The sequence below is a fragment of the Dendropsophus ebraccatus genome, chromosome 10 (genome assembly GCF_027789765.1).
Source record: "Dendropsophus ebraccatus isolate aDenEbr1 chromosome 10, aDenEbr1.pat, whole genome shotgun sequence".
Classification (NCBI taxonomy): Eukaryota; Metazoa; Chordata; class Amphibia; order Anura; family Hylidae; genus Dendropsophus; species Dendropsophus ebraccatus.
Window position 1 is genome coordinate 42,607,172 of NC_091463.1, and position 288,358 is coordinate 42,895,529.

The 288,358-nt window shown below is 45.1% G+C and overlaps 1 protein-coding gene and 1 long non-coding RNA gene across 4 annotated transcripts; one reads left to right on the forward strand and one right to left on the reverse strand.

Moving 5' to 3' along the window:
• Nucleotides 1-8,997: 8,997 nt before the first annotated feature.
• LOC138802812 (uncharacterized) lies at nt 8,998-182,596 on the reverse strand. 3 transcript variants are annotated; one of them, XM_069986492.1, is made up of 13 exons: nt 182,305-182,596; nt 180,763-180,880; nt 178,183-178,726; nt 170,998-171,059; nt 168,347-168,449; nt 167,082-167,167; nt 118,135-118,235; nt 59,404-59,474; nt 54,668-54,775; nt 46,700-46,770; nt 39,354-39,477; nt 38,237-38,401; nt 8,998-12,823 (listed from the first exon to the last, which is right to left on the reverse strand). In XM_069986492.1, exons 3-13 carry the CDS (start codon nt 178,576-178,578, stop codon nt 10,451-10,453), a joined length of 3,660 nt encoding a protein of 1,219 aa, XP_069842593.1. In that variant the 5' UTR covers nt 178,579-178,726; nt 180,763-180,880; nt 182,305-182,596; the 3' UTR covers nt 8,998-10,450. The 3 variants fall into 3 exon arrangements, with proteins under 3 accessions (XP_069842593.1, XP_069842592.1, XP_069842595.1); XM_069986491.1 differs by lacking the exon at nt 180,763-180,880; XM_069986494.1 differs by lacking the exons at nt 180,763-180,880; nt 182,305-182,596 and adding an exon at nt 180,987-181,015.
• LOC138802813 (uncharacterized) lies at nt 44,835-55,619 on the forward strand. Its single transcript, XR_011364808.1, has 3 exons — nt 44,835-44,988; nt 53,510-53,570; nt 55,543-55,619. It is a non-coding gene; the product is annotated as an uncharacterized lncRNA (long non-coding RNA).
• Nucleotides 182,597-288,358: the final 105,762 nt, after the last annotated feature.

A 288,358-nucleotide genomic window follows, 5' to 3' on the forward strand; every position in this document is an offset into this window, starting at 1 on the left:
ATATTAATTTTAAATTTGGTCTCCAGAACAGAAGCGGTGGGGAGAAGTGGTGAGTGACATGATACTGGAAAAATTACCCCAACTGCTAAAGTAGTCAGGGCGTGTCATGCCCCAGCCTTGGTCAGTCTAGTAACTCAAAAAGACAAGTCAGTTATTAAGGGGGGGAGGAGATGAGCAGTCAGCTTGTCAGGCACTGGCAGGGGAACACTCTCCAAGGCCTTTGACCTTAAAAGTGACCTTCAGGCCTTTGTCCTTGGTCACATGTGCCTTGCCCATCTTGGTCTGGGTCAGCACTATTATCTTTAGCTTGACCATCAGGCTGTTGCCCAAAATTTGGTGTAAAGGTGCAATTTGGCAGCCTCAGAGCCATCCATGCATGCTGCCCCTGCTGTTTCCTGTCCATTTCCGTGGTGTCAGGCTAAGTTTTTGGGGGGTTCATATGCTACCTCTGTTTTAATGGTTCCCTGTGTTCTCACCGCCATGCTGTGTCAGGCTAAATGTTGGGGTGGTTCATATGCTACCAGTGTTTTAATGGTTCCCTGTGTCAGGCTAAATTTTGGGGTGGTTCATATGCTACCTGTTTTAATGGTTCCCTGTGTTCTCACTGCCATGCTGTGTCAGTCTAAATTTTGGGGTGGTTCATAAGCTACCTCTGTTTTAATCCTTCACTGTGTGATCACTGCCATACTGTTGCCCATAATTTGGAGTAATGGTGTGATTAGGCAGCCTCAGAGGCATCCATCCTGCTGTTTCCTGTCCATTTCCATTAGTTTCTGAGGTTGACAGGTTTTCACACGACCTTCCCTCTGCCGAGCTTGGGTCACCTGCAAAAATGCTCGAGTTTCCCATTAACATCAATGGGGTTCTTTACTCGAAACGAGCACCCGAGTATCGGGAAATATTCGTCTTGAGTAACGAGCACCCGAGCATTTTAGTACTTGCTCATCACTAGTTATAAAATATGTGAGTATACAGTATATCAATTGTAGAATACAATGTCTAATTTATTTGAAATAAATATATATGTACAACTTGATATTAAAGAGATTGTTCTGGTACCAGAAACTATACAAATAAAATCAATATTGATCAATTAGAATCAATAAAAACAATAATGATGAATATGAATAAAACAGAACAAGTATAACAAATAAAAAAAAAATGAGATTAAAAGATTCAAAAAAAAAAACAAAAAAAAGAAAGTGAGTGAAGAAATATATAATGAGTTAATGGGTAATAATCAAAATAAAGAAAAAAGAAGAAAAACATATAATGAGGATCGATGATTAAAAATAATGATAAAAGGTAATTAATAACAATTCATGGGCTTTATGTTGCGTTTACACGGAACGATTATCATGCGAATTCGCACAATAACGATCAAATTCAAACGATAATCGTACGTGTAAACGCTGCGAACGATCAAACGACGAGCGAGAAATCGTTCATTTTGATCTTTCAACAACTTCTCAAATCGTTGTTGATCGTTCGCAAAAAATTCGCAGATCGTTACCTAAATAGAATTCATCTCTAATATAGAGAAAGGACCAATCACCTAATGCTGCTAATCATCTTATGCTGCTAACAATTATACTATCATGAATATCGGATTAATGAAATTAAAGCCCATGAATTGTTATTAATTATCTTATCATTATTTTTAATCATCGATCCTCATTATATGTTTTTCTTCTTTCTTCTTTATTTTAATTATTACCGGACTCATTATATATTTCTCCACTCACTTTCTTTGGATTTTTTTCATTTGGACTCTTTTATTTTCTTTTTTATACTTGTTCCGTTTTATTTATATTGATCATTATTGTTCTTATTGATTCTAATTCATTTTATTTGTATAGTTTCTGGTACCAGAACAATCTCTTTTATATCAAGTTGTGCATATATATTTATTTCGAATAAATTAGACATTGTACTCTACAATTGATATATACTCACATATTTTATAACTCTCAGACTCCTCCTTATTCTAACTTGTCTAGAGGATCTTTTCTCTACATATTTCACATAATCCTTGGGGTACAGGATATAAGGTTAACCTCGCCAAGTTAGTGGCAGTCGATCTCACACTACTTCATATACAGTTTTTTTTTCTGACACTTACTAACGGACACTGACTGACGCTTACTAACGGACGCTGACTGACACTGGTGCTTACTAACGGACGCTGACAGTGACGCTTACTAACGGATGCTGACTGACACTGACACTTACTAACGGTAACTAAGATCTCCCTTATTACTGGGAGATCACAGGGGAGGGGGTATTTTTTACTATGTTTTTACACTATATGGATGCAGGCTCAGATCTCCTCACAAAGTGAGGCATCAGAGCCTGCATCCGTGCTCTGCCCTCTAGTAACAAATAGTTACTGTGATTGACAGCTCGGATAAGGAAGAGCAGCAGCAGGGGGAGCCCGGCAGGTGCGGGGGGGGGGGGGGTGCAGCAGCGGGATAATCCCGGCAGCGGAGGGAGGTATGTGTGACGTGGAGGGGTGGGAGGTCGGTGCAGGAAGCTAGCAGTTGGCAGTGCTCTGCCCCAGCTTCCCCCAGATCCTGGAACTCGGCAGAGACCGGGGGTTTACTGCTGTCTTCACCGGGATCAGCGGATTGGTAATGATCCACTGATGCTGGTGATCACCTGTGCTGGACCCCTTCAGGGGGTCCAGTTGCAGCTACACTAAACTGACAGCTATCAGTTATCAGCTATCAGTTTAGTTTCGCGTTCCCGGTCACTGTTTATGTAAACAGTGAGCACCAGGAGCTGGTCAATATTGTACCTGTTACCTCCAGACACTAACAATAACTGACTTAAAGGTTAAAGGGGTGCTCCCCTTAAGAAAGATTTAACCCTGTTCAATGCCCACCCATAATCTAAGTTTGTTTGTAATAGCTTTCTATTACATGAATTGGGCCGTTTGTCTGCAGCACATTCTCATCACACCCTGAAGCTGCATAAAATCCTCACTTCCTGGTCCATTTTATGATGCTTTTCAGAAAAAAAAGCAAACAGATAGCAACAAGAGCTTAGTATCCTGTTATCACGCCTCACAAGGTTTAGTTTATTGACCTCTTGTAAATAGCAGACCATTCTCTGTGTATACTGTATTTTGTTATTTTCAATTTTTCTAAAATCCTTTTGATGATCTCTGAGCTAGAGAGTGTAAACTGTTGATTTGTTTGCAACTTATCTGATAGACTTTGCCCTCTAACTTGATGGGTTATATTAAAATACCCTATCCTTACAGGGGAAAATGTTAACCTCATAGGCCCTTTTATTTTTATTTTCAACTTTCTTTGATTAGATAATCTTTTTTTTGTTATGGCATCATAGTCTTGCTGTTTTGCAGAGCCATCTCCTGCAAAAGGACAGAGACCTAGAGATTGGTAGGGGTCTGTTTCTGCAACATGTGAAAAGTGTATATAATGACAGGGACACTAGAGCTCAAAAATATAATACTGTGCATAAGAGTGTTTCATTTTTCCAAAGATGTAAATTTCATATGACTTGGCTTATGCCCCGAGTCTCATTGATGAAAAAGTTATACATGCCAAATTTCAAAAAGATTGAATAATATCTAGAGTTTGCACACTTTGATGATTTGTAAGGGCAAAAAATATGATTTCTCAATGTTAATTATTTTTATTGGGAAAACTAGAAATCAGAAACATATATAGTTACATAGTTACATAGTTAATACGGTTGAAAAAAGACACATGTCCATCAAGTTCAATAATATTAGAACTAACCACTAAGATTAATAGGTGGTATGGCAGGCAAAATGTGTCATAATAATCAACTATGAACGATGCAATTCCTTCTTTTGTTTGCTTGCTGGCGACTTTTCTGTGATGCTGGACTCCCCTTTACAAGTATTGTTTTTGTTGTTTGTTCCTGACCGATTAATTGAACTTTTTATCTGAACAATTCACTGCAGTTTTCCATCACGTTGTGGATTCCAAACAATTCAAAGAACGTCTTTTTTTATTAGTAACAAAATTGCTTAGGTCTTTTCCTTCAAAAACTAGGTTTTTACCCTCTTTGCAGGTTTGATTTCTAAATAATTTATTATGATTTTCTTAACAAACTGAGTAATACATTCGTCCAAAAAAGTCAATCCTATGTTTGTTTCTGTCAGATATCAAAGTTAGCAGCAGTGAGAGCCCTTTTTTTGCTGTCTGCATCTGGGTTAGTAGTGCTCAAAAGCTGAAACATATCCAAATCATTCTTCGGAGCCCATCAGATCCAGGATATGTTAGAGAAAGAAAAGTTGCACTCAGCAGAGGTATCTTCACAATCTTTTATTTCTTCATATTAGAAAAACGGACAAAGTGTAGACATATAGTGAGCAGACACTAAACAAACGTTTGTTTAGCGTCTGCTCACGATGTGTCCGTTTCTCTAATATGAAGAAATAAAAGATTGTGAATGTTTGTATATACCTGTCTGTGTGTACTGTCTACCTCCCCGTATCCCTAGGTAAGCTAGGGACTGTCGCCCAGTTGCTGCCCTAGGGGTTAGCCTAGGGGGGCAAGCAGGTAGGGACAGGGGTTGCGGGTCTAGACAAGGGACTTCCATCTTCCCGGACCCCAGGATTCCCTGACAGATACAATGGCCCACAAAAAGGCTGACTCTTATATAAGACCAGCAACGTTTTTCCTCCAATGGATAAGATGTCTGCAATGGCGGGTCAGATTGATGCCCTTACCTCCCTGGTACAGGATCTGTCTGCTCGCTTACAGCATCAGGAGCAGAGTGTGGCACCTGCCCAAGTTCCAGTCCTTCCCGTCACTGTCTCTGAACCACATGCTACCTTGCCCGATTTTTTTTCAGGTGATAGGAGACAGTTTTTTTGCTTTTCGAGAAGGTTGCAAGTTATACTTTGACCTTCGTCCTCGCTCTTCTGGCTCAGAGGCTCAGAAGGTAGGAATAGTCATTTCCAGACTTAGAGGGGATCCCCAGAACTGAGCGTTCTCTCTAACCTCAGACTCCCCCACCCGACAGACTTTGGACGCTTTTTTTTCTGCCCTAGGTCTGTTATATGATGAACCAGACCGTACAGCTCATGCCGTGTCTCAGTTGATGTCTGGGTGGAACGACCTAGCCCTAAAGGATCTTTTTTTGGCTGGCTTCTCTAACTCATTGAAAGATCTGCTCATAGCCCATCCTGAGCCGAGATCCCTGGAAGAGGCCATGTTGTTGGCGATCCATGCAGATCGACGCCTGAGGGCTAGGCGTTCCAACAGATCTAGTCCGGTCCGCTCCACTCCATCGTCATCAGCCAACACTGGGTTTCAACCTCCAGCTGAACCCATGGAGCTGGATACTATGACTCCTCAGGAGCGGAGGGATTTTCGTTTTAAAAATAATCGATGCCTGTATTGTGGTAATTCTGGTCACAGGGTAGCTACCTGTCCCTGGCTTCCCGCTAATAAAAAAAAATCACAGCAGGAAAACTCAGACTGAAGTAACTAAGATGTTGCTCCCCTGTACTCTAGAGTATCTCTCGCTCTCTTGTACAGGGCTAGCATTTATTGATTCTGGGGCTGCGGCCAATTTCATAAATTTTGATTTTGCTACTAAGATTGTGAATTCTTTTGTACCGGTTTCCCCTTCTATTCAGGTCACAGGGGTTGACTCCACCCCTCTGCATGCAGGTCAAGTGGAATTCTCTACTCCCAAGCTGAACCTCACGGTAGGAGTTTTGCATTCTGAAACCTGTTCATTTTTGGTAATGAAGAATTTGTCAGTGGATATAATACTAGTCCGGCCATGGTTAAGGGAGCACAATCCGTTATCGATTGGGAGACTTTAGATCTGATAAAATGGGGTCCTCAGTGTGCTGGTCACATAAAACCTCTCAGTTTGAATACCTCGGTTTGTGTTAACGGTCAATTACCTGAATACATTGCTGATTTCTCTGATGTATTTTCTAAACAGTTGTCTGAGATTTTAGAAAAGGGGCATATTAGACCATCTGAGTCACCAACAGGGGCAGGTTTCTTTTTCGTAGAAAAGAAAGATGGTGGATTCAGGCCTTGCATAGACTACCGCGAGCTAAATAAGATCACGGTAAAGAACCAGTATGCACTTCCTCTCATCCCAGACCTTCTAAACCAGGTTGCAGGGGCCCAATGGTTCTCAAAACTGGATCTTCGGGGGGCATATAATCTTATTCATATCCGAGAAGGGGATGAGTGGAAGACTGCTTTTAACACACCTCTCGGTCATTTTGAATACCTTGTAATGCCTTTTGGGCTCTGTAACTCTATCATTCAGGTTTTGATTGGTTCATTTGTGGTTATATATCTAGATGATATTCTTGTCTTCTCACCTGATTGGGAGTCACACTGTTCTCATTTACGTACAGTCTCAGAGCTAATAAACTGTTTGCAACATTTGAAAAGTGTTTGTTCGGAGTACAAAAAATTTCTTTTCTTGGTTATATCATAACACCTCAGGATATGCAAATGGATCCAGCTAAGGTGAAAGCGATTACTGAGTGGGCCCAATCTACCACCTTAAAAGCTTTACAACGGTTCCTTGGTTTTTCAAATTATTACCGTAAATTTATAAAAGATTTCTCGGTAATCGCAAAACCCTTGATGGATTTAACCAGGAAGGGTGCAGATGTGAGCGCCTCGACCACATCGGCCCTAACTGCATTTGCTACTCTGAAGGCCTCATTTTCCTCAGCTCCTGTCCTCATTCAGCCTGATCTGACTCGTCCATTTATTGTAGAAGTCGATGCTTCTGAGTTTGGAGTGGGGGCAGTATTGTCACAAGGTCCATCCACACTCCTGAGGGTCCTCTTCTCCCTTTGCCCATTCCATCTAGGCCCTAGACCCACCTGTCTATGGATTTTATAACTGATTTGGGGTTATTGTAGACAGGTTTTCAAAGATGGCTCATTTTGTTCCGCTTAGCAAGTTACCTAATGCCAAATTATTGTCTGAAACTTTCATCAAAGAAATTGTTCGATTGCATGGGATTCCGGCGGATATTGTATCTGACAGGGGTGTACAATTCGTATCTCGTTTTTGGAAAGCCTTCTGTAAAAATTTGAATGTTAATTTATCATTTTCTTCAGCATTTCACCCAGTCTAATGGGCAAACAGAGCGTATGAATCAAGAAGTAATTCAATATCTCCGTCTTTTTGTTTCTGATAACCAATCCCAGTGGTCCACTTACTTGCCTCTTGCAGAATTTGCCATAAATAATCATGTTAATTCCTCCTCTCAAACCTCACCTTTCTTCTGCAACTATGGTTTTCATCCTCGGTTTTCTTTTTCTTCTCCATCTGCATCTGACACACCTCAGGCTAGCGTTTCCACTGATGGAAACTGGTGCACAGTATGGGCCCGGGTTCTGAGGAACCTTCAGGGTACCCAGAAAAGACTAATACACCAACAAGAGACGCACCATCTCTGCACCATTTGTTGTTGGGGATCAGGTTTTATTTGAAATTAAAAGTTCCTTGTTTAAAACTTTCTCCTCGGTATGTTGGTCTGTTTACTGTTTTACAGGTTATCAATCCAGTTGCATATAAGTTATCCCTTCCCATTTCTTGGAAAGTTCATAATGTGTTTCATAAAGGTTTGCTCAAGAAATATGTTGTTCCGGTATTGCCCACCCATGACCCGCTCTCTCCTGTGTTGGTGCAGGGGGAACTTGAATATGAAATTCAGAAAATTGTTGACTCTAGGCGAGTCAGACGCTCGCTGCAGTATCTGGTACATTGGCGTGGGTTTGGCCCTAAGGAGAGAACGTGGGTCCCTGCCAGGGATGTTCACGCTCCTCGTTTAATCCGTTTATTCCACAGGGCCTTACCTCACAAACCGGCTCCTAGCCTTAGGGGTCCGGTGAACCCCCATAGGAGGGGGGGTACTGTTAGAGTTCAGTCTGTGTGTGAACTCGGCTGGAAGAATCAGCCAACGCCTGATTTCTTTCTGACCTGTTCACACTTCTTGCTCTGCTGCCAGGGAGCCGACACCCAGTCTCATGCCTTTCTCCTGACTCCCCTCTGGTGCTCGAGGGGTTAAGCCTTCAGGTGTTGCATTCTCCTGAGGCTTGCTCCTGTTTGAGTACAGGGGAAGGCTCCCTGGCTGCTATTGGTGTCTCATGCTGCTGTCAGACTCCTTGCTCCTATGAGAGGCTGGGGCGGGAGCTCTGGTAGCATTTAAGCTGGTGAATTACACCCTGTAGTTGCCAGTGTATGTTTTTTCTCCAGCGTATCTTATTGTTCTGCTAGCTATTTGACACTTGGACTTGGACTTCGCATTTGCCTCATCCTCTGTACTGCGTTAATTCTTGTGTTTGACCTAGGACCGGACTCTGTTTACCCCTTGTTTGCTGATTCAGATTTTGACGTGACCTCCTGTTGCTGACTCGGACTGCCTGACCTGTTTGTATATACCTGTCTGTGTGTACTGTCTACCTCCCCGTATCCCTAGGTAAGCTAGGGACTGTCGCCCAGTTGCTGCCCGAGAGGTTAGCCTAGGGGGGCAAGCAGGTAGGGACAGGGGTTGCGGGTCTAGAGAAGGGACTTCCATCTTCCCGGACCCCAGGACTCCCTGACAGTGAAGACACCTTTGGTGAGTGAAACTTTTCTTTCTCTAACAAATCCTGGATCTGTACTAGACTACCTACTTCACTTAAATTAGCACTGCCAGTAGTCTGTCAGGCAGCTACCCGCTAGGGAACATGCCCTGACCTACGCCCCTGTGGTGCCGCTATTTCCTTTTTTATTGACTTTGGAGTCCATAAACGTACAATTCCCTCGTGGCAAAAGTGAAAATATATGAGGCTGACAAAATGTATATATATGTATAAGACGACCCCTGACTTTTAAGAAGATTGCAAGGAGTTTACCTTATAAGCCGGAAAATGTTAACCCCTGCCTGACTGCAGCAGGGTTTACTAGCTGGAGCCCTGCTGCAGTCAGGGGTTAACGTCAGCTAAAGAAAAATAAACAACAATCAACTCACCTGTGAACAAGAGTTTCTGGGATGTTTGGCGCAGCCACACTGCCTGGGTGGGAACGGGATGCCGGGAACGGGGCTGGAGATGCGCAGCTGCTGAGAATGGGTCACAGGTAGAGATGAGTGGATTTCCCGAAGTTCGGGTTCGTATTAACCTGAACTATCGGCATCTGACTCCCACTGTCTCCCGGCTCCGTGCAGCGGGTGGATACAGCCTCATACGAACCCGAACTTCGGGAAATCCGCTCACCTCTAGTCACAGGTGAGCAGAATTGTTTGTTTTTTTATAGTTCATGCAGACCTTTCCTTTAATCATCTGTAAGCAGTGTATTACTTGCCTGATTTGTCAAACAATCTCTCTGTGTAATAGGTCCTTTACACCTTGAAAATAGTAAAAAAAAACTTAGAGTGAACATAGTCAAAAGGCAGTACAGTAAATTATCATTTTTGTAAAAAATTATCTGGAACCTTACAGGTGAGGCCTGCATCATAGTTTGAGAATCCCTGACCTAGTTCATGAACTAGAGTATGTATTTACTCACTTTTGACCATGTAGTACATATATTTGGTCTTGCAAATATATGGGAAATTCACCACTGCACACCAGTTTTAGGCGTGCTAGAAAATACACCCGATAATTAATATAAATTTTCTCATTATACTTTTCCCCATCTATTTTGAAGTATTGGTAAAATTTTATTAGAACACATTTTACAAACATCATAAGTGTAACACAAACTAAACCAATGCATTCCCCTTCATAAATAAATCCTAAAGAAAACAGCAAAATACAAATAAAATAGTGTCATAATATTATACTGTAGAAGAAAGCAATCATTTGTGGCAATATCAATATTAACTAATATAAAGTCTCTTGGAATGTCCATCACTATGAAAACAGGTTGTGGACAAAGGAGAGCACAGTGAAAAGTAAACATTTGTGCCACACTACAAAGAACCGTCATTTAGGCCACAATATAAATATTGTATTGCTCCTCCCCCTGTGGCCTGCAACAGAGAACATACCCAAGTAATTACAGATGGAATCAACAGTAATTTCAGTAATCTGCAAAATTTAAAAAAAAAAAATAGATATATTTCATGTGGAAACATCATAGTGAATAAATAAGATCCCAAGGTCTCATTGGCATTTGTCATACATTAAATAATTACACATTCAGACATAAACTGGTAGTGTAAAGATGCCACAACTACTAAATGCCTATATATATATATATATATATATATATATATATATATATATACATACACACACACATATATTGGCACTTGCTTAAGGTTTAACATTTCCCTTTCTGTAGTTTTGTTCATACAATATGTTCTACACCTATCTCTTCTATGAACCTGGTGCATTCACAACTCACAACTCTCACAGTACAGAAGTACTCTGCTAGTGAGAGTCCAGCAATTTATTTCTCAGGACATTTCTTCACCTCCAGATTGGGTGGGTATCCATGTATGTGTTTCTTGACCCTCGTGTAAGGGTTGAGTTGACCTCACACTGTTTAATTACATGAATGGCGACACGAGCTACAGAACTTGATCTCTTAGGTGACATTTGTGATGTCCAGGCTTCACCCTCGAGTGAAGAGGAAACAGTATGCTTAGAATTCATAGAGGGGCCTCCATTGCTCTCAGATTTACCACAGTCATTATTTGCAGGTGAACCCTCACGCTCCTTAAAGGTACCAATATTTTTCCCTGGGGCTTTAACTGCTCCAGCTTTAGGAAGACTTACTTTCTGTGGTATTTTACTATCTTTGCTCTCTTTTTGGGTATGTCTAGGAATGACAACAGGTTCTTTTATAACTGATGGACTCACTGATCCTACAGCAAGGTCTTTGGTTAAAGGGACTCTTCGAATCCCCAAGTCATTCGTTTTTGATTTCTTTGGGATACTTCTTCCACTTCTTAAAGAATTTTTCATAGTATCCCCATTCTTGTGTTCCATACTATACCTGTTACTTCCCACACTGTTATGAAACACTGGTTCTGCTGTAACACCATTAGCTTTTTCTGAGGTATTTCTTAATTCTCTTTTCCATTTAGAGCAAGGATTGTGAGTATCTTTCTGTACCACACAATGAACATCTTTAAAACCCTTTGAAAATGAATTAAATTCCATATACTGGAGCCCTCTTGGAGCATAAGTTGGTGGGTTCACATTCTTCTCTTTTGGTGGTGGTATATAATAATTTGTATCTTTTGTAAGAGATTGCTTCACTGAAAATGGCTCCACAAGTTTCATCTTGGATCTCCGTAGTTTGGGAGTCTCAAATTTGTTTGCAGTTTGATTTTGATTGGATGCATCAAATCTTGTTGGAATTGAGGAGGAATGGGATACCTGAGTCCCAGGAATCGCTAATGAGTGTCTACTGCCCCGCACTGCAGATTTTGCTGATGTTTGTTTCATTATTTTAGAAGTAACTTGGGTTGATCTTTTGGAAGACTTAGGAGCACTTGGTGCTTCAATGGTAAGTCCATTTGTTTGTTTGGAAGCTGTAAGTTGCTGAACGTCTGACTGGTCAGAATTTTCTGATTCATTATAGTCTAGAAGCTGTAAGGAATTGTCATTTCTTAGCTTGTTTCCTGAAATCTCCTTAAAATTGCTTACTGTCTGTGGATCTTCTACAGCTACTGGCTGCATGGAAGATTTAGCACATTGCATAACTGATCTAGTATTAATTTTATTTAGAGGAGAGTCAGGCCTTACAAGACCTTTTGAATGAGTAACAGTCTTAAGGCAGAGCATTTGTCTAGGCAAATATGACTGATCTTCTGTTTCAGGGACACTGTGGTGGTTCCCTTCTACTAATTGCTTGGAAACATGAATGTTGCAATTGTCTGGTACAATTTCTGTTGTAGGACAGGTATAGTTAAAGTGTGTATCAGACTGTCTGACATGGTCAAAATCTGAATACACAGGTATAGGTTTTAGCATTATATGGTTGCTACATTTAGGCTCCAAATGGGATGATGATTCCTGGGCAGATGCACTTGCATAGTGAAGTGATGATGTTTGGATTCCTTTTTCATCCAATAATTTTGATGCATTGGGTAATAAATGGCCCACTGAATGATGGTCAATTAATGGTACTGGATACTCTTCTAGAGAGTCCAATGACTTTCTAACTGCTGGAGACTCTTCAGTTGGTAGAAATGTATCTTTCTGGCAAAGTACATCTGATTGTTGAAATGATTTATCAGGTAACTCTGATATATTTTCTAACTGATTCTTATAACACAGTCTGTTCTGCTGGGTTTCTGGATATCTAGACTTATGGTGACTTAGTGGTTGATCTGCGTCATACTCATATGTCTCAGGGGACAATGGGAAAATCTCAGTTTTCTCCTTCGACAATAATAAACTGACTTTCTGTAATTCAACTTTGGTTTCTGTTTGGCAAGTATTACAATTTTTATCAACAGATAATTGATAAAGTCTATTGTTGTTATCAATATTGATACTCCTCTGACTTTTACACTCCATTTGTTGCCTTAGAACACGTTCTGAAACCTTCCTCATCTGGTCAGCACTTTTCTGGTCACAGTATTCCTCACCTTGGTCATTAAAAGATGTAAATGGCCTTGCATTGTTCCATCCCAAAGAACGCATTCTACACAGGCGTCTACCCATAGGTCTACATGTGTTAAGAAGGTTCCTCTCCAGTGTAAGTTCAAGTTCATCTTTTGATTGACTAGCTTCAAGAGCACCACAAGTAGCCATCGAATGTCTTTTCTGTAAACATTTCTTCTCCCATTCTTTCCGTCTTTGATCTTCCTGTTCCCGGTGTTTATTTTCCTACACAAAAATAATTGAGATTGTGACTACAATAATGCAGGGCATGATGTTTAAAGAGGATGTACCCCCAGGTACATCCTCTTGAATGTAACACACCGATAGAGCGGCGCCGTCATGGGGAAGCCGGTGCTGCGGTCCGTTTTTCGAACCGCGGCCCGGTTCCCGTGTATGGCGCTGTTCTATCCAGCAGTACCGGCCGTGCTGAAGCAGTAGAGATCGGCCGGCCAGCCCCCAGTGGGAGGGAATTCCCTCCCGTCTATGACGCGGCTCCATTGATTCTAATGGAGCCGCGTTATAGAGGGAAGGGAATTTCCTCCCACTGGGGGCGGGCCAGCCAACCTCCAGTGCTTGAGCACCGTCCGATACCGCTGGATAGAACGGCGCCATACACTAGCACCGGGCCGCGGTTCGAAAAACGGACCGCGGCACCGGCTTCCCCATGACGGCGTTGTTCGATCGGTGTGTTAAATTCAAGAGGATGTACCTAGTGGTCTATCCTCTTTAAGATCTCTGCCTAAATAATAACTTTTAGTCTTTAGGTGGATTGACGATGGATTTGTACATATAGTACAAGGTAAGGGTATGTTATTTTACATCTCATTCACTTGCAATTTTTCACAATGGATTTTAAAGCATTGCAGCATGTCAATTCTGTTGTGAATTGTGCACATATTTTTTGCAGATTTTTTCTATTGATTTTAGTAGTAAAGAAAACCATTTAATGAAATCTTCAAGCAATATAATGTTATTGGTGTTGTTGTTGCAGATTACCAAAAGATCTAAAGCAATATCTGGATTTTTAATCTAAGAAATGATATCAAATCAGTAGGAACATATGAAAAAAATCACTAAAAAACCAAATCCACAAAAAGGTTCTCGGCAGATTTGTTTTGAAGATATTATTTGCAGCAAGGCCAACCCTGTGAATATACCCCTTCACATAGTAAGTTATTTATTGTGCTGATTACTGTTCTTGTACAATAAAATGTAACCTTTACTAAAAATCATAAAAAGATGCCCCATAAAATATCAATAAAGACTATACATCACCTGGTCCTTCGCTGATTCCCGGCACGTCCCGCTCGGCCAATCAGTGCGCTGCCCGACAGCAGCCCTGATTGGCTGAACGGGCCGTGAAGACGTCGGGAGCCCCGTAGCTGGGATCAGGTGACGTATAGTCTCTGGTGGCCGGGGAAATGGGGCGAGCTGCAGACAAACTCGCAGCAGGGATGTACATCCCTGCTGCGATTTTGTCTGCCATTGAGTACACATGGCTGGGATCCTCAGCGAGTATCGCTGCGAATACGCTGCGGATACAGCAAGTGTGTTTGTACCCTTGAAAAAAGATCAAACTCTCATTCTCTCCACCACCAGAGGTGGCGAAGAGCATGGGGCAATGATCAGGGACTAGCCGATGTGGTCCTGGTACAAGTGATTAGCGGTATATACCACTGATCACTTGTTCCAAATGCTGCCGACACTTTTTGTCCCCTGTCACCAAAAATCATTCGTCACGGGATAAAAAGTCAAGTGCCCCGGATTACCTGTAACCACCTCGCATTACCTGTAACCACCCCAGATTACCTGTAACCACTCCACATTACCTGTATTCACCCCACATTACCTGTAACCACTCCGCATTACCTGTAACCACCCAAGATTACCTGTAACCACCCTAGATTATGAATAACCAATCCAGTTTACTTGTAACCGCTCACCGTAACCACCCCAGATAGCCAGTAAACACCCCCAGATTGCCTATAACCACCCCAGATTGCCACAGGCTACCCAAAACCACTACAGATCGCCACAGATTGCCCGTAACCACCCCAGATTGCCCATACCCACCCCCGATTGCCTGTCACTCCTCCCCCAGATTTCCCATCACCAACCCAGTTTGCCTGTGACCCCCCTTCGATTGCCCGTTACCACCCTAGATAGCTATTAAACACCCCCAGATTGTCCGTTACCACCCCATATAGCCAGTAAAAAAAAACAGATTGTCCGTTTCCACCCCAGATAGCCAGTAAACACCCCCAGATAGCCAGTAAACACCCCCAGAGAGCCCGTAATCACCCCAGATTGCCCATAACCAACCCAGATAGCCAGTAAAACCCCCCAGATTGCCACAGACTGCTCGTACCACCCCAGATTTCCCATCACCACCCAGATAGCAAGTAAACACTCTTAGGTTGCCCGTCACGACCCTAGATTACCTGTAATTTCATTAAAAAAAATTTTTTTAGCAACTGCGCTATTCTAATAATCAATGCTAGCTGCGGTTTTGCACCAGCTCCTTTCCTTCTGTGCTGTGTGCCCATACAGTAGTTTATGTCCACATATGAGGTACCGTTGTACTCAGGGGAACCTGCTTTACAAATTTTGCCATGCATTTTCTCTCCTGTTTCTCGTGAAATTGAGAAATTTAAAACTAAACAAACATGTTATTAAAAAAATTCATTTTTTTCATTTTTACTTTCTAATTTTGAATCCTTTCCTCAAATACCTGTGGCGTCAAAATGCTCACTGCACCCCAAGATGACTTCTTAGAGGGGTGCACTATCCAAAATGGGGTGACTTTTGGGGGGTTTCTCTTCTGCAGAAACTACAGGGGTGCTGCAAACGCATCTGGTGCTCAGAAACTTCTTCAGAAAAATCTGCACTGCAAATGCTAATTGGCGCTCCTTCGCTTCTGAGTCTGGCTGTGTGCCCATACAGTGGTTTATGCCCACATATAGGGTACCATTGTACTCAGGAGAACCTGCGTTACAGATTTTGGGGTGCTTTTTCTCTCCTGTTCCTTGTGAAAATGAGATACTTTAATCTGAACGAACATATTATTTGAAAATTTCTATTTTCCATTTTTTTCCGGCCTAATTGTGAATACTTTCCTCCAGCCCCTGTACTGTTAAAATGCTCATTATACCCCTAGATTAATTCCTTATTGTGTGTAGAGTTTCTAAAATAGGGTCATTTATGGAGGTTTCAAGTATACAAGCCTTTTTAAACACACTTAAAAAAAGAACTGTCCCTAAAAAGTTTTGGAAATTTCATGAAAAATTGGTAATTTGCTGATACATTTCTAAGCCCTGTAACACCCAAGAAAAGTAAAATATGTTTACGAACTTATGCCAGAATAAAGAAGACATATTGGTAATGTGACCTAGTAACTAATTTATGTGATACGACTTTCTTTTTTTAGAAGCAGAGAATTTCAAAGTTTGTACAGTGCAAATTTTTCATGATATTTTTATGTTTTTCACAAAAAACACAAAAGATAGTGACTAAAATTTGCCACTAATATAAAGTACCATATGTTACAAAAAAACTATCTCAGAATTGCTAGCATATGTTAAAACATCACTGAGCTATAAGCGCATAAAGTGAGACAGGTCACATTTTGAAAAATGAGCCTGGTCATTAAGGCTCAATAGGCTTGGTCCCTAAGGGGTTAATTTAATAGTAAAAACTGAGAAAGAAATGTGACAAAAGAAAAACTGTGTGACCAACTAATAAAAAACGTCCACTGTTTGCAAAAGCCGTCCGAAAATAATGATCATGTTCATTATTTTGACGTCTGCGGAAAAAACGTCCCTTATTCAATACATTGTATGCATTGGACGTTAGTCTTCCCATTGACTTCAATGCATTGCCATTGCAGTTAGTTAAATTGCGACAATAATGGACGTTTTTTTAAAACATCAAAATCAGACACCTTTTCTCTATTTTTGACATTGTTTGAGCATAGCCAAACCGTGGCAAAAACATATGTTATTTTAAATAGCAAAGCGGCCACCTTTTCTCTATTTTTGACATAGTGTGAACATAGCCTATATGACCATTAATTTTGCAAAACTCTGCAAATTCCTGTTTAATTTCCTCCTTTCATTGTATTAACTCTAACCAATGTGCATTAATCCTAATTTGTTGCGTAATATTTTCCTTCCCTGTGTGAATCTCTAAAAAAGTGGTGCATGAACTGATAAGCTTCTAGACAATTGTTTAATTGTTTTTATCTGTTGTGACATATAATTATTACCAAGTGCCATATTTATCCTAGACATTACTCTCTAAGACTTATTCCAGCACATACAGTATATTCTCTAATACCTGGATTCCTTTCTCTCCGTAAGGGTACAAACACAGATAACATATCCACAGCGGATTTCTCGCTGCAAATTTGCCCATATGCCCAACTTGCCATTCACTTCAATGGGCTGACATACTCGTAGCTGGATTCTTATCCTACTGCAAGTATGTCAAACTCAGCACCATTAGTCCAGAACACAATGCAAAAATATATACATGACTCACTTTCCTATGCACCAACACCGAGATCCCTTTGCGTATAAATAGAAACACGCATGATATTGATTCAACCACCATGGGCGATTTATTATAGTGCTTGAAAAGCACTATATTGTAATCCGTATTCTTCTTCTTCTTCCATTTCTTCTTCCTCTTCCAGCCATTTTTCTGCGCGTAATACAGCCCAAACCGCTTTGCGCACAGACTCCGTTCAAACTGCGTTTCGAAGCCCTCGGCGGTGTGTGGTGTGCTATCTATTTTTCGTTTCGATCAAATTTGCCATTTTTAAGAAATTTACATTTAAAGACCCCAAATTTCCCATAGAAAATAATGGCCCATTGCAAATAATGGACACACTCTAACCGCTAACAGCCAATCACAGCACATATGCAAATAGCTGCGATATAGCAGCCAATAGGAACTCTAAGGTCTTGTCAGTCAATGTATTACACCATCCACAGTCACATGTCCACTATTGGCCAATAGATGTAATATATGGAAGGTCCTTAACGATTTTGTCTCACTGACATGAGTAAGATTGTCATGGTAACTGAGCAATGATATTTACCATTATAAGTACCCAGATTGCTCTTAAAGGGACACAGGTCACCCTTAAAGGAACGCAAGTCGCTCTTAAAGGGACCCAAGTCGCTCTTAAAGGGACGGGGCCCAAGTCGCTCTTAAAGGGACGGGCCCCAAGTCGCTCTTAAAGGGTCCCATGTAGCTCTTAATGGGATCCAAGTTGCTCTTAAAGGGACCCAAGTCACTCCAAAAGGTATGGGACCCATGTCGCTCTTAAAGAGACCCATGTCGCTAGAACGACCTGGGTCCCTTTAAGAGCGACCCGGGTCCCTTTAAAAGCGACCTAGGTCCCTTTAAGAGCGACCTAGGTCCCTTTAAGAGCGACCTAGGTCCCTTTAAGAGCGATCTGGGTCCCTTTAAGAGCGACCTGGGTCCCTGTAAGAGCAATCTGGGCCCCTTTAAGAGTGAAATTGGTCCCTTTAAGAGCGATCTAGGTCCCTTTAAGAACGACCTGGGTCCCTTTAAGAGCATTCTGGGTCCCTTTAAGAGTGAAATGGGTGCCTTTAAAAGCAAAATGGGTCCCTTTAAGAGTGAAATGGGTCTCTTTAAGAGCGACCTGGGTTCCTTTAAGAGCAAAATATGTCCCTTTAAGAGCGACCTGGGTCCCTTTAAGAGCGAAATGGATCCCTTTAAGAGCGAAATGGGTCCCTTTATGAGCGACTTGGGTCCCTTTAAGAGCGAAATATGTCCCTTTAAGAGCAAAATGGGTCCTTTTAAGAGCGACCTCGGTCTCTTTAAGAGCGAAATGGGTCCCTTTAAGCGTGAAATTGGTCCCTTTAAGCGTGAAATTGGTCCCTTTAAGAGCGAAATATGTCCCTCTAAGAGCAAAATGGGTCCCTTTAAGAGCGACCTGGGTCCCTTTAAGAGCAAAATGGGTCCTTTTAAGAGCGACCTGGGTCTCTTTAAGAGAGAAATGGGTCCCTTTAAGTGTAAAATTGGTCCTTTTTAAGAGTGAAATTGGTCCCTTTAAGAGCGAATTATGTCCCTCTAAGAGCTAAATGGGTCCCTTTAAGAGCGACCTGGGTCCCTTTAAGAGCGACCTAGGTCCCTTTAAGAGCAAAATTGGTCCCTTTAAGAGCGAAATTGGTCCCTTTTAGAGCGACCTCCTTTAAGAGCGACCTGGGTCCCTTTAAGAGCAAAATTGGTCCCTTTAAGAGCGACCTTGGTCCCTTTAAGAGTGAAATTGGTCCCTTTAAGAGCGATCTACGTCCCTTTAAGAACGACCTGGGTCCCTTTAAGAGCATTCTGGGTCCCTTTAAGAGTGAAATGGGTCCCTTTAAGAGCGATCTGAGTCCTTTTAAGAGCGCAATGGGTGCCTTTAAAAGTGAAATGGGTCCCTTTAAGAGTGAAATGGGTCTCTTTAAGAGCGACCTGGGTTCCTTTAAGAGCAAAATATGTCCCTTTAAGAGCGACCTGGGTCCTTTTAAGAGCGAAATGGATCCCTTTAAGAGCGAAATGGGTCCCTTTAAGAGCGACCTGGGTCCCTTTAAGAGCGAAATATGTCCCTTTAAGAGCGAAATATGTCCCTTTAAGAGCAAAATGGGTCCTTTTAAGAGCGACCTGGGTCTCTTTAAGAGCGAAATGGGTCCCTTTAAGCGTGAAATTGGTCCCTTTAAGCGTGAAATTGGTCCCTTTAAGAGCAAAATATGTTCCTTTAAGAGCAAAATGGGTCCTTTTAAGAGCGACCTGGGTCTCTTTTAGAGCTAAATGGGTCCCTTTAAGCGTGAAATTGGTCCCTTTAAGAGCGAAATATGTCCCTCTAAGAGCAAAATGGGTCCCTTTAAGAGCGACCTGGGTCCCTTTAAGAGCAAAATGGGTCCCTTTAAGAGCGACCTGGGTCCCTTTAAGAGCAAAATATGTCCCTTTAAGAGCGAAATATGTCCCTTTAAGAGCAAAATGGGTCCTTTTAAGAGCGACCTGGGTCCCTTTAAGAGCGAAATGGGTCCCTTTAAGAGCGACCTGGGTCCCTTAAAGAGCAAAATGGGTCCCTTTAAGAGCGATATATGTCCCTTTAAGAGTGAAATTGGTCCCTTTAAGAGCGACCTGGGTCCCTTTAAGAGCAAAATGGGTCCCTTTAAGAGCGAAATGGGTCCCTTTAAGAGCGACCTGGATCCCTTTAAGAGCGAAATGGGTCCCTTTAAGAGCGAAATGGGTCTCTTTAAGAGCGACCTGGGTCCCTTTAAGAGCTAAATGGGTCCCTTTAAGCGTGAAATTGGTCCTTTTAAGAGCGAAATATGTCCCTCTAAGAGCAAAATGGGTCCCTTTAAGAGCGACCTGGTCCCTTTAAGAGCAAAATATGTCCCTTTAAGAGCGAAATATGTCCCTTTAAGAGCAAAATGGGTCCTTTTAAGACCGACCTGGGTCCCTTTAAGAGCGAAATGGGTCCCTTTAACCTCTTAAGGACCCATGTCGTACCGGTACGTCATGGATCACTGTCACTTAAGGACCCATGACGTACCGGTACGCGGGTCCTTTTAGAGGGCGCCGCGGACCGGCCGCATGCGATCGGGAGAGATGGCCTGCAGATACACTGCAGGTCATCTCTCCCTGTCGGCATGGGGGTTTGTTAACCCCCCCCATGCCGACGATCGCCGCTATTGGCTTATCAGTTCAGATCAGCCAATAGCGGCGATCGGAACATTTCCGGGTCATCGGTAACCCGATGACCCGGAAAAAATGGCGGTCGGTGCTGTCCGAGGACGGCACCGACCGCCATTACTGTAAAAAGTAATGGTGGCCAGGTGCCACCGGCCCGATCGCCGCTATCGGCCGGCCGTTCACGGCGATCAAAGTCCCCAAAAGTTATAAATACCTGCTCCGGACCCCTCAGCTAGGTAGCTGAGGGGTCCAGAGCAGGTATTCGTACATTACTCACCTGTCCCGGGGTCCTGATCGGCGTCTTCCGGGTTGGCGGCGCCCTCGTGTTGTCGTTCGGATCTTCGGCTTCTTCCGTGACGTCACGTTCGGCTTTTTTCGGCTCCAGCGTCGGGTTTTTCTGCTGCCCTCTAGCGGCTGATATGTGTAATACACTTATCAGCAGCTACAGGGAAGTTCAGTATGTAATAAAAGTTTTTTTTTGTTTTTTTTTTTAATTTTTTTTTTTTCTATTTTCCGCACCCTATCGCCGCTGAGTGTTGATCAGCATTGCACGAAAGTGCGCTGCTAATCAGCAACTCCTCCTTTTTGGCGTAGGGTGTTTTTTTTCTATATCCTACTGCCACGGTCTGCTGATAAGTGCCGCACATAAGTGCGGCATTTATCAGCAACACCATTTTTGCCGTAGTTTTTTTTTTTATACTTACTGTAAAAAAACACGTAAAAAACACTACATTACACCACACTACACTACATTGAATAAAGTTTGACACTACACCACTACATACCCCATATACCAATCCCTATATAAAAGTGGCCCCCAGGGTGTTTTCGGCGTCAGAGGGATACGTTATTATTGCCTCCGACACCGAAACAGCCAGTGAGGATAAATGGGGGGATCCTTCGTTCCTCCATTCATCCTCATCATCCTCATCCTCCAATGACGTATCTGGGGGTAGCGTAGCGTACGCTGCCCCCCAGACACGTCTTTTCTGCCAGTACCGTCCCAATAAGAGATGACGGTATGGCGTAAAATTCTACAAACTCTGTGAGAGTACCTCAGGGTACACTTACAGATTTAGAGTACGTGCATACTGCGGAATAGCGAAGGATAACCCTTTGTGCATTCCGCAGCTGGCACCCACCGGCGGACAGATGCGGGCGCGTGTTTCCGCCCGTGTCATAGACTCCATGTTATGCACGGGCGGATTCCGTCATCCATCCAAAGAATGAATACGTTGGACAGAGAGCGGAATCCGCCCGTGCATAGAATGGAGTCTATGACACGGACGGAGACACGCGCCCGCATCAGTCCGCCGGTGGGTGCCAACTGCGGAATGCACGAAGGGTTATCCTTCGCCATTACGCAGTGTGCACGTACCTTTAGAGTGTATGAAGGAAGGGACACCCGAATCCAGCCCCCAGATGCCCCCTCCCCCCCAATCCTCCGAGTTAGTGGGAAGGTCGTCCGGGAACTGATCTTCCCACTGCTGGATAAAGGTTACCACCTGTACGGGGATAACTTTTATACCAGCACCCCCTCTTCCGGTCCCTCGCTGCCCTGTAGCTTGCGGCACGATCCGAAAATATCAGAAGCAGTAATAGCGCCCTAATATTTAGCAGCCATGGAGCGGACCCAGCGCTTCTGGATATGAAGGACCCCGTATCGCACCAGGACAACATTTTCCAGGTGACGTCCCGCACACAGGAGAACGGGAGACCCCAGAAGAAGTGCAGAGTGTGGCGTAACAGGGGGATCAGGAAGGACACCATTTCCAGTGTGACGCCTGTCCTGATCCCCCCGGCCTCTGCATACTGGATCGCTCCAAGGCGCACCACACGTCACTGGGGTTCTACATTATCTAAATTCTGTCCCTTATTCCTATTTCAGGGGTCACGTTGATCCAGGGATTATTCTGATCGCCAATATGGAGTCGGGAAGGAATTTTTCCCCTGTTATGAGGCTACTGTGGTCTGCCTTACGAGGGGTTTTTGCCTTCCTCTGGATCAACACAGGTTGCATTTGATGGACACCTGTCATTTTCAACCTTATAAACTAATAATTGGCCTAATACCCCCAAATAAATTAGAATGGTCCCTTTTTCCCCAGCCAAATAGGTATGGCCGCCATTCCCATTAGAGGATGCCATGATGCAATTACAAAGCCTCTGTGCGGCCAGGGCAGTAGAAACCCCCCACAAGTGACCACATTCTGGAAACTACACCCCATAAGGAATCTAACAAGGGGGGCAGCGGGGATATGGCCCCCTGGTGACGGCCATATTTGGGACGTGAAAATGAAAAAAATTGTATTTTTTATTTTCTCGGCACATGTTCTACGTAAGTGCCCGTCACCAGTGGGGTCCATATCCTCACTGCCCCCCTTGATAGATTCCTTATGGGGTGTAATTTCCAGAATGGGGTCACTTGTCGGGGGTTTCTACTGTCCTGGCAGCACAGGAGCTTTGTAATTGCGACATGGCCTCCATCCTCCATTCCAGCCTCTAAATGGCGCTCTGTCCCTTTGGCGGCTTGCCCTGTGCCCATATGGCACATTATGTCCACATGTGGGGTATTTTCGTACTCAGGGGAAATTACCCTACACAATTTGCGTTTATTTTCTTTTTTAACCCCTTGTGGAAATGGAAAAAAATCAAAGGCTAGACCAACATTTAGTGTAATTTTTTTTTAAATTTTTACTCTAAATCATTAATCTTGTCATGATTTTTTCATTTTCACAAGGGGCTAAAAGGTAAAAAAAACCACTAAATGTGTAGCGCAATTTCTCCTGAGTACAGAAATACCCCACATGTGGACATAAATCGCCATGCGGGCGCAGGGTAAGCCTCCAAAGGGAAGGAGCGCCATTTGGTTTTTTGAGGCTGGATTTGGCTGGATTGGATTTCGAGGGGCCATGTTGCATTTAAAAGGCCCCTGTGTTGCCAAGACAGTTGAAACCCCCCACAAGTGACCCCATTATGGAAACTAAACCCCTCAAGGAATGTAACAAGGGGTGTAGTGAGCATATGGACCCCACTGGTGACGGGCACAAATGTGGAACAATGTGGTGTGAAAATGAAATATAAAAATTTTTACACTATAATGTTGGTCTAGCCTTGAATTTATCATTTTCACAAGGGGTTAAAAGAGAAAAAAAAACACAAAATGTGTAGAGCAATTTCCCCCGAGTCCGTAAATACCCCACATGTGGACATAAAGCGCCATGTGGGCGCAGGGCAAGCCTCCGAAGGGAAGGAGCGCCATTTGGATTTTGGAGGTTGGATTTGGCTAGAATGGATTATGAACGCCATGTCGCATTTACAGAGCCCTCGTGCTGCCAAGACAGTGGAAACCCCCCACAAGTGACCCCATTATGGAAACTGCACCCCTCAGGGAATCTAACAAGGGGTGCAGTGAGGATATGGACCCCTTGATGACGGGCACATTTGTGCCGTGAAAGTGAAAAAAATGAAATTTTTCATTTTCACGTCACATTGTTCCACATTTGTGCCAGTCACCAGTGGGGTCCATATGCTCACTGCACCCCTTGTTAGATTCCTTGAGGGGTGTAGTTTCCAGAATGGGGTCACTTGTGGGGGGTTTCCAGTGTTTTGGCAGCACGAGGGCTCTGTAAATGCGACGTGGCCCTTGAAATCCATTCCAGTGAAATCCAGCTTCCAAACGCTCCTTCCCTTTGGAGGCTCGTCCTGCGCCCGCTTGGCACTTTATGTCCACATGTGGGGTATTTCCGTACTCGGGAGAAACTGCGCTACACATTTTGTGTCTTTTTTTTCCTTTTATCCCTTTGTGAAAATTAAAAATTGAAGGCTAGAACAACGTTTTAGTGTAAAAAATACTTTTGTTTATTTTTACGCCACATTGTTCGGAAAATCTGTGAAGCACCTGTGGGGTCTAGATGCTCACCGCACCCCTTGTTACATTCCTTGAGGGGTGTAGTTTTCTAAATGGTGTCCCTTTAGGGGTGTTTTTTAGGTTTTGGCACCCCAGAGCCTCTGCAAACCTGAAGTGGTACGGTCAAAAATGACCAAATATAACGGAGCCATTAAAATGCACTAGGCGCTCCCTTATATCTGAGGCTTGTGGTTGCGTCAAATAGCGCAATACGGCCACATATGGGGTATTTCTATAAACTGCAGAAACGGGGCAATAATTATTGGGGTGCATTTCTCTGGTAATAGGTTCATAATTATGAAAAATATTGGATTACAATAAAATCTCTGCACAGAAAATTAAAATTTTCAAATTTCTTACACACTTAGCTTTTATTTCTGTGACTCCCCTAAAGGGTTAAAACACTTTCTGGATATGCTTTTGCAGAGTTTGGGGGTGCAGTTTCTTAAATGGGGTGCTTTGTGGGGCTTTCTAACATACAGGCCCCTCAAATACACTTTAAACCTGAACAGGTCCCTAAAAATATCTGATTTTGAAATTTTACAGAAAATTTGGAAATTTGCTGCTAACGTTTTACGCTCTCTATTGTTTAAAAAAAATGAAAGATAGTTTAATAAATGCCGCAAGCATAAAGTAGACATGTTGCTAATGCTATTTAATATATAATTTATGTGATATAACCACTTTCTGTATACGCAAAAAAGTTTTAAAGTTGGAAAAATGCATTTTTTCACAATTTTTCACGCTATTTTGTTTTTTTTCATTAAGATTTGTTATAAGTATCGACTCCAATTTACTAGAAATGGGAAGTACAATATGTCACGAGAAAACAATCTCAGAATCAGCCGGATAGGTAAAAGCATCCCGAAGTTATTAATGAATAAAGTGACACTGGTCATATTCATAAAATTTACTCCGGTCCTTAAGGCCATTTCAGGCCCGGTCCTTAAGGGGTTAAGAGCGATATATGTCCCTTTAAGAGTGAAATTGGTCCCTTTAAGAGCGACCTGGGTCCCTTTAAGAGCAAAATGGGTCCCTTTAAGAGCGACCTGGGTCCCTTTTAAGAGCGAAATGGGTCCCTTTAAGCGTGAAATTGGTCCCTTTAAGAGTGAAATTGGTCCCTTTTAAGAGTGAAATTGGTACCTTTAAGAGCAAAATAGGTCCCTTTAAGAGCGACCTGGATCCCTTTAAGAGCGACCTGGATCCCTTTAAGAGCGAAATGGGTCTCTTTAAGAGCGACCTGTGTCTCTTAAAGGGACCAATATAACTCTTAAAGGGACCCATTTCGCTCTTAAAGAGACCCAGGTCGCTCTTAAAGGGACCAATATAACTCTTAAAGGGACCCATTTCGCTCTTAAAGAGCGACCTGGGTCCCTTTAAGAGCGATATGGGTCCCTTTAAGAACGAAATATGTCCCTTTTAATAGTGAAATGGGTCCCTTTAAGAGCGAAATGGGTCTTTTTTAGAGCAATCTGGGTCCCTTTAAGAGCCACCTGGGTCCCTTTAACAGCGAAGGGACCCAGGTCGCTCCTAAAGGGACTCATGTCGCTCTTAAAGGGATGGGACCCAAGTCGCTCTTAAAGGGACGGCACCCAGGATTAAAGTTTCTCTTAAAAGGAAGTCACTGGTAAAGGGGCGCTCTTTTCCAGCACTATGTATTTTCCTGGAAATGCACATCTAGTTTTATATACTGTCTCTCTTACCAAGTGACTCGGGGTCAGGCATACTTTTGCTGGTAAATATTTTTTCAGATAACTGCTAACAGCTACTCTTCTATATCTATCCCCCAACTCCCTGGTATTCCAAACGATTAACCTAATTGACATTCAATACCACATCTCATCTGTAGTGGGAGGAAAATACAAAAACAAACAAACAAAAAACCACAACAAGTCTTCCCCAGCAGCAACCATCCCCCCATCATTTGACTTTGAGTAATAGTACTTGAGTTACTTGAATTAAACCATCTTCACTGTGCTATAATCTTTTATTACACTTTTAAACCTTTCAGATCCATCAATGTTACTGCCTCCCCAGGTGACTCAAAAAACTGTTCTGTCCTCGTGGATTATTCTTATCCCTAAAGACAAGGGCATACTTTAAGTTGTTCTAAGGGTGGTACTACACGGTATGATTTTTCGGCGATCAACAATTAACTACAAACGCCCACTATGACGACCGATCTTAATCGTTCACCTTATTACACAGGACAATTATCGTTACTTGCGGTCGTTCTTGCGTTCGTCCTTTCCTGGCTGATAGACTAGGGAATGAGCGAACGACGCGTTATTACACTGAACGATGTTCGAATGATTAACGATAAAAAGGTCTATCAAACGATCAATGATTTCTTGTTAGTCGTTTAACTAATTTAATTTAATTAATTAATAGCCTGCTATTACACATAACGATTATCGTTCAAATCCGAACAATTTTTTTGAACGATAATCGTCCTGTGAAATAAGGCCCTAAGTCTTTTTATATCTGAAAAAAATGCACTCCTCATACGAGTAATCTGTGTAGATTGCTAGTATGTTGTTATTGTACACAATATCCCCCATACTTCGTGCTTTTCTAAGAATTATATCTGTCTGTATATGAGAGTGTTTTCATAATAACTTACTTCCTTAAATAAGGGAAGTAACCCCATCAAAGAGGGAATAGAGGGGAAGGTGGGTAAAGGGGGACCAAGGATTCACAAATTATTAAATTCTCCTGGATTTCTAAACAAACAGAAAGTAGGAGGAAAAGGTGATGAGAGCAGAGATAGTAGTTTTGTGGGGAGTGGCTCAGCTAATCAGCCTAGCTGGCTGGGAGAAGTTCTTACAGCAATTAAAAATTGTGGCAATGCCCTTACAACTCAAGTACACAAGTTGCGACTGATATTTTATATTTTACACTTTTGAGATCTGACATGAACAAGTTCCGTGAAAGATTCTGCGAGGCAGAGCAGTGTATTAGCAAGCTGAAAGAAGAGATGGGAAAGGTCAAGATGTAACATAATAATTAGGTTTAAATGAAAAAACAGCCAATAGTTTTTTAAGCAGTAGAAATGCTGTTTAATGACTCAACATACTGGCAAATATACGGTCTGAATGTAGCCTTAAAGTGATGTCTAATTGCTAAGGGCCCTACTTTAGGGTATGTGCACAGGAATAGGCGAGGAATTGAAGAGGAAAGTTTTTTGCTTGAAACTCCTGACCTTTTCAGCTCTGGCAGAACAGGAGCAGAATTCAAATGCAATGCAAGCGGAATTCAAGCAGACTTCAAGCTGAATTCAAGCCCCATTGACTTCTATAGGATTTCTCTAGCAGAATTCACCCAAAGAATTGACATGTGGACAGAAGGAAAACTCCGCTGTGTGAACAACAGAGCGGAAATGTCACTTAACACATTGGGATATTTCTCTGTACATATTTTACGGGCACAATTTCAATTGGAATCCGCAAGAAATTAAGAGCTGATTTAGTTTCAAATTCCACCCCTACTCCTCAGTGTGCACATATTCATAATGATTATTGGAACCTGAGCAGTGGGCCCCCAGGGATCAGTTATTTATAATCGGTATGGGTTTAATTTTAATTGGATACATTTACTGATGGATTCTTATCAAGAGATAATCCACTGGGTAGACAGTAATCAGGGAAAAATTGCTCGTAGAATTGGATGCAAGTGCACAATTTTATTAAGGTTAGGTGTAATCACAGACAAAATGCCGACGTTTCGGTGTTGCCACCTTTATCAGGGGTCTATGAACATGAAAAAATATATTAAACTTAGACATGGTTACATAATTAGCAACATGCAAAGGGCGGGGGTTAGGGAAAACAATCTCAGGGAAAACACATCGTAAATGACAAATACAAGTGCAATAATGAATAAATACTGAAACATAATAGTTGCTGGATGAGATATACTGAAGACTGATGACAAGAGAAGGCTGAGGATATTCCATAGCTATGAATTAAACGTATAAATGTACGTACACAACATATAGATGTCAGTACTAGTAACATGAAGTAGCAGGGCCAAATTAGTATATGATGCATGCAGCAAGAGTGCTATGAGAAATAGGACAGAATGAAAGTAAGCAATAGAGGATGGCATTGGGTAAAGCGCAAGTTTGTCAAAGTACCTGTGTTGTGGATACAGTGTATATGCGGCAGGGCAGTGTAGGTCTGCTATAACAACAAAAGGAGAACAGAGGGGGTACATGTGGAAGGTGTAGTTACCTCGTTGGTAATGGAGGTCTGGAAGGGGCTAGAGCCCGAAGAGGATTGGGAGAGGTGGGCGCCGGACAATACAACTAGAAAAGAGGAGGCCAGTTAAAGTAGTGGTGGATTGCTCGAGTCTAGGGGATAGATGAGCGGATATTTACTCAAGGCAGGACCATGCGGCAGGCGGGATCCAGCAAAGCTGCGTCTCGCAGTGATGACGCGTACGTCAGTGCGTCTGGGCATCTTATAGGGACGGCGCATGCGCTTTGTGGGATAGTGTATGGTCCGGGAACGGGTATGTCTGGGCTACTAGATGGTGCGCAGGGGCGGTAGTAGGATGTTGGGGGTAGAGTGTAGCCGTGTTGTGTAGCAAGGGGTATAGATGATGCTGGGGGCGGCGTGTGGAGGCGCTGTTTAGTCGAAGTGAATGAACGAGTAATGAATGTGTTGTTGTCAAAAGAGAGGAAGAATAAAAGTAGCAAGGGGCAAAAATTTCAGAAATGAAGAGAGAGGGAAGAGGATATAAAGGAGAGATGGAAGACACGCGATAGAGAACTAATGCTACTAAGTGCCCATACTACCTGTACTGCTCGGTTGCATTGGAATCATGGTCTGACCTAAGGGAGAGTTTAAGTAAATATAGTTATGTTGAATAAACAACAAAATAAGGCGAATAAAACATGATCATGAATAGAAAAGTTTGTATTCTCGATTGAGTCCATTAGGTTCCAGGGTGCCAAGGGTGTGGATCCAGAAGTCCTCACGCTCTTTCAGTCTCTGGATCCTGTTACCATCTCGGCGAGCAAAGCTGATTTGTTCCAGTACTTGAAACCGCAATTGTGAGATGTTATGTCTAGTAGTGATGAAATGGGCAGGAATGGGTAGGAGTGTCTTGGCACACCGGATGGTGGACTTGTGCTGGGAAATACGGTCTCTAACATGTTGTGTGGTTTCCCCTACGTAGCCGAGTCCACATGGGCACTTGATGAGGTACACCACGTAGGAGCTGTCACATGTGAAAAAACCTTTTATGGGAAACTTTTTGCCAGTGTGGCGGATAGTCCCTTTGTGACATTTGAACATTGGTGACAATGTAGACAAGGGAACGTGCCCTTACGTTGTGATGTCAAGAAGGTTTGTCTATTGGTTTTAGTGAGGGGACCAAATGTCTGCCTTGACTAAGCGATCTCGAAGGTTGGGTGGTCGTTTGTGACACATGAGTGGTGGGTGTTGGAATTCAGTAATATCTGGATATACCTTAGCGAGAATGTCCCAGTGCGTTCTTATGTTTTTTGTATGAGTGGCGAGAAGGGATGTTACATGTTGACAAGTGCCACCCGAGGTGGCTTGGGTTAGCAACACCAGGGTAACCGAACCCAAGCCACCTCGGGTGGCATTTGTCAACACATACCATCCCTTCTTGCCACTCATACAGAAAAACATAAGAAAGCACTGGTACATTCTCGCTAAGGAATATCCAGATATCACTGAATTCCAACACCCACCACCCATGTGTCAAAAACGACCACCCTACCTTCGAGATCGCTTTGTCAAGGCAGACATCATTCCCCTCACTAAAACCAACAGACAAACCTTCTTGACATCACAACGTAAGGGCACGTTCCCTTGTCTACATTGTCACCAATGTTTGAATGTCACAAAGGGACCATCTGCCACACACCCCCACACTGGCAAACAGTTTCCCATAAAATCAAGTGCCCATGTGGGCTTGGCTACGTAGGGGAAACCACACAACATGTTAGAGACAGTATCTCCTAGCACAAGTCCACCATCCGGTGTGCCAAGACACTCCTACCCATATCTGTCCATTTCATCACTACTAGATATAACATCTCACAATTGCGGTTTCAAGTACTGGAACAAATCCCCTTGGCTCCACACCCTTGGCACCCTGGAACCTAATGGACTCAATCGAGAATACGAACTTTTCTATTCATAATCATGTTTTATTCACCTTATTTTGTTGTTTATTCAACATAACTATATTTACTTTAACTCTCCCATGGTCAGACCATGATTCCAATGCAACCAAGGAGTACAGGTAGTATGGGCACTTAGTAGCATTAGTTCTCTATCGCATGTCTTCCTCCTCTCCTTTATATCCTCCTCCCTCTCTCTTCATTTCTGACATTTTTGCCCCTTGCTACTTCTATTCTTCCTCTCTTTTGACAGCAACACAGTCTTTACTCATTCATTCATTCATTCATTCACTTCCACTATACAGCGCCTCTACACACCGCCCCCAGCATCATCTAAACCCTTTGCTACACAACCAGCTACACTCCGCCCCCAACATCCTACTACCACGCCTGCGCACCATTTAGTGGTATTGACATGCCCGGACCATACACTATCCCACAAAGCCCATGCGCCGCCCCTATAAGACGCACTGACGTACGCGTCATCACTGCGCGACACAGCTTTGCTGGATCCCGCCTGCCGCATGGTCCTGCCTTCAGTAAATATTCGCTCATCTATCCCCTAGACTCGAGAGATCCACTACTACTCTAACCGGCCTCCTCTTTTCTAGTTATATTGTCCGGCGCCCACCTCTGCCGATCCTCTTCGGGCTCTAGCCCCTTCCAGACCTCCATTACCAACGAGGGAACTACACTTTACCACATGTACCCCCTTTGTTCTCCTTTTGTTGTTTTAGCAGACCTACACTGCCCTGCCGCATATACACTGTATCCACTAACACAGGTACTTTGACAAACTTGCGCTTTACCCCATGTCATCCTCTATTGCTTACTTTCATTCTGTCCTTTCATTTCTCATAGCACTCTTGCTGCATGCATCATATACTAATTTGGCCCTGCTACTGCATGTTCCTAGTACTGACCTATATATGTTGTGTACGTACGTTTATGTGTTTAATTCATAGCTATGGAATATCCTCAGCCTTCTCTTGTCATCAGATTTCAGTATATCTCATCCAGCAACTATTGTGTTTCAGTATTTATTCATTATTGCACTTGTATTTGTCATTTATGATGTATTTTACCTGAGATTGTTCTCCCTAAACACTCCCCCCGTCCCTCCACCCCCGCCCTTTGCACGTTACTAATTACACTATGTAACACAAGTTTTGTTTCCAGTTTTTTTATGTTATATTCCAATTGCTGTCCAATGTCTAAAACAAATAAAAAATTGCTTACATTCATCATAAACTTCGCTTTTGTGACCACGGCAACAAAAATTATGAATTTTTATTATGGAAACAGACGTTTTAGCATCTTCTCATTTATACAGTCAGATTATGAAGACTATTGGCATTGCAAATTTATACAGATTACCAAAAACTGTTCCGAAGTGTGTGTTTTTTCCGAGATTTATGACTATACTGAAAATCAAATTCACGAATCTATCCCCAAATATAGTCGCCCATCATGTCCTTGTTATATTGTCCTTGCTAATGGCATTCAAAGTTCATAATGTCCTGGTGGAAGCGCTCGCCTTGCTCCTCTGAATAAGCTCCCATGTTCTCTTTGAACTTATCAAAATGAGCATCAAGGATATGGATTTTGAGTAAAAGAAATTTGAACATCGCTACATAGCACAGGTCAGGAGGATATGTGGTAGGTGAGAGAAATGAATGAAAAACTCTAACCTTGTGGGGTTGTGCAAGAGAATGACACTTGAGAAAGAAACCAGACTGGTTTAGAAATGCGTTGTCGCCATGAATTTTTACATTACTAATAAATCTTAAATAATTACGTTTTTTGCATCTCTTCTGGATCTGCGCCCAAACACACCCTGGTTGGAGGGAGGTCTGTTTTTTTATGGAATTTGAGTGATATCCTGCAGCCTATTGCAGCATAGTTCTATATATATCAGAGTCTGGACCAGTTGTACATAGTTTTCATCTTTATGACTGCCTAGGAAGCCACGAACCACTGTGACAAAACTGTTCTAAGCTGCTCTCTCCTTCCTATTCAGCTTCTTGGGAAATTCACTGCACTCTATGATCTTCTTGATTTGTGGTCCGACGAAGACGCCAGCTTTGATCTTTGCTTCAGACAGCTTAGGGAAAAGATCATGGAGGTAATTGAAAGCTGTCGACTCCTTATCTAGAGCCCTGACAAATTGTTTTATGAGCCCCAACTTGATGTGTAGTGGTGACATCAGTATCTTGCGTGGGTCCACCAGTGGCTCCCACTTTAAATTGTTCTTCCACAGTGTGAACTCTGTCCACTGAGGCCAGTCCCATCTGGGGTATTGCGCTTTAGTATCCCGGCTGTCCCAGAGGCAAAGAAAGCAAGGATACTTAGTAAAACCACCTTGGAGGCCTATCAGGAATAACACCATTTTGAAATCTCCAATAACTTTCCAGCCGTACTCACCATAGTTCAAGGCACCTAGCAACATCTTGACGCTGGTGTATTCCTCTTTCAGGTGCACCAAGTGAGCTACAGAATGAGATGGATACTTGTTCCCATTGTGAAGAAGCACGGCTTTGAGGCTCTTGCATGAGCTGTCTATAAAGAAACGCCACTCATTCAGGTTACAGGTGATACCCATAGCCTTGAATAGAACGGCCACATACATAGTAAAATGCGTCTGCTGGATGTATGCAACCTCTTGATGCCATCTAAATTGACTAAGTTGCTGTGTACTGTAAGGAAAAAGGATGTCTCTCCAAACTGCAAATAAAAATGGTCAATCTTTATTCCATGCAGTATCAAAGTACAAGAGTGTACTGAGGATTCAGCAGAGCAAGACTGATTACCCGGTAGCAGAGTAACACAAATATATACATTGGAAAGTAGTGGACCTTCCTAAGCTCCTCATGTAATGGGTGTGGGGTGAAGTGTGAATACTGTCATTATCAGAATCTCAATAGAGAATGAATTCACACCTGTCTGTCTAGGTCTGTGATGGCTTTTGCTCACTTACTATGCAATCCCAATCAATTAGATCATGTCTCTCCATCTTTCAGGAAGGGCTATAGTGGCCCTATATAACTGTAGTTATACAGCTACCTACAATTCTGTACAGTCCCAGAAAGTTCTAGATAATTTTGGACAGTTCTAGAAACTTCTTGATAGTTCTCACAATTCCAGAAGCTTCTTAAGTATCTTGAAATATGGCGAATATCCTTAAAAATACATCAATTTCAAAATATCATTGTGCTTACCACAAAAGCAAAGTTTACAGGGAATAATAACTTTTTTTCTATTCATTTAGGGTACAAGCAATGATGAAAACACACTTAACAACTGGGAACAAAATTTTTGGGGAAAATTGTTACATGGTGTTATGTAACCATGTCTCACTGTTATATATTTTTTCATGTTCACAAACCCCTGATAAAGGTGGCAACATCAAAACGTCGGCATTTTTTCTGTGATTACACCTAACCTAATAAAATTGTGCACAAGAGCATTTGCATCCAAATCTACAAGCAATTCTTCACTGATTACTTTCTACCCAGTGGATTATCTCTTGATAAGAATACCACTTGGAATCAGGGCCGGTTTTAGACTAGATGTGGCCCTGGGCAAAGTTGAAGGTGGGGCCCCAAATGCTGAAATATTTTAGCAACAATTTAAAGGACAACTCCGGCGAAATTTTTTTTTGGCTTATTTAACACACATTACAAAGTTATATAACTTTGTAATGTGGTTAAATACCCGGTCTGGCCCCCTTCCCCCACTTTCCGACCCCCGACCCCCCACCCCGGAAGTTAAAGAATGTATACATTACCTATTACGGTCGTCACGGTCCTCTTCTCTGGTGTCGGGTGACGTCAGAGCTGGGGGGCGGTCCGGGTCTTCTTCCTCTTCGGCGTCTTCATTGACAGTGAATGGGAGAGAAAAGGCTGCTGGTGCGCATGCGCACCAGCAGCCTTTTCATTGGCTGGAGCGCATCACATGGCTTCCAGCTTGCTCAGCCCTGATTGGCTGAGCTTGCTGGAAGCCATGTGATGCGCTCCAGCCAATGAAAAGGCTGCCGGTGCGCAAGCGCACTGGCAGCCTTTTCTCTCTCATGGACCCGGAAGCAAGAGACATCGCTGGACGGCGGAGGCAGGTGACGGTGAGGCGGACGGCGGGCGAATGGAGTGGCGATCGTCACCGGAGGGATGGTGAGTATGGTGTCTGTATGTGTCTGTTTTTTTTGGGGGGGGGGGCCCCGCCGGAGTTGTCCTTTAAGGTCCCCATACATGTTACTCTTTTGTTGGTGGTACCTGTTGCTCCTGGTGGGTTTGACCATCAGCGTAAGGTGTATGGGGCTCTCTGGACAGTCCTCTGACAGATGATATCAGTGGACATAGGGGGTCAAGCTTGATGGAAAATCAACGCCCAACCTCTTTGTTCTCAGAGAGATAAGCCACCATCAGATCTGTATGGCTATGGCTTTCCCCTCTCATAGAGAACACAGGAACACTCAGATGTGCCAAATTTCTGTGTATGGGGAGGACGGGACCGGATGGGACAGATAATTGTCAGCTGAAGGATTGTTCAGCCAGCAGTTATTGGAAGTGTACGGCCACTTTTAAGGCCGTATTACACGGCCTGATATTCTGCAGAAGTGAGCGCCAATCTGGTAGAATGGAGCTCGCTTAGAGAGCCTACTACATGGCTCTTTTATGATGCAGCAAAAGCTATGGAGGAGATTTATCAAACTGGTGTAAAGAAGAATTGGCTCAGTTGCCCCTAGCAACCAATCAGATTCCACCATCTTAGAATGTGAGTAATGAATGGTGGAATCTGATTGGTTGCTAGGGGCAACGGAGCCAGTTTCACTTTACACCATGTTTGATAAATCTCCCCCTATGTGTATATATACAGTATATCATTAGTGATGTGTGTGCAATTCTTGCTGTATAAAGTAAACAATAAAGATATATACTACCTGATCACGTTCCCCGGTGCCCTCAGGCCTTGTCTGTGATATATACTACCTGATCATGTTCCCCAGTGTCCTCACAGAGCGATAGCGTCCTGATTCGGACTATTTTCGCTCCATGTATTAGGCCCCTTACTCAGTTACATGCCGGGACTGCCGCTATATGCCAGGACTGCCCCTACATGTCAGGACTGCCACTATATGCCAGGACTGCCCCTACATGTCAGGACTGCCCATACATTCTGGGACTGCCGCTACATGCCGGGACTGCCCCTACATGTCAGGACTGCCGCTACATTCTGGGACTGCCGCTACATGCCGGGACTACCGCTACATGCCGGGACTGCCACTACATGTCAGGACTGCCCCTACATTCTGGGACTGCCCCTACATGCCAGGACTGCCGCTACATTCTGGGACTGCCGCTACATGTCAGGACTGCCCCTAAATGCCAGGACTGCCACTACATTCTGGGACTGCCGCTACATGCCAGGACTGCCGCTAGTGGTGTAAACACAAGAACTATTTATATGAATTGCTTTAAAAAAATAAAATAAAAAAATCACTATAATCAGGACCAAATATTACCTCCATACCGTTATTGAAGAAAACTTTACTATATATAGGCCAATATTACCACCATAAAGTGACCGCCCCATAATGACTCTATATATACACTATATACAGACCAATATTACCACCATAAAGTGACCGCCCCATAATGACTCTATATATACACTATATACAGACCAATATTACCACCATAAAGTGACCGCCCCATAATGACTCTATATACACTATATACAGACCAATATTACTGCCATAGAGTGACCACCGCATGACTCTATATACACTATATACAGACCAATATTACCGCTATAGACTTTCCACTGTATAATGAATGACTCTTTATACACTGTATACAGACCAATATTATGTGGCTGTCACTCTATGGCTGTAATTTTGGTCTGTATATAGTGTATATATAGAGTCATTATGTGGTGGTCACTGTATGGCGGTAATATTGGTCTGTATATAGTGTCATTATGTGGTAGTCAATCTATGGCAGTAATGACTATATATACACTATATACAGAACAATATTAATGCCAAAGAGTGACCACTGCATAATGACACTTTATACAGACCAATATTACCGCCATAGAGTGACCGCCACATAACTCTATATACACACTATATACAGACCAATATTACCGCCATAGATTGACCACTGCATAATGACTCTGTATCCAGACCAATATTATGTGGCGATCACTCTATGGCTGTACTATTGGTCTGTATATAGTGTATATAGTTATTATGTGGTGGTCACTGTATGGCGGTAATATTGGTCTGTATATAGTGTCATTATGTGGCAGTCAATCTATGGCAGTAATGACTATATATACACTATATACAGACCAATATTACCAGCATACAGTGACCACCACCTAAGGACTGAATACCACCTTATTATTTTTCTCAATAAAATACACCGTATTGGCTTATATACATAGGAGCTGCAGCCAATCAGCGGCCTCAGTGGTCATTGGCAGCAATTACATAGGACTGATGAGGCCAGAGAATGGCTGCAGCTCCTATACACAGTCTATTCACCTCAACACTTGGGAGTCAGCAGTGCTAACTCACACACTAATATATATATATATATATATATACACTCACACATCCATGAAAACACATTATACAGATACAAACCATCCTCCATACACTATACACAGGACATGTAACACACACTACATTCATCCATTATACACTTACATTCATACACATTACACACTACATGTACAGTATACTTACTCTGTCCAGCATGTTGGGTGTAGTGGTGAATCCCCCTCATGTACCATGCTGCAGGCTGTCATCCTCTCCTCCATCGTCCCGACAGCTCCACACCAGAGGAGGAAGTCACGTGCAGTAAGAGGAGCTGGAGGGAGGGGGAGCTACACACACACGGAGCAGACACCAAGCAGCGTCCTGCAGCCTCTGCGTGACCCCTGATAGCAGCAGCCAGGGATCACTGCCAGACGCTGCAGGACGCTCTCCTACTGGAACTGCGGGAGGGGGCCCCTGGGGGATGGGGGCCCTGGGCATTTGCCCTGCTTGCCCCCCCCTAACGCCGGCCCTGCTTGGAATACTACAATGAGTGTTACTCCTTAAGGCCACACTTTACTGATGGATTGTCATGCTGTGCAGCCAGCTATCAGGTGTGACTATTCAGCATGACAATATACAGCACACTGAAGACAGTTGTCATGCTGAATAGTCACAACTACACAGCATGACAATACACATACTAAATAGCACACTGCATTCTATTGTTATGCTGAATAGTCACAACTATACAGCATGACAGAACACAGCAGGTTACTGTGTAGTAGCTGAATAAGCAGCTACCAACTACTCGCAGCACATGCAACAGGAAGATAAGGATAACAGCGGGCTCTGGGTTAGGACACCTAGGAGGAGGGGCAGGCTCAGAGTTCCTCTTCCTCTAGCCTTGTCCCTCCTCCTTCTATACTGCGCGTATTATTGGCTGGGCATTGTCTGTTTGTCAGGCACTCCTCAAGCTCCCAGCTACTCCTAAAGTGGTAAGGGGGGCCATAGGCCACTAGCTGCAGGCCTGGCCGGCCGCTGTGACGCCTATAGCTAAGTCACTGTGGAAAAACCCTTTTTATCACATGAATAATACTGGTTCTTCCTGGGCTTAGGAAAAGTGTACAAAAATATATGGGTGGACGGGTTGAAAAGGATTAGAAATCAATCAGTGGTAAAGAAATACGCTGTTTAGAACGTGATATATAATGGCCTGGCTCGCCTACAGCAGTTATTTTAATGTCATGCATGATACTCACCATCCCCACCTGTCACATCGTAGAGTATAAACAGCTGTTGTTTTTTATGAACTCACCTTTACGGCCAGCTGAAATTTCTGACAAAAGCAGCTAAACACTTTACAGCATTCCTCCAGACGGAACACATCTTCATCCTCACAAAGAAATTCACATAGATTCTGTCTGGAGATTTGCAAAGCATCTATTTCTTTCTGAACCTCTTGTAATTGATGATCAGCATACTAGAAAACAATACATTATTGTCATGTATGCATGTACAATATTGTTTATACAGAGAATAAAATGAACATTGACCAACTATTGAACTAAAGATGCCCATATACCTACAGTAGCTGTTTAATGACACCCATAAACATGACTGTTTGGCTTAGCTGAGAATTCATATGTTGTTAAAGGGAAAAGGGAGATAAACCATTGCCATAGGAGTCTAACAGTGGCTTATCTGCCGAAAGTCCAAAGTGCCCTTTTCTCCACGTCAATATCTGTCAAGAGTGACTCAGAGGGTCTCCAAACACAAAATAGGGTAGGCTAATCCTGCCAAAATTTACAGGTTTACCAACTTTACACTAATGTGTATGGGGGCCTAAGGTACTCTGGAGAAAAAAAATATTTTCAGATAAACAGATTTGTAAATTACTTCTATTTAAAAAGACTCTGGCAGTAGGTTTATGTTGTTCTATCTAAAGGTAGCGTAAACTAGTGACAGAGAAGCTAAACAGAATGATGTATCACTTACATTTTCTGTGCTGCTAATTTAGAGATATCCTCCTGTATAACATGGACAATAAGTAGTCCTCTCCCTTATGTGCATGAGCCCAGTAGTCCTTGTTATTCATGAGAAGCTGAAAACTCCACCCACTAGCTGCTGATTGGCAGTTATCTATCCATGCTGTGTATAGGCACTCAACTGTCAATCAGCAGCTGGAAGGCAAGGGGAGGCTTGTGGCAAGAATCTTAGTTTCCTGTACATTAGGAGAATGGCCGAACAGAATGATGTACAGTAAGTAATACACCGATCTATTCAGCATTTCTGTCACTAGTTTATGCTGCCCTCATTTAAGGCAGCATAAACCTAGTGACAGATTCCCTTTAAAAACTCAATCCCTCCAGTAGTTATCAGCTGCTATATGTCCGGTGGCAATACCTTTTGCTGAATGCTTCTTATTAATTTACCTCTAGAAACTCCTCCATTTGTTGTTTAAGCTCTTGTAGTTCTGGTACAGATAGCGTCTGATGAATCGAGGTTATCCGAGACTGTAGCCTGTAGAACTCCTCAAGCAGCCCATCTTCAGACAACCTAACAGTAAAAAACAAATCCGGTCAGACATATAAATAAACCAACATGTCTGTATAAGTACAGCTTAAAAGAAAAATACTAATCAGAAGGAATGTTACTGCTCTGCTCTCCTGCATTAGAAATATTTTTATTTCTGCTCAATCAGTCTACAGAATCGGGGTAAAAAGCCCTATTGTACCACATCTTTGGTTTACGCACTAAAATCCTGTTGTCAGGTCTGCTTTAAGTAAAGTCTTAACCCCTTAAGGACAGAACCTAAAATGAAAGGACAGCGCCTTAAACCCTTAGGGACAGAGCCTTAAAAGGGACCCAATCAACACGACCGTGCTAATTAGGTTCTCAGCAGCGCTTAATAGATGTAGTAAGGGGCCTCCCATGTCCTGGGTTAATCCTTCAATAGCATCTTATGCAGGCAAAATATCTTTTGCTGCTATGCGCGAGGCAGGGAGCAAGACGGGAACTAGTCATCTGGGCTGTGACAAGTGACGTCTCTCTGTCCTGTAAGCATGCTCTGTGGGGGAATTGACAGGTAAGGAGGCCCGTTAGCTGGCTCTAACTGGCCTCCTTGCCTGTCAATAACTGCCACAGAGCTTCAGAAGACTGAAGATTATACTTCCACAGTCAGGTAATTTGATCAAAACTCCCGCAGGTATGCTCCGGGGGGTCCTGATTGGAAAAAGATAGGAGTGGCTCATGAGGATTTAGGGTTTAAAGTTACAATAATGATTTTCTGAAGCATGCTGCAGCATTTCCTCCCGTTTAAAGTCTTGTTTGTAGTTGCCTTCGTCTCCACTAAAATGTAGTTTTATTAGTTCTTAAGTGCTATATGCAAATCAGTACTAACTAGTCATATATGGGGGGTTTTCTCCCTCAACTAGTCAAAGTTCCTAGGCTGTAGTAATTGTTCCCGGGCTGTAATCACTACCTTCCGCACTGTAACCCCGCCTGTGAATGATGTGGCAGGCTCCTGGCCTAGGAATCGCAAGTGAGGCAGGGTTACAGCACGGAGGGGAGTGATTACAGCACTGATTTGCATACAGTGGGGGAGGAATAAAACTACATTATTGAGGAGACAGAGACAGCATCAAACAAGCAGTTTATATGGTAGGGAACGCTGCAATATGCTTCAGAACGTCATTATTGTAGCTTGGAACACCAAGTCCTCATCCTCCTTTGCTTGTCATTGTCAGTTAAGCAGATAAAAGGCCTAGAGTTGATTTGAGGTGTGGTGCTTGCGTTTTGAAGATTTTGCTGTGAAGAAAAAGAGGTTAGAGGAGCTCTGCATGGAGATGAAATAAGCCATCCTATGCGCTAGGATTGCGACGCCCCTCCGTTCCTTCTCCCCGTCCTCCTCATCGTTAGGAATGCCCCTGGAAGGGTTTTTCTTATTCCTCACCTGTCTAAAGACTGCACAGGTACCGATCCAGCACATGTGCAGTGTTCAGACAGATGATAAATAGGAGAAATTGTTCTAGGGTCATTCCTAAAGATGAAAAGGGTTGGGAGGAGGGACAAAGAGGCAACGCAATCCTAGGGCATGGGTACACTAGACTACGCCCATTTGACACAGGGCTGCAAGTTTAAAAGTTGTTTTTTAGGACAATAACTGCATCACCTGCGGAATGGAACCAAAGAAAGATCTTGGATTAAAAGCAGCTATCCGAAGGTACAAACATTTTTTTTATTGGGGGGGGGGGCAATTTCTACCCAACGAATCTGCTGATATGCCGCAGATGTTCTTTCCATGATGACTGCAGTAATGTTAATGAATCTTTTCTTCTCCTCTGATTTCTTGAGGTATTCCCTAATTGCTACTATGCAAATGAGGGACTTAAGAGCATTTGGGGAGTCACCCGACAGTCCGCCCCCTCACATGCCGCTCAATATGCATATATGAATATGCATAGTGGGCGGCCCTGAGCAATCCCCTCAGCCCACCTGGAGCAAAGCCCTTCCATGTTGCCCAGCCTGCCCCCTCCCATGCCACTGAGCTGACAGCCGATCAGGAGCACAGGTCAGTATGCTGCTCACTGCCACAGTCTGCAGCTGGCAGGAGTGTGATCAGCACTGGGAGCCTGGGTTAAGCTGGATGGTAAAGCTCAACCTAGGCTCCCAGTGCCAATCACACTCCTGCCAGCTGCAAAGTGTGGCAGTGAGCAGTAAGCAAAGTGGGCTCCTGATCGGCTATTAGCTTAGCGGCACAGGAGGGGGCGTGCTAGGCTGGCATAGTGAGCGGCATGAAGGGGGCGGCATGGGAGGGAGCGGACTGGGCGGACCGATCTGGTCTGGTGACCCCCCCAAATGCTCTTAAGCCTCTTATTTGCATAGGGGCAATTAGGGAATATCTAAAGAAAGCAGAGAAGAGTAGATTTATTTACATTACTGCAGTCATCATGGAAAGAACGCCTGCGGGTATTGATTAGAACCTGCTGATAGTGGCGCTTTAAGCTGTGAAAACAAAATAAAAAATCCAAAAAATTGCTACAATATTAGAAGTGGCAAAATCTACAGTTTGATACATCCTGGAAAAAAGCAACTCATCAATGCAAAATGTCAAGAAAATAAAACAGTGGCGGATAATTCCAGAATAATTTCCATGGTGAAGAGAAACCCCTTCAACCAACAACTAACCAAGTGAACATCATCTTCAGGGTGTAGGTGTATCAATATCCAAATCTACCATAAAGAGAAGACTGCATGAAAGTAAATACAGAGGGTTTACTGCACGATGTAAGCCACTCATAAGCCTAAAGAATAAGATGTCTAGTTTGGACTTTGCAAACAAACAAAAAAAAAAAGCATCTAAAACAGCAAGCACAGTTCTAGAAGAACATTCTTTAGACAGATGAAACCCAGATCAACCTCTACGAGAATGATAGAAAGAAAAAAGTATGGTGAAGGCAAGGTACAGCTCATGATCCAAAGCATACCACATCATCTGTAAAAGACAGCAGAGGCAGTGTGATGGCTTGGGCATGTATGGCTGCAACTGGCACCTGGGTCACTAGTGTTTATTGATTATTATTATTATTATTATTATTATTATTATTATTATTACTACTATTATTATTATTTATTGTTTATTCACAGACTCAAATCCAGCCAAATGCAGCCAAACTGATTGGTTGGTATTTCATAATACAGATGGACAATGATCCAAAACAGAAAGCCAAAGCAACCCAGGAGTTTATTATAGTAAAGAAGTGGAATATTCTTTAATGGCCAAGTCAGTCGCATGATCTTAACCTAAGTGAGCATGCATTTCACTAGTTGAAGACTAAACTTCAGACAGAAAGGCCCACAAACAACCAAAAACTGCTGCAGTAAAGGCCTGGCAGAGCATTAAAAAGGAGAAAACACAGCGTCTGGTGATGTCAATGAGTTCAAGACTTCAGGCAGTCATTTCCAACAAAGAGAGTTTTTAACCAAGTACTAGAAATTAACGTTTTATTGAAGATTTTTTAATTTGTCCAATAACCTTGAGCCCCTGAAATAAAAGGATTGTGTTTAAAAAATGCTTTAATTCCTCACATGTTTATGCAATCATTTTGTTCAACTCGCTGAATTAAAACTGAAAGTCTGAACTTCAACTGCATCTGAACAGTTTTGTGTGGTAATGTACAGAAAAAAAATTTGACAAATCTTGTCTTGTCCAAATACTTACGGATTCCTAAATGTGTGTGTGTATATATATGGTGACAATCTAGGGGTTATTCATTCGCTGTGATCGCTATCTCCCAGGTCTGGAATCACAAACTTAGGTCCAGGCACTGCTGTACATTTTAAACTGTTCACAGTCAGTTTTATTTGTCCATCCAAGGCAAAACATATACAGTATAGGCAACACTTGCACATAAAAGAAATCAAAGGCCATCTTCACCTGGGAAGCTCTGATTTCTTTAATAGAACTCCATAGAAGTATAAAACTGCATATATATATATATATATATATATATATATATATATATATATATATGCTGGGTGGTTTGTAAAAAAAAAATATATCGATTTTTACAAAATTTTGGACGATTCTTGATTTTAATCTCAATTTTTGTTCTGTCTTGCTAAGTAAACAGAACATTTTTCTCCTTGCAACGTTAGATACTATTTTAATGATGTTTGAGACAGCAACTGTATTACTTCCCAATGTAACAGTGCTCCCCCTGTGCCCCCATGTAGTAGACAAGCCCCCTCTGTGCCCTATATAAGTAGGTTTGCCAAATATATGTCACTCTGTACCCCCATATAGTATAGAAGACGTATAGTGGATAAGGGGTGTAGTAGTACAGGTACAGCTGGGTATAGTAGTGGAGGTTTGGTGGACAAGGGTTGTAGTAGTGCAGGTAAAGATTAGGGGTGTAGTAGTGGAGGTATAGTAGATAAGGGGTGTAGTAGTACAGGTAAAGATGAGGAGTGTATTAATACAGGTATAGGGGGACATTTATGAAGTCCGGCGTTTTTTACGCCGGGCTTACAAATGTCCCCGCAGCTCCGAAGCTCAGGGGAATTATGTAGGGACGCATTGCCTCTACATAAATCCAGAGTGCATGGAGCCCGTCCGTGCGAATATTTTGAAACCTACGCTAGCTCAAAGCTGGTGTAGGTTTCAGTATAATTTTTTCACGGAAAAAATGATAAAAGTGGCGCACAGAGAGGCCGCGCCACCTCTGCGTGCAGCCGCACCCCCGTAACGCCCCCTCTCCACCCTAGCGGCAAAAGGTGACGCAGATGGGGCAGATGCGAAAAAAATATTCGCAAAGATACAAATATTTTTAGATTTGCCCCATCTGCACCTAAAAAAGTCATTTACGCCTTTTCATACATGTCCCCCATAGTGTATAAGGGTTGTACTGTGTTTCCCTGAAAATAAGACGACGCCTTATTTTCAACCCCCCCCCCCAAAGAAAAGGCACTATGGGGGATACTAACTAATCTAAAAACACGATCTTATGTAAATTGTCTAATAGCATAGTAAATGTGTCTTAAAAAAAAATGGTCTTTTAATTAGTCTTATAAATTCACCTGGTTCGGAGCAGACGTAGCGATGCGCCAATATATGCGACTTATTAAAAAATTGCACGGTTAATAATTTTAGCTAAAAAATAATTCTGGCGCACTTTCGATCTAAATAACAACAAAAAATCTAATTCAAAAAGTCGCATCTAATTCGGATAGACTTGTCTAAAAAGCTTCATAAATTCATATTACATTTATTTTGAGCATAAACTAGATATATTAGACTAAAAACAGGCGGAATTAGTTTGATAAATATCCCCCTATGTCTTATTTTCGTAGGTTGTCTCCCCGGAATACTCACCGAAAGAGCAGGCCAGCGGCGTGACGTGGGTCAGCGGCAGGTCAGCAGCGTGACGTGGGTCAGCAGCGGGTCAATGGTGTGATGTGAAGTGTGACAACATATGGCGGCGGCGTGCGTCGGAACGCGCGGAGGACGTGGGGGCCATGGTCCAGGCTGCCTGCGGTGCCTGCCTCGGAGGTCCACGAGGGAATTAGGTGAGTCCGGGGGGGTGGCCTTACTTTTTAGGTGTGACGCCACTTCTATGGTGGATGGTCGGTGGAATATAGCTCAGTCGGTTAGGAAGTTGTTGTGACGCCAGTGCTAACTCAGCACACTGTGTCGCTGGCTATATTGCTCCCAAATGGTTGGTGACCTGGCCTGTGATGGGTCACTTGGGCGCTTATCACGTTGGTCCAGAGTGGAGATATGACCCACCCGTACTGTCAGTACCGCCACCCACAGAAAGGGGAAATGACCCAAGGTTTGTGTGTTTTGTGTGTGGGTGCTGGTGCAATGATTACTGAGTCCCAGTAGAATAAATAAACTTTTCTTTACTGGCAAATCTCTGGTAATACAGGTGAATAATATGTGACTGATACAGACTTGCTTTCACTGGATCTGTACTGAGAGTTTCTGAGGTAGAGAGGTAGAGAGTAAGATAGCAGTGCTGACTTGGTTACGTGCTGAGAAGAGTAGAGAGTTCAGAGGAGTGTAGAGGAGTTTGCCGTGGGAGTCCCAACCCAATTTAGTACTGTGCTCTGCCGGAAATTTAATAGAAGAAGAATACTTGAGAAGTGAATACTTGAGAGAAGAAGAATACTTGCACCCTTTTTTCGACCTTTGTAGCTATACCACCTTCTGCCCTGTAGTGTCGAGTTACCCATCCTACAAGGGTGACACAAGCCCCAGTACTAGTAACCTGAGTTGAGCTAAGTGTCCAAATTTTTCGGTGTCACCTGCGCTGCGAGATACAGTACATAGACTTTTGCGGTAGCTTTGCTCTATCCGGATCAGTTCCTCTGTCTAGGATACGGTCCTGCACTTTTAGAGATGTTCACAGCATGGGTTGGGGTGTCCTCTGACTTGTCCTCTCTTTAGTGTTTAGCACTGCATTGTGTGTGGAAGTGTTGCTTTAAGAAAGAAAGTTTCAGCGTTCTCCATACGTGTCTGTACACTACAGCAGGTCTGTCCTGGACAGGGAACCTGGCAAAGCCAGGCTAAGTTCAGCAGGAATGCCTGATTTGTGTGTCTTGCTCCACTGAGAATCAGAGAAAAACTGATTAAGTCTGGACCTACACTTACTCTCCCCATGTAACTACTTCCTACAGGGTATATGTAACAACCTCTGTGAGTGGTGGAGAAGAGAAATGTGAGAAGAAAAGAGAATAGAGATAGAGAGGTAGAGAAAGAACAACATCTCTCATTGGTGTACAGAATCCCAAAATACAATACAGTAACCCTTGAATGACTACAACTGTGCAATATATACAGAAATATACATAGTGATATCAAGTGGCAAACCTTATACACAACTTCATCATCACTTTACTTTCGATGTACAAGGCTTTTGCGAGGGGTGTTCAAAGCAGAAATTATGCCTCTACATAAATCTGGCGAACCATGGAGCTGCGGGGACATTTTTAAGAAATGAATGCAGCTTAATTGCAAACCACACCTGAACTGGAGACAAAAGTCGTTTTGTCTCTGGAAGGAAGTGGCCATGATTTTCTGACGTTTGATACCTTCTTGAAAATCCAACAAAGAGCCTCAAAAATCCAACAAAGAGCCTCAAAAATCCAACAAATATTTAACTTTAGATATGATATATAAGGTTTGAGAGACTATTTCAAAGCAACACATTCATCAAAGGTATTTATAAGAGCAAATCCAATAAAAAGATACTTCCCAGACTTATTCTTTACTTACTTCATGGCACTGTGAACATGCTGTAGTTTGTCCACAAATGAAAGAAATCTTGGATCCTGTTTCTGGACTTCCTTTAAAAACAAAGAGAAAATTAGAAAGAAAACAATTTGAAGCAAAACCACAGCACAAATGATGCTGTAAATTCTTGCAGCTAAGAGATGCTGAGAGTGCAGGCACCCAATAATTAACATTGAGACACTGAAGCAGGTGGAAATCCGAGTGGAGTCCACAGCGGGGATTCCGCTCAAAATTTCCATCACTTTTTCTGAGGGTGAACCAGTGTTGGACTGGGGTACCAAGGGCCCACCAGAGGAAATGATCTTTGGGGCCCACCAATAAAGAACCAGTGAGACACAACATATTGAACCGGCCCTTCCCTGGATGCAGACTGTCAGTAAATGCTGGGAGTTGTAGTGCCTGCAGCTGTTGTAGTTGGGTCTTGGGTGCATTACACACTGGATGTTTTGTGGGAGATCTGAATACATAGATCTGTGGGGGATCAGTGTAGGGAAGTGACCCCAGAACAGCACTAATAGGGAATAGAACAAAAACATCTACCCCCCCCCCACACCATATTATCACAATTTCGTCACACTGTTACCATATTATCACCATACCATTACACTGTTACCATATTGGGAACATATCAGGGAGACCAGCCAAACGATAACACTGACGGCTGCTAATGAAAGCGCTCAATGCAGGGCAATCCTAGGTGCACTGCCCCCTGGGAAACATGAATATGCAAAAGAAGAGCCAGTGGAGCCTCATTAACCTGAACCCGGTTCGCTCATCTCTACTAGCCAGATACCCCCCCCCCCCCCTCCGGGAAGGACCCAGCCAACGGGTAGCTCCTGTAAGGAAACCACCAAAACCACCATTTTAAATGGCCCTACAAGTCAATGTCTGTGGATGGATACCTGGCCTTGGTTTCTCCCTGGCTATTACATTGACTTATAGGGCCACTTAATATGGTGGTTTTGGTGGTTTCCCTACAGGAGCCACCCCTTGGCTGGGTCCTTCCCGGAGGGATATGTGGCTAGTCCTGTGTTTTGAGACTCTTTAATGAGGGTCCACAGACCTTTCTTTTGCATATTACTGTTACCATATTATCACCATACTGTCACACTGTCAATATATTATCACCATACCGTCACACTGTTACCATATTATCACCATTCTGTCACACTGTTACTGACCAAATCCAGAAAAACAAGAAGAATATTACCAATAATACCTGTATATAAGAAAAAAATATTATCACCTCACCATGACCACCACCATTACCACCACTTAGTAAAGGGTCATTTACATCTGTAGAATTTCATCCGTATATGGACGGTGTTCTGTGGACTGGACACCCATCATTTAAAATATTGGTAGCTCCTAGGCAGTTTAAAAGTTTGCGCTAGTGTACCGTAGTGACTGCAGGGCTGTGCCAGTACACTACTGCAAACCATGCACTGACCCATTTAGACACCATGGTACACAGAGGGCAGCTGGGGGTGAAAGGGGAATGGAGGCAGCTGGGGGTAACAGGGGCAGTGGGAGCAGCTGGAGGTGACTGGAGCAGATGGAGGTGGCAGGGAGAGAAGCTGGGGCTGACAGGGAGTCAGCTGGAGGAGACTGGGGCAGCTGAGGGTGACAGGGCAGGAGGAGCAGCTGAGGGTGACAGGGGGAGCAGCTGGGGGTGGAAGGGGGAGCATCTGGGGGTGACAGGGGTAGGAGGAGCAGCTGGGGTGACAGTGGCAGGAGGAGCAGCTGGGGTGACAGGGGCAGGGGGAGCAGCTGGGGTGACTGGCAGGAGAAGCTGCTGGGGTGACAGGGGGAGCAGCTGGGGTGACAGGGGCAGGGGGAGCAGCTGGAAATGATGGAGCAGCTGGGGTGACAGGGGGAGCAGCTGGGGTGACGGGCAGGAGGAGCAGCTGGGGTGACAGGGAGAGCCACTGGGGTGACAGGTGACAGCACCGTAATCACTACAGTACACTAGTGAAAACTTGCCACTGTCTTTGCCAATCTGTATTGCTCTGAACACTCAGCCAGTGTAAAAGGGCCAGCGATCAGCTGATGAGTGGGAAAACATCCACTCATCAGCTGATTGAAACTTTTGACAATGGGCCATTAAAAGGACCAATAGAGTCGTATTAGACAAGTGCTGATCTGATACATATATCAGATACCCCAAGTGTCTGAAGTGACAAGGGATCAGCCAATCACAGAAACAGTGCCACGGCTGGTGATTGGCTAAGTGGCCTGTCACTTCAAATACTTGGGGAGCAGGATGAAGATACAGGACATTAGGGAGCTCAGACAGGTATGTGTAACATTATTTTTTTTACGCATTTATCAGCCCTTGGCCGTGCATTGCATATTACGCATAGTGATGTGCGTCCGGCAGCTAATGATTTTAGGTCAGGCCCTAAAGACATTATCAGCCAACAATCGTCTTTACTACACAGAGCGATGATCCAATTCCGCAGATTATCACTCCGTGTAATAAGCCCCTTACTAAAGGAACAAGGGCCAGACCCCATACTGTGAATAGCTGTCACTTCTCTGGCTCCCTCAGTTTCTTCTTATCAGAGACTTCTTTATTGCAGAAAACAGACAGGTTTTCAGGAAGGCAGTGTAAGGGTTACACTGTCAGCAATAAATAAATACAAGTTACTGATAATGAGAAACTAGGGAATGAAGAGAAAGAAGCTGCTGACCCCCCCCCCCCACACACACACGCACACACACAAACACACACACACAAATATCCCAACACTGCCTGCAGTCTTCCCACAGTGACACCTCACCCTCTCCCCTCCAGCTCAGCCCTAATGAGATTGGAGAGAGCAGGACGTAGGACTAAGGCTGAATTCCCACGTTCCGTGTTCGATGTAAAATGCCAGTACCGAAGTCCGGACACCATCTGTAATTAGATGCTGGGAGCAGGGAAACTGTATTCATAAGTGCCGCGCTGTAATAACAGCACCACATGGCTGCTTCATTACAGCGGCGGCGCTTATGAATACAGTTCCGGTACTGGCATACCATGTCCGTGTTCTGTCAGGAACACGGAACATGGTAAGGCAGCCTTACACAATTCTTACTTTTCCACTGTGTCCCGGACGTGTCAGGGGAGGAGAAGCTGTGACAGGATGCTGCTGCCTGTGTGTACGGGGTGAAGAAAATCATCAGAGCAGCAGGGAACATCCGGAAGTTCCTGTTGCTCTGTGCTAACAACTCAACAAGCAAAGCCGACTGGATTGCAAGCCTATTCAGCCCCTGCCCCTGAATAATCCCCAGGCCCCTGTGCAGCCGAACAGGATTTCCAGTTCTAATATGCATTGTGCGGGGATGGGGTGGGGTTAGTCCAGGGAACCTGCTGGCTGCCCTTGCGTCCGAAGCTGGGACCCACTGAGGAGAGGCAGCTTCCTTTTATCGCTGTCTGGGGGCCTAGCTACCGAATGGTCAGTGGGGGGGCCCACCGGAGGATCCTCCAGTGGCCCAGTCCGAGGCTGGTGTAAAAACACACTCACAGGTAAAAGAGAGGTACCTCACAGCTGAGACAGAAAGGACTGAGTCTACAAATGACTCCTCAGCCCCTATGCGTCCAGTGAAGAGGATCCTGCCACCTACTCCCTCTATGAGATTCTTCCTAAATGCTGCTGCTCCATGTTGAAAACCAGCACTAAGCCTGGTATGTAGATCAGCAGCAAAAGTGTGAGTAACGCTTTGTATCCTGGCTGCTTAAGCAGTCTCTGGACAGTGGCAATTAAAGACTCACAGCTTAGACCTTGTTGGAATCTGTTTTCAATCTGAGTTGTGGCCTTGTGGATTGTTCAAGCTGCAAGTCCATTGTTATTAAGTGCACCAATGATTTCTAAAGCGTGCCATAATCCGCGGCAACTGGGCTATAGACAGCTGCAGCCTCACTTATTGTTTACTGTACATAGTACAGTGTGTACGTATGTGCTGGCAAGTTGTAAGAAGGTGTACAGTAACTTTGTGTAACTTTGAGTCTAGATGGTTAGTGTGGTCACACCCATCACCATTGTTGAGGTCACTACCAGGAAGTTTAACTGAGCAACCCCATCCCCCCCCCCCTAATTGAATTATTCCACTTTCAGGGGGAGAGTTCTGTGTTGCCACATTTAGGTTTACGCCATATTGAGTTTATCAAGATGAAACAAACAGAAACCCCCCTCCTTAAGGTATGTGCACACTTCTGAATCTTGACAGAACACCCGCTGCAGATTGCGCAGCTCACAGCCGCTCACGGGCGCTGGCGGCCGCGCACATCTCCGCTGCTCCCATAGGTTTCATTGTATGGTTTGCAAGATTCCGCCATCCGCCCGAAGAATGAGCGGGTTAATTCTTCAGGCGGATGGCGGAATCTGGCAAACCATACAATGAAGCCTATGGGAGCAGCAGACATGCGTGTGGCTGTGCGCTGCGGAATCCGCGCCGCGTGTTTCATCGGGATTTCATAGTATACACATACCCTTAGGTTATGTGCACACTTCGGAAAATCAACTGAAAATCTGTTGCGGAATCCGTTGTGGAATCCATTCTTTGGACAGACGGCGGAATCCGGCCGTGCATAGAATGGAGTTTATGACACAGGCGGAGACACGCGCGCCTGCTGCAGTCCGTGAGCTGGCACGATCGGCAGATTCCGCAATGGATTTTGCATCGATTTTCCGAAGTGTGCACATACCCACACAATGGAAGCTTCATTAGAGGGATTTACTTAGACAAACAGATTTCGCGCCCGCAGGGACTGCAAATAAGTGCTGATCAGCAGGATCGGTGCTCATTTGTGGTGCTTTTAGACTGATTATTGGCCAAACGCTCTAGCAACACTCCTGGCCAATAATTGGCCCGTGTAAAAGGCCCTTTGTATTAACTTTTTATGACAAGGAAAAACCTGAGATAAAGCCTGGTAATACTAATATATACAAGAAGATTACATACCGTGGCACTTCACCGTAGCCCCTAGGTGACCTAGAACATACCGGTACACCATGGGTGACTGTCCCCAGACAATGCTGGGCCTACCGGTACGTCCTGTGCTATGAAGTGGGCTCCGGAGCGGAGCATGCATCATAGGAGGTGGGGGCCGGCTGAACTGAGCAGCCGGGCCCTCACCGTTAATGACAGGCTGCAGCGCCTGGGCAGTCCCCTCTTACTTACTGATTGGGACCCCCTGCAGTCTCAATCGCTGTATTGGACCACCAAAGGTCTCTTACCTTCCTCTATGTGGTCCAATCGGCGATCTGCTCATTGTTTCTGCCACAGGCAGGCTATGGTATAGCATTGTACAGTGACTGCAATCTAATGATTGCAGGTAAAAGTCCCCCAGGGGGACTTAAAATGTGTTAAAAAAAAAAACTGTTAAACAGTTATTAATACCCCATAGTCCCTCCCCCAATAAAAGTTAAAATCACCCGCCTTTCCCATTTTATAAATAAAACATATAAAAATAAATAAACATATAATATACCGTAGCTTGCGTAATTGTCCGATCTATTAAAATATAACAATCGAAAAGAGGGAAAAAAGCGCAAGGATTAACAATTTTTTGTTACATTATATATATATATATATATAAAAAAATATTAAAAAGTGATCAAAACTTCCGTGCTACACAAATATGGTATTAGTAAAAACTAGAGATCATGGCGCAAAAAATGATACAGCCCTGTAGGTGAAAAACTAAAACCGTTATAAGCGTCACAATAGGCCCATTTTTTAATAATTAATTGCAAAAAAAAAAAGGATTTCATAAAAAAATATATATAACATTAGAGAATCTGTGTAAACCTGCATATAGCTGTGTTCAGGCTGACCTATAGAATAATGGTATCATGCCGCTTTTACCATATAGTGCATTACGACACAGGAACCCCCCAAAAGTTACCATATTGCATTCTTGCATATTGCATTTCACCAATTTATATCTTCATAAATAATATTTTAGGGTTCCATCATACATGTTATGGTAGAATGAAAGATGCCATTACAAAGTGCCACTACTCCTGTAAAAAACTCCTGTATGGAGGAGAAATCTCATTTCTTTCTTGATCACCGGTCCTTCATTTATAATCAGTTCCTTACATTTGGCTTCAAAAGTTGGAATTAAAAACCTCACTGTGTGAACACGCCCTAATAGAAGCAAACTCAACACAACTGTTTATTGAGATGTTCCTGAAATGTTTTTCCATGACACAATGATGTAGCTTTTGGCAGTAGCCGGGACAAGGCTAAGTATTGTGCACCCCCCCCCCCCCCACGACCCTCAAATGTAAGGAGGTTGCAAGCATACCTGTCATTAAGTTGCCTCACCTGATTGGCAAGTAGTTTCTCCTGCCGCTGGAAGTTTGGATAACTATAGATATAGATATGAAGAACACTGCACTTCCTGTTTTCTGACTTTTTTTCTCAGAGTCAGAAAACAGGAAGTCCTGTGTTTCCCAGGCCACCTGAGCACTCACAGAGAAGGCAGTCATGTGATTGATGGAAACATGGAGCCATAACACTATTTTCTGGTCGCTGTTGTTGTTTTTTGTTCTATACATTATACTATGTACTGGCCGGAATATCTATGTTTAGTCTTTTTTCCAACCAGCACAAATCAATAAATCTGCCAGTAGACTTGACCTGGATTTCGGGTAAGTTCAACTTTGTTTTACAGCATGATAGCAACAACAAAAAAATAATGAATGTATATTGCAAACTTGCTTTATATCTACTGCTTATTTAGACTCTCAAAGCAATAACGACAGTAACACTTAAACAAGCCCTATTCTGATTCAATAGGGCTCATGCACGGAATTGTTACCCGAACTTCCAGTGAAAGGAGTGACTGCACTCATATCAGGTAAGTAAACATAATGACAGACTTAAAAAGAGCACTGTGGAATCTGTTAGCCTATACAAATAAATATTATTATCATTATTACAGGTGCACTTTAACCCCCCAATTAAGTATATAGGTGTTCCCATCTGAACTCGACTGCATTGCAAGATGATTACTGGAGGTCCAATCGCCAGGACCCCCATACAATCCCGAAACCAGGGACACATTTGCCCTGCAAAGAGTGAAGCGCTCAGCATGGCTGCTTAAAGGCCCTATTCCACCAACAGATCTGACGACAGATTGTCTGCCAAAGATTTGAAGCCAAACCCAGGAACAGACTATAAACAGAGAACAGGTCATAAAGGAAAGCCTGGATTTCTCCTCTTTTCAAATCCATTCCTGGATTTGGCTTCAAATCTTTGGCAGATAATCTGTTGTCAGATCTGTTGGTGGAATAGGGCCTTTAGGATTGGTGGGGGTCCCAGCAGTCAGGTCCACTATCTAAGCGACAACAAGCTCAGATGGGAATATGCCCTCCAGTGTGTAGTTAACCCACCCACATAAAGTAGATGCCCTCAGTAAACCACACTCCCAATTAAATAAAATGATCCCAGATCTTCTCCTTAAGTGGTGCATGATGAAATTACAAGAACGGCCCTCTGGAGAAGATGTGCATCAGTCTGTTGTACAGGAGTAGGTTGCATGTATGCTACAAAATGTAGATACAGAAGCAGGGATTTACCTCCAGACTCCTTGCTCCTGTACACAGGGCCAATTCTACCTTTTCTGCTGTCTGAGGCAAAACTGAAATGGCATAGTGACATAATGGAATGTTTAAAGGCATGTGTGTTTTTGCTTAGTGCTCCGACACATTTAGCTGTACCCTAGTCCATAGTTAACCTGACATTCACTCTACAAGGCAATAGGGCACTTTAGGCAAGCAGCTTAAAGGATACCAGGGCTGCATATGCGATAGAGTAAGGTCATCACCCTGCTCGTGTCAAAAGTGTATTTACATAATTTTTAATAACACTGAATCGAATTCCATCTAGTTATATACCAATTTGAATTAGCATTTAGCCTTTTGTTGTTCTATTCAGCACAATTTATCCACATACCATAACTACGAAATGCAGGAGGTTCATCCCAGGTTTGTTGGCCTTTGTGTCAGCAAGTTTGAGAAGAGATGACACACGAAAACCAGCTGCATTCCCAGCATAGCCACCCTGCAAAAATGTGTGACAAAAAGAAAAGTAATGCAAGGGACTGTGAGAAAATACCTTACAAGTGTCTGTTAATAAGAAAACACAATATCCTTGGTTATCTACACTTTTAGGCTATGTTTACACTACGTAAGAGACCGGGCGTTCCGTGACCCTGGTCGGGTCACGGAACGGCCGGTCTCTGGCCGGATCATCTCGGCCGGTACTTAAGTACCGGCCGGGTGATCTTTCGGCCGCATCAGCGCGCGCCTGTATCACAGCTTCCCATAGCGCACAGTGAAGCAAGCGTCCGGAGCCGCTCGCTTCACTGTGTGAACTGACAGGGCTTTCTGCGGCCGGAATTTAGTGAATTCCGGCCGCAGAAAACTGACATGTCAGTTGTTTGCAGCGGCGTATGGGATCCCGTCTGGAGCGTGTACGATGTGTGTACGCTCCGGTCGGGATCCCATAGAACAACAGGCATTGTTCCACCGCGGCAAAAGTACGGCCGTTGTTGCCATCGGGAACAACGGCCGTACTTTTACGTAGTGTGAACATAGCCTTAGAGCACAAATTTGTTACTAAAAAAAGCCTGATACAAGGACAATAACTATTAGAAAGTGCAGTGTATGAAGATGCTAGCATGCAGCCCTACATTCCTGTGTCAGTTGAGTAAAATGACAATATGACGATCAGTAGAGTTACACCTATGCAAAAGCACAACATTTAATGATGAGAACATATTTTTACTACTCATTTTAATACTACTCTTTTTCTTTTTTCTTTGTGAGGGCTAAAAAGTCAAGCAACAATGCAAGAAGAGTTACTGATAGTTATGGATACTATGGGGAAACAGTTTGCATTGGGACAAAACCATCACAGTACTGTATGTTTTAGACAAATGGTGTGGTACAACTGAATTACAATGTTCATATGGAAAAAAAAAAGAGAGAATCTCAAACATACTTGAAATACAATGCATACAGTCAAATATGGTGTTTTACTTTATATAATAAATGTAACCACTTACATCATACAACAAAATAAAGACTCAACAGGTAAAAGCACACAACTGCACTGCAGTTGTGTTGTGGTTGCCCATACAGTATGTGGTAAATACTTCTGAAATGCTGTTTTTTTTTTTTTTTCTTTTTTTTTCTTTGTTGGTTGAAATGAATGTTGTACAGTCACATTTGTATTATTTATTGTGTGTAACCTTTTTTTCCCCCCGTTTTTTTTACTTTTTACCATTACTTTATTTTAACTTTAAAAACTCACATTACAAACAACATAACTTTCGTCCCATCAATCAGGACAATATAACACACATATGTAAATCTTATTTCCCCCAATAATTCAATCAAGAATAAATATAATACTATAAAGAAAAAAATTCAAATTCTGGGAAATTGCTGTTATTCCATAGCTCAGTACATGCCAAGCTCCCTCTAATCTTACAAACCTTCTTAATTTCCTGCCAAATCTTATGTGTCAATGTGCCCAAAAAACTATACCCTTTGAAAAAACCTGTACACCACCTTATTCTAGCCTTTCAAAAAAAACATTTCCCTATATTTCATATGGTTTGAGAAAACCCAACCTGACTCCTTATGTGTAATAATATAAGCAAATTGAAAAGCCCAAAAATATAAAAAGAAGTTCAGGAGAGCAAAGCCACCCCTATCCATCCTTGGGCAGAACTGACCATAACGTAGCCTCACCCTCTTTCTTCCCCATATCAGTCCATTAAGTAATACCTCTATCTTCCTAAACCACTTAGTTGGTATCCAGATTGGTGAGGCAGCCAGGAAAAAATTTATCTGGGGGAGAAGGACCATCTTGATAAGAGCCATCCTTGCCGACATTGATATAGGGAGACTTGACCACACCATAATCTTCTTCGCTATTCTGTCCATCAGAGGCTTAATATTCTGTTTAATATATAAAGAGGGGTCTGCAGCCGCCATTACCCCCAAATACTCGAGACCCTCCCTCATACTACAGACTTTCAGGTTACAAAAGCCCTCCCTTAGGTCTCTGTCCAGAGGCATAACGAACGATTTGCTCCAATTTACCGACAACCCCATTGGATTGCCCAGCACACCAAAATCATCCATTATCCCCGAAAGGTTCACTTCGGGGATGACAACAAAGAGGAGCAAATCGTCCGCATACATAAGAATTTTTTCATTATCTCCCTTTAGGCCAAACCCCTAAATTTACCACAAAACCTTATCCATTCTGCCAAAGGCTCGATGTAAAGGGCAAACAGCATAGGGGACAATGGGCATCCCTGTCGGGTCCTCCTATGAATACTAAATTGTGGAGACACCACACCGTTAATAAGAATTCTACCTGAAGGCTGCTTATACAACAACTGGATCAACTCAACAAAATGTTCAAGGGTCTTCCACAAATATGGCCATTCTACCTGGTCGAATGCCTTACAAGCATCCAATGCCACAACAGCTCTGTTCCCCTCTGCGGGTATTTGCATATTTATATATACATCCTTTTTATGTTATTAAATACTGTACGGCCTGGCATAAAGCCATTTTGATCTTCTGAAATCAAAGCCGTAATAAGCTTTGACAGCCTCTTAGCTGTTAATTTAGAAAAAAGTTTGAAATCGGTGTTCAGCAAAGAAATTGGCCGATAATTCCCCATCTCAAGATGGTCCTTCCTCTTCTTTCCGATAAGGACAATAACAGCCTCCTCCATAGACCCAGGAAGTCTTCCATCAGAAATAGAGTAATTCAGCACCTCTAGCAGAATTGGAAGCACCATCTTATCATGTCTTCTATAGAATTCATACGGTAAGCCATCTGCCCCCGAAGCCGTATTACCGGCGACAGAGGCCAAAGTTGCCTCCAACTCTGCCAAAGAGAGTGGGGAGTCCAATACCCCTTGCTGCATTGCTGTTACTCTAGGCAAAGATATGTGATCAAACAATAACGTATCTAAGTTAGATAAATCTGGGGTGGAAGAAGAATACAACTTAGTATAGAAATTTACAAAAGCTGTTTCTATCGTTCTCTGATCTACAGCTAGCCTACCATTTTCTCCCCTGATAGCAAATATATTACTATTTTGTGTCTGGTTCTTAATAATATTAGACAAAAGTCGGCCTGGTCTATTTCTTTCCCTAAATCTCCTGTAGTCAGAAAATAAAATTTTATTAAAAGCTCTGTGCTTTATTTCTCTGACTTCAAATTCTCTCTTTTTAACCAAAATTATTTTAAAGTATCACCCTCTAATAAATGCCTTTAAGGCATCCCAGACAACTTGGATACTTGCTGACCCCCTATTTGACAACATAAAGCACTCTATTTCTCTGTGTATTTCCTCATCCTCCTTTCCCAAAATATTAAGCCAATGAGGGTTAAGTTTAAAAGGCTTATCCAAGTGGTTATTTTCCTCTCACAGTTTCAGTTCCCATATGTGGTCTGAGATGTTTTTTGGCGCATATGTGATTTTAGTAACTAACCTTTACCCCTCCTGGTAACTTAGTACCATATCTATTCTGGAGGCAGAGCTGTATGAGGAGCTAAAACAAGAAAAGACTTTGAAGTCCTTCAAGGGATTATAGCATCTCCATACATCTAGCCATCCAACTTCGTCTGCAAACCTTTGTAGTGGAGACCCTCTGTTATCTAACCTTCTCACATCCGATCTCCTCTCCTTCAAGGACATAGTACATTTAAAGTCCCCCGAGACGTAAATCTACCTGTACTCTTTGCCCGCCAAAAAGCGCAGCAACTCCTCCAGTATGTCCTTGGAGAAAGGGGGAGGGATGTACACATGTATATTAGTTCCCTCAATACATCCATACAAAAATACCTATCTTCCCCTATTGTCTATCTGTGTCGCAAAAATTTTATGGTCTACTCTACGATGGATCAGAACTGAGACTCCTGCAGAATAGGAGGACCCAAAAGAATGAAACGACAGAGCTGCCCAACCCCTAGAGATGCCCACAACAGATTCTGTTGTTAAATGAGTTTACAACAACCCAACTATTGCCGGCAGATGTTTATTGATTTGATCAAACACAGAGAATCTCTTAAGCCGTTCACCCAGGCCTCTCACATTCCAACTAACTATTTTAACCATAACACCAACACAACCAATACTGCATCAGAGAGGACAAAAAAAAAACCTCTGCTGCCCCGGGCTGGACCCTCCCTCCCTACCCCCCCTTTCCCCCCTCCCTCTAACCCACCCACCTTTAACCCCACATAACCCACTGCATAAAACAGTGTGTCCTACACCAGGGTTTCCCCCACCCACCACACCTGCTACATATCTCACTTGAGTAGACTCTTTAATAAATTGAAAAAAAACACAATTCATGTTATGGGAGATTCATACTACCTCATTAATTTATCCCATGCGAGTCCATCCATTTTCTTGCCTCTTCTGTTGTCTGAAAAATCAAAACCTTCCCCTCCCATTCCACTCTGAGTCTGGCCGGAAACAACAGGGAGTATTTAATACCTCAAGTATTTTTTGAAATGCTGTTTTTAATTAGTGTTTTATTCATACTTGTAAGTTTTTGCTATTTAGCAATCAAGGTGTCATTGCTAACATTGGTGAGTATTTAAAATGGCAGTGTGTTCACATTTTGCCAACAAGTGGAGTATTTAACTTACAGCATTCATAAAGTTGCCAGCCTTCAGTACCAGCATCAGGATAAAATGAAGTTCTCTGCATTGCAGTAACTCTAGAAGAAATACAAACATAAGTATTTCATATGTTTCAATTGTAAAATCATCAAATTGCTTAGCTATTCATGATTCTTTCTTTGTCTGTACATAAGCTGAAGTTACTTTGCATTTTGTTGGTCATTACAGTCTCATTTTTATCATTCTCTTGAAAACTTGAATTTACAGCAAATATAACCAGATTATTGCACATAAAACAAAAACACTGATGGCAGCAGTTGGATGGAAAAAAAAAGGATGAAAGCTAGCATTTTGACAACTTTCAGGGGCCAGTGATGTAAAAAAAATAAAAATTGAACAACCTTTTATTAACCCCTTAAGGACAGAGCCTGAAATGGCCTTAAGGACAGAGACAAATTTTATGAATTTGACCAGTGTCACTTTATTCATTAATAACTTTGGGATGCTTTTACCTATCTAGCTGATTCTGAGATTGTTTTCTCGTGACATATTGTACTTTACATTTCTGGTAAATTGGAGTCGATACTTACAGTATAACAAATCTTTATGAAAAAAAAACAAAATAACGTGAAAAATTGTGAAAAAATGCATTTTTCCAACTTTGAAACTTTTCCGCTTATACAGAAAATGGTTATGCCACATAAATTATATATTAAATAGCATTAGCAACATGTCTACTTTATGTTGGCGGAATTTATTAAACTATCTTTAATTTTTTAGACAACAGAAAGCTTAAAACATAAGCAGCAAATTTCCAAATTTTCTGTAAAATTTCAAAATCAGATATTTTTAGGGACCTGTTCAGGTTTAAAGTGTATTTGAGGGTCCTGTATGTTAGAAAGCCCCACAATGCACCCCATTTCAGAAACTTCACCCCCTACACTCTGCAAAAGCACATCCAGAAAGTGTTTTAACCCCTTAGGGGAGTAACAGAAATAAAAGCTAAGTGTGTAAGAAATTTGAAAATTTTAATTTTCTGTGCAGATATTTTATTGTAATCCAATATTTTTCATAACTATAAACCTATTACCGGAGAATTGCACCCCAATAATTATTGCCCCGTTTCTGCAGTTTATAGAAATACCCCATATGTGGCCCTATTGACACAACCACAAGCCTCAGATACAAAGAAACGCCTAGTAAATTTCAACGCCTCTGTTATACTTGGTCATTTTTGACTGTACCACTTCAGGTTGGCAGAGGCTCTGGGGTGCCAAAACATAAAAAACACCCCTAAAGGGACACCATTTAGAAAACTACACCCCTCAAGGAATTTAACAAGGGGTGCGGTGAGCATTTGGACCCCACAGGTGCTTCACAGATTTTCCGAACAATATGGCGTGAAAAAAGAAAAATTTATTTTTTAGACTAAAACGTTCTAGGCTTTAATTTTTCATTTTCACAAAGGGATAAAAGGAAAAAAAACACAAAACGTGTAGCGCAGTTTCTCCCGAGTACAGAAATACCCCACATGTGGACATAAAGTGGCAAGTGGGCGCAGCACAAGCCTCCAAAGGGAAGGAGCGCCAATTGGCTTTTGGAAGCTGGATTTCACTGGAATGTATTTTAAGGGCCATGTCACATTTACAGAGCCCTCGTGCTGCCAAGACACTGGAAACCCCCCACAAGTGACCCCATTCTGGAAACTACACCCCTCAAAGAATCTAACAAGGGGGGCAGTGAGCATATGGACCCCACTGGTGACGGACACAAATGTGGAATAATGTGACGAGAAAGGGAAAATTTTCATTTTTTCACTTTCATGGCACAAATGTGCCCGTCATCAAGGGGTCCATATCCTCACTGCACCCCTTGCTAGATTCCTTGAGGGGTGCCGTTTCCAGAATGGGGTAAATTGTGGGGGTTTTCCAGTGTTTTGGCAGCATGAGGGCTCTGTAAATGCGACATGGCGTTCATCATCCATTCTAGCCAAATCCAACCTCCAAAATCCAAATGGCGCTCCTTCCCTTGAGCGGCTTGCCTTGCGCCCACATGGGGCTTTATGTCCACATGTGGGGTATTTATGGACTCGGGGGTAATTGCTCTACACATTTTTTTTTCTCTTTTAACCCCTTGTGAAAATTTCGGCATTGGAAGAGGGGGTAGTCCTGATAGGATCCTATTATATGCGGATGACGTATTGTTATTCATTGAAAACCCAGCAGAGAATTTTTCTAAGTTTATGTCAATAATGGATGATTTTGGATGAATCTCTGGATTTAAAGTTAACTGGGGGAAGTCCTCTCTTCTCTAAATGTGGAATTGTGGTGGGGATGAAATAGATCTGCACCTCCCAGTTAAGTACATAAATAAAATAGATTATCTAGGGGTACAGATAAGCGCCGATGTTAAAAAATATCTAGAGCTGAATCTCAGTCCATTACTAATTAGAATTAAAAAAAAGGTAGATACCCGGCTTAAACTTCCCCTTGCGATGGTAGAGAGGATGGCCATTCTTAAAATGGTTATTCTGCCTCAAGTCCTATATTATTTGAATGCATCCCCTATATGGATCCCCGATTTCTGGTTTAAGAGGTTAACATCTGTCCCCAACCGGCTGATATGGGGCCGTATGAAAGTTAGAATGAAATATGAGGGTATGACCAAGGTAGAGGGAGGGTACTGGGTCTGCCTGACTTCCGACTTTACTTTTTGGCTGGAGTTGCCCATAGGTTGGCTCGTTGGAAGAAATCCCCAATTATTCTTTTTTTACTGGATAAACACTATAATCAGGTGGAGGATTTTTTTGTTTGGCTGGAGGCAGGTCACTGTAATGTTAAGAGTTTAGGACACTACACATTTATTGGCTTATATGAGAAATCATGGAAGGCCCTTTAAAATATTTGTAAAATTAAAGGTAGCTTAGATTTCACCACTACTTGGGACAACAAGAATTTTAAGGCTATGTTCACACTGCGTATATGTCCGGTCGCATATTTTCGCGGTCGGACATATACTCGGTAAACTCCGGCCGGAGATTTACGCTACTTGCGGCCGGCTACGTACGGACCGCGAACTTACGCCCGAAGTCTACTTGCGCTTCCCGAGCGCCCTACGTAGCGATCTGACAGCGGTCTTTTACTTGGAAATCTTCGCCTAGCCCTGGAAACCCCACAGAACCTTTTGGATCGGCACAAAAAGCAGCAAAAATGAAGAAATCACCACTACGTACGGGACCGCATGTAACGCTACGGGCGTAATTTACGGCATTTTCGTCCGCAAACAATGGTCTGGTTCATTTTTTACGCCGCCGCGTATGATCCGGGCGTAAGTTCGTACGTAGTGTGAACTGTGCAGCCGTACTTCGTATACTTTCCATTATACACAAACTACGTAAGGCTTATTCACGGAACGCGCTACGGCCGGAAACTTACGTAGTGTGAACATAGCCTAAGGATGTATTAGTTAATAAAGAATTGGCACAATTTTGGGTGAATAAAGGGATAACAAAGATATCTCAAATTTGTAAAGACGGGATGGCCTTGACTTTCGAGGAGTTACAGGGAAGATATAATTTATTAGATGCACAAAGGTTTTTTTTATTTACAAATGCAATCTGTTACATGTAAAATTAGGAACACAGAATGGAAAAATGTTGATACACATGAGTTAATAGATTTGATGCACAATGGAATAGAAGGCAAAAGTAGAGGAGTACTGCCTAAAATTTATAGGTTATTGTTGAAGAAGGATAGTTCACAGTTACAGAAGGTGAGGGGTAGATGGGAATCTGCACTAGGGGATATTCATGACATTTTATGGGGAACTATACTAAAGAATTTAAAAAACTGCTCGAAGAGCCCTTTTTACAGACTGATTCATTTTAAGTTATTTTACTGGCTTTACATAACTCCTAAAAGATTGATGACATATGGAAAAGATGAAGTAAAGTGTAAGAAATGTCAGGAGGTGGGTGTAGATCTATTTCACTTAATATGGCGATGCCCTGAGATTATCACACTGTGGGATAGGGCTTTGGAGCATATTGATCATACACTCCGAACTAAGTTAAAATCTAGCCTATCCGTGGTGGAATGTATATTGGGAGGACTGGTGGATGATAGGGCATGTAATACGTTAATCAATAGGTTGCTGGGGTGTGTGAGGGTATTAATTGTTAAGAAATGGATCGATGATAAGCCCCCTGCCGTGGAAGAGTGGCTGTCCCTGACCTACAAGGTCAAAGAATATGAACGACTGCTGGCTTCTAAGTAATCTAAAATAACCTTGCGTTGGAATAAGATATGGGGGAAATGGATTTAAGTTTCATGTTTTTTTTTGTTTTTTTCTTTCCAGTGTATTTCTTCCACTGGGGCGGGAGATAGAGGGGGGACGGGTGGGAGATAGAGGGGGGATGGAGGGGAGGGGGGGGGGGTTGGGGTGAAAAGGATTAGGCATTGGTTTTATAGTTGCTGTTGTAATGGTGGATTTGTGTCGTTAAATATGTTCATTGCTTTAGGGGATGGAGGAAGAGGAGGAGCTAAGGTGAGCTCTCCTGTCCACCTGGCACGCTGAAATACCTTACACCTGAGATGTCGGCTGAATCCCACGCTGCTTAGCCGCTGATTAGAGGAGGAGGCCAGGAGTGGTGCATGGCGAGTGGAGTAAGCAGAGAGCCATTCGGGGTATGAGGGTGAGAGACTCAACCCCCGACTTGATGTGAACTGGAGGAGGCGAATTGGAGTGACCTATTACTGGAGAGGTGCAGCAGCGGGTTATTCGGAGGTGCTCGGGCGGTGAGCAGTCGACCGATTCCGGAGTGTCACGTGTGAGAGGCGTAGTTGACCGGACGGAGCGGAGAGACGGAGGCCGCCGAGGAAGCCAGGAGGAGGGTCTCGGGTGTGAGACCAGACCCGCTCCGGGTGAAGCCGGAGTCCACTTTGGGGGCTGAGAGGGGCTGGAGCCGTCCAAGCTATACCAGAGGGAGGCCCTAAGTTTAGTAAGGACAACACGTGGAGGTTTGCTGGAGACCTGCAGGAGCGGCCACGAACCGAGAACTTTGCGAGCAGTGCTGTGACTATAGGGTGAGATCTATCCATATTCTACGTTTTTTTTTGCCCTAAAACCGCTGTGCAAAAACCGCTGTGTATAAATAAGGCTTACCCAGGTAAAAGGACAGTGCAATATTGGTCGCCTTACCAGGTTTACTCTGACCTCTTGCGAACTATGGGACCATGTACTGAACTGTAAGGAGTAAAAATAATACTGTGACACTGTGGTTGAAAAAGAACTCTTACAGACTGAATTAGCCACCTGAGGACTGTTGGAGGTGTGGAGTGAAATAGAGCACTGTGTAGACTGACTATTTGTGGTTATTTAACATAGTACAGACTTACTGTTTGGGGTTATTTTTGCCCTATAAAAGGACTTACCAGTGAGGGGACATTATTGTATGTCTTTTTTGTATTTTGTTTTTGTGTTTTTTGTTTTTTTTTTTTGTTTTTTTTTTATATAATTTCTGCTTAAGGATGAAGCCAAAAAAGAATGTACAGAGCCCTACTAGGGAGGGGAAACAGTGTGGTAAATTAGAAAAATATTTATCTCCCTCACAAGCAGCAAGTAAGACCAAGCTGGGTAGTAAGGGGTTAAATGACTCTATAGCAGAGGAGACATCAGGTGGCGCTCATAGTAAGCAAACTGAGTCAGAAAATAGTGAAGCGCTGGGAAAGATCCTAACAGCAGTGAACAAATGCAATTTGTCATTAGAAGTGCTGACAGGCCAAGTTGGAGCAATTCAAACAGAAATATCTATCATTAGAGAAGATATGGGAAAGATCAAAGAGAGATGCAGTGAAGCAGAGAGTAGGATCAGTACTGTGGAGGATGAAATACAGAAAATGAAAAAAACAATTGCTGTACTTGAGAAAAATAGCAGAGAATTAAGAGAAAAAACAACTGATTTAGAACAGGTCACGCAGAAACAATGTAAAAATTATTGGCCTGCCAGAGAAGGAAGAAAAAGACAAACCAACGGAGTTTATGTTTACATGGTTAAAACAGCATTTCGGTGAATTTCTCTCCCCAGGGTTTGAAGTAGAGAGAGGGGATCCGGGCAGAAAGGTAGGGTTGTTTTTTATTTCTCTCTTTATACTCCAGTAATAAGTAGGGTTATTCATGTAATGATTGAATTAGGGACATGTATGATATCTATCTAACTAGACTATTCTCTCTCGATTACTCAATTAAGTATTGGGGGGGTTGTTCTCCGGCTCTCGTTTTGTGCTACTCTCTCTCTTTTTTTTTTTTTTTTTGTTTATTATCTGTCCCTCTTGGTCACTGGAGAATCGACTAAGTCGGTCCTGGCGGTTTTCGCAATTTCATTATACCTATCCAGAATGCTCTCCTGTGGTAGTTCTGTTTTGCCCTATCTCTCTTCTTCTCTGGTTATTTCTGGACCTGGACCTTTTAGCTACCGGAGAACGGTTGGGAGAACTCGGGGGTGAAGAAGGTTATAGTTTTAGTTTGAATAGATGAACACTAAATTAGTGGTATGGAACATTAGGGGGTTAAACGATAAGGTTAAAAGACTATGGGGTGGTTAGAAATTTTTTGCTTAGTATTATATGTTTGATAGAAACTCACCTCACTAAATCCACAGTTTCCTTTTTAAATAGACCCTGGTGGTCTTCGCAATATCACTCTACGTATTCAGAATATTCAAGGGGGATTTCAGTGCTAGTTCATAGATTAGTTAGTTGGGAATTATATGACACAGTATTAGATAAAGAAGGGAGGTATATTATATTTAAATGTAAGGTGGGGGGTTTAGTCTGCATTTTGGTATTTTTGTATGTGCCGCCACCTTTTTCGTTAGCAGTTTTGAAGGAGGTGTCAAATACCCTCCATAAATGGGAGGAATTACCCACCATGATCCTGGGAGATATATATTGCGTCATGGACGAGAAACTGGACAGAATGAGGTCGAAAAAGGTAAAAAATATTCCGAGGGTTACTCCCCTGAATAGATTATGTACGGAATTAGGGTTTAGGGATATTTGGAGAGAGCGGAACCCAGGGGTAAGGGCATTCTCATGCTTTAATAAAACGTGCCAGACTAGCTCCCGTATAGATATGGCATTGGTGAATGACCATTTTGTGCGTTATGTGGGGGACATAAAATATAGGACGAGAGCAGTGTCGGACCACTCTCCATTGTGTGTAGAGATATATACGGGAGTAGAGAGGGGAGTGGGGAATTGGAAGATTAATGCCCATTGGTTCAATCTGTTAAATAGGGATAAGGAAATAAGGGATGAATTGGAGGAAATGTTGGGGAAAAATTGGGGTCGGCACCAGATAGTGTAGTTTGGGATACGATGAAAGCGTTCCTTAGAGGAATTCTAAAAAAGAATATTGGAATAAAAAAGAGAGCATTTAGAAGGGAAGAGAGGGATTTGGAGGAGAGGGTAGTTGCAACGGAGAAATACTATCATGAGAATCTTGGTGAGGATAGTAAGAGAGAGTGGTCACAGGCCCAGGAGGATTATAATAATATGTTAGAGGTTAAGGCCAAAAATAAAAAATTTTTTCAAGGGAAAGAAAGGTATCTGAATAGTGGGAAACCAAATAGATGTGTAATGTCCATAATAGCTAATCGAGCACCAAAGAAACAGATCTCCGCTATAAGAGATGGTGAGGGAAAATTAAAAAGCTCCCAAAAAGGAATTAGAGAAGTCTTTGTGGACTTTTATAAGAAGCTATATAAATCAGAGAGGAAAGTTGGGGAAGAAGAGATGGAGAACTATCTAGATTTAGTGAACTTTCCAACTCTGACAGAAGGCCAAAGAGAGGAGTTGGGGGCCCCACTGACGGTAGCTGAATTTGAAATAGCATTAAAGGGAGTGAGAGGTAATACAGCGCCGGGGGTGGATGGCCTGCCTTTCGAAGCCTACAGGAGATATGGTGAGGTAATGATTCCTGCCTTGTGCAGGGTAATGGAAGGGGCTTTGGAGGTAGGCCACCTACCGAACTCCATGAAAGAAGCAGGGATCACTTTGATCCCCAAAGAGGGGAAAGACCTTCAAGATGCGGGGTCTTATAGACCCATCGCATTATTGAACGTTGATATTAAATTATATGCAAAGGTCTTAGCGAATCGTCTGAAAAGAGTGATCCCGGTGCTTATACATGAAGATCAAGGGGGTTTTATCCCGGGACGTTCAATTATGAAAAATATTGGTAGAGTCTTTCATAATATCCAGGGAGCTAGGGGCGCCCACTCCATCCTGTCATTGGACGCAGAGAAGGCCTTTGACAGGGTGGAGTGGGAGTTCCTCTGGAAGGTAATGGGGAAATTTGGGTTAGGAAAGGAATTTGTAAAAAAAAGTGCAGCTTTTGTATAGCGACGTAACATCTCATGTTGTAGTTAATGGAGTTAGATCAGAGAGTTTTAGTCTGGAAAGAGGTACACGACAGGGATGTCCCCTATCCCCTTTGCTATATGTTCTAGCGTTGGAACCCCTGGCAATATTGGTGAGGGAGGACGAAAAGATTATGGGTTTTGGGGTAAGGGGTGGAGATGATAAGATCAGCCTTTTTGCGGATGATACACTTTTATTTATTAGCAACCCGGAATATACAGTAAACTATGTTATGGATTTAATAGAAGGATATGGTGTTTTCTCCGGCCTAAAAATTAATTGGGATAAGTCCATATTGCTCCCGCTTTCGGAGAATGCGGTCAGTGGGGTGGATTGTGGAGGATATGATCAAGTGAGAGTGTTAAAGTCAGGGGACAGCTTTAAATATTTGGGGGTGGAGGTTATGAAGGACATTAATGATTTCCACGAAAGAAATACCTTTAAGGTTATGAGAGAGATAGACAAGAAGGTGGATGTATGGTTAAACCTGATACGGTCCAAAGCGGTCAGAATCATGCTTGTCAGCACAATAATCTTGCCAAAATTATTATACATCTTTTGTGCTACACCCATTTGGATAGATGACAGTACATTTAAGAGGGTGGAATCATCCATAAATAAGTTGATATGGGGACGGAAATGAGTGAGGCTAAGACAATCGGTCCTATGCCTTCCAAGGGGGAAGGGGGGAGTAAGTCTCCCGGATATGAGATCTTATTTTCTGTCGTCACAGCTGTACCACCTATGGAATAGAAATAATGTTATGTTATATAAATTTTTGGAAAATAAATGGAGCGATTCCTATGATGGTATGGTTGAGATCCTAGAAGCGGGGGTCCTAAAGGATAGGGAATGGGAGGGCTTTCCCACGGTGGGTATGTTGATTAAGACTTGGGAGAGGTGTAAGAGATGGTGTAATGTATGTAACTCGACTGAATGGACGCCCCTCTGGAGGAACCCCAGATTGACTGAAATCTATAAAGCTGGGACATTGGTAAACCTTAAAAGGGCGGGCATAGTGAGAGTGTGCGACGCCTTTAGAGAGGGGAACCTGAGGTCCTGGAACTCATTGAAGGAGGAATATAGATTGGAAGGAAAAGAATGGTATGAATACGCTCAACTGAGGCATGCCTTTATGAGTTCTAAGGATAAAAGTCCTTTCTTAGTTGACCCTACGCCTGGTATACTAACACAAATTTACAATGGACAGCCACAAAAGAAAGGGTTATCCAAGATATATAGAAAACTGAGAGAAGAAGTATATGAGGGGAAAGAACTAGGGTGTAGGGAGAGATGGGAGAAAGAAGTTGGTAATCTCTCGGAAAGGGCATGGGAGAATATTTTGGGTAATACCAAGGATGTCTCGCTGAATCATAACCATCAACTAGTGCAGTTGAATATCTTGCACCGTCTTTACTATACCCCTCACTTTTTGAGGAAGATAGGGAAAAGGGGAGAAGCGGATTGTGCGAGGTGTGGGGAAACAGTAAAAGATTGGTTACACATATTTTGGTTATGTCCAGCTTTAGGTGAATTTTGGAAGGGGGTGGTGGAGCTAATAGAAAAAGAGCTAGAATTGGTAATAGAACCATATCCCTCTCTAATTGTCTTGAGCGACGATACCCATTTAGTGGGTGTGGGTAACATGAAGAAAAGGATCTTAAACAAGAGACTTTTTGTGGCAAGGCTAATGATTGTGCAAAGGTGGAATTCCAATGAGTTATTATCTGTACAAGCATGGGAAAACAAGGTGAAATTATATATTAGATATGAGAGGGGGTGAGGGGCGGGATTGGACGGACCGCTCCACTGACACAGTGGTGGAAAGTAACCCGATTTAGTGGATCGGCCGTGAGAGGGTCGAGTAATTGGATCGGGAGTCCACCTGGGTTTCGTTTTTTTTTTTTTTTTGTGTTTTATGAATTGTCTGGATGGGAAATATGTGAGTTCACCCTGGTCAGTTGGGGGAACTGCAGCTCATAATAGATGGACTGTGGAGACCTCCGGACTTGACAGGGCGGTTGCTCATGGGCTCCGGAGTACCGGGTCTGTGGATAGCCAGTGTGGATGAATGATCTTTCCATCCGGCGCCGGCGTGGCCCTGAATAGGGGACAGATTGGCAGGAGATGGGATTAAAGCTGGTGGTGGTTATCTGTATTATTGGGATATGTTAAAATTTTATTTCTTAATTTTTTTTTTTTTTCTTTCTTTCTTTTTTTTCATTGATGATGCCTACAATTGATATGGTATAAGTGGGGGGTCGGTCCCGGTCTCTTTCGCCCGTCTCCCCTCCCCCCTTGGCACGGTGGGGGGGGTGACTACGCCGCAGCCTGGTGGGTTGAATGTTTATAAAGTAGGCGGAGGTAGGGTGGTGGTTTAAGTAAGAAGGAGAGTTTAATTAACAAGAGGGGCACCCTGCAGGTTTAACCATACGGAGAAATTGGAAAATTCTGTATAACGACAAGGAAGTCTGGGTGATACCAGACATGAGTCATAGCAATGTTTAGATTGGGGATGTTGCTTTGTGAAGTTCCATATTTATTCTTGTTGGTTTATGTTAGGGTTTTTTTTAGCGGATGTCTGTTTGGGATTATGTAAAATAAAAATAAAAAAGGAAAAAAAAAATATATGTTCATTGCTTTTTCATTAAAAAGAAAAATAAAATATATATATAAAAAAAAACCCTTGTGAAAATGATAAATTCAAGGCTAGACCAACATTATAGTGTAAAAAATGTAATATTTCATTTTCACGCCACATTGTTCCACATTTGTGCCCAGTCACCAGTGGGGTCCATATGCTCACTACACCCCTTGCTACATTCCTTGAGGAGTGTAGTTTCCATAATGGGGTCACTTGGGCCTTTTGAATGCAACATGGCCCCTCGAAATCCATTCCATCCAAATCCAGCCTCCAAAAACCAAATGGCGCTCCTTCCCTTTGGAGGCTTACCCTGCACCCGCATGGCGCTTTATGTCCACATGTGGGGTATTTCCGTACTCAGGGGAAATTGCTCTACAAATTTTGTGTTGTTTTTTTTTTATTCTTTTGAAAATTAAAAAATCATGACAAGATCAATGATTTAGAGTAAAAAAATTATTAGAAATTACACTAAATGTTGGTCTAGCCTTGATTTTTTCCATTTCCACAAGGGGTTAAAAAAGAAAAAAAATGCAAAACGTGTAGGGTAATTTCCCCTGAGTAGGAAAATACCCCACATGTGGACATAATGTGCCATATGGGCACAGGGCAAGCCACCAAAGGGACAGAGCGCCATTTAGAGGCTGGAATAGAGGATGGAGGCCATGTCGCAATTACAAAGCTCCTGTGCGGCCAGGACAGTAGAAACCCCCCATAAATGACCCCATCATGGAAACTACATCCCATACGGAATCTAACAAGGGGTGAAGTGAGGATTTGGTCACCAGGGGGCCAAATCCCGGCTGCCCCCCTTGTTAGATTCCTTATGGGGTGTAGTTTCCAGAATGGGGTCACTTGTGGGAGGTTTCTACTGTCCTGGCTGCACAGAAGCTTTGTAATTGCAACATGGCATCCTCTAATGGCGGCCATACCTATTTAGCTGGGGAAAAGGGACCATTCTAATTTATTTGGGGGTATTAGGCCAATTATTAGTTTATAAGGTTGAAAATGACAGGTGTCCATCAAATTCAACCTGTGTTGATCCAGAGGAAGGCAAAAAACGCTCGTAAGGCAGACAATCACAGGGAAAAAATTCCTTCCCGACTCCATAATGGCAATCAGAATAATCCCCAGATCAACGTGACCCCTGAAATAGGAATAAGAAACAGAATTTAGAAAATGTAGAACCCCAATGACGTGTGGTACGCCTTGAAGCGATCCAGTATGCAGAGGCGGGGGTGATCAGGACAGGTGTCACACTGGAAAATGGTGATGTGTCACAGCCTCAGAGTTATGCCGGGCTAGAGTAAAAGGACCTTGTTCGGCGCTGAATGGACTTTAGTTCAAACAGGTATATTGAAGAGATGATTTATTGTCTCAGAAACAACGCGTTTCGAGGTGTAGTACCTCTTTATCAAGTTAAAAGAGACATCATGATCATGATGTCTCTTTTAACTTGATAAAGAGGTACTACACCTCGAAACGCGTTGTTTCTGAGACAATAAATCATCTCTTCAATATACCTGTTTGAACTAAAGTCCGTTCAGCGCCGAACAAGGTCCTTTTACTCTAGCCCGGCATAACTCTGAGGCTGTGATACATCTCCATTCTCTGGCATCGGGATCTCGTGGCTCAGGATCCTCGACAGCAAACTCTTGGACTGGCTGCTGCGGCTACTCCGTCTGTCTTCGTTGATAGCGCTACAAGGTGTTGTACTCTTTGTACAACACAAAAAGGTGAGCATAACCATATGTGCTCCCGCTTCCCACCCGAGTATTGATGTTATTACCCTATGGCGCCTCTCTCTTCCTTTTAGACTGGAAAATGGTGTCCTTCCTGATCCCACTTCATGGCACACTCTGCACTTCTTCTGGGGTCTCTCTTTCTCCAGTGTGGGGGACGTCACCTGGAGAATGTTGCCCTGGTGCGACACGGGGTCCCTCATATCCAGAAGCGCTGGGTCCGCTCCATGGCTGCTAAATATTATGGCTGTTATTACTGCTTCTGATATTTTCAGGTTGTGTCGCAAGCTACAGTAGCTCAGGCAGCGACAGACCAGAAGAGGGGGTGCTGGTATAAAAGTTATCCGTACCGGTGGTAACCTTTATCCAGCAGTGGGAAGATCAGTTCCCAAACGATCTTCCCACTAACTCCGAGGATTGGGGGGAATCTGGGGGCTGGATTCGGGTGTCCCTTCCTTCATAAACTCTAAGGGTACGTGCACACTGCGGAATCGCGACAGCTAACCCTTCACGCATTCCGCAGCTGACACCCACCGGCGGACTGACGCGGGCGCGTGTCTCCACACGTGTCATAGACTCCATTCTATGCACGGGCAGATTCCGCTCTCCGTCCAACGTATTTATTCTTTGGATGGACGATGGAATCCGCCCGTGCATAGAATGGAGTGTGGCATGGGTGGAGACACGTGCCCGCATCAGTCCGCCGGCGGGTGCCAGCTGCAGAATGCACAAAGGGTTATCGTTCGCCATTCCGCAGTGTGCACGTACCCTAAATCTGTAAGTGTACCCTGAGGTACTCTCACAGAGTTTGTAGAATTTCACACCATACCGTCATCTCTTATTGGGACGGTACTGGCGGAAAAGACGTGTCTGGGGGCAGCGTACGCTATGCTACCCCCAGACACGTCACTGGATGATGAGAATGATGAGGATGAATAGAGGAAAAAAGGATCCCCCCCATTCATCCTCACTGGCTGTTTCGGTGTCCGAGGCAATAATAGCGTATGCGTCTGATACCGAAAACACGCCAGGGGGCCACTTTTATATGGAGATTGGTATATGGGGTATGTAGTGGTGTAGTGTCAAACTTTATTCAATGTAGTGTAGTGTGGTGTAATGTAGTGTTGTTTACGTGTTTTTTTACAGTAAGTATAAAAAAAAAACCTATGCCAAAAATGGTGTTGCCGATAAATGCCGCACTTATGTGCGGCACTTATCAGCAGAACATGGCAGTAGGATATAGAAAAAAAACACCCTACGCCAAAAAGGAGGAGTTGTTGATTAGCAGCGCACTTTCGTGTGATGCTGATCAACACTCAGCGGCGATAGGGTGCGGAAAATATAAAAAAAAAATTGGAAGAAAAAAAAAAAAACTTTTACTACATGCTGAACATCCCTATAGCTGCTGATAAGTGTATTACACTAATCTGCCGCTAGAGGGCAGCAGAGCGCAAAATCCAGAAAAAGACGACGCTGGAGCCGAAAAAAGCCGAACGGGACCCCACGGAAAAGCCGGAGACCCGACAAGAAGACGAGGACGCCGCGAACCCGGAAGACGCCGATCGGGACCCTGGGACAGGTGAGTAATGTACAGATACCTGCTCTGGACCCCTCAGCTACCTAGCTGAGGGGTCCAGAGCAGGTATTTATTACTTTTGGGGACTTTGATCGCCGTTCCACCGGCCCGTTCACGGCGATTGGGCCAGTGGCACCGTCACCACCATTACTTTTTACAGTAATAGCGGTTGGTGCCGTCCTCGGACAGCACCGACCACCATTTTTTCCGGGTCATCGGGTCACCGATGACCCGGAAAGGTGCCGATCGCCACTATTGGCTGAGAAGTTAAGATGGCCTGCTATGATTTATAGCAGGCCATCTTTCCCGATCGCTGTGTGCGAACACACAGCGATCGGGGAAACCGCGGGCGTACATTTACGTCCTGTTGCGCTAAAGCCCAGGCAACGGGGGCGTAAGTGTACGCCCGATGTCGTTAAGGGGTTAAACACTAAGGGTGCCCTCACGCATGCTTTTTGTTTGGCATTTTTTATGCAAAAAGAAACAAAAACATAAAAAACGCTGATGTGATGCATGGCATTCTTCCCATGCCTTTGTATTTTTTTGGCGTTTTTTTGTGGTGTTTTCCCCGGCTGCAACCGCTGATTCGCTGTTCTGACATTTGAAGAGCCAGAGCCACATCTAGCTCAGTGTGCTAGGCTCTGGTAAAGACTGAAGACGTCTGTTGTGAGTATGAACAGTCCCCCCTTCTCCCCCCAGCACTGCATCAATTCCAGCAAGGAAGGGGGGCACTTAACCCCCTCCTTGCTGGGATGGGTACAGCATGAGATCAATCTGGCCGGCATGGGGTTAATTTAATTGTGGAAGTCAGGCATCCTCACTTAATACCCTGGAAGCCACATTGTTCAGTCTGGCACACAAAGCAACATCTGGCAAGACGCGGTATACTGTAAGGTGCAGAACACCTGTCAAAATGATGGGTGTTCTGATCCTGGCTTTTTTGTGTGTGTGTGTTTTTTTTGTTTTTCAGATATCGGTATCCAGAGGATTGCATCGGATTCGGTGGACTACGTCAATGACCAGCATTGTGTTTTTTTTTTTTTTTTTAAATTAAATGGCCGACGAGGGGTGTGAGGGTGTTATTTTTGGAATTTTCGCTATTGTGTTGTGTGTTTATTTTTTTTAATTACAGGCTTAGTAGTGGAAGCTGTCCGATAGACAGCATCCATTACTAAGTCGGGGCCTAGTGTTAGCCAGTAATAACACTTATTACCCCAGTACCCATTGCACCAGGAGTACTGGGAAGAGGGGGTACCAGTAGACCCAGAGCATGAAAATTATGCTCTTGGACTGAGCCGTGGCAGACTGGTATTATTAGGCTGGGGAAGGCCTAAAAATGGCCCTTCCCACCCTGGTATTACAAGGCTGCTGCTGTTTGATTTTTAAACCTGGCTGGTTACGAAAATGAGGGAAACCCTTATTTATATATAAATTAAATAATTTAGAAAAAAACGCATAGGATTTCCTCTATTTCCATAACCAGACAGGTTGAAAACAAACAAACGACAGCAGTCTAGTTGTACCAGTTGTTTTTAACCCTCTCCCGCCCACCTCCCACCCTTGTAACGGAGCACAGTCTGGCCCACAGGGGTTAAATTAATCAAATGGAGACCAGGCTGTGGAGTTTTTCTCACATAACAGTGCCACTAAAAATGCCAATCTATAAGCTATGGCATTTTTTAGTGGAGCAGAAGACTTCCTCAATGGTGGGATCAATTGACATCAATTGTCTTTGGGTGAAAAACACCACCATTTGCAGAAAAAAACTGCCAAAAAGCCTCAAAAATGCCAAGAAGGAGAGAAAACCCAAAACAACACACCACGTATGTAGGGCATAAACTTCCATCCACTTGAAGCTAGCATCTGGCCGGTGGCGTTTTTGCAAAAAATTAAATAAAAAATGCCATGGTGTTTTTATCGGCTTGTAAAAAAAAAAGGCAGTGTAAAGCCAGCCTTAAAGCGACTCTGTACCCACAATCTGTCCCCCCTGTCAGATTGTGGGTACAGAGTCGCTTTAATAGCTATAGACTACTGTGTGTCAGACAATACACAGTATACAAGGACCTGCTGCTGGCATACCCCACCTATGCACCAGGGATACATCATCTGGCATCTTAGGAACCAATTACCTAAGAATCACATTATAACATTATATCACATTATATATTTTAGTAACCACTAGTTTGATTCTGTAGATTTAGAAGTAATGAGAAATATAAAGGCTTTAATTTCTGCTCCTTTCCTTTCTCCTCCTATATTGGCTTTGGCTCAAAAAACTAAATGAAAAACCACCACAAAATCTGTGTGTGAACAATCTCTCCTTACTGATAAAAATCCTTAGGTTTCTCTCTTTAAAAAAATGTTAAAGGGGTTGTCCGGCGCTAAAAAATTATTCACAGAATAACACACATTACAAAGTTATACAACTTTGTAATGTATGTTATGTCTGTGAATGGCCCCCTTCCCCGTGTCCCACCACCCCCACCCGTGTACCCGGAAGTGTGGTGCGCTGTACATACCTGTCACGTGCCGACCACGGTCTCCGATCCTCAGCAGTGACGTCTTCTTCGGGAGGCCGGCGGATCTTCCCGAGTGCCGGCCGCCCTCTGCAACGTCATCAGCTGTTCAGCTGCGATTGGCTGAGCACAACTGTGCTCAGCCAATCGCGGCCGAGCTTCGGATGAACCTGCAGAGGGCGGCCGGCACTCGGGAAGATCCGCCGGCCGCCCGAAGAAGACGTCACTGCTGAGGATCGGAGACCGTGGTCGGCACGTGACAGGTGAGTATAGCGCACCACACTTCCGGGTACACGGGTGGGGGTGGTGGGACACGGGGGAGGGGGCCATTCACAGACATAACATACATTACAAAGTTGTATAACTTTGTAATGTGTGTTATTCTGTGAATAATTTTTTAGCGCCGGACAACCCCTTTAATAGAAAAGAAATGGTATGTATCTTTTTAAATTACCTGCACCTGTGAAACCTTTAGCTGCCATATAACATACAAGCATATAACAGTACAAAACCATATAGATGAGTAATTCTGATGCAGTCTGCACCATTGTTAAAGGGGTTATCCAGCGCTACAAACACATGGCCACTTTTCCCCCAACTGTTGTCTGCAGTTCAGGTGCGGTTTGCAATTAAACTCCATTTACTTCAATGGAACTGAGATTCAAAACTCCGCCCAAGCTGGAGACAACAGTAGGGGGAAAGTGGCCATGTATTTGTAGCGCTGGATAACCCCTTTAATGATAGAGCTTTTTTTTGTCTGAAACATTTCCTGGCTGTATCTAAGAAGTGAATGCAAGTCAACTTTTTCTTTGCTTACTTTACTTGGTATTGTGTATCTTGTTAACAGCAAATATTTTACTGGGCTCCTTGTGAGAACAAGTGAAAGGTGCCAATACCGTTCTCCTACACCACATTTATATGAATGACGTCTTGGCAGAAGATTTGGCTCATTAAGCCTCACTGCATGTATTTTTAGGGGACAAAAACAGGTTTTACACAATAATTATGCCTATGTAAGGGTAGGTTCACACAGTGTTTTTGCAGTGTGTTTAATAGAAAAAATGGATGCAAAAACAGATGCAGTTGTGCACATTTGTTTTGATCCGTTTTTCTATTGATTTCCATTATTGACTTCCAAATGTATGTTTTGTTTTTTAAATTTTTGGTGTACTCAAAAAAACGGGGTTGACCCTGTTTTTGTGTATGTTGAAAGTAAAAATTTAAAAACAGAGTCGCTTCCTTAAGGCTATGTTCACACTACGTATAAGTATGGCCGTTGTTGCCACCGGCAACTTTATGTGCCTGTGAACATTGCCTGTTTCTTTATGGGATCCCGGCCGGAGCGTATACACATCGTATACGCTCCGGCCGTGATCCTGTATGGGGCCGCAAAAAACTGACATGTCAGTTTTCTGCGGACGCAATTCAGTGAATTGCGGCCGCAGAAAGACCTGTCAGTTCACGCAACGAAGCGAGCGGCTCCTGCCGCTTGCTTCATTGTGTCATATGGGGAGTTCTGATGCAGGCACGGCCCTGCGGCCAAAAGATCATCCGGCCGGGGTTATGATCTGTGCAGAGACCGGCCGTTCCGTGACCCAACCGGGGTCACGGAAACGGCCGGTCTGTTACGTTGTGTGAACATAGCCTAAAAGGATTTCACACAGAGCCGTCATAAATTTCCATGTCAAAAGCAGTGTTTGACAGGTTGAGGATACTTGAAATTACATGAAATTTGTCAGTCTTTGTAAATCCCCACCACCACACCACCACACACACACACACACACACACACACACTTTTGTTATAGTTTTTGTGGCAATTTATTCAGTTGCATTGCTGGTAAGAGCTTTAAGACTTCCTGTTCTCTCCAGAACACTTTCCAGAAGTGTCCTCCTTATCATCACACACAGGAGTACAGTGACAGGTAACACCAGTAAATAGATAAGAGGAAGACTTAAGATTACAGCACAGGATTATGGGCAGTCTATCCCTCCCAGATCCATATTTCTACTATCTGGCTACCCTGTTTACAAGAATAATGGGCTGGTTCCATCACTCCTCTTTAAAACCATGGGTCAGACTGGAGTCCTCTCTTGTACAGATTCCTCTCCTGACTGCTCTATGGCTACCTCCCTTTTTCTTACTCTGCTTAGCCACAGCTATAATGCCGTTTGTCTCCCAGGACACGTTTGCCAATTGCAACATGTCTGCAGGGTTCGGAGCAGGTACCGATTGAGTGTGGGAGTCTATAAGCTGGGACATTAGGATGGCGCGTAGGGCATTTCCGAATCTTTTTCCCCATACAGGGTAAGAATATAACTTCTAGGACCCTCTATCAATGCTGCATGGAGCGGGAACTCTTCCCTCACACGTCCTGCTCCATCACCTGTTCGCTCCGCCCACCAAAATACTTTAACAGTTTAACTAATAGGCCAGATAGAATATCAAATATATAATTGGAGGGTCACGTGTCTAATATTGACCAAACTTTCATTTATCCTTTAATAAAATGCTTAGTAGCAGGACAACAAAAACATTAAACTTCAGGAAAGCTAATTGCCAAAAACTAAGAGAGGAGCTTGGTGACATAGACTAAAAACAATGTCCTCAGAAGTACAGTAAAATTACACAAGAGAAATGGGGCATTTTTAAGAGCATCCTAGGTAGATCTTGTGAAAGACCAATACCCTATGGAAATACACGTAACAGAAATAGGAGAAAACCAATGTGGTTAGCTACAGCTGTTAGGGATGCAATAAAAACAAGCACTAAAACAAGAAGGTAGTGGAGAAGCACTGAACAATTATAGGCAGAATAATAAATTGTGTAAAAAATAAATAAAAGAAACAGGAAGAATGATTGCCACAGAAAGTAAAAAGAATCCCCAAATGTTTTCCACCTATATCTATATAATAAAAATGAAAGTCTGTCTGTCCTTCTGTCTGTCTGTCTGTCCTCTATAGACTTCCAAACGCCTGAACCAATTGACCCCAAATTTGGCACACAGATACATTGGGTGCCCGGGAAGGTTTTAGCGAAGGTCCCGTCCCTGCCAGATGTACAGGAGGGGAGGGGGAGGGGAAAGAGCGGCGCCCCATAGAGATGAATGGGAAAATCTCCTCACTGCAAACACAGGTGATATAATTAGCTGCAGCTGCCCAGAGAAAATGGCAGTTGGAGCCTTAGCAACCAATAGGATTACTGCTTTCATTTTCACAGGGAGCAATGGTTGCTAGAGAAGCTGCCTCACAACATCCGCAGTACATGTATACAGGACCCCTACTCCATCTATACAGTACATGTATGCAGGACCCCCTACTCCATCTATACAGTACATGTATACAGGACCCCCTACTCCAGCTATACAGTACATATATATATATATATATATATATATATATATATATACAGGGCCCCCTACTCCATCTATACAGTACATGTATACAGGGCCCCCTACTCCATCTATACAGTACATGTATACAGGACCCCCTACTCCATCTATACAGTACATGTATATACAGGGCATTACAGGTATACCAAACTGTGACTGGGTAACACTGCCACACCAGACCTGACCAATACCGCCATACTGTGCTGGATAACACCACTATACCAGACCTGACCAATACCGCCATACTGTGACTGGATAACACTGTCATACCAGACCTGACCAATACCACCATACTGTGACTGGATAACACTGCCATACCAGACCTGACCAATACCGCCAAACTGTGACTGGGTAACACCGCCACACCAGACCTGACCAATACTGCCATACTGTGCTGGATAACACTGCCATACCAGAGCTGACCAATACCGCCATACTGTGACTGGATAACACTGCCACACCAGACCTGACCAATAATGCCATACTGTGACTGGATAACACCATCATATCAGACCTGACCAATACCACCATACTGTGACTGGGTAACACCGCCACACCAGACCTGACCAATAATGCCATACTGTGACTGGCTAACACCATCATATCAGACCTGACCAATACCGCCATACTGTGACTGGATAACACTGCTATACCAGACCTGACCAATACCGCCATACTGTCACTGGATAACACTGCCATACCAGACACGACCAATACTACCATACTGTGACTGGGTAACACTGTCATAACACACCTGACCAATACCACCATACTATGACTGGAAAAAACTGCTATACCAGACCTGACCAATACCGTCATACTGTAACTGAATAACACTGTCATACCACACCTGACCAATACCGCCATACTGTGACTGGTTAACAATATCATATCAGACCTGACCAATACCACCATACCGTGACTGGATAACACCGCCACACCAGACCTGACCAATACTACCATACTGTGACTGGGTAACACTGTCATAACACACCTGACCAATACCACCATACTATGACTGGAAAAAACTGCTATACCAGACCTGACCAATACCGCCATACTGTGACTGGATAACACTGCCATACCAGACCTGACCAATACCACCATACTATGACTGGATAACACTGCCATACTAGACCTGACCAATACTGCCATACTATGACTGGATAACACTGCCATAACAGACCTGACCAATACCGCCATACTATGACTGGATAACACTGCCATACCAGACCTGACCAATACCGCCATACTATGACTGGATAACACTGCCATACCAGACATGACCAATACTGCCATATTGTGACTGGATAACACTGCCATACCACACCTGACCAATACCGCCATACTGTGACTGGATAACACCACTATACCACACCTAACCAATACCGCCATACTGTGACTGAAGAACACCGCCAGACCTGACCAATACTGCCATACTGTGACTGGATAACACCGCCATACCAGACATGACCAATACCGACACACTGTGACTGAATAACACTGCCATACGGGTAAATAAGACCCTGCCGGTATACAGGACACTACAGGTATACAGGACCCCAAAACTATACACTACAGGTGCACGGGACCTCCACCAACTATATACTACAGGTATACAGGACCCCAAACTTTACACTACAGGTATACAGGACCCCAAAACTATACACTACAGGTATACAGAAACTCTACCAACTATATACTTTAGGTATTCAGGACCTCCACCAACTATATACTACAGGTATACAGGACCCCAAACTATACACTACAGGTATACAGGAAACCAAAACTATACACTACAAGTATACAGGAACTCCACAAACTATATACTACAGGTATATAGGACCCCAAACTATACACTACATGTATACAGCCCCCCCAACTATGCACTACAGATATGCGAGACCCCTAAAAACTATACATTGTGGGTATACAGAACCAATCCAACTATGCACTACAGGTATACACTAATTCCACTGATTGACTCAGATGAAACAATATCTTTAACTTGGCCTCCTGGGCACCTTAGAACAAATCTAATTAACACAGTGACACTTTAAACCCGGGCAGCGCCGGGTAAATTTTCTAGTCTATATCATAAAAATGAAAGTCTGTCTGTCTGTCCCATATAGACTTCCAAATGCCTGAACCGTTTGACCCCAAATTTGGCCCACAGATACATTGGGTGCCCAAGAAAGGTTTTAGCGAAGGTCCCGTCCCCGCCAGATGTACAGGAGGGGAGGGGGAGGGGAAAGAGAGGCGCCCCATAGAGATGAATGGGAAAATCTCCTCACTGCAAACACAGGTGATATAATTAGCTGCAGCAGACACGGCAGTTGGAGCCTTAGCAACCAATAGGATTACTGCTTTCATTTTCACAAGGAATTGTGGTTGCTAGGGAATCTGCCTCACAACACCCACAGTAATAACTGGTAGACCCCCTACTCCATTTATACAGTACATGTATACAGGACCCCCTACTCCATCTATACAGTACATGTATATACAGGGCCCCCTACTCCATCTCTACAGTAAATGTATACAGGACCCCCTACTCCATCTTTACAGTACATGTATACAGGACCCCCTACTCCATCTATACAGTACATGTGTACAGGGCCCCCTACTCCATCTATACAGTACATGTATACAGGACCCCCTACTCCATCTATACAGTACATGTATACAGGGCACCCTACTCCATCTATACAGTACATGTATACAGGACCGCCTACTCCATCTATACAGTACATGTATACAGGACCCCCTACTCCATCTATACAGTACATGTATATACAGGACCTCCTACTCCATCTATACAGTACATGTATATACAGGACCTCCTACTCCATCTATACAGTATATTTATACAGGACCCCCTACTCCATCTATACAGTACATGTATACAGGACCTCCTACTCCGTCTAGACAGTACATGTATATACAGAACCTCCTACTCCATCTATACAGTACATGTATATACAGGACCTCCTACTCCATCTATACAGTACATGTATACAGGACCCCCTACTCCATCTATACAGTACATGTATATACAGGACCCCCTACTCCATCTATACAGTACATGTATATAGAGGACCCCCTACTCCATCTATACAGTACAGGTATATACAGGGCCCCCTACTCCATCTATACAGTACATGTATATACAGGACCTCCTACTCCATCTATACAGTATATTTATACAGGAACCCCTACTCCATCTATACAGTACATGTATACAGGACCTCCTACTCCGTCTAGACAGTACATGTATATACAGAACCTCCTACTCCATCTATACAGTACATGTATATACAGGACCTCCTACTCCATCTATACAGTACATGTATACAGGACCCCCTACTCCATCTATACAGTACATGTATACAGGACCTCCTACTCCATCTATACAGGTATACAGGGCCCCCTACTCCATCTATACAGTACATGTATACAGGACCTCCTACTCCATCTATACAGGTATACAGGGCCTCCTACTCCATCTATACAGTACATGTATACAGGAGCCCCTACTCCATCTATACAGGTATACAGGGCAGTATTACCAGCTTCTGCTGCCCTAAGCACTAAACCTGAGGATGCCCCATCCTCACTCACCAATTAGCATCAGGATAGGTAGGTAATAGCTCCACACGTCACATTTAACACCGCCACACCAAGCCTGACCAATACAGCCATACTGTGACTGGATAACACTGCCACACCAGACCTGACCAATACCGCCATACTGTGACTGGATAACACCGCCATACCAGACCTGACCAATACCGCCATACTGTGACTGGATAACACCGCCATACCTGACCTGACCAATACTGCCATACTGTGACTGGATAACAACTCCATACCAGACCTGACCAATACCGCCATACTGTGGCTGGATAACACTGTCATATCAGACCTGACCAATACCACCATACTGTGACTGGATAACACTGCCATACAAGACCTGACCAATACCGCCATACTGTGACTGGATAACACTGTCATACCATACCAAATAAGACCGCCACACCAGACCTGACCAATACCGCCACATTGTGACTTGATAACACTGCCATACCACACCTGACCAATACCGCCATACTGTGATTGGATAATACCGCCATACCAGACCTTACCAATACCGCCATACTGTGAATGGATAACACTGCCATACCAGACCTGACCAATACTGCCATACTGTGACTGGATAACACCGCCATACCAGACCTGACCAATACCACCAAACTGTGACTGGATAACTCTGCCATACCAGACCTGACCAATACGGCCACACTGTGACTGGATGACACTGCCATACCACACCTGACCAATACGGCCACACTGTGACTGGATAACACTGCTATACCAGACCTGACCAATACCGCCATACTGTGACTTGATAACACCGCCATACCAGACCTGACCAATACCGCCATACTGTGACTGGATAACACCACCATACCAGACCTGACCAATACCGCCATACTGTGACTGGATAACACTGTCATATCAGACCTGACCAATACCGCCATACTGTGACTGGATAACACCGCCACACCAGACCTGACCAATACCACCATACTGTGACTGGATAACACTGCCATACCATACCTGACCAATACCGCCATACAGTGACTGGATAACACCGCTATACCAGACCTTACCAATACCGCCATACTGTGACTGTATGAATCTGCCATACCAGACAGCACCCTCTATACACACTGACACTTTATACCCGGGCAGCGCTTGGTACATTTTCTAGTACATAATAAGAGGCTTAAAACTGAAAATGTTTTTCCCCTCAAAAATAAACTGGGTGAAATAGTGGAGGGGGATGAGAAAAAGGCCAATCTCCTAAATATATTTATTTCTACTGTTTTCACAGGGGAGAATCCTATCACAAATGACAGAACTAGGTATCTAACACAACAATAAGGCAATGCCTAAAAACAATAAAATCCATAAACCACTAGGCCCAGGAGGCATCCATCCTAGAGTTTTGCAGCAATCATGTACTGTGTTAGACAGACCCTTATTCCTAATATTTGAAGATTCTATAGTGACAGGGATTGTTCCACATGAGCCACGCATAGGGGGTCAAAAAGTGATCCTTGAAACTACAGTATAGGCCTATAAGCCTAACATCTATAGTGGATATAGTATTTGGGGGTTTTGTAAGAGATGCTACATTGAAGTATCTAAATGAAAATAATCTTATAACGCAGCACCAGCATGGATTTCTGAGGGATTGGCCCTGTCAGACTAATCTTATCAGCTTCTATGAGGAGGTTAGTTATATACTGGAATAATTATAGTGCTTGAAAAGCTCTATATTGTAATCCGTATTCTTCTTCTTTTTCCGTTTCTTCTTCCAGCCATTTTTCTGCGCGTAATACAGCCCGAACTGCTTTGCGCACAGACTCCATTCAAACTGCGTTTTGAAGCCCTCGGCGGTGTGTGGTGTGCTATCTATTTTTTCGTTTCGATCGGATTTGTCGTTTTTAAGAAATTTACGTTTAAAGACCCCAAATTTCCCATAGAAAATAATGGCCCATTGCAAATAATGGCCACACTCTAACTGCTGACAGCCAATCACAGCACATATGCAAATAGCTGAAATATAGCAGCCAATAGGAACTCTAAGGTCTCGTCATGCATTGTATCACACCATCCACAGTCACATGTCCACTATTGGCCAATAGAAGATGTAATATATGGAAGGTCCTTAACCATTTTGTCTCCCTGACATGAGTAAGATTGTCATGGTAACCGAGCAATGGTCTTTACCATTATAAGTAGCAGAGGTCAGTCAGTAAAATAGCAGAGCTGAGGCAGCCATGCAGCAGGTACGGGATCCAAGCTGCTCTTAAAGGGACGGTACCCAAGCCGCTCTTAAAGGAACGGTACCCAAGTCGCTCTTAAAGGGACCCAAGCCGCTCTAAATGGGTCCCTTTAAGAGCGAACTAAGTACCTGTAAGAGCGACCCGGGTCCCTTTAAGAGCGACCTGGGTCCCTTGAGGGAGTAAATGGGTCCCTTTAAGAGGGAAATATGTCCCTTTAAGAGCGACCTGGGTCCCTTTAAGAGCGAAATGGGTCCCTTTAAGAGTGATCTGGGTCCCTTTAACCCCTTAGCGACCAATGACGTATCTGATACGTCATGGTGCCGCGGGGGGTGTTCAGAGCGGGGTCCCGCTGGGACCCCGCTCTGAACGGCGCTGATCCCGGCTGACACGTGCAGCCGGGTAGTGCCTCTGTTAGCCGGCGAGGGGCCCGTTGCCGCGCCGGCTAATTAAGCACTTCAATGCAGCTGTCAAACCTGACAGCTGCATTGAAGTGCTTTATGCACACTATCCCTGGTGTCTAGTGGGTCGGATCTCCACCCCCGCAATGCGATCGCGGGGGGGAGATCCGTTCTTCTGCCCGTGCCGGGCCTCAGCGTCGGAATGACGCTGATCCCGGCTCGGCAATAGATTGCTATGACCAATCTAATCGATCTTTGCTGTGTATATACACAGCATTGATCTCTATGAGAGATCAGTGCTATGTATATACAAGCCCCCCAGGGGGGCTTCTAGTGCATGTAAAAAAAAAGTAAAAAAGTGTTTTTATTAATAAAAAATCCCCTCCCCTAATAAAAGTCCAAATCACCCCCCTTTTCCCATTTTATAAATATAAATTAATAAATAAACAAATAAATAAACATATTTAGTATCGCCGCATGCGTAATTGCCCAAACTATTAATTAATCACATTCCTGATCTCGCACGGTAAACGGCGTCAGCGCAAAAAAATTCCAAAAAGCAAAATTGCGCATTTTTGGTCGCATCAAATCCAGAAAAAATGTAATAAAAAGTGATCAAAAAGTCGTATATGCACAATCAAGGTACCGATAGAAAGAACACATCATGGCGCCCCATAGACCAAAGGATAAAAGCGCTATAAGCCTGGGAATGGAGCGGTTTTAAGGAACGTGTATTTGTTAACAATGTTTTGATTTTTTTAAAAGCCATCAGATACAATAAAAGTTATAAATGTTATATATCGTTGTAATCGTAACGACTTGAGGAACATGCATAACAAGTCAGTTTTACCATAGGGCGAACGGCGTGAATGCAAAACTCCCCGAAATCAAAACAAATTAGTTTTTGTTTTCAATTTGACAGCGCAAATGATTTTTTTCCGGTTTCGCAGCATATTTTTTGGAAAAATAATGCCGGTCATTGCAAAGTACAATTGGTTTCGCAAAAAATAAGCGCTCATATAAGTCTCTCGGTGAAAAAATGCAAGCGCTATGGACTTTTAAACATAAAATGGAAAAAGCAAAAGCGCAAAAACGAAAATTGGCTTTGACCTTAAAGGGTTAAAGGAAAAATTTAGCTCTTAAAGAGACCCGTTTCGCTTGAACTGGGTCCCTTTAAGAGAGAAATATGTCCCTTTAAGAAAGAGTGACTTGGGTCCCTTTAAGAGCGACCTGAGTCCCTTTAAGAGCGACCTGGGTCCCTATAAGAGCGAAATATGTCCCTTTAAGAGCGACCTTGGTCCCTTTAAGAGTGAAATATGTCCCTTTAAGAGCAAAATGGGTCCCTTTAAGACTGACCTGGGTCCATTTAAGAGCGAAATATGTCCCTTTAAGAGCAAAATATGTCCCTTTAAGAGATAAATTGGTCCCTTTAAGAGTGACCTTGGTCCCTTTAAGAGCGACCTTGGTCCCTTTAAGAGCAACCTGGGTCCCTTGAGGGGGGAAATGGGTCCCTTTAAGAGCGAAATATGTCCCTTTAAGAGCGACCTGGGTCCCTTTAAGAGCGAAATGGGTCCCTTTAAGAGTGATCTGGGTCCCTTTAAAGGAAATATTTCACTCTCAAAGAGACCCATTTCGCTCTTAAAGAGCGACCTGGGTCCCTTTAAGAGTGAAATATGTCCCTTTAAAAGCAACCTGGGTCCCTTTAAGAGCGACCTGGGTCCCTATAAGAGCAAAATATGTCCCTTTAAGAGCGACCTTGGTCCCTTTAAGAGCGAAATATGTCCCTTTAAGGGCAAAATGGGTCCCTTTAAGAGCGAAATATGTCCCTTTAAGAGCGAAATATGTCCCTTTAAGAGCGAACTGGGTCCCTTTAAGAGCAACCTGGGTCCCTTTGAGAGAAATATGTCCCTTTAAGAGCAAAAATCGGTCCCTTTAAGAGCGACCTTGGTCCCTTTAAGAGCGACCTTGGTCCCTTTAAGAGGGAAATATGTCCCTTTAAGAGCGAAATATGTCCCTTTAAGAGCAAAATGGGTCCCTTAAAGAGCGACCTGGGTCCCTATAAGAGCAAAATATGTCCCATTAAGAGCGACCTTAGTCCCTTTAAGAGCGAAATATGTCCCTTTCAGGGCAAAATGGGTCCCTTTAATAGCGAAATATGTCCCTTTAAGAGCGAACTGGGTCCCTTTAAGAGCAACCTGGGTCCCTTTGAGAGAAATATGTCCCTTTAAGAGCAAAAATCGGTCCCTTTAAGAGCGACCTTGGTCCCTTTAAGAGCGACCTTGGTCCGTTTAAGAGCGAAATATGTCCCTTTAAGAGCAAAATGGGTCCCTTTAAAAGCGACCTTGGTCCCTTTAAGAGCGACCTGGGTTCCTTTAAGAGGAAAATATGTCCCTTTAAGAGAAAAATGGGTCCCTTTAAGAGCAACCTGGATTCCTTTAAGAGCAAAATATGTCCCTTTAAGAGCGACCTGGGTCCCTTTAAGAGCGACGTGGGTCCCTTTAAGAGCAAAATGGGTCCCTTTAAGAGCGAAAAATGTCCCTTTAAGAGCGAAATATGTCCCTTTAAGAGCAAATTCGATCCCTTTAAGAGCGACTTTGGTCCCTTTAAGGGCAAAATGGGTCCCTTTAAGAGCAACCTGGGTCTCTTTAAGAGCGACCTGTGTCCCTTTAAGAGCGACCTGGGTCCCTTTAAAAGCGAAATATGTCTCTTTAAGAGCAAAATGGGTCCCTTTAAGTGCAACCTGGGTCCCTGTAAGAGCAAAATATGTCCTTTTAAGAGCGACCTGGGTCCCTTTAAGAGCGACCTAGGTCCCTTTAAGAGCAAAATGGGTCCCTTTAAGAGCAAAATCGGTCCCTTTAAGAGCGAAATATGTCCCTTTAAGAGCAAAATGGGTCCCTTTAAGAGCCACATGGGTTCCTTTAAGAGCGAAATATGTCCCTTTAGGAGCAAAATCGGTCCCTTTAAGAGCGACCTTGGTCCCTTTAAGAGCAAAATAGGTCCCTTTAAGAGCGAAAAATGTCCCTTTAAGAGCGAAATATGTCCCTTTAAGAGCAAATTCGATCCCTTTAAGAGCGACTTTGGTCCCTTTAAGGGCAAAATGGGTGCCTTTAAGAGCAACCTGGGTCTCTTTAAGAGCGACCTGTGTCCCTTTAAGAGCGACCTGGGTCCCTTTAAAAGCGAAATATGTCTCTTTAAGAGCAAAATGGGTCCCTTTAAGAGCAACCTGGGTCCCTGTAAGAGCAAAATATGTCCTTTTAAGAGCGACCTGGGTCCCTTTAAGAGCGACCTAGGTCCCTTTAAGAGCAAAATGGGTCCCTTTAAGAGCAAAATCGGTCCCTTTAAGAGCGAAATATGTCCCTTTAAGAGCAAAATGGGTCCCTTTAAGAGCCACATGGGTTCCTTTAAGAGCGAAATATGTCCCTTTAAGAGCAAAATCGGTCCCTTTAAGAGCGACCTTGGTCCCTTTAAGAGCAAAATATGTCCCTTTAAGAGTGACCTGGGTCCCTTTAAGAGCGAAATATGTCCCTTTAAGGGGAAAATGGGTCCCTTTAGGAGCGACCTTGGTCCCTTTAAGAGCGAAATATGTCCCTTTAATGGCAAAATGGGTCCCTTTAAGAGCAACCTGGGTCCCTTTAAGAGCAACCTGTGTCCCTTTAAGAGCGAAATGGGTCCCTTTAAGAGCGAAATGTCCCTTTAAGAGCAAAATCGGTCCCTTTAAGAGCGACCTTTGTCCCTTTAAGAGCGACCTTGGTCCCTTTAAGAGCGACCTTGGTCCCTTTAAGAGCGAAATATGTCCCTTTAAGAGCAAAATGGGTCCCTTTAAGAGCGACCTGGGCCCCTTTAAGAGCGAAATGGGTCCGTTTAGGAGCGACCTGGGCCCCTATAAGAGTTACCTGGGCCCCTTTAAGAGCAAAATGGGTCCCTTTAAGAGTGAAATATGTCCCTTTTAGAGCGAAATATGTCCCTTTAAGAGCAAACTGGGTCCCTTTGAGAAATATGTCCCTTTAAGAGCAAAAATCGGACCCTTTAAGAGCGACCTTGGTCCCTTTAAGAGCGACCTTGGTCCCTTTAAGAGCAAAATATGTCCCTTTAAGAGCGACCTGGGTCCCTTTAAGAGCGAAATATGTCCCTTTAAGGGGAAAATGGGTCCCTTTAAGAGCGACCTTGGTCAGTTTAAGAGCGAAATATGTCCCTTTAAGGGCAAAATGGGTCCCTTTAAGAGCAACCTGGGTCCCATTAAGAGCGACCTGTGTCCCTTTAAGAGCGACCTGGGTCCCTGTCCCTTTAAGAGCAAAATCGGTCCCTTTAAGAGTGACCTTGGTCCCTTTAAGAGCGAAATATGTCCCTTTAAGAGATAAATCGGTCCCTTTAAGAGCGAACTTGGTCCCTTTAAGAGCGAAATATGTCCCTTTAAGAGCGAAATATGTCCCTTTAAGAGCAAAATGTGTCCCTTTAAGAGCAAAATGGGTCCCTTTAAGAGTGAAATATGTCCCTTAAAGAGATAAATCGGTCCCTTTAAGAGCGAACTTGGTCCCTTTAAGAGCGAAATATGTCCCTTTAAGGGCAAAATGGGTCCCTTTAAGAGCAACCTGGGTCCCTTTAAGAGCAACCTGTGTCCCTTTAAGAGCGAAATGGGTCCCTTTAAGAGCGAAATGTCCCTTTAAGAGCAAAATCGGTCCCTTTAAGAGCGACCTTGGTCCCTTTAAGAGCGACCTTGGTCCCTTTAAGAGCGACCTTGGTCCCTTTAAGAGCGAAATATGTCCCTTTAAGAGCGAAATATGTCCCTTTAAGAGCAAAATGGGTCCCTTTAAGAGCCACCTGGGTTCCTTTAAGAGCGAAATATGTCCCTTTAAGAGCAAAATCGGTCCCTTTAAGAGCGACCTTGGTCCCTTTAAGAGCAAAATATGTCCCTTTAAGAGTGACCTGGGTCCCTTTAAGAGCGAAATATGTCCCTTTAAGGGGAAAATGGGTCCCTTTAAGAGCGAACTTGGTCCCTTTAAGAGCGAAATATGTCCCTTTAAGGGCAAAATGGGTCCCTTTAAGAGCAACCTGGGTCCCTTTAAGAGCAACCTGTGTCCCTTTAAGAGCGAAATGGGTCCCTTTAAGAGCGAAATGTCCCTTTAAGAGCAAAATCGGTCCCTTTAAGAGCGACCTTGGTCCCTTTAAGAGCGACCTTGGTCCCTTTAAGAGCGAAATATGTCCCTTTAAGAGCGAAATATGTCCCTTTTAGAGCAAAATGGGTCCCTTTAAGAGCGACCTGGGCCCCTTTAAGAGCGAAATGGGTCCGTTTAGGAGCGACCTGGGCCCCTATAAGAGTTACCTGGGCCCCTTTAAGAGCAAAATGGGTCCCTTTAAGAGTGAAATATGTCCCTTAAAGAGATAAATCGGTCCCTTTAAGAGCGAACTTGGTCCCTTTAAGAGCGAAATATGTCCCTTTAAGAGCAAAATCGATCCCTTTAAGAGCGACTTTGGTCCCTTTAAGGGCAAAATGGGTCCCTTTAAGAGCAACCTGGGTCTCTTTAAGAGCGACCTGTGTCCCTTTAAGAGCGACCTGGGTCCCTTTAAAAGCGAAATATGTCTCTTTAAGAGCAAAATAAGTCCCTTTAAGAGCAACCTGGGTCCCTGTAAGAGCAAAATATGTCCCTTTAAGAGCGACCTGGGTCCCTTTAAGAGCGAAATATGTCCCTTTAAGAGCGACCTTGGTCCCTTTAAGAGTGAAATATGTCCCTTTAAGAGCAAAATGGGTCCCTTTAAGACTGACCTGGGTCCATTTAAGAGCGAAATATGTCCCTTTAAGAGCAAAATATGTCCCTTTAAGAGATAAATTGGTCCCTTTAAGAGTGACCTTGGTCCCTTTAAGAGCGACCTTGGTCCCTTTAAGAGCAACCTGGGTCCCTTGAGGGGGGAAATGGGTCCCTTTAAGAGCGAAATATGTCCCTTTAAGAGCGACCTGGGTCCCTTTAAGAGCGAAATGGGTCCCTTTAAGAGTGATCTGGGTCCCTTTAAAGGAAATATTTCACTCTCAAAGAGACCCATTTCGCTCTTAAAGAGCGACCTGGGTCCCTTTAAGAGTGAAATATGTCCCTTTAAAAGCAACCTGGGTCCCTTTAAGAGCGACCTGGGTCCCTATAAGAGCAAAATATGTCCCTTTAAGAGCGACCTTGGTCCCTTTAAGAGCGAAATATGTCCCTTTAAGGGCAAAATGGGTCCCTTTAAGAGCGAAATATGTCCCTTTAAGAGCGAAATATGTCCCTTTAAGAGCGAACTGGGTCCCTTTAAGAGCAACCTGGGTCCCTTTGAGATAAATATGTCCCTTTAAGAGCAAAAATCGGTCCCTTTAAGAGCGACCTTGGTCCCTTTAAGAGCGACCTTGGTCCCTTTAAGAGGGAAATATGTCCCTTTAAGAGCGAAATATGTCCCTTTAAGAGCAAAATGGGTCCCTTAAAGAGCGACCTGGGTCCCTATAAGAGCAAAATATGTCCCATTAAGAGCGACCTTAGTCCCTTTAAGAGCGAAATATGTCCCTTTCAGGGCAAAATGGGTCCCTTTAATAGCGAAATATGTCCCTTTAAGAGCGAACTGGGTCCCTTTAAGAGCAACCTGGGTCCCTTTGAGAGAAATATGTCCCTTTAAGAGCAAAAATCGGTCCCTTTAAGAGCGACCTTGGTCCCTTTAAGAGCGACCTTGGTCCGTTTAAGAGCGAAATATGTCCCTTTAAGAGCAAAATGGGTCCCTTTAACAGCGACCTTGGTCCCTTTAAGAGCGACCTGGGTTCCTTTAAGAGGAAAATATGTCCCTTTAAGAGAAAAATGGGTCCCTTTAAGAGCAACCTGGATTCCTTTAAGAGCAAAATATGTCCCTTTAAGAGCGACCTGGGTCCCTTTAAGAGCGACCTGGGTCCCTTTAAGAGCAAAATGGGTCCCTTTAAGAGCGAAAAATGTCCCTTTAAGAGCGAAATATGTCCCTTTAAGAGCAAATTCGATCCCTTTAAGAGCGACTTTGGTCCCTTTAAGGGCAAAATGGGTCCCTTTAAGAGCAACCTGGGTCTCTTTAAGAGCGACCTGTGTCCCTTTAAGAGCGACCTGGGTCCCTTTAAAAGCGAAATATGTCTCTTTAAGAGCAAAATGGGTCCCTTTAAGTGCAACCTGGGTCCCTGTAAGAGCAAAATATGTCCTTTTAAGAGCGACCTGGGTCCCTTTAAGAGCGACCTAGGTCCCTTTAAGAGCAAAATGGGTCCCTTTAAGAGCAAAATCGGTCCCTTTAAGAGCGAAATATGTCCCTTTAAGAGCAAAATGGGTCCCTTTAAGAGCCACATGGGTTCCTTTAAGAGCGAAATATGTCCCTTTAGGAGCAAAAATCGGTCCCTTTAAGAGCGACCTTGGTCCCTTTAAGAGCAAAATAGGTCCCTTTAAGAGCGAAAAATGTCCCTTTAAGAGCGAAATATGTCCCTTTAAGAGCAAATTCGATCCCTTTAAGAGCGACTTTGGTCCCTTTAAGGGCAAAATGGGTCCCTTTAAGAGCAACCTGGGTCTCTTTAAGAGCGACCTGTGTCCCTTTAAGAGCGACCTGGGTCCCTTTAAAAGCGAAATATGTCTCTTTAAGAGCAAAATGGGTCCCTTTAAGAGCAACCTGGGTCCCTGTAAGAGCAAAATATGTCCTTTTAAGAGCGACCTGGGTCCCTTTAAGAGCGACCTAGGTCCCTTTAAGAGCAAAATGGGTCCCTTTAAGAGCAAAATCGGTCCCTTTAAGAGCGAAATATGTCCCTTTAAGAGCAAAATGGGTCCCTTTAAGAGCCACATGGGTTCCTTTAAGAGCGAAATATGTCCCTTTAAGAGCAAAATCGGTCCCTTTAAGAGCGACCTTGGTCCCTTTAAGAGCAAAATATGTCCCTTTAAGAGTGACCTGGGTCCCTTTAAGAGCGAAATATGTCCCTTTAAGGGGAAAATGGGTCCCTTTAGGAGCGACCTTGGTCCCTTTAAGAGCGAAATATGTCCCTTTAATGGCAAAATGGGTCCCTTTAAGAGCAACCTGGGTCCCTTTAAGAGCAACCTGTGTCCCTTTAAGAGCGAAATGGGTCCCTTTAAGAGCGAAATGTCCCTTTAAGAGCAAAATCGGTCCCTTTAAGAGCGACCTTTGTCCCTTTAAGAGCGACCTTGGTCCCTTTAAGAGCGACCTTGGTCCCTTTAAGAGCGAAATATGTCCCTTTAAGAGCAAAATGGGTCCCTTTAAGAGCGAAATGGGACCCTTTAAGAGCGAAATGGGTCCGTTTAGGAGCGACCTGGGCCCCTATAAGAGTTACCTGGGCCCCTTTAAGAGCAAAATGGGTCCCTTTAAGAGTGAAATATGTCCCTTTTAGAGCGAAATATGTCCCTTTAAGAGCAAACTGGGTCCCTTTGAGAAATATGTCCCTTTAAGAGCAAAAATCGGACCCTTTAAGAGCGACCTTGGTCCCTTTAAGAGCGACCTTGGTCCCTTTAAGAGCAAAATATGTCCCTTTAAGAGCGACCTGGGTCCCTTTAAGAGCGAAATATGTCCCTTTAAGGGGAAAATGGGTCCCTTTAAGAGCGACCTTGGTCAGTTTAAGAGCGAAATATGTCCCTTTAAGGGCAAAATGGGTCCCTTTAAGAGCAACCTGGGTCCCTTTAAGAGCAACCTGTGTCCCTTTAAGAGCGAAATGGGTCCCTTTAAGAGCGAAATGTCCCTTTAAGAGCAAAATCGGTCCCTTTAAGAGTGACCTTGGTCCCTTTAAGAGCGAAATATGTCCCTTTAAGAGATAAATCGGTCCCTTTAAGAGCGAACTTGGTCCCTTTAAGAGCGAAATATGTCCCTTTAAGAGCGAAATATGTCCCTTTAAGAGCAAAATGTGTCCCTTTAAGAGCAAAATTGGTCCCTTTAAGAGTGAAATATGTCCCTTAAAGAGATAAATCGGTCCCTTTAAGAGCGAACTTGGTTCCTTTAAGAGCGAAATATGTCCCTTTAAGGGCAAAATGGGTCCCTTTAAGAGCAACCTGGGTCCCTTTAAGAGCAACCTGTGTCCCTTTAAGAGCGAAATGGGTCCCTTTAAGAGCGAAATGTCCCTTTAAGAGCAAAATCGGTCCCTTTAAGAGCGACCTTGGTCCCTTTAAGAGCGACCTTGGTCCCTTTAAGAGCGACCTTGGTCCCTTTAAGAGCGAAATATGTCCCTTTAAGAGCGAAATATGTCCCTTTAAGAGCAAAATGGGTCCCTTTAAGAGCCACCTGGGTTCCTTTAAGAGCGAAATATGTCCCTTTAAGAGCAAAATCGGTCCCTTTAAGAGCGACCTTGGTCCCTTTAAGAGCAAAATATGTCACTTTAAGAGTGACCTGGGTCCCTTTAAGAGCGAAATATGTCCCTTTAAGGGGAAAATGGGTCCCTTTAAGAGCGAACTTGGTCCCTTTAAGAGCGAAATATGTCCCTTTAAGGGCAAAATGGGTCCCTTTAAGAGCAACCTGGGTCCCTTTAAGAGCAACCTGTGTCCCTTTAAGAGCGAAATGGGTCCCTTTAAGAGCGAAATGTCCCTTTAAGAGCAAAATCGGTCCCTTTAAGAGCGACCTTGGTCCCTTTAAGAGCGACCTTGGTCCCTTTAAGAGCGAAATATGTCCCTTTAAGAGCGAAATATGTCCCTTTAAGAGCAAAATGGGTCCCTTTAAGAGCGACCTGGGCCCCTTTAAGAGCGAAATGGGTCCGTTTAGGAGCGACCTGGGCCCCTATAAGAGTTACCTGGGCCCCTTTAAGAGCAAAATGGGTCCCTTTAAGAGTGAAATATGTCCCTTAAAGAGATAAATCGGTCCCTTTAAGAGCGAACTTGGTCCCTTTAAGAGCGAAATATGTCCCTTTAAGAGCAAAATCGATCCCTTTAAGAGCGACTTTGGTCCCTTTAAGGGCAAAATGGGTCCCTTTAAGAGCAACCTGGGTCTCTTTAAGAGCGACCTGTGTCCCTTTAAGAGCGACCTGGGTCCCTTTAAAAGCGAAATATGTCTCTTTAAGAGCAAAATAAGTCCCTTTAAGAGCAACCTGGGTCCCTGTAAGAGCAAAATATGTCCCTTTAAGAGCGACCTGGGTCCCTTTAAGAGCGACCTGGGTCCCTTTAAGAGCAAAATGGGTCCCTTTAAGAGCAAAATCGGTCCCTTTAAGAGCGAAATATGTCCCTTTAAGAGCAAAATGGGTCCCTTTAAGAGCCACCTGGGTTCCTTTAAGAGCGAAATATGTCCCTTTAAGAGCAAAATCGGTCCCTTTAAGAGCGACCTTGGTCCCTTTAAGAGCAAAATATGTCCCTTTAAGAGTGACCTGGGTCCCTTTAAGAGCGAAATATGTCCCTTTAAGGGGAAAATGGGTCCCTTTAAGAGCGACCTTGGTCCCTTTAAGAGCGAAATATGTCCCTTTAAGGGCAAAATGGGTCCCTTTAAGAGCAACCTGGGTCCCTTTAAGAGCAACCTGTGTCCCTTTAAGAGCGAAATGGGTCCCTTTAAGAGCGAAATGTCCCTTTAAGAGCAAAATCGGTCCCTTTAAGAGCGACCTTGGTCCCTTTAAGAGCAACCTGGGTCCCTTTAAGAGCAACCTGTGTCCCTTTAAGAGCGAAATGGGTCCCTTTAAGAGTGAAATATGTCCCTTAAAGAGATAAATCGGTCCCTTTAAGAGCGAACTTGGTCCCTTTAAGAGCGAAATATGTCCCTTTAAGAGCAAAATCGATCCCTTTAAGAGCGACTTTGGTCCCTTTAAGGGCAAAATGGGTCCCTTTAAGAGCAACCTGGGTCTCTTTAAGAGCGACCTGTGTCCCTTTAAGAGCGACCTGGGTCCCTTTAAAAGCGAAATATGTCTCTTTAAGAGCAAAATAAGTCCCTTTAAGAGCAACCTGGGTCCCTGTAAGAGCAAAATATGTCCCTTTAAGAGCGACCTGGGTCCCTTTAAGAGCGACCTGGGTCCCTTTAAGAGCAAAATGGGTCCCTTTAAGAGCAAAATCGGTCCCTTTAAGAGCGAAATATGTCCCTTTAAGAGCAAAATGGGTCCCTTTAAGAGCCACCTGGGTTCCTTTAAGAGCGAAATATGTCCCTTTAAGAGCAAAATCGGTCCCTTTAAGAGCGACCTTGGTCCCTTTAAGAGCAAAATATGTCCCTTTAAGAGTGACCTGGGTCCCTTTAAGAGCGAAATATGTCCCTTTAAGGGGAAAATGGGTCCCTTTAAGAGCGACCTTGGTCCCTTTAAGAGCGAAATATGTCCCTTTAAGGGCAAAATGGGTCCCTTTAAGAGCAACCTGGGTCCCTTTAAGAGCAACCTGTGTCCCTTTAAGAGCGAAATGGGTCCCTTTAAGAGCGAAATGTCCCTTTAAGAGCAAAATCGGTCCCTTTAAGAGCGACCTTGGTCCCTTTAAAAGCGACCTTGGTCCCTTTAAGAGCAACCTTGGTCCCTTTAAGAGCGAAATATGTCCCTTTAAGAGCGAAATATGTCCCTTTAAGAGCAAAATGGGTCCCTTTAAGAGCGACCTAGGCCCCTTTAAGAGCGAAATGGGTCCGTTTAGGAGCGACCTGGGCCCCTATAAGAGTCACCTGGGTCCCTTTAAGAGTGAAATATGTCCCTTTTAGAGCGAAATATGTCCCTTTAAGAGCAAACTGGGTCCCTTTGAGAAATATGTCCCTTTAAGAGCAAAAATCGGACCCTTTAAGAGCGACCTTGGTCCCTTTAAGAGCGACCTTGGTCACTTTAAGAGCGAAATATGTCCCTTTAAGAGCAAAATCGGTCCCTTTAAGAGCGACCTGGGTCCCTTTAAGAGCGAAATATGTCCCTTTAAGAGCAAAATCGGTCCCTTTAAGAGCGACCTTGGTCCCTTTAAGAGCAAAATATGTCCCTTTAAGAGCGACCTGGGTCCCTTTAAGAGCGAAATATGTCCCTTTAACCCCTTAAGGACAGAGCTTGAAATGGCCTTAATGACAGAGACAAATTTTATGAATATGACCTGTGTCACTTTATTCATTAATAACTTCGGGATGCTTTTACCTATCCGGCTGATTCTGAGATTGTTTTCTCGTGACATATTGTACTTCACATTTCTGGTAAATTGGAGTCGATACTCATAATGAATCTTTATGAAAAAAAACCCAAATAATGTGAAAAAATGTGAAAAACTGCATTTTTCCAACTTTGAAACTTTTTCGCGTATACAGAAATTGGCTATACCACATAAATTATATATTAAATAGCATTAGCAACATGTCTACTTTATGTTGGCGGCATTTATTAAACGATTTTTCATTTTTTTTAGACGATAGGAAGCTTAAAACATTAGCAGCAAATTTCCAAATTTTCAGTAAAATTTCAAAATCAGATATTTTTAGGGACCTGTTCAGGTTTAAAGTGTATTTGAGGGGCCTGTATGTTAGAAAGCCCCACAAAGCACCCCATTTCAGAAACTGCACCCCCCACACTCTGCAAAAGCATATCCAGAAAGTGTTTTAACCCTTTAGGGGAGTCACAGAAATAAAAGCTAAGTGTGTAAGAAATTTGAAAATTTTAATTTTCTGTGCAGAGATTTTATTGTAATCCAATATTTTTCATAATTATAAACCTATTACCAGAGAAATGCACCCCAATAATTATTGCCCCGTTTCTGCAGTTTATAGAAATACCCCATATGTGGCCCTATTGCGCTATTTGACGCAACCACAAGCCTCAGATACAAAGGAGCGCCTAGTGAATTTCAATGACTCCGTTATATTTGGTCATTTCTGACTGTACCACTTCAGGTTGGCAGAGGCTCTGGGGTGCGAAAACCTAAAAAACACCCCTAAAGGGACACCATTTAGAAAACTACACCCCTCAAGGAATGTAACAAGGGGTGCAGTGAGCATTTGGACCCCACAGGTGCTTCACAGATTTTCCGAACAATATGGCGTGAAAAAAGAAAATTTTTTTTTTTTACACTAAAATGTTGTTCTAGCCTTCAATTTTTCATTTTCTTAAAGGGATAAGAGGAAAAAAAAGACACAAAATGTGTAGCGCAGTTTCTCCCGAGTACGGAAATACCCCACATGTAGCGATAAAGTGCCAAGGGGGCGCAGGACGAGCCTCCAAAGGGAAGGAGCGCCAATTGGCTTTTGGAAGCTGAATTTCACTGGAAAGGATTTCAAGGGCCATGTCGCATTTACAGAGCCCTCGTGCTGCCAAGACACTGGAAACCCCCCACAAGTGACCCCATTCTGGAAACTACACCCCTCAAGGAATCTAACAAGGGGCACAGTGAGCATATGGACCCCACTGGTGACGGGCACAAATGTGGAACAATGTGACGTAAAAGTAAAAAATTTAATTTTTTCACTTTCATGGCACAAATGTGCCCGTCATCAAGGGGTGCATATCCTCACTGCACCCCTTGTTAGATTCCCTGAGGGGTGCAGTTTCCAGAATGGGGTCACTTGTGGGGGGTTTCCAGTGTTTTGGCAGCACGAGGGCTCTATAAATGCGACATGGCTTTCATCATCCATTCTAGCCAAATCCAACCTCCAAAATCCAAATGGCGCTCCTTCCCTTCGGAGGCTTGCCCTGCGCCCACATGGCGCTTTATGTCCAGATGTGAGGTATTTACAGACTCGGGGGAAATTGCTCTACACATATTGTGTGTTTTTTTCTCTTTTAACCCCTTGTGAAAATGATAAATTCAAGGCTAAACCAACATTATAGTGTAAAAAATGTAATATTTCATTTTCACGCCACATTGTTCCATATTTGTGCCAGTCACCAGTGGGGTCCATATGCTCACTACACCCCTTGTTACATTCCCTGAGGGGTGCAGTTTCCATAATGGGGTCACTTGTGGGGGGTTTCAACTGTCTTGGCAACACAGAGGCCTTTTAAATGCAACATGGCCACTCGAAATCCATTCCATTCAAATCCAGCCTTCAAAAACGAAATGGCGCTCCTTCCCTTCGGAGGCTTACCCTGCACCCGCATGGCGCTTTATGTCCACATGTGGGGTATTTCCGTACTCAGGGGAAATTTCTCTACACATTTATTGTTTTTTTTAATCTTTTAGCCCCTTGTGAAAATGAAAAAATCATGACAAGATTAATGATTTAGAGTAAAAACTTTACAAAAATTACACTAAATGTTGGTCTAGCCTTGATTTTTTCCATTTCCACAAGGGGTTAAAAAAGAAAATGAACACAAAACGTGTAGGGTAGTTTCCCCTGAGTACGAAAATACCCCACATGTGGGCATAATGTGCCATATGGGCACAGGGCAAGCCACCAAAGGGACAGAGCGCCATTTAGAGGCTGGAATGGAGGATGGAGGCCATGTCGCAATTACAAAGCTCCTGTGCTGCCAGGACAGTAGAAACCCCCCACAAGTGACCCCATTCTGGAAACTACACCCCATAAGGAATCTAACAAGGGGTGCAGTGAGGATATGGACCCCACTGGTGACAGTCACTTACGTAGAACATATGCCGAGAAAATAAAAAATACCATTTTTTTTTCATTTTCACGTCCCAAATGTGGCCGTCACCAGGGGGCCATATCCCCGCTGCCCCCCTTGTTAGATTCCTTATGGGGTGTAGTTTCCAGAATGGGGTCACTTGTGGGGGGTTTCTACTGTCCTGGCCGCACAGAGGCTTTGTAATTGCATCATGGCATCCTCTAATGGGAATGGCGGCCATACCTACTTAGCTGGGGAAAAGGGACAATTCTAATTTATTTGGGGGTATTAGGCCAATTATTAGTTTATAAGGTTGAAAATGACAGGTGTCCATCAAATTCAACCTGTGTTGATCCAGAGGAAGGCAAAAAACCCTTGTGAGGCAGACGACAGTAGCCTCATCACAGGGGAAAAATTCCTTCCCGACTCCATAATGGCGATCAGAATAATCCCTGGATCAACATGACCACTGAAATAGGAATAAGGGACAGAATTTAGATAATGTAGAACCCCAGTGACGTGTGGTGCACCTTGGAGCGATCCTGTATGCAGAGGCCGGGGGGATCAGGACAGGCGTCACACTGGAAAATGGTGTCCTTCCTGATCCCCCTGTTACGCCACACTCTGCACTTCTTCTGGGGTCTCCCTTTCTCCAGTGTGGGGGACGTCACCTGGAAAATGTTGTCCTGGTGCGATACGGGGTCCTTCATATCCAGAAGCGCTGGGGCCGCTATATGGCTACTAAATATTAGGGCGCTATTACTACTTCTGATATGTTCGGATCATGCCGCAAGCTACAGTAGCTCGGGCAGCGAGGGACCAGAAGAGGGGGTGCTGGTATAAAAGTTATCCCCGTACAGGTGGTGACCTTTATCCAGCAGTGGGAAGATCAGTTCCCGGATGATCTTCCCACTTGTTCCGAGGATGGGGGGGGGGGAGGGGGCATCTGGGGCTGGATTCGGGTGTCCCTTCCTACATACACTCTAAGGGTACGTGCACACTGCGGAATCGCGACAGATAACCCTTCGTGCATTCCGCAGTTGGCGGACTGATGCAGGCGCACGTCTCCGTCCGTGTCATAGACTCCATTCTATGCACGGGCAGATTCCGCTCTCCGTCCAACGTGTTCATTCTTTGGATGGACGACGGAATCCGCCTGTGCATAACATGGAGTCTATGACACGGGTAGAGACATGCGCCCGCATCAGTCCGCCGGCGGGTGCCAGCTGCGGAATGCACAAAGGGTTATCCTTCGCCATTCCGCAGTGTGCACGTACCCTAAATCTGTAAGAGTACCCTGAGGTACGCTCACAGAGTTTGGAGAATTTCACGCCATACCATGATCTCTTATTGGGACGGTACTGGCGGAAAAGACGTGTCTGGGAGGCAGTGTACGCTACGCTACCCCCCAGACATGTCATTGGAGGATGAGGATGAATGGAGGAAAGAAGGATCCCCCCCATTCATCCTCACTGGCTGTTTCGGTGTCGGAGGCAATAATAACGTATCCCTCTGACGCCGAAAACACCCTGGGGGCCATCTTTATACGGGGATTGGTATATGGGGTATGTAGTGGTGTAGTGTCAAACTTTATTCAATGTAGTGTGGTGTAATGTAGTGTTTTTTACGTGTTTTTTTTACAGTAAGTATAAAAAAAAAACCTACGCCAACAAAGGAGTTGCTGATAAATGCCGCACTTATGTGCGGCACTTATCAGCAGACCGTGGCAGTAGAATATAGAAAAAAACCACCCTACGCCAAAAAGGAGGAGTTGCTGATTAGCAGCGCACTTTCGTGCGATGCTGATCAACACTCAGCGGCGATAGGGTGCGGAAAATAGAAAAAAAAAAATTGGGGAAAAAAAAAAAAAAATTTCTACATTCTGAACATCCCTATAGTGGGATATGTGTATTACACATATCAGCTGGTAGAGGGCAGCAGAGCGCAAATTCCGGAAAATGACGAGGCTGGAGCCGAAAATAGCCGAGAGAAGACGACGGGGATCGCCGGAAAGACCCGAAGACCGAACGGAAAGATGGAGGACGCCGCGAACCCGGAAGACGCCGATCAGGAGCCCGGGACAGGTGAGTAATGTACAAATACCTGCTCTGGACCCCTCGGCTACCTAGCTGAGGGGTCCAGGGCAGGTATTTACTATTTTCTGGGACTCTGATCGCCGTGCCACCGGCCCGATCGCCGTGAACGGCCGGGCGGCCGTTCACGGCGATCGGACCGGTGGCAGGCGATCACTATTACTTTTTACAGTAATGGCGGTCGGTGCCGTTCTCGGACAGCACCGACCGCCATTTTTTTCCGGCTCATCGGGTCGCTGATGACCCGGAAAGGTTCCGATCGCCGCTATTGGCTGATCTGAATTGATCAGCCTATAGCGGCGATCGTAAGCACGGGGGGTGTTAACCACCCCCCGTGCCGTGAAGCTACGATGGCCTGCTATGATTTATAGCAGGCCATCTTCCCCGACCGCTGTGTGTGAACACGCAGCGATCGGGGAAACATCGGGCGTAAGTACCAGGGCGCGAGGGCATAAGTTTACGCCCGATGTCGTTAAGGGGTTAAGGGGAAAACGGGTCCCTTTAAGAGCGACCTTGGTCAGTTTAAGAGCGAAATATGTCCCTTTAAGGGCAAAATGGGTCCCTTTAAGAGCAACCTGGGTCCCTTTAAGAGCAACCTGTGTCCCTTTAAGAGCGAAATGGGTCCCTTTAAGAGCGAAATGTCCCTTTAAGAGCAAAATCGGTCCCTTTAAGAGCGACCTTGGTCCCTTTAAGAGCGAAATATGTCCCTTTAAGAGCTAAATGTGTCCCTTTAAGAGCAAAATGGGTCCCTTTAAGAGTGAAATATGTCCCTTTAAGAGATAAATCGGTCCCTTTAAGAGCGACCTTGGTCCCTTTAAGAGCGAAATATGTCCCTTTAAGAGCGAAATATGTCCCTTTAAGAGCAAAATGGGTCCCTTTAAGAGCGACCTGGGCCCCTTTAAGAGCGAAATGGGTCCGTTTAGGAGCGACCTGGGCCCCTATAAGCATTACCTGGGCCCCTTTAAGAGCAAAATAGGTCCCTTTAAGAGCAAAATATGTCCCTTTTAGAGCGAAATATGTCCCTTTAAGAGCAAACTGGGTCCCTTTGAGAGAAATATGTCCCTTTAAGAGCAAAAATCGGTCCCTTTAAGAGCGACATTGGTCCCTTTAAGAGCAAAATATGTCCCTTTAAGAGTGACCTGGGTCCCTTTAAGAGCGAAATATGTCCCTTTAAGGGGAAAATGGGTCCCTTTAAGAGCGACCTTGGTCCCTTTAAGAGCGAAATATGTCCCTTTAAGGGCAAAATGGGTCCCTTTAAGAGCAACCTGGGTCCCTTTAAGAGCAACCTGTGTCCCTTTAAGTGCGAAATGGGTCCCTTTAAGAGCGAAATGTCCCTTTAAGAGCAAAATCGGTCCCTTTAAAAGCGACCTTGGTCCCTTTAAGAGCGACCTTGGTCTCTTTAAGAGCAACCTTCGTCCCTTTAAGAGTGAAATATGTCCCTTTAAGAGCGAAATATGTCCCTTTAAGAGCAAAATGGGTCCCTTTAAGAGCGACCTGGGCCCCTTTAAGAGCGAAATGGGTCCGTTTAGGAGCGACCTGGGCCCCTATAAGAGTTACCTGGGCCCCTTTAAGAGCAAAATGGGTCCCTTTAAGAGTGAAATATGTCCCTTTTAGAGCGAAATATGTCCCTTTAAGAGCAAACTGGGTCCCTTTGAGAAATATGTCTCTTTAAGAGCGAAAATCGGACCCTTTAAGAGCGACCTTGGTCCCTTTAAGAGCGACCTTGGTCCCTTTAAGAGCGAAATATGTCCCTTTAAGAGCAAAATCGGTCCCTTTAAGAGCGACCTGGGTCCCTTTAAGAGCAAATATGTCCCTTTAAGAGCAAAATCGGTCCCTTTAAGAGCGACCTTGGTCCCTTTAAGAGCAAAATATGTCCCTTTAAGAGCGACCTGGGTCCCTTTAAGAGCGAAATATGTCCCTTTAAGGGGAACATGGGTCCCTTTAAGAGCGACCTTGGTCACTTTAAGAGCGAAATATGTCCCTTTAAGGGCAAAATGGGTCCCTTTAAGAGCAACCTGGGTCCCTTTAAGAGCAACCTGTGTCCCTTTAAGAGCGAAATGGGTCCCTTTAAGAGCGAAATGTCCCTTTAAGAGCAAAATCGGTCCCTTTAAGAGCGACCTTGGTCCCTTTAAGAGCGAAATATGTCCCTTTAAGAGATAAATCGGTCCCTTTAAGAGCGAACTTGGTCCCTTTAAGAGCGAAATATGTCCCTTTAAGAGCAAAATATGTCCCTTTAAGAGCAAAATGGGTCCCTTTAAGAGCGACCTGGGCCCCTTTAAGAGCGAAATGGGTCCGTTTAAGAGCGACCTGGGCCCCTATAAGAGTTACCTGGGCCCCTTTAAGAGCAAAATGGGTCCCTTTAAGAGCGAAATATGTCCCTTTTAGAGCGAAATATGTCCCTTTTAGAGCGAAATATGTCCCTTTAAGAGCAAACTGGGTCCCTTTGAGAGAAATATGTCCCTTTAAGAGCAAAAATCGGTCCCTTTAAGAGCGACCTTGGTCCCTTTAAGAGCAAAATATGTCCCTTTAAGAGTGACCTGGGTCCCTTTAAGAGCGAAAAATGTCCCTTTAAGGGGAAAATGGGTCCCTTTAAGAGCGACCTTGGTCCCTTTAAGAGCGAAATATGTCCCTTTTAGAGCGAAATATGTCCCTTTAAGAGCAAACTGGGTCCCTTTGAGAGAAATATGTCCCTTTAAGAGCAAAAATCGGTCCCTTTAAGAGCGACCTTGGTCCCTTTAAGAGTGAAATATGTCCCTTTTAGAGCGAAATATGTCCCTTTAAGAGCAAACTGGGTCCCTTTGAGAAATATGTCCCTTTAAGAGCAGAAATCGGACCCTTTAAGAGCGACCTTGGTCCCTTTAAGAGCGACCTTGGTCCCTTTAAGAGCGAAATATGTCCCTTTAAGAGCAAAATCGGTCCCTTTAAGAGCGACCTGGGTCCCTTTAAGAGCGAAATATGTCCCTTTAAGAGCAAAATATGTCCCTTTAAGAGCGACCTGGGTCCCTTTAAGAGCGAAATATGTCCCTTTAAGGGGAAAATGGGTCCCTTTAACCCTTTAAGGACATGGCCCATTTTCGTTTTTACGTTTTCGGTTTTTCCTCCTTGTGTTTAAAAGGTCATAGCACTTGCATTTTTCCACCTAGAAACCCACATGACCCCTTATTTTTTGCGTCACTAATTGTACTTTGCAATTACAGGCTGAATTTTTGCATAAAGTACACTGCGAAACCAGAAAAAAATTCGAAGTGTGGTGAAATTGAAAAAAAAAACGCATTTCTTTTATTTGGGGGAAATGTGTTTTTACGCCATTCACCCTGGGGTAAAACTGACTTGTTATGCATGTTCCTCAAGTCGTTACGATTAAAACGATATATAACATGTATAACTTACATTGTATCTGATGGCCTGTAAAAAATTCAAACCGTTGTTAACCAATATACGTTCCTTAAAATCGCTCCATTCCCAGGCTTATAGCGCTTTTATCCTTTGGTCTATGGGGCTGTGCGAGGTGTCATTTTTTGCGCCATGATTTGATCTTTCTATCGGTACCTTGATTGCCCATATACGTCTTTTTGATCGCTTTTTATTAAATTTTTTCTGGATTTGATGCGACCAAAAATGCGCAATTTTGCACTTTGGGATTTTTTTGCGCTGACGCCGTTTACCGTACGAGATCAGGAATGTGATTAATTAATAGTTCGTGCGATTACGCACGCGGCGATAGCAAACATGTTTATTTATTTATTTATTTGTTTACTTTTATTTAAACCTGGGAAAAGGGGGGTGATTCAGACTTTTATTAGGGGAGGGGGCTTTTTACTATTAACAACACTTTTTTTTTTTTTTTTTACACATATACTAGAAGCCCCCCTGGGGGACTTCTAGTATATACACTTGGATCTCTCATTGAGATCTCTGCAGCATAGATATGCTGCAGAGATCCATGAGATCGGCACTCGTTTGCTTTCGGCTGCTGCAGCCTAAAACTAACGAGTGCCGAGCCGAGGACGGCGCCATCTTGGACGCGTCCCCGGCCGGCATCAGTAACGGAGATCGCTCCTCCGGGACAAGGTCCCGGAGGAGCGATCTCCCCCACTAGACACCAGGGAAACGTTGCCTCCGGTAATCGGAGGCAGCTGTCAACTTTGACAGCTGCCTCCGATTAGCTAATTAGCGGGCACGGCGATCAGACCGTGCCCGCTAATAGCAGCGGTCCCGGGCTACTTGCGGCACCCGGGATCGCGGCACTTCAAAGCGGGGCCGCCGCGCGGCCCCGCTTTGAAGTGCAAGTGAGGACATAGGACGTACCGGTACGTCCTATGTCCTTAAGAGGTTAAGAGCGACCTTGGTCAGTTTAAGAGCGAAATATGTCCCTTTAAGGGCAAAATGGGTCCCTTTAAGAGCAACCTGGGTCCCTTTAAGAGCGAAATATGTCCGTTTAAGAGCAAAATCGGTCCCTTTAAGAGCGACCTTGGTCCCTTTAAGAGCAAAATATGTCCCTTTAAGAGCTACCTGGGTCCTTTTAAGAGCGAAATATGTCCCTTTAAGAGCTAAATGTGTCCCTTTAAGAGCAAAATGGGTCCCTTTAAGAGCGAAATATGTCCCTTTAAGAGATAAATCGGTCCCTTTAAGAGCGAAATATGTCCCTTTAAGAGCAAAATGGGTCCCTTAAAGAGCGACCTGGGCCCCTTTAAGAGCGAAATGGGTCCGTTTAGGAGCGACCTGGGCCCCTATAAGAGTTGGTATCAAAAAACCAAGGGATATTCACAGCTCCCTAAAACGTATATTAATTTATTGGTACAACTTAAAAAAAGGCAAAAACATTAAAATCGCGCCGACGCGTTGCGGAGGAGACCCTCCTTAATCATGGCCATGATTAAGGAGGGTCTCCTCCGCAACGCGTCGGCGCGATTTTAATGTTTTTGCCTTTTTTTAAGTTGTACCAATAAATTAATATACGTTTTAGGGAGCTGTGAATATCCCTTGGTTTTTTGATACCATCCATACGGGTGACGGCCCGCAACATTATTTTCCACGCGCTCCTGGCTCCTGGGGAACTGCATGACATTATAACCACGTATTGCCAAACGGGGTGAGCTGAAGCCTCCTTTCTCTATTATACTCCCTATAAGAGTTACCTGGGCCCCTTTAAGAGCAAAATGGGTCCCTTTAAGAGCGAAATATGTCCCTTTTAGAGCAAAATATGTCCCTTTAAGAGCAAAATCGGTCCCTTTAAGAGCGACCTTGGTCCCTTTAAGAGCGAAATATGTCCCTTTAAGAGCGAAATATGTCCCTTTAAGAGCAAAATGGGTCCCTTTAAGAGCGACCTGGGCCCCTTTAAGAGCGAAATGGGTTCGTTTAGGAGCGACCTGGGCCCCTATAAGAGTTACCTGGGCCCCTTTAAGAGCAAAATGGGTCCCTTTAAGAGCGAAATATGTCCCTTTTAGAGCGAAATATGTCCCTTTAAGAGCAAACTGGGTCCCTTTGAGAAATATGTCCCTTTAAGAGCAAAAATCGGACCCTTTAAGAGCGACCTTGGTCCCTTTAAGAGCGACCTTGGTCCCTTTAAGAGTGAAATATGTCCCTTTAAGAGCAAAATGGGTCCCTTTAAGAGCAACCTGGGTCCCTGTAAGAGCAAAATATGTCCCTTTAAGAGCGACCTGGGTGCCTTTAAAAGCGACCTGGGTCCCTTTAAGAGCAAAATGGGTCCCTTTAAGAGCAAAATCGGTCCCTTTAAGAGCGAAATATGTCCCTTTAAGAGCAAAATGGGTCCCTTTAAAAGCAACCTGGGTTCCTTTAAGAGCAAAATCGGTCCCTATAAGAGCGACCTGGGTCTCTTTAAGAGCGAAATATGTCCGTTTAAGAGCAAAATCGGTCCCTTTAAGAGCGAAATATGTCCCTTTAAGAGCTAAATGTGTCCCTTTAAGAGCAAAATGGGTCCCTTTAAGAGCGAAATATGTCCCTTTAAGAGCTAAATGTGTCCCTTTAAGAGCAAAATGGGTCCCTTTAAGAGCGAAATATGTCCCTTTAAGAGATAAATCGGTCCCTTTAAGAGCGAAATATGTCCTTTTAAGAGCAAAATCAGTCCCTTTAAGAGCGACCTTGGTCCCTTTAAGAGCAAAATATGTCCCTTTAAGGGCAAAATGGGTCCCTTTAAGAGCGAAATATGTCCCTTTAAGAGCAACCTGGGTCCCTTTAAGAGCAAAATGGGTCCCTTTAAGAGCGAAATATGTCCCTTTTAGAGCGAAATATGTCCCTTTTAGAGCGAAATATGTCCCTTTAAGAGCAAAATGGGTCCCTTTAAGAGCGACCTTGGTCCCTTTAAGAGCGAAATATGTCCCTTTAAGAGCAAAATGGGTCCCTTTAAGAGCAACCTGGGTCCCTTTAAGAGCAACCTGGGTCCCTTTAAGAACGACCTCTGTCCCTTTAAGAGCAAAATATGTCCCTTTAAGAGCAAAATGGGTCCCTTTAAGAGCAACCTGGGTCCCTTTAAGAGCAAAATATGTCCCTTTAAGAGCGACCTGGGTCCCTTTAAGAGCAAAATGGGTCCCTTTAAGAGCGAAATATGTCCCTTTAAGAGCAAAATCAGTCCCTTTAAGAGCAAAATATGTCCCTTTAAGGGGTCCCTTTAAGAGCAACCTGGGTCCCTTTAAGAGCGACCTGGGTCCCTTTAAGAGCGAAATATGTCCCTTTAAGAGCAAAATGGGTCCCTTTAAGAGCAAAATATGTTCCTTTAAGAGCAACCTTGGTCCCTTTAAGAGCAAAATGGGTCCCTTTAAGAGCGACCTGGGTCCCTTTAAGAGCGAAATATGTCCCTTTAAGAGCTGAATCGGTCCATTTAAGAGCGACCTTGGTCCCTTTAAGAGCGAAATATGTCCCTTTAAGAGCGACCTGGGTCCCTTTAAGAGCGAAATATGTCCCTTTAAGAGCGAAATATGTCCCTTTAAGAGCAAAATCGGTCCCTTTAAGAGCGAAATATGTCCCTTCAAGAGCGAAATGTGTCCCTTTAAGAGCAAAATGGGTCCCTTTAAAAGCGAAATATGTCCCTTTAAGAGATAAATCGGTCCCTTTAAGAGCGACCTTGGTCCCTTTAAGAGCGAAATATGTCCCTTTAAGAGCGAAATATGTCCCTTTAAGAGCAAAATGGGTGGCTTTAAGAGCGACCTGGGTCCCTTTAAGAGCGAAATGGGTACCTTTAAGAGCGACCTGGGTGCCTTTAAGAGCGAAATAGGTCCCGTTAAGAGCTAAATGGGTCCCTTTAAGAGCGACCTGGGTACCTTTAAGAGCGACCTGGGTCCCTTTATGAGCGAAATGATTCCCTTTAAAGAGCGACCTGGGTCCCTTTAAGAGCGAAATATGTCCCTTTAAGAGCTGAATCGGTCCCTTTAAGAGCGACCTTGGTCCCTTTAAGAGCGAAATATGTCCCTTTAAGAGCGACCTGGGTCCCTTTAAGAGCGAAATATGTCCCTTTAAGAGCAAAATATGTCCTTTTAAGAGCAAAATCGGTCCCTTTAAGAGCGAAATATGTCCCTTCAAGAGCGAAATGTGTCCCTTTAAGAGCGAAATATGTCCCTTTAAGAGATAAATCGGTCCCTTTAAAAGCGACCTTGGTCCCTTTAAGAGCGAAATATGTCCCTTTAAGAGCGAAATATGTCCCTTTAAGAGCAAAATGGGTGGCTTTAAGAGCAACCTGGGTCCCTTTAACCTCTTAAGGACATAGGACGTACCGGTACGTCCTATGTCCTCACTTGCACTTCAAAGCGGGGCCGCGCGGCGGCCCCGCTTTGAAGTGCCGCGATCCCGGGTGCCGCGAGTAGCCCGGGACCGCTGCTATTAGCGGGCACGGTCTGATCGCCGTGCCCGCTAATTAGCTAATCGGAGGCAGCTGTCAAAGTTGACAGCTGCCTCCGATTACCGGAGGCAACGTTTCCCTGGTGTCTAGTGGGGGAGATCGCTCCTCCGGGACCTTGTCCCGGAGGAGCGATCTCCGTTACTGATGCCGGCCGGGGACGCGTCCAAGATGGCGCCGTCCTCGGCTCGGCACTCGTTAGTTTTCGGCTGCAGCAGCCGAAAGCAAACGAGTGCCGATCTCATGGATCTCTGCAGCATATCTATGCTGCAGAGATCTCAATGAGAGATCCAAGTGTATATACTAGAAGTCCCCCATGGGGGCTTCTAGTATATGTGTAAAAAAAAAAAAAAAAAGTGTTGTTAATAGTAAAAAGCCCCCTCCCCTAATAAAAGTCTGAATCACCCCCCTTTTCTAAGGTTTTAAATAAAAGTAAACAAATAAATAAATAAATAAATAAACATGTTTGCTATCGCCGCGTGCGTAATCGCCCGAACTATTAATTAATCACATTCCTGATCTCGTACGGTAAACGGCGTCAGCGCAAAAAAATCCCAAAGTGCAAAATTGCGCATTTTTGGTCGCATCAAATCCAGAAAAAATTTAATAAAAAGCGATCAAAAAGACGTATATGGGCAATCAAGGTACCGATAGAAAGATCAAATCATGGCGCAAAAAATGACACCTCGCACAGCCCCATAGACCAAAGGATAAAAGCGCTATAAGCCTGGGAATGGAGCGATTTTAAGGAACGTATATTGGTTAACAACGGTTTGAATTTTTTACAGGTCATCAGATACAATATAAGTTATACATGTTATATATCGTTTTAATCGTAACGACTTGAGGAACATGCATAACAAGTCAGTTTTACCCCAGGGTGAATGGCGTAAAAACACATTTCCCCCAAATAAAAGAAATGCGTTTTTTTTTTCAATTTCACCACACTTCGAATTTTTTTCTGGTTTCGCAGTGTACTTTATGCAAAAATTCAGCCTGTAATTGCAAAGTAGAATTAGTGACGCAAAAAATAAGGGCTCATGTGGGTTTCTAGGTGGAAAAATGCAAGTGCTATGACCTTTTAAACACAAGGAGGAAAAACCGAAAACGTAAAAACGAAAATGGGCCATGTCCTTAAAGGGTTAAGAGCGAAATGGGTACCTTTAAGAGCGACCTGGGTCCCTTTAAGAGCGAAATAGGTCCCTTTAAGAGCTAAATGGGTCCCTTTAAGAGCGACCTGGGTACCTTTAAGAGCGACCTGGGTCCCTTTATGAGCGAAATATGTCCCTTTAAGAGCAAAATGGGTCCCTTTAAGAGCAAAATATGTCCCTTTAAGAGCAACCTGGGTCCCTTTAAGAGCAAAATGGGTCCCTTAAAGAGCGAAATATGTCCCTTTAAGAGCTGAATCGGTCCCTTTAAGAGCGACCTTGGTCCCTTTAAGAGCGAAATATGTCCCTTTAAGAGCGACCTGGGTCCCTTTAAGAGCGAAATATGTCCCTTTAAGAGCAAAATCGGTCCCTTTAAGAGCGACCTTGGTCCGTTTAAGAGCGAAATATGTCCCTTCAAGAGCGAAATGTGTCCCTTTAAGAGCAAAATGGGTCCCTTTAAGAGCGAAATATGTCCCTTTAAGAGATAAATCGGTCCCTTTAAGAGCGACCTTGGTCCCTTTAAGAGCGAAATATGTCCCTTTAAGAGCGAAATATGTCCATTTAAGAGCGAAATATGTCCCTTTAAGAGCAAAATGGGTGCCTTTAAGAGCGACCTGGGTCCCTTTAAGAGCGAAATGGGTACCTTTAAGAGCGACCTGGGTCCCTTTAAGAGCGAAATAGGTCCCTTTAAGAGCTAAATGGGTCCCTTTAAGAGCGACCTGGGTACCTTTAAGAGCGACCTGGGTCCCTTTATGAGCTAAATGATTTCCTTTAAAGAGCGACCTGGGTCCCTTTAAGAGCGACCTGGGTCCCTTTAAGGGACCCAGGTTGCTCTTAAAGGGATCCAAGTCGCTCTTAAAGGGATCCATGTAGCTCTTAAAGGGATCCATGTAGCTCTTAAAGGGACAGGACCCAAGTCACTCTTAAAGGGACCCAAGTCGCTCTTAAAGGTACCGGACCCAAGTCACTCTTATAGGGACGGGAGCCATGTCGCTCTTAAAGGAATGGGATCCAAGTTTCTCTTAAAGGAAAGTCACTGGTAAAGGGGCGCTCTTTTCAAGCACTATGTATTTTCCTGGAAATGCAAATCTAGTTATACTTATAATCCCACCTGGACATACAATGATAACTCAATCTATATCCCCAAAAGGTATTAGTCCAGATAAACCTCAAAACATCACACCTCTACATAAATTTGTATACTGAAAAAACACTGAGGCTAGTTCCCATAAAAAACATGTACTTTATTAGTAAAATAATACACAAACACTAAAAAACAACAAAGAAACAGACCAGGATGAAAAGTGGCAGTGTGCAAAAAATGGCATGTATTACAAAAGATGACATGTACAAAAAAGTAATTCATGGGGAGATAGATTCATAAATCTCACAATATTGGGTATGGTTAACTACCTATCTCACTGCGCCCCTACAAGGAGTCTTCGTACCGGTCTCCCAATACACATATATGATCTCAAATAAATATTAACAGAACTCACCCATTATGATGTAAACTAATGCCACCGCTACCAGATCCCCCTAACGCACGTTTTCGCGTCTATCGCTTCCTCAGGAGGGCGTGACTTAACTGATATTTCGGCCTGCTATTTATATGGTGCCCATGGATGACGTCGGCGCCGGTCACTGGGTCATGTGGGTATCGCATCACTTCCGATTCCGGCTACTCAACGCTGGAACCCATATCCGCTGTGGGACCCGCACAGTTATATACTGGACCTGGGAGAGGCTGTGGACATTGTGTATCTAGACTTTTCAAAGGCATTTAATACTGTGCTGCAGGAAAAGTGGGGGAAAATTGAGGATGCTTGGATGAGGAGCAAATATATCTAAATGGGTAAGTAACTGGCTGAGTTATAAGAAACAGAGGTTGGTCATTGATGGAAAATTTTGGGGCCTTTTTTTTATTTTTTTTTTAAGCCATTATACCATGTCACAGAGGCATTGTAGTGCCAAAATATTTGGGTAAGTCAAGTTGACGTTTCCATCTGTACCATTCTGGGGGACATGTGACACCCTGATAATTTTTTATTTAATTTTTTATGAGGTGGTACGAATAAAAAACACAACTTAGAAGCTATTTTTCATCATTTTTTTGCTATACGTTACATATGACATGTTATCTTTATTCGTCAGGTCAGTACAATTACAGTGATATCCATTTTATATAGCTTTTGGTATAGTTTATGGCATTTATACTATAAAAACTGTTTGTGTCTTGCATATTGTAAGAGCAGTAATATTTTTATTTTTTCGCCAATGGAGTTATGTGAGGGCTTTTTTTTTTTGCGCCATAAGCTGACGTTTTTAGTGGTACACCTTTTGGGTACATGTGATGTTTTCATTCTATGTGATTGTGATTGTTTTTTTCTATATTTTTTAGGGGGCAGGATTAAGAAAAAAAAATTCGGTTTGTTTTTTACTTTTTTTTACGGGTTATAGACGGGTCATTACAGATGTGGCAATACCAAATATATTATATATTAAATATAAAATATGTATTTTATTCATAGGGGATTATTTATAAAGGGGGGTGGGGAATGTGTATATTTATTTATTTTTTAATTATTTATTTATTTATTTAATTTATGTAACATATTTATTTATTTATCTATTTATTTATGTATTTATGGTACATTTAGGAACATCTATAATACATTACAGCACATAATCTGTGCTGTAATGTATTATAAAGTGAATGAGCTGTCAGAACTCTGACAGCTCATTCAAACGATCAGACCCCTGCCTCAGTGCAGGGGCCTGATCATTATATACCATAGCAGCCCAGACGCATTAAGCAGCATCTGGGTTGCTATGGTAACCACCATGGAGCTTCGCGAACGCTGCGGGGGGGGGGGGGGGAGGGGGTCGGAGGGAGCCGATCTACCTCCGGATTCCCCATAGACGCTGCGGTCCCATGGACCACGAAGACTATGGGGTAAACTGCCCAGGGGGCAGCGCGACTCCCTCCGGGCCGAGGCAGTAGGAGGAGGCTGTGGGACACAGCCTCCTCCTGCTGCCCGATCGCCGCTAGGGGCAACGGGGGGAGGCAGGGAAGGCATGACTACCATGTTGCAGAAACTACCTGCTTTACATGATGTTCCGGGAACATCATTTTGCGGCAAGGGGTTAAAGAAACCCTAATAACCCCCACCATAAAAATTTAAAATACCCCCTTGCCAATTATAAATATTCAAAATATGTAAAATAAATAAACATATTATATATCCTAGTGTGTGGAATTGTCCAATATATAAAAATATAACATTACTGTTCCCGTAATGTGATACCACCAAAAACTAGAGATCATGGCACAAAAAATGACACCCCAACCAGCCCTGTAGGTGGAAAAATCAAAGTGATATGGCTCTTAGAAGGCGGGGAGGAACATTGCATTAATTTGACCCGGGCATCAATGGGCTCGGTCATGGAGGGGTTAAAAATAAACATAAATTCTGGTATGCACAAATTTTATATGCTTTTCATGCTACTCTGGATAGAAGTAAATTATATGTACAGTAAGTTCGCACAAGGTGTTAAAGTGTATACTAAAGGAGAGGAAAGTCCTTACTAAAATATACAGTAGGATGATGACATCAGAAAATCCACACTTGACCAAAGCGAGAAACAGGGAAAAATCAAAAGGGCAAATCTCAGATATGTCTTGGAATTTATGTATCACAAACCTGAGTCAGGCTCTAGCTGCATGTCTCATGGGCTTATTCAGATAAATTTTTATTTTTGCTTTATTTGGATTTAAAGATACAGTGGTACCTCGGTTCTCAAAGTTAATTGGTTCCGGAAGACAGTTTGAGAACCAATATGTTTTAGAACCGAGCAGTGTCTTCCCATAGGGAAAAATGTAAATGTGTTTAATTGGTTCCAGCAACCACCAATAATTAGCTACGCTACTCATTTATTACATTGAAAAGTGCCTAGTTTAATCACAGTACATTACAGAACAGCACTATACTGTGCAGTACATTATACACAAGAAACATTCAACAAAACCAGCAATTATAGTACAGTAGTCACTAACTCCTCACTCATCCTTTACTGTATAGTGCCCCCCCCCCCCCAACACTGTAACAGAAGGGAGATGGTGGTGCCCTGACTGTACTACTACTGTTCTGTATATACACTGCAACAATCTTATACAGTGCTGTACTGTTTGTGAAACCTCACCAGTGCTAAACTCACCAGGTATAGCCCACCATCTACGTTCGCAAAAACGTTCAGATACCGAGTACTTCAAGACTGGGTGCCCAAAAAGTGTTTGAGAACCGAGCAAGAGTTTGAGAACCAAAGCAAACTTTCCTTAAAATTACAGTTTGAGTTCCAAGCAGTTTGAGAACCGAGGTACCAGTGTATAAGGAATTGTAATATGTATGTGCTTTGTATGTTGTGATATATTGTGTTTTGTCACTATATAATTGTGATAAAAATAACATTTATATTTAAAAAATAAACATGCTTTATTTCACATGCCCTGTTAATTTAAATTTTGAAAGTTAAAACGACAGTGACACTTTAAGTACTTTATACCCTAGATGAAACTGCAACACAAATTTAATAAAGGAGTTAGCCACTTTAAAATAAAAATGTCTAGTTTACAGTATTGGTAGGTTTACATCACTTACTGACATTAGCTCCCTGTGTACCTTATAGAGCTAAAATGAGACTCACCTCCTCCAGGCTGTGCTATTCTGCTCTGTGGTGACTCTGCCAATAAGATGTCCAGCAAGGAGGAGCATGTGACCATGCCCCACCCCCAGTGTCCCCCACTGAGCCTGTATATGCATATAGAGGGCACTGGTGGCGGGGTGGGGCATTGTCACATGCTCCTCCATACTCAGCCATTTTATGGACAGACTCGCCACAGATTAGGACAGCTTAGCACAGGGAAGTCTGATTTTAGTTTTATGAGGTACACAGGGAGCTGCTGTCAGTAAGTGCTGTGAGAACACCTACTGTACTTACACTGTACACTTAATAATATTACTTAAAACCTTCAATTTGAATTATCAACAATGCTACTTTCACTGAGCAGACTTCGATGTAGAAAACGGGTCAGGTCTAAATTCACCAATCAATGTAACATGGATTATGTTTACAGACTGTGTAGTCACAAGTGAACCTAGGACCCCAGCACTAAAACCACAAGTGCTAAAGGAGAATTAAACTGCTTAAATAAGAGACAACTTACTCACTCATAAGAGGAAATTCAATACAGCATTATTTAACCCCTTAGCGTCCCATGACGTACCTGGTGCGTCATGATGGCGAAAGGGGAGTTCAGAGAGGGGTCCGCCGGGATCCGACTGTGAATGATGCCGCTCCCGGCTGCTATCTGCAGCCGGGGAGCGCCTCTATGAGCTGTCGCGGTTCCCGTTGCAACGCCGGCTAATTAAGCATTTAAATGCAGCTGTCAAACCTGACAGCTTCATATAAGTGTTGTGCTCCCGGTCTCCCTGTTGTGTAGTGGGACGGATTTCCCCCCCCCCCCCCCCGCGCGATGCGATCATGGAGGGAAGATCCGTCGCAATAAAGCTGATCCCGACTCGGCAATACATTGCTGTGGTCTGCAGCAGGCCAGAGCAATGTATCACAGATCTAATGGATCATTGCTGTGAATATACTCTCTATGAGAGATCTATGCTGTGTATATAGAAGTCCCCCAGGGGGACTTCTAATTGAAGTAAAAAAAAAAAAAGTAAAAATATTTTTTATTAATAAAAAATCCCCTCCCCTAACAAAAGTCTAAATCACCCCCCTTTTCCCATTTTATAAAAGAAAGAAATAAATAAACATATTTGGTATCACCTGAACTATTAAATTATCACATTCCTGATCTCACACTGTAAACGGCGTAAGCGCCCAAAAAAATCCAAAGTGCAAAATTGCGCATTTTTGGTTGCATCAAATCCAGAAAAAATGTAATAAAAAGCGATCTAAAAGTTGCATATACGTAAACAAGGTACCGATAGACAGTACAGATCATGGCGCAAAAAATTACACCTCATTCAGCTCCGTAGACAAAAAAATAAATGCGTTATAAGGCTGGGAATAGAACACTTTTAAACACATTTACATTTACATTTTTTAAAAGCCGTCAAATAAAATAAAAATTATACAAGTTGCATATCATTGTAATCGTACTGATGTGAAGAACATAGATAACACGAAACTCCCGGAAACAAAAAAAAAATCCTTTTTTTAAAAATTTGACAGCGCAAATGATTTTTTTCTGGTTTTGCAACATTTTTTATGGGAAAATAAAGTCTGTCATTGCAAAGTACAATTGGTTTCGCGAAAAATAAGGGCTCATATGGGTCTCTAGGTGAAAAAAGCGCAAAAACTAAAATTGGCTTTGACCTTAAGGGGTTAATAGGATGTTGGAACATAGGGCTTTCCCAGACTCCTGAATGTTAAGTCTACTGAGCTATGCAAAACAGATTAGCCTTTCAAGAGTTTGGGAAAGCTACAGTAGCTCACATGTTGATGCTACAATAACACTAACAACTGTTACCACTGTAGATCATGGGCAGATGAAAGAACAATAACTAAAAACAACTGTACAGAAGTATTAGCAGAAAATGGTGATGGCTTAAGAAAAATGTCTATTCTATATTGTATAAATATCTATTTTCTAATAACTGTGTGATTGAGGAATAGTAATGTCTTACCTTCTGCAGCTGCTGTCAGGTCTCTTGCTGCAGACAACAGAGATAAGACAGCCGGATAGAAATCCTTCTTGAGAATAAGTGCCTCCAGGCGCAAGAAGTAGCTAAAAGAAGAATGTAATAAAATATGTCAATTATTATTGTTTATAATATATAGATATATATATTTATAAGAACATTTACGGTATTCACTCATGTTACAATTTAATAAGTAATAGACATGACACAATGACTATTTGTAAACGCTATGGTATAGAAATGTATTTCTGGTAGGTTAATAAACACACTATAATCTTTATTTTTTTAATCAAAATCTGTCCATCAGGCTAGGAATCATAATGTATAGTGCGGGATATTTATCAAGGATGCATCCTTGGAGCCAGGGAGAAGGCGCAGATTCTTTCACTCTGGCGTACGCTAATCATAATCCCTGCTTGCTTGAAGGGCAGGCAGACTGAGAGGAAGAGGGTGTTGGTTGGGGCCTAAGGTGGAAAGGAGGAGAGGCTGCCTCCAAAACCAGATTTATTATGATTTAAGCAGTTGTAAATGATGATACAAATCTGTGCGATCATGATACAAATTTACACCAGTCTTGATGTCCCCCATTGTCAATAAAATTGCCTAATTCATCTGGACTCATACTGGAACATTCAGAAAGATTTCTTTAGTATTAGTCAACTTTCGGGCAAAAACACAATTTCATTTAGTGGGGAAATAACTTTTTCATACACTGCCAGATCTTTCAGGTTTCGGGCCGTTGATAGACAACATTGAGTTTCAGCTCCCTCCAAAGATTTTCTATTGGGTTCAGGTCTGGACACTAGCTAGGCCAATCCAGGACCTTGAAATGCTTCTTACAGAGCTGCTCCTTAGTTGTCCTGGCTCTATGTTTTGGGTCATTGTTGTGTTGGAAGACCCAGCTACAACCCATGTTCAATGCTTAGGGAAGGTGGTTGTTGGCCAAAATTTTGTCGCTCCACTCATTCTCCCTTTAATACGGTGCAGTTGTCCTGTAACCCACAAAGTATGATGTTTCAACCCCTATGCTTTATGGTTGGCACTGTGTTTTTATGGTTGTATCCTCCAAACACAGCAAGTGGAGTTGATACCATCAGGGGCGTAACTAGAATTGGCTGGGCCGCATAGCAAACTTTTGATTGGGCCCCCAAACTGACCACTAAACCGTCAAGTGTAGTAAAAACTACATAACTGCAAGCGCTGGTCAGGAGTACTTGCAGTTAAAGGGACATTTGCAAAATCCCATAGGCCAGCTTGGCCAATGGGTACTGCAAATGATGATGGCTCAGGGGGTCCAGTGTATTGCAGGAGCAGGCCATGGGGCCCCCTGATGCAGCGGGCCCCATAGCAACTGCTATGGCAGCTATAGTGGAAGTTATGCCCCTGTATACCATAAAGTTTTATTTTTATCTTATCTGACCACATGAACTTCTTCCATGCCTCCTCTGGATCATTGGCGAACTTTATTTCAATGATTTTTTATAGATTTTTTTTTTCACAACAAAAACAGTATGATTTAGAACATGTAATCATTCTCTTAACTCCTAGACGACCTAGGACGTACCGGTACACCCTGGAAGTCTGTGCCCAAACGACCCTGGGTGTACTGGTATGTCCTGACCTAAGAAGTGCGCTCCGGAGCGGAGTGCGCTTCATAGGAGGTCAGGGCCGGCTGCAGTGAGCAGCCGGTACCTCACCGTTAATGACAGGCTGCAGCAATCGCGCCAGCAATCGCACTGCAGCGTGTCATTAACCCCTTAAACGCTGTGATCGCTGTATCGGACTGCGAAAAGTCTCTTACCTTCCTTTGTGCGGTTCGATCGGCTTTTGGGACTTAAAATGTGTTTAAAAAAAAGTTCAAATCATTATTACAATATCCCAAAGCCCCTTCCCCAATAAAAGTTTAGATCACCCCCCCTTTCCCATTATATAAATAAAACATATAAAAATAAATAAATAAACATATACCGTAGTGTGCGTAATTGTCCGATCTATTAAAATATAACAAGCGTCATCACTACCAGCGAACAGCGTAAACGAACAGAGCAAAATAATTGCCAGGATTACCCATTTCTTGTATAAATATACATATATATATATATATACACACAAATACACTATATATATATATATATATATATATATATATATATATATATATATATAAAAAATTATAAAAAGTGATCAAAACTTCTGATCTTAACAAATATGGTATTAATAAAAGCTAGAGATCGTGGCGGAAAAAATTACACCCCATACAGCCCCATGGGTGAAAAAATAAAAACGTTATAAGCGTCACAATAGGCCCATTTTATTATAGTGCTTGAAAAGCACTATATTGTAATCCGTATTCTTCTTCTTCTTCTTCCAGCCATTTTTCTGCGCGTAATACAGCCCGAACCGCTTTGTGCACACACTCCGTTCAAACTGCGTTTCGAAGCCCTCGGCGGTGTGTGGTGTGCTATCTATTTATCGTTTCGATCGGATTTGTCGTTTTTAAGAAATTTACGTTAAACGACCCCAAATTTCCCATAGAAAATAATGGCCCATTGCAAATAATGGCCACACTCTAACCGCTAACAGCCAATCACAGCACATATGCAAATAGCTGAAATATAGCAGCCAATAGGAACTCTAAGGTCTCGTCATGCAATGTATCACACCATCCACAGTCACATGTCCACTATTGGCCAATAGAAGATGTAATATATGGAAGGTCCTTAACGATTTTGTCTCCCCGACATGAGTAAGATTGTCATGGTAACCGAGCAATGATCTTTACCATTATAAGTACTCAGATCGCTCTTAAAGGGACCCAGGTCACCCATAAAGGAACGCAAGTCGCTCTTAAAGGGACCCAAGTCTCTCTTAAAGGGACGGGAGCCATGTCGCTCTTAAAGGGACCCAAGTTGCTCTTAAAGGGACGGGAGCCATGTCGCTCTTAAAGGGACCCAAGTCGTTCTTAAAGGTACCCAAGTCGCTCTTAAAGTGGCGGGACCCAAGTCGCTCTTAAAGGGACGGGACCCAAGTCGCTCTTAAAGGGTCCCATGTAGCTCTTAAAGGGATCCAAGTCACTCTTAAAGGGACGGGACACTCCAAAAGGTATGGGACCCATGTCGCTCTTAAAGAGACCCATGTCGCTAGAGCGACCTGGGTCATTTTAAGAGCGTCCCGGGTCCCTTTTAAGAGCAACCTGGGTCCTTTTAAGAGCGAAATATGTCCCTTCAAGAGCGACCAAGGTCCCTTTAAGAGCGAAATTGGTCCCTTTAAGAGCAACCTGGGTCTCTTCTAGAGCAAAATATGTCCCTTTAAGAGCGACCTGGGTCCCTTTAAGAGCAAAATATGTTCCTTTAAGAGCGACCTGGGTCCCTTTAAGAGCGAAATTGGTCCCTTTAAGAGCGAAATTGGTCCCTTTAAGAGTGAAATTGGTCCATTTAAGAGCGACCTGGGTCCCTTTAAGAGCGAAATATGTCCCTTTAAGAGCGAAATATATCCCTTTAAGAGCAACCTGGGTCCCTTTAAGAGCGAAATATGTCGCTTTAAGAGCAAAATGGGTCCTTTTAAGCGCAACCTGGGTCCCTTTAAGAGTGAAATGGGTCCCTTTAAGAGCAAAATGGGTCCCTTTAAGAGCGATCTGGGTCCCTTTAAGAGCAAAATGGGTCCCTTTAAGAGCAAAATGGGTCCCTTTAAGAGCGAAATGGGTCCATTTAAGAGCGACCTGGGTCCCTTTAAGAGCGAAATATGTCCCTTTAAGAGCAAAATATGTCCCTTTAAGAGCAAAATTGGTCCCTTTAAGAGCAAAATTGGTCCCTTTAAGAGCGACCTGGGTCCCTTTAAGAGCAAAATATGTTCCTTTAAGAGCGACCTGGGTCCCTTTAAGAGCGAAATTGGTCCCTTTAAGAGCGAAATTGGTCCCTTTAAGAGTGAAATTGGTCCATTTAAGAGCGACCTGGGTCCCTTTAAGAGCGAAATATGTCCCTTTAAGAGCGAAATATATCCCTTTAAGAGCAACCTGGGTCCCTTTAAGAGCGAAATATGTCACTTTAAGAGCAAAATGGGTCCTTTTAAGAGCAACCTGGGTCCCTTTAAGAGTGAAATGGGTCCCTTTAAGAGCAAAATGGGTCCCTTTAAGAGCGATCTGGGTCCCTTTAAGAGCAAAATGGGTCCCTTTAAGAGCAAAATGGGTCCCTTTAAGAGCGAAATGGGTCCATTTAAGAGCGACCTGGGTCCCTTTAAGAGCGAAATATGTCCCTTTAAGAGCAAAATATGTCCCTTTAAGAGCAAAATTGGTCCCTTTAAGAGCAAAATTGGTCCCTTTAAGAGCGACCTGGGTCCCTTTAAGAGCAAAATGGGTCCCTTTAAGAGCGACCTGGGTCCCTTTAACCCTTTAAGGACATGGCCCATTTTCGTTTTTACGTTTTCGGTTTTTCCTCCTTGTGTTTAAAAGGTCATAGCACTTGCATTTTTCCACCTAGAAACCCACATGACCCCTTATTTTTTGCTTCACTAATTGTACTTTGCAATTACAGGCTGAATTTTTGCATAAAGTACACTGCGAAACCAGAAAAAAATTCAAAGTGTGGTGAAATTGAAAAAAAAAACGCATTTCTTTTATTTGGGGGAAATGTGTTTTTACGCCATTCGCCCTGTGGTAAAACTGACTTGTTATGCATGTTCCTCAAGTCGTTACGATTAAAACGATATATAACATGTATAACTTATATTGTATCTGATGGCCTGTAAAAAATTCAAACCGTTGTTAACCAATATACGTTCCTTAAAATCGCTCCATTCCCAGGCTTATAGCGCTTTTATCCTTTGGTCTATGGGGCTGTGTCAGGTGTAATTTTTTGCGCCATGATGTGTTCTTTCTATCGGTACCTTGATTGCGCATATACGACTTTTTGATCGCTTTATATTACATTTTTTCTGGATTTGATGCGACCAAAAATGCGCAATTTTGCACTTTGGGATTTTTTTGCGCTGACGCCGTTTACCGTACGAGATCAGGAATGTGATTAATTAATAGTTCGGGCGATTACGCACGCGGCGATAGCAAACATGTTTATTTATTTATTTATTTGTTTACTTTTATTTAAAACCTGGGAAAAGGGGGGTGATTCAGACTTTTATTAGGGGAGGGGGCTTTTTACTATTAACAACACTTTTTTTTTTTTTTTTTACACATATACTAGAAGCCCCCCTGGGGGACTTCTAGTATATACACTTTGATCTCTCATTGAGATCTCTGCAGCATAGATATGCTGCAGAGATCCATGAGATCGGCACTCGTTTGCTTTCGGCTGCTGCAGCCGAAAACGAACGAGTGCCGAGCCGAGGACGGCGCCATCTTGGACGCGTCCCCGGCCGGCATCAGTAACGGAGATCGCTCCTCCGGGACCTTGTCTCCCCCACTAGACACCAGGGAAACGTTGCCTCCGGTAATCGGAGGCAGCTGTCAACTTTGACAGCTGCCTCCGATTAGCTAATTAGCGGGCACGGCGATCAGACCGTGCCCGCTAATAGCGGCGGTCCCGGGCTACACGCGGCACCCGGGATCGCGGCACTTCAAAGCGGGGCCGCCGCGCGGCCCCGCTTTGAAGTGCAAGTGAGGACATAGGACGTACCGGTACGTCCTATGTCCTTAAGAGGTTAAGAGCGACCTGGGTCCCTTTAAGAGCAAAATGGGTCCCTTTAAGAGCGATCTGGGTCCCTTTAAGAGCGATCTGGGTCCCTTTAAGAGCGAAATGGGTCCCTTTAAGAGCAAAATGGGTCCCTTTAAGAGCGACCTGGGTCCCTTTAAGAGCAAAATATGTCCCTATAAGAGCAAAATATGTCCCTTTAAGAGTGAAATATGTCCCTTTAAGAGCAAAATGGGTTCTTTTAAGAGCGACCTGGGTCCCTTTAAGAGTGAAATGGGTCCCTTTAAGCGCGAAATGGGTCCCTTTAAGAGCGAAATGGGTCCCTTTAAAAGCGACCTGGGTCCCTTTAAGAGCAAAATATGTCCAAGTCACTCTTAAAGGGACGGGACCCAAGTTGCTCTTAAACGGACGGGACACTCCAAAAGGCTAGAGCGACCTGGGTCCCTTTAAGAGCGTCCCGGGTCCCTTTTAAGAGCAACCTGGGTCCTTTTAAGAGCGAAATATGTCCCTTCAAGAGCGACCAAGGTCCCTTTAAGAGCGAAATTGGTCCCTTTAAGAGCAACCTGGGTCCCTTCTAGAGCAAAATATGTTCCTTTAAGAGCGACCTGGGTCCCTTTAAGAGCGAAATTGGTCCCTTTAAGAGCGAAATTGGTCCCTTTAAGAGTGAAATTGGTCCCTTTAAGAGCGAAATTGGTCCCTTTAAGAGTGAAATTGGTCCATTTAAGAGCGACCTGGGTCCCTTTAAGAGCGAAATATGTCCCTTTAAGAGCGAAATATATCCCTTTAAGAGCAACCTGGGTCCCTTTAAGAGGTAAATATGTCGCTTTAAGAGCAAAATGGGTCCTTTTAAGAGCAACCTGGGTCCTTTTAAGAGTGAAATGGGTCCCTTTAAGAGCAAAATGGGTCCCTTTAAGAGCGATCTGGGTCCATTTAAGAGCGACCTGGGTCCCTTTAAGAGCGAAATATATCCCTTTAAGAGCAAAATATGTCCCTTTAAGAGCAAAATTGGTCCCTTTAAGAGCGACCTGGGTCCCTTTAAGAGCAAAATGGGTCCCTTTAAGAGCGACCTGGGTCCCTTTAAGAGCGACCTGGGTCCCTTTAAGAGCGATCTGGGTCCCTTTAAGAGCGATCTGGGTCCCTTTATGAGCGATCTGGGTCCCTTTAAGAGCGAAATGGGTCCCTTTAAGAGCAAAATGGGTCCCTTTAAGAGCGACCTGGGTCCCTTTAAGAGCAAAATATGTCCCTATAAGAGCAAAATATGTCCCTTTAAGAGTGAAATATGTCAATTAAGAGCAAAATGGGTCCTTTTAAGAGCGACCTGGGTCCCTTTAAGAGTGAAATGGGTCCCTTTAAGCGCGAAATGGGTCCCTTTAAGAGCGAAATGGGTCCCTTTAAGAGTGACCTGGGTCCCTTTAAGAGCAAAATATGTCCCTTTAAGAGCGAAATATGTCCCTTTAAGAGCAAAATGGGTCCCTTTAAGAGCGACCTGGGTCCCTTTAAAAGCGAAATTGGTCCCTTTAAGCGTGAAATTGGTCCCTTTAAGAGTGAAATTAGTCCCTTTAAGAGCGACCTGGGTCCCTTTAAGAGCAAAATGGGTCCCTTTAAGAGCGACCTGGGTCCCTTTAAGAGCGACCTGGGTCCCTTTAAGAGCAATCTGGGTCCCTTTAAGAGCAAAATGGGTCCCTTTAAGAGCAAAATGGGTCCCTTTAAGAGCGATCTGGGTCCCTTTAAGAGCAAAATGGGTCCCTTTAAGAGCAAAATGGGTCCCTTTAAGAGTGACCTGGGTCCCTTTAAGAGCAAAATATCTCCCTTTAAGAGCGAAATTGGTCCCTTTAAGCGTGAAATTGGTCCCTTTAAGAGCAACCTGGGTCCCTTTAAGAGCGACCTGGGTCACTTTAAGAGCGAAATATGTCCCTTTAAGAGCAAAATATGTCCTTTTAAGAGCGACCTGGGTCCCTTTAAGAGCGAAATTGGTCCCTTTAAGAGCGAAATTGGTCCCTTTAAGAGAGAAATTGGTCCCTTAAAGAGCGACCTGGGTCCCTTTAAGAGCGAAATATGTCGCTTTAAGAGCAAAATGGGTCCTTTTAAGAGCAACCTGGGTCCCTTTAAGAGCAAAATGGGTCCCTTTAAGAGCGACCTGGGTCTCTTTAAGAGCGACCTGGGTCCCTTTAAGAGCGATCTGGGTCCCTTTAAGAGCGATCTGGGTCCCTTTAAGAGCGAAATGGGTCCCTTTAAGAGCGACCTGGGTCCCTTTAAGAGCAAAATATGTCCCTTTAAGAGCGAAATATGTCCCTTTAAGAGCAAAATGGGTCCCTTTAACAGCGACCTTGGTCCCTTTAAGAGCGAAATTGGTCCCTTTAAGCGTGAAATTGGTCTCTTTAAGAGCGACCTGGGTCCGTTTAAGGACAAAATGGGTCCCTTTAAGAGCGACCTGGGTCCCTTTAAGAGCAAAATGTGTCCCTTTAAGAGCGATCTGGGTCCCTTTAAGAGCGAAATGGGTCCCTTTAAGAGCAAAATGGGTCCCTTTAAGAGCGACCTGGGTCCCTTTAAGAGCAAAATATGTCCCTTTAAGAGCGAAATATGTCCCTTTAAGAGCAAAATATGTCCCTTTAAGAGCGAAATATGTCCCTTTAAGAGCAACATGGGTCCCTTTAAGAGCGACCTGGGTCCCTTTAAGAGCGAAATTGGTCCCTTTAAGTGTGAAATTGGTCCCTTTAAGAGTGAAATTGGTCCCTTTAAGAGCGACCTGGGTCCCTTTAAGAGCGACCTGGGTCCCTTTAAGAGCAAAATATGTCCCTTTAAGAGCGACCTGGGTCCCTTTAAGAGCGAAATATGTCCCTTTTAGAGCGAAATATGTCCCTTTAAGAGCAAAATGGGTCCTTTTAAGAGCGAACTGGGTCCCTTTAAGAGTGAAATGGGTCCCTTTAAGCGTGAAATTGGTCCCTTTAAGAGCAAAATGGGTCCCTTTAAGAGCGAAATGGGTCCCTTTAAGAGCGACCTGGGTCCCTTTAAAAGCCATTTGGGTCCCTTTAAGTGCAACGGGGGCCCATTAAGAGCGACCTGGGGCCCTTTTAGAGTGAAATTGGTCCCTTTAAGAGTGATCTGGGTCCCTTTAAGAGCAAAATGGGTTCCATTAAGAGAGACCTGGGTCCCTTTAAGAGCGACCTGGGTACCTTTAAGAGCGACCTGGGACCCTTTAAGAGTGACCTAGGTACCTTTAGGAGCGACCTGGGTTCCTTTAAGAGCGACCTGGGTTCCGTTAAGAGTGACCTGGGTCCCTTCAAGAGCGAAGGGACCCACGTCGCTCTTAAAGTGACCCAGGTCGCTCCTAAAGGGACCCATGTCGCTCTTAAAGGGACGGGAGCCAAGTTGCTCTTAACCCTTTAAGGACATGGCCCATTTTCGTTTTTACGTTTTCGGTTTTTCCTCCTTGTGTTTAAAAGGTCATAGCACTTGCATTTTTCCACCTAGAAACCCACATGACCCCTTATTTCTTGCGTCACTAATTGTACTTTGCAATTACAGGCTGAATTTTTGCATAAAGTACACTGCGAAACCAGAAAAAAATTCAAAGTGTGGTGAAATTGAAAAAAAAAACGCATTTCTTTTATTTGGGGGAAATGTGTTTTTACGCCATTCGCCCTGGGGTAAAACTGACTTGTTATGCATGTTCCTCAAGTCGTTACGATTAAAACGATATATAACATGTATAACTTATATTGTATCTGATGGCCTGTAAAAAATTCAAACCGTTGTTAACCAATATACATTCCTTAAAATCGCTCCATTCCCAGGCTTATAGCGCTTTTATCCTTTGGTCTATGGGGCTGTGCGAGGTGTCATTTTTTGCGCCATGATGTGATCTTTCTATCGGTACCTTGATTGCGCATATACGACTTTTTGATCGCTTTTTATTACATTTTTTCTGGATTTGATGCGACCAAAAATGCGCAATTTTGCACTTTGGGATTTTTTTGCGCTGACGCCGTTTACCGTACGAGATCAGGAATGTGATTAATTAATAGTTCGGGCGATTACGCACGCGGCGATACCAAACATGTTTATTTATTTATTTATTTGTTTACTTTTATTTAAAACCTGGGAAAAGGGGGGTGATTCAGACTTTTATTAGGGGAGGGGGATTTTTACTATTAACAACTACGTTTTTTTTTTTTTTTTACACATATACTAGAAGCCCCCCTGGGGGACTTCTAGTATATATACTTTGATCTCTCATAGAGATCTCTGCAGCATAGATATGCTGCAGAGATCCATGAGATCGGCACTCGTTTGCTTTCGGCTGCTGCAGCCGGAAACAAACGAGTGCCGAGCCGAGGACGGCGCCATCTTGGACGCGTCCCCGGCCGGCATCAGTAACGGAGATCGCTCCTCCGGGACAAGGTCCCGGAGGAGCGATCTCCCCCACTAGACACCAGGGAAACGTTGCCTCCGGTAATCGGAGGCAGCTGTCAACTTTGACAGCTGCCTCCGATTAGCTAATTAGCGGGCACGGCGATCGGACCGTGCCCGCTAATAGCGGCGGTCCCGGGCTACACGCGGCACCCGGGATCGCGGCACTTCAAAGCGGGGCCGCCGCGCGGCCCCGCTTTGAAGTGCTAATGAGGACATAGGACGTACCGGTACGTCCTATGTCCTTAAGAGGTTAAAGGGATGGGACCCAAGTCGCTCTTAAAGGGACGGCACCCAGGATTAAAGTTAAATGGAAGTCACTGGTAAAGGGGCGCTCTTTTCAAGCACTATGTATTTCCCTGGAAATGCAAATCTAGTTAATAATGAATTGCAAAAAAAGGATTTCATTAAAGAATATATATAGAACATTATAAAATATGTGTAAACCTGCATATGGTTGTGTTTGGGCTGACCTACAGAATAATGGTATCATGTCGCTTTTACCGTATAGTGCATTACATGGACACAGGAACCCCCCAAAAGTTATCATATTGCATTCTTTTTTACGATTTCACCAATCTTCATAAATAATTATTTGGGGGTTCCATCATACATGTTATGGTAGAATGAAAGATGCCATTACAAAGTCCAACTACTCCTGTAAAAAACAAGCCGTCACATGGCCCTGTAAATAAAAATTGAAAGCGCTAGAGGTCTTAGAAGGGGAGGAGGAAAAAACTAAAACACAAAATTGAAAATTGAGTCATTTTGGGCTTGGTCCTCAAAGGGTTAAACATAGACAAAATACAGGCTAAGGTAAAAATTTGTAAATAATATACAAGCCAAATGGCCATTAACCCCTTAACGACATCAGGCGTAAATTTACGCCCCCGCACCTTGGTACTTAGCGCAAATGGACGTAAATTTACGCCCGATGTTTCCCTGATCGCTGTGTTTTCACACACAGCGATCAGGGAAGATGGCCTGCTATAATGTATAGCAGGCCATCTCTGCTCGTCGGCATCGGTGGTGGTTAACCCCCCCCCCGTGCCGACGATCGATGCTATCAGCTGATCAATACAGATCAGCCGATAGCAGCTGAATACAGAATACCGGTGACCCGGAAAGCAATGGCGATGAGTGCTGTCCGGGACAACACCAATCGCCATTACTGTCCCCATCAAAGATGGCGACGCTGCGACGCTGGCGACAGTACCGGCCGGCCCATCACTGCGATCTAACAGTTAAAAAGTGTCCGGCCGGGTTCTGCACCCCTCAGCTAGTTAGCTGAGGGGTGCAGAACAGGTGTGTGTATAGTGTAGTGCACTATACTCACCTGATCCTGGCTTCTGGAAAGAAGATTCGCAGTCCCGCGCATCCTCTTCTCCTCGTCGCCGCCACTTCCGGGTTCGTTCGGTCTTCGTTTGGTCTTCGTCTGGAATCTTCGGCTCTTCGGGCTTTTCCGTCGCCCCCATCTTCGGCCATCTCCGCCAGCTCCATTCTACTGCCCCCTAGCGGCTGATCAGTGTATATTATACACTGATCCTTTGCTTTGGGGTAAAAAGATATATATTTTTTTTTTCCCAAATTTTTTTCTTTCTTTTTATTCACCCTAACGCCGCTGACTGCTGATCAGCATCGCATGTAAGTGCGCCGCTGATCAGCAACTCCTCCTTTTTGCCGTAGGGGCGTTTTTCCCCCCTATATCCTACCGCCACTGTCTGCTGATAAGTGCTGCACATAAGTGCGGCATTTATCAGCAGCTTCTTTTTTGGCGTAGGTTTTTTTCCCCTTACTGTTAAAAAAAAACGTAAAAAAACACTACATTACACCACACTACACAAAATAAAGTTTTACACTACACCAGAACACATTTACATACCCCATATACTAGTCCCTGTATAAAGATGGCCCCCAGGGTGTTTTCGGCGTCGGATGCATACGTTATTATTGCCTCCGACACCGAAACAGCCAGTGAGGATGAATGGGGGGGACTCTTCTTTCCTCCATTCATCCTCATCATCCTCATCATCCAGTGACGTGTCTGGGAGTAGCGTAGCGTACGCTGCCCCCCAGACAAGTCTTTTCCGCCAGTACCGTCCCAATAAGAGATGACGGTGTGGCGTGAAATTCTACAACCTCTGTGAGAGTACCTCAGGGTACACTTACAGATTTAGGGTACGTGCACACTGCGGAATGGCGAAGGATAACCCTTTGTGCATTCCGCAGCTGGCACCCGCCGGCAAACTGATGTGGGCGCGCGTCTCCACCCGTGTCATAGACTCCATCCTATGCATGGGCGGATTCCATCGTCCGTCCAAAGTATGAACACATTGGACGAAGAGCGGAATCCGCCCGTGCATAGAATGGAGTCTATGACACGGACGGAGACGTGCGCCCGCATCAGTCCGCCGGTGGGTGCCAGCTGAGGAATGCAAAAAAAGGGTTATCCTTCACCATTCCGGTCCCTCGCTGCCCGAGCCCTAATATTTAGCAGCCATGGAGTGGACCCAGTGCTTCTGGATATGAAGGACCCCGTATCGCACCAGGGCAACATTTTCCAGGTGACGTCCCCCACACTGGAAAACAGGAGACCCCAGAAGAAGTGCAGAGTGTGGCGTAACAGGGGGATCAGAAAGGACACCATTTTCCAGTGTGACACCTGTCCTGATCACCCCGGCCTCTGCATACTGGATTGCTTCAAGGCATACCACACATCATTGGAGTTCTACATTTTTTAAATTCTGTCCCTTATTCCTATTTCAGGGGTCACGTTGATCCAGGGATTATTCTGATCGCCATTATGGAGTCAGGAACAAATTTTTTCCCTATGATGAGGCTACTGTCCTCTGCCTTACAAGGGTTTTTTGCCTTCCTCTGGATCAACACAGGTTGAATTTAATGGACACCTGTCATTTTCAACCTTATAAACTAATAATTCTCCTAATACCGCCAAATAAATTAGAATGGTCCCTTTTCCCCAGCTAAATAGGTATGGCCGCCATTCCCATTAGAGACTTGCCATGATGCAATTACAAAGCCTCTGTGCCGCCAGGACAGTAGAAACCCCCACAAGTTACCCCATTCCGGAAACTACACCCCATAAGGAATCTAACAAGGGGGGCAGCGGGGATATGGCCCCCTGGTGACGGCCACATTTGGGACGTGAAAATGAAAAAAAATGGTATTTTTTATTTTCCTGGCACATGTTCGACAAATTTGCCCATCACTAGTGGGGTCCATATGTTCACTGCACCCCTTGTTAGATTCCTTATGGGGTGTAGTTTCCAGACAGTGGTCACTTGTGGGGGGTTTCTACTGATCTGGCAGCACAGGAGCTTTGTAATTGCGACATGGCCTCCATCCTCCATTCCAGCCTCTAAATGGCGCTCTGTCCCTTTGGTCGCTTGCCCTGTGCCCATATGGCACATAATGTCCACATGTGGTGTATTTTCGTACTGGAAATGGGAAAAATCAAGGCTAGACCAACATTTAGAGTAAAAAATGCTAAATCATTGATCTTGTGTTGATTTTTTCATTTTCACAAGGGGTTAAAAGATAAAAAAATACACAAAATGTATAGAGCAATTTCCCCCAAATCCGTAAATACCCCATATGTGGACATAAAGCGCCATGTGGGCGCAAGGCAAGCCTCCGAAGGGAAGGAGCGCCATTGGACAGCTATCATTTAACAATAACTAACGGCTGGTATTTGTTTAGTAATGGCCATTGTTACAAAATAACAGTCATTAATTATCATTAAATGATGGCCGTTTAATAAAAACGTCTGTAAAATAACAAGGTACATCATACTCATAACAACCACTCCAGTGATAGTCACCCAGGTGCCTCTTTTTGCTTCCTCTGATAAGGTTCTAAACACAGTGTAGTCTCAGTGGTTGGCTGTAATGTATGCAGGGGAGCTAAGAAAGGACAACAAGACAGTAAGAAGTTTTGGGGTTAACCGGAGCACTGGTGCTGGACTGGGTAAGATAAGTTATTAGTTTACACCCCTAATAAGCTGTACTTTGTTATATAATTAAGGATGCCTTCACACGTAGCGGATTCTCAGCAGATTTCACGCTGCAAGTTTTCAGCGAAATCCGCTGCAAATCCATGTAGTGTAAAGTTCAATGGGGTTACATACCTGCAGCGGAATGAAAATTAACCAGGCTGTGTGTGAGGCTCCCGGCTCCCGTCACTCTCCATCAGCCAACCATTGCACGGGCAGCACTGATTTGCTGTTGGGGACCAACGGGAGCCAGGAGCCTCACACGCAGCTGCGGCGCTAAGCAGGTAATATACTGTATGCTGGGCGTGGGCTGCGGGTGGCGGGCTGTGGGGGGTTACAGGGGCCGGGTTACATAATTGCAGCAGAATGAAAATTCCGCTACTGGTAAGCAACCCCATTGAACTTCACACTACATGGATTTGCAGCGGACTTCACTGCAAACTTGCAGCATGAAATCCGCTGCGAATCCGGTACATGTGAAGGCACCCTAAATCTTACAAACGTCTTCAAGTACTGTATATCATTTTGAACACTTGAAATGCTTTTTCATTCGTACAGCACCAACTGATTCCACTTTACATAGTTTGACAATTTACATTTTATTGCCAATTTTAATGAGACAGGATTATCCCAATCAGGACTCTCTCTATTAGCCTGAGCTGAGAAGCCTATCAAGCTCACCATTCAGTTTAACGGCTGGAGGCGTCCATGAAAATAAAAGTTTTTTTTTACCTCTCTGCTTTTGACCTTGAAATCTCTGCAGGAAGGGAAAGTTGAAATTGAAATTGGAAGAAAATGTCTTCCTATCAGTGCAGATGCAAGTATCATCTATAGCTGTTAAATAAATTTAAGAAGTGCCATTCTGCAGTCTGTCTCACAACCTTCCATGAACTTCCCCACCTACTGTATTTCCCTGCCTTTATACAATTATTCTCAGGAGGTTCCTGTGCTGCTAAAAGGTAGAGTGGACTTTGACTGACAGTTCTTCCTTTGTTTCTTTTTGCTCCTTTTGGGTCTTATTAGAGATGAGCGAACCGGACCCGAACGATCGGCATTTGATTAGTGGTGGCTGCTGAACTTGGATAAAGCTCTAAGGTTGTCTGGAAAACATGGATACAGCCAATGACTATATCCATGTTTTCCACATAGCCTTAGGGCTTTATCCAAGTTCAGCAGCCACCGCTAATTAACTGCCAAAAGTTCAGGTTCGGATCGACTCGAGCATGCTCGAGGTTCGCTCATCTCTAGGTCTTATTAAGTGACCTATTTTGCTGCTGAGGAAAGAGCCAAAGAAGGCCTTGAAACGCGTCCAGCTAATATATCTTTTCCTTTAAACAATAAGAATTCTTTTTCTACAACATACATATCTAGTTTGTCACATTCATTCATCTAAAAGACTATTATATCAAGAGGCAATAAGCATCCAAATCTGGCACCAAAAATTCACGAGGTCCCGCGGGCAACAGATTCATCTGCGCAAGCGTGGATCACAGATTCTACAAAAGTAAGCGCCAGACATCGCAACAAGCGCTTTACCGCCTGGTAGATAATCACCACGGCCGGCACGACTCTACACTGAACTCGCCACCCTCCGAGATTAGACTCCCAACATAGGACGGGTGAGAGGTGTCTGTGACACCAAATCTATGCCGCTGTCTTGCTAATACAGATACATATGCCGCAGCACCACTAATGTGCTTGTACTATCATCAGACATCTAACACTGTAAACTAATAAGCACAATAACTTGCACTATATGCTACAGATCGGTATCTAAATGTAGAACAAGCGTGCACTCAATTAACTGTTTAAAATCATGCTCCAATACTGCAAAAACACTTGCCACTAACAAGCAGCACAATCACCTGCTAGTTTCTGCTGCCAATATTGGAATGCAGATGAAGCGTCTACTGTATTAACTGTTTACACAATACTGACAACAACAGTAATTCATGTAATTAACCAAATAACCAGTGTTTATAACATCAATTGCCACTTGATTAACTATCCAATCAATATCATATCTCCAAAATAAGGATCGCTATTTTTATTATTAGTGATCATTTTGATGAATGAATGAGACTGATTCACTTACAAGAGACCAATATATGAACTTTCTCATTTTTTCATATTTTTTATTTATTTATTTTTTCATTTTGGTACTTTTTATAGTGCGCTCTTCTTATTCTTAATAAGTTTATATTTTACTGTACGATATTCTATTGCAGTTGACCTTTTAATTGCACATGATAAGCATACCTTGATATTTATAAATAAATCTAAGCCTAAATAGGCTAATATTTCATCGCTACATATTGTATTGTTTTTACTTATCAGAATTAGCTCATTGTTCTTGTATCAAAACTAGTTATCTGAGGACATCACTATATACTCTTGTTTGTTCTTGTATCCATTTCCCTCTGGTATAAGGGTTAACCTCGGTACTATAGGTTGCAGTTGATCTCGTACCACTCTCTACATTTCCTGTTATTAAGAAATTAATTCATAAAAATCTGCATATTATTTCATAGGATGATGGGAATCATAGTACCGCTAAAGAAACAAGAAACTAAGGCTTACATGCATGACCAACTAGTACATGGCCAAAATACTCATAGAAATCTATAAGCCATACCATCTGTCTATAGCACCATGATATGCTCCTCTCATTGTTGTAACAAAGATGCCGTAGTGTCTATGTATCCATAGAAACCATATACTATATGCTAAAGTATTCTTTTTTGAAAAATAGGCCCGGGGCATTAACCCTTTAACAACACATGAGGGGGGATCCCTTCTTTCTAACCGGTTGGGCCTAAGAATTTGAATGAAGCTAATCCTGGCTCGATAATAGATTGCTTTTGGCTCCAGCCATCTATCACTGATCTCATGGATTAATTAAAGTCCCCCAGGGGGGATAGAAGTTAAAGTAAGGGAAAAAAATTTTTTTTTTCATCAATAAAGATCACCCCCTTTTCCTATTTTATAAATAAAAATAAATAAACAAACAAACAAACTGTAATTCAGTCAGTGACAACCAGTGGGAAAGACAAGGACATGGACATTGAGCCCCGCTGTGTTCCTGCCCACTGTCCCTGCCTACTTGCCACTGACAGCCCTAGGCATCTGCGGGCGACCACGAGGACGGTCCCTGCACTGATATAGATGGTACACGTAACACAGACAGACAAACAAAAAAAAGTACAAAATCGGAGGCAGTCGCATAGTCAAGGGTCAGGCAATATGATCAAGGCAGGTGTCAAAGCAAAGCCTAGCAAGGAACACTAAAATCCAGCAAGGCAGATCACCTGAACAGCAGCAGGGTTAACCCTGAAGCTATCATTAGCATAGCGAGCAAGGCGGGGGAGCAAAACAAACCTAAGATACACCTGTGTTCAGACAAGGTTCAGGACACTCGCACAGAAATATTAAACTCAGCACCTTCTCAGCTGCACAGCCCGAACCGAGGAGCGCCGAGGCACAGTCCTGACACGAATCATAGACTAGACCTTTTATTGAACTATTAGCAATATTTGTATATGTTTATTTTTTGCATATATATACACCCATCTGTTTCCAACTCATGTCTAACGCTACGTTTACACGGAACGATTATCACGGAGAGAGAGGCAGTGCAGGCCTAGGGCACAGACACTCTCGACCATGCCAATTTGATACAGGGCTGCAAGTTTAAAAGTTGTTTTATAGGTCAATAACTGCATCACCTGCCAAACGGACCCCATGACAGATCTTGCATTAAAATTAGGCATCTGTAAGAGGTTGGGGGGGGGGGGGGGACTGTGGGTACAGAGTCGCTTTAAGGCCAAAACAGTCTGTGGAGGCAAGGGATTAAATCATAGACTAGATCTTTTATTGAACTATTAGCAATATTTGTATATGTTTATTTTTTGCATATATTTGTGTCTGTCTGCTTAATTATTCATTAGCCTACAGGTGATGAAGGGAGGTGTGTGAAGTTGACTTCCTACTTATGGCAAAAGCAGATAGAAGCTACTTATACTTTACCTTAGTTTGGCTTAATACACACTATCTATGATTAAGGGCCAGTTCAGGCCAAAAACGTGTCAGACTGTGTGTTCTGCATGTTTTTGTAGCTTTGGACATTTTCTACTATTTTATGGACAAATGGATTTACAATAAATTGATTTTACTCGAAGAAAGTGCTGACTTCTACAGTTTATGTATATCTAAGCCTTCAAGATTGTAAAGTTCCTTGGTCGTGCACTATCCTGGTGAGCTGGTTACACCCATCTGTTTCCAACTCATGTCTAATGCTACGTTTACACGGAACGATTATCGGGCGAATTTTCGCAAAAACGATCGAATTGGAGCGATAATCATACGTGTAAATGCGGCGAACGATCGATCAATCATTCATTTTGATCTTTTAACATGTTCTTAAATCGTCGTTCGCAAAAAATTCGCTGATCGTTCCGTGTAAACAGTCGTCGCGCGATAGTCCGGCCACTCCGCTCGCAGCCCGGCCCCCCGCTCATCCGCAGCCCCCTGGGACGGCTCGATCGCCACCCCCGCCGCTCTGATCGCCACCCCCGCCGCCGCTCCGATCGCCACCCCTGCCGCCGCCACGATCGCCACCCACGCCGCCGCTCTGATTGACCCCCCCACCTCTTGCTCCTCTTCAGCACTGATTGGCTGAAGAGGAGCCGTTTGAAATTCCCGGCTCCCCTCTTCAGCCAATCAATGCACGGCAGCACTGATTGGCTGAAGAGGAGCTGTTTGAAATTCCCGTTGCCGCTCCGATCGCCCCCCGCTGCCGCAAGCATACGTTACCTGCTCCGCGTAGCGGGTCTTAGAAATCCCCGGATCCCCTCTTCAGCGCATTGATTGGCTAAAGAGATGAGCCCGGAATTTCAAACGGCTCCTCTTCAACACTGATTGGCTGAAGAGAAGCCGTTTGAAATTCCCGGATCCCCTCTTCAGCTAATCAATGCACGGCAGCACTGATTGGCTGAAGAGGAGCCGTTTGAAATTCCCGGCTTCCCTCTTCAGCCGATCAATGCACGGCACTGATTGGCTGAAGAGGGGAGCCTAGTTGGGCGATCGGAGCGGCGGCAATCGGAGCGGCGGCGGCGATCAGAGCGGCGGCGGGGGTGGCGATCGGGGCGGCGATCAGAGGGGCGGGGGTGGCGATCGGGGTGGCGATCGACCCAGCGCAGGGGGCTGCGGATGAGCGGGGGGCCGGGCTGCGAGCAGAGGGCTGGGCTGCGAGCGGCCGGACTTTCATGCGACGACTGTTTACACGTAACGATCAGCGAATTTTTTGCGAACGACGATTTAAGAACAAGATAAAAGATCAAAATGAACGATCTCTCGCTCGTCGTTCGGTGCGTTTACACGTACGATTATCGTTCAAATTCGATCGTTATCGTCCAAATTCGAACGAATCATTCCGTGTAAACCCAGCATAATTCACTCTAATTCATGTCCTAAACTTCTGACCCTGTTAGACAACTGTTGGGTCAAGGAGGCACATGGTACCTTTTTATATATCTAGTTATAATTCCAGCTGTTAGGTCAAGAAAGCACATGGTACCTTTCATATATCTAGCTATAATTCCATAAGGTAGAAGAATGCTTTTATACTCCTCTGCAAGGTGTCAAAGCCTTCTCAAACTTTCCCAAATGTTGCAAGCTGTAATACTTCCTAACTGCCCCTCCTATACTTATCCCAGCTTGATTGACAGACAGCTGGAAACTAAGCACCAAGCAGGGTCAGGGATGGAAGGAGGAGCAAGGAAGGGTCTGCAGCAGTTTAGGAGCTTGGGAACTCCTATTTAACACTTTGCACAGGGAATTTACAGCATTTTTCTATATTCTGGATGCACAGACAGCTAAATGAAAGGTCCTGTGTGTCTCCTTGACATACCAGTGTAAGGTATGTAATGATCCAAAGCCTTTGGGTCCTATTACACGCATGATCTATGGGAGGACGTGGGCGCTGACCTGTCAGATCAGTGCTCACTTCCTTCTCCTTTCCCGCGCAATGCATGTGCAAATACACGCACAGACAGTAAGTGTGGAGGGGGGTCCACAGCGAGCTGCGAGAGGGGCTGCCCGGACGATCCAAGGATTAACCCACTGAAGAGTTCAGTGATCAGCTGTTACACGCAGCTATGGTCATGACCTATTACACCAAACGGTTATCGGCCGATAATCACTTGGTGTAATAGAGCCCTTAAAGGGAACCAATCACACACAAATTGGCCATAAAGATAAGGAAACGTGCTGGTATATCAGCCAGCACGCTTCCTAACCATCCCCCTGTCCCCTCCGTCCCATGAACATTCAGCCCGCAAAGTTAGTTTAATAGTGTCCCGCGCTGTATGCAAATTACCATCTAAGTAGTCAAGGTGGGCGGGCGGCTGGTCAAGTAGTCCCGGTGGGCGGGGGCTTCCTCATGTAGTCACAGGCTCCTGGGCCGCCTCCGTTGCTGTAATCACGCCCCTCCGGGCGTGCTGTAAAGCGGCTCCTGGTGACATCACTCGGGGGGGCCGGCATTGCACGTCGGCCGCGCCGACGTCTTTACTAAGCTGCGCGTGCGCAGTACAGTGGGTGAAGCCGCTGCTGTACTACGCCGCGCAAGCGCAGTACAGCAGCGTCTTCTCAGGCTGCACTGCGCATGCGCAGCTTAGTAAAGACGTCGGCGTGGCCGACGTGCAATGCCGGCCCCCCCGAGTGACGTCACCAGGAGCCGCTTTACAACACGCCCGGAGGGGCGTGATTACAGCAACGGAGGCGGCCCAGGAGCCTGTGACTACATGAGGAAGCCCCCGCCCACCGGGACTACTTGACCAGCCGCCCGCCCACCTTGACTACTTAGATGGTAATTTGCATACAGCGCGGGACACTATTAAACTAACTTTGCGGGCTGAATGTTCATGGGACGGAGGGGACAGGGGGATGGTTAGGAAGCGTGCTGGCTGATGTACCAGCACGTTTCCTTATCTTTATGGCCAATTTGTGTGTGATTGGTTCCCTTTAAGCCTGAATGCACTGAAGTGGTTACAAATGTGTTGTTGGCAGTTTGAAAAGTTTTCTTCAGCTTGCAAGTCTTCCTCTTTTCTGTTCCTTCTGACCAGGGGACATTTCTCCAAAAAAAGTCTTTTCTAAATGCAGTAAGAAACTGCAACTTGTTCTTTTTATGGAGGTTTTGGAGCAGTGGCTTTTTTCTTGCTATATGACCTTTCAGGTAATATCAATATAGAACATGTTTAACTGTGGATACAAATACTTGGGGGGTCTTTCCCTCCAGCATCTTCTCAAGGTTGTTTGCTGCTGTTTTTTAGATTATGCTCATCTATAAAAGACAGAACATGTCTCCTTCCTGAAAGGTATGATGCTGGGTGGTATCATGGTTTATAAACTTGCATATTATAATTTAAATGCAGATGAATGCAGGTCATTCGGGTGTTTGGCTATTGCTCCTAAGGATATACCAGTCAGGTCCACTACTAAAGTGGCCCCTCAAGTTACACTATTAATTGGTTCCAAAACAATCAATGTTTATTGAAAATATTGTATCTTGAGACAAAAACTCTATTGAAAACTGGTAATTGGTTCTTAAGCCCCCAAAATGTCATCCGAAAATGAGAAAAACTAAGATTTAACGAAAAATAAGCAGATGAATAAAGCAAGACCTTACATACAACAGTCAGAAAGAGCTACTGGAAGTTGTAGATTACTTTCTACATAGAGGACAGGAGCATCTTCAGGGTTCTACTCAGTTCACACAGTGTTCCAGAAAAATAAATATTAGCCACCCTCACCTTGTACTCAAAGCAGTAGTTCATCCTGGCATAGGTAAAGAGCAGTACAGAACACATAATATCCCACTGAACTGTAGAGAGACGCTACTAGACAGCCAAGAAGTGCCTGAACTTTAGTAACATTGGAGTTTTACCAGTCAAATGGTCACATCATGACTGTCTGTAGCATTGCTTGGAGAGTATGGTTTCCAGAAAGGACCATTGAATGTTGGAAATATTGTAACCTGAGGACATTGCAAATTGAGGAACCACTGAATATTCTATTCCCAATAAAGGAGAACTCTTGAAAAAAAGTGTCAACATAATAAATAAGTTACACTTACCCATCCCGGTGGCCTTGAATCACAGTGCCGCCGCTCACAATCCCCCACCGGCCTTCTGCAGCTCCCAGTCTTGTGATGTGCCCACACAGCTTAGAGATGCCCACTCAGCCAGTCAGTGACAGCCATCATTTAACAGCAAATAATGGGCCATTATTTCAAAACAACGACCGTTGGTCAAAGAAATGGCCGTACTCTAAATTTCAACAGTGTGTGAACATAGCCTTTCTGTGTTTTTAACCCACTTCTGGTTTTGGTTGCAAAGTACTGACCAAAATACTGAGCAATATTGGGGTGCATTCACACGTACAGGATCTGCAGCAGATCTGCCGCAGATTTGATGGTGCAGATTTAAAGTTGCAAATTCAAAGCAAATCAAATCTTGCCCATCAAATCTGCTGCAGATCTGCTGCAGATCCTGTACGTGTGAATGCACCCTTATGGGCAATGTTCCTACAACGTAAGTTGTGTATTAATCATGGCCGTTGTTGTGCATCGGCATTTAATACACAATCAATGTACAGTGCAGTTAGAGGGAATCAAGGCTGGAGTGTATACACAAAGGGGGACATGTATCATTTGGCGTATCATTGATTTTCGGCGGAAAGTGCCGTTTTGCAAATATTTTATTCGCAGAACGGCCATTTTGCGAATAAAATATTTGCAAAACTGCACTTTCTGCCGGGTACGCCGGGGGGGCGGAACGGGGGGCGGACTCATAGTCCGCGCGATTCATTATCTTTTTCTGTTAAAGTTACGCCGAAAACCTACTCCAGTCAGCTGGCGTAGGTTTTCGGCTGTGCGCACCGGCGCGCACAGGATTTATGTAGAGGCAGTCCGCCTCTACATAAATCTCCGTAGCGCCGGAGCTGCGGGGGCATTTTTAAGTCCGGCGCAGAAAACGCCGGACTTAATAAACGTCCCCCATAGTATATGCTCCGGCCGGGATCGCTAGTGGCACAGCAAAAAACTGACATGTCAGTTTACACAACGGGGCATGCGGCTCCGGCCACACGCTCCATTGTGTGCAGCGGGGAATTTGTTGCGCCAGCATCCGAATTCAGCAGCAGTAAAGATCATCTGGCCAGTACTGCAATAGCAGCTGGGATGATCTTCTCAGACACCGTCCGTTCTGTGACTCAGCCGGGTCACAGAACGGCCATTGTCTTACGCCATCTGAACATGTCCTTAAAATGTAAAATGCCACCATACTTTATATTGCTGTTTTTTTACTAAAGAGTAATTAAACCTCTTAACACCATTTTATGGTAATCCAGCATTAAAAAAACATGGCCACTTTCTTCCAGAGACAACACGACTCTTGTCTCTAGTTTAGGTGGGGTTTGTAATTAAGCTCCATTAAATTCATTGGAGTGAAGTTGCAAAACCCCATCCAAACTAGCCAGGTTTTTGTAGTATTTGATAACCCCTTTAATATAAAAGATATCATTCATATCTATATATCTGTCATAAACAGAAGTCATATCACAGTTCTGAACCCATCCAGTGGCAACCTACAGGCCCCACCAAGGTATAATGGGGTTTACTGGTTACCGCCATGTTGTCGCTCACCTTGACCAGGAAATTAGTGTTACATGCACCACTATTCATCGTACCAAAAGTGACAGACTATGCCCATATGCAACATTCATTGTTCTGCTGATTATTACTGGCAGCCGTGAAAACTATGCTAAAAGTGTAGCCAGGCTCCTGTACTGCAGGGAACACTTATCAGACTATATTCCCATGACTAATGACTACATTTCTCACAATGCAAAACTCCAGTTGCTGGTATGGTTTACTGCACTCTGCTTTTCTATGCTTACAAATGCAACCATTCAATAAGGTGATCCTAGCCCAATGATTTTCAACCTTTTTTGAGCCGCGGCACACTTTTTATACTTAAAAAATCCCGGGGCACACCACCAACCAAAATGGCACAGAATGGCACTAAAACAGTACATATTATACATATATTTAATAATATAGATTCTAAATGTATTTATACTCACTCAGTGTGAAACCTGGGCCTGTTTTCTTCTCCCCCCCTGCTTCTCTCCTGTGCTTCTCTCCACCATACTTCTCCCCCCTGCTTCTCTCCTGTGCTTCTCTCCCCCATGCTTCTCTCCTGTGCTTCTCTCCACCATACTTCTCGCCCCTGTTTCTCTCCTGTGCTTTTCTCCACCATACTTCTCCCCCCTGCTTCTCTCCTGTGCTTCTCTCCCCCATGCTTCTCTCCTGTACTTCTCTCCACCATACTTCTCTCCCCTGCTTCTCTCCTGTGCTTCTCTCCCCTATGCTTCTCTCCTGTGCTTCTCTCCACCATACTTCTCCCCCCTGCTTCTCTCCTGTGCTTCTCTCCACCATACTTCTCCCCCCCCTGCTTCTCTCCCCCATGCTTCTCTCCACCATACTTCTCCCCCCCTGCTTCTCTCCTGTGCTCCTCTCCACCATACTTCTACCCCCTGCTTCTCTCCACCATACTTCTCTCCCTGCTTCTCTCTTGTGCTTCTCTTCCCCATGCTTCTCTCCTCTGCTTCTCTCCACCATACTTCTCCCCCTGCTTCTCTCCTGTGCTTCTCTCCCCCATGCTTCTCTCCCCCCTGATTCTCTCTTGTGCTTTTCTCCCCCATGCTTCTCTCCTGTGCTTCTCTCCACCATACTTCTCCCCCTGCTTCTCTCCTGTGCTTCTTTCCCCCATGCTTCTCTCCTGTGCTTCTCTCCCCCCTGCTTCTCTCCTGTGCTTCTCTCCCTCATGCTTCTCTCCTGTGCTTCTCTCCACCATACTTCTTCCCCCTGCTTCTCTCCTGTGCTTCTCTCCCCCATGATTCTCTCCTGTGCTTCTCTCCCCCATGCTTCTTTCCTGTGCTTCTCTCCACCATACTTCTCCCCCCCTTCTTCTCTCCACCAGACTTCTCTCCCCCCTGCTTCTCTCCACTGTTTCTCTCCCCCATCCCCAGGTTTCTCTCCCCCCCTTCCTCCTCACCTCCTCCGAGATGGTCGCCGCTGCTGTCCGTCTCACCTACTGGCTGCCCGTAGGGCCCGGACGTGCTCCTCCAATCAGCTGAGACCGGGAGCATGGTGCGCTGCGGCGGACCGTAGCACACACGTTGATTGGATGCGTGCATCACAGCCCGCCGCAGCGCACCACGCAACCGCCCACATTATAATCCGCCACTGATTGCTGCGCATTGCCGGGGAACAAAACACAGGGGCACCATAGTTTGGGGAACTTTCCCCGCGGCACACCCGACCATGTGTCGCGGCACACTAGTGTGCCACGGCACACTGGTTGAAAATCACTGTCCTAGCCTACATGTTGTGAAAGTATCGTTTGGCCATTACTATGACCAAATGTGTGTCATGTCTATAGGCACTCTTATAGTGTGTTTACACAGAGATTTATCTGACAGATTTTTGAAGCCAAAGCCAAGAATGGATTTGGAAAGAGGTGAAATTTCAGTTTTTCCTTTATGACCTGTTCTCTGTTTATAGTCTGTTCCTGGCTTTGGCTTCAAAAATCTGTCAGATAAATCTCTGTGTAAATGCACCCTAAAAGTTGGATCCATTGATGATTGTTGCTGTGTCTCCCCACTATTCATTTAGCCACTACAGAGGGCATGGAGCCCAAAGACCTGCTCTGGCCCTGTAACTGTGAGGCTCATAATGAGCATTCACAGTTAAACGACGCGGCACCCCCCTCATTGACTGAGCGGGAGCCATTGGCTCCCACTCTGTCAGTCACTGTTGTGCTGTCTGCGGCCACAAGAGGCTGCCGTCTACAACGTCCTGATGGCCGAGTGACGTCACAGGAGCGCGCTGCGCGCTGAGCTGGGGAGAGGTGATGCGCGGCCTGGGGCCAGGTGAGTTAGTTTCTGTTGGTGTGTGCCTACATGGGATGGGGAGAGGAGAGGCGAGTGGGGCAACTACCAGCATGAGATAAGGGGAGAGGAGAGGGCATGAGGGAGACAACTACCGACCTACATCTACCTTACTACAACTACCTACCTGAGGAGAGGAGGGAGAGGGGAAGGAGCAACTACCTACATGGGGAGAGGGAACTACCCACTACATGGGGAGGGAGCAATTACCTACCTACAACTACCTACATGGGGAGAGGGGAGGGGGCAAATACCTACCTACAACTATCTACCTACAACTATGAACAACTACCTACAACTACCTACAACTACCTACCTACTTGGGGAGAGGGAAGGGGGCAAATACTTACCTACAGCTATCTACATCTTCCTACCTGCAGCTACCTACCTACAGCTACTACTTATAACTACCTACCTACAGCTACCTACCTATAACTACCTACCTACATCTGCCTACATGGGGAGAGGGGGTAAGAGGGGAAGGGACAGAAACCTACCTACACCTACCTGCAGCTACTACCTATAATTACCTATCTATAGCTACCTACATACCTACCTACAGCTACCTACCTACATCTACCTACATGGGGGGAGGGGGGGGAGAGGGGAAGGGACAAATAGCTACCTGCAACTATCTATCTACAACTATCTACCTACAACTTTCACCAACTATCTACCTAAACCTACCTACCTACAGCTACCTACATGCTGATTGGAGGGGATGTGGTGTCTTTATGACCAGGCACAGGGACTTGCACTCGGCTTCACCAATTAATCTACCCCCATCCACTCTCTCCTTTCTGTACAGCTCTCTGTCCACCCATTGCCTCTTATTATTTATATGCCCCTCCTCTTATCTCTCTCCTATTGTTTTTAATGGCTAACCCCCATTTCACATCTCTCCCCCAGTTATCCCTTGTTTCCATCTTCTTCTCCCTCCATCATCTTCTCCTTCTCCCTGTTTCCAATACTGCCAATTCCCTCTCTATGATCTATCTATCTCAAGGGGCCGCTCTCGCTACAACCTTCTGGTGACATATACTGTAAGTGGCCTTATCTAATATACAATATGGGGGTACAGAGCTGCCTGACTACTGTTTGGAGGCATATAATGGGTATACTCATACCTCCCAACTTTTGTTTGGAGGAAAGAGGGACAGTCACCGCAATGTGCCACGCCCCTATGGTCACGCCCCCATAGCCACGCCCGCATTAACTATTACCATTATATAGGAAACAAATATTCCCACCAGATCTTCACCGCATAGTGACTTATCCCCCTTTATACTATTACTGCATAACATCCACTATACACAGAGCAGCACTCTCCCTCAGCACTGACCATATAGTAGGGCTGGGCGGTATACCGCAAAAATACCGATACCGTCTCTGGCGTCGGTTAACCGACCTCAACTCTGCCAGGACGGTATCTGCGGTATTTCCCCCCTTTAAAAACACAAGTCCAATAGAGAATGTCACCGCACTCACCAGTTCAGCGAAAATGATGCTTTATTTCAGGGAGAGGATATACAACATATAGCAGGTGCGTTCCACAGAAAGGAGCAACGAACGTTTCGCGCCTGCGCGCTTCAACTGGCTCACATAATCTACGTCATCGCCCTGGCGCAGCTAAATACCTCAGCCGCGTCACCGGACCAGGCAACATATTAACTCCATATGTACCAGACGCGTTGTGAGGTAAGTACCTGCGTCTCACACACTACACCGCACCTCCATACAATAGTGAAAAAATATATAAAACCTGTACAACAGAAATAGATAGAACATGCAGTTTACACAAAAATACTCATGTCATTTTTATCATTTAGACCTAAGGCTTCCATAGCTCTAGTTTTCATTATCCACCATGATTCTCTCTTCAGAAGTTTTGTATGGCGATCTCCGCCATCTCTGGAGGGCTTCACTGTTTCCAAACCTAGGAATTTAAGGACATTTCTGTCACCATTATGTTTATCATTAACATGATCTATTAAGCGAGGCGAACCAATTCCTGTACGGATGGAATTGCGATGCTCCCTAAATCTGATAAACAGCTGGCGAATTGTCTTCCCTATATAGAAGTGGCCACAAGGGCACAAAATGGCATAAACCACAAATGTGGATCTACAAGTAATAAGTTGTCTAACTTGCCACTTCATGCCACCTATGGTCACCTCCTTTCCTTCCTGTAAGAAGCCACAAAAAGAACAAAAACCACACTTATGATTACCCTTAGGAGCGGCATTATCTAACCAGTTAGATGAAATATTTTGAGCTCTACTTTTCGGTCCGGTTAGTACGTCTCTAATGGTACGAGTCCGTCTATAGGAGAACAATGGCTTCCTCAGCGCAATCTCCCTGACATCCTCGTCAGCTTCCAATAGGTGCCAATGTTTTCTTATAGCATTTTGGACGATGTGGTTCATCTCCGTGTACCTAAATGAGAATACAAACCTCCTCTCTCTCCTTTTCTTTTTCCTAGTCTGTAACATATGTTCCCTTGAGCTGAACAATGCTTTGTTCTTTGCTGAACTAATAGTGTTAAGAGGGTAACCTCTCTCCTCCAGTCTATCACTAAGTTCCTGGGCCTGATGTAAAAACCCCTCATTCGTGCTGTTCAGACGGCGCAATCTAAGAAATTGACTGTATGGAATGGACTTCTTGACGTGAGGGGGGTGGAAGCTGTCAAAGTGAAGAAGAGCATTAGTGGCAGTAGGCTTACGAAAGCCAGTAGTAGTAATGTGACCATCAACCACCTGCACCCTCACGTCAAGAAAATCCAAAGAGTCACCACCAAAGACTGCTGTGAATGCCATATTCATCTTCATGTCTTTATTTAGGTAATCAATGAAAGCTGTGAACTGTTCCCTCGAACCCGACCATATTATGAACACATCGTCCATAAAACGTAAATATGTGACGATGTATTTCAAAAAGTCATTAATTTCCGAGAAAACAAATCTCTTCTCAAAAATCGCCAAAAATAAATTGGCCAAAGAACAAGCCACTGGTGTCCCCATGGCCACTCCAGAGGTTTGCTTAAACCATCTACCTTGAAAGCGAAAAGCATTGTGAGAGAGGATAAAATCCAACGCCTCACTGACAAAATCTACAAAGGGGGCCGGTTTCTCTATACCTACGAGGATCTCGCAGACAGCCTGCACACCCGCATCCTGCGGGATGCGGGTGTACAGGCTCTCGACATCCACGGAGGCCAGACTAAAACCCTCCTGCCACGTAATACCTTGTAGAGCCTGCAAAAAATCGCCTGTATCTTTAAGATAGGCAGGGATGTCAACCAAAAGGGGGCGTAACAACCAGTCAACATATTTAGATAGACCCTATTTCATCTAACTGGTTAGATAATGCCGCTCCTAAGGGTAATCATAAGTGTGGTTTTTGTTCTTTTTGTGGCTTCTTACAGGAAGGAAAGGAGGTGACCATAGGTGGCATGAAGTGGCAAGTTAGACAACTTATTACTTGTAGATCCACATTTGTGGTTTATGCCATTTTGTGCCCTTGTGGCCACTTCTATATAGGGAAGACAATTCGCCAGCTGTTTATCAGATTTAGGGAGCATCGCAATTCCATCCGTACAGGAATTGGTTCGCCTCGCTTAATAGATCATGTTAATGATAAACATAATGGTGACAGAAATGTCCTTAAATTCCTAGGTTTGGAAACAGTGAAGCCCTCCAGAGATGGCGGAGATCGCCATACAAAACTTCTGAAGAGAGAATCATGGTGGATAATGAAAACTAGAGCTATGGAAGCCTTAGGTCTAAATGATAAAAATGACATGAGTATTTTTGTGTAAACTGCATGTTTTATCTATTTCTGTTGTACAGGTTTTATATATTTTTTCACTATTGTATGGAGGTGCGGTGTAGTGTGTGAGACGCAGGTACTTACCTCACAACGCGTCTGGTACATATGGAGTTAATATGTTGCCTGGTCCGGTGACGCGGCTGAGGTATTTAGCTGCGCCAGGGCGATGACGTAGATTATGTGAGCCAGTTGAAGCGCGCAGGCGCGAAACGTTCGTTGCTCCTTTCTGTGGAACGCACCTGCTATATGTTGTATATCCTCTCCCTGAAATAAAGCATCATTTTCGCTGAACTGGTGAGTGCGGTGACATTCTCTATTGGACTTGTGTTCTTATGAGTGCCTTGTGCTTTATCCACGAGCACCACCACAGCGAATCCTGTTGTGAGCGGTCTGGTGTCTGCTAAGCCGGTTAGCCGTAGTGCCTGCTTTCCTCCTTGGGTGAAGGGTATTTCCCCCCTCCCTCCTCCTCCTCACCGGCGGCCGCATGCTCTGCTCCACTCCGTTTAATCTTCCTGAGGAGGAAGACTGGAGATCTGACAGGCTGCGCACAGGCGTGCTGTGTGCTCAGTGCTGCTGCTGCTTCCGGGCGGCTCTGGAAGCTGCACGGTGTGCCCTGCCTCCCCTCTCCCGTACATAAAGTGGCTGCTGGGGTAAGGTATGGGTCGGCACATCCTCCCCCCACCGGGCACCGCACTCTGTCCCGCACAGGAATCCTCGGCGTCCCGTTATCTTTTGGCAGTGCTGGAAGCAGCCGTGTGTGACGCTCTGCCGGTGACGCTGCCGGCAGATATATGTGCTACAACACTGAGGTACGGGGGCAGAGGATTCCTGTGCAGGAGAGAAGAAAGGATATGCAAAGTAGCCGTGCAGGAGAGAGAGAGGGGGAGAGAGAGGGGGAGAGAGAGGGGGAGAGAGAGAGAGAGAGAGGGAGAGAGAGGGGGAGAGAGAGAGAGAGAGAGAGAGAGAGAGAGAGAGAGAGGTGCCCGGTGGAGCATGGAGGTGCCGACCTATACCTGACCCCAAGTGTATGTGCGGGAGAGGGGGTGGGGGGGGTCCAGAACAGCTTGTGACTGGGGGCAGATATTGGGTAGAAAGAGATAGATAGGAGATAGATAGATAGATAGATAGGACTCCTATCTATCTATCTATCTATCTATCTCCTATCTATCTATCTATCTATCTATCTATCTATCTCCTATCTCCTACACAAACAACAAAAGTCCACGGCACCCGGGCAGTAAATAAGGAGAGTGGGTGCCACCCCTGCACTGTGGATCCTCGAGTGCAGAATATACACGTCCAAAATTAGGGTACCGGCACTCCATATGAAGAATAAGTGTTTTATTTCAGCTCACAGGAACAAACTAGCCTTGGCTAGTTTGTTCCTGTGAGCTGAAATAAAACACTTATTCTTCATTTGGAGTGCCGGTACCCTAATTTTGGACGTGTGTGTGTGTGTATATATTATATATATATATATATATATATATATATATATATATATACATACACACACACACACACACACACGGAGAGACTTATCAAACATGCTCAGTTGCCCCCGGCAACCAATCAGATTCCACCTTTCATTCCTCACAGACTCTTTGGAAAATGAAAGGTGGAATCTGATTGGTTGCTAGGGGCAACAGCCAGTTTCACTTTACACCTTGTTTCATAAATCTCCCCACAGTATAAAGATAGATATAGCAAAAAATATAGGCAGCACAATAAACAAACTGTGGGTGCCAGCAGACGAATCCCAGACCTTGGATCAAGTCAGCTAGTAAAAAATACTTCGATGGTAATACAAACGTGAAAACGTGAATTTACTCCATAGAACAATGTGCAGCAAACTTCACAAGTAATATACAATGTTTTGGCATCTCCTATGCCATTTTCAAGTGCCACTTGAAAATGGTGTAGGAGGTGCCAAAATATTGTGTATTACTTGTGAAGTTTGCTGCACATTGTTCTATGGAGTAAATTCATGTTTGTATTACCATCGGAAAATGGGGTTTTCAAAGGGGTGTGGCTTTTAAAGGGGGCGTGTCATAATTATCGTTCAATTTATCGTTACATTACGCTACATGTACGATAAACCGCGATATTGATTTAGGCCATTATCGCCCAGCCCTACCATATAGCAGTAGATTAGACTGTACACCTGCAGACCTTATAGGTGATTATAGTGCAGTTATTCAGTGACTCACAGGGGACGTCTTCTCTTGTTGATCACTTTTGTGGTTCTTCGCCATCATGCACGGCCATCTTGAAAACCTCTCCGGCCATCTGCAAGACAAACATTTTAGGCTCCTGTCTCCAGTATCATCCTCATCTGCTTCTCTGTTCACTCTCTGTGCCCCCATATGGTACAGACCCCTCTGTGCCCCCATATGGTACAGACCCCTCTGTGCCCCCATATGGTACAGACCCCTCTGTGCCTCCATATCTCATTGTAGTAACCCCCATCTCCCCATAGAACACAATATAGTAACCCACCTCCCCCTAGGACACACTGTAGTAACCCCCCTCCCCAGTTAATCCCACTGTAGTTACCCCCCTCCCCAGTTAATTCTACTGTAGTAATCCACCTCCCCAGTTAATCCCACTGTAGTACCCCCCTCCCCAGTTAATCCCAATGTAGTAATCCCCCCTCCCCCAGTTAATCCCCCTGTAGTAATCCCCCTCCCCAGTTAATCCCAATGTAGTAATCCCCCTCCCCAGTTAATTCTATTGTAGTAATCCCCCTCCCCAGTTAATCCCCCTGTAGTAATCCCCCTCCCCAGTTAATCCTATGATAGTAATCCCCCTCCCCAGTTAATCCTGATAGTAATCCCCCTCCCCCAGTTAATTCTATTGTAGTAATCCCCCTCCCCAGTTAATCCTATGATAGTAATCCCCCTCCCCCAGTTAATTCTATTGTAGTAATCCCCCTCCCCAGTTAATCCCCCTGTAGTAATCCCCCTCCCCAGTTAATCCTATGATAGTAATCCCCCTCCCCAGTTAATCCCCCTGTAGTAATCCCCCTCCCCAGTTAATCCTATGATAGTAATCCCCCTCCCCAGTTAATCCTATAATAGTAATCCCCCTCCCCAGTTAATCCTATGATAGTAATCCCCCTCCCCAGTTAATCCTATTGTACTAATCCCCCTCCCCAGTTAATAATATGGTAATAATCCCCCTCCCCAGTTAATCCTATAATTGTAATCCCAGTTCATCCCAATGTAGTAATCCCACTGCAGACCCATCCCTGACAGAAAATAATAAAAACTACATATACTCACCTAGTCAGGAGCAGTCAGATCCCAGCTGGCTGTCTGTCTTCTCCCAGCTGGTCACAGGTCAGGGACACTGCAGGAGAGAGGCAGCCTGACACACAGCTCCAGCCCCGCGGTATCTGCTTTCTTCTCTCCGACCTGTCCCTGACCTGTGACGTCACCAGCAGCAGCCACGGCAGCCTGTAGGAGACGGACAGGAGAGAAGAGGAGAGAAGAGGAATGCAGGTACCGCGCGGGGCTGGAGCAGAGAGCTTCCGGGGCAGCAGCTGAGCTGTGTATCCGGCCGGCTGCTCCACAAGCTCCCTTATTATGCAAACTGCGTCCCTGAAGCCATCTGACACTGTCAGCAGCCGCAGGAGCCGCTCACACTGTCAGATGGCTTCAGGGACGCCTGCGGGACACAGGGGAACCTTCCCGGGACAGCGGGACATCACCCCCAAATCGGGACCGTCCCGCTGAAACCGGGACGGTTGGGAGGTATGCGTATACTGCTTATATGGAGGCACAGAGTGGGCCTCTGTTACTGTGTGAAGTGATACAGAAGAGGATTTGTATAGAGATGAGGATGATGCTGCAGCATAGAGAAGCCTAAAATGTTTCTCTGGCAGATTCTGCAAAGATGAGGCGTCACCAGGAGAAGTCTCCATGATGTTTAAACCAGAAGACAAGAAAAAGTGCCTGCAACAACATCACCTGCAATTCATGCAGAGAAGATGCCCCGTGTAAGTCTTGTGTTGAGTATTGTCTTATGTTAATGTATTATTACATTTTTAGTTGTATGTGGTATTACAGTTTGTCTCTATTCACATCAATGGAACTGGATTATAATACCACACACAACCTGAGGACTGGGATGTTGCTGTTTATGAAAGATAGTAGCGATGTTTTTTTGAATCCAGGAGTACTCCTTAAGGCTGGGTTCACACGCTGTAACTGTGCGGCTGTATTTTTTATGCGGCTGTAAATGTGCGGGTGAAACTCCGGCCGTGGGAAAAAATAGACATGCGGCTCAAAACATACGGTCATTTACTTGGAAATCTGGTTCAACTAAAAATAACAAATAAAATGTTAAGAAAGTGATGCAAACACCTCTGGATGCATCTGGGAAAGCAGGGAACACAGTTTACATGAATTGCTATTACCGGGGTTTGCGATCCTCTGCACTATAGCCGATGTCTCTCATGGTTAATATATTGAATTAATAAAACACATTTTCTGTCTAATAAAGTCCCTTTTATTGTTCAATAATTAAATGTAAACGATTCCATCATTTTGCAATTAAATATACTGTTAAAATAAATATATATATAAATAAATGTATATTTATATATATATTTATTTTTTGACAGTATATTTAATTGCACAATGATGGATTCGTTAGAATTAAATTATTGAACAAAGAAACTGTATTTATTTAATCGAAAATGTGTTTTATTAATTAAATATTAATTAGTACAGGAAGCTCTATAAGCCGTTAATTCATATGCCGGCAATAGAGCATTCTGTACTAATCATCACTTTACTTTAATTAAAACATCAAATGTTTCTTCTAATTATGTTATGACAATAGCATTATTAGAAGAAACATTTAGAATTATATGTGCGCTCAGCTGATTGGCTGTTCGGCTGAGCGGACATATAATTAGCGGGTCCGCAGCACAGTGACTTCATTGTGCTGCGGACCAGCGAAGAGGACACATCGGGGTAAGTATAGGGCTCTCCCCACCCCCTCCCCTGCACTGCACCCCTCCCAGCAAGGAAGGGGGGTCACTTAACCCCTTCCTTGCTGGGATGGGTGCAGTCTGACATCAGTCTGGCCCCCAGGGGGTTAAGGGGGATGCAATACAACCTCCCTTAACCCCTTGGGGGTCAGACTGTAAGCAGCGATCTGTAAAGATGCTGCATACTGTAAGGTGCACAACACCGCTCACAATGATGGGTGTTGTGCTCCTGTTTGTGTGTTTTTTGTGTGTTTCTCCCTTTTTGTTTTTCAGATATCGGTATCCTGGGGATTACGTCGGATTCCATGGACTACGTCGATGACCAGCGGTTGTTCTTTGAATTTTTTTAATAAAATGGTCAATGAGGGGTGTGGGGGTGTTTTTATTTGAATAAAAAATATTTTAAACTTGTGTCTTGTCTTTATTTCTTTACTTTATAGACTTAGTAGTGGAAGCCGTCTAATAGACGGAATCCATTACTAAGTTGGGGCCTAGTGTTAGCCGGTATAAAATGGCGAACACTAACCCCCTATTATTACCCCAGTACCCAATGCCACCAGGGGTACTGGGAAGAGCCGGGTGCCAGTGGTCCCGAAGCGTCAATATTGGCGCTCCTGGACCGGGCGGCAGCAGGCTGGTAAGATTTAGGCTGGGGAGGGCCTAAAACAATGGCTCTTCCCACCCTGGTGTTACCAGGCTGCTGTCGTTTGGTTTTTAACCCGGCTGGTTATAAAAATAGGGGGGACCCTATGCGTTTTTTTTTTATTATTTATTTATTTTAAAAAAAAAACGCATAGGGTCCCCCCTATTTTTATAACCTGGTTAAAAACCAAACGACAGCAGCCTGGTAACACCAGGGTGGGAAGAGCCATTGGTTTAGGCCCTCCCCAGCCTAAATCTTACCAGCCTGCTGCCGCCCGGTCCAGGAGCGCCAATTTTGACGCTCCGGGACCACTGGCACCCGGCTCTTCCCAGTACCCCTGGTGGCATTGGGTACTGGAGTAATAATAGGGGGTTAGTGTTAGCCATTTTATACCGCCTAACACTAGGCCCCAACTTAGTAATGGATTCCGTCTATTAGAGGGCTTCCACTACTAAGTCTATAAAGTAAAGAAATAAAGACAACACACAAGTTTAAAATATTTTTTATTCAAATAAAAACACCCCCACACCCCTCATTGACCATTTTATTAAAAAAATTCAAAGAACAACCGCTGGTCATCGACGTAGTCCATGGAATCCGACGTAATCCCCAGGATACCGATATCTGAAAAAGAAAAAGGGAGAAACACACAAAAAACACACAAACAGGAGCACAACACCCATCATTGTGAGCGGTGTTGTGCACCTTACAGTATGCAGCATCTTTACAGATCGCTGCTTACAGTCTGACCCCCAAGGGGTTAAGGGAGGATTTATTGCATCCCCCTTAACCCCCTGGGGGCCAGACTGATGTCAGACTGCACCCATCCCAGCAAGGAAGGGGTTAAGTGACCCCCCTTCCTTGCTGGGAGGGGTGCAGTGCCGGGGAGGGGGTGGGGAGAGCTCTATACTCACCCCGATGTGTCCTCTTCGCTGGTCCGCAGCACAATGAAGTCACTGTACTGCGGACCGGCTCATTATATGTGCGCTCAGCCGATCAGCTGAACGCACATATAATTCTAAATGTTTCTTCTAATAATGCTATTGTCATAACATAATTAGAAGAAACATTTGATGTTTTCATTAAAGTAAAGTGATGATTAGTACAGAATGCTCTATTGCCGGCATATGAATTAACGGCTTATAGAGCTTCCTGTACTAATTAATATTTAATGAATAAAACACATTTTCGTTGAAATAAATTCAGTTTCGTTGGTCAATAATTTAATTCTAACGAATCCATCATTGTGCAATTCAATATACTGTCAAAAAAAAAATATATAGATAAATATACATTCATTTATAAATCTATTTTTTTAACAGTATATTTAACCCCTTCAAGACCAAGCCTATTTGCACCTAAAAGACCAGGCTCATTTTTCAAAATCTGACCTGTCTCACTTTATGCGCTTATAGCTCAGTGATGCTTTAACGTATGCTAGCGATTCTGAGATTGTTTTTTCGTCACATATGGCACTTTATATTAGTGGCAAAATTTGGTCACTACTTTGTGTGTTTTTTGTGAAAAACATCAAAATATCATGAAAAATTGAAAAAATTTGCATTTTATGAACTTTGAAATTCTCTGCTTCTAAAAAAAGAAAGTTGTATTACATAAATTAGTTACTAAGTCACATTACCAATATGTCCTCTTTATTCTGGCTTCATTTCATAAACATATTTTACTTTTTTAGGGTGTTACGGGGCTTAGAAATTTATCAGCAAATTACCACATTTTCGTGAAAGTTTCCAAAACTGATTTTTTTAGGGACCAGTTCTTATTTTAAGTTGATTTAGGAGGTTTGTATACTGGAAACCCCCATAAGTGACCCCATTTTGGAAACTAGACACCTTAAAGAATTAATCTAGGGGTATAATGAGCATTTTAACCCTACAGGGGCTGGAGGAAAGTATTCACCATTAGGCCGTAAAAAAATGAAAAATTAAAATTTTCCAATAATATATACATTTAGATTAAAGTTTCTCATTTTCAAAAGGAACATGAGAGAAAAAGCACCGCAAAATTTGTAACACGGGTTCTCTTGAGTACTACGGTACCCCATATGTGGGCATAAACCACTGCATGGGCACACAGCGGGGCTCAGAAGGGAAGGAGCGCCAATTAGCTTTTCCATTGCAGATTTTGCTGAAGAAGTTTCCGAGCGCCAGGTGCATTTGCAGAGCCCCTGTAGTGTCAGCAGAGAAAAAAAAAACCCATAAGTCACCCCATTTTGGAAAGTACACCCTTCAAAGAATTCATCTTCGGGTAGGATGAGCAATTTGACCCCACAGGTGTTAGAGGAAAGTATTCAAAATTACACAGTAAAAATGAAAAACTCGAATTTTTCCAATAATATGTTCCTTTAGTTTGAAATTTCTCAATTTCACGAGGAACAAGAGAAAAAAAGTACCCCAAAATTTGTAACGCAGGTTCTCCTGAGTAAAAAGGTACCTCATATGTGAGCATAAACCATTGCATGGGCACACAGCAGGGCTCAGAAGCAAAGGAGCGCCAATTAGCTTTTTCAATGCAGATTTTGCTGAAGAAGTTTCTGAGCGCCAGGTGTGTTTGCAGAGCCCCTGTAGTGCCAGCGGAGTAAAATCTCGCCATAAGTCACCCCATTTTGGAAAGTGCACCCCTCAAAGAATTCATTTTGGGGTGTGGTGTGCATTTTGACACCAGAGGTATTAAAGGAAAGTATTCAAAAGTAGACAGTAAAAATGAAAAACTCGAATTTTTCCAAAAATATGTTTCTTTAGTTTGAAATTTCTCAATTTCACGAGGAACAGGAGAGAAAATTCACCCCAAAATCTGTAACGCAGGTTCTCTTGAGTAGAACGGTACCCCATATGTGGGCATAAACCACTGTATGGGCACACAGCCGGGCTCAGAAGGGAAGGAGCACCAATAAGCATTTTCTCTGCAGATTTTTCTGAAGAAGTTTCTGAGCACCAGGTGCGTTTGCAGCGCCCCTGTAATGTCTACAGAATAGAATCCCCCCAAAAGTCACCCCATTTCGGAAAGTACACCCCTCAAAGAATTCATCTTGGGGTAGGATGAGCATTTTGGCCCCACAGGTATTAGAGGAAAGTATTCAAAATTGGCCAGTAAAAATGAAAAACTTGAATTTTTCCAAAAATATGTTGGTTTAGTTTGAAATTTCTAAATTTCACAAGGAACAGGAGAAAAAATGTACCCCAAAAAATGTACCCCAAACAACGGTACCCCATATGTGGGCATAAACCACTGTATGGGCACACAGCAGGGCTCAGAAGGGAAGGAGTGCCAATTTGGTGGAGCAAAACCGCAGCTAGTAACAGTTATTAGAATAGCGCAGTTACTAAAATACAATAAAAAAAAATTAGACTACAGGTAATGTGAGGTGGTTACGGACAGTCTGGGATGGTTCCGGGTAATCTAGACGTGGTTACGGGCAGTCTGAGGTGGTTACGGGCAGTCTGAGTTGGTTACGGGCAGTCTGAGGTGGTTACGGGCAGTCTGGGGTGGTTACGGGTAATCTGGGGTGGTTACGGGCAGTCTGAGGTGGTTACGGGTAATCTGGGGTGGTTACGGATAATCTGGGGTGGATACGGTCAACATGGGGTGGTCACAGGCAACCTGCTGTGGTTACGGCAACCTGGGGTGGTTACAGGCAACCTGGTGTGGTTAGAGGCAATCTGGGGTGGTTACGGACAATCTGGGGTGGTTATGGACAATCTGGGGTGGTTACGGACAATCTGGGGTGGTTACGGTCAACATGGGGTGGTCACAGGCAACCTGCTGTGGTTACGGCAACCTGGGGTGGTTACAGGCAACCTGGTGTGGTTAGAGGCAATCTGGGGTGGTTACGGACAATCTGGGGTGGTTATGGACAATCTGGGGTGGTTACGGACAATCTGGGGTGGTTACGGACAATCTGGGGTGGTTACGGACAATCTGGGGTGGTTACAGGCAACCTGCTGTGGTTACGGATAAACTGAAGTGCTAATAGGTAATCTGAGGTGGGAACCTGTAATCTGGCGTGGTTACGGGCAATCTGGAGGGGGTCACTGGCAATTTGGGGGGGTCAGATGCAAGGTGCGGTGGTCATAGGCGACGTGCGGTGGTCAGAGGCGACGTGCGGTGGTCAGAGGCGACGTGCGGTGGTCAGAGGCAACCTGCGGTGGTTGCGTGCAATCTGGGGGGTTACATGTAATCTGGCATGATTACGGGCAACCTGGGGTGGTTACGGGCAACCTGGGGGGGTTACAGACAATCTAGAATTGTTACGGATAGAGTGAAGTGCTTATAGCTAATCTGGGGTGGTTACATGTAATTTGGGGTGGTTACAGGCAATCTGGGGTGATTACGGACAATCTGGAGGGGGTCACTGGCAACGTGCGGTGGTTACGGGCAACGTGTGGTGGTTACAGGCAACGTGCGGTGGTTACGGGCAACGTGCGGTGGTTACGGGCAACGTGCGGTGGTAACGGGTAATCTGTGGGGTTACGTGCAATCTGACATGATTACGGACAACCTGGGGTGGTTATGGGCAACGTGCGGTGGTTACGGGCAACCTGCGGTGGTTACGGGTAATCTGGGGGGGGTTAGGGGTAATTTGGGAGTAAACTGCAATTATTACTATAATAAAAAGTGTGTGTTTTATTTTTTTGTATGTTTGTCACTTTTTGTACTTTATACATTCATGTTCACTGTATTACTATGATTACTGTGATATTTTCTATCACAGTAATCATAGTTCAGTGACAGAGACCAAATTGGTCTCTGTCACTTTAAATTTTCAGAGCTTGGCTGGTTGTGGAGCGCATGCGCACTTCATAACCAGCCAGGACACGGAAGAGGAAGGAGCTCCAGGAGCAGATGAGTATATGGGGAAGGGGGGGGGGGGGTGACTGGGGGACGGGGGGGACTGGGGGGGTGGGGGGCGACTTGGGGGGTGGGGGGACATCACTTTTTATCCCCTTTCACCAATCATTCATGGTGACAGGGAATAAAAAGTGCCGGCGGCACATGGCACAAGCGATCAGCGGTATATAGTATATACCGCTGATCGCTTGTACTGGGACCCCACAGGGGGGGTCCCGATGACTGCCCCATACTCTCCGCTACCTCCGGTGGCGGAGAGCATGGGGCTTTCATTCATTTTTCTTTTTTGATCACTGTGAACAGACATTAGTCTGTTCACAGTGATCGCGGCGGCCATCTTGGATCCGATGGCCGCCGCGGGAGGGGGGGTTAGTGACTGGGGCACTAGGGGGCTGATCTGGGGTCTGATTTTTACTTATTTCATCTCCCCCCACCGTGGATTCACGGTGCGGGGAGATGAAATACAGCGGCGGCACCGGCCCATTAGTGACCGCCGTTTCGGCGGTCACTAAGGGGTTAATGGGGTTCATCTCATTATCTCCGGTGCTGTACACAGATGAGATCTCATCACAAAGCCCCTGTCAGTCAGGAACGTATATGTACATTCCTACTGCACGGGGCATGTGCAATAGGAACGTATATATACAGATGGCTGACGTGAAGGGGTTAATTGCAAAATGATGGATTCGTTAGAAATAAATTATTGACCAACGAAAGTGTCTTGATTACAAAGAAAATGTGTTTTATTAATTTAATATATTAACTATTAGAGGCATCGGCATTCGGCATCATTGCCGGCTATTTTTGAAGTACTCCGTACGGACCGCCTGTCAATCCACGGCCGCATGTCCAGCCGCAAACAATGGTCTTGTTCATTTTTCACGGGTCCGTTTACGATAGGGCCGTAGATTCAGACATAGTGTGCACTGTGCAGCCGCATATCCTATACTTCCAAGCATACACACGAACCACCAAAAATACCGCCGCACAATTACAGCCGCAAATACAGCCGCACTGTTACAACGTGTGAACCGAGCCCCCGGGTACGTTCACACTTACCGGATCCGCAGCGTATTTTCCGCTGCAGATCCGCAGCAGATTTCATTTAAATAACTGAACACAGCATCAAAGCTGCACCATCAAATCTGCTGCGGATCTGCTGCAGATCTGCCAAGGATCCTGTAGGTGTGAACGCACCCTAAATAGGGTTGTCTTAAATTAGAAAAGAACAGCAACTTTGTTGTAGAAGACAGCAGCAGCTCCTCCTTGTATGTCAATATATATATATATATATAAAAAAAATAGAACACGAGGGCGGCACTCCAGTAGTGTATAGTGAAGATTTATTCACCCAATCACAAATAGCGACGTTTCGACTCTAACATGAGTCTTTCTCAAGCAAGTACAAAGTGGTATCATGGTGATATTTATATGAGGGGGAACACCCCCAAGGTGTGTATCTCAATTAATGACATCATAATGTAAACATAGGTATAGAAGTGTTAATCTACTCATCAGTGCTAAAATATTCAATGATCATATATCATACATATTACATAGTGTATATACATTTCAGTGCATAACAAGTGCATATGAAATTCCTCCCCGAATCCATATATAATCACTAAAACATATTCTTCCTTCTAATCAATGGTTAAGATGGAGGTCGGACCTGACTCACCCTCCGTCCGTTCAGCCAATCCCACTGCGTTGAAGGCATGCCGCATACCGCTTGTAAACAGAGCATCTGCGCATATCCGGATGTAGGCATGTCATGTGACCTGTCATCTGCTCACAGTCCGGTAGCGATCACGTGATAAATTATGCGCATGCGCAAATAGTCCATGTAATACAGCGGGCGCCATCTTAAGAAAGGTAACAACACCTTCCAGCGCGCGCATGTGCAGGATGTCCGTGTGATATATCGGGCGCCATCTTGGGAAAGGTAACAACACCTTACATCGCCCATACCTCCTACAAATGTCAAAGAGGTATATTGCAGGACTAGTAGGAAAAGGGGGGAAGAAAAAAATGCTCACAAAATGGAGTTTGTCATAAACGAGGTGTCTAAAGCAGTCACAGCAGTGCCACACTCTTCACGGTGAATTCATCACTCTCCTGAGCGCACGGGCTCTGCCAGATTCAAAGACTGCCAAATTACCTTATATGACTACTCTTCTTAGAGCGACCTCCCCTAGATTCCTACAAATTTTGTCCCACATTAGTTTCACACGGACCCAAAGGTCACTTACACTGTGTAATATATACACTGACACTTGTGTTTAATTATGTTTTTTCTTCTGTTTATCTATACAGATGGAGCGAGGACCTTATACTCACCTTTCCGACTGAATTTTCTTCAATCCTTATCCAAACCGTTATCCAGTCTTTATCTCAACCACCTTTGGGTCCGTGTGAAACTAATGTGGGACAAAATTTGTAGGAATCTAGGGGAGGTCGCTCTAAGAAGAGTAGTCATATAAGGTAATTTGGCAGTCTTTGAATCTGGCAGAGCCCGTGCGCTCAGGAGAGTGATGAATTCACCGTGAAGAGTGTGGCACTGCTGTGACTGCTTTAGACACCTCGTTTATGACAAACTCCATTTTGTGAGCATTTTTTTCTTCCCCCCTTTTCCTACTAGTCCTGCAATATACCTCTTTGACATTTGTAGGAGGTATGGGCGATGTAAGGTGTTGTTACCTTTCCCAAGATGGCGCCCGATATATCACACGGACATCCTGCACATGCGCGCGCTGGAAGGTGTTGTTACCTTTCTTAAGATGGCGCCCGCTGTATTACATGGACTATTTGCGCATTCGCATAATTTATCACGTGATCGCTACCGGACTGTGAGCAGATGACAGGTCACATGACATGCCTACATCCGGATATGCGCAGATGCTCTGTTTACAAGCGGTATGCGGCATGCCTTCAACGCAGTGGGATTGGCTGAACGGACGGAGGGTGAGTCAGGTCCGACCTCCATCTTAACCATTGATTAGAAGGAAGAATATGTTTTAGTGATTATATATGGATTCGGGGAGGAATTTCATATGCACTTGTTATGCACTGAAATGTATATACACTATGTAATATGTATGATATATGATCATTGAATATTTTGGCACTGATGAGTAGATTAACACTTCTATACCTATGTTTACATTATGATGTCATTAATTGAGATACACACCTTGGGGGTGTTCCCCCTCATATAAATATCACCATGATACCACTTTGTACTTGCTTGAGAAAGACTCATGTTAGAGTCGAAACGTCGCTATTTGTGATTGGGTGAATAAATCTTCACTATACACTACTGGAGTGCCGCCCTCGTGTTCTATTTTTGTTATCCGGAGGAGTCGGGGGTCGACTTTCATGGGACGTGCACCCACCAGCTTTAAGCTATTTTGACTTCAAGCCAGCACAGTGCCGTCCATCCACCACTTTCTATTCAGTTTTTGATCCTGTGGACTGAGCACGTGAACACTATTATGGAATCTAATGATACAACACCCGTCACATATTCCTTCAGCAATGATGATGTAAGTCGCATTCTAAGTGGACGCCTGGGAAATAGAGCTTATCTGAGTGTTCCATCGAAATTGGACACCAAGCGGACTTTTGAAGTGGATTACAAGAGACTGATTACATTGGATCTGCATTTATCTTTACTGTCCAATTATTATCAAACCAAAATGATTCCAAGAGGGTTGCGTCCCCATCTAAGGCCCAATCTGTTTCCCAGGAATAAAGAATTTTGCACACGTTTTGAAGGACTCACGAATAAATATGCCTTGGACTTAGTCCTTTTGAACATTGAGTTTCTGCAAGGAGAAATCATACAAATAGAACAAAAATTGGAAATAAGTGAAAGTGCCCTAACAGATGTCATGGAATCAGATGAGATCATAAGGTATAAAGAAAAAGTACAGAGCAACTTAGAGAAATATAAGAAGGATCAAGAGGAGCTGAAAAGACAAAAGTGGCACCGTGATTGCGAGGACTATAAAACCGGATTTGTCTATGATTGGCAGAAAGAAGGCAAACGTGAGGATAAACAACGAAACAAGGAAGCATCCAAGGGTTCCAAAACCAAGAAAGAAAAACCGGCTTTTTTGGATCAGGACAAGATGGACGCAGCAGGAGGCGGAGCAACATCAGGAGGGGTCGTGGAAGAAAACAACAGTGGCGGAGTCTCGACCAGGAAAGGGAAGGGAGTAAAGACCACACAGAAGGCGTGATGGACTTTGAGCAGGCCCCCTCATTAGTGGTAAATATCTCCTCACATACACTTACCCATGACGAATTAGATGTCCTTAACCATGGTTTAACTTTTTGCCCTACCACTCAGATTAATTGGTTGCAGTTAGAGATTGATGTCCAGATGCTTCTTAGGAACATCAATCTCAAGGTTTGGTTTTCTGATAAGACCGATGTTACGGCGTTGAGAAAACCAAAACAGTCTGAACTGTGTTTGAAAAAGTATGGTTTGTCTAATAAGAGTGATTTTTGTCCCCCATCATCAGAAGCAGTTACTATGTTTGGGACATTGGTTAAACGTGACATCGAGGTATTGAAGTTTAGATTGTTAAATGAGAGGAGGGGCAAACCCAATTTCTCTAAAAAACAAATGGAGGCCTTGAACAATTTGTCCCATAACGACGACATCGTGGTGAAACCCGCCGATAAAGGGGGTGCTGTCGTCGTTATGGACAAAGACAAATATGTAGGAGAAATTTTGAGACAGTTGGGGGATAGCAATGTATACAAAGAGACGCCTATTGACCCTAAGCAGGTCTTTTTCCGTAGGTTGAAGTTGCTCGTGGATGATGCTTTTGCAGCAGATATCATAGACGAACAACTTCATGACTACCTCCTGCCTAGCCATCCGGTCACCCCAACGCTATATTGTCTGCCCAAGATCCATAAATCTTTGGAGGATCCGCCGGGCAGACCTATTGTGTCTGGCTGTGATTCCATATTTAGTCCAGCGGCTGTTTTCGTTGATAAGGTATTGAGACAATATGCGGTCAATACTAAATCTTATATCCGAGACACGGCTGATTTTCTGCAAAAAATCAAGAATGTTGACATACCATCTGACTGTATTTTAGCATCGTTTGATGTGACTAGTCTGTATACCTGTATAGATCATGAGAGAGGAATACAATGTGTGAGGAAAGTACTGCAGAGATCTGATTTTTCAGATGAGGGCAAGGAATTTGTGATTAATCTGTTGGAGACCTTGTTGACTTGTAACTACTTCTGCTTCCAGGACAAGTTCTTTGTTCAAGTTAAGGGTACGGCCATGGGGTCTAACATGGCACCTACATATGCCAACATAGTCATGGCCGACCTTGAGGAGTCCTACGTCTATATATCCCACCACCACAGCAAGTTGCTTGGGTGGTGGAGATATATAGACGATATTTTTTTGATATGGATTGGCTCCCAGGTAGAATTGGTTGAGTTTTTTGATTACATGAACACTATCGATCCTGATATTAAATTTACGATGACCAGTTCGACCGTTGGTGTCCAGTTTTTGGACACATGGGTCTACATTGAAGAGGGATCTCTTCGGACTGATATTTATTTAAAACCGACAGACAGGAACAATTTGTTGAGATTTGATAGTATGCATCCCAGGAGGATGGTAGAATCGCTACCTAAAAGCCAATTACTCAGGGTGCAGAGAATTGTTGATGATGTCTCCAAGGTAGACTCCAGACTATGTGAGATGGGTGACCGGTTTATCCAACGGGGTTACCCCAAAAGATTAGTCCAGAGAAGCATGACTGAGGTTAAAACCCTAAATAGGGTAACACCATCAACTAGAGATAAGAAGGATTTAGACAGGGTCCCGTTTATTAGTACATTTAGTGAACAGAGCCACTGTATTGCCCGGATAATCCGTAAACATTGGAGTGTTGTTGCTAATTTTCACAATAACATCTCTATCCTTAAAAATCCTCCTCTCTCATCTTACAGACGAGCAGCAAGTATTAGAGACAAATTGGTCCGTGCAGACTGTCAGAAGAAGAGATTGGATCTGTCATCTTCACTCAAACCGGGTAGTTTCCCATGTTTGGGATGTGACAGCTGCAATCTGATGATAAAAGGAGATGTCTTTTGTCACCCGAACACTAATCATAGTTACAAATTGCGGTTTCATACAAGTTGTAAGACGGATCATGTCATCTATGTCCTTCAGTGTCCGTGTCCGTTTATTTATGTAGGAGAAACAACGAATGAGTGCCGTATACGTTTGAATAATCATAAGTCTTCTATCCGCAAAGGTAGACTTGACCTCCCTGTTTCCAGACATTTTGTAGAAGCGGGCCATAGCCTTCAACAGTTGCGGTTTACAATAATTGACCATATTCCGTTACCACGCCGGGGTGGAAACAGACAAAAAATGTTAAAACAGAGAGAGGCCCAGTGGATTACACGTCTCAATGCCCTTCAACCGCATGGGTTAAATGTGGACTTTTCATTGAAAGCATTTCTATGATTTAGAGCTTGACCACTGTGCAATTATTTACATGCTCTTGCTGAAGGAAAGAGTACATAGATCTTTATTATTTTTTATTATTATTTTTTAATATGTGCACTTACACTGTGTAATATATACACTGACACTTGTGTTTAATTATGTTTTTTCTTCTGTTTATCTATACAGATGGAGCGAGGACCTTATACTCACCTTTCCGACTGAATTTTCTTCAATCCTTATCCAAACCGTTATCCAGTCTTTATCTCAACCACCTTTGGGTCCGTGTGAAACTAATGTGGGACAAAATTTGTAGGAATCTAGGGGAGGTCGCTCTAAGAAGAGTAGTCATATAAGGTAATTTGGCAGTCTTTGAATCTGGCAGAGCCCGTGCGCTCAGGAGAGTGATGAATTCACCGTGAAGAGTGTGGCACTGCTGTGACTGCTTTAGACACCTCGTTTATGACAAACTCCATTTTGTGAGCATTTTTTTCTTCCCCCCTTTTCCTACTAGTCCTGCAATATACCTCTTTGACATTTGTAGGAGGTATGGGCGATGTAAGGTGTTGTTACCTTTCCCAAGATGGCGCCCGATATATCACACGGACATCCTGCACATGCGCGCGCTGGAAGGTGTTGTTACCTTTCTTAAGATGGCGCCCGCTGTATTACATGGACTATTTGCGCATGCGCATAATTTATCACGTGATCGCTACCGGACTGTGAGCAGATGACAGGTCACATGACATGCCTACATCCGGATATGCGCAGATGCTCTGTTTACAAGCGGTATGCGGCATGCCTTCAACGCAGTGGGATTGGCTGAACGGACGGAGGGTGAGTCAGGTCCGACCTCCATCTTAACCATTGATTAGAAGGAAGAATATGTTTTAGTGATTATATATGGATTCGGGGAGGAATTTCATATGCACTTGTTATGCACTGAAATGTATATACACTATGTAATATGTATGATATATGATCATTGAATATTTTGGCACTGATGAGTAGATTAACACTTCTATACCTATGTTTACATTATGATGTCATTAATTGAGATACACACCTTGGGGGTGTTCCCCCTCATATAAATATCACCATGATACCACTTTGTACTTGCTTGAGAAAGACTCATGTTAGAGTCGAAACGTCGCTATTTGTGATTGGGTGAATAAATCTTCACTATACACTACTGGAGTGCCGCCCTCGTGTTCTATTTTTGTTATCCGGAGGAGTCGGGGGTCGACTTTCATGGGACGTGCACCCACCAGCTTTAAGCTATTTTGACTTCAAGCCAGCACAGTGCCGTCCATCCACCACTTTCTATTTATATATATATATATATATAAAAGATCAGGTGGGTGTAGACGGCACTGTGCGGCACTGTAGACGGCACCGGTGGGTGCGCAGCCCTCAGGAGTCAGACCCAGGCTCCTCAAGAATCCAAACAATAAGGTAAGAAGGCGGCACTCCAAAATAGTGAAAAAATGAGGTGGATTTATTCACCCATAATGTGCAATACAACATTTCAGTTTCTCGATGAAACCTTTTTCAAGCAACACATGTGTTGCCCAAAGATGAGGTGTCACCAGGGGGGTGCCCAAAAATAGTTTCGCACAGGGCGCCAGCCACCCTAAGGCCAGCCCTGTCTCCAGATCAGGTGCGGTTTGCAATTAAGCTCCTTTCACTTTAAGGGAACTGAGCAGCAAAACCCCGCCCAAGCTGGAGACAAGAGCGGTGCTGTTTCTGGAAAAAAGTGGCCATGTTTTTGTAGCGCTGGATAACCCCTTTAAGCAACTTTAGGAAACTAAAATCTCCTTAGCCTAAGAGGCATTTAGTGTAGTACAGTTGCCTAGACAACCAGACCTCCAGCTGTATCTGCGTTTCTCACCATCACTAAGGGACAAACCAAAATAACATTATTATCAAGGATATCAAAGACATCAAAAATATACTCTATCTCCAGTGCAAACATCACTACTCCACCAATAAGGGATCAGCACATGTATGAAGGTGATGTAACTTACCATGGCAGATCCAAGAGAAGTAACATGAACAGATCTGCTTCACTCAGACGCCCTCTGTCCCCCTGAAAGGATTTCAGACGTTGTACCTTGTGTGAAAACAAAAATTTAATACAATAATGAAAGCAGTATTCTGTAGTCTACAGTGCATGCAGAATGCCTCCTTACACTCCACATGGCATTACATGCAGAATACCTCCTTACACTCCTCCAGACTACAGTACATGCAGAATGCCTCCTTACACTCCTTCGCACTACAGTACATGCAGAATCCCTGCTTACATTTCAGACTTGCAGACTACAGTACATGCAGAATTCCTCCTTACACTCCTCCAGACTACAGTACATGTAGAATGCCTCCTTACACTCCAGTTGACAGTACATGTAGAATGCTTCCTTTCAGAAAAAGAAGTCGGTAATCCAGCACTTGAAGCAGAGAGATTCTTTTATTTTTCCAATGCCAAATATTCAAGCAGCACCTAAGTGCAGTGACCCCACAGGACGCGTTTCAAGCGCATGCGCGCTCTTGATGCGGGTGATCAAGAGCGCGCATGCGCTTGAAACGCGTCCTGTGGGGTCACTGCACTTAGGTGCTGCTTGTATATTTGGCATTGGAAAAATAAAAGAATCTCTCTGCTTCAAGTGCTGGATTACCGACTTTTTTTTCTGAACTGCAGTATCATGCATTTGCCAGATGCGAATCCGGGGCCCCAGAAAGTTCTTGGTCGGTGAGCTGACAATTACACTTTTTTAGAATGCTTCCTTACACTCCTTCAGACTACAGTGCATGCAGAATGCCTCCTTACACTCCTTCAGACTACAGTACATGCATAATGCCTCCTTACACTCTTTCAGACTACAGTACATGCAGAATCCCTGCTTACACCTCAGACTTCCAGACTACAGTGCATACAGAATGCCTCCTTACACTCCAGACTACAGTACATACAGAATGTCTCCTTACACTCCAGACTACAGTACATGCAGAATCCCTGCTTACACCTCAGACTTCCAGACTACAGTACATACAGAATGCCTCCTTAAACTCCAGACTACAGTACATACAGAATGCCTCCTTACACTCCAGACTAAAGTACATGCTGAATCCCTGCTTACACTTCAGACTTCCAGACTACAGTACATACAGAATGCCTTCTTACATTCCAGACTACAGTACATGCAGAATGCCTCCTTAAATTTAAGACTACAGTACATGCAGAATGCCTCCTTACGCTCCAGACTACAGTACAAGCAGAATGCCTCCATACCTCTTCTCTGTCTGGCAGGTGCTTCAGAAGCTCATTCAGTCTTTCTGAGCTGTATATATCTCCTCTCCCCAGCTTGATATCTTCAACAATTTCTGCTGCTGATCTGTAAAGGTATTAAGTCATTCATATGTAGCTGTATACAGCACCACAGATATCAGCAGCAATGAGGTTTACTTATGGTACATAATAACCCTATTATAATTAATAACAAAAAAACATAATTGTTCTTTCCTTTTTATCTCACCAAGGAAATTATGAAGAATGTCTCTCCTAAACTAGGCAGGAGCCTGCCCCCATGACTGTAGGAGGCCATTTTGCTATGGCGCTCCATATGACAATAGTTGCACAGTTATGCACAGTTACTAAGCTGAATAATCCCTTAAATATTCTTGTTAAATATAGTTACAACAAAAAGAATTCAAAATGTTTCCAATTTAAATGGCTAACCATTAAGGGTTTCACAGGACCAATCCATGGATTCCACAGGACTGTCAGACTGTATGATTTGTATTGGGGCCTCACAGCTTTCTCCCAACAGAAGATCTCAGGAGATAGAAGGATCAGGCATGTTAAATTTAATTTTCCTGATCCATATCTTCTCAGGGGGAAAATCACCAGGAGACTGGCAGGGGCTTATTGGGTGAACAGGAGAGATAGTGTCAGCTAATCAATCAATGTTCAATACATTTAGCTGATTGCATTTTTTCAATTAGTTTTTCTCATCTATTATATGCAAAAAAGGGAATGAAAACATATGCATTTGTGTGCATCCGTTTTGATCTGTTTTTCCATTGACTTTTGTTATTTAAAAAAAAAGGATCAAAATACATATTTCTTCAGCGCACACAAAAACATGGTCGACCACGTTTTTGTGTATGTTAAAAAAAACTAAAGCACTTTGATCCATTTTTTTTTATCCTTTTCTTTATAATGGATCAAAATGTATGCACAAATGCATCTGGTTTTTTTTGCAGATAAAAAAAGTAATGCAAAAACATAGAGTGAACCCAGCCTAACTATAATAAAGTACATTTCAATCAGTATTTCTCTAAACTGAACTTTCTGGCAGCTGAAGCAAGTGACTGGCTGTAGCACATCCAAATTGCACTTCAGAGTGGTGGCATCCTTGAATCGATGGTGAATAGAGGATTGAGTGTATTTTTTTCCTCCTAATCCAGTTTTTACAAAGTCTCTAAAACCTAGTTGGGTCACCCTGATATATTATGGTATTTGCATAGCCTTATATAGCTATTACAAATTTTCCCAGCTGTGTGGGAAAGCAGTGTAACAATGCCAACATTGCTGCTGCATGACATCACAGAATGAGGTGGCAGACCTGGTATTACTGCTCATCCTAAAGCAAACAGTGCCAGAACTTGAAAGGTTACTTAGGAGTGATTTGTCAGACAATTTTTCATCTGAAGTGTGATGTGCCAGCAGAAAACTGTGGTCTGACAGTAAACTTGATACATCTGAATCTGCACATTTTTTTTGCCCTCTTTACACTTCTGACTTTGAGGTTGACTGGTACCCAAAATGGCAGAAAGTTAAAGGAACATTCCATTATGCAAATAAAGATTAATAACTGTATTATAAAATCTTACTGAACTGAATTATTTTACAATTTTTGACATACAGGATATTGGCAGATGATTAGAGATATTCTTTTTTCAGACTGCTATTTGTGCCCTATTTGTGTCTAACGGCATGACCAATATCCACATGTCAAAAGATGTAATCATATTAGTGCTTAACCCCATTTTAACCTAAGATCTATTATTATTATTATTACTATTATTATTATTATTGTTGTAATTATTAATAATCATAATGGTCTGAACGCCCAGACTATCACAACAGTAAGGGTACAAACCTACTTGCCAGATCTACAGTGAGCTCCTTGCTGCGTTTTTGCAGCGAGACTCACTGCGGATCCCGGCCCTATACTTTCAATGACAGAAAACACACAGCAGGGATGTACATCCCTGCTGCCAGTTTGTCTGTAACCCGTCCCCTTAACCCCCCGGCCGCCGGAGCTGATACTTTACCTGATCAGGTGAGGGCTGCAGGTGAGCGATTGGGGCTGCGGGCGAGCGTCTGGCTGGAGCATATACTTCACCTGATCAGGCAAAGTATCAGCTCCGGCGGCCGGGGGGTTAAGGGGGCGGGTTACAGACAAAGTCGCAGCAGGGATGTGCATCCCTGCTGCGTGTTTGTCTGTCATTGAAAGTATAGGGCCAGGATCCGCAGTGAGTCTTGCTGCAAAAGCAAGGAACTCACTTCGGATCCGGCAAGTGGGTTTGTACCCTTACAGTGTTTTATGATTAGGACATTGCTCCTCTTTGGTTAGGTGACTCAGTCATGATTTTAACAACTGGTTTGTGGTAACCAGGGAGAATCGATTAGATAGTACCATCAGTACTGGGTTTTCCCTGCAGCTCATTTTTATGGATTATTATTATTTTTAGTTATTATTATTTATTTTTCTGCAAGGGATAAAACCAATTAGAGCTGTGTCCCCTTCTCCAAGTGCCTTAAGGTAACTACATGGTCTACCTCTATGGTATGTAACTCTATGGTATGTTACCGGACAAGTCAAATGTTGTAGTAGATTCTAAATACTTAGATCTCTGATCACTGTTCATTGTTACCTTTTAAACTGTTTCAGGAATATGCCAATATTCATGCTTCTCCTTGAATCAAGCAAAAAGACCTGCAAAGCAAATGATCACACATGAAAGAGATATCTCAATACAAAGATGTCACACCTGCACAACCTGTCTACCGCTCATCCTGGTCTCATGTACCAGCCTGTTTTTCCAATATATTCATGTACCAACCTGTTCTCTAACAACTCCCATTTCATAACATCTGTTCGTGCCAAGATCATCATAGTGCAGTATTGTACTACAAGTCTATGCTTCCCAAGGAAGCATCAAATACTTTATTATCAAAAAAGAAGTTACACCATCCTGAACAATAGGAAAGATAGGGAACAATCGGTATCTCTCCTGGCTTAACACGCCACCTGCACACCTCACACGGGATCCCTAGCACAATTATACTAAGTCATATGTCATCCTGTTCTAAGAGTTATACATAAATATAGAGCATTTCCCCTAGTTAAAAAAAAATTAAAGGGATTGTATGAAATTTGGAAAACTTGACATATTTCTTCAGAAAATAGTGTCACTGCAATAAAAGACATAGCCTATGTCAGGATTGTGCAGTAACCTGGTGTGAACTGGGCCTGGTTTTTGCTTTTATGTGACACACCCAATTGCTTCTCAGCATCCGACAATGCAATAGTTAATCAGAACTCTGCAAGAACCTGATTACTGCAGCTGAGCTGAGGCAGTGTCTCAGCACTGGCTGAGACAGTGAGCTGAGGCAGTGTCTCAGCACTGGCTATTAGGTTAATACCCTGGTCCCAGATCCCCCCTGTCTATTCCAGCGTTTCCCATCCTAACTCCCCTGGTTTGTGTGACTGTTACCTGACCTCTGGATTTGACTTTAGACTTTTCAACTGAAACTTGTTTTTGTACTGCGCTGCCCGTCTGGTTTTGCCCCTAGCTAGTTTACTATCCGATATTGTGTTTGTCTGTCTCGTTCTGTGTGCACATACCCAGTGTAGGGAACGTCATCGTGGTTGTCCGCGGCTGCCTAGGGCCGTATGAGGCAAGTAGGTAGGGAAAGTTGGTGGGTTCAGTTTTAGGGCTCACTGTCCCTACATGCCCCGTCCTGACAGCCTATGGTGCTGTATTGGAAATATGCAGCCTTGTTTTTACTTGCAAATTCTTTTAATACAGTATAAAGCTAAGTATTCCTGTTTTTGGTAAAGCTTGGTGAAAGCTTATATGGCTGCCAAGACAAATTCCACACAACTTTCCACCAATTGTATAATAAAGCCTTGTGCACAAGGCAAAGCCATTTGTAGGATATTGTAGAGAGATACATTTAGTCCTTGCCACTTATCCTAGTGTTCAAAGGAGAGCTGTTTTAATGTATTATTAAAGGGGTTGTGGGACGCAAATGTTTTTTTTTTTTAATTTAGCACCACATGACTTATAAGTTATTTATCTTTTTAATTTAGTGCTATTACCTTTCTTGCTGGCATCCGCCTTTTCTCATTTTTCCCATCCCCCGCCAGAAGTCCAGTAGTTTAAAATATTTCTTCATTGCGTTGACACTTCAACCTGGGGCCATTTTGTGTCAACGCGTCATCTGATGACGATCTGGGGGTTAGCAGTGTATCCTTTTCCTGTTAAGGAAGCCTCAAGCTCTTCCCCTCTCTGAGATGTTTCTTCCTCAGCCGATAGAAGACATGTGACCAGGTATGGGCGGGTTTGTGAGCGGGTATGTGAGAGACAGGGGGAGTGTGTTATTACAGGTGGATGGGATAGAGGGGTGTGTAGGACGATGGCAGCACGTCTCACACCGGAAAGACAGGAAGTGCGGGAGTTTTGAAAGCCGAAACGAGCATAGACCAGAGGGCGTGATCGTGCTTCCAGTAGTGCGGGTCAGTGGTAAGACACTTTAGCAAAATAATCACAGTTTTTATTTTTTTATGTAGCGCTGAACTACTCCTTTAACCCCTACAGGGAATACAGAGAATCCAACTGTAAAAATGTCATATCATCTACTTTAAGGGGTTACCAAGTGCTACAAAAACACTGCCACTTTCTTCCAGAGACAGCCCCACTATTGTCTCCAGCTTGGGCGGGGTTTTGCTGCTCAGTTCCATTGAAGTGAATGGAGCTTAATTGCAAACCACACCTGAACTGGAGACAATAGTCATGTTGTCTCTGAAAGAAAGTGACCATGTTGTAGCACTGGATAACCCCTTTAAGAAAGCCTAAAAAAGTACAGATAGCCACCATAAAACTTATTTGGCATGTATTACAGCTGTGTGCAACTTTGACAAACAATAACTAGAGCAATAACCACCACCACCAAAGGCTCATCATGTAGCATGGGCCAGGGAGCATCTATGCTGGACAAGGGACCAAGGCCTCAGTGCTGTTCACTGATTAAAGTCAATTCACTCTGAGCAGAAAGGATGGCCACCAACAATGTTGGAGATGTCAAGGAGAGCTGTCACTAAACAAGCTTTTGGTGGTGATGTTACAGTGTGGGCAGGTGTGTCTAGTCAACACAGAACTGCCCTACACTTTGTAAATAGTACAAAGACAAGCCCATACTACTTAAATAACATCATTAATCTTGTCATTGTGCCTCTGAATAAACAACACAGGCCTGTGAGCAACCAGGGAATTGGTCAGATGATAGAGTTTCTTTTTATTTTCTCCTTTGCCAGATATTGGTGGTCCTCTCTTGTAAATTAGATTAGATAGATTAAAAGATTACTTGGAGACTGGGGTACTGCAAATTAAGTGGCCAACGCTTTGTCCAGACCTGAAACTAATACAAAACCTATGAGATCAGCTGAGTCGCTGCATAGAGGCTTTTAACTCTGTACCCTATAACCTCAATGATCTGAGGGCCGCTCTTCATGAAGAAAGGGGTTCCATGCCTCAGCAGACAATAAGTCTACTTGTAAACAGCATGAGAAGTCGTTGTCAAGCTGTAATCGATGCTTAAAAGAGAAGTCCGGCAAAAATTTTTATTAAAGTATTGTATTGCCCCCCAAAAGATATATAAATCAACAATATACACTTATTACAGGAAATGCTTATAAAGTGCTTTTTATCCCTGCACTTACTACTGCATCAAGGCTTCTGTCAGGACTGGCGCTCTTAGTGAGCATGCCATCGCTCCTGTCTCTGACACTGCAAGTGATGTGGGTGCTCGCTCACGTTCTCAAACATTAGCTGCACGCAGGAGAACGTAAGAATTTATTCATTGCCATCTTGTACTGACCTGGTCACATTAGGGTTAATTTCTCTGGAGTTCTCCTGCTTTCACCTTTGGGGGTGGAACTCCAGCCTGCATTTAAGGTCTGCAAACTGGCTGCTTGCTGCCAGTGTTTGAATTCTCTGCATTAGCTAGTTTGGTGATTTGCAGAGATCTGAGAACAAAGGATTACACAAACACAGAGCTGCGTGACAGTATGTTCAGAGGTCAGAGAGGTCAGTGCTATCTGTCAGAGAAGATAGAGGTTTATGTTGCTGTAGATTAATTCTTTTTTGTCCTGTTTTGGTGTTTTATTTCCCTCTCTCCATAGGAGAACAATGAAGACAAACTGCTTTTTCACGATAAAAATTTATTTTTCGGCTAATAAACCCAATTACAAAGTTTCTTAAAATCGCCTGGACTATTGATTTCTGCAAAAAAAAATAAAAAAAATTTCACGACAGTGACACTTTAAGGGCACGTGATAAGTTATTGAGACACTGATATTTTTATTAGGGTATACCCACTGAAATCACTTTTTCAGCTTCAACTTAAATGCCCTACTTTCATGATATAATACCACTGTAGTGTGAACTTCAGCAAACATTTCCCCCGCAAACGAAATATCCCTATCTTTTTGTGAGTAGCATGCGTGTGCGATTTGTATTACATTGTATCTTATATTGTATATCTGCATTTTACTTGGGCTTGCATTAAGGGATAGTTTTGTGTTTCTATGGTATACTGCTGGCTAGATATACACTTGGTTGTAATGGTACTCAGATTCATGATTGGGTCCTGTGCCATACTGAACCTCAGGTTGCTCACCTGCTGGGAAGCGTGTTAGGGTGGTATTACACGGGCCGAGCAGGGCCCGATAATACCTGTAAACGAGCAGCGATCTGCTAGATCGTTGCTCGTTTACTGGGCCTATTACACGGCCCGATAATCGTTTGACAAGAGCTGCAAGGACATCGTTACCAATGTCCTTGCAGCCCTTGCTAAACTGGCATACATTACCCATCCACGTTCCAGGGCTGCTCCTGCCGTCCACTTCTCCCGCCATCTGCTTCTCCCAGGGTCCCGTGCGCGCTCTAGCTTCACAGCGGCCTGTCAGCTGGTAGGCCGCTCAGCCAATCACAGGCCTCGGCGGTCCCGGCCTGTGATTGGCTGAGCGGCCTACCAGCTGACAGGCCTCTGTGAAGCTAGAGCGTGCGCGGGACCCCGGGAGAAGCGGACGGCAGGAGCAGCCCTGGAACGTGGATGGGTAATGTATATCGTTAGTCGCCGGCCACGCACCGCTATTACACGCAGCGGTGCGCGGTCGGCGCCCGACGAAAATAGGGTCTAACCTATATCAACGATCAGCCGATGATCGTTGTCATCGACTGATCGTTGCATTTATTACACGGAGCGATAATCGGCCGAATCGGGCCAATTCGGCCGATTATCGTTCCGTGTAATAGTACCCTTAGTTTTTGTGCCTTTCCAGGGAAGGGTGACAGAAAGAGGCAGAATAAATGATTGTAGAGGCATGTTACTACAAGTCAGTGTGTGACAGGCAGAGTTGTTAGGTGGCAAGAGTGTCGTAAGGTAAGAGAGACTCATTATACCAATGAACTAACATAGGCCTATTGCTGCCAAGGCCCCAGAAGATGCTTTGTTGCTACAGAGAGTTAAGACCCTATTCCACCAACAGATCTGACGACAGATTATCTGCCAAAGATTTTAAGCCTTACCCAGGAGTAGATTTAAAAAGAGGAGAAATCCAGTCTTTCCTTTATGACCTGTTCTCTGGGTTTGGCTTTAAATCTTTGGTAGATAATCTGTTGTCAGATCTGTTGGTGGAATAGGGCCTTTAGCCAGGGAACAGTCCGGGCTGCCGATAAACTAGAAGGCTGAGAAGAATCTCTATCTGCCCTGCTATGGTAAGAAAACTGTCTTGTTGGTCTACTGTTATTACAGCAGAATTGTCTGATGCCCTCTGGGGGTAAGGCAAGGACAACAGTATAGTTTTAGCAAAATTCAAGGTTGTGCCTCCCACCCAGAAACAGCCTACATCTACTTGCTTTCCAAGTTGTGACATTCTACAGTAAAGTTGGAAAAAAACTCATCTTGTGTTTGGCATGGAATCCTTGCAGTGCTTTGTGAAATGCAGCTATTGGTCCACATTTGGTATACTACCTTTTTTCTAACCTTTGAAATTCACATCTTGTTACCAATAATGTAATGTCTATTTGTACAATGCAAACATGAAAGCACAATCATAACAATAATCGTCGTCTGTACATGTGCTTGAAATTAAGTCCATAGATGGAATTGCCTGCAGCAATGCATCATATAGCTATGTCTATGCTTAAAACCCACTCACCTTCTAAATGTAACTATATCAAGTTTGAAACAATAGGAAAAATTGTTTATAGACAGGTCATGACTGGGTGCCTTTAAATAATAATGTGGTTAAAGGCGAGAATGATCTTATTTCAGCGTAAAAATATGTTCCAAAACGGGGCAGTGGATGTGCCACGTGTGTGACAATGAAGCCTATCATGAGCTGTATCATTGAGTGTGCAGCCAAATACATTTATAGGATTATGGTGGTTTAGTTGCTAAGATCTCTTGCAACATAATATAATTTTAACTAAAGACCCCTAAACAAATGTACTGCAATTATTTTAGTCTTGATAATCCAAGAGTAGCATGCCTAGACAGCTTGTGGTTTCCAGCAGATGCTCTGATAATTGATGTGTGTGAGCGAGCATGCAGAGTGTTTTGCTTTTTATAAGATAAAGATATAAACTTTACTTTTTATAATATACATATATAAATTTGTAGCAATCGAAAGTGGGGAAAGCAAGATCATTGAAATGACAGCACCATAAAATCTGTCTAGTTTTGGGGACTTTTTGAGGTGGAGATCCAAGGTAACTGGGCCCCATAACAACTGCATGGTTTGGCACTTTCTTAGTTTCACCTGTGGTCAGTCATATTCTGCTCCAAAAGTCATTTCCCAGTTGGAAAAGAAAATACCAAAGATCTTATGGTGACAAATTGAAGAGGAAAGTTTTCTGCTTGAATTTCCTCATCTTCAGCTCTGGCGGAATAGAGCGGGAATTCCATTGAACACAATGGGACATTGTTCTGTACATATTTTACGGGCAGAAATACACATAAAATAAAGCGTAGATTCTGCTTCAAATTCCTTGCCTATTCCTCAGTGTGAACATACCCTTACAAATAAAGTGAATATCTTTTCAGTGGGTCAGGGGAGGATCACTTTTCATAAGGTCACAGTGTGTGTACATTTTTTGTGTTTGTGAAAGTTATATAAGGCAACTAATATTTTAGGTTTCTGTGTTTCTTATTTCTGCAGTCAGAAAAGCAGCAGGTGGGGCTAAGTATATCATGACAGCTGTCAAAGCTCATGTACTTTGGTCACTAAAAAACCTAGATATTCTACACAGTACTGACGGTTTTTCCAACTAAATTCAGCAGTTTTGTTTTTTATGCTATTTACACGCATTTGCTTTGTATAGTCATGTATATGTCATGTATTTAACACACAGAAAATAGGTATGTTCAGGCCCCAACGAACACATCAAAGTAGAGCAGAATAATGTTCACAATCCTAGTATATCTGGCTTTAACTTGCTCTCAAATGTGCACACTATGGAACCTAGGTGGATCACCCGCCACGGATTATGCAGCTTGCCCCTGCTCGCGGCTGTGCGCATCTCCGCCTGTGCCATAGACTCCGTTCTCTGGTCAGGCAAATTCCACCACCCGTCCAAAGAATGAACCCGGGTGATCCGCCCAGGTTCCATAGTGTCCACATACCCTTAAAGAGAGAGTAGAAAGGAAGGAAAAAAATAAGCTGGGTGACAGATATTATGTAGAGATTAGATAGATAGATAGATAGATAGATAGATATTAAAATAATATAAGTTAAAATATGTTAACGTTAAAACATCTTTTTCTGTTACCTTGTTAAGACAAGCATCTCCAACTGAAATGGATCTACGTCGAGAAGGTTTTGGTAGGACCTCTTCTTCCTGCTTTCCAAATAACTCCTCCATTTTCCCTGTGTCAATCCGCAAATCTTCATGGAATGTTTCCGAGCTCCACAAACTAGTCCGACCCTTAACTTTCTCCAATGGAATGGCCTCCCAGTTAAAGTTCCTCAATCGTGATCGACGCTTTGGGTCACATTTTTGAAAAAAGCTTCTTGAAGAGTCCGAGAAAGTAATGATTGGAGGAGGTGGAGGTGGTGGTGCAGGGATTCCAATTGCTGCATACTTTTCCAAGCCAGTGTACAGAACAGTAGCCCCGTCTTTATCTATGCCTTCGTCTATGGATCCCATATTCATGTTGATAATCATTACATGGAAGGTCCTGGCACAGCTTTTCTGTCTTTAATGCTTGGATAAGAGCTGGAATCTTTAGAAAGGGAATAATAACCTGCAGATTCTCAGTAGAAGCTTCACATGGCTCATTGAGCAAAGGCACGCGTGGGATCCCTGTGAAAAGCTGTCAGAACAAGAGATAAACCACAGGAATTCCAACATTGACAATAGAAAATGCACTTCAGATATAAATGATTTACCATAAGTCTACACCTGAGAGGTTAACTGGGTGTTGAATGGTATAAGTGCAGCACTACCAACTAACACTCAACACCAGTCATTACCTATAAGCCTCACTTTCTATATGAAGGTCTTTAGTAGACAGCTGATCTCTACTGACTGTTAACAGCTGCCCCTTCCTTCATCCTCTATTGGTTACATTTTATTATTGTTAGCTTTGTAACTGAAAATGCATCTAAACTAGTATAATAGTTGATACCCACATTATATTAACTCTTCCTTGTTTATTTCTGTCACCAGGAATCTGCAGCATACAATTATTCTACAGCCTACTAAAGTTCAAGCTCCTTAAATCTGATTACATATAAGTACAGTACATGCTGGTATCATTCAGCATCATCCCTGTTTACTAACATCATAAAGCTACGTTCACACGTTGTGAATAACAGACGTTGTTTTCAGTCTTTTCAGGCGTCTTCAGGGTTTTATTAAGGGAGAACTCCGGGCAAAATTAATTTTGAATGTGGTGTTACATAGGCAAAGTTAGACAAAATCCTAATACACACTAATTATCAGAAATGCACATATAGTGCTATTTCCCTTAATATTGTAGATAAGATAGGCTTCATTTTCTCAAAAAAAGTGATATCACGACCCCTGTGTATGTACCTAATGTGTCCAGCAGGGGGCACAGTATAGTGTAGAAATTACATGTAAAAATAAGAGGCAGCAAGAGATGGCGGCGCATCAAAGGCATTAATGGCTGAAGAGGTGCTGGAGGGACATGGGGGACATTTGGTGATGCTCCTGGGCAGGGATGAGTTAATACAGCAGGAGCAGGCATAGAGTCTCCTGTCCGGAGATCTACTAGTGGAGAGTCCATTAGGGGAGCCGGATCTACCAGAGCCCAGGCAGCGAGGGAGTCACTCAGCAGGAGCCCCTGTACACCATAAATGTCTTTGATATGCCGCCATGCCCTGCTCCCTCTTATTTTTAATGTAATTTCTACATTATACTGTGCCCCCTGCTGGACACAATAGGTATATACACAGGGGTCGTGACATCATTTTTTTTTTTTTTTTTTAAGAAAATGAAGCCTATCTGATCTACTAAAATGAGGGAATAGCACTATATTTGCATTTCCCATAGTTAGTGTATATTATGATTTTGTCTAACTTTGTCTATGTAATAACATGTTAAAAATTTATTTTTGCCAGAGTTCTCCTTTAAGCAAACAGTAGCTGTTATTTTATGTTGATCACACATAGATTTTTTTTGCCATATTTTCAATTAAATTAAATTTAAAATTACCCCCACGCAAAAGAGTCATCATCAACCTGAAGTACAACACTAACACAAAGAGAAAGCTTTTGAGTGGTTCACTCAAATGTATACACAAATATAGAAATAATTGTATTGATAAAAACACAATGAATACATAAATATCCAAATACCATTAACAATGGTCTGCGACTGCTGACACATAACAAAACCTCGGTAAACATTTGTCGTAGCGGGGGCTTTGTGTGGACCCAGTAACTGTGACGTGTTTGCAAATATCGCTCATTAATTGTTTATATGTATTTTGCGCACTTGAAATGTGATGTATGTGCTCCCCTGTAGTCAAAAGTTAATGTGTTTACTTACAAACTGTGCTGCTATGGTATTGCACCTTATATGATAAGTTATTTGCACTTGAGTAGTGGTCTGCTATAGTATTGCACTTTATATGATAACTTATTTACAATTGAGTAGTGGTCTCCATCTGTTATCTGGTCAGTAGACGGCTGTATTTACAGCTTGTGCTGCCCTAGGCACTGAGAATACACTCCATAAGGGCAACTTCACAAGTGTCAGAATATTTTCATGCAGATCTGTTGCTGAAGTGCTGTCCCCTTAGCACTGCTGCCCTTGGCACAGGACCATGAGTGCCTAATGGCACATAGAGCCCTGTCAGTAGGCAAATATTAAACACTTTACCTATAGTGTTCTTTTGTCTGTGGTGCTCTTGGGGTCATGTCATCAGCAGAATGCTGATGCTGTGGCATTTTATTCTCCCAGTTTGTGCAGTCTTTCGCCATAGTTTTCTATTTTCATACTTTAAAAAAAAAAAGGGATATAAAAGGGATTTTATGGCCGAAGAAAATGGTTTAGGATAGCATGGGGGTGTTTTCAAATAAAATAAAGAAATAAACCATACTCACTTTTCCCAATTCCACGCAGCTACTATTCTGAAGGCTCCTGTTACCCACTGCTCTTGGTTGCTCCTTAGGGCCCTATTACACGGGCCGATATTAACCCTTTCACGACCGTGGGCCATTAATTACTCAATGCCCAGGTCATTTTGGGACTGGAGTGCGGCTCTAATGCTGACAGTTGCGGCGGGTCCCCTGCTATCACTGACAGCTATCCCCGGCTATCACTGAAAGGAACATTCCTTATGTGTTGTATAATAATTCGTCATGTCAGATCCCCAGATTATTCGCTGTTTATGGCAGAGCTGGACAAATTCCAGAAACCAGATAGATAATAATCCCAGCAGACAGTGTGCCTATAAATTTGCTACTGGGCTCTTTATTTTTGAGTTGCTATCCAGTAACTTTTAGAGAAAGTCTGATAGGGAGTCTAGTGAATCCCCATTAGTACAATATGAATTTAGAGTGCAAATTACAGCAATCTATTAAATGGAAGAACTAAAACCTTCCTACAATGAAATGTTCTAGAGCTTTCTAAAATAATTAATTATAAGCGAGTCAATATTTTTTTTAATGTTTACAAGCAAAGACTAAAAATCTGTTCTTCACATCTGTGTCCTGTGCCAGAAAAATAGTGTGGCATATAGCGCTCTTTTTTCACTAAAAAGACACCATGATGGAACTTGACTGACCCCTATATAAGTCAATGAGCTCCATTGGACACCATTGACTGTTTTTATCATGTGAAGGATCTGGGGCTGATGTTTTACTTTGTTTTTGCTCCTATAATTAAGTAGAAAAAGTCAGCCAACCCTAATATACCTCAAAGCTGAGAGGCAGCAATAACTGTATACACTCTAGTCAGTACTGAGCCTTCGCACTTATACCATACTATCAAGACAGGGCAGGTTGGTGCTCCTGGTGTTTGTGGCTCACACACAGTTCGGATCCTTTGGATAATATATAAGAAACTGTGAGAATTACTTTAGTAATTTGCCAACAGCTATCTGATCCTGAATATGTTGGAAGACATCAGTCTATATGTAAGAAGCGTCTGTATATGAACATTTTTAGATAAAAGTTGTCTGCCCCGGACTACAACTCCCCTCATGTCTAGCTCTCCTTCTCTCCACTCTGTTCTGTGCTGATATAAATCAAACTTAGCTTTAGGAAATGTGGGGATTAGTAACTTTTCCACCCTGTAGGGACTTTAATTTGTTGCAGCTACAATGAAGATAATGATGCTGAGACTAGTAGTCCCTCTAGAGATCCTGCCTGTACTGATTGCCCTTGGGTGGCAGTGACCCCTATTGCCCTGTATTGGTACCTGTGGTGTGTGGCTTCTTTCCTCCGATCACATCTCTGGTGCTGGCACTGTGATGTCTCTTCGTTCCCTCTCTGCCTTATAAGTCTATGTTGCTGCTGTGGCTGCTGCGCACTCAGTCCTTACTCCCTGGAGAGTATCTCGCTGCTCTTCTTTCCCGACATCTCCATGTCCTCAACACATCTTCACACTGAGCGGCTCCCCAGCGGGCGATTTCCCGGCGATCGCTTCTCCGTCCACGGTCTCCCAGGTCCTCAGCACTTAAGTGCCAGCTCGATCTTACTGCTGTCCTTCGAAAAGTTAACTTGCGCATGCGTACTTAGTGGAAACTTTACGATCTCTAGTTCATTTGAGGAGATGCTTCTTCCCGCTGTTTCTCTCAGACTACTGGGATGTCCATGAGTAGGTAATACAGAAGTGAGGACTATGGCAGCGCTATTAACACATGTATAATACAACGTCCTGGACTTCCTGCATTCCATAGATGTGTATTGTGTTCAGTTACATTAGTCTTGTATATGTATGTATGTGGCTCAGGCTGGATGGTAGGTTTAGTGCATCTTTAGAATTTTCTAACGTCTTAAGGTTAGCTAACTTTCTCAAACATCTTTAGTGCTGTTTCCCAATGCGTCATCAGGTTGTAAAGTAAACAAGCACAAAATGTATTATTCCATTTTTCAGCCCCGCTCCTCCCCGCTGGGGCGTGTAATACCGCCCTAGGGCTTCAGTGTATCTTTCCAACTACCATTGCTGTGTCTGTGCGTGTGTGCGCGCGCGTGATTGGGGGTGGGGTTCAGACACTCTTTGTGAGGTAAAATCTAATCTCCTGAACATTCTACCATTTATTTCTATGGGTCTGTTTTCCCCCAACCCCCTCCTCTTAAACCCTAGACGAGCCAGGGCATATGCGTACGTCCTTGCGTCGCTAGGGGAGTTCAGAGGGGGGCCGCACGGTCCGATCGCCGTTCCCCCCTATTAGCTTTCTAAATGCAGCTGTCAAAGTTGACAGCTGCATTTAAAAAGCAGCTTTTCCCCATCCCTGGTGTCTAATGGAGGGGAACGCCTGTAATGGCGCTGATCCCAGCACGGCATTCTATTGTTTTTGGCTGCAACTATACTATACTATTACTATACTGCAGGGGGGATTCTAGTATATGTGTAAAAAAAAAAATGTTTTATTATTAATAAACAACCCCCTCCCCTAATAAAAGTTTGAATTGACCCCATTTTATAAATAAAAATAAATAAACACCCAAACTGTTAATTTATTTCATTACTGATCTCGCACGGTAAACAGCGTAAGCGCAAAATAATTCCAAAGTGCAACATTGTGCATTTTTAGTCGCATCAAATCCAGAAAAATTGTAATAAGAAGTGATCATATTTCTTAAAAATGGTTTGAATTTTTTAAAAGCCATCAAATAAAATAAAAGTTATACAAGTTACATATTGTTGTAATCGTACCGACTTAAAGGGGAACTCCAGGTAGAGGTTAAAAAAGATGAAACTTCTGCAGAAGCATAACGTATTACTTACCTGTCTATCCCAGTTTTAAAACTACCGAAAATCCATTTGTCTTGTTCTGTTTTGTGTTTCTGTTCTTCCTGGTTGATCAGTTCCCAGAATGCAATGCTTTCCCTCAACTGACCATCACAGCCTCACCCATTACAATCAGTAAAATTAGTGCTGCACCCGCTTCTGGCCATTCAGAGATGGTGAATGAGTCAGGGGAATGCGGGATCTAGCCAAGCCCCCTGTCTGCATCATCAGCCTGTCCTCAGCAAACACACACAATGTGAGGCAGAAGCCTGGAATATTTGTCTCCTAAGGGGGGATAGCAGAAGGAGCAGGAGACAATGTGAATTGGCACAGAGGCCATTTTTTCACTTCCTGGATTTCTATCAGCTACCAGTGTGGCAGAACTGCACAGATACGATAATACATTAAATAGACACATCTATATATAACTTTTAATGTACTTTTAATAGTTTTAAAAGTTTTTCTTATCCGAAACAACCCCCACCCCTTAAATAAAAAAAAAAGCTTTTTTTACAATTGCAAAGTACAACTAGTGGCACAAAAAATAAGGGCTCATGTGGGTTTCTAGGTGAAAAAAATGCAAGTGCTATGGCCTTTTAAGCAGAAGGAGGAAAAAGCAAAAATTTTAATTGGCCAGGTCCTTTAAGGGTTAAGCTACCAACAGGCCTGCCTGTCGTATATGTGATTATGATTCTTTGGATCTGCACTCATGTTTCTATAGCTCTGGCTGATGCTGCGTTTACACAAAGCAATAATTCGACCAATCGATCCTTTAACGATTTTGAAGCAACTATTTGGTTTTTATTGCACAATTCGGTACATACAGTTCCCCCCTATACTATGTTTGTTTCATGGTTGTCACTGCCACACAAAACCAGTAGACGGTAGTACCCTACCACTCTCTACCACAGTGTACTATCTATCTATCTATCTATCTATCTATCTATCTATCTATCTATCTATCTATAATCTTTTGTTACACTACACTGATGTCTTCCTTCCCCTCTGGTTTTGACCTCTGTGACTTATCCCATATTTCATTTTATCTGCTTTTATGAATTGATTTATTGTAATAAAGACTTTCTGTATATCTTTACCGAATTGTGCAATTTCTTTGGTTTTTGGTTTGTATGCTTGTTGCACTTTGGAATATTGGTGGCAGGACTTTATAAGTTGTCTATTTGGTTTTTATAAAAATCAGCGTTTAGACAAAGAAATAGTTAGAAAAATCGTTGGAAAATTTGTAAGAAAAATCGTTATTGCGATTGTTTTTAAGATCGCTTAAGCCCATCTTTTACATAGGGTGAATCTTTTAAAGACTGTTTACACGAAGCAATCTGCGAATTTTTAGCGAACGACGATTTGAGAACATGTTAAAAGATCAAAATGAACAATTTTTCGCTCGACGCTTGATCGTTTGCTGTTTTTACAATGAACGATTATCGCTCAAATGCGATCGTTATTGCGAAAATTCAAACAATAATCGTTCTGTGTAAACGCAGCATGAGACTTAAGGTGCGTTTACACGAAACGATAATTGGCCCGATCGTACAATTAACGATGTCGAAGTAACAATTTTTTTTTCTTAACGATCAGCGTTTAGACGTTACGATACGATAAATTCGCTTTGCGATCGCTTAAGCCTATCTAACACATTGGTTAAATCGGCGAACGACTGTTTACATGGAACGATCTGTGAATTATTTGTGAACGACGATTTGAGAACATGTTGAAAGATCAAAATGAGCGATTTCTCGTTCGTCGTTTGAATGTTCGCTGCGTTTACACGTAAGATTATCGTTCGAATTCGATTGTTATCGCGCTAATTCGCACGATAATCGTTACGTGTAAACGCCCCTTTAGGCTAGGTTCACACTATGTAACTGTGCGGCTGTATTTTTTATGCGGCTGTAAATGTGCGGATGAAACTACGGCCGTGGGAAAAAATAGACATGCGGCTCAAAACATACGGTCATTTACTTGGAAATCTGGTTCAACTAAAAATAACAAATAAAATCTTAAGAAAGTGATGCAAACACCTCTGGATGCATCTGGGAAAGCAGGGAACACAGTTTACATGAATTGCTATTACCGGGGTTTGCGATCCTCTGCACTAATGCCGATATCTCTCATGGTTAATCTATTAAAATAATAAAACACATTTTCGTTGTAATAAAGTGCCTTTCGTTGTTCAATAATTAAATTTAAACGAATCCATCATTTTGCAATTAAATATACTGTTAAAATAAATATATATATAAATAAATGTATATTTATATATATATTTATTTTTTGACAGTATATTTAATTGCAAAATGATGGATTCATTAGAATTAAATTATTGAACAACGAAACTGAATTTATTTCATCGAAAATGTGTTTTATTAATTAAATATTAATTAGTACAGGAAGCTCCATAAGCCGTTAATTCATATTGCCGGCAAAAGAGCATTCTGTACTAAACATCACTTTACTTTAATGAAAACATCAAATGTTTCTTCTAATTATGTTATCACAATAGCATTATTAGAAGAAACATTTAGAATTATATGTGCGCTCAGCTGATTGACTGATCGGCTCAGCGCACATATAAAGAGCCGGTCCGCAGTACAGTGACTTCATTGTGCTGCGGACCAGCGAAGAGAACACATCGGGGTGAGTATAGAGCTCTCCCCACCCCCTCCCCAGCACTGCACCCCTCCCAGCAAGGAAGGGGGGTCACTTAACCCCTTCCTTGCTGGGATGGGTGCAGTCTGACATCAGTCTGGCCCCCAAGGGGTTAAGGGGGATGCAATACATCCTCCCTTAACCCCTTGGGGGCCAGACTGTAAGCAGCGATCTGTAAAGATGCTGCATACTGTAAGGAGCACAACACCGCTCACAATGATTGGTGTTGTGCTCCTGTTTGTGTGTTTTTTGTGTATTTCTCCCTTTTTGTTTTTCAGATATCGGTATCCTGGGGATTACGTCGGATTCTGTGGACTACGTCGATGACCAGCGTTTTTTTAATTTTTTGGGTGTGGGGGTGTTTTTATTTGAATTAAAAAAAAATTTGAACTTGTGTCTTGTCTTTATTTCTTTACTTTATAGACTTAGTAGTGGAAGCCGTCTAATAGACGGAATCCATTACTAAGTTGGGGCCTAGTGTTAGCCGGTATAAAATGGCTAACACTAACCCCCTATTATTACCCCAGTACCTAATGCCACCAGGGGTATTGGGAAGAGCCGGGTGCCAGTGGTCCCGGAGCGTCAAAATTGGCGCTCCTGGACCGGGCGGCAGCAGGCTGGTAAGATTTAGGCTGGGGAGGGCCTAAACCAATGGCTCTTCCCACCCTGGTGTTACCAGGCTGCTGTCGTTTGGTTTTTAACCCGGCTGGTTATAAAAATAGGGGGGACCCTATGCGGTTTTTTTAAATTATTTATTTATTTAAAAAAAACGCATAGGGTCCCCCCTATTTTTATAACCAGCCGGGTTAAAAACCAAACGACAGCAGCCTGGTAACACCAGGGTGGGAAGAGCCATTGGTTTAGGCCCTCCCCAGCCTAAATCTTACCAGCCTGCTGCCGCCCCAGTCCAGGAGCGCCAATTTTGACGCTCCGAGACCACTGGCACCCGGCTCTTCCCAGTACCCCTGGTGGCATTGGGTACTGGGGTAATAATAGGGGGTTAGTGTTAGCCATTTTATACTGGCTAACACTAGGCCCCAACTTAGTAATGGATTCCGTCTATTAGACGGCTTCCACTACTAAGTCTATAAAGTAAAGAAATAAAGACAAGACACAAGTTAAAAACATTTTTTATTCAAATAAAAACACCCCCACACCCCTCATTGACCATTTTATAAAAAAAAAATTAAAAAAAAACAAAACGCTGGTCATCGAAGTAGTCCACGGAATCCGACGTAATCCCCAGGATACCGATATCTGAAAAACAAAAAGGGAGAAACACACAAAAAACACACAAACAGGAGCACAACACCCATCATTGTGAGCGGTGTTGTGCTCCTTACAGTATGCAGCATCTTTACAGATCGCTGCTTACAGTCTGGCCCCCAGGGGTTAAGGGAGGATGTATTGCATCCCCCTTAACCCCTTGGGGGCCAGACTGATGTCAGACTGCACCCATCCCAGCAAGGAAGGGGTTAAGTGACCCCCCTTCCTTGCTGGGAGGGGTGCAGTGCTGGGGAGGGGGTGAGGAGAGCTCTATACTCACCCCGATGTGTCCTCTTCGCTGGTCCGCAGCACAATGAAGTCACTGTGCTGCGGACCCTGCTAATTATATGTGCGCTGAGCCGATCAGCCAATCAGCTGAGCGCACATATAATTCTAAATGTTTCTTTTAATAATGCTATTGTGATAACATAATTAGAAGAAACATTTGATGTTTTCATTAAAGTAAAGTGATGATTAGTACAGAATGCTCTATTGCCGGGAATATGAATTAACGGTTTATGGAGCTTCCTGTACTAATTAATATTTAATTAATAAAACACATTTTCGAATAAATAAATTCAGTTTCGTTGTTCAATAATTTAATTCTAACGAATCCATCATTGTGCAATTAAATATACTGTTAAAAAATAAATATATATATAAATATACATTTATTTATATATCTATTTTTTTAACAGTATATTTAATTGCAAAATGATGGATTCGTTTAAATTTAATTATTGAACAACGAAAGGCACTTTATTACAACGAAAATGTGTTTTATTATTTTAATAGATTAACCATGAGAGACATCGGCATTAGTGCAGAGGATCGCAAACCCCGGTAATAGCGATTCATGTAAACTGTGTTCCCTGCTTTCCCAGATGCATCCAGAGGTGTTTGCATCACTTTCTTAAGATTTTATTTGTTATTTTTAGTTGAACCAGATTTCCAAGTAAATGACCGTATGTTTTCAGCCGCATGTCTATTTTTTCCCACGGCCGTAGTTTCATCCGCACATTTACAGCCGCATAAAAAATACAGCCGCACAGTTACATAGTGTGAACATAGCCTGAGACTGTAAAACATTGAGAAACACTACTCAAATGACCTAGTAAAATGAGTGATGTAAAATAAATACCATCTTCAGTGACATACAGAACTTGGTGCCAAGTGATGACATATTTTTGTGGGAAGAGAACATGTTCTTTTAGGGTAAGGTTTTTCATTTAGCTTAATCACACAAGCCAAGTGTGATCAGGAGCTGGGTTTGCAATGGTCATAAAGTAGTCTGCAGAAGAGATAGTACTCTGAACAAATTGGTATTTGTGCTCATGGCCAACTGTCGAATACAGGGCAGTACAAATACCACAACGGATGTAAAGGTCTCTGACACTGAAAAATAATAAAAGCCAAAGTAAGCAGTGGTAAACACTGACAAATTGACTAACAGGAAACCTCCTTGTACACACTTGTTTATTCACACATGTTTAAAGGAGAAGTACAGCCCTGGAAAGGATGTGACGGACGGCAGAGGAAAGCGTAGCAATGAAGCATTGCTTACCTCTCTCTGTGCTCACAATGCTCCGTCTGACTGGCCCCCGGGACCCTCGCTGGAATGGACTAATGGACAGCCTACTCAGCCAATCAGTGACTGGAGTGGTGTGCCGCCCCAGTCACTGACTGGCTGAGTGGCCAGTCCATCAGCCGGGTTGTGACATCGGCTCAAGTGGAGATCCCGGAGCCCAACAAGTTTCCCAGAGTGGTGATCCAGTACTGAAGAGGCACAGGGAGAGGGGAATTAGTACCGTTTGTTATTTGCCCTGCTATTTAAAAAAAAAAATCCTTAGGCAGGACTTCTCCTTTAACCCTTGCTCCATTTTAGTGATCATTTGTCCAGCATAATATTGTCTGCAGGCCTCCAGACAGATAATGAGTGTTATAAAAGTCACTAAGTAAAACTGGTTTCCACACGTCACATTTGTTACTATTCTCTTTGTTTATAGATTTAGGTCTGTATACAGAGCCCGGAATTTTTCTTTCCTGCAAAAACATGTGTAGTGTTCTATTTTTCATGTGTTTGCACTTTTTTTTGTGGCGTTTATGACTGTATTTCTAAATAATGTTTGGTGCAGCTTGCCATTTTTCTTGCTGGCGAATGGACACAAACATGGACGCTGAAATTCGTGTTCGACCTGAACGCATCCGTGACACAAAGGAAGTAGTTATGTGACCCCTTCCTTACTGGGGCAGGCGCCAGACCCGGCACACTGTGTTTTCTGTATCCCGGCTCACTTAGTTCCCTGTTGTTTCCCCTCCAGTATTGTCTGTACCAGTTGGCTCCTTCTGCTGACACCATTAACCTGCACTATAAAGAATGGGTTGCGAAGGTACCTGTGTACCCTGTTCTGTTTTACATGTGTAGTACTGTACTATAAATGTAAATTGTACATTTTACATTGAAACATACAGGTACAGTAATTATCTATTGGTGGAAGCTGGAACCAATTAAACACATTTACATTACTACTTGTAATGCGTCTTGTTTGATCCTGTAGTCTACTATCAGGAATAATCTGTATAATAAATAATAAACTATATGGTTGATCTTGTCCTTTTAGGGTACAAACACACACACTGTATACGCAGCGTATTTACTGCTGCGATACGCAGCAAATACGCAGCAGATACGCAGCAGTTTAGATCTAAATAACTGAACACAGCATCAAATCTACACCATCAAATCTGATGCGTATCTGCTGCGTATTTGCTGCGTATCTGCTGCATATACGGTGTGTGTGTTTGTACCCTTAAAAAAAAAAACTGTGGTTGCTGTGAAACATTTACTATATTCTTAGAAAGTTTAGAAGGTTTTTTTTGTGAGTGTTTTTGAGACTTAGTAATATATAGTGCAGATGTGTAGATGAGCAACACAGAAGAAGATGATGATAATAGCTACTGCAGACCTCCCACAATCTAATTATATTTTGTAGCATTATCCATCTATGTGTTTTTTCAGCCACATTTTGTTATGTCTATTGTAAACAGAAGCAATGGGTGGTGATCCAGACTATGGCAGTGTCAAACACTAACTACATACAATCCTTTTGTTTATTTAAGATTTACAGTAGCGTGTATGCTGATTTCTTTACAGATACTAAACCTAAAGAGACAAAGACATAGGAAGAAGTCCTAACCTGTCTGGGATTTTACTAAACAAATATATTCAGCTACAGTGTATCTTAGCACACAGTGAGCTGTTTATCGCACTTCACAACATTTCAGTCACTTACAACCCAAATCTTAGCACCTGTCATTACAGAGCTTCAGAGCTTCAAACTGTTTCCCTGCTCCCGGCATGATATTGATACATCATACCGGGTGGGGAAATACTCCACTACAGGGTCCGTAACATCCATAAAATACTGGACATGGGAATAAGCCCTAGGACTGCATTCTAACATGCCTAGGATGCCCAAATTATTCTCCTATAAGTTCCCCAAAAGATCAATCCTAGCAACATTGCATGGCTGTAGGAGAATGCATGGGGCTGTAGTTTCAACTGCTTGCATTTCTAGGCATGTGGGAATGCAACCTAATTAAAGGTGAGCGAATACGATTTGATGGTATTCGATCGAATATTGCGGTATTCAAAAGATTTGAATTCAATCGAATAGTGTGACGAATACGTGGGAAACATTTGAAAGCTCTCCCATTGCAGTTGGAGCTTTTTTTAATTCAATCACCATGCAGGGAGGCTGTGAGGGACCCTGGGAGTATGCATGCATCGCGAGAACGGCGTCTACCCTCATTGGATGGCTGAACCACATGACCTCGAATCTTAAATACTTTGCTCCCGCTTCTTGACTGCAGATGCACTTTCAACCTAGCCAGGGAAAGATCTTGGAGCAGGAGAGATAGGTTTTTAGTAGCGTTTTGGTCAGGCAGGCTTACTACAGAATCCAAAAGTCCTTTTAAGGGCTAAGATACAGCGAAAAAGTCATCTCTGAATCCAAAGCACTTCTCAGTGCTGTAACATAGATAGCAGCAGCAGGTGTATTCATTCCACAGGGTGCACGTGATGCATACTGTTCCAGTAGCCCACTAAGGGCACATGATACATACAGCTCCAGTAGTCCACTAAGGGCACATGATGCATACTGTTCTAGTAGCCTACAGCGGGCACATGATACATACTGTTCCAGTAGCCCACTAAGGGCACGTGATACATACTGTTCCAGTAGCCCAGTAAAGGCATGTGATACATACTGTACCAGTAGCCCACTAGGAGCATGTGATACATACTGTTCCAGAAGCCCACTAAGGGCATGTGATACATACTGTTCTAGTAGCCTACAGCGGTCACGTGATACATACTGTTCTAATAGCCTACAGCGGTCACGTGATGCATACTGTTCAAAAAGCCCACTAAGGGCATGTGATGAATACTGTTCCAGTAGCCCACTAAGGGCACGTGATACATACTGTTCCAGTAGCCCACTAAGGGCACGTGATACATACTGTTCCAGAATCCCACTGAGGGCAAGTGATACCAAACAGCGAAAAAATCATCTTTGAATCCAAAGCACTTCTCAGTGCTACTACATAGATCTTAGCAGCAGTGCCCAGTACCCAGTGTGTACACTGTACACCAGACTTATAGTGTCCCTATTGTACCGTGTGGGCACTGGCACAATTTATAGCAAGTGTTCTCGTAGCCCACTGCGGGCACGTTATACATGGTGTCCCTACAGCCCACTGCGGGCATGTTATACATAGTATCCCTATAGGCACTTTAGCTCAGCCTTTCAAAAATTGGTTTGGGCGCCCTAGAGATGAGCCTTCCAACAATAGGGTAGCATGCAGGCCATTGAGTTGAGCCCTCCAAAAATTAGATTTGAGGCCCTAGAGGTGTCTCCCCCCCCCCCTAAAAAAAAATTGCTGCCTTTTCAAAATTACTTAGGGGCCCTTGAGGCGAGCTCCCCCAAAAAATGGGTCTAGTAGGCCCTACAGGTGCAGTGGTACAGTGGTTGAGGAAGAAGAGTAGGAGGTAATGTGACAGGGTCATGCACAAGACACTTCACTTCACTTTCGTCTGCTTTGCTCTGGTGGAGGAGAAGTTTGGAAGTGTGAGTCAGTCCAGTGGCTGTTCATTTTTATCAGCATCAGGTGGTCATCAGCCATCATTATCAGCTATCCATTTGACCACCTGTTCCTGCTGATCTGACCTTAACAGCGGTGTACTCCGCCCTCCGCCTAGCTGGTTAAGGAACTGAGGGATGTTGTATGAACGTAAACCTTCCTGCCCCATAGCAGCAGCCATTGATTGTCCAGGTGCTTGCATGCAGCTTGTGCCTACACACGGCCCCTTTCCTTTGCGCTACCCTTGTTCATAGTTGTTTCAGATACCCACATGTGCCCTCAGTAGGCTAAAGGAACACTATGTGTAACATGCCCACTATCACGACTCCAGTATATTACACATTCCGGTATCACTCGCTTCCTCGGATGACGCTCCTCCCGCAGATCTCAGGTGATAAACCTGTGATGACGTGCTGGGAGTGGGCGTTTACAAAAAAGAGTGTGTGCAATAAAAATTTCACTAAAAACATACATAGTTTAACTGGTACAAATAAGCGATACATTTAAATAAACATGCCTAATTCAATTTTGTCATTAAGGCTTGCTTTTCCCTGCGCCCCCGTAGCTAATATAAGTCGGGCTTCTAATTTTAGAAGTTTTGCATTAGTGTTCTGTCCTGCTTGGAATTGGACTCTTTTTAATCCTATGAATTTAAGGCAGTTAGTATCTCCATTGTGTTGTGTGTGTATGTGTTCTATTATTCTTGTTGCAGCTTTTTTGTTCTTGATAGCGTAGATATGTTCGTAAAACCTTCGGTTTAATGCTCTTGGGTTTTACCTACGTAGAACGAACCACATACACACACAATGGCATAAACTACTCCTTTAGTTTTGCAACATATAAAATCTTCTATGTCCCAATCTAGAAGTTTCCGAGGTAAAAGAAGGTGAAATCCCTATAGAACCAGACAATTTAGGTTACTGGTTAGCGGGAGCATCGTCAGAAGTAGACATATCCTGTTTGGATACACTATTAGAACTGTCTGAGGGGTCTAAACATAATCCTAATGCGGATAAATACAATGCCCCCTATTTCACAGGAGGAACAAAATCTACATTTGCCCCCCCTGTCGTGCCTGGAAGCAATATCGATTTATTTAAATTTAAAGTTATGGAGGATATGAAGGCTTTGATATATCCAAGACCTCCAGAAAATTTAACAGAAAAAGATAAAAGAGCCTTAAAATGGTTACAAAATAATAAAAATTTAGAAATAAAAAGGCCGACAAAGGGGGCAATGTAGTAATTATGAGTAAAGCCTATTACTTAAAAGAGGCAGAACGACAACTAAAAGACAGTACAACTTACGACAGACTCTCAGAAAATCCAACAGAAAAATATAAAGATAAACTACGCACACTCTTACACAAATATGTAGAAAGAGGGATTCTTTCAAAAAGTAAAGCAGAGAAACTCCTACCCAACCATCCTAGACATCAGTGCTGGTACTTCAACCCCAAAATTCACAAATCTTTACAATGTCCGCCTGGAAGACCTATAGTCTCAGGAATAGGATCCATTACAGAACCTATATCACAATATATTGACTGGCTTTTACGGCCGTTATTGGACGAGGTACCAGCACTAATTAAGGACAAAAAAGAGTTTTTAAGATCCATTGAGACATGTATGTGGCCAACAGGTGCTTTCCTTACGTCTATTGACGTGGAAAGCTTGTATACTAAAATTCCACAAACCCTAGCAGTAAAGATAAGATCTTTCCTAGATAAACTAGGGAAAAGCTCTGACTTGATCGATTTTGTCTGCGAATCACTGACCTTCCTCTTGGAGAATAATGCATTCGTATTTAATGATGTCTGGTACCAACAGAAACATGGTACCACTATGGGTGCGCCCGTAGCATGTACCCTGGCCAATTTATTTTTAGCAGAGTTTGAGAGAAATATTATTTTCAGTGAAAAAAAAACATTCATAAGAGCGGTAAGCGTGTATTACCGCTTTGTGGATGACATTTTCATAATTTGGAATGATACTCCAGAGGCATTCAGTGATTTCGTAGCGTACATTAACCTCTTAAGGACCCATGATGTACCAGTATGTCATGGATCACTGTCACTTAAGGACCCATGACGTACTGGTACGCGGGTCCTTTAAGAGGGCGCCGCGGACCGGCCGCATGCGATCGGGAGAGATGGCCTGCAGAAATACACTGCAGGCCATCTCTCCCTGTCGGCATGGGGGGTTGTTAACGGAGAGCGGAATCCGCCCGTGCATAGAATGGAGTGTATGACACGGACGGAGACACGCGCCCCCATCAGTCCGCCGGTGGGTGGCAGCTGCGGAATGCACAAAGGGTTATCCTTCGCCATTCCGCAGTGTGCACGTACCCTTAGAGTGTATGAAGGAAGGGACACCCAAATCCAGCCCCCAGATGCCCCCACAATGCCCCCCCCATCCTCGGAGTTAGTGGGGAGATCATTCGGGAACTGATCTTCCCACTGCTGGATAAAGGTTACCACCCGTACGGGGATAACTTTTATACCAGCACCCCCTCTTCCGGTCCCTCGCTGCCTGAGCTACTGTAGCTTGCGGCACGATCCGAAAATATCAGAAGCAGTAATACCAGCCCTAATATTTAGCAGCCATGGAGCGGCCCCAGCGCTTCTGGATATGAAGGACACCGTTTCGCACCAGGGCAACATTTTCCAGGTGACGTCCCCCACACTGGAGAAAGGGAGACCCCAGAAGAAGTGCAGAGTGTGGCGTAACAGGGGGATCAGGAAGGACACCATTTTCCAGTGTGACGCCTGTCCTGATCCCCCCGGCCTCTGCATACTGGATCGCTTCAAGGCGTACCACACGTCATTGGAGTTCCACATTATCTAAATTCTGTCCCTTATTCCTATTTCAGGGGTCACGTTGATCCAGGGATTATTCTGATTGCCATTATGGAGTCGGGAACCAATTTTTTCCCTGTGATGAGGCTACTGTTGTCTGCCTTACGAGGGTTTTTTGCCTTCCTCTGGATCAACACAGGTTGAATTTGATGGACACCTGTCATTTTCAACCTTATAAACTAATAATTGGCCTAATACCCCCAAATAAATTAGAATGGTCCCTTTTCCCCAGCTAAATAGGTATGGCCGGCATTCCCATTAGAGGATGCCATGATGCAATTACAAAGCCTATGTGCGGCCAGGACAGTAGAAACCCCCCATAAGTGACCCCATTCTGGAAACTACACCCCATAAGGAATCTAACAAGGGGGGCAGCGGGTATATGGTCCCCTGGTGACGGCCACATTTGGGACGTGAAAATGAAAAAAATGGTATTTTTTATTTTCACGGCACATGTTCTACACATGTGCCCGTCACCAGTGGGGTCCATATGCTCACTGTACCCCTCGTTAGATTCCTTATGGGGTGTTATTTCCAGAATGGGGTCACTTGTGGGGGGTTTCTACCTTCCTGGCAGCACAGGAGCTTTGTAATTGCGACATGGCCTCCATCCTCCATTCCAGCCTCTAAATGGCGCTCTGTCCCTTTGGTGGCTTGCCCTGTGCCCATATGGCACATTATGTCCACATATGGGGTATTTTCGTACTCAGGGAAAATTACCCTACATGTTTTGTGTTTATTTTCTTTTTTAACCCCTTGTGGAAATGGAAAAAAATCAAGGCTAGACCAACATTTAGTGTAATTTTTTTTTTATTTTTACTCTAAATCATTGATCTTGTCATGATTTTTTCATTTTCACAAGGGGCTAAAAGATAAAAAAAAACACAAAATGTGTAGAGCAATTTCCCCTGAGTACGGAAATACCCCACATGTGGACATATAGCGCCATGCGGGTGCAGGGTAAGCCTCCAAAGAGAAGGAGCGCTATTTGGTTTTTTGAGGCTGGATTTGGCTGGAATGGATTTCGAGGGGCCATGTTGCATTTAAAAGGCCCCTGTGTTGCCAAGAAAGTTGAAACACCCCACAAATGACCCCATTATGGAAACTACACCCCTCAAGGAATGTAACAAGGGGTGTAGTGAGCATATGGACCCCACTGGTGATGGGCACTAATGTGGAACAATGTGGCATTAAAATGATATATTATATTTTTTACACTATAATGTTGGTTTAGCCTTGAATTTATCATTTTCACAAGGGGTTAAAAGAGAAAAAAAAACACAAAATGTGTAGAGCAATTTCCCCCGAGTCCGTAAATACCGCACATGTGGACATAAAGCGCCATGTGGGCGCAGGGCAAGCCTCCAAAGGGAAGGAGCGCCATTTGGATTTTGGAGGTTGGATTTGGCTAGAATGGATGATGAATGCCATGTCGCATTTAAAGAGCCCTGGTGCTGCCAAAACACTGGAAACCCCCCACAAGTGACCGCATTCTGGAAACTACACCCCTCAAGGAACCTAACAAGGGGTGCAATGAGGATATGGACCCCTTGATGACGGGCACATTTGTGCCGTGAAAGTGAAAAAATGAAATTTTTCACTTTCACGTCACATTGTTCCACATTTGTGCCCGTCACCAGTGGGGTCCATATGCTCACTGCACCCCTTGTTAGATTCCTTGAGGGGTGTAGTTTCCAGAATGGGGTCCCCTGTGGGGGGCTTCCAGTGTTTTGGCAGCACGAGGGCTCTGTAAATGCTACGTGGCCCTTGAAATCCATTCCAGTGAAATCCAGCTTCCAAAAGCCAATTGGCGCTCCTTCCCTTTGGAGGCTCGTCCTGCGCCCGCTTGGCACTTTATGTCCACATGTGGGGTATTTCCGTACTCTGGAGAAACTGCGCTACATGTTTTGAGTTTTTTTCCTTTTATCCCTTTGTGAAAATGAAAAATTGAAGGCTAGTACAACGTTTTAGTGTAAAAAATACTTTTGTCTTTTTTCACGCCACATTGTTCGGAAAATCTGTGAAGCACCTGTGGGGTCCAAATGCTCACCGCACCCCTTGTTACATTCCTTGAGGGGTGTAGTTTTCTAAATGGTGTCCCTTTAGGGGTGTTTTTTAGGTTTTGGCACCCCAGAGCCTCTGCCAACCTGAAGTGGTACAGTCAGAAATGACCAAATATAACGGAGCCATTGAAATTCACTAGGCGCTCCTTTATATCTGAGGCTTGTGGTTGCGTCAAATAGCGCAATAGGGCCACATATGGGGTATTTCTATTAACTGCAGAAACGGGGCAATAAATATTGGGGTGCATTTCTCTGGTAATACGTTCATAATTATGAAAAATATTGGATTACAATAAAATCTCTGCACAGAAAATAAAAATTTTCAAATTTCTTACACATTCAGGGGGACATTTATTAAGTCCGGCGTTTTTTACGCCGGACTTATAAATGTACCCGCATCTCTGGCGCTATGGAGATTTATGTAGAGGCGGACTGCCTCTACATAAATCCTGTGCGCATAGGTGCGCACAGCCGAAAACCTACGCCTTCTGAAAGGTGGAGTAGGTTTTCGGTGTATATTTGCGCAGAAAAAATGATAAATCGCGCGGACTCTGAGTCCGCGCCCCCCTCCACACCCCCTCCACACCCCCTATTAACGTTATAGCGGCGGCCGTCGGTAAAGGAGATTACCGGTGCCGCCGCTGCTTTTCATCTCCCCCCGCTTTGAATCCACGGCGGGGGGAGATGAAATAAGTGTCCCCTCAGACCCCAGATCAGCCCCCCCTAGTAGGGAATTACTAACCCCCCTCCCCCGGAGGCCATCATTTCCAAGATGGCCACCGCCATCCCTGCGAACAAACGATGTTTGTTCGCAGGGATGGAAAAGTTTAAATGAATGAAAGCCCCATGCTCTCCGCCACCGGAGGTAGCGGAGAGCATGGGGCAGCCATAGGGGACCCCCCTGTGGGGTCCCGGTACAAGCGATCAGCGGTATATACTATATACCGCTGAACGCTTGTACCATGTGCTGCCGGCACTTTTTATCCCCTGTCACCATGAATGATTGGTGACAGGGGATAAAAAGTGATGTCCCCCCACCCCCCAAGTCGCCCCCCACCCACCCTGTCACCCCCGTCCCCCAGTCACCCCCCCCCCCCCTTCCCCATATACTCACCTGATCCTGGAGCTCCGTCCTCCTCGGCGTCCTGGCTGGTTATGAAGTGCGCATGCGCTTCACAACCAGCCAACTCTGGAAAATTTAAAGTGACAGAGACCAATTTGGTCTCAGTCACTGAACTATGATTACTGAGATAGAAAATATCACAGTAATCATAGTAATACAGTGAAAATGAATGTGTAAAGTACAAAAAGTGACAAACATACAAAGAAATAAAACACACACTTTTTATTATAGTAATAATTGCAGTTTACTCCCAAATTACCCCTAACCCCCCCAGATTACCCGTAACCACCACACGTTGCCCATAACCACCGCACGTTGCCCGTAACCACCGCACGTTGCCCGTAACCACCGCACGTTGCCCGTAACCACCGCACGTTGCCCGTAACCACTGCACATTGCCCGTAACCACCCCAAATTGCCAGTGACCCCCTCCAGATTGCCTGTAACCACCCTAAATTACATTTACCAACCCCAAATTACCTATAGCCACTTCAGTTTAGCAGTAACAATCCCAGATTGTCTGTAACCCTTCCTTGCACATACCCCCCCCAGGTTTCCCGTAATCACGCCAGATTACATGTAACCCCCCAGATTGCACGTAACCACCGCACATTGCCTCTGACCACGCCACGATGCCTCTGGCCACGCCACGGCGCCTCTGACCACGCCACGTTGCCTCTGACCACCCCAAATTGCCAATGACCCCCTCCAGATTGCGGTGCCCATGCCAGATTACAGGTATCCACCCCAGATTGCCTATAAGAACTTCAGTTTATCCGTAACCACCCCACGTTGCCCGTATCCACCCCAGATTGTCTGTAAACACTGCAGGTTGCCCGTAACCACCCCACGTTGCCCGTAACCACCCCAGATTGTCTGTAAGCACAGCAGGTTGCCCATAACCACCCCACGTTGCCCGTATTCACCCCAGATTGTCTGTAAACACTGCAGGTTGCCCGTAACCACCACACGTTGCCCGTAACCACCCCAGATTGTCTGTGAGCACTGCAGGTTGCCCATAACCACCCCACGTTGCTTGTATCCACCCCAGATTGTCTGTAAACACTGCAGGTTGCCCGTAACCACCCCAGGTTGCCCGTAACCACCCCAGATTGTCTGTAAGCACAGCAGGTTGCCCGTAACCACCCCATGTTGCCCGTATTCCCCCAGATTGAATGTAAACACTGCAGGTTGCCCGTAACCACCCCACGTTGCCCGTAACCACCCCAAATTGTCTGTAAGCACTGCAGGTTGCCCATAACCACCCCACGTTGCCCGTATCCACCCCAGATTGTCTGTAAACACTGCAGGTTGCCCGTAACCACCCCAGATTGTCTGTAAGCACAGCAGGTTGCCCGTAACCAGCCCCCGTTGCCTCTGACCACCTCACGTCGCCTCTGACCACGCCACGTCGCCTCTGACCACCGCAGGTTGCCTCTGACCACCGCAGGTTTCCTCCGACCACCGCAGGTTGCCTCTGACCACTGCATGTTGCCTCTGACCACCCCAAATTGCCAATGACCCCCTCCAGATTGCGGTAACCATGCCAGATTACAGGTACCCACCCGAGATTACCTATAACCACTTCAGTTTATCCGTAACCACCCCCACATTGCCCGTAACCACCCCACGTTGCCCATAACCACCCCAGATTGTCTGTAAGCACTGCAGGTTGCCCGTAACCACCCCAGGTTGCCGTAACCACAGCAGGTTGCCCGTGACCACCCCATGTTGTCCGTAACCACCCCAGACTACCTGTAACTACCTCAGGTTGCCCATAACCACCCCAGACTGTCCGCAACCACCCCACATTACCTGTAATCTAATTTTTTTTTATTTTATTTTAGTAACTGCGCTATTCTAATAACCATTACTAGCTGCGGTTTTGCTCCAGTAAATTGGCACTCCTTCCCTTCTGAGCCCTGCTGTGTGCCCATACAGTGGTTTATGCCCACATATGGATTACCGTTTTACTCAGGAGAACCTGAGTTACAGATTTTGGGGTACGTTTTCTCTCCTGTTCCTCGTCAAATTAAGAAATTTCAAACTAAACCAACATATTATTTGAAAAATTCGAGTTTTTCATTTTTACTGGCCAATTTTGAATACTTTCCTCTAATACCTGTGGGGTAAAAATGGTCACCACACCCCAAAATGAATTCTCTGAGGGGTGTACTTTCCAAAATGGAGTGACTTATTGGGAGATTTTACTCTGCTGGCACAACAGGGGCGCTGCAAACGGACCTGGCGCTCAGAAACTTCTTCAGCAAAATCTGCATTGAAAAAGCTAATTGGCGCTCCTTTCCTTCTGAGCCCTCGTGTGTGCCCATGCAGTGGTTTATGCCCACATATGAGGTACCTTTTCACTAAGGAGAACCTGCTTTACAAATTTTGGGGTACTTTTTTTCTCTTGTTCCTCATAAAATTGAGAAATTTCAAACTAAAAGAACATAATATTGGAAAAAATTGAGTTTTTCATTTTTACTGTCTAATTTTGAATACTTTCCTCTAATACCTATGGGGTCAAAATGCTTACCACACCCCAAAATGAATTCTTTGAGGGGTGCACTTTCCAAAATGGGGTGACTTATGGGGGTTTTTCTCTCTGCTGACACTACAGGGTCACTGCAAATGCACCTGGCGCTCAGAAACTTCTTCAGCAAAATCTGCATTGGAAAAACTAATTGGCACTCCCTTCCTTCTGAGCCCTGCTGTGTGCCCATACAGTGGTTTATGCCCACATATGGGGTACCGTTGTACTCAAGAGAACCTGCGTTACAAATTTTGGAGTGCTTCCTCTGGGAGATAGAGTGGTCGGCACTGCTGTAGGCTATTGTGTCTATAGGAGGTATTATACCGACGTATATGAGAGGACTGGTGTAATGTCAATACAGAAGTGCTCACTCAAATCGAAGGACAGTGTAGTCCAAATAGAAACCAATCCATGCAAAGAGAGTAGGAAAAAATGAGGGCACTCACCCGTGTGCTTGACTTCTTTATTTCATTTCATTTCGTGCATGCAGACAAGGATATGGTCTGCCCGCTACAGTGAGGACGCCAACCCCTCCCCCGGTGACACGTGACAGCTGTTTCGCACGTAGATCACGTGCTTCAAAATTTTGGGGTGCTTTTTCTCTCATTTTCCTTTTGAAAATGAGAAACTTTAATCTTAACCTATATATTATTGGAAAATTAAAATTTTCCATTTTTTTACTGCCTAATTGTGAATACTTTCCTCCAGCCCCTGTAGGGTTAAAATGCTCATTAAACCCCTAGATTAATTCTTTAAGGTGTGTAGTTTCCAAAATGGGGTCACTTATGGGGGTTTTCAGGATACCAGACTTCTAAATCCATTTAAAAAAAGAACTGGTCCCTAAAAAAATCAGTTTTGGAAACTTTCACGAAAATGTGATAATTTGCTGATGAATTTCTAAGCCCCATAACACCCTAAAAAAGTAAAATATGTTTACCAAATTATGCCAGAATATAGAAGACATATTGGTAATGTGACTTAGTAACTAATTTATGTGCTACGACTTTCTTTTTTTAGAAGCAGAGAATTTCAAAGTTCATAAAATGCAAATTTTTCATGATATTTTGATGTTTTTCACAAAAAACACACAAAGTAGTGACCAAATTTTGCTACTAACATAAAGTGCCATATGTGACGAAAAAACAATCTCAGAATCGCTAGCATACGTTAAAGCATCACTGAGCTATAAGAGCATAAAATGAGACAGGTCAGATTTTGAAAAATTAGCCTGGTCATTAACCCCTAGACGACCCTCGACGTAGGGTTACGTCATGGAAGTCTGTCCCCAGACGACCCATGACGTAACCTTACGTCCTGGGTGTTTTTCCCGCTATGAAGCGCGCTCCGGAGCGGAGCGCGCTTCATAGCAGGTGGGGGCCGGCTGCAATCAGCAGCCGGGACCTCACCGGTAATGACACGCTGCAGCGATCGCGCTGCCGCGTGTCATTAAACCCTTAAACGCCGCTTAAGTGTAAGTGACAGGGGGAGTCCCCTGTCACTTACCGATCGGGACCCCCGCAGTGTGACTGCGGGGGTCCCGATCGTTGAAACGGACTGCCGGAGGTCTCTTACCTGCCTCCGTGCGGTCCGATTGGCGATCTGCTACACTGAGCCTGCACAGGCAGGCTCAATGAGCAGATCGCCGATAACACTGATCAATGCTATGCCTATGGCATAGCATTCATCAGTGTAGAAATCAAAGTAATGTATGTAGAAGTCCCCCAAAGGGACTTCAAAAGTGTAAAAAAAAAAAATTCAAAACACTAACACACTACCCCAAAACCCCTCCCCCAATAAAAGTCTAAATCACCCCCCTTTCCCATTATATAAATAAAACATATAAAAATGAATAAATAGATAAACATATAATATACCGTAGCGTGCGTAATTGTCTGATCTATTAAAATATAAGCGTCATTGTGACCGGTAAACGGCGTACAGGAAAAGAGGGGAAAAAGTGCGCAGATTACCGATTTTATGTTACATTATATATTAAAAAAAATCAATAAAAAGTGATCGAAACGTCCGATCTTCACAAATATGGTATTAATAAAAACTAGAGATCATGGCGGAAAAAATGACACCCCATACAGCCCCGTAGGTGAAAAAATAAAACCGTTATAAGCGTCACAATAGGCCCATTTTATTAATATTTAATTGCCAAAAAAAAGGATTTCATAAAAAAATATATATATAACATTAGAGAATCTGTGTAACCTGCATATGGTTGTTTTCGGACTGACATATAGAATAATAGTATCATGTCGCTGTTACCATATAGTGCATTACGTAGACACAGGAACCCCCCAAACGTTACCATATTGCATTCTTTCTTACGATTTCACCTATTTATATCTTCATAAATAATATATTTGGAATTCCATCATACATGTTATGGTAAAATGAATGACGCCATTACAAAGTACAACTATTCCTGTAAAAAACAAGCACTTACATGGCTTGTAGATAGAAAACTGAGAGTGCTAGAGCTCTTAGAAGGGGAGGAGGGAAAAACGAAAGCACTAAGATCAAAATTTGCGCGGTCCACTGGGTCATTTTGGGCCTGGTCCTCAAAGGGTTAAGGCCCAAACTAGCTGCAGCACGAAAATTTTTCCCTTGTGTGTTGTCTTTATTTCTTTACTTTATAGACTTAGTAGTGGAAGCCGTCTAATAGACGGAATCCATTACTAAGTCGGGGCCTAGTGCTAGCCGGTATAAAATGGCTAACACTAACCCCCCATTATTACCCCAGTACCCAATGCCACCAGGGGTACTGGGAAGAGCCGGGTGCCAGTGGTCCCGGAGCATCAAAATTGGCGCTCCTGGACTGGGGCGGCAGCAGGCTGGTAAGATTTAGGCTGGGGAGGGCCTAAACCAATGGCTCTTCCCACCCTGGTGTTACCAGGCTGCTGTCGTTTGGTTTTTAACCCGGCTGGTTATAAAAATAGGGGGGACCCTATGCGTTTTTTTTTTTAAATAAATAAATAATTAAAAAAAAAAAACGCATAGGGTCCCCCCTATTTTTATAACCAGCCGGGTTAAAAACCAAGCCCAATCGATCGTTTAACGATTTTGAAGCAACGATTTGGTTTTTCTAACGAACAGCGTTTAGACGAATAAATCGTTAGAAGAATTGTAAGAAAATTCATAAGAAAAATCGTTAATGCAATCATTTTTAAGATCGCTTAAGCCCATCTTTTACAAAGGGTGAATCTTTGAAAGACTGTTTACACTAAATGATCTGCGAATTTTTAGCGAACGATGAACGACGATTTGAGAACATGTTGAAAGATCAAAATGAACGATTTTTTTGTTCATCGCTTGACTGTTGGCTGTGTTTACACGGAACAATTATCGCTCAAATGCAATCGTTATTGCAAAAATTCAAACGACAATCGTTCCGTGTAAACGCAGCATAAGAATAGGAAATACATTAGTAATAACTTTGACTTTGCAGGTAACTTGTTTTCATAATCTTTAGTCAAGTGGATCAAAAACACAGAAAGGTTTTGTTCACTCACAACTGAAATTGAGTGGATGGCCAATATTTAAAGGACAACTCCCACAAAAATTTTTTTTTGCTCATTTAACACACATTACAAAGTTATATAACTTTGTAATGTGGTTAAATACCCGGCCTGGCCCCCTTCCCCCCACTTTCGGACCCCCGACCCCCCACCCCGGAAGTTAAGGAATGTATACATTACCTATTACGATCGTCACGGTCCTCTTCTCCGGGGCGGCATCTGGTGACGACGACGTCAGAGCCGAGGGGCGGTCCGGGTCTTCTTCCTCCTCGGCGTCTTCATGCAAAGTGAATGGGGATGAAAAGGCTGCTGGTGCACATGCGCACCAGCAGCCTTTTCATTGGCTGGAGCGCATCACATGGCTTCCAGCTTGCTCAGCCCTGATTGGCTGAGCTTGCTGGAAGCCATGTGATGCGCTCCAGCCAATGAAAAGGCTGCCGGTGCGCAAGCGCACTGGCAGCCTTTTCCATCCCCTGGACCCGGAAGTTGGAGACATCGCTGGATGGCGGACGGCGGCGACGGAGAGGCGGACGGCGGGCGAATCGAGTGGCGATCGTCACCGGAGAGATGGTGAGTATGGTGTCTGTGTGTGTCTGTGTTTTTTTTTTTTTTGGGGTCCCGCGGGAGTTGTCCTTTAATGCCATGTAATGGCCATTTTAAAATAACGGCCATTATTTGCCATTACAGAATGGCCATCCACTCAATTTCAACATTGTGTGAACATAGCCTTTCTGTGTTTTTAATCCACTCCTGGTTTTGATTGCAAGATACTGACTAAAATTCTTACCGGGCTTCTCCCGGGCTTCTTCTGATCAGCGGAGTATCATCAGTGGTGAGTATCAATATGCCCCCCCCCCAACCCTGTACCCATCCCAGCAGGGAAGGGGGGCAAATAACCCCTTCCTTGCTGAGATGGGTACATTGTGACATCAATTTGGCCCCCATGGGTCCTGGGGACGGCCACATTGTTTAGTCTGGCACACAATGGATTAAGTATGGATGTCATGCATCTATACTTAACCCCTTGTGGGCCTTACATACTGTAAGGTGCACAATACCTTTCACAATGATGGCCTTTTTTGTGTTTTTCCCTTTCATTTTTCACATATCGTATCCTGTGGATTATGCCGGATTTGTGGAACTATGTTGATGACCAGTGTTGTTTTTTTTTTTTTTTTAATAAAACAGTCAATCAGTGTTGTGGGGGTGTTTTTTTTTTTAAATAAAATACTTTTCTCTCGTGTAGTGTTTTATTATTCCTTACTTTCAAACATAGTAGTGGAAGCTGTCTGATCCATTACTAAGTCCATTACTAAGTTAGGGCCTAGTGTTAGCCAGTATAAAATGGCCAACACTAACCCTCCCAATATTAGCCCAGTGCCCAATGCCACCAGGGGTACTGGGAAGAGCCAGGTACCAATAGTCCTGGAGCATTAAAATAGGTGCTCCTGGACTGGGCACTTTTATTTTATTTGATGGCTTTCAAAAAATTAAAACCTTTTTTAAAAAATAAATGTTCCTTAAAATAGCTCTATTCCCATGCCTTTATCCTTTGGTCAATGGGGCTGTGTGAGGTGTCATTTTTTGTGCCATTATTTTTACTTTCTATTGGTACCTTGATTGCGCATATGCAACTTTTTGATCACACTTTTTATTACAATTTTTTTGATGCGAACAAAAATGCGCAATTTTGCACTTTGGAACTTTTTGGGGCTGATAAGTCTAAATTTAGATGTTGACCCATCTCTATGGAGAAAAGTCAAATACCCAGGTAAAGGACGGTTTTTAATATATCTAGAGCTGTAACCTGCAGTATTGCCAACTCATCACTTATAAATCACAGACACAGATAAGACAATGTAATATGATTATAAGCCTGGATAAATGGCTTAAGTTTTATTATGGTAATCACATTTTATAGGCAGAATAAGGGGCGGTACTACTCATGCGTAGTGTATTCATATGAAATGTAAACATTTAATACAGGCAGGGTTCCAAGTCACAAGACACATACATGTCACACTCTCTGTCACCCTCTGATCATGCTTTGATCATCTTCTTACTCAGAGGGTAGTATATATAGGTGTAGTCTTATAGGTACGGCGCAAGTAGGTAAAATCGCATGACCTGGCCTTATCAGGGCTTACGCTATTTACCGTGAGAGATCAGGAATGAAATAAATTAATAGTTCTGGCGATTATGCACGCAACAATACCAAACATGTCTTGTCTTAATGCTCAATGTAGTCTTATAGGTACGACGCAAGTAGGTAAAATCGCATGACCTGGCCTTATCAGGGCTTACGCTATTTACCGTGAGAGATCAGGAATGAAATAAATTAATAGTTCTGGCGATTATGCACGCAACAATACCAAACATGTTTATTAATTTATTCATTTTTATTTTTAAAATGGGGAAAGGGATTCAAAGTGATTTCAACTTTTATTAGGGGAGGGGATTTTTTAAAAAAACATTTATTTTTTTTACACACATACTTGAAGTCCCCCTCGGGGACTTCTAGTATAAATGCTCTGAACTCTCATTGAGATCGATGCAGTATAGATATACTGCATAGATCAATGAGATACCCATTCTTTTGCTTTTGTCTGCTGCAGCCGAAAACAATAGAATGCCGAGCCGGGATCAGCGCCCGGCAGACCCTGGCCGAGTGATGATGCGGGAATCTCTCCTCCGCGATCACGTCATTTAAAAGGCTAATTATCGGGCATGGAGATCGGACCGTGCCCACTAATTGTCATTGTCCTGGGTTGCAGATAGCACCCGGGATCAGGGTGGTTCAGAGCAGGGTCGCCGTGTGACCCCTCTCTGAATGCCCCCACCCGCATGAGGACGCACAGTTACGCCCTCATGCGGGAAGGTTAAGTTGGAAAAAGCAAACAATAGTATATACAGAGGATCAAAGAAAGAAACACCAGCCATATCAAATGTACTGTATGTTTTGCAAGGGATGGCTTCTTCCGGGTCTATCTTGGGTCATACAAAAGGACCCTTAGTAAAGGTCTCCAGGTCTGCAATCTTTGTACTTTTGTTAGGGCCCTATTACACGGGAAGATTATTGTACAAAAAATAGTCATATATTTTTAATTTAAATGATAATCATTTTGTGTGAATGCAGGCAACAATCAAAAAATCGTTTGTGAGTGATTGAAATCATCTTTTTTCCCCAAATGGTTTGCTGTAATTCCACTTTTGTTGGCTAATCATTCACTAGGCGTTCAATGTAATTCCACATTGTTCGTTTATTTGCTGGGATCAGATGGGGTAAATGATTACTGACCCACTGCCAAACTGGTCATGCTGTAGGATGTTGCAGGCAGCATTTTGCTCTCCACGACGTCCCCAGACTCTGTTACATGTGCTCAGTGTAAACCTGCTTTTATCTTTGAAGAACACAGGGCGCCAGTGGCGAATTTGCCAATCCTGGTGTTCTCTTACAAATGCCAATCGTCCTACAAGGTTTTGGGCTGTAAGCACAACCCCCATCTGTGGAATTCGGGCCCTCATACCATCCTCATGGAGTCGGCTTCTAACAATTTGTGCAGACACATGCACAATAGTGGCCTGCTGAAGGTAATTTTGCAGAGCTCTGTTCCTCCTTGCACAAAGGCGGAGGTCCTGCTGCTGGGTTGTTGCCCTCCTCTGGCCTCCTCCACATCTCCTGGTGTACTGGCCTGTCTACGGGGGGTGCCTCCAGCCTCTATACACTACGCTGTCAGACACAGCAAACCTTCTTGCCACAGCTTGAATTGATGTCTTCAGCTTTCGATATAAAGATGTCATTACTTTATTATAATGCTTTTAAAATACCAATGTGTTATGGACTCAACAACGCTTAGTCATGGCTCATGCATCGCAAAGTCATGCACTCAGGATGCCTTCAGGACGCCTTCAGAATGCCTTGTACAGCACAGCACCATGTGGTTTTAAAGACCATATCAGGATTGTTGATTTATTACAATAGAATGGACATGCTGGACAATATCTGTATTTACACTCATAATATATTATCCAGCGATTTGTGATTATCAAGAGCCATAACACAGCACAAATTGATGTGCCATCCTGGATAAGCTGCACTATCTGAGCCACTTGTGTGGGTTGCACGAGTGTGAAAGCACCACCAACATTCAAAAGTGACCAAAACATCAGCAGAAAGCATAGGTACTGAGAAGTGGTCTGTGGTCCCCACCTGCAGAACTACTCCTTTATTGAGTGTGTCTTGCCTATTGCATGTGAAATTGATTGTCAATCAGTGTTACTTATTAAGTGGACAGTATGATTTCACAAAAGTTCGATTCACTTGGAGTTATATTGCGTTTGAGTGTTTCTTTTATTATTTTAAGCAATATTCATATATCTATATACACAGTTGTACCTTGGTTTGAGAGTAACTTGGATTGAGAGTGTTTTGCAAGAAAAGCTCACAGTTTTTCAAAAGTGTAACTTGGTTTAAGAGCATTGCATTGCTTTCAGAGCTCCCTGTACTGGGTGGGAGGGCGAGTGGGGGAGGGGCATCGTCTGCATAGAGTGGTCTACAGCCCTGTACTTTGACTCAGGAAATCTCTTTCACCTTCCAAATCATAGCAGATCCACTTAAGGGGCTTACATCAGGCGAAAGGACTGTGGAGGTAATCTCTTTATAGCTGTTACCCCTCTCTCCCCGGACAGAGAGCGCTGCTATACTGTGCTCACATCTGCCCTGCTCATTCTTTCATGCTCCCTGCAGTCTCTGTCAGCCCTTGTGTTTCCCATCCTCTCCATGCATACTATAATGTGCCTGCACTTACACTCCGCGATACACACTGCTGCTAAAATGTGCCTGCACTCACACTCAGCTTTACACACTGCTGCTATAATGTGCCTGCCTGCTGTATAGAGAAATTTCCTTCTGCACAGCTCTGTGATTCTCATATCCTGATTGGTCCATGCTGAACACACCCCCTTCATGTGATTACACAGACCTCTGACAGCAGCCCTGCTTCTCTAGTCTAGCCTGTTGCACTACGCTGCTGCATTATGGGAATCTGCAGCTCCATCCTGCTTTTCAGTTGTTCAGCTGTTTCTGAATGTTTGTTTCATTTGTTTTACATATTATTCAAAATAAAAAAGAATCATTATTTTTGGGGTGGGAAACCAATTTTCTGCATTTCAATAATGTCTTATGGAAAAATTTTCTTTGGTTTAAGGAGTGATTTGAATTACAAGCACGGTCCTGGTACTAATTATGCTCGTAATCCATGGCACCACTATATATATCTCCTTAAATTTGCTGTTGCCTGTAGCTAGTTTGTGCTGGGCCCATCAGCTACAGCACAGATAGCAAGAGAGAGAGAGAGATAGATAGTGTGACATAGTCCGGGGGTTGTTGCTGGATGGGAGGTATTTTCCTCTCAGCTTGTCTTGCTCTGAGGAATGCAGAGAGCTAGGTTCAAGGACTGGACTGGAGTTATTAAGCCAGTCCAGGTTTTTAGGCATTTCCCAACATACAAAGCTGAGCTGGGAGTGAGGGCAGAGAGGGGTGGTGTGTGCTCAAGTCTGGAGTACACCTATGTGATCTGTCTAGGAGGACTGGTTGGACTGTGTTCAGACACATGGACTGTGTACAAGGCAGCTGCTGCTGTAAGGTCTGAACCAACACTTAGAACTTCTGTTACTGCTTTAAAGGCCAAGCTGGAACTGCACTTTTGTGCGATGGCAGCATGAAGGTAATGCTGGATTTTTGTTCCATTTGTTTTTGTGGTGTGAATAAACACTAAGATTTGAACTGTGAATTGCCTGTTTTCCTCTGTCTGCGACCGCTACCTAGCTATACCTGAGCAACTCCCCTACATATGGTGGAGAATGCGGGCATACGCAGTGAGGCAGGAGAAAAAACAGAGGTTTTTTTTTTATATTTTTTTTCTGGCACCATTGCATGTCCTGGATTAAGCCTGCAAAGCTTCAGCCGGCATCTCCAGACAAGATGGAGGAGTTGATTAAACAGCTGGTGCGGGCTAATACCCAGCAGCAAGAGACTAATGCCCAGCTGCAACAGACTAATGCCCAGCTGCAACAGGCTAATATACGGCAGCAAGAGACTAATGCCCAGCTGCAACAGGCTAATATACAGCAGCAAGAGACTAATGCCCAGCAGCAAGAGACTAACAAATTGCTGTTACAACAAATGGTGGCCATTCGTGAGTCTCCGCCAGTGGTTTCCCAGCTACAGCCTGCCGCCAGAGAGAGAGTCCGGACGGCGCTGAGAAAGGTAACGGCAGAAGATGATGTGGAGGCCTTTCTGGGAGTGTTCGAGAGAACGGCTGAGCGAGAGGGTCTCCAGCCTGACCAGTGGGCTGAAGTGGTTGCCCCATTTCTCACAGGAGATGCACTAAAGGCATACTTTGACCTCACTCGAGAGGACGCCCAGGACTACCAAAAGCTGAAAGGTGAGATCCTGGCACGCTTGGGGGTCAATATATATGTTCGGGCCCAACGTGTATATCAGTGGGGGTTTGTGGAATCCAGAGCCGCCAGGTCTCAAGCCTATGACCTGCTACACCTGGTAAAGAAATGGCTCCAGCCCGAGACTTTAACTCCAGCCCAAATAGTGGAGAGGGTGGTGGTTGACCGATTTGTGCGCAGTCTGCCGGTCACTATCCAGCGCTGGGTAGGCCAAGGTGACCCAGGCAATTTAGACCAGCTGGTTGGTCTGGTGGAACGTTATGTAGCTACCCAAGACTTGGTGCGAGACTGTACCCCTGGCCGGAGGCCACCCCGTCCCATACCCCCACTTGCAGTGGCTGAGAAAAAGCTTCAACCTCCTGCTGGGAGTAGCTCCCCACCAAACCAACTTTCCCCAAGGTTACATGAGGTCCCTATTATCCGCTGTTGGCGCTGTAATGGTCCGGGACATGTTGCGGCAAGGTGCCCCTTAACCTCTGAGCCTATGGACTGTGGCTATACTCGCCGGACATCCTTCTATGCCCGACCTGCTGTTAGTGTATGTACCGCTAACCTCCGGGACAAGGATAGGGCACCTCCCATGTGCCCAGTGTCTATCGGCAGGTGCAGGGTCAATGCTCTACTGGACTCGGGGAGCCTGGTGACCCTAGTACGGGATACCCTGGCGCTTCCATCTCAGTTCACTAAGCGCAAAGTTGGAGTGTTGTGTATTCATGGAGACTTGAAAGACTATCCTACTGCCCAGGTGGTAATAAAAACTCCTGCAGGGGAGAAAGTCCATGAGGTGGCAGTAGCGTCGAATCTGCCATATGACCTGATAATAGGAAGAGACTTTCCCTTATTCTCTGCATTGTGGCCATCATTTTTGAATTTCTGTCCCCAAGAGTCAGGCAGAGCAGTAGCTGAGGGTCCTAATCCAGATGTTAAGCCAGAACCATGGGCCACCGAGATAGAAGGGCCAGCCGTAGGGGTGACCGCCACTTCGGTGGATGAGATGGAGACAATTCCAGTGAATGTAATGATTGGGGATGTAGAGGACTTGCCACCGGGCCCCGAATTGTCAGATCTGGACATCTCTGGTGACAATTTTGGCACGGCGCAACTCCGGGACCCGACTCTGTCCCGAGCACGGGGGAGTGTCTTAATGGTCGATGGTGAACCACAACAACAAGGAGCTGAGGCTATATTTCCTCGTTTTGTGGTTCACCACAATATGTTATATCGTGTCACTCAACTACGTGGGGAGAATGTTGAACAATTATTAGTGCCCCAGGCATATCGTCACCTGGTACTAAATCTTGCTCACCAACATGTGTTAGGTGGACACCTTGGGGCACAGAAAACCCAGGACCGTATACTGCAGAGGTTTTATTGGCCTGGGGTATTCAAAGAGGTGGAGGAATTTTGTAAGTCTTGTCCGACCTGTCAGATAACTAGCCCCCAGCAGCACTTCCGCAGTCCTCTAGTACCCCTCCCGATTATAGAGGTACCATTCGAGAGGATTGCCATGGACCTCGTTGGTCCAGTTCCAAAGTCTGCTAGGGGTCACCAACACATCTTAGTAGTTATTGACTATGCAACCCGGTACCCAGAGGCGGTGCCGCTGCGCCATACCTCTGCCAAACTCATAGCTAAGGAATTAATGGAGATGTTTTCAAGGGTAGGGTTACCTAGAGAGATACTGACAGACCAGGGGACTCCCTTCATGTCTAAGGTCATGAAGGAAGTCTGCAAGTTGCTTGGCATTAAACAGTTAAGGACATCTGTTTACCACCCCCAAACGGATGGTCTTGTGGAGAGGTTTAATCAAACTTTGAAAAATATGCTGAAAAGAGCAGTGTCTAAGGATGGGAGGGACTGGGACCTGCTTCTGCCCTATTTAATGTTTGCAGTGCGAGAAGTGCCCCAGGCCTCTACTGGGTTCTCGCCCTTCGAACTTCTTTATGGCAGACACCCCCGAGGCTTGCTCGACGTGGCCAAAGAGGCGTGGGAGCAACAGCCTACTGCACACAAGAGTGTCATAGAGTATGTTACTAAAATGCAGGAGCGGATGGAGACAGTGATGCCCCTTGTCAGGGAACATATGGAGGCAGCTCAGCAAGCCCAGAGTCAGGTCTACAATAGAGCAGCTCAGGTCCGGAACTTTAACCCAGGAGATCGGGTTTTGGTTCTCGTACCGACTGTAGACAGCAAGTTCCTTGCGAGGTGGCAGGGCCCCTACGAAATTCTGGAGAAAGTAAGCAACGTAAATTACAAGGTACATCAGCCTGGTCGGCGGAAACCGCAGCAGATCTACCATGTCAATTTACTGAAGCCATGGAAGGATAGAGAGACTTGTGTTGGCTGCCCACAGTCGGTATGTTTAGGGGAAGGGAAGCTAGCTCCTCCGACTGTTTCAGGGGAAGCAGCTGCCAGAGTACGTGTTGCTGACAGCCTTTCACCGAAACAGGCTCAGGAAGACAAGGAGTTCATTAGTCGGAACACGGACGTGTTCTCGGACCTCCCTGGGCGTACCTCCGTAATCCAACATGACATTGTCACCGAGCCTGGGGTGAAAATCCGGCTAAAGCCGTACCGGGTACCCGAGGCTCGGCGCCAAGCCATCGCAGAGGAGGTACAGTTGATGCTACAGCTGGACGTGATTGAAGAATCTAAGAGTGAGTGGGCCAGCCCGATAGTATTAATACCCAAACCGGATGGAACTTTACGTTTTTGCAATGATTTTCGTAAGCTAAACGAGGTCTCTAAATTTGACGCCTATCCTATACCCCGGGTGGATGAGTTAATTGAGCGTTTAGGACAGGCCAGGTACTTTTCCACCTTGGACCTCACCAAAGGGTACTGGCAAGTGCATAGAAACATATATATATAGATCAGCTCACCCCAACTGATTAGAGGCGCATGCAGGTACACGAGTCTCCAGGTATGGAGCGGAGCACGTGGATATAGTTGCGGGCCGTATCCCGTATAGGCAAATCCAACGTAGAAAAAGATTTTCCACAGCTCCTTCGAATAGTGCAAATTCTTTATTGGTACATATAAGGTGAGATTAAAAAATGGTTAAAATCACGCCGACGTGTTGCGGAGGCAGCCCTCCTTAATCATGGCAATATAACCGCTATACAGATAAGCCTTATATAGTGTGAGGAATGTACCAGGTACCACTGACTCCACCCCCACAAGGGTGGGAGGGAAAGGGAAAGGGGAGGGGGGGGGGAAGGGGAAGGAGAGGAGGGGAGGGGAGGGAAGGGGAAAATGGGGGGGGGGGGGGAGAAGGGGGAAGGACGGGGGGAGGGGAGGGGAAGGAGGTGGGAAAGGAAAGAAAAAGGTGGGGAGGAACGTCTCACAGATCAACAACGGAAAAATACCTGCATAATAGTGAATCAATATTCAGTAACATATGTATAATATACTGTGTAGTAACAGAAGCAAATATGTAACAATCCGTTATGATACATTGTTGAAAAGACAGCCGGAGTAACAGAGAATGAATATAACTGAAATGAGTACAAAAGAAATAAAAACAATGGGGGAGAAAACACATTTCATAACTGTAATCACTAGTATTGTCAAAAAATATAAAAGAGATCCGTTTTCAGGTTCATACCCTGGGGGAAGCGTGTGGCCAAATTCAGGATCCAATATGCTTCACGTTTTCTGAGAAGCTTGGCCCAGTCCCCACCTCTTGGGGGTTTGTTCACTTTTTCTATAGCTATTATTTTAAGAGTGCTAATATCACCCATATGGCATTGATGAAAGTGTCTGGACAACCCAGACATGGATTTTGTCCCCCAAGGTACCGTTATGGGGCGAATGTCTCGCATGTGCTCAGAGAAACGGACCTTCAGTTTTCTGATGGTGGACCCTACATATTGTACGAGGCAAGACGAGCATTCCGCAAGGTATACCACGTGTGTGCTAGAACAATTAATGAAGCTCTTGATAGTATAGGACTTTCCCGTAATGTATGATGAGAAAGAATGGGTTTTAAGTGAAAATGTGCACATTGGGCATCTAGGGGCAGCACATCTAAAAAAGCCAGTCATGTTGAGCCAGTTCTTGTTAGTCCTGGCTAGATGTTCACTTTTAAGTGTGGATGGGGACAAAATATTACCCAGGGTTTGGCCCTTCTTGGCTACACATTTTATCCCCCCTGTAAGTACTTGTTCACACAGAGTGTCTTGATACAAGATAGGTATATATTTAGTTATGATAGTCTGTATGTCCTTAAACTGGGGGCTGAATGGGGTAGAAAAAATAAGTGGGGCTTTGCCGTCCACAACGTGTTCAATTTTTTGTTTGTTATCTTTTCTATCCGTGAGATGATATGTGCGGTCATGGCTCTCGGCGATGTTGCGTGCTCGGTTGATGGTGTGGTCACTATAGCCTCGATTACGTAGTCTATCAGTGAGTTGCATGGCACTAGCCAAATATGCTTGCTGAGTAGTGCAGTTACGTATTGTTCTTACGAATTCCCCGATGGGGAGATTTTTGGTAACGTGTTTCGGATGGCTACTATGGGCATGAAGTATGCCGTTACCGGCAGAGGGTTTCCTGTATAGTGTACTTGTGATTTTTCCCCCCTCCCAGGACAAAAGGACATCTAGAGAAGGAATAGAATGGATCTCGTGCTGAAAAGTAAATTTAAGGTTCAATGTGTTACCATTAATGTAATTAACGAAATCCTTGGCTCTCTCAGCGTCGCCCGCCCATACCAGCTTTACACATCTAGAAAGGGTTAACAACACTGACAGAATACCAGTTCCGAACCCGGACTTCTACCCAGTCAGCTCCAGGGCACCCTGCATGGATGCTTTTCAATCCAAAATTGAACAGGAGCTGACTGCTTTGGCACATAGGTCCGGCTCCGAACTTGGTAAGGACAATCTGTCCAAAGGTGAAAGATTTGCTCTCAAGGAGTTGATGTCCAACCCCTACCTTGTCATACGTCCATCCGACAAGGGGGGGTCAGTGGTTGTCCTAGACAGGGACCTCTACGTACGGGAGGTTTTCACCATTCTTGGTGACGCCTCCACGTATAGGCCCCTTCCCTCGGACCCCACTAACACAGTCAGGACAAAATTACAGGGCATTCTAGATACAGGCCATGAGGGGGGTTTCTTGACTATCAAACAATGTAAACATATGTTGCCCCCCTTTCCCAAAACCCCTGTGTTCCATGCCCTACCCAAAACTCACAAGGGAGTTTTCCCCCCACCCCTTCGCCCTATAGTTTCGGGCATCGGCTCCCTACTGGAACCCCTATGCACCTGGCTTGATACTTTGTTACAGCCTTTGGCCACACGTAGCATAGGTTTCATCCGTGATAGTAAGAGCCTCCTCTCTGCTTTGGATAAATTGCCACCCATACAGGATGCCACTTGGCTATCCTGTGATGTGGTGGCACTTTATCCGTCTTTGCCACACGACCTGTCTATTACAGCATTATCCTATCACCTGCACAAATATGGAAATTACAGCATACCTCTCTGTACGTTTATTCTGGAAGTCACACATTTTTTACTATCTAACAACTTTTTCCAGTTTGGAGATGCCTTTTTTCTGCAGGTCAGAGGCTGCCCCATGGGGGCTGCTTTCTCACCGTCGCTTGCCAACATCTACATGGCATACTGGGAGGAGGTCGTCCTGTACAACATCCACAACCCATACCGAGGATTTATCCTCTGGTATGGGAGGTACATCGACGACCTCCTCCTGGTATGGGCGGGCGACGCTGAGAGAGCCAAGGATTTCGTTAATTACATTAATGGTAACACATTGAACCTTAAATTTACTTTTCAGCACGAGACCCACTCTATTCCTTTTCTAGATGTCCTTTTGTCCTGGGAGGGGGGGAAAATCACAAGTACACTATACAGGAAACCCTCTGCGGGTAACGGCATACTTCATGCCCATAGTAGCCATCCGAAACATGTTACCAAAAATCTCCCCATTGGGGAATTTGTAAGAACAATACGCAATTGCACTACTCAGCAAGCATATTTGGCTAGTGCCATGCAACTCACTGACAGACTACGTAATCGAGGCTATAGTGACCACACCATCAACCGAGCACGCAACATCGCCGAGAGCCATGACCGCACATATCATCTCATGGATAGAAAAGATAACAAACAAAAAATTGAACACGTTGTGGACGGCAAAGCCCCTCTTATTTTTTCTACTCCATTTAGCCCCCAGTTTAAGGACATACAGACTATTATAACTAAATATATACCTATCTTGTATCAAGACACTCTGTGTGAACAAGTACTTACAGGGGGGATAAAATGTGTAGCTAAGAAGGGCCAAACCCTGGGTAATATTTTGTCCCCATCCACACTTAAAAGCGAACATCTAGCCAGGACTAACAAGAACTGGCTCAATATTACTGGCTTTTTTAGATGTGCTGCCCCCAGATGCCCAATGTGCACATTTTCACTCAAAACCCATTCTTTCTTATCACACATTACGGGAAAGTCCTATACCATCAAGAGCTTCATTAATTGTTCTAGCACACACGTGCTATACCTTGCGGAATGCTCGTCTTGCCTCGTACAATATGTAGGGTCCACCATCAGAAAACTGAAGGTCCGTTTTTCTGAGCACATGCGAGACATTCGCCCCATAACGGTACCTTGGGGGACAAAATCCATGTCTGGGTTGTCCAGACACTTTTCATCCAATGCCATATGGGTGACATTAGCACTCTTAAAATAATAGCTATAGAAAAAGTGAATAAACCCCCAAGAGGTGGGGACTGGGCCAAGCTTCTCAGAAAACGTGAAGCATATTGGATCCTGAATTTGGCCACACGCTTCCCCCAGGGTATGAATCTGAAAACGGATCTCTTTTATATTTTTTGACAATACTAGTGATTACAGTTATGAAATGTGTTTTCTCCCCCATCGTTTTTATTTCTTTTGTATTCATTTTAGTTATATTCATTCTCTGTTACTCCGGTTGTCTTTTTCAACAATGCATCATAACGGATTGTTACATATTTGCTTCTGTTACTACACAGTATATTATACATATGTTACTGAATATTGATTCACTATTATGCAGGTATTTTTCCGTTGTTGATCTGTGAGACGTTCCTCCCCACCCTTTCTCTTTCCTTTCCCACCTCCTTCCCCTCCCCCTCCCCCCCGTCCTTTCCCCTTCTCCCTCCCCCCCCCCATTTTTTCCCCTTCCCTCCCCTCCTTCTCTTCCCTTTCCCTTCCCCCCCTCCCCTTTCCCTTTCCCTCCCACCCTTGTGGGGGTGGAGTCAGTGGTACCTGGTACATTCCTCACACTATATAAGGCTTATCTGTATAGCGGTTATATTGCCATGATTAAGGAGGGCTGCCTCCGCAACGCGTCGGCGTGATTTTAACCATTTTTTAATCTCACCTTATATGTACCAATAAAGAATTTGCACTATTCGAAGGAGCTGTGGAAAATCTTTTTCTACGTTGTACTGGCAAGTGCCCTTGACGGAGGCTGCCAAGGAGAAAACGGCCTTTGTCACACCCGAGGGGCTATATCAGTATAAGGTATTACCTTTTGGTCTTCATGGTGCTCCGGCCACATTCCAGCGTTTAATGGATGTTGTTCTTCGTCCACATCGTCAGTATGCCTCGGCGTACCTTGACGATATTGTCATTTTCAGTACTGACTGGGAGAGTCATCTAGCGAAGGTACAGGCCGTACTAGACTCACTCCGTAGGGCGGGACTAACTGCTAACCCAAAGAAATGTGCCATAGGGTTAGAGGAGGCCCGATACTTAGGCTATGTCATTGGGCGCGGAGTCATCAAACCCCAGATGAATAAGGTAGAGGCGATACAGGGTTGGCCAAGGCCTGTCACTATCCGGCAAGTAAAATCGTTCCTGGGTTTGGTGGGATATTATATGAGGTTTATTCCCCATTTTGCTACTTTGGCAGCTCCATTGACAGGGCTCTTGAAGGGACATAAGTCAGTGATGGTACGCTGGAATGACCAAGCTGAAAAAGCTTTTTCAGCTTTGAAGTCTGCTTTGTGTGGGTCACCAGTCCTGGTGACACCTGACTTCAAAAGGGAGTTTGTAGTACAGACCGATGCCTCTGAAGTGTGCCTCGGGGCTGTACTGTCTCAGGAGGTTAACGGGGAAGAACATCCCGTTGGATTCCTGAGTCGCAAGCTTACCCCAGCCGAAACCAGGTACAGTATAGTGGAGAGGGAATGCCTAGCCATCAAGTGGGCACTGGAGTCTCTCCGTTATTACCTGTTGGGGAGGAATTTTCGTCTGGTGACTGACCATTCACCTCTCAAGTGGATGAGCCAGGCGAAGGAGAGGAACGCTCGGGTCACCAGATGGTTCTTGTCACTACAGAACTTCAAGTTCACGGTAGAACACAGAGCAGGCCGACTACAAGGGAATGCAGATGCCCTGTCCCGAGTGCATTGTTTTGCAAGTGTTCACCCCCTCAAGGTTGAACAAAGGGGGGGGGGGTATGTGACATAGTCCGGGGGTTGTTGCTGGATGGGAGATATTTTCCTCTCAGCTTGTCTTGCTCTGAGGAATGCAGAGAGCTAGATTCAAGGACTGGACTGGAGTTATTAAGCCAGTCCAGGTTTTTAGGCATTTCCCAACATACAAAGCTGAGCTGGGAGTGAGGGCAGAGAGGGGTGGTGTGTGCTCAAGTCTGGAGTACACCTATGTGATCTGTCTAGGAGGACTGGTTGGACTGTGTTCAGACACATGGACTGTGTACAAGGCAGCTGCTGCTGTAAGGTCTGAACCAACACTTAGAACTTCTGTTACTGCTTTAAAGGCCAAGCTGGAACTGCACTTTTGTGCGATGGCAGCATGAAGGTAATGCTGGATTTTTGTTCCATTTGTTTTTGTGGTGTGAATAAACACTAAGATTTGAACTGTGAATTGCCTGTTTTCCTCTGTCTGCGACCGCTACCTAGCTATACCTGAGCAACTCCCCTACAATAGGTACTAGAGATGAGCGAACCTCGAGCATGCTCGAGTCCATCCGAACCCGAACTTTCGGCATTTGATTAGCGGTGGCTGCTGAACTTGGATAAAGCCCTAAGGCTAGGTGGAAAGCATGGATATAGTCATTGGCTGTATCCATGTTTTCCAGACAACCTTAGAGCTTTATCCAAGTTCAGCAGCCCCAGCTAATGAAATGCCGTTAGTTCGGGTTTGGATGTACTTGAACCCGAACCCGGTTCGCTCATCTCTAAAAGGTACATAGTAGAAAGAGAAGATGAGATAGAAAGACAGATAAATAGGTGATAGAGAGAAGATGAGATAGATAAAATATAAGGTAGATAGTAGATATGAGCAGCAGGAATTTAATCAAATACTACGCTATATGATATACTAGTTTTTGATCGAGCATCCAACCAAATACGCAGTAAAACTTCGATTCCCCTCCCACCTTCCCATGTGCATTTTTTGGACCAATAACTATGCAGGAGGGGTGTGACAGGCCCAAGGAGCACGCTGGCATTGCAAAAATGTCATCTCCATTCATTGGCTTGCTTACTCATGTGACCTCCAGGGTATAAGAACTTGGGATTTCCTGTTCATCGTCAGAAACCATCTTGGACCTAGACAGGTAGAGTGTGTGCAGCAGGGAGAGTTAGGTTTTAGCAGATTTTAGGCAGCAGGGACCCCCCCCCCCAAGCCCTTTTTAGAGCTAAAACTATACACAGCACAGATATACAGCGATTGTATCAGCGGCTGCTCTCACAGCGGCTGTATCAGCGGCTGCTCTCACAGACAAGCAGCAAAGCGCAATGTGAAGAATAGGCTGCATTTTCAGTGTATTTGTTGATATTTTAGCAGGTTGATCTTTTGGAGATAGAAAAGTGAGAATTTTAGAAGATTGTAGGCAGGAGAAAACGCTAATGCCCTTATTAAGGCTACTACACAGTACAGTATATGGCTGCTTCCATTATAGTGGAGAGACTGTCTAGCAGCATATCATATAGTGACACAGTCTTGCAGATTAGAATTCTGCTGCATTTGTTGCTGTGACATATTAAAAATAATATATATATATTTTTTCACGTATCACCTGTTGCTGTATGCAAAAGTTGAAAACACCTACTTTTTCTGCCCGTATTTCTGTTGGGATATTAAACAGTCGCAATAGTCTGCTGTACTGTGAGACATATTGAAAAAAAAATTATTCGATATTGTCACGTATATCCATTTGAGCCACGGGGGAGCTCTTGTTGTGATACAGTACTTGGGAAGGTCTGACCAGCTGTAATATAATAACCTTGAGTATATTTGTCGATTTTTAGCAATTTTATGAATAGTGTTTGATCCATGCCTGATTTTAATTGTGATCTTATACCAGTTTTTAGCTACAACCTTTTAATGGATATAAATAAGGATGTGGAAAACAGCAGAAGTTTTTATAAGTTTAATAAAGACACCAGATCGGCATTGAAACGCGTCGCTCTTTTCTACTGTACATTTTATTGGAGTGTGCAATAAAGTGGTGCTTTTATTAGCAACAAGATTCCCTATTCCTGAGCCAAGGCTGTAAGGTTGATCCAATTGGTGGATGTAAGTCGGTGCTCAACTGTGCTACGTCACAGCCGCCTCAACTCTGCTACATCACTACCTTACTACCTTGACTTGTAAATACCTTACTACCTCAACTGTGCTACGTTACTGCCGCCTAAACTCTGCTATGTCATTCTCTCAGCTCTGCTACCTCAGTTATCCATTGAAAGGAATGAAGTATTTTGCCCTCTTAATTTTTTTTCTGTCATTCTTAGAGGCAAATTTTCTTCACTAAGTTGTTCCATGTATCCAGTTTATTCTTTTGGATGGTAAGTTCGACTCGAACTTGAACATTTTACTGTTCGTTCATCACTAATCATGGTAGGCATCGAAGACCATCTTGGCATCTTGCCTGGGGATGAGGATCTGCTGAACTCTTTCACCTGTGACAGGATCTAAGGAGTTTCTGTAGGTGTAGGCTTCTCTGCAGAAAGAGGCGTTTTCTTTGGGGCAAGAGTCTCTGTAGCTCAATGTCTGGTTGAGCTTTGCAAAGCCTGATAGGTATCTTGCCAGTGAGCAAGTAGTCTTGGAGCTCCCCAAGTACTCGGCTTTCCGCCTGAAGTAACTTCCACTTGGACAGGTCATGATGAGGGTCGATCTTGGGACCATCTTCATCCTGTTTGACCATGGTTACCACCTCTTGGTGGGCAAAACGGTCATAGACGGGTGGCATCTCCACATCTTCCTACTGTTCTTCAAATGATGGCTCTTCGCCTGTTTGTAAGTGTGATCAGCATTTAAGTTAGCTTTGCCACTGCGGTACTTGATGGTGAAGTTAAAATTCGCCAGGCCCATCTCTGCTCTAAGGCACCAAGCTTGGCAGTGTTAAGGTGCGCCAGAGGATTGTTATCTGTATACACGGTAAACTGATAATCTTTAAATTTTTCTGTGACAGCACAGACTAAGGCCAAGAGTTCTAGCTTGAAGAAGCTATAATTTTGATTATTCTTCTTGCTTTCTCTGAGGCTTCTACTGGCATAAGCGATCACTCGCTCCTTGTTATCTTGAACTTGTGAGAGAACAGCTTTGATAGCTGGCATCAGTGTATAGCTGGGTGTAGTCTGGGGAGGCCAGGATTGGAGGTTGAGTGAGAAGAGCTTTCAACGCTTGGAAGGCCTCTTCTTGTTCCTGTTGCCAGTTGATGGACAGTGTCTTTCCAGGAACATCTTTTGGGCAGCCGCACAATAGCTCTGTCAAGGGAGCAGAAATTTGGGTGAAGTGTGGGATGAAGAGCCTGTAATATCCAGCGAATCCCAGGAAACTTTTGACGTCTTTAAGGGTATAAACACACACCGTATAAGCAGCGTATTTACTGCAAATACGCAGCAGATTAGATCTAAAAAACTGAACACAGCAACAAATCTGCACCATCAAATCTGCTGCGTATCTGCTGTGTATACGGTGTGTGTGTTTGTACCCTCACAGTCTTGGGTGTAGCCCAATTAGTAACTGCAGCTGTTTTCTCTGGGTCAGACTAGACGCCTGTGGAACTTACAACATGGCCCAGGTGTTGTAGATCAGTGTTTCTCAACCTTTTCAAGCCAAGTACCCCCATGCGACAAGAAGCTCCAGCCGAGTACCCCCAAGGATACGATTCATTATAATCTTTGCCCTAGGGAAGATACACCCATACATTTTGCAGCAAAATCCACTGCAATACTCTGTACTGTTGTGGCCCATAGTTTTGCATTTTTGCAGCAGATTTTCATTCCATTACGAGAATGTAGCCACTGCCTATTTAACATATTAGCTGCCTGGCCTTACAGCTCATACTTACCTGACAATGCTCCTACCTGCTTCTCAGTCTCGCAGGTCACAGATCAGTGGCTGCAGCAGGCAGTCAATAAGTTGGAAGCTAGGGAAGCAGGCAGAAGCTTGGACAAGTAATAATATGCCCCTTTCAGCTAGATATGTCCCTGCAGCCCTTTTGGCTAGGTATGCCTCTTGCAGCCAGGTATGTCCCATGGAGCCAGATTTGCCGCTAGCCAGATGTGTCCCATTGAGCTGGATATGTCTCCCTGCAGCCAAATAACACCTCCAACATAGCCAGATACCTTCCCCATGTAGCCAGATACCCCCCCAATGTAGCCAGATACCTCCCCCATGTAGCCAGATACCTCCCCCTATGTAGTCAGATACCTCCCCATGTAGCCACATACCTCCACATGTAGCCAGATACCTCCCCATGTAGCCAGATACCTCTCCATGTAGCCAGATTCCTCCCCCATATAGCCAGATTCCTCCCCCATGTAGCCAGATACCTCCCCTATGTAGCCACATACCTCCCCCCATGTAGCCACATACCTCCCCCATGTAGCCAGATACCTCCTCCATGTAGCCACATACCTTCCCATGTAGTCAGATACCTCCCTATGTAGTCGGATACCTTCCCATGTAGTCAGATATCTCCCCCATGTAGCCAGATACCTCCCCCGATGTAGTCAGATACCTCCGCCCATGTAGTCAGATACCTCCCCCCATGTAGTCAGATACCTCCCCCATGTAGTCAGATACCTCCCCCATGTAGTCAGATACCTCTTCCAATGTAGCCAGATACCTTCCCATGTAGCCAGATACTTTCCCATGTAGCCAGATACCTCCTCATTTAGCCAGATACCTCCCCCATGTAGTCAGATACCTCCCCCATGTAGTCAGATACCTCTTTCCATGTAGCCAAATACCTCCCATGTAGCCAGATATTCCCCCATGTAGTCATATACCTCCCCCATGTAGTCAGTTACCTCCTCCCATGTAGCCAGTTTCTTCCCGATGTAGGTAAAGATACCTGCCCCATGTAGTGAGATTCCTCCCCCATGTAGCCAGAAACCTCTTCATGTAGCCAGATACCACCTAATGGAGCCAGATATCCAGATGTAGTCGGATACCCTTCCATGTAGCCAGATACCTCCCCCATGTAGTCAGATTCCTCCCCCATGTAGCCAGAAACCTCTTCATGTAGCCAGATACCTCCCCAAATTGTAGCCAGATACCTCCCACGTGTATCCAGATACCTCATAATGGAGCCAGATACATCCCCCATGTAGTCAGATACCTCCTAATGGAGCCAGATACATCCCCCATGTAGTCAGATACCTCCTCCATGTAGTCAGATACCTCCCCATGTGGTCAGATAACTCCCCATGAAGCCAAATACCTCCCCATGAAGCCAGATACCTCCCCATGAAGCCAGATACTTCCGCATTAAGCCAGATACTTCCACATGAAGCCAGATACCTCCCCATGAAGCCAGATACCTCCCCATTTAGCCAGATTCCTCCCCATGTAGTCAGATTCCTCCCCCATGTAGCCGGAAACCTCTTCATGTAGTCAGATACCTCCCCCATGTAGTCAGATACCTTCCCCATGTAGTCAGATACCTCCTCCATGTAGCCAGATACCTCCCCATGTATTCAGATACCTCCTCATGTAGTCAGATACCTCCTCATTTAGCCAGATACCTCTGCCATGTAGTCAGATACCAGCCCCATGTAGCCAGATACCTCCCATGTAGTCAGATACCCTCCCATGTAGTCAGATACCTCCCCCCATGTAGTCAGATACCTCCCCATGTAGCCAGATACCTCCCCATGTAGCCAGATACCTCCCCATGTAGCCAGATTCCTCCCCCATATCGCCAGATTCCTCCCCCATGTAGCCACATACCTCCCCCATGTAGCCACATACCTCCCCCCATGTAGTCAGATACCTCCTCCATGTAGCCAGATACCTCCCCATGTAGCCAGATACCTCTCCATGTAGCCAGATTCCTCCCCATATATCCAGATTCCTCCCCAATATAGCCAGATTTCTCCCCCATGTAGCCACATACCTCCCCCCATGTAGTCAGATACCTCCTCCATGTAGCCAGATACCTCCCCATGTAGCCAGATACCTCTCCATGTAGCCAGATTCCTCCCCATATAGCCATATTCCTCCCCCATATAGCCAGATACCTCCCCCATGTAGCCAGATACCTCCCCCATGAAGCCAGATACCTCCCCCATGTAAAAAGATACCTTCCCCATGTAGCCAGATACCTCCCCCCCCATGTAGTCAGATACCTCGCTATGTAGCCAGATGTTTTGATGGTTGATTTGATGTTGCTATTGATTAATGCTGAACAGAGAGGTCTGTAATGGGGTCACCCCTTGGAAATTTCTTTTTACCTTGGGGCACCCCTACTAAATAACTTTCTACGAAAAAAAAAACATCATTTAGTGACTCACAAGTGACGTCTTTTGTCATCTCAGGGGTCACTTGTGAGGAGAATGAGGAGAGGGTGGGGAAAGAAGAGGAGAGGGGGGGGAAAGGAAAAGGAGGGAGAGAAGAGGATAAGGGGGGAGAGAGGAGAAGGGAGGAGAGAAGAGGAGAGGGGGGAGAGAAGAGGAGAGGGGAGAGAAGAGGAGAAGGGGGAGAGAAGAGGAGAAGGGGGAGAGTAGTGGGGTCACTTATGAGGAGAAGGAGGAGAGGGTGGGGAAAGAAGAGGAGAAGGGGGGAGAAAGGAAAAGGAGGGAGAGAAGAGGAGAAGGGGGGAGAAGAGGAGAAGGGGAAGAGTAGAGGGGGGAGAGAAGGGGGGAGAGTAGAAGGAGGAGAAAGGGGGGAGAAGAGGAGAAGGAGGGAGAGAAGGGGGGAGAGTAGAAGGAGGAGAAGGGGGGGGAGAAGAGGAGAAGGGGGGAGAGAGGAGAAGGTGGAAAGAGAAGGAGAAGGGGGAGAGAAGAGGAGAACGGGTAAAGAAGAGGAGATGGGGGAAGAGAAAAGAAAGAGAAGGGGGAAGAGAAGAGAAAGAGGAGAAGGGGGGAGAGAGAGGAGGAGAAGGGGGGAGAGAGGAGGAGAAGGGGGAGAGAGGAGGAGAAGGGGGAGAAAGGAGGAGAAGCGGTAAAGAAGAGGAGAAGGGGAAAGAGGAGAAGGGGGAGAGAGGAGGAGAAGGGGGGAGAGAGGAGGAGAAGGGGAGAGAGAGGAGGAGAAGGGGAAAGAGAGGAGGAGAAGGGGGGAGAGAGTAGGAGAAGGGGGGGGAGAAGAGGAGGGGGCGAGAGGAGGAGAAGGAGAGAGAAGAGGAGAAGGGGGAGAGAGGAGAAGGGGGAGAGAGGAGGAGAAGGGGCAGAGAGGAGGAGAAGGGGGGAGAGAGGAGGAGAAGGGGGAGAAAGGAGGAGAAGCGGTAAAGAAGAGGAGAAGGGGAAAGAGGAGAAGGGGGAGAGAGGAGGAGAAGGGGGGAGAGAGGAGGAGAAGGGGAGAGAGAGGAGGAGAAGGGGAGAGAGAGGAGGAGAAGGGGGGAGAGAGTAGGAGAAGGGGGGGAGAGAAGAGGAGGGGGCGAGAGGAGGAGAAGGGGGGAGAGAAGAGGAGAAGGGGGAGAGATGAGAAGGGGGAGAGAGGAGGAGAAGGGGGGAAAGAGGAGGAGAAGGGGGGAGAGAGGAGGAGAAGGGGGCAGAGAGGAGGAGAAGGGGGGAGAGAAGAGGAGAAGGGGGGGAGAGAAGAGGAGGGGGCGAGAGGAGAAGAAAGGGGGAGAGAGGAGGAGAAGGGGGAGAGAAGAGGAGAAGGGGGAGAGAGGAGGAGAAGGGGGGAGAGAAGAGGAGGGGGCGAGAGAAGAAGAAGGGGGGAGAGAGGAGGAGAAGGGGGGAGAGAAGAGGAGAAGGGGGAGAAGAGGAGGGGGCGAGAGGAGGAGAAGGGGGGAGAGAGGAGGAGAAGGGGGGAGAGAAGAGGAGAAGGGGGGAGAGAGGAGGAGAAGGGGGAGAAAGGAGGAGAAGCGGTAAAGAAGAGGAGAAGGGGAAAGAGGAAAAGGGGGAGAGAGGAGGAGAAGGGGGGGAGAGAGGAGGAGAAGGGGAGAGAGAGGAGGAGAAGGGGGGAGAGTAGGAGAAGGGGGGGAGAGAAGAGGAGGGGGCGAGAGGAGGAGAAGGGGGGAGAGAAGAGGAGAAGGGGGAGAGAGGAGGAGAAGGGGGAGAGAGGAGGAGAAGGGGGAGAGAGGAGGAGAAGGGGGAGAGAGGAGGAGAAGGGGGGAGAGAGGAGGAGAAGGGGGGAGAGAAGAGGAGAAGGAGGGGAGAGAGGAGGAGAAGGGGGGAGAGATGAGGAGAAGGGGGGAGAGAGGAGGAGAAGGGGGAGAAAGGAGGAGAAGCGGTAAAGAAGAGGAGAAGGGGAAAGAGGAGAAGGGGGAGAGAGGAGGAGAAGGGGAGAGAGAGGAGGAGAAGGGGAGAGAGAGGAGGAGAAGGGGGGAGAGAGTAGGAGAAGGGGGGGAGAGAAGAGGAGGGGGCGAGAGGAGGAGAAGGGGGGAGAGAAGAGGAGAAGGGGGAGAGAGGAGAAGGGGGAGAGAGGAGGAGAAGGGGGAAAGAGGAGGAGAAGGGGGGAGAGAGGAGGAGAAGGGGGCAGAGAGGAGGAGAAGGGGGAGAGAGGAGGAGAAGGGGGGAGAGAAGAGGAGAAGGGGGGAGAGAAGAGGAGGGGGCGAGAGGAGGAGAAGGGGGGAGAGAGGAGGAGAAGGGGGAGAGAAGAGGAGAAGGGGGAGAGAGGAGGAGAAGGGGGGAGAGAAGAGGAGGGGGCGAGAGAAGGAGAAGGGGGGAGAGAGGAGGAGAAGGGGGGAGAGAAGAGGAGAAGGGGGGGAGAGAAGAGGAGGGGGCGAGAGGAGGAGAAGGGGGGAGAGAGGAGGAGAAGGGGGGAGAGAAGAGGAGAAGGGGGGAGAGAGGAGGAGAAGGGGGAGAAAGGAGGAGAAGCGGTAAAGAAGAGGAGAAGGGGAAAGAGGGAAAAGGGGGAGAGAGGAGGAGAAGGGGGGAGAGAGGAGGAGAAGGGGAGAGAGAGTAGGAGAAGGGGGGAGAGAGTAGGAGAAGGGGGGGAGAGAAGAGGAGGGGGCGAGAGGAGGAGAAGGGGGGAGAGAAGAGGAGAAGGGGGGAGAGAGGAGAAGGGGGAGAGAGGAGGAGAAGGGGGGAGAGAAGAGGAGAAGGGGGGAGAGAGGAGGAGAAGGGGGGAGAGAGGAGGAGAAGGGGGGAGAGAAGAGGAGGAGAAGGGGGCAGAGAGGAGGAGAAGGGGGAGAGAAGAGGAGAAGGGGGAGAGAGGAGGAGAAGGGGGGAGAGAAGAGGAGGGGGCGAGAGAAGGAGAAGGGGGAGAGAGGAGGAGAAGGGGGGAGAGAAGAGGAGAAGGGGGGGAGAGAAGAGGAGGGGGCGAGAGGAGGAGAAGGGGGGAGAGAGGAGGAGAAGGGGGGAGAGAAGAGGAGAAGGGGGGGGGAGGAGGAGAAGGGAGAGAAGAGGAGAAGGGGGGAGAGAAGAGGAGGGGGCAAGAGGAGGAGAGGGGGGAGAGAGGAGAAGGTGGAAAGAGGAGAAGGGGGAGAGAAGAGGAGAGAGGGGAGAGAAGAGGAGAGGGGGAAGAGAGGAGGAGAAGGGGGGTGAGAGGAGGAGAAGGAGGGGAGAGAGGAGGAGAAGGGGGGTGAGAGGAGGAGAAGGGGGGAGAGAAGAGGAGGGGGCGAGAGGAGGAGAAGGGGGGAGAGAAGAGGAGAGGGGGGAGAGAGTAGGTGAAGGAGGGAGTGGGGGAGGGAGAAGAGAGGGTTTGTTGGAGGCGCAATCGCCCCATAGCACCCGCGGGTGGTTGATACTGTTGATACTGGTCGATACATAGTAGTAAGAGCAGTTCCTTTCAGCCGGCGACCACGGGAGACGCTGGCAGTGACATTCCCCGGACCCCACTCAGCCCTTGATAGGATCCCGACTCCCCTTCCCTCCCAGACCACACTCTGCGGATAGCGGCAGCCCGCCCTCCCCCTTGCTCATTATCGATCGGGTCCCGGGATGGAGGGCGCCGGACGTGCTATGCGGCGCTTGGTGATTGCGCTCCTGACACAGAGGGCGCATAGCACCGGGACCCTCCATCCCGAGACCCGATCGATAATGAGCCAGGAGGAGGGCGGGCTGCCGCTATCCGCAGAGTGTGGTCCGGGAGGGAAGGGGAGTCGGGATTCTATCAAGGGCTGAGCGGAGTCCGGGGGATGTCACTGCCGGCGCATCGCGTGGTCGCCGGCTAAATGGAACAGCTCTCACTACTCTTCTTCCTCTTAGCAGCATCACCAGTGTACAGAGCTGCTGCAGCTGGGAGGGAGATCGGAGCCGCTGCGGGCATCAGTGCCGGGACACTGCTGTGTGATAGCAGTGTCCAGGCACTGAAAACTACATTTTATTTTTTCCCCCCTTCCCCGCGTACCCCCTCAACCTGCGCCGCGTACCCCCTGGGGTACGCGTACCACAGGTTGAGAAACCCTGTTGTAGATGATCCTGATAGGTGCCAGATTACATGATGACATCATCTAGGCACAACAGGACACTTTGGAAGTTAACATGGCCAAGACATCTCTCCATTAAACGCTGGAAAGTTGCAGGAGCATTACACAGACCAAAGGGCATCCTAATGAATTCATACAGTCCCATGGGAGTAGTGAAAGCAGTTTTCTCCCTATCTTCTTGGGTGACAGGTACTTGCCAGTATCCGCTGGTTAAGTCCAATGTGGAGAAATGGGATGCGTACCCCAGTGCTATGAGCGATACTTCTATCCTAGAAAGAGGATAGGCATCCTTGTGAGTAACATTATTAAAGGGGAACTCCAGATAAGAAAAAATTGTTTTCTATTAAAAGTACATTGAAAGTTATATAGATGTGTCTATACAATGTATTACCATACCTGTACAGTTTTGCCACACTGGTAGCTGATAGAAATCTAGGAAGTGAAGAAAAATGGCCTTTGTGCCAATTCACACTGTCTCCTGCTCCCACTGTTCACCCACCTTAGGAGACAAATATTCCATGCCTCTGTCTCACATTGTGTGTGTTTGCTAGCCACAGGCTGATGATGTAGACAGGGGGAAGGGAGTGATGACACAGGAGGCTTGGCTGGATCCCCCAATCCCCTGAGTGATCTCTGAACGGCCATAAGCAGCTGCTGCAAGGACTGTGGACTGTGATGAACAGCTGAGTGAGCAGTACTACATTCTGGGAACTGCTCAACCAGGAAGTACAGAAACACAATACAGAACAAAATTGCGGGTGTCCAGGTGGGGAGGGTGGCTGGTTGCGGGTGTCCAGGGGGGGAAGGGTGGGTGGCTTGTGGGTGTGGGTGTCTGTCCAGGGGTGGGTGGGTAGGTGGTTGGGTGTCCAAGGGAGGGTGGCAGAGGGGGGGGGGTGGTAGGCAGAGTAAAGGTGGTGGGAAGCAGAGGGTGGCAGAAGGGGGGTGGTAGGCAGAGTGAGGGTGGTGGGAAGCAGAGGCGGGGTGGTAGGCAGAGTGAGGGTGGTGGGAAGCAGAGGGTGGCAGAGGGAGGGTGGTGGGAAGCAAAAGGTGGCAGGCAGAGGGAGGGTGGTGGGAAGCAGAGGGTGGCAGGGGGGGTGGTAGGCAGAGAGAGGGTCGTGGGAAGCTGAGGGTGGCAGAGGGGGGGTAAACAGAGTGAGGGAGGTGGGAAGCAGAGGGGGGGTGGTAGGCAGAGTGAGGGTGGTGGGAAGCAGAGGGTGGCAGAGGGAGATTGGTGGGAAGCAGAGGGTGGCAAGCAGAGGGAGGGTGGTGGGAAGCAGAGGGTGGCGGGGGGGTAGGCAGAGGGAGGGTGGCAGAGGGAGGTGGTAGGCAGAGGGAGCGTGGTGGGAAGCAGAGGGTGGCACGAAGAGGGTGGCAGCACTGGGGACACACAGACCGGGGGCTAAGCAGAAGGGGGAGCAGGAGGCAGCGGAGGCGAGCAGGGGACAGCAGGAGGCAGCGGTGGCGAGCAGGGAGCATCGGTGGCGAGCAGGGGGCATCGGTGGTGAGCAGGGGGCAGCGGCGTGCAGGAGATAGCGGCGGCCGCATGGAAGGAGTCAGCGGCTGCCGCGTGACAATGGGCGGGCGGAGGGAGGCGGCGGGAGGAGGAGGCGGGAGGGCCGCGAGGACCAGAGGAGGCAGAGGTGCCGGTAAGAAGGGGACACATGCGGGAGGCAGCGAGACACACTCCTTCTCTGCTCACCGATTCTTTTTTTTTTTTAATTATATGTATTGCTACTCATGACACATAGTCTGCTTTGTGATGAGGCTTGGTTACAACCCATTTTGGGCGGTACCAAGCCCCAGGTGCTTTATGATCAGTATATATAAATAGTGGTCTTCAGTCTGTGAAAGTCAGCCATGACTAAGGAGCTTAGACTCTGAAACGCGTCGGTGTTTTCATATGGACGTCCATGTTTTTTAAACTTATGTACTTTTTCTACATGTGAATAAATTTTGGATTTTTTATCGCACTGGTTGGAGCTGGATTTTTCTCTTGCAACTGCATGTTTCTAGTCCATTGTTTCTGGATGGGAGTCGGCCCATTTTCATCCGTGCTCCACCGAGGGTTAACACACACTGAATAAGGACATTTGGGTGAGCTGATTTTTTCTTCTTTTTCTTTTCCTTTTGCTTTTTGTTTTTTGCCATTTTTCTCAGAGAAGGAGAATAGCCCATGATCGGCCGGCTGGTGCCTACCGGCCAATCACGGGCGATCGGGGGCCGGGTGCTATGGCCACATGACGCCCGGGCATCCACGGTGATTGGTGCTGTCTCATACAGTCAGCCAAAGTCAGTACTAAACGGGCAACGCAGTACAAAATCAGTAAACAATCGGATAGTCAAAGGTCAGGCAGGAGGTCAGGTAAAGAGACTGGCTCAGCTTTCTTTTATGAGGATCAAGAGCCCGGTCCGGATCCCCGTCGGACCGGCACTCTGATCCTCAAGGTTTCAGACAGGCAGAGGAAAACGTCAATCAAAAAGACTTTCTCAGCTGCAGCAATCAAGTCTAGCAGAGCTCAGTGTAACTCCTGCATTGCTGGAAGCTGAGAAGCAATCGGGTGTGTCACACAAAAGCAAAGGCCCAGTTTACACCAGGCTACTGCACATTCCTGACAGTACCCCCCCCCCCCCCCTTATGAGGGGCCTTAGGACCCTTATTAAATGGACCCAGCTTAGATGGATGTTATTGTCTTACCAGACGTGGTGCATGCATATCCTTACCAGAAACCCACGTCCATTCCTCTGGTCCGAAACCTTTTCATTGGACCAGGTACTATATGGAACTCCCCCTGGATGACCAGCGGAGCAGTAGGAGTGGATGGTAACTCTGGAGGAACATATTTTTTCAGAAGTGCTTTTTGGAACACATTATGGATTCGGAACGAAGCAGGCAATTTTAATCTAAACGTAACTGGGTTAGGTCAGGACAGGGGAGGCAGGGACAAGACACAACAGTGAGCCCTGATGCTGAACCCACCAAATGTCCCTACCTACTTGCCTCAATCGGCCCTAGGCAGCCATGGACAACTACAAAGACATTCCCTATACTGAGTACGTGAAACACAGAACAAGACAGACATACAAACATAATATAGAATTGTCGAACAGGCAAAGTCAAAAAACAAGCAGGCCACGCAGTACAAAACAAGTAGCAGTCGGATAGTCAAAAGTCAAAGCCAGAGGTCAGGTAACACAGACAAACAAGCAGAGGGAGTTAGGATGGGGAGCGCAGGAATAGACAAGGGGTAGCTGGGATCAGGATGTTAATCTAAATAGCCAGCGCTGGGACTTAGCCTCAGCATTGTTTTATGCTGACCAAGAGCACCGTCTGGATCCCCATTGGACCAGCGCTCTGATCTTCCAGGTTACAAACAGGCAGAGAGACCCATCAATCACAGAGACCAGACAGGTGCAAAATCAAGTCCAGAAACTTCTCAGCTTAACTCCTGCATTGCCGGAAGCTGAGAAGCAATCGGGTGTGGCAAACAAAAGCAAAACACCAGGCCCAGTTCAGACCAGGCTACTGCAGATTCCCGACAGTACCCCCCCCTCTTATGAGGGCCTCAGGACCCTTATTGAATGGACCTGGCTTAGACGGACTACGTGCGTGAAATTGTCGAACTAGGCGAGGAGCATGCATGTCCCTAGCAGCAACCCACGTACGCTCCTCTGGTCCGAAGCCCTTCCAGTGGACCAGATATTGTAAAGAGCCTTGTACCCAACGAGAGTTTAGAATTTTCTCTACCTCATACTCCAACTCCCCCTTGACGATAAGTGGAGCAGGAGGAGGCGACGGGGACACCGGTGGCACATACCTTTTCAGTAGAGCTTTATGAAACACATTATGAATGCGAAACAACGCAGGCAATTTCAATCTAAAAGTAACAGGATTTATGAACTCCACAACAGTGTATGGACCAATATACTTGGATGCCAGTTTGCCAGACTGTACCCGTAACCTTAGGTTCTTAGTAGAGGGCCAAACCTTTTCCCCTACTACGTATTGATGGCCAGGTATGCGTCTTTTATTGTCATGTTTCTGAAAAAGCTCTTGGGCTTTAACCAGGTTCTGATGAGCCTGGGCCCAAACTGTGCACAGTTTTGAAAAAATAGCTTCTGCTGAGGGGTTAACTGACTTGGTGGCATGAGTAGACGAGTACCTCAGATTAAAACCATAGTTGCAGAAGAACGGTGATATATTTAATAAGCTGTGCTCATGGTTGTTTAAGGCAAACTCTGCTAAGGATATAAAGTCTTTCCATTTATCTTGGGCATCAGCCACAAAACACCTCAGAAATTGTTCCAGAGATTGATTTATCCTCTCCGTTTGCCCATTCGACTGCGGATTGAAGGCAGACAAGAAGGACAAGGAGACACCCAATCAACCACAGAATTCTTTCCGGAACTTAGCAACAAACTGAACACCTCGGTCAGACACAATGTTCTCTGGAATACCATGCAGACGCAGAATATGATTAAAGAATAGTGTGGCCAGGGTGTGAGCATTAGGTAATTTGCATAAAGGGATAAGATGGCACATCTTAGAAAACCTATCCACAACCACCCAAATTACAGTCTTTCCCTTAGACAGAGGCAAGTCAGTAATAAAATCCATAGACATATGAGTCCAAGGCAGGGGCGTAGCTAGAGACTCATGGGCCCTGGTGCAAAAGTCAATAACCCTGCAGAGTGTGCTGACAGGACAGGGAGCTATTACTAGTCACAGCCCAGATGACTAGTTCACGGCTCTCGCCCTGCCTCGCGTGCAGTATTAAAATGCATTTTACCACACATAAAGCCCACAGAGTCTGGATTCCCTGACACCACCGGAGAGCCAGCTGCTCTGTGCATGCATCCGTTCTGGGAGCCCAATGAGCACAAATGTACTGATTGGTTCCCTTTAAAGCAGATGTTCCACAAACATTTATCATCTATATACAGAATAGATCAAGGGTGGGGAACCTCTTTACTACCAAGGGTCATTTGGATATTCAGGTTGTCTAAAAAGTACTGTACATTCATTGATGTAGACAGGTTTTAGACAGCCTCATGTAACCTATGTAAGGTGGTACATTCATAATGGATTACAACCCCCAACATGCGCATTAAATTGATACATGATCGGGTTGTAATTTATGCATGGTGCCGAAAAGGCTCATTGACTCCCTTGTAGGACGGTGTGGCTAGCTCATAGCTGGCTAACTAGCTGGTGGTAACATGGATGCAAGTGTATACATAGTGCACAGAAGCATGGAGCACAGCGCACACCATCAGGGGCTCAATGCTCCTGTGCATGATGTATACACTGACTAGGAAACCAGCCCGCTGTGTCTGCATCACCCATCCATTCGACGGCCCCACCTAAAGATCACATGGGCTGACAATCCCGACTAATGGAGTTGATAGGGTTAATTTTATGATTCTAATGTCTGGGAAATTCCTTTTACCTTGAGACTTCTGGAGACAATAAGGAATTTTCTAATGATGAACTATGTCTCACAAGTCCTTATCAGTTTCAAGGACATTGTCTAAACAAACTGGACTGTTTATTACATTTGGGCTCTGGGAATCATCCTTTATTATCAGTGCAAAGAATGTATTGTTCAAACTTTTTCACACGTTATACCACCTTGACTGCGCAGTACAGGAAACTTCTACCATTTATGGACTGGCCTACCAGAGTGTGACATGTATGTGTCTTGTGACTTGGAACCCTGCCTGTGTTGAATGTTTACATTTCTTTTGAATACACTATGCATGAGTAGTACCGCCCCATATTCTGACTATAAAATGTGATTACCATAATAATAATTAGCCATTATTATCCAGGCTTATAATCCTGATACATTGTCTTATCTGTGTCTGTGACTTATAAGTGACGAGTTGGTAATACTGCAGGTTACAGCTCTAGCCATCAATTGGGAACCATCCATCCTGGGAGGACCTGGCTCCATAGAATCAGATCAACATCAAAGTGTAACCTTAACAATTACACGATAAATGTATGGTCACCAGGAGGACTGTAGAGCAGGGGAGCCTGTGTGAGTCCTGCTGCACCTACTGAATCCATGGGACAGATGGAGACACTGAGCACAGTCACATTTGTGTCTGTCAGCCCTCCTTACTAGATCTGGGGCTCAGAACCACCGTGTTAGTGACTGTGAGGGTCCCTCATGCCTCCTGTGTACTGTGCTTCTCATTGACTTTGCAGTGGCTGCACACAGCACTCAGAATATCTCTCACAGCAGCATCAGATCCTGGGATGTGTCCTGCAGCTAGAGCCTTATGTCTCCAATAACTTTCATATAACTGCAAGATGGATTCAATGGTCTAATGTCCTGCTATATGCAGCCAGTGCAAAGGTACTGAACAGCATATGACATGGGAGGCAGGAGGCACAATATCTGGGAGGCAGGAAGCACCAGTTTTCAGCAGATAATGTATGTGCAGGGCAGTGTCCCTACCAGCAGCTGCAGCAGGTCAGGATTCCAGCTGTGTAGAGAGTCCCTCCAGCATCAGGTATCAGGCTGACTCCAAACACACACAGAGGGGAGGGGGAGGGCTCTCTCCTGCTGTATCTCTGCTCCTCCTCCTCTCCGTCTCCAGAAGCTAGTGGATAGCTGCTAGTGTAATGTGTAAGTCGTGGCACAGGTAGAGGGTGTAATAACCCTTCAGGTGGCCTCCGAGGGACCTTTGGACCTAGCACAGGTCTCACATGCATCCACGAAGGCCTTCACGTCTCGGGCCCAGGAAGGCCACCAGTAGTGTCATGAGAGCAAGTATTTTGTTTCTACCACCCCTGGGTGCCCAGCTAACACAAAGCTGTGAATCTTCTTCAAGACTCAGAGACAAAGATTAGGAGGCACAAACAGCAGCGACCCTGGAGTGTTCTGGAGTGCCAGGGACTGAGACTCCGCGATTTGAGCCACCAGAGCCGGCTGCAAAATCGCCACTACCACACCAGGGGACAGGATGGTATCGGGTTGTACCCTGGGCGTAGTCTCAATGTCAAAGCTGCAAGCCAGGGCATCAGCCTTGACATTCTTGGAACCAGGCCGGTAGGTTGTGAAAAACAAGGCCCATCTAGCCTGGCGTGGTGTGAGACGTTTGGCTTTATCCAGATATTGAAGATTCTTATGATCAGTAAGAACCATGATCTTATGTTTTGCACCCTCTAGAAAGTGTCTCCATTACTCAAAAGCTATTGTGATCGCTAGCAACTCCCTGTTACCTATATCGTAGTTGCACTCGGCCTTGGAGAACTTCCTAGAGAAGAATGCAATAGGTCGGAGATTGGTCAGTGACTCAGATCCTTGGGATAGAACCACTCCTACCCCCACTTCAGATGCATCCACCTCAAAGTCCGGCTGTATTAACACTGGAGCCTCTGAGAAACACTGTCTAAGTCAGTCAAATGCCATGATAGCGTCTGAGGACCAATTAACCAGATCCGCTCCCTTTTTGGTCATATCAGTAAGAGGTTTGGCTATGAGTGAGAACCCCTTAATGAATTTCCTGTAGTAATTGGCAAAACCCAAGAACCTTTGCAAAGCCTTAAAGTGACACTGTCACCCCCTTTTGTGCATTCTGACATCTCTACACAGGTGTAAAGGGTAAATTTAGCAGTTTTCACACCTGATTTTATATCATATGTCATGGTGCTTGTTCAAGTAAAAAGTGATCTTTTATGAACTGCAGATTGTGTTAAGTGGGCGGGGCCTCACATCATTAGCGCCACTTAGCCCCGCCCACAACGCCACTGTTGGCACCGCCCCCTAGGCGGGGCCAGCCTGTTCCAATGGCTGGTGAGGGGACAGGGCCAACGGTGGTGTTGTGGGCGGGGCTAAGTGGCGCTAATGCTGTGAAGCCCCGCCCACTTAACATAATCTGCAGTTGATAAAAGATGACTTTTTACTTGAACAAGCACTATGACGTATGATATAAAATAAGGTACGAAAACCGCTAAATTTACCCTTTACACCTGTGTAGAGCTGTCAGAATGCATAAAGGGGGTGACAGTGTCACTTTAAGGCTATTGGTTCGCTCCCATTAGAGGGTCCATACTGAACGAGTTCAAGGTTATTTTATACCCCAAGAATGAGACCTCTTGTACGCCAAATTGGCATTTTGACAGCTTGGCACACAAATGATTTACTCTCAGAAGCTCCATGACAGTACGGACATGCAAAATGTGAGAAGACCAATCGGGGGAAAAGATCAAAATGTCAAGATAAACCACCAGAAAACGACCAAGATATTTGCGGAAGACATCATTGACAAAATGGTGGAAGACTGGCGGAGCATTGCATAACCCAAAAGGCATGACCAAATATTCGAAATGGCCTTCTGGTGTATTAAAGGCAGTCTTCCACTCATCGCCCTCCTTAATTCTAATCAGATTGTAAGCTCCCTTCAGATCTATCTTAGAAAACCATCTAGCACCCACAATCTGATTGAAAAGGTCAGGGATGAGAGGCAGCGGGTGCTGGTTCTTGACAGTGATCTTGTTAATCTCACGATAGTCAATACAGGGTCTAAGTCCACCGTCTTTTTTGCCCACAAAAAAGAATCCCTCCCCCAAAGGAGAAGAGGAGGGGCGGATATGGCCCTTACGTAAATTCTCCTTGATCTACTCCCACATGGCGTCTCTTTCTGGACAGGACAGGTTAAATATATGCCCCTTAGGATATTTAGCCCCTGGAATGAGATCAATAGAGCAATCATAAGGTCGATGGAAGGGCAACCCCTCCACCCAATTCTCGACGAACACATCCGCATAATCTGCCAAAAACTATGGAATCTCCCCTTCTCCGGGGGAACATTTCGCAAGTGATATAGCAATACAGTGGGGAGCACACTTAGGCCCCCATCGAATAAGTTCCCTGCTGGACCAATCGAACACTAGATTGTGTGCTTCCAGCCAGGGTAACCCCAAGATTACATCGGAGGACAAATCCTGCATTAGAAGGGAATCAAGGGTCTCGACATGAAATATACCATGGTAATATACCATACATCCCCTTGGGCAAAGGGGACTGAGTCTGCTCCAGTGACATTCACTGGACACCTGAGCCAAAGTGGACATGCCTCCAAACCAGACCAAAACACAGGATTGATGAAATTCGCTGATGACCCAGAATCTACCTGGGCATACCCAGAAATGCATCTATCCCCCAAGACCAAAGATACAGGCAGTAACAGTTTGTTCCTTTGAGCGAAGGTTACCTGTGCGCCTGAGTGACCCCCTCGATAGTCGCCTGGAGCTTTCTAGCGGTGGTTCCGGCCTGGAAGGACATTGCCGTACTCTATGTCCCGCATTCCCACAGTACAGGCAGAGGTTGTACTGTAAGTGATGTGCTCGTCTGGCCTTGGCATCGGGGGCATCTTCCTGAGAGGGTGGGGCAGGAGGGGAAGGTTTATGGCCAAGGTCATACACTTCTCTAGAGTGTCAGGAGTCGGGTAGGCCACTAACATTACCTTTAGTCGGTCGCTCAGCCCGGCCTGGAATTGGAACCGGAGAGCAGAGTCGTTCCAAGTGGACTAGCCGCTCCACTGTCGGAATTCTGAACAATAGTCCTCTACTGGACGTTCACCTTGCCATAACCTGGTTAATTGTTGCATTGGCTGCACAATCCAGGTCATCATACAGCAGGCCCAATGCAGAGAAAAAACGGTCAACTGTTTGCAGGTCAGGGGAGTCAGGTGACAGGGAGAAGGCCTATTTCTGAGGTGGTCCTTGGAGGAGGGACAAAACAATGCCCACCCTCTGCGACTCGTCTCCAGAGGAATGAGAACGCAGTAGAAAGAACAGCTTACAACCCTCCCGGAAAGTGTGGAAGCATTTCCTGTCCCCCTTGAATTTCTTTGGGAGCTGGATAGGAGGCTCAGGAGGTATCGGGGAGGTAGTTTGATTACGAGCATTTGGTAGTTTGCACAAAGGGATAAGATGGCACATCTTGTAAAATCTATCGACAACTACCCAAATGACCTTTTTTTTACCTTGGACAGGGGCAAATCAGTGATTAAATCCATCGAGATGTGTGTCCATGGTCTCCTAGGCACAAGTAGATGAAGTGTCGGATCCTCGGGGTAGGCGGGGACCACAGGAGCCAGAATGACGGCGCTTCACGGCTTCAGGTTTAATGAAGTAAAACGATGAATTTTAATGGTCTCATAAACAATGCGTTTCGAGGCATAAATTGTCAAGTAGGAGAGATATTGACTATGCCGTACTCTATTTCTCGTACTTTTCCTCAGTACAGGCAAAGGTTGTTCAGTAGATGGTGTGCCTGTCTGGCCTTGGCGTCTGTGGCATCCACTTGCATGGGTTCCTCCAGAGGGGCAGAAACAGTAGGAAGAGGTTTAGGAAATAAGTTTGGAGACAAAGGTGTTCTGGTCAGGTCTGGGGTTCCCCTTTCCCTCTGTCGGTCCCTTAACCGTCCATCCACCCGAATGGCCATACTCTCCTCAAGGGTATCAGGAGTCGGGTAGGCCACTAAAAGGTCTTTTAGTCGGTCGCTAAGCCCTGCCTGGAATTGGAACCGGAGGGTGGAGTCATACCAAGTGGAAGGGTCGCTCCACTGCCGGAACTCAGAAGTCCTCTACTGGAAGTTTACCCTGCCGTAGCATGGTTAGTTGTCGCTCTGCATTAGCCAGTCAACTGTTTGTAGGTTGGGGGAGTCAAGTGACAGGGAGAAGGCCCATTCCTGAGGTGGCCCTTGGAGGAGGGACATAACTATGCCCACCTTCTGAGCCTCGTCTCCACAGGAACGAGGACACAGTCTAAAAAACTGCTTACAACCCTCCTGGAAAGTGCGGAAGCTTCTCCCGTCCCCCTTGAATTTCTCTGGGAGCTGGAGGGGAGGCTAAGGAGGTACTGGGGAGGTCATGGTAAGCTGTCGGGTGGCCATCTCCTGCTTTCAGCCAGCTCCTGCACCATGGTGTTGAGCTGCTGCATTTGGTCCACTATGTTGGTCATAGCATTTATGAGGACAATGGGGCGAAAAACTGGCTGGCTATTCTATCAGGACAGGGAGGTAGGGAGAAGACATGACAGTGAGCCCTAAGACTGAACCCACCCACTGTCCCTACCTACTTGCCTCAAACGCAAGGCAGCCGTGGACAACCACAAAGGCGATCCCTGCTCTGGAATAGGTGTAACACAGAACGAGACGGACAAACACAAAGGAAAGTAAACAAGCCCAAGTCAGAACCAAACGGGCAATGCAGTACAAAATCAGTAAACAATTGGATAGTCAAAGGTCAGGCGGGAGGTCAGGTAACAGGTAAATTGAGCAAAGGAATTAGGTACGGGGATCACAGGAATAGACAGGGGGAGCTGGGATTAGAGTATGAACCTTAATAGCCAGCGCTGAGAGACTGGATCAGATTTCTTTTATAAGGATCAAAAGCTCGGTCCGGATCCCCATTGGACCGGCGCTCTGATGCTGAAGGTTCCAGACAGGCAGAGGAAAACGTCAATCAAAAAGACTTGCTCAGCTGCAGCAATCAAGTCTAGCAGAGCTCAGTGTAACTCCTGCATTGCCAGAAGCTTAGAAGCAATTGGGAGTGTCACACAAAAGCAAAAAACCAGGCCTAGTTCACACCAGGCTACTGCACATTCCTGACAATACTTCTTTGTTTTTTTTTCACTGATCTCCCTGAGCTCAGTGATTGCTGTGTTACTTGTCATTTCCTTGTAAAAGGGGGAAATCAGATCTAACATCCCTCCCACATGCACCTGCTGACTATTTAATTACCCTTAAACCAATAGATGCATTGATACAAAATCAGACTAAAATATCCTAATAGTTAAAGGAGAAGTCCGGCAAAATTTTTTTATTAACCCATTTACGACAGTGGGCGTAAATCTACGCCCCCACAGGCTGGGCCGTAACGCAAACGGGCACACATTTACGCCCGCTGTTTGTTCGGGTAATGATGGATGCTATAAATCATAGCAGGCCATCATAGCTTGTCGGCACAGGGGGTGGTTAACACCCCCTCGTGCCGACGATCGCTGCTATTGGCTGATCGATTCAGATCAGCCAATAAGGGCGATCTTCAGCTTTCCGGGTCCTCGGTGACAGGGAAAGCAATGGCGGTCAGTGCTGTCCGAGACGGCACCGACCGCCATGACTGTTAAAAGTAATGGTGGCCATGGTGCCACGTCCCGATCGCCGCGATCACTGTGATAAATGTCCCCAAAAAGGTTAAATACCAGCTCTGGGTAGCTGAGGTGTTCAGAGCAGGTATTGGCCCATACTCACCTAATTCCGGCATCCCGAGTGGTGTCTTCCGCGTCCCATGGCATCTTCTTCTTCTCATCGTCTATCTTCGGCTCTTTCCGCCACTCCGTCGTTTTTTCCGGCTCCAGCGTCGGCTATTTTCGGCTTTTTCCGGATTTTCCTACTGCCCCCTAGCAACTGATAAGTGTATATAATACACTTATCAGTAGCTATTGTGTTGTAAACAGTTTTTTTTTTCCTTTTTTATTTTTTTTACGCACCCTACTGCCGCTGAGTGCTGATCAGCATCGCACATAAGTGTGCTGCTAATCAGCAACTCCTCTTTTTTTGGCATAGTGCTTTTTTATCTTTATCCTACCACCACTGTCTGTTGATAAGTACCGCACAAAAGTGCGGCACTTATCAGCAACTTCTTTCTTGGCGTAGGTTTTTTTTCTTCTTAATGTTAAAAAAACGTAAAAAACACTACATTACACTACACGAAATAAAGTTTTACAATACATCACTACACATTTACATACCCCATATACCAATCCCCATATAAAAATGGCCCCCAAAGGTGTTTTCAGTGGAGGACGCATATGCTATTATTGCCTCAGAATCCGAAACAGCCAGAGGATGAATGGGGGGAGGGATCCTTTTTTCCTCCATTCATCATCATCATCAACATCATCATCATCATCATCCATCGATGTGTCTAGGGGTAGCGTAGCATATGCTGCCCCCCAGACACTTCTTTTCCGCCAGTACCGTCCCAATAAGAGATCATGGTATGGTGTGAAATTCTACAAAATCTTTGAGAGTACCTCAAGGTACACCTATAGATCTAGGGTACGTGCACCCTGCGGAATGGCGACGGATAACCCTTTGTGCATTCCGCAGCTGGCACCCGTCGGCGGACTGATGCTGGCGCGGGCGTTTCTGCCCATGTCATATACTCCATTCTATGCACGGTCGGATTCCGCCATCCATCCAAAGAATGAATATGTTCATTCTTTACACATTCGGAATCCGCCCATACATAAAATGGAGTGTGACACAAGCGGAGACATGCGCGCCTGCATCAGTCCGCCGGCGGGTGCCAGCTGGGGAATGTGCGACGGGTTATCCTTCGCCATTCCGCAGTGTGCACGTACCCTTAAGCTGGGTTCACACACAGTATATTTCAGGCAGTATTTGGTCTTCATGTCAGGTCCTCATTGCAACCAAAACCAGGAGTGGATTGAAAACACAGAAAGGATCTGTTCACACAGTGTTGAAATTGAGTGCATTGCCGTCATTTAATGGCAAATATTTGCTGTTATTTTAAAACAACGGCTGTTATATTGAAATAATGGCAGTTATTTACTGTTATATGGCGGCCATCCACTCAATTTCAACATTGTGTGAACAGAGCCTTTCTGTGTTTTCAATCCAGTCCTGGTTTTGGTTGCAATGAGGACCTGAAATGAGGACCAAATACTGCCTGAAGTATACTGTGTGTGAACTCAGCCTTAAAGTGTGTAAAGGAAGGGACACCCGAATCCAGTACCCAGATGCGCCCCCCCATCCTTGGAGTTAATGGGAAGATTGTTCGGGAACCAATCTTCCCACTGCTGGATAAAGGTTACCACCTGTACGGGGATAACTTTTATACCAGCACCCCCTCTTCCTGGCCCTCGCTGCCTGAGCTACTGTAGCTTGTGGCACGATCCGAAAATATCAGAAGCAGTAATAAAAGGCCTAATATTAAGAAGCCATGGAGCGGACCCAGCGCTTCTGGATATGAAGGACCACATATCGTACCAGGGCAACATTTTCCAGGTGACATCCCCCACACTGGAAAACAGGAGACCCCAGAAGAAGTGCAGCGTGTGCCGTAACAGGGGGATCAGGAAGGACATCATTTTCCAGTGTGACACCTGTCCTGATCACCACGGCCTCTACATAAAGGATCGCTTCAAGGCGTACCACACGTCATTGGAGTTCTACATTTTCTAAAATCTTCCCCTATTTCAGGGGTCACATTGATCCAGGGATTATTATGATTGACATTTTGGAGTCGGGAAGGAATTTTTTTTTCCAGTGATGAGGCTACTGTCGTCTGCCTCACAAGGGTTTTTGTAGGGATGAGTGAACCGAACTGTAACGAACCAGATTCGTTACGAACTTCGCAAAAAGTTCGGTTCGTCGCCGAACCGAACTCTAAGAAAGTTCGTAACTAGACATGAGCGAACGTGCTCGTCCTAGCTTGGTACTCAATCGAGTATTAGGGTACTCAATGGTACTCGTTACTCGAACGAGCATCTTGCGATACTCGAGGAAATCTCATCATCCGTTTCCTGTAAGTTTGTGCGCTTTTTTGCAGCCAATAAACATGCAGGAGACTCTTTGGTACATCCTGCGATCAGGGACAGAGCTGCTGCTGGTCAGGGAGAGTGTCAGTGTAGGATTTAGCGTTCCAGTAGGCAGGGTATATACTAGCAATACAAACAAACAGCCCTTTTCAGGGCTTAAAAGCTTTTATTAATACTATTACTACAGACTGCTGGCTGGGAGTTGCAGTTCTGCTACCGCGATTTACCCAGCACACTGTGGTGACCGGCTGCTGGCAGAAAGGGGGCATTAGGTGTTGCATACACACCCCTAAGTGGTGCTCAGTGTACTCCTTTTTGATTTTGGGGCTGGTGGTCCTGGTGTACTGCACTGTATAGCTGGTATTTGTAGTGCATCCCGCATAGAATTTACTTCACTGCTCATTGTATTGGGGTGACAAAGTGTGTACAGTTGTTGCCCATACCAGATAGCACCATCAAGCCCCCCCTAAACTAGTGTGTACTGCACTGTATAGCTGGGATATGTAGTGCATCCTGCATAGAACTTACTTCACTGCTCATTGTATTGGGGTGACAAAATGTCTACAGTTGTTGCCCATACCAGATAGCACCATCAAGCCCCCCCCCCTAAACTAGTGTGTACTGCACTGTATAGCTGGGATATGTAGTGCATCCTGCATAGAACTTACTTCACTACTCATTGTATTGGGGTGACAAAATGTGTACAGTTGTTGCCCATACCAGATAGCACTGTCAAGCCCCCCCTAAACTAGTTTGTACTGCACTGTATAGCTGGGATATGTAGTGCATCCTGCATAGAACTTACTTCACTGCTCATTGTATTGGGGTGACAAAGTGTGTACAGTTGTTGCCCATACTAGATAGCACCGTCAAGCCCCCTCTAAACTAGTGGGCACTAAAGTGTATTGCTTCTGTATCACTTTTAATGGTTCTCTGTGTCCTCACTGCCATGCTCTGACGTCACACTACGTCTGCGGAGGAGCGGGACCAGCCTGCTGTTTTATTTTTTGGTCTAGCCATGGCCGGGGCCTCACTACCCCCAGTCGAGAGGCATCAAGTGTACTCTTGATGGTGATTGGTGAGTGAGAGCAGGCCTAGCCAGTTAGCTGTCAGCACCTGGGTTCATGTCCACTACATATCCCAGCCTTTGGACTCACTCCAATTTTTGGGTGGGCTCACTTGCTTCCTCACTCACTTGTAATGGCTCTCTGTGTGCTGAATGCCATGCAGTGTCTGGCCTAGTTTTGGGAGCCTCACTTTCTTCCTCACTCACTTATAATGGTGAGACAATTGCCAGATCCTCAAGGATCAAAGTCAATTTCAAAATCAAAAAAGCAGTGGGGGGAGAGGTGGTGAGTCACATTATGCAGGGAATGTTACCCCAACTGCTACATTCAAATTGAAAATCGAAAGGGTGGTGGGGGTAGGAGTGGGGAGTCATGTGATGCAGGGAATGTTACCCCAACTGCTACCCCCTTCAACCAGCCATTTTATTTTAATTTTTATTGTCTAGCCGTGGCCGGGGCCTCACCACCCCCGGTCGAGAGGCATCAAGTGTACCTTTGATGGTGACTGACAGCTGGCCTAGCTGGATTGTACCGTACAGTCCCCCCAAAACTAGTGGGTACTACACTGTATTGCTGGGATTTGTAATACATCCTGCATAGAACTTCACTGCTGGCCCACGTGTTCAACCTAGTGTTGCAGTTGTTTCTTAAGACCTACCCTAATTTTGACTTGCTCACCAAGGTGCGGTGCATCTGTGCGCATTTCCGCAAGTCAACCACGGATGCTGCCACCCTTAGGGCAGTGCAAAGGCGCTTGCAACTGTCGGCTCACAGACTGCTGTGCGACGTGCCCACGAGGTGGAATTCCACCTTCCAGATGGTAGCCAGGGTTTACCAGCAACGCAGAGCCATTGTGGAATGCCAGATGTCAACCTCGGTTTTGTCCATTTCAAACCAAATGATTTGTGGTCCATATGCCTACCTCTGCCATCCATGTTTTTGTTTTTTTTTAATCAGAATAATTTTTTATTGAAAAAACGTTTTCACAAAACAGATTTTATCCCCGTACAAACGCAAGGACCCTGGAGGAAATATCCTCCAAATCACCCCCTCCCTGCCCCCCCCCCCCAACCCCCGTACCTCCCTCCCACCCCTTAAACCGTCCAACTCCACATACTATGTAAACATAAATCAAGTGCAACCTTCCGAGAACCATATGTGCATATGCGTACCGTGAATATTCTTGAGCTACAGTCCAAAAAAAAAAAAAAGAAGGAGTTAGAAAGTTCTCTGAACTCAAATGCACATGATGCCCACTGACAGGTGGTGAACACAGGATAGCACTATAGACCATCTCTCCCATCTACGTGCGGGTCAACCCAACCTACGTGCGGGACCCTGGGGGTGCGAGCTCAGGCACTGCCATCCACCTGCCCCAAAGCTTTTCAAACTTTTTGCTAGCTTTTCGCTTCTCATATGCATATTTTTCTATACCAATTAACCAATTAACCTTTCCCACAAATTACGACACTCAGGGAGGGGCTTCATCAAGCCAGTTTTGGGCAATAAGCTTACGTGCCATAAACAGGATGCGAGCTACTGCAGTCTGTTCCCCCACATTCAATGCCAGATCCTCTACGTAGCCCAATATATACACCAGCGGAGATTGCTGCAATTCCACCGAATAGGCTTTATGTATGGCTAACGCCACCCCTCTCCAGTATCGGAACAGCTTGGGACATCGCCAAAACATGTGTAAAAGACCCCCTTCATGGACATGACACCTGGGACACATGGGTGTATCCCTAACCTTAATACGGAAAAGGAATTGTGGCGTGCGATACACACGGTGTAAGAGGTATAGGTGTGAGAGTCGGTGATGCTCCCCCAGGGACAGCTTCGGTGTCATTTCTAGTATTTCTTTCCATTGACCTTCTTCTATTGGGCCAACATCCGCCTCCCATTTTTCCTTTAATGTAAGTGGATACCTATCTAAATACTTGGAAATAATGTGCCGGTATAGACATGAAATGAGTCCCTTAGTGGATTCCGACTCCCCGACAATATTCATAGGTGGCAGATATAGATCAGGGCGCGAAAAAGAGCATGTATCTTATGGAAAAGACGAGATGGAAGCCACACAGGAGAGTTATGTAAAATATATAGTAATTGCGGCATCCAAATCATCTTCACCAAATTCGCCCTACCCACCACTGACAAAGGCAATTTGCGCCAGACAGCTAGCATCTGCTGAAATTTACATATCAGGGGTGTCACATTCAGTTTTTCATAGGCTCTAACATCCCTAGAAATAGTAACTCCCAGGTATTTAAAGGTGTGGAAACACCTCAGCGGGATGGCAGGACCCAGCTGCAAACTATCCTCTGAGTCTATGGGCATAATAACTGATTTGTCCCAATTTACAGTAAGGCCTGAATAAGTCCCAAATTCATTTATTATGGACATCGCAGTAGAAAGGGAGGAGGAAGAATCACTAAGATATAGTAATAAATCATCAGCGTATAACGCCAGTTTATCCTCCCTCGATCCCCTCCTAAAGCCAGTCACGCCAGGGTGCGAGCGCAATAAGGAGGCCAGGGGCTCAATAGCCAGCGCAAACAGTAGCGGGGAGATCGGGCAGCCCTGCCGTGTCCCCCGGTAGAGCGGGAAAGCCGGCGACAGCCCTCCATTTATCCGCAAGCGCGCCCTTGGCGCCGAGTACAGTAATTGTATAGATGACAAAAATACCGGTCCAAATCCCATCCTCTGTAAAACCGCCCATAGATATGGTCATTCGACGCTGTCAAATGCTTTGACAGCGTCCAATGAACAAATCACCCTAGTCCCCGGGTTCTCCACTGGTAACTGCAAATTAAGGTGGAGTCTACGTATATTTAAGGCCGTTGATCTGGCAGGGATGAACCCCGTCTGATCAGGATGTATCAGAGATGATATAATCCCAGAGAGACGGGTGGCCAGGGCTTTAGCTATAATTTTGATATCCACAGGAAGTAAGGAGATGGGCCTATAGGAGTCTGGTACTAGAGGGTTCTTCCCGGGCTTGGGCAAGACTACTATTATCGCCTCCTGCATCGACCCTGGCAGGATGCCCGACTCCAGTGAGGCATTCCACAGTTCCAGCAATTTAGGGAGTAAGGACTTCCCCACAAATTTGTACAATTCCGCCGGGAACCCATCTGACCCAGGAGCTTTATAATTATGCAGGGAAGCTGCTGCAGCTTCCAGGTCCTCTAAGGATAATGGCGCGTCCAGGAAATCCCGTTGTTCTAGTGTAAGAGTTGGTAAAGGTATGTCAAGTAAAAACTGCGTAAGTTGGGCTGTTGTCACCTCCAAGTGACAAGAGTAAAGTGTCAGGTAATAGCATCGGAACACCCCCAGTATGTCGTGTAACGTCGTCACCGCCACCCCCTCCTGGTTTTGGATACTAGTGATGTAGGTGGTGTCCTTGCCATTCATGTTGACTACTGGTGTGCCTGGTTGGGCCTTAACTGGCATCCATGTTGACTACTGCTGGGACTATTGTTTACTGGCGTCCCTAATTTTGCCTCATTGTTTTGTCCATTTAGTACCAAATGATTTGTGGTCCATATGCCTACCTCTGGCATCCATGTAGACTACAGGTGTGCCTGCCCTTGCATCATTGTTTCTGGGCCTTAACTGGCATCCATGTAGACTACTGGTGTGCCTGCCTCCTCCTCCCCCTCTTCCTACCATTTTCAGCCAACTGCCAAGTCTTCTTCCGCCATGCAGAGTCTGGCCTAATTATTGGGAGGCTAAATTGCTTCTTCACTCCTAATGGTTCTCTGTGTCCTCACTGCCATGCTCTGACGTCACACTACGTCTGCGGAGGAGCGAGACTGGTTGCCGGGGACCTGCCGATCTCACCCCCACCAACCAGCCAGCTGTTTTATTTTTTTTTTTTTTGTGTAGCCGTGGCTGGGGCCCCACCACCCTTGATGGCGAGTGCTGACTGACAACTGTCCTAGCCAGTTAGCTGTCAGCACCCGGGTTCATGTCCACTACATATCCCAGCCCCTGGACTCACTCCAATTTTTGGGTGGTCTCACTTGATTCCTCACTCACTTGTAATGGTTCTCTGTGTGCTGAATGCCATGCTGTGTCTGGCCTAGTTTTTGGGAGCCTCACTAGCTTCCTCACTCACTTGTAATGGTTCTCTGTGTGCTTAATGCCATGCTGTGTCTGGCCTAGTTTTGGTGAGCCTCACTAGCTTCCTCTCTCACTTGTAATGGCTCTCTGTGTGTTCAAGGCCCTGCAGTGTCTGGCCTAGTTTTGGGGAGCCTCACTAGGTGTGTCTGCCCTTGCCTCGTTTTTGCTGGGCCTTAACTGGCATCCATGTAGACTACTGCTGGGCCTGCCCTTGCCTCCTTTTTGCTGGGCCTTAACTGGCAAACATGTTGACTACTGCTGACTACTGGTGTGCCTGCCCTTGCCTCCATGTTGGCTACTGCTGATCCTGCCTGGCCTCCATGTTAACTACTGTTGCTCCTGCCTGGCCTCCATGTTGGTTACTGTTGCTCCTGCCTGGCCTCCATGTTGGTTACTGTTACTCCTGCTTGGCCTCCATGTTGGCTACTGCTGATCCCGGCAGTTCTCTGTGTGCTCAATGTCATGCAGTGTTTGGCCTAATTTTTGGGGAGGCTCACTTTCTTCCTCACTCACTTTTAATGGTTGTCTGTGAGCTCACTGCCATGCTAGGTCTGGTATAATTTTTGGAAGGCTGAATGGCTACCGCTTCTACCTTGTTCACTCTGTCCTCACCGCTATGCTATATCAGGCTGAATTTTTGGGTGGTTCATGATAAGCTACTTCTGTTTTAATGGTTCCCTGTGTTCTCAATGCCATGCTGTGTCAGGCTGAGTTTTTGGGTGGTCCCTATGCCTACCTCTGTTTTAACCAGGCTGTTGCACAGAATTAGGCATAATGGTGCCATTAGGCAGCCTCAGAGGCATGCATACATGCTGCCTCTGCTGTTTCCTGTCCATTTCCGTTGTGTTTCCATAAATTTTTGAGGTTGACAGGTTTTCACACAACCTTCCCTCTACCGAACTTGGGTCCCTTCAAAAAATGCTCAAGTCTCCCATTGACTTCAATGGGGTTCATTACTCGAAACGAGCACTCGAGTATCGGGAAATACTCAGCTCGAGTAATGAGCACCCGAGCATTTTAGTACTCGCTAATCACTATTCGTAACGAATCTGGAATATTCGATATTCGTACGCATATCTCCTAATATTAAAATATTTGATCAAATATTCGATCCCATAAAAGTCTATGAAAAAAGTATTTGATTATTGAAAAACATCTATTCGTCCACTTGGAGGTCTCCAAGTCCACAATGACACCTCAGGAAATGATGGCAACACTACTGGAATGAAACTGGTTGAGCAGGGGAAGGATCTGACACGCCAAAATAGCCGGTAATAAAGTCTGAAGTTGATGTTATACAGGTGAATTACCTGGTTATTAAAGGGTGTATGAATATTTTATAGGTACAGCTGGTCAGATGTTTTATGTAGCAAGTAGCACTTGGTAAACAGAGTGCCTTATAGTAGCACAGCAACCTGCTTGTACCACCCTGTGTATTTATGTATGACATAGCATACCGTAGCACTGGATGAACACACGTACTACTCTTTTTTTGAGATCGAGCACGTATCAGCAGCACAAAGCACTTGGTCAGCTGAGTGCTTGCACTACCCTTTGTATATTTTCTACTACATATTTGAATGGAAACACCCAGTGACCTTGTTTGCTGTCAATGAATGGGAACACCCAGTACTCTTGTTTGCTGTCAATGAATGGAAACACCCAGTACTCTTGTTTGCTGTCAATGAATGTAGACACCCAGTAACCTTGTTTGCTGTCAATGAATGGAAACAGCCAGTACTCTTGTTTGCTGTCAAACAATGGAAACACCCAGCGACCTTGTTTGCTGTCACTGATTGAAAACACCCAGTAACATTGTTTGCTGTTACTGAATGCAAACACCTAGTAACATTGTTTGCTGTCACTGAGTGGAAACACCCAGCGACCTTGTTTGCTGTCAATGAATGGAAACACCCAGTGTCCTTGTTCACTGTCAATGAATGGAAACACCCAGTAGCCTTGTTTGCTGTCACTGAATGGAAACACACAGTAACCTTGCTTTCTGTCACCAATTTTGGGATGGTTTATATGCTACCTCTGTTTTAATGGTTCACTGTGTGTTCACTGCCATGCTGTTGCCCAGAAATTGGCGTAATTGTGCGATTATGCAGCCTCAGAGGCATCCATGCATGCTTCCACTCCTATCCCATATGCATCCAGAGGTGTTGGCATCATTTCCTGAGGTTTCATTGTGCACTTGGTGACCTCCAATTCGTCGAATATTGATTTCCAGGTCCCAAGGATTTTTCTCCCATAAACTACAATGGAATTCGATATTCGTTCGAATAGTCGAATATCGGGAGCTATTTGAATCTAATCCAATCGAATCGAATATTTCACTATTCACTCATCTCTAATAACCATGTAATTCACCTGTATAACATTGACTTTAGACATTACCGACGATTTTGGGGTGTCAGATACTTCCCCTGCTGTCCCAATTGCATTCCAGTGGTGTTGGAATCATCTCCTGAGGTGTCATTGTGGACTTGGAGACCTCCAAGTGGTCGAATAGATGTTTTTCAATAATCGAATACTTGTTCCCATAGACTTTAATGGGATCGAATATTCGAATATCAGAAGATATGAGTACGCATATCGAATATTCAAATATTTCACTATTAGCAAGGTTTGTTTTAAGTTCGGTTCGTACGAATCCAAACTTCACGAAAGTTCGCCGGATCAAACCGAACTTTTCAAAAGATCGCTCATCCCTAAGCAGGGGGGGCTATTCTATATAGGGGGATGCACGGGGGGTATTCTATATGGGGGTATGTTCAGAGGAGCTATTCTATATGGGGGATGTACATGTACAGCAATGGGGCTATTCTATATGGGGGATGTACAGCATATTGGTAGGTTTGCTTAGTAACAGTATGGCAGTAACATGTACAGTATGGCGATAATATTTGCTTCCTGTATACTGGTGTTATTTGGTAACTATGACAGTATTATGCACAGAAAGTTCTTACCTATGTTAACCATTATATATCCTTAATTTTTTCCTGGGACCCTACTTATACCCAAGATAGCTAGATAGGATAAAAGGGTTTAAAAAAAAAAAAAATTAGTAACATTTGTCTAAAAACAGCATTCACTTCACTCCATTCACTTCAATGGAACTGAGCTGCAATACCTCATGCAAACTGAAGAAGAGTGTGGCACTGTTTCTGGAAGAAAGTGGCCATGTTTTTCTCCTTTAAAGGGAATCTGAGGTCCATACCAGGTCTAGGGCTGTCGATCTCAGCAGACAAGTGTGAGGGAGATATCATTGACAGGACCTTTAGTCCAGTGTAAACTTTTATAATTGTCCTTTTCATTACCAACTAAGGCTTCACAACAGCAGCCGCAACAGCACCACCCTAAATGTCAATCAGTCAAAGCAGGAAGGGGCGGGGGCAGAAGGTGCTGCTGGGGTTCGGCTCCACCTCTGTGACTCTTCAGCTGCTAATGAAGAATGATTATAAAAGTTTACACTGGACTAAAGGTCCGGTCCCTGACCTGTACGCTGGGATCTACAGCTGTGTACCTGGTATAGACTTCATAGGTTCCCTTTAAGGGCATATTCATACCTAATCCATTTGCGGTTCTGATTTAACCAGTTGAAATGAATGCATAAATATGCAACATTAAATCCACAGCAGATTAGGTTATATATTTAAGGTGCTGATGGTGGGGTTCCCATGTTTAACCCCTTAAAGACAGAGGCAATTTGGATTTTTTCGTTTTCGTTTTTTCCTCCTTGTGCTTAACCCCTTAACGACATCGGGCGTAAGTATACGCCCCACGCAGGGTGGGCTTAAACGCAAACGGGCGTATACTTACGCCCGATGTTTCCCCCGATCGCTGTGTGTTCACACACAGCGGTGGGGGAAGATGGCCTGCTATAATGTATAGCAGGCCATCTCTGCTCGTCGGCACGGGGGGTGATTAACCCCTCCCGTGCCGACGATCGCTGCTATATGCTGATCTATACAGATCAGCATATAGCAGCTGAAAACAGCTTTCCGGGTCATCAGTGACCCGGTGACCCGAAAAGCAATGGCGATTGGTGCTGTCCGAGACAGCACCAATCACCATTAGTGTCCCCACCAAAGATAGCGCCGATGCCACCCCCACGATCGCCGTGATAGGCCGGCCAGTACCGGCCGGCCCATCATGGCGATCAAACTGTAAAAAAAACTGTTTTGTCGCGTTCTGCACCCCTCAGCTAGGTAGCTGAGGGGTGCAGAACAGGTGTGTGTGGTGCAGGTGTACCATACTCACCTGATCTGGGCGTCCGGATCGACGATCTGCGGTCCGCGCCGTCCTCGCGTCTTCTTCGGGTCACTTGCGGGTTCGGTCGTCCAGCGTCGGAAATCTTCGTAATCGCTCGGGTCCTCGTGTTCGGCGGGCCTCGGTAATCTCTGGCAGCGTCGCTCTACCGCCCCCTAGCGGCTGATCAGTGAATATCATTCACTGATCAGTTGCTTTGGGTTAAAAAGATTTTTTTTTATTTTATTTTTTCCACTTTTTTTTTATTTTCTTTTTTTGCGCCCTAACGCCGCTGAGTGCTGATCAGCATCGCCGTAAGTGCGCCGCTGATCAGCAACTCCTCCTTTTTGGCGTAGGGGCGTTTTCCCCCCCATATCCTACCGCCACTGGCTGCTGATAAGTGCCGCACATAAGTGCGGCATTTAGCAGCAGCTCCTTTCTTGGCAAAGGGATATTTTTTCTTACTGTCAAAAAAACACGTAAAGTTTTACACTACACCACTACACATTTACATACCCCATATACCAATCCCCGTATAAAGATGGCCCCCAAGGTGTTTTCGGTGTTGGACGCATACGCTATTATTGCCTCCGACACCGAAACAGCCAGTGAGGATGAATGGGGGGATCCTTCTTTCCTCCATTCATCCTCATCATCCTCATCATCCAGTGACGTGTCTGGGGGTAGCGTAGTGTACGCTGCCCCCCAGACACGTCTTTTCCGCCAGTACCGTCCCAATAAGAGATCACGGTATGGCGTGAAATTCTACACACTCTGTGAGAGAACCTCAGGGTACACTTACAGATCCAGGGTACGTGCACACTGCGGAATGGCGAAGGATAACCCTTTGTGCATTCCGCAGCTGGCACCCGCCGGCGGACTGATGGAGGCGAGCGTCTCCACCCGTGTCATAGACTCCATTCTATGCATGGGCGGATTCCGTCGTCCGTCCAAAGAATGAACACATTGGACAGAGGGCAGAATCTGCCCGTGCATATAATGGAGTGTGACACGAGCGGAGACGCGCGCCTCCATCAGTCCTCCGGCGGGTGCCAGCTGCAGAATGCACAAAGGGTTATCCTTCGCCATTCCGCAGTGTGCCTGTACCCTTAGAGTGTATGAAGGAAGGGACACCCAAATCCAGCCCCCAGATGCTCTCCCCCCCATCCTCCGAGTTAGTGGGGAGATCGTTCGGGAACTGATCTTCCCACTGCTAGATAAAGGTTACCACCCGTACAGGGATAACTTTTATACCAGCACCCCCTCTTCCGGACCCTCGCTGCCCGAGCTACTGTAGCTTGCGGCACGATCCGTAAATATCAGAAGTAGTAATAAAGCCCTAATATTTAGCAGCCATGGAGCGGACCCAGCGCTTCTGGATATGAAGGACCCCGTATCGCACCAGGACAACATTTTCCTAGTGACGTCCCCCACACTGGAAAACAGGAGACCCCAGAAGAAGTGCAGAGTGTGGGGTAACAGGGGAATCAGGAAGGACACCATTTTCCAGTGTGACACCTGTCCTCGCCCCGGCCTCTGCATACTGGATCGCTTCAAGGCGTACCACACGTCATTGGGGTTCTACATTTTCTAAATTCTGTCCCTTATTCCTATTTCAGGGGTCACGTTGATCCAGGGATTATTCTGATTGCCATTATGGAGTCGGGAAGGAATTATTCCCCTGTGATGAGGCTACTGTCGTCTGCCTTATGAGGTTTTTTTTGCCTTCCTCTGGATCAACACAGGTTGAACTTGATGGACACCTGTCATTTTCAACCTTATAAACTAATAATTGGCCTAATACCCCCAAATAAATTAGAATGGTCCCTTTTCCCCAGCTAAATAGGTATGGCCGCCATTCCCATTAGAGGATGCCATGATGCAATTATAAACCCTCTGTGATGCCAGGGCAGTAGAAACCCCCCACAAGTGACCCCATTCTGGAAACTACACCCCATAAGGAATCTAACGAGGGGGGCAGTGGGGATATGACCCCCTGGTGACGGGCACATTTGGGCCGTGAAAATGAAAAAATTGTATTTTTAATTTTCATGGCTCATGTTCCACTTATGTGCCCGTCACCAGTGGGGTCCATATGCTCACTGTACCCCTTGTTGGATTCCTTATGGGGTGTAGTTTCCAGAATGTGGTCACTTGTGGGGGGTTTCTACTGTCCTGACAGCACAGGAGCTTTGTAATTGCGACATGGCCTCCATCCTCCATTCAAGCCTCTAAATGGCGCTCTGTCCCTTTGGTGGCTTGCCCTCTGCCCATATGGCACATTATATCCACATGTGGAGTATTTTCGTACTCAGGAGAAATTACCCTACACGTTTTGTGTTCACTTTCTTTTTTAACCCCTTGTGGAAAAGGAAAAAATCAAGGCTAGACCAACATTTAGTGTAAAAAATGTTTAATTTTTACACTAAATCATTGATCTTGTCATGTGCAGGGTAAGCCTCCAAAGGGAAGGAGCGCCATTTGGCTTTTTGAGGCTGGATTTGGCTGGAATGGATTTCGAGGGGCCATGTTGCATTTAAAAGGCCCCTGTGTTGCCAAGACAGTTGAACCCCCCCCACAAGTGACCCCATTATGGAAAGTACACCCCTTAGGGAATGTAATAAGGGGTGTAGTGAGCATATTGACCCCACTGGTGACGGGCACAAATGTGGAACAATATGGCGTGAAAATGAAATATTACATTTTTTACACTATAATGTTGGCTTAGCCTTAAAATTTTCATTTTCACAAGGGGTTAAAAGAGAAAAAAACACACAAAATGTGTAGAACAATTCCCCCTGAGTCCGTAAATACCCCACATGTGGACATAAAGTGCCATGCGGGTGCAGGGTAAGCCTCCAAAGGGAAGGAGCGCCATTTGGCTTTTTGAGGCTGGATTTGGCTGGAATAGATTTCGAGGGGCCATGTTGCATTTAAAAGGACCCTGTGTTGCCAAGACAGTTGAACCCCCCAAAAGTGACCCATTCTGGAAACTACACCCCTCAAGAAATCTAACAAGGGGTGCAGTGAGGATATAGACCCCTTGATGACGGCCACATTTGTGCCGTGAAAGTGAAAAAATGAAATTTTTTCCTCTCACGTCACATTGTTCCACATTTGTGCCCGTCACCAGTGGGGTCCATATGCTCACTGAACCCCTTGTTAGATTCCTTGAGGGGTGTAGTTTCCAGAATTGGGTCACTTGTGGGGGGGTTCCAGTGTTTTGGCAGCACAAGGGCTCTGTGAATGCGACGTGGCCCTTGAAATCCATTCCAGTAAAATCCAGCTTGCAAAGGCCAATTGGCGCTCCTTCCCTTTGGAGGCTCGTCCTGCGCCCGCTTGGCACTTTATGTCCACATGTGGGGTATTTCCGTACTCGGGAGAAACTGCGCTACATGATTGGTGTTTTTTTTTTCTTCTATCCCCTTGTAAAAATGAAAAATGAATGCTAGAACAACATTTTAGTGTAAAAAATAGAATTTTTCCTTTTTTACACCACATTGTTCTGAAAATCTGCGAAGCACCTGTGGGGTCCAAATGCTCACCGCACTCCTTGTTACATTCCTCGAGGGGTGCAGTTTTCTAAATGGTGTCCCTTTAGGGGTGTTTTTTAGGTTTTGGCACCCCAGAGCCTCTGCCAACCTGAAGTGGTACAGTCAAAAATGACCAAATATAACGGAGGCGTTGAAATTTAATAGGCGCTCCCTTATATCTGAGGCTTGTGGTTGCGTCAAATAGCACAATAGGGCCACATTTGGGGTATTTCTATAAACTGCAGAAACGGGGCAATCAATATTGGGGTGCATTTCTCTGGTAATAGGTTTATCATTATGAAAGATATTGGATTACAATAAAATCTCTGCACAGAAAATAAAAATTTTCAAATTTCTTACAAACTTCGCTTTTATTTCTGTGACTCCCCTAAAGGGTTAAAAAACTTTCTGGATGTGCTTTTGCAGAGTTTGAGGGGTGCAGTTTCTGAAATGGGGTGCTTTGTGGGGCTTTCTAACATACAGGCCCCTCAAATACGCTTGGGACCTGAACAGGTCCCTAAAAATATCTGATTTTGAAATTTTACAGAAACTTTGGAAAATTGCTGCTAATGTTTTAAGCTTCCTATTGTCTAAAAAAAATGAAATATAGTTTAATAAATGCCGCCAACATAAAGTAGACATGTTGCTAATGCTATTTAATATATAATTTATGTGGCATAACTATTTTCTGTATAAGCAGAAAGGTTTCAAAGTTTGAAAAATGCAGTTTTTCAAAATTTTTCATGTTATTTTGGTGTTTTTCATAAAGATTTGTTATGAGTATCGACTCCATTTTACCAGAAATGTAAAGTACCATATGTCCTGAGAAAACAATCTCAGAATCAGCCGGATAGGTGAAAGCATCCCGAAGTTATTAATGAATAAAGTGACACTGGTCATATTCATAAAATTTGTCTCTGTCCTTAAGGCCATTTCAGGCTCTGTCCTTAAGGGGTTAAAAGGCCATAGCACTTTTTCCACCTAGAGACCCACATGAGCCCTTATTTTTTGCTCCACTTTGCAATGACAGGCTGAATTTTTTTATAATGTACACTGCGAAACCAGGAAAAAAAAATAAATGTGTGGTGAAATTGAAAAAAAAAACAAAAACACATTTTGTTTATTTGGAGGGTATTTGTTTTTACGCCATTCGCCCTGGGGTAAAACTGACTTGTTATATATGTTCCTCAAGTTGTTACAATTAAAACGATATATAGATATAATTTGTCTTACCTGTAATTTTCCTTTCCTCAAGTCTGAAGGAAGCACAGATGGGATAGTCTATGCCCCAGACTCCACCCTAGGACCATCCACCTAGCAAAGCAATCAAGAAATTAGCATGCTTAATCAATGGCCTATAAGAACCCACTCTCACAGCTCTCACATGTGTTTTAAATATAGACGAATCACCAAAAATAGATCATAGGGTGAGTATATGTGTGCTGCCTTCGGACTCGAGGAAAAGAAAATTACAGGTAAGACAAATTTTATCTTTCCTCTTCGTCCTCAGGCAGCACAGATGGGATTTTTATAACTAAAACCCAGGGGAGGGTAAATATTGAAGGATATCAGCGAAATAGCTGAATTCCTAAAAACTACAATTTGGAGTACCAAGCCCTTCACAGCCTGGAGCAGAATGTTATAGTACAGGCATCTTAGAAGAATTACACCCTATCTGCCAGGTGGAATAGAGGTTCTGCTGCATTAGTTGAGATGGTAGAATTGCTCATCCTCCAGTAATCACTGAAAATTTGATGCATCCTCTGGGCAAGAGAAGGAGCCTGTCTAGTAGTAACATAGTTCTGGACACAATTACAGTGTCCTTTAGACTTTATTGGATTGAAGTTTATATTGATATAATCTGCCAGGAATAGGAGAAAAGAAAATTCTTCTCTTCTGCACTGAATACAATGAAGGACAGATTATTAGGTCATCACAATCTGGAAACTGGTGTACAATGTTTGAAGGAAGTCTACATCTTCTTCCAGTCTTCTTACAAGAGGAAGATGCCAAGAGAAGGTCTTGTTTCATATTTCTGATCACTATAATGGATCTGGTAGTCAGTGGCAGAATAGTGAACGTCATCAATCGTACAGTGACGGAGCCTTGTACATGAGATGTACTGTAATCCTAACGGAAGCCTTTGAGCAGAAATGGAGTGACTATGATGTTTACATTCTCCAGAGACTCTCACCGGCACCATCTGTAACCGTAGCTGGTATTAACTCTGAACACTGAAGGACCTTCATAAGTCATTTATCTACTAGCTTCCAAGCTGGCTATAGAATCCTGTTGAATAACGATCCTACTGTGTATTATGGTTGGTCTTGTTATGGAGAAGGACTCCCAAGATTTTCTCTTTCATAGGTAACACCATAACCAGACTCATTGGTAGGTCGGTATCCTGCAGAGGTGCAGCTTCTGCAATTTCCTGTTGAACCCACTCTGATGGTCTTAGTCTCTGCTGTTACAGGAGATCTCCTTCCATAGCTCTAATGTATTGTCTTAATACTGTAGAATGCATTCCATTGGACCATAACACACTTATGGTAAGGGCTGATGTCAGGTTGTCTGTGTAGATCAGGAACAAATCTCCTATGATAATCTGAATTGGCCAGAGGCCTCATAGCTCCCAGAAGTTGGATCACCGGTTCCTGCCACAGCTCCCAGAGGTTGGATCACCAGCTCCTGTCACAGCTCCCAGAGGTTGGATCACCAGCTCCTGTCACAGCTCACAGAAGTTGGATCACTGGCTCCTGACACAGCTCACAGAGGTTGGATCACCGGCTCCTGTCACAGTCACAGAGGTTGGATCACCGGTTCCTGCCACAGCTCCCAGAGGTTGGATCACCAGCTCCTGTCACAGCTCACAGACGTTGGATCACCAATTTCTGTCACAGCTCAGAGGTTAGATCACCGGCTCCTGTCACATTTGGGTCAGGATCAACTGTGTCCCAGGTACAGATGCTTCAACCTAACATGACACAGCAAAAATGCAACCAACATCTCACAGATCACAGATCACATCTCATGGGAACCATAAGGACAATCCACTGCATTATAGACCAAGTCTACAAATCTTCCAGTTCCCACGCCTTGTGCACAGACATCAGGGTACAGTAATAGATGTCTTCCTTTGTGGAGATCTCATTCAGCCATAGAGAAGGCCTGCTCCACTAATAGAGTTCAGCCTCTCTATAACCAGAAGGGATCTGATACCAGGATGGGAGGATTTCCTGTTGGAGATCTCTGAGGTACCTGTAACTGTGGCAGAAAAAGTGAGATGGTGAAGGTCCTTATGGTAAAGAGGATAGATTCTCATTTCCAATTCTCGCAGAGTGGCCTGCCATCTGACAGTAGAGGCTTTCGTGTAATAAATAAGAGTGTTTGAGACCGAATCCATGAAGCTTTACTGTTGAATCTGCCTGTAAATGGCCGATCATCAACACAGGATCACACCAAGGACCTGGAGTCGGAGAGCAGCCGTCTCCATAATGGCTACTTCATAAGGGTATACATCAACAACCAAGGACCTGGAGCCGGAGGACTACCATCACAACAGCCACTTCATAAGGGTATCACCACAACAAGGACCTGGAGGGCTGCCATCACAGCTTCATAATGGTATACAGGACCAGAGACCAAGCAAGGAGAAGATCAGACCTGCAGCTGACAAACACTGCTTAGACAGTGAAGAATAAGCCATGTGTGCTCCCTGAGGTGTGGATGTAAGGAGTGTACAGCAATGTATAAATGGCATCACAAAAGCATGGAGACTTCTACAGAAGAACAGAGGAGAAAGATCTTCTAAACCCATCTAGAATTTTCTCCCTATGTTTAGGCTGAGACACATAGGAGAAGGCTCCCCGACCTCCCAGCACAGGGGTAGTGGATAAAACTCATAGCAGATCAGGATAGCGGGACTCTATATGTAACTGTACAGAAGCAGAAGCAAAAGCAGCCATGATAAACAAGGAATAGCATAGCAGATCTCATACACAGAGATTCACTGATATATGAGGAGAGATCTTATACATAGCTATACACTGCTGTAAGGAGGGATATAATACATATAGATACACTGATATGAGGGGAGATCTCATACATAGATATACACTGCTGTAAGGAGCGATATCATACATATACACTGCTGTAAGGAGGATCTCATACACAGATATACACTGATGTAATTGAGGATATCATACATCTACAGCTGCAATGTCTCTACATGCTGCCAGGACCCAAATAGGTAACAAGAGCAAAAATCATGAACACAGATGATGTTTCTGCATTTCTCATCCAGTCTATCCAGTGTATCCAGTCTAATTGGCTGATAACAGGGAGAAATAGCCTGCATTCACAAGAGCTACAAAGTGTATGGCTGACAACAAGGAACCACAACAATATTCACAAGCCCTATGCCTTATCCAGCCCATTGTGACTTTCATAAGATGGAAGCAAAACTTACAAGCTGTGTGCTATGGTTGGTCAAACTTTGATCAATATTGTGTTGATGATTGTCCACAGTATTATAACATTTAATAAATATTGTAGCAAAGAAACACTGTGTAACTACACTTCGTAAGTGCAAAAATCATTTATTACAAGAGGCTAAATCATGTGACAGACACAAGTACAAAGTACGAACATACATAAATATATACAAATAAATCTGTAGTATCCCTGCCTATGCTAGTTTAGGTGCCCCTGGTATGGGCGTCCCCAGAATCCAGGTGCAGAGAGACTGTCCCTGCACTAAAGTAATGAGACATATATACATATATGGTACAGATGTGATATAAGCCCGAAAGCAGTGATTACAGGCAATTGGTCATAACAACATGAGATTAATGCTTTGATATGTGCTAGCTAGCACATATCAAAGCATTAATCTCATGTTGTTATGACCAATTGCCTGTAATCACTGCTTTCGGGCTTATATCACATCTGTACCATATATGTATATATGTCTCATTACTTTAGTGCAGGGACAGTCTCTCTGCACCTGGATTCTGGGGACGCCCATACCAGGGGCACCTAAACTAGCATAGGCAGGGATACTACAGATTTATTTGTATATATTTATGTATGTTCGTACTTTGTACTTGTGTCTGTCACATGATTTAGCCTCTTGTAATAAATGATTTTTGCACTTACGAAGTGTAGTTACACAGTGTTTCTTTGCTACAATATTTATTAAGCTGTGTGCTATGTAATGGCTGATAATGTGAAGAAATAGCCTGTATAGACAGGCCTTACTGACACTTTCCACTCAAATAGCTAAAAACAGGGAGCAATAGCTTGTATACATAAGTCTTACAGTCAGTATCCACTGAAGAAGCTTGTATACATGACCCTACAGACAGTATATACTATACATGTCTGATAACAGGAAGCAATAGCTTGTATACATAGGTCTTACAGACAGACTAATGGCTGATAACAGCGAGTAGTGCTAATACAATTCCAACAGTGACTGAACCAATGCCTTGGCCTGTATAGCTGTATACCAGGCCTAAATATAATCTGGAGACTTCAACTGTGTAAACAGGGCTCAGTGCTGGAAGAATAATTCCATAATTACAGTGTTTGCACAACAGAAGTGTCGTCACAGTGTGGCAGCAAACAACCCCATTACCCAGAATGCATAGGACACAGCACATGGTCAGCAGGGAGACGCCATAACAGTATAACACACACACAGTATATAACATAATATAACATGAGCACATGTCAAAATACAATAAGACAGCGCTTATTACCCCACTTTTAATAATTCTGGTCATAGCAGCCAATAACTCACCGGGGTGAGAAAAAACAGAACACAGGATAAGGCTATAGCAGGCGCTAAACACACATAGGAGGCTCTATACACCAGGCCACATAAGCCTACGGGAGTATTATTCCCCAGGGGAGAAACATACCTGCTGCCAGCAACCAGACATTGCGTGCTGTTTACCTGATAATCACATCCAGTGTCGGACTGGGGTATCTGGGGCCAACCAGAGTAAATGATCCTGGAGGCCCACTAATGAATAACAAGTGAGAAACAACATGTCAATCAGTTTTTGTTCAGGTTCTATAGCTGGGGGCCCACCGGAGGATTCTCCGGTCCTCTGGTGGACCAGTCCAACTCTGGTGTTATGTGTATTCCCATAACAGATGAAGCAGGCTGGGAGTTGTAATCAGTGTCAGACTGGGGTATCTGGGGCCAACCAGAGGAAATGATCCTGGGGGTCCACCAATGAAGAACCAGTGAGAAACAACGTGTTCTAATGCTGGGGCCCTGCGGAGGATCCTCCGGTCCTCTGGCAGGCCAGTCCGACACTGATCACATCTATATACAGCCTATATATAGGGCCAGGGACACCACAGACCCTGCAACATACCTTGACATGGGAAAACTGATCTCGTTTCACCCACTTAACCCCTCCCCCTTTAGTACCACTAACTACCGAGCCACCTTTTTCCCGTAAATAAGGGACACTTACAACTGCTTCTTTGGAAAATGATGGCCACCGCAGCCAAGTATTTATTAAACATACAAAACATAAATAACATATAACATTGTCAAACCAGTGTATAAATAACATTATTAATACCTGAGAATTTCCCTAACTTGGAAAGGGGGTCCTTGAAGCTAAAAACATAAGGAGAAAAACCGCCACCAGAATTCCTCAACCGATACCCGTATAGACATCACATTCTCGCCCCCAGCCGGTTACCCCAGGCTCAGGAGCCCCCGTACATCCAACACCACTGGCCGATTTCCAATTAATAATTCCAACTACTCCCCGGGACACCACCCAGCCAGGAGCCCATACTCTTCTCCATTATCGGATGATCCACCAGTTAAAGTGGTGTGCATCTCTCATTATGTACCCCTTCCATTCCTTTTAAACCAACCCCAAGGACCCGCTAACCCGCCACCGCGAGCACACTTGACCCCTTAAGTTTGCGAGCTCCTCCACAGCCCAAGAGCTCTCTCCACACCCTCCTGCAGAGCCAAAGCCCACAGATCCAACCCAATATCGTTGAGGTGAACCCCATCCTCCAACCAAAAATTCCCGGAACCATCCTCCAGGTCTCAATGCCGAACAGCCACCCCGCCATCCCTGGCCACAAAAGATGCCACCGCCCTATTCACCTTTACCCTAGCCCGATTCAACTTCTCAACCGAGCGAGCTACCCGCCAAGTCCGCCGGGGAACGATGTCGGACCACACAACCACCACCTTTGGAAACCTCCTCCACAAACGCAAGAGGTCATAACGAATGTCCATTATAAGTTTGCGAAACGGACGAATACCCAAATCATTACCTCCCACGTGTAACACTAACACGTCAGGGGGCCGGTCCAGTCTGGCAAACTGATGAAAATCGGAAAGGATCCTATTCCATGTCAAACCACCGACACCAGCCATCTCAGCACCGCCACCTCCCTGGAGAAGCCCAGCTGACGCCCGTCCGGACGAACCGCCGCCCTCCGTGCCCCCCGGCAGACATACGAATGCCCCATCAACCACACCAGACAAGGACCGGCTCCTGAAAAATAAAAAGAGAAAAGGGAGAGGCAATTAAACAAACAATTCACCACAACATGAGGAAACAACCCGGCAACCCCGTCCGCACAACCAACTAGACCCCACTTATCCCCTCCCTCCCCCCCCCCCCCATTATCCCCAGCTCGCCGCCTCCATGGCCGCCCCGATTTGGAAGGAATGCGGGGCAAAAACCGCCCCTTCCAGCCCCAAGACCCCTAAACATCTCCGGAAAAGTGCCGTAAATTGATAGCGGGACAAAAAAGAACTGTCCCCGTGCAGCAGCAAGGGGCCCGCCCCAGACCCTCGAATCACCAAAAACCGATCCAGACACTGCACCGGACACATCAAAGCCCCATGCACCAACCGCAACACCACATCACGCCCTCTACCCTGCTGGTCTGTTTTTGACCGACGTAAAGGAAAAATCACTCTGTCCCCTTCCAACCGGACATCCTCCCGAAGCAAACCCCCCACCTTCTTCGCCAATGGGGACACCAGTTCCCCCACCCGCAAGGCCCCAAAAAACGCCCACGAGAAGGCCAACCTGAATAACAGCACCTCCGCTTTCGACCGACACACAGCCTCCAGACAACCCCCAATCCGGTTCAACAAGGCATAAGACACCAGCCGCCTGGTATCGGGCCGCACCTTGTTCCTTCTAAAACCCTTCAGCGCCTGGCCGACCAGGAAATCCTTTGTGACGTCCCGAAGCCCGCACAACTTGAAACCAAAGGCCAGGGCCGCCACAAAACGATTAACCCGGGACACTGACCAGCCCGCTGCTGACACGCAAACCAACCCAACACCGCCATGACCCGATCGTGATCTGACTGAACCCCACCCCAGTCACTCTCCCACGCCTTCCACTCGACCCAAGCTGAGGAATATGCCTTCCACGTGCTTCTGGCCAACAAAGACTGCACCAGCTCCCCCGCTGTCCTCAGACCAGCTGCCATAGATGTTGAGGGCAGGCTATGCCCACCGCGGATGCCTCCGGGACCAATGACCGAAAACGCTCCCACTGCTGGCGAGAAAGAGAATCGGCCACTGAGTTGTGAACACCCGGCACATGAGCCGCCACCACCCATGAATTAAGAGAGAGACAGCGCAACACCAAGTGCCTAAGAAGCCGAACCACCGGAGGAGAAGAGACAGAACCCTGATTAATGGCTGTCACCACCGCCTGATTATCACAATGGAAACGAACTTTTTTATCCCGAAACTTGTCCCCCCAAACCTCCACCGCCACCACTATTGGGAAAAGCTCCAGGAGAGCCAAGTTTCGCACCAAACCCGCCTCCTGCCACTCCTTCGGCCACGTCCCCGCTCACCACTGCTCTTGGCAGAACGCCCCGAACCCGACGCCCCCTGCCGCATCCGTGAAAAGTTTCCAGTCAAAACTCTCTACCACAGGCGCCATCACCAAAGACCTACCGTTGTAGGTCGCCAAAAAGGACGACAACACTGCCAGGTCATCTCTCAACTCTTTTGTCAGTCTGACAAAATGGTGAGCCACCCGAACACCCGGCGTTGCCCCCGCCAGCCGCCTGCAGAACACCCTCCCCATGGGCATGATACGGCAGGCAAAATTCAACTTGCCTAGCAGACACTGAAGATCCCTCAACTGAATCTTCTTCAAGCCTTGAGCCCGCGCCACCTCGCCTTTCAGAGCCTCAAGCTTGTCCTCAGGCAACCTGCACTCCATCCGGACCGAATCAGTAGTGATTCCCAGAAACTTGAGCGCAGTTGCCATCTTTTCTTTAGCCAAAGGAGCCCCGAAGCGGCCCGAAACACACTCCATGGTCCCCAGCAAGGTACGACAAACAGGCGACCCAGGAGGCCCGACGAACAAGAAGTTGTCGAGGTAATGTATCACTGATTTCACGCCCGCCAGTTCCCAAACCGCCCATTCTAAAAACAAGCTGAAGGCCTCAAAATACACGCAGGACAGGGAGCAGCCCATGGGCAGGCACCTGTCAACAAAAAAGGAACCCTCCCAGTGACATCCCAGCAACCGCATGCTGGCTGGGTGGACCGGGAGTAGCCGGAAAGCAGACTCAATGTCCGTCTTCGCCATCAACGAACCCTGACCATACAACCGCACCCAATCGACTGCCTCATCGAACGAGGTGTACACGACCGAACAGAGCTCTGGGTCAATGCCGGCGTTGACCGACAGGCCCTGCGGATGAGAAAGGTGGTGAACGAGCTGAAATTTGTTTGGCTCCTTTTTCGGGACGACACCTAACGGGGACACCACTAGATCAGGCAGGGGGGGGGAACGAATAGGGGCCCACCATCCTGCCCAAGGACACCTCTTTGGCCAACTTTTCAGAAACAACCACCGGATACTGATAGGCCGACCACATTCTATTTCCGAATAGAAAAAGGAACAACGTGGGGAGGGGAAGGGATGATAAAACCTGAAGAAAAACCCTCAATGAGCAGGGCCGCCTTGGCCCTGTCCGGATAACGGTCTAGAAAGAAGCGCATCTCGCCCACCTTCACGGAGTCGCCCCCCGAACCAAAACCGCCGGAACCTCGCCCCCTCCCCCTCCTGAAACACCGAGCCGAGCCATGGGAGGTCCCACCACAGGACCCACACGCATGCCGAAATTTACAAGCGGTCCCGTACTTGCACTGGCCGTCGTAAAACTGCCAGCACAAACCCGCCTTACCCCCACCTGACTGAGATCCTTGACCCGAGGAGGCGGATTGGCTGGACGACCCGGCCCCGCCCAGAAAGGGCTGCCCGAATTTTGAGGGACCCATGACTCTTAGCCACAACCCGATCTCCTTCTGATCCCATTTTATCGACAGCCGCACGCTTTCCGCTGCCTGAATTGTTCATCATACCGCAGCCACGACTGACCGCCATAGATGCCTCTCCGATGGAATCCATGTAACAGAAAAAGCCCGAACAATTCTCGGGCGCCTTTTCTCCCACCACGCTAGCCAGAATGGCAAACGCCTGCAGCCAGTTTGAGAAGGTCAGAGGAATGAGGCGCCAGCGACGCTTCTCCTCCTCCTCCTTTTTCAGCTCAAACCGCTTCCCCTTGTCAAGATTAAACTTTTCCAGCGGGAGAAGGGAGAAAATCTCCACATATTCATCCCGCCAGATTTTTCTCTCACCTCCGTTTTTAAATGAGCCCCCAATGGCCCCTCAAAACAGACGTAGACCTCCCCTCTAGCCCAATCATCCAAACGCACCCAGTCGACCTCCTTTTCTCTGTCGGTCTGCACCGACGCCATCACCCTGCCGGTATCATGCTGCCCCCCAACCCCCGTCGAGGCGACCACCGTGGGTGTCCCTACCCATGCCGACACTGGGCACTGCACCGCCCCTGAACCCGCAGCAGCTCCCTGCACTAACATCTTAGTGCAGGTCGGTCAACAGCCTAAGCCAGGAGGCCCCACCGCACCCCCCGACCCCACCCCGGTAGCCCCCCCACTAGCCCCGGGCCCCCCAACCTCCCCCAGGGCCCCCATAGGCACAGAAAAAGATGATAAGAGGGGTAACAACTCACAGGGCTGTCCGGGTGCTGTGAGCCCGCCAGCCGGAAGATCCTGCTCCAGACGGCATGTCGAGTCCTCGAGGTTGTCTCCGGACACGTCAGGGGAAGAATTCTGGTGCACAGCTGCACCACCGAAACAGGAGGAGGGCCGGAAGTTGCTGCCACCGGATCTGCCCGCCTCCCTTTCGCCGCAGCACCGCCAGCAGGCCTGACCATAGAAGGCCGCAGACGTACCTGTCGTCGTTCGTCACCGATGACGTCACCCACTCTGCACCCGGCAGCCGACCGCGGCCTGCGCGCGTCTCCTCAGCCCCTCACCGACTGTCGAACACCACTGGGGGCGCCCCGGCTGGCTCATCACCCGCCGCCACAGGAAGCAGCTGCTGACCGGAAGAAAGGAGGGGGCCCAGGGCACCGGACCGACGCCTCCCCCATTCCGCCAAGCCCGGTCTCGGCCTTGGATTCCTCTCAGACCGGGGGGCCCGCCCAGAGGAGGAAGGGAGGGGAGCCCAGCCTGGAGGGTCCCCGGAGGGGCTCCCGCGCCTGTGCTGGGCCCGGGGAGGGGAGCTGGGGCTCAGTCTGGCTGGCGGCCGAGACCACCGCGAACTGCTCTGCCGCGGGGGGGGGGGGGGGGGGGTTGGAGAAGAGCCGGGACCCACCGGAGCTTCCACTGCAGGCAACTCCTCCAACGGAGAGGGGAACGTCTCCCCCCGACGGGCCGCGGGCATCCAACATGGGGGATTGGGGAGCTGCAGCCGGGATATCCAAGATGGCCTGGACTTGGGTGTCAAGCCAGGCCCGGTCGTCCACCGTCTCTGCCGCCTCCCGCAGCTGTCTCAGGAGCTCCGGGACCGACAGCGCCATCAGGTAAGCCGGGACTCGCACGATTCTCCCCACAGGTCTTCACTCTCCGGCTGCCTTTCCACATGTGGCTGCCCGCGCTTCTCCCGAAAGAGATTTTATCACCTCCAGTTTTCCCTGCCTCTTTCTCCCCCTCCCAACCCCGGACCAACGGCCCTAATGTTAACCCCTTCCCCGCCAGTTTCTCTGTCATGCCGGCCTCCCTCCAACTCCGTTTCGTCCGGCCTTTCTGAAGCAGGGACACTCCGGCTGCCATACGGTCTTATGGGCCTCCTAATATCCAAGTACCTTAACAAGTTGGGACCTCGGCTGCCCAGCACACAAGGTGCCGCAGCATAGCAGTGCGGTAGCAGGAGTAACCTGTGCACATGTGTAATAGTTTGAGCGACAACTCCACTCATCTATGCCAGAGGCCAAAGTCTTGTCCCAACAGACTCGGCGCCATCATCACGCTATACCAGGAGCGAGATACAGGAAGCAGATAGCTAAAACGGCAGGTGGAAACCAGCGCTGGGGCATGGGAGATAGCGGCAGGACACGTCAGGATCCACATGGACTCTCCCTCTGGCGGTCAGCCACAATGGATAACTGCAGGACCTTACAGTCAGAGCCATTGGGCTTTCCTGATTACTGTGTGACACACACCAGGAAGCTCAACTGACAGGTATCAGAGGGGGTATGTATATCAGGAGCACTAGGGATATGCTGACCTTTCAGGATCCCTAGAAAGTACAGCAAGCCTGCAACTTGACCAGGGTTTCCCTCACTGGCCGTTGCTTAAAGGGGTCACAAGAAAACGCCACAGCGCTCATGGCATGACCCCTAACTGCAGCACATGCTGCTAGTGCTCTGGCTAACCTGGAATAAAACAAACAGAAACACCTTTTAGAATACAAGATGGAAGCAGGAGAGGAAATACTCAACTGCCTTCAAAATAGGATAGAAAAAAACAAGGTGAGCAAGAGCAGGAGAGGTAGATACTACCCACTCCTGCTGGTGAAATGAGGACAGAAAAAAACACATGTGAGAGCTGTGAGGATGGGTTCTTATAGGCTATCGATTAAGCATGCTAATTTCTTGATTGCTTTGCTAGGTGGACGGTCCTAGGGTGGAGTCTGGGGGATAGAATATCCCATCTGTGCTGCCTGAGGACGAAGAGGAAAACATGTATAACTTTTCTTTTATCTGATGGCTAAAAAATTCAAACCATTGTTAACAAATATATGTTCCTTAAAATCGCTCCATTCCCATGCTTATAGCGCTTTTATCCTTTAGTCTATGGGGCTGTGTGAGGTGTCATTTTTTGTGCCATGATGTTTACATTCTATCGGTACCTTGATTGCGCATATACGACTTTTTGATCGCTTTTTATTACAATTTTTCTGGATTTGATGCGACCAAAAATGCGCAATTTTGCACTTTGGGATTTTTTTTCGCTTACGCCGTTTACCGTGCGAGATCAGGAATGTGATTAATTAATAATCACATTCCTGATTAATAGCGATTACGCACGCGGCAAAACCAAACATGTTTATTTATTTATTTATTTTTATTTATAACCTGGGAAAAGGGGGGTGATTCTGACTTTTATTGGGGGAGGGGGCTTTTTATTGACAACCACACTTTTTTTTTTTTTTTTTACACATATACTAGAAGCCCCCCTGGGGGACTTCTAGTATATACACTTTGATCTCTCATTGAGATCTTTGCTGTATAGTTATACAGCAAAGATCAATGAGTTCGGCACTCGTTTGCTTTTGGCTGCTGCAGCCGAAAACAAACGAGTGCCGAGCCGGGGTCAGCGCCATCTTGAAGCAGACCCCGGCCAGGTACAGACACGGAGATCGCTCCTCTGGGACAACGTCCCGGGGGAGCGATCTCCGCCACTAGACACCAGGGAAGTGCTGCATCCGGTAATCGGATGTAGCTGTCAACTTTGACAGCTGCATCTGATTACTGTATTAGCCGGCACGACCGTGCCCGCTAATACCCGCTGTCCCGGGCTGCATGCGGCACCCGGGATCGCGGCGGTTCAGAGCGGGGTCGCCGCGTGGCCCCGCTCTGAACACCCTTATCGGCAATAGGGAGTAAATATACGCCCTTTGTCATTAAGGGGCTAAGGGAGTAGTGGGGGACATGACTAAATGAAGCAGAGTTTGCTATAGCACAGATTTTACACAGCTATCCGTGATATGGTATGTGGGCTGCTAGGGTTTGATTGCCAGGGCTGATTTTATGTTCCAGTCTGGCCCTGTTGGCACCTTCACATGTTGTTAACAGATCCCCATCTACTACTTGGTTGGATATAAAAGGGAATTTTCCATGTGGAGGCAGAAAGTACAATTGTTGCAAGCACTTGGTTCAAATGGAATCCATTTGTAGTAATATTGATCAAAAAGAATACAAAATCAGATCATATCTAAATTGTAATACAACTTGGATTGTTTATGATATCAAATGCAAAAGTTGTAATGTTGGCTATGTAGGATGTATAAAACGTTTGATGAAAGACAGATTGAGGGAACATGTATATAAAGCTACACATAGCAATGTGAGAAATCCCTCTAATGTGTCCAAACATTTTGCTTTGCTTCATGCAGGAGATGTTTCTGCCCTTACGATCACTGACAATGAAAGGGTGCTTTGTCTGGACTGTGAAGGTGATAGAAGGCAGAAACTCCTTAATCGTGAAAATTTCTGGATTTTATTGAAGCCTGAGAATTGTAAAGTCCCCGGTTGTGCACCATCCAGGTGAGCTGGTTGCTTCATTGTTTAGAAAGTTTTGTTTCTCAAAATTTGAGAGTCATTTAGGGTACAAACCCACTTGCAGGGCCGTCTTACCCATTGGGCATGGTAGACGGGGGCCCCCTAGGACGCAAGGGTCCCCGGGCAGCCGCCTCCCATGCCCAATGGGTAAGACGGCCCTGCGCGCCCCCCCCCTTCCCCTTCTCTTGCGACCGCAAGCACTTTCTTGCTTGCGGTCGCAAGAGGAAATCCGGCCCCGGCTGATGCGTCACTCCCTGGGGGATTCTCTGGGAGCGCACACATCAGGAACCTCAGTGCGCGTCGCTGGGGCTTCCTGTACCGGAAGTCCCGGCCTGGGCGCACACTGAGCTTCCGGATGTGTGCGCTCCCGGAGAATCCGCCAGGGAGCGACGCATCAGCTGGGGGCAGAAGAGGAGAGGAAGCAGCGACGGGGAGCGCTGGTAGGTGAGTTGGGTGTTTGTTTTTTTTATCTGCTGTGCAGGGGGGAGCCATCTATAAGGGGGGAATACGGGGGAGCCATCTATAAGGAGGGAATACGGGGGAGCCATCTATAGGGGGGATACAGGGGGGAGCCATCTACAGGGGGGGATACAGGGGGGAGCCATTTATAGGGGGGATACAGGGGGAGCCATCTATAAGGGGGGAATACGGGGGAGCCATCTATAAGGGGGGATACAGGGGGGAGCCATCTATAGGGGGGATACAGGGGGGAGCCATCTATAGGGGGGGATACAGAGGGGAGCCATCTATAGGGGGGATACAGGGGGAGCCATCTATAAGGGGGGAATACGGGGGAGCCATCTATAAGGGGGGATACAGGGGGGAGCCATCTATAGGGGGGATACAGGGGGGAGCCATCTATACGAGGGGGGATACAGGGGGGAGCCATCTATAAGGGGGGAATACGGGGGAGCCATCTATACGGGGGGGATACAGGGGGGAGCCATCTATAGGGGGGGATACAGGGGGGAGCCATCTATAAGGGGGTAATACAGGGGGGAGCCATCTATAAGGGGGTAATACAGGGGGAGCCATCTATAAGGGGGTAATACAGGGGGGAGCCATCTATAAGGGGGTAATACAGGAGGAGCCATCTATAAGGGGGTAATACAGGGGGAGCCATCTATAAGGGGGTAATACAGGGGGAGCCATCTATACGGGGGGATACAGGGGGAGCCATCTATAAGGGGGGGATACAGGGGGGAGCCATCTATAAGGGGGGGGGATACAGGGGGGAGCCATCTATAAGGGGGTAATACAGGGGGAGCTATCTATAAGGGGCAGTGTGTAGAGAGATGAGGATGGTGACAGAGTGTGGAGCCTAATATGTCTGTCTGGCAGATTCTGTGGATTCATGGCTCGGAGAAGTTCTCATAACGGCACAGGGCAAATGGAAAAGAAGATGAAAAGGGAAGAACTCCGATCAGAGAAGACGTCCCATGTGAGTCACTTGATGTATCTGCACTGTAATGTATATGGTGTACAGAACCTGTGTAGAGCTGGGTACCTCTATATGACTGGATGAGGTGATCGTGATCTGTGTACAGTGGATTAGTCAGTAGCAGCGGTGGTGTTAGTCAGTATGCAGTGGTAATATTTGTTGCTTGTTATCTGGCATATATATAGAGAAGGGCAAAACAACATGTCTCATATAGACAGAGGAGCAACAACATGACTATTATATTATATATGAACCATGTTGTTTCCCTGTATTCTGTATACAGGGAAACAACATGGTTCATATATAATATAATAGGCATGTTGTTGCCCATCTGTATATATGAGACATGTTGTTTTGCCCTTCTCTAAATATAAGCCATGTTGTTTCCCTGTATATTCTATTATACAGTATACATACAGGGAGACAACATGGTTCTCATATATAATAGTCATGTTGTTGCCCCTCTGTATATATGAGACATGTTGCACTGGTGTGACAATAAACCCTGCAGATTGCTGTTGGAAGTGCTGTCCCCATTGCGTTTTTTGGATACTTTGAAGCCAACCTGGTCTGGTTTGGTGAGGCATGCACGCACGGTTATTTTTTGTTTTTGCGCTGCTGAAAGACTGTATTGTGAATTAAAGTTTATGTTAACAATAATTTGTATTTTTTATTGTACGTAATTGTACTGGCTAGGGGCGGGGTTGCAAAGATGGGGGGGTTTTGATGGCGGCGGCCGCGGGGGGTGGGGCCCAATTCGCACCTCTGCCCAGGGGCCCATAATGCTGTTAAGACGGCCCTGCCCACTTGACGTATTTGTTGTGTGAATCAGTCTTAAAAATAAACAGGCAAAACGCAGGTTGGCTTTATACAATTGTTCTGTGTTAAAATACGCAATTGCGTATTTTTGAAGCGTGAAGCTTGTTGTTAGCAAAGCATCAGTTGTTAACAACCTGTGCGAAAAACGCATGTAGCTTCACGCTTCAAAAATACGCAATTGCGTATTTTAACGCATAACAATTGTATAAAGCCAACCTGCGTTTTGCCTGCTTATTTTTAAGACTGATTCACGCAGCAAATACGTCAAGTGGGTTTGTACCCTAAGGTGCATTTTTTGCAAACTGCAGCATGCAAACTCTGTTTACTCTGTTACTGGGAATAGGTTTCTTTCCGGTCACTTGTCAGCTTTATGAAGAGTCCTGGTTCTTTCACATTTCTTTTTTTATTTAAGAAATAAGGAATCTGCGCCTATTTTTTTGCAGATTCCACTTGAAATTCCACCTGTAAATATGTACAGAGCAATGTCCCATTGTGTTTAATGGGATTTCCACTCTGTTGTTAAAATGGCAGAATTTATGTGCAAAATGTTCCACCATGGATCCGCTATCCACCCAAAGAATTGACATGTCAATTCTTTCTGCGGATTCCTCTAGAATAATGCTGTTGAGGTTAATTGGGGCTTTGAATTGTCACTCTCCGCTCGTATTACGTTAAATTCTGCTTAAATTCTGCTCAAATTCTGCACCTATTCAAAGCTGAAAAAGAGGAAATTTCAAGCAGAATACTTTCTTCATTGACTATTCATCATTGTGAACATACCGTAATGGAGGCCCCTGTATTCTTCCCTGGCTCTACTAGTAAGGCCTTGGATCGTTACGTGTGACTGCAACTGTCAGTGCAAATTAATATTTTTGGGAATGTTGAAACCGAAAATATGAAGCCATTTTCTTTTATTTTTTATACTACCATGACTACTGATAAGAATAATAGAAGGATACAGTGCAATTAATATACTTTAAGCTTAGATCTGCTGTACAATAAGAAAACTATTTCCTAAAGATATCTGCTCAGAATTGTAAAAGAATGACACAATAAGGGGATGAGCTTCTGTATGTTCTGTATGTTCGACCAAGCAGCACAAACCAGGGGCTCATTAGCTACAATGAACACCCTGGTACATTTACACTGTGACCTAGTTATCGTAGTGGCGATGAGAAGGAGAGGAGGCACTCTTTTATGTGCTTGGCAGGATGTGTGTGTTGTACTCATCTTTGGCAGGTGTCCCTACTGGTTATATACACATTTGTTGTCTTTGTTTTTTTTGTAGGAGATGACAGGCACCAGATGTCTGCTGTGCCTAAGGATCGTTTGACCTTTTATTAGTCCCTTCTCACAGTGCCTCCTCTCGTTCTCTTAAAATAGACAGCAAACAAATAGCTCCTTTGTGCCAATTCTATGTGGGTGGGGGCTCTAATCCTCTGCCGTAAACCTGAGGATTTCCCAAATTGGGGTTTATTTGGTCAATCTAAGCTTAAGACATGCTGACCAATGCCATGGGGCAAGCTGTTCCATTCACTGCTGAATTACCTCATTCAGTGAACAGCCAATGGAGATGTGCCAAAATGCTGCCAAGAAATGAAGTCATTGCATTTAATTGTACAGGTTGGCAATGGATCAAGAGGTCCTTTTTTCCAGGCTGTGCACAGTAAGTATGATGTGATTTACACCTACATAATAAAGAGTCAGAGGGGGGTAAAAAAAAAAATGAGAAAACCACCATCATTTAAACATTTTGAAGCCTTTCTACGACCACCATCATGAACACATTTTACATTTAACATTAAAAACAGTAAACATTTAAACATTAAAAATTTGAGTTCCCAACTTCAACAGGTTATATTACCAACACCTATATGATCATTTGTTTTTAAATGGTGCAAAATGATTGCTTGCATTGCTATGTACAAATATATGAATGGACAGCACAGAATTGTTTCTAATTATCTTTTATACTTAGCCCTGTAACTAGAGATGAGTGAATACTAAAATGTCAAGTCAAGTATTTTCCAGAGCTCGAGTGCTCAATTTGAGTAATGAACACTATTAAAGTCAATGGGAGACTCGCACATTTTTTCAGGGCAGAGGGGAGAGTGTCTGGTGCACCTGAAAACCTCAGAAAGTGATGGAAACACCATGGAAATGGAACTAGGGCTGTAGGGGGAGCATGCATGGATGTACTAAAGACTCCCAGCTCACTGAATTACGCCGCTTTTACAGTCTGACGGTCTGAAGAGTCTTCTTGAGAAACAAAAAAAAAAACAACAAAAAAAACAAAATAACACTAGTCATCAAAAATATATATTCAATTTTTGGACAGTAGTGATTATACTACTATCAGCAAAAAAAAAAAGTATCACAGTTTACAGCGTATACACTATACAGTATCTACTATGACACTAGTTAGACTTTATAACACTGGTATAGAATATTATTATAATGTATGCTGATTTTTTTGTGCTTTATTTTCCATAAAGGGATAACACTAGCCAGAAAATAAAATGGATTCAAGTTTTGGACAGTAGTCAGTATACTATTGTCAGCAATAAAATGTAGCACAGTGTACAGCAGCGTATACTCAGTCAACATCCCAAAGCTGTTGCTACATGCCACTGGTTAGACTGGATAACACTGGTACTAGAGCAACATTTTTTTTGTAGAACTAAAAAGGCCTTTACTATAGTTATGGAATGTAGATATAACTGACAATTACTACCTACATACCACTATATTATGGTGCATTTTCACAGGCAGATTTATCTGACAGATTTTGAAAGCCAAAGCCAGGAATGGATTTGAAAAAAGGAGAAATCTCAGTCTTTCCTTTATGACCCATTTCCTGTTTAAGGTCTGTTCCTGGCTTTGGCTTAAAAAAAATTGTCAGATAAATCTGCCTGTGTAAACGCACCATTATTCCTTCCAATATTGATATATTCCATGGAATTAGCTTGTTCGGTCATAATGACTAATTACCACTGCTAGTCCTTAAAAGGACTGTTGGGTATGTTTGTAAGATAATCACCTACCAAATTTTCCAATCTAAGCCCTACAACTGCCCTGTCCCTTCTCCAGCAGCTCTCCCGGTCAGCTAACAGACTGCAAGTAATTCGAGCATCTCGAGACTTAGGTTTATGTAGGTCCATGTCACCTGATGCAGCTGGCCAATCATTGCTATGACAGCAGCCAACATAGCTGTAACATAGCAGGATTGCCAGTTTCCTGCATGTTTATTGGCTGATTAAAGGCACCAATCATGCGGGGAGGAGACTATCAATTTAATTTAAGCACCACCTGGTATTCGTTTGAGTACTAAGTACTTTAGAGCAGTGTTTCTCAACCTTTTCAAGCCAAGTACCCCCATGCGACGAGATGCTCCAGCCGAGTACCCTCAAGCATGCAATCCATTATAAACATTGCCTTAGGGTAGATTCACATGCACTTTTCACAGCGAAATCCGCTGTGACACTCTGTACTGTTATGGCCACTGCCTATTTAGTTAGCTGCCGGGCCTGAACAGCTTATGGTTACCAGCCCGCACCCCTACCTGCTTCTTAGTCTTGCGGGTCATTGACAGCCCGCTCATCCAATCAGTGGCTGCAGCAGGACACCATACTGAGCAGGCCATTAGAGAGCCATGAGCCAGAGAAGCAGGCGGGTGCACAGGCAGGTAATGATATGCCCCTTTCAGCAAGGTATGCCCCTGAAACCAGATATATCCCCTGCAGCCAAATACATCCTTTCCAGTCATATACACCCCTTTCAGCTAGATATGCCTCTTGCACCAGGTATGTCTCATGGAGCCGTATGTGCCCACTGGAGTCAGCTATGCCCCTTGCAGCCAGGTATGCTGTCTGCAGCTAGGTATGCTCCCTGCAGTCATGCATGTTTCTAGATGCCAGGTATGTCCCCTGTAGGTGGATATCTCCTCCAGCCGGATTTGTTCCCTGAAGCCAGATCTGTCCCATGGAGCTGGACATGCCCCCCTGCAGCCAGATACCTCCCCCTTGGTAGCCACATACCCCCCCATGCAGCCAGATAAGTCCCCCCATGTAGTCAGATATCTCCCCATGTTGTCAAAATACATCCTTCTATGCAGCCAGATACCTCCTCCCCCAATGTAGACAGATACATTCCCCGTGTAGCTAGATACCTCCTCATTGCAGCCAAATATGTCCTCATGTAGTCAGATACCTCCCCATGTTTTCTTCTCCATGTGGCCCAGACCACCATGATGATTTCTTGCAGCTACAATTCATTTCTTGCCAGAGAAACTGCCAGACAAACATCTTAGGCTCCTGACTTTTCCTTTAACTTCCTTCCCTTTTTCCTACTTATAGGTTCCCATACAGTAGTAATTCTGCTGTTTGGTATCATCCGCAATAAAGTGACTAGGTGTGTGGGTTGCCCCCATATGTAGGATCCCCCATATAGTAGTAATGCCTCCTGCTGTGCCCCCATATAGTAATAATACCCCCTACGTTGCCGCCATATAGTAATAATGCCCCCTGCTATGCCCTCACCTGCTATGTCCCCATAGTAAATGCCCCTCTGCCCTGCCGTGCCCCCATAATACTGCCCGTTGTGCCCCATAGCAAAGCCCACCATTCCACTCCCCCCACTCAAACACAAAAAAAGTCATACTCACCTAATCTGGGCATGGAGCGGGTCTTCCTCTCTTCTCTAGCCTCTGAGGCACAGGAAAAATCAAGTCCAAGCACGGCGCTGCAGAGTGAGGTCAGAGGGGGCAGAGAAGGAAAGAGGGGGAGAGAGGAAGTGAAGGGGCAGAGGAAGAGAGAGGAGGTAAAGGGGGGTAGTAAAGAGGAGGTAATGGGGGAAAGAAGGAGAGAGGGGGTAAGGGGGAGAGGAAGAGAGAGGAGTTGAGGGGGAGAAGAAGAGGGAGGAGGTAAAGGGGGAGAGAGGATGTAAAGGGGGAGATGAAGAGAAAAGAGGTTAAGGGGGTGAGGGGGGAGAGGAGAGAAAGGGGAGGTGATGGGGAGAGGGGGCAGAGAGGAGGTGGAGGGGACAGAGAGGAGGTGATGGGGGAGAGAGGAGGTGATGGGGAGAGAGGAGGAGGGAAAGAAGAGGTGATGGGGGAGAGAGGAGGTAAAGGGGGTAAGAGGGAGAGAGGAGTGAAATAGGAGGTGATGGTGGAGAGGACACGAGAGGGGTGAGGGGGATAGGAAGAGGGAGAGGAGGTAGAGGAGGTGATGGGAATGAGAGAGGGGAGTAGAGAGGGGTGAGGGTGAAGAGAGGGAAGGTAAAGGGGGGGAAAGAGGAGGTCATGAGGGAGAGGAGGAGAGAGGGGGCAGAGAGGAGGTGGAGGGGGAAGAGAGGAGGTGGAGGGGGCAGAGAGGAGGTGATGGCAGAGAGGAGGTGGAGGTGGCAGAGAGGAGGTGATGGGAGAGAGGAGGTGGAGGGGGCAGAGAGGAGGTGATGGGAGAGAGAAGGTGGAGGGGGCAGAGAGGAGGTGATGGGAGAGAGGAGGTGGAGGGGGCAGAGAGAAGGTGATGGCAGAGAGGAAGTGGAGGGGGCAGAGAGGAGGTGATGGCAGAGAGGAGGTGGAGGGGGCAGAGAGGAGGTGATGGGAGAGAGGAGGTGGAGGGGCAGAGAGGAGGTGGAGGGGGCAGAGAGGAGGTGATGGCAGAGAGGAGGTGGAGGGGGCACAGAGGAGCTGGAGGGGCAGAGAGGAGGTGATGGCAGAGAGGAGGTGATGGCAGAGAGGAGGTGGAGGGGCAGAGAGGAGGTGATGGCAGAGAGGAGGTGGAGGGGGCAGAAAGGAGGAGGTGATGGCATAGAGGACGTGATGGCAGAGAGGAGGTGGAGGGGGTAGAAGGCAGGCTATTCGGGGAGGGGGGTGTTCCAGGAGTCTGAGAGGGGTCTGGCCAGCTCCCGGTCAGGGAACCACATCACCGAGGGGGTCATGGTGTGCGCGGCTACCCCGCCCGGGGCTCCTGCAGCAGTGGATCGTGGACCAAGAGAGGGGGCCTCCACGTCCACTGGCTGCTGCCGCCTCTTCTGTGGGATGCAGTGAGGCGTGACACAAAGCAGCAACAGCCTCCGATGCACGTTCCAGCCCCAGCGTGACCCGCACAGGCAGAGAGGAGAAGTGGCGATGGCAGCTGGTGGACACAGGGGGGCGCCCCATCTCCCAGTCCACAATCCACTGCTTTAATAGCCCCGCGCACCGCGACCCCCTTGCCGCTCACTTTCTTTGAGCCCACGCTGGTCCGGCGGCCACCTGCGGGGAAATTAGCCTCCCGCTGCATCTCCTATCTGTCTGCGCGGGTCACGCGGGGAAAGAGCGTGCACGGGAAGCTGCCGCTGCTGCTGCATTGTATCCTGTGACTCCTTCCTTCCCCCAGCAGCCTCACCAAGCCCGTTCCCCCACAGAACGTTCTTGAGCAGCTGCTGGGGGAAGGAAGGAGAGAGCTGCCGCAAAAAAAAGAAAAAAGTTTATTCCCCCCGCCTCCCGCGTACCCCCTCAACCTGCTGCGCGTGCCCCCTGGGGTACGCGTACCACAGGTTGAGAAACCCTGCTTTAGAGTACCGCAATACTTGAGCGAATAGAGAGCTCAAACAAGTATACTCACTCTTCTCTACCTAGAACTATAAAAGTGTGCATATCCTATATATGGAAAAAAGCAGGTTTCGTCATTATCACAGATGGGGATTCTTTACTGTAAGAGCACTCTTAGACGATGGAACTCTCTGACACATGATGTTGTAATAGCTGCCTCATTAAAGGCAATCTGTCACCAGGTTTATTCTGCCCTAAATGAGGGCAGCATAAACTAGTGACAGAAATGCTGAACAGATTGGTGTGTTACTTACATAATTTTGTTCAGCCGTTCTCCTAATATGCAGGAGAATAGGATTCTTGCCACATCACTCCCCCCGACCTCCAGCTGCTGATTGACAGATGACTGCTTATACACAGCATGGATATGCAGCGTCCCAGAACATGCAGACTACTACTCCTATTATGGCCATTTCTCTTGCTTTGTCAATGCCTGTTCTGGTAAGGGTTTGCACTGCAACTGCTGCTGGTTTTCCCCTAGTATTCTCTGGTAATGTGCATTCTCATGTGTATTCTCATGTATTCCTGTGTATTATTGCATTGTACAGTGGTATGCAAGGCTGTTGATCACGTGACCTGTAACCATGGTCCGTGACCTGTAACCATGGCCGACTAGCTCTGGCCAGGAGCAACCATGTGACCTCCCACTTCCTCCTAACAAGTTAGTCTTCCCCCTGCTTCCAAGCAAGGAGGATGTGTGTCGTCCCTCTCCTGCCTCAGAGGAGTTGGGCTTCTTCTCTGCAGCTCCCACTTCACCACTAGAAGTGTGGATCAGGTGCTCTGCAGTATTCAAGTCTTCGGCTGTATCTGCCTGCTCAAGTGTCCGGAGTCTTCTCTCTCATCTGGGTGTCATTCCGTTATCTCTCCTCATTGCTACAAGGATTCACAGCAAGTATTATTCTCAAGCTAATCCACCCAGCAACGCTATTTCTCTCATACTCCTGCTCCCATCATCCGGCACGTATTCTCACAGCCTATGCAGCACCACTCCTGCTTTATTTGTCAAAGCCTGCTATATACCCGGTTGCATCCGGACAGAACTGTTGCTACTAGTTACCTCATCTATAATAAAACCGCTGTTACTGAACCCTGGCATTGGTGTCCACTAACTGGTGCCCTGACTAGGTGCAGCGAAGAATCGCATGCCCATCATCACCCGCAGATTCCACAGACCGGCCCTACAGCTGTGCCGCCCTTAGGCCTATACCATAACAAGTATAACCCCTGCAGCTGCCCCGGTCATTGCCCGCTCATACCACCAGCACTGCGGAAGTGGCCCCCAGGGGCCAGGGCATCGCAGATAGATAACTGCCTATCAGCAGCTGGTGGGCAGAGTTTTAAGCGTCTCATGAATAATGAGGACTACTGGGCTTATGCATATAAGGGAGAGCACTACTTATTGTCCCTGCATCAGCTTCACAGAACAATGTAAGTGATACATCATTCTGTTCAGCTTCTTTGTCACTAGTTTATGCTACCCTTAGATAGGACAGCATAAACCTGCTTACAGAATCCTAGATGATTTTCCTGAAAAATATAGTATTAAAAGTTATGGGCACTAGATTTCTGGTGACGTTGTTTAAGGAATTTATTCTGATTGCCATATTTTAAGACATTTTTCCTAATCTTTTCCCAAGTAGCAATAGTGTCTTTTAGTGGAACTTCCTTATAAGTGGGAGGCAAAACAGTATAAGGTATGTGTAGCAGTGCTGTAAGATCTCATGGTACTGGCAGGGCTAATTCCAAGGAAAAATGAAATTTGTTATTTATTGTGTGCAACCGGTCATAGATGTAGTACAAAAGGTAGGTTATATGATATCCCCCTACTATTTTAAAAAATGATCCTTCAATGTTCAGTAGATAGAAAAATGGACAAAAGGAAATGTTTGTCTTCTTGACCTAACAGCTATCTAACAGTTAAAGTGACTGTGTACCCACTATCTGCCCACCCCAAACCGCTTGTACCTTCAAATAGCTGCTTTTAATTCAATATCTATCCTGGGGTCTGTTGGGCAGGTGATGCAGTTATTGTCCTAAAAAAACAAATTTTAAACTGGCGTGGCTTAGAGTGCCTGTTCATTAGGCTGGCACAACCTCTCTGTCCCTCCTCCCCGCCCTCTTCATCATAAAGAATGCCAGGTTATGGCACAGATACTCTAGGCCACCTCAGTTTGACACAGGGCTGCAAGTTTAAAAGTACTTTTTTAGGACAATAACTTGTCCTAACCTGCCGAACAGACCCCAGGGCAGATCTTGGATTAAAAGCAGCTATCTGAAGGTACATGTGGTTTGGGGGGGACAGCTTGTGGGTACAGAGTTGCTTTAAAGCGACGCTGTAGTAACCAACCCACCCCATCAAACCTAACTAGGGCCAGTACCTAGCCAGTGGCGGATTATAATATGGGCGGCTTGGGCGGACGCCCGGGGCCCGAGGCTCCAGGGGGGTCCATGCCACGCCGTCCACGTTATAATCCGCCACTGACTCTCTGATGCGCGGCTGCCATGGGTGTCCCGTCCTATCCCCGGCAGCGCGTGCATCAGAGACCTCCCCGTGCGCCTGTGGCTGTGACTTCCGGCGCACGGGGAGCTCTCTGATGCGCGCGCGGCTGGGGATAGGACGGGACACCCCCGGGGGGGGAGGGGGACCATCTATAAGGGGGGGAAGAGGGGGGACCAGCTAAAAGGGGGGGAGAGGGGGACCAGCTATAAGGGGCGGAAGAGGGGGACCAACTATAAGGGGTGAAGAGGGGGCCAGCTATAAGGGGGGAAGAGGGGGGACCATCTATAAGGGGGGCAGAGGGGGACCATCTATAAGGGTGAGCAGAGGGGGACCATCCATAGGGGGGAGAGGGGGGCCCATCTATAAGGGGGGGGGGGAGAGGGAGACCAACTATAAGGGGGGGAAGAGGGGGACCATCTATAAGGGGGGGAAGAGGGGGGACCATCTATAAGGGGGGAAGAGGGGGGACCATCTATAAGGGGGGAAAGAGGGGGACCATCTATAAGGAGGGAAGAGGGGGATCATCTATAAGGGGGGGAAGAGGGGGACCAACTATAAGGGGGGAAGAGGGGGACCATCTATAAGGGGGGGGGGAAGAGGGGGACCATCTATAAGGGGGGGAAGAGGGGGACCAACTATAAGGGGGGAAGAGGGGGACCATCTATAAGGGGGGGGGGGAAGAGGGGGACCATCTATAAGGGGGAAGAAGGGGACCATCTATAAGGGGGAAGAGGGGGACCATCTATAAGGGGGGAAGAGGGGGACCATCTATAAGGGAGGAAGAGGGTGACCATCTATAAGAGGGGAAGAGTGGGGCCATCTACAAGGGGGGAAGAGGGGGACCATCTACAAGGGGGGAAGAGGGGGACCATCTATAAGGGGGAAGAGGGGGACCATCTATAAGGGGGGAAGAGGGGGACCATCTCCTATAGGATTAGCACCCTCCTCTCCTGACATCCTCTGTGCTGCTGTGACCTCGCATATAAGATCAGCACCCTCCTCTCCTGACATCCTCGGTGCTTCTGTGACCTCCCCTATAAGATCAGCATCAGCACCCTCCTCTCCTGACATCCTCTGTGCTGCTGGGACGCTGTGACCTCCCCTATAAGATCAGCACCCTCCTCTCCTGACATCCTCTGTGCTGCTGTGACCTCCCCTATATAATCAGCACCCTCCTCTCCTGACATCCTCTGTGCAGCTATGACCTCCCCTATAAGATCAGCACCCTCCTCTCCTGACATCCTCTGTGCCGCAAGGGACCAAACATTATGTTTATTGGGGCCAGCAGGGAGGGGAGGCAGGCAGTGTTTATTGGGGACAGCATTGGGGGGGCAGTAGTGGATTATAATGTGGGTGGATTGCCCGGGGGGGGGGGGGGGCAGGTTGGGTGGACAGCCCGGGACCCAGGGTACATTTAATCCGCCACTGTACCTAGCACTGGTTACTGCCCTACTGTGGTTACTTACATAAAGACTTTTAAGCTCTCTGGTCCCTGACAAGGCTCCTGGCCTAAGCCAGGCCCAGCTTCACTGAAACAGGAACTATTCTCTGTATGTGTGTCTCAATCCCTCCCAGAGGCGGACATATCACTTGTGCAGCCTGTTCAGCTGCACAGGGACCCAAGCCAATAGAGGGGCTGTCAGCCTCAGACTCTAAAGTGTCAGCTCAGCATGGCACATGTCTGTAGTGGGCCTCCCAGGCGGCCTCATCACCTGGGAAGTGCGGGCCCCCTGTGCCTGTGGGGCTCACTTAGTGACTGGATGCTGTGCTTGGTCAGGGCTGGTTCTTCTCTCTCCTCCTGCACGCTGCTGCTGCTGCTGACAGCCCCTCCTGTACTCCACTGTCCAGCATACCTTGTGTGAGCAGGAGAGGAGGGGGAACATGTGGTGACAGGGGCTGGAGGGATCCTGCAGCGTTATTGCTGCCAGGGACAGGACTGTGAAGAGGAGCAACTCTGACAGCGAGTGCTTATTGTCAAGTGTGTCTGTCAGGCTGCTGGAAGATGTAAGAGAGAGGGTGGACTGTGTAAGAGAAAGTACAGAGTCCCCCACCCTCTGATGCTGATGTTTGATTGTAAGTTTTCCTTTTTTTTGCCAATAACTGTGCCGCCCTGCCCCCTCCAGCATGGTTGTTTTTCTCTTTTATCTCCCCCTAAGCAGCCACATATAGTACATGTATCTTACATGTGCAGCCACGTACAGTGCATGTATCCCGCCTGTGCCCCAACAGTGATTATGGGCCCATTTGTTCTATCCCCTATTAGCGCTGTTCTGGGGTCACTTCCACACTATGAGCTATATACTCTCATCCCCCACAAAGTATCCAGTGTACAATGCACCTTGGACCCTACAAGTACAACAGCTGCAAACACTACAACTCCCAGCATTTACTGCAGTCTGAAGTCCTCAGGATGTGCTGGGATTTGAAGTACAAATGAGCAGACAACACAAGGGTTTGTCTTCTTCGAAACTACAACTCCCAGTATTCCCTGAGAGCTTCATAAGTGTAAGGCATTTTGAGAGTTGTAGTTATTGTTATTCCGGGAGTTGTGGTCACAGATACATCAGTACAGGATGCGACTAGGTCAGCATGTTGCTTCTGACGGTTTCTTTATTAGGATGTCCCACACTGGGGCCTGCACAGACTACAGTACAGTCCTTTAGTGTGCCCTGGCACCTGTCCTGTGCTGAAGGGCCCTCCCGAGAAACCAGGACACATATACCGGATACCCGGGCCTACATATGTGTGTGCCTTTAAAGGAAGAAATGTGGAGAAAATGTGGGGGCCCTTTGCAGTCTGTGTCCGCTCCTGGTCCCTTCCCACCTCTCTTAACAAAAGACCTCCCACCAGGAACTAACCTCTCTTTTATAGGGGCAAACTAAGCTAGACTGTGATTTGTGGGATCTGGAAAGAGGAGAGTGAAGAATTAGTATAGGTGGAAAAGAGAGGGAAAATAGCCTGTAATAGAACAGAACATGTGACACAAAACAGTTAACCCATTCACCTTAAAGGAAATCTGTCAGCACCTATTCTTGGTCTGAGTTGCTGACAGTGTGAGGAAGGTCTGTGTTTTCTAGTGCGGTGTCATACCTCTAGGTCTGTATTTTCCAGATCGGTGCTGTACTTTCTGTAATTTATCTTCTTAACTGTCAAAGAGGGGGAGTGGTGATGGCTTTGTGCCGCACTTGGTGCCGCACTTTGGCCCGCCTCACCATTACCTCCTCCCAGCTTGTATTGAATATTCATGCCGCCCGTCCCCCGGCCTCCTGGCACCGTCATCTGTAGCTTCCTGGTTCTGTTTAGTGCGCGTTCGCTCCCGCGGCGTGATTCGCGTATGCCCCGTAGTGTGTCGGAGTGGCACAGCCGCACTGAGGGCCCTCAATGGCTTTGCTCAGTGCCGCTCTGGTGCACTACGGCGCATGCGCGAATCACGCCACGGAAGCATGCGCGCACTAAACAGAACCAGGAAGCTACAGATGACGGTGCCAGGAGGCCGGGAGATGGGCGGCATGAATATTAAATACAAGCTGGGAGGAGGTAATGGTGAGGCGGGCCAAAGTGCGACACCAAGCGCGGCACAAAGCCATCACCACTCCCCCTCTTTGACAGTTATGAAGATAAATTACAGAAAGTACAGCACCGATCTGGAAAATAGAGGTATGACACCGCACTAGAAAACACTGACCTTCCTCACACTGTCAGCACCTCAGACCAAGAATAGGTGCTGACAGATTCCCTTTAAGCTGTGCTCACCTAGTGACACATAGTGGGCAAAACACATATTGACATCTCCTTCATCCCCTTTTGTGCGATACCTGACATAGTTACTTTGCGCAGATGTAATAAGACTTAGTTGCACACCTGTGCTGGGACGCTACACAAGCCCCATAGGCATAGGTCTCCAGACCCTACATTTTCTAGGTGGAAGGTTTGTATCTCTAAGCAAGCTTTGAAAACCTGTGCAAAGATCATTCACAGGGGAGACTAAACTGCTACTGACTTATCTTTGTACCAGTGTCACCTTTTACTGTAAGGCTATCTTCCTACAACATCTTTATTATGCTGAAAAATGTCTGCTGTTTGATAATGACAGCCATTTATAATGATCATGATCATTATTTACAGCCACCTTTATAAAATATTGGCCATTATTTTACCTACAAAGTTGTTGTGGTAGCATAGCCTTATTCTGTGCGGATCAGTTTCTAGTAGTCTTTTCCTAATCATCACAGACAAAACAGCTATTCTTAGTAGTCAGAGTAAAAACTGGAAGATTATTTTAACATGTGTTACCACTGTGAAATCTGTTTCCAAAAATTGGTTTCTGCTTAAAGAATTCTTTAGAGTGTAAATAATTTCAGACAACTTTGCATAAATCAGTAGTACAAGTAGAATTAAGAAACTCTACAATATATCTTACCAGAGAAATATGCTTCCTTTTGCAATGCTGCTTTCCTCTCCC

What these genes read in the sequence shown, in the direction of transcription:
- LOC138802812 (XM_069986491.1), bottom strand. Translation starts at nt 178,578, where the DNA reads ATGATTATCAACATGAATATGGGATCCATAGACGAAGGCATAGATAAA. An exon ending in GAGATGCTTGTCTTAACAAG is followed by an intron (nt 171,060 to 178,182) that starts GTAACAGAAAAA and finishes TTTGCTTTGCAG; the next exon opens with GTCTTTTTGCTTGATTCAAG. An exon ending in ACCTGCCAGACAGAGAAGAG is followed by an intron (nt 167,168 to 168,346) that starts GTATGGAGGCAT and finishes TTTTCACACAAG; the next exon opens with GTACAACGTCTGAAATCCTT.